Below are 288,358 nucleotides of genomic sequence, written 5' to 3'. Positions count from 1 at the left end.
AAAATAAACCCTAAGCTAGCTACAATGTAACTATAAGTTATATTGTAGCTATCTTAGGGTTTATTTTATAGGTAAGTATTTAGTTTTAAATAGGAATAATTTAGTTAATTATAGTAATTTTCTTTAGATTTATTTAAATTATATTTAAGTTAGGGGGTGTTAGGGTTAGACTTAGATTTAGTCGTTAATACATTTAATATAGTGGCTGCGACGTTGGGGACGGCAGATTAGGGGTTAATAAATGTAGGTAGGTGGCGGCGATGTTGGGGGCAGCAGATTAGGTTTTAATAAATATTATGTAGGTTGTTGCCATGTCCGGAGTGGAAGATTAGGGGTTAATAAGTATAATGTAAGGGACAGCGATGTTAGGGGTGGCAGATTAGGGGTTAATAATATTTATCTAGTGTTTGCAAGGCAGGAGTGCGGTGGTTTAGGGATTAATATGTTTATTTTAGTGGTGACGATGTCCGCAGTGGCAGATTAGGGGTTAAAATGTTATTATAGTGTTTGCGATGCGGGAGGGCCTCGGTTTAGGGGTTAATAGGTAGTTTATGGGTGTTAGTGTACTTTTTAGCACTTTAGTTATGAGTTTTATGCTACAGCATTGTAGTGTAATACTCATAGCTACTGACTTTAGAATGCGTTAGGAATCTTGGAGGTAGAGGGTGTAACGCTCACTTTTTGGCCTCCCAGGACAGATTTGTAATACCAGCGCTATGGAAGTCCCATAGAAAAAAGGGTTTACGAAGTTTACGTAAGTCGGTTTGCGGTAAGGCCAAAAAAGTGTGCGGTGCCCCTAAACCTGCAAGACTCGTAATAGCAGCGGTAGTGAAAAAGCAGCGTTAGGACCTGTTAACGCTGGTTTTTCAGCTTACCGCAAAACTCGTAATCTAGCCGCTTATTTCTTACTCTTACATGAAAACAGGTAAATGTATAGGCATCTATGTATTACTCCCCAGATGCACACAGACAGACATATTCGCACTATCCGTCCGGCATCATGACTAACAGGTGACAAAATACTGCCCCCATTTATCATTGCACAAACCACCCTGCAGCCAAAGGTGCTCCACAGCTGCATTTGCAGCTTCTTAAATGGAGGCCATCGTTTAAACTCTGTGTTCCTTTTCCATATATACTACAAGCAAAACTGCAAAGACAATAGTTTCTTATCAGAAAGTCTTCAATTAATTCTACAAGGTAAAAAATATGAGAGATTGTATTACACTTAACGTATAGCTTTAAGATATTGATCCTAATTCATCTTAAATATGAAATACAGCATTTTCCTTTATAAGGGAATGTAACTGTTAATCACTTTAATCATTTGCTTCTATTTTTTTTTAAATTTATTTATTATCCTTTTTTTATCTTACTACAGTACTCAAAAACTGTGATTTTAGTCATTGCAAAAATGTTTAAAATATGTTAATAAACACATTGTTGTTAGCAGGAGTAATGCAACTGAAGATTCAACTTAAGTTCATTTAGTATTAGAATATTTTTTATTGCATTTGATTATTATCTTATCTTAAATAATAGTAAGATGAGTTCTGTCAGTTCTAAAATACTTATATGCTGTTTCTTTAATGTAATTGTTAAAGTCTGAACATATCCTATATATTTTAATAAATGTTACTATGCAAAAAACTGCAGATACAATTAAACTTTTTTAAGATTCTTTCCAAGCTGTTTAAATCTCAAGGTATCACCACTATGATTTAAGTAAATATATTGTACATTAATGAATATTATGCATGCAACACATTTTAAACTTTACAATGTTTCCTAATATCTCATACTTCATATTTTAATTATCTCTATTATTTTTTCATATAATTGGACACTATAGTAAAATAAATAATGTTATGATTGGGATCTGTATTCCCAGTGGTCCCATCTCAGCTCAGCGGATGGTTCCATGTCACTTGCTGCATCACAATCTTGAAGCCATGAAGCTCTGTGGCAGCTAATCCTCTGAGCCTGTTAATAAGCTTAGGAGCACGTTCATTGAAGACTGACGCGTTAGTCACAAACAGGGAGAAAATATCTACTGGGGGAAGTTGAATTGGTTTTAATCATCTGCTAATCACCAGTAATGAGACCTACTCTTGGGAAGAATAGAAAAACAGATAGTTAGAGCAAGGTTTTGTTCCTCTCTGCAGAGAATGAGGGAACAAGAGGGCAGCTGTTATTAGAGGAGAAAAGGAGCAAAGAATGGAAGGATTTGGCCAGAGCAGATGAAACTTCTTCTGTGGTGCAGTGTTTTGCTAGCTGAGTGTTTTCTTTATGCAGAGATCGAAAAACTGCAGTTATTTCAGTCTCATTGCTCTCCTGGGCTACTTTCTCACAAACTAATATTGCTAATTGAAATAGTGCAGTATCATTATATGATTAGTTATGTATTTACAAATGTATCAATAACTTGTAAATACATGTATGATTTCTTATGTTTAAATTACCTAATAGCAATACTGATATATAACACTCATTAACTTATTCATTCATGTTATACTGTGTATATGTTTGAAATGATCTATCTATCTATCTATCTATCTATCATCTATCCTCTCCTGGAAATCCATAAAAACATGCAATGACTTCCAATTTTTTCCCTTTATAACAACTGTGTAATTTATTTTAAATGCAGATGACAACCCATATTTATTTTGTATGTACAGTATTATCAAAATAAAAAATGCTTAAACTAAACCTTTGTAGCGTGCACATATTTATAGATTGTGTAGAAATAGGTGTGGGCTATTTTAGATAAAAGATAAAACTATATCTACAAATGTGTAGCTTAGCTGTCTTTAATGTTGGTTGCATCATGACTCAAGACAAGTGTTTGTAGCATATAGATAGATAGACAGACAGATGGCAGACAGGCAGACAGACTGACTGACCAACATACAGACAGACATACAAACAGATTGATATATATTCAAATATTTTCTGCAGAATTAACTATTGCTTTAAAGGAAAGAGATGGGACCAGAAAGTTACTTCAACTACACCAGTACTAAGTCTCACATTTTACATCAATGCTGCTATTTATCCTGTAGCATAGCATACAGTGAGCTTCACTTATAAATATGGTACTGAGCATGTACTAACAAAGCAGTGGATAAAGCTATGAATTTTAAATTACAAAAGCGTTTAAAACATGCATGGTGTGACTAAGAGACATTCCTGAAATGAACATACTGTTAGAAGGTAAAAAGGTCAGTGAGCTACAAAAGAATGAATAGTCTTAAAGTAGGGAGAGATAATTACAGAAGATAATAGTAAATTAAAGTACAAGAGATAGGCTTACGTAGAGAATAAGATGAAAACCTTTAAATTTAAGCGAGAAAGACAGAGAGAACCCAGTTACAGCAGAATGGTGTTTATATTAAAGGGATACTAACACCACATTTTTTCTTTCATGATTCAGATAGAGCATGCAATTTTAAGCAACTTTTTAATTTACTCCTATTATCAATTTTTCTTTATTCTCATGTTATCTTGATTTGAAAAAGCAGTAATAAAAGGTTAGGAGCCGGCCCATTTTTTAGTTCAGCACCTTGGTAGAGCTGCTGATTGGTTTGCTACATTTAGCCACAAATCAGCAAGTGCTACCCATGTGCTGAACAAAAAAGGGTCTGGCTCTAAAGCTTACAGTACTGCTTTTTCAAATCAAGATAGCATGAGAACAAAGAACAATTGATAATAGGAGTAAATTAGAAAGGTGCTTAAAATCTCATGCTCTATCTGAATTATGAAAGAAAAAAAATGGGTTTAGTATCCCTTTAAGAAGAGGATGCATAGATCTTTGAATCCATTCACAAGGGTCTGACCAGTAAACTAACTCATATCCACTTCTCTGCTTACCTGTGCTAACAATTTTGATTTGCTGTAAGGCATTTGCTTGGTTTCAACTGGATTTCATTTCTTGAAAGTTTAATCAATTTCTAAATACTCAAAGATGAAGCCGAGACTAACTTTATAGGGATATAAACAGTTCATTGTTGTCATAAAAGAACACTAAGCTGTGGGTTTTACTTAATAAAAATTGCTGCAAAATGTATTATTCATGATTTTAAAAGGACTTTACCTTAACTTAAACCTAATTTGTTTAGTGTCTATTGCTTCCTGGTACAGTCCTACAATGGGGGATGGGTATATACAGGAATGCATACGACTTTTCAAGATGGTTTTCTCAAGGGCATTTACAGACCTTCACAAAAGCAAACAATACATGACTTAAAGGGCCATGATACCCACATTTTTTCTTTCATGATTTAGAAAGATAATGCATTTTTAAACATCTTTCTAATTTACTTCTATTATCTAATTTGTTTTATTCTCTTGATATTCTTTGCTGAAAAGCATATCTAGATATGCTCAGTAGCTGCTGATTGGTTGCTGCACATAGAAGCCTCATGTGATTGGCTCACCCATGTGCATTGCTGTTTCTTCAAATAAGGCTATCTAAAAATGGAAGCAAAATAAATAATAGAAGTAAATTGTAATGTTGTTTAAATTTGTATGTTCTATCTGAATCATGAAAGAACGAGTTTGGGTTTAGTGGCCCTTTAAGAACAGAAAATAGTGTATAAAAATGCACCGAGTAGCGCTGTGAAAGTGTACAAAAATATCAATTTAGAAAGAAGTTAAAAAAAGTCTATATAAACATATATATGAACATATATACTCATGGATTAAAATTGAATATATAAACCAATACTGAAAAACAACAATGGTAACCAGTTCTGATAGAATAAGACCGATAAGGAAACCTGATGACTGTATCCAAAACAATCGTCAGATCCGGTATATACTGTCCAAAAAGAATCAAGTCCGACTGCTCCTCTTGAAAGGGTAATTCCAGAAAACCCACCAGAAAATTTAAAAAAAGTGAACAGGAGAGGAGCACAGACACAATTCAAGTATAGAATAAGAACATTTAATACAAGCATACAAGCTAATAGTAACAACTCACAAGAGGTACGAATAAAATAAGCACATCACAAAAAAACGTATCCCACAGGTTGAAGACTTGTGCCAGATGCGTGTGGCCAGACTTAGGTGTTTTTCAGCCTGATGTAGTCCCATATGATGAAAGAAAGCCACAGGAATTGAGTCCGGTATCCAAGTTGTTTTTCCACAGCTGTTAGGGAAATTCAAACAGCCGGCTCTTAGCTGTATTCCACAGGAGTGAATACCCTCGACTTTCACCTATAGAAACCTCACTGCAGATGAGGGTCTATGGAAGCCTCACTGGGTTACAAGAGTTCATGCAATACATGACTAAAGCAAATGTAAAACATGATGGCTAATTGTAAAGTATTGATATATAATTTAATTACATATGTGATATACTCTGAGGGGTATATTTATTAATGTGCAAGCGGACATGATACGATGTAGCGTATCATGTCCACTGCACATCGATAAATACTGACAGCATATACGCTGTCGGCATTTATCATTGCACTAGCGGTTCTTGTGAACTGCTGGTGCAATGCCGCCCCCTGCAGATTTGCGGCAAATCGGCCGCTAGCAGGGGGTGTCAATCAACATGATCGTATTCGATCAGGTTGATTTCTGTCTGCGGCCTTAGAGCAGGCGAACAAGTTATGGAGCAGCAGCCTTTAGATCGCTGATTCATAACTTCTGTTTCCCGCTGACCGGAAACAAGGGCATCAAACTCCATACGGAGCTTGATAAATTGGCCCCTGAGACCTAAAACTACCTCAACATGTTAAATGTAAAAGGGGTAGGGTTTACTACATCCCTTGAAATAATTTCCACATGCCTAAAAATAGAATAAGGAAGTACGTGAATCTGTACTGCAACAGAAGCCAAAGTCACACAGTGATTGCCATGTATGATAATGCTTAACATAACAGCTCAATTTTATCATTTTCAATATAAACACATATGGACAGTTAAACTAGGCTGCATCAAGGTAGTTAAAAGTCTACTTGGAAATATATATTTTGATTTACATAGCAAACTTTTTTAACTTTGCTTAAAGGACCACTAAACACATTAGAACTGCACAGTCAATAAATGCATAATACATACAACACAAAAGCACTTAGTTTGAATTTTACATTAATAGTAGATTTTCTTCTGACAAATTTCAAAGTTAGTTTTATTTTCCTTCCCACTGCCTCATGTGATAACCATCAGCCAATCACAAAAGACATATACTGTAGGTATTTTCTGTAAATCATGCACATGCTCAGTAGGAGCTGGTTCCTCAGAAAATGTGCATATAAAAAGGGTGTGCATATTTAGATAATGGATGTGAATTGGAAAGTTGTTTACAATTGTGTGCTCTATCTGAATCATAATTTTAACTTTAGTGCCTCTTTCAATTGGTTCATTACCACTGTATATTTACACTGCTAGAAATCGACCCTATATAGATACAATACAGACTAAACTATAAATCATATAGTCTCATAAAAAGTTTCATATTTTTAAACCAATAATCTCAAAGCCCCTTTGACAAATTTGCATACACATTTTAGATTCAGTAGATTATGAATTAAGCTAACATACATGATGCTTAATCAACATAGTTAATATTTAGCATTAGAGATATGTGAAATAAATGTACAAGAAAGATCACAAAATGGGAATCAATGTAAAATAAATGTGAAATAAGTGCAAAACATAAATCGCAAAATAAAAATATATAGAAGGATATGTTCGTACAAGGGAAAGATCTGGTGACCTGAATCTTCGATAGGTCCTCAAATGAGAGATTGGACAAAAAGGGGGAGAAAAAGAATGAATGCTTGAGGAAATTGATTTTGTTATTTGTTTATGCCGTTAGGCACCTAAAAAAAAGGTGCGGGAATGGGTGGGAGGGGTTATATTGTTTGGCTCCTATGTTTGTAATGATGTACAGCGGGTCTTACCATTCACATGTTCATAGTCCCCTGTCCAATTGTGCTATAGTACTACTAATGACTAATGTTTAGGGACAGCCGGTCAGACACTAAATGCTGGATTTTAGTCATACATGATTGTCTTTTGTATGTCCTTTTAACATTGAAAAATAGCTTCTTTTAATTGTTTAAATCCTATAATATGTTTTGTTTTTTAAATATAAAGGGCCAGAGTCCAAGTGGTGTGCTAATGATTGGGCTTATCGCACCTGTCTTTGCTCATTAGGAGTAGTAGTAAGTAGTAAGCAGTGTATTACAAGTTAAAAGTAAATGCAATCTCTTGAGCACAATTGAAGTTGACGTGCTTCGGCTTATGGCGACTTTAGAGCTCTGGTTAACTGTTTTGCAAAACAAAAAAGTCTCAAAAAACACATCATAATATATTACAAAGTACAGTTACACTCATAATAACACTATCTAATAATAAAAAAATAATATTAGAAAAAAGACAGGTAAAGGGCTTTAACATAGCAATACATATATATACATGTCTAAAGATGTATATGTATGTATGTATATATATATATATATATTCATCAAAGAGAACACCATCAACTTGTCATGCCTGCTAAAGCCCTGAGAAAGATCAGCTGTGGGGTAAAACATGTGTAGCTGGAAGCTGGAAAGACACACTACGAGTAACTAATAGTGTGTGCACTTTCTGTTCACTGAGCCAAATTCTCTCCTTTTTGACTGAAGGGACATTTCTTACTTTTGACCATATACAGATGCGTATTTTCACAGCATGAATTAGCACCATGCATTTCCTGAACAAGGGACGCCGGTCTTAGAAATAAGCAGCAGCAATGCCATGGGGGTAAGGAAATCTGCATATCTAACAGCCAAGTCAGAGCTGGTGATTCTCTGTGGAAGATCTTGTGGTCCAGTGAGCTCGGTCTCTGGGAGGACCCCTGATCTGTTGACATGCTTTGGTGATTTTTATTGTCAAACCCCTGTTACTATGAAGAGAGACTTATTTAACCCTGTATTGTTACAGTTTGCAACATGTTGTGGATACAATGTACACCATTCCAAATGGAACTTTAACAAGTTTGCTGGCTATGCTTGCCACATCACATGGCTAGCAAATATATTAAGCTGTGATATTTATACAGGGATCCCTGATATAGGCTCAGTTGAATTGGTTTGTTTTTATTGCCCTAATAAATATTATTTTGATTTACCTTAATTGGAGTGTGATGTATACACTGGTTTGTTCTAGAAGGAGAGGTACCAGTATTTTGTATTTGATTGGCTGAATAGGGATTTGCAGGATTAGGTTTACTTTTAGTGTTCTCTATGATTAATTTAATTATTTACACTTCCTGCACCAGGATCACCACAATTAACTATATAGTGGTGCCCTGTACCTAGCCATTAAAATCCTCACTAGCTGGCTATAGACAATATATATATATATATATATATATATATATATATATATATATATATATATATATATATATATATATATATATATATATATATATGTATGTATGTATGTATGTATGTATGTATGTGTGTGTGTGTGTGTGTGTGTACATATGTATTTATATGTGTATATATGTATTAACAGACATGTATACACACATAAATACATATGTACACATATATAGATATATATATAGGTTCATTGGAGCCCTTTGCAGTAAAGTAGATGAAAACACGTAAAAGCATAGTTATATTCATATTTAATAAAGGTTTTAACTATGTATTTACTGTAAATGTTTCACATTCCAATGTTCTGCATGTAGCAGAATATGTTTTCTTAAATAGATATTCCTATAGCAATTGAGAATATGGGATTCTGTTTGCTTGCGAGTTGGGTATTTTTTCAACTTTTTTTTTTGCTCCATTGACTTCTATGGGGGAGCACGTTATCTGATGTGCAATATTCTAAGTTTCCAGCGATCGAAAACAGTTTACATGTAAATATAACGTGCGCAAAAACCTTAATACAAGCGCAGTTAACGCAAGAGCGAAAGCACTAAATAGCTGTCCACTCATAATTTAGCCCTAATTGTCTATATTAGCTGTTCCCATTGAAAATAACGTAAATAAATCTGAATCCAATATTCGTCTGAACCAATTGCTTGATTTTCTGTAATGATTGTGACAAATGTTATACAAGGAGCTTTCTTCGGGATCATTAGAGTATTATAATCATATCTGCAGATCTTTTTTCGCTATCTTTTCTGTTTTCTGTACAGAATCATCTACCACTAATCTCATGGCTGATTTCTAGAGACCTTCTTTTTCCATTGCCTTTCGAACACAGAATTTAATCTCTTGCAAACATTTTGGGAGCCAAGAATAAGACAGAATTACCCATCAGCCTGGTAATTATATGAGCTTTGGTGACTGGGACGACGTGTTAATCTCTTTTCGCCATCTCTGGTAATAGTTTTCAATTGTTTATTGATTAATTCTCACAAAGAAAACCACACATTTTTCACTGGACTCCATCTAATCAGTAAGATTCTCCTAAAAGCATGACACCTTCAAGAACTTTATTTGGTTTTCTTCACCAGACTATACTTTTTAAGGACATTTGAAATATCCTTCATTGGTCAGCAATATGAAGAAAAAAGTGAATGCCTATTTATTATTAGTTCTGTGCAATTTATACCTCTGCTTTCTGATGCATTTTATGCTAAATACACTGTCTTGTGCTTTGTTTATGGAATGCTCAGATCTTCATTGTAAATAAATTTAGCTGAAACAATAATAAAACATGGCCTCTGATTCAATATTGATGAAGAAACAATAGAGTTTATTTATTTTTTTGCTAAGTCAATAATATCAATGAATCACTTAATATATCTATGTCAATTATTGTATCTATCTGCACAATTAATAATTTTATAAAATTTTGTAATTATCAGTTTTAATCATCCCTTTAATTTTTATTGTAAATTGATAATCTAATGACTCTTTTTTAAATGTGTTAAAGAAATATTTTCATAATGTCAAGGCTGTTAAAAGTGCAGAACTCATTGGAAAAGATGTTAGAAAAACATCTGCTGATGAATTGGAATACCACTGCTGTCTTTATACAAATATTAGTCGAGTTATCATAGCACACAGTGGAAAACCATGAAAAACAAAATTTTCTTATGGATTGGTTCAGGATTTTATTTGAATGAATACCCAACCAAAAAAAAAAACATGTTGCACAGCTCTTTAAAGTTGTTGGAATAGACCAAACTATGATCCCCATGCATTGTTAAGTAGCAGCAGTCATAACCTGCAGCTTAACCTCTCCACCACTTAAAATGTAACAGAGTGAAATGATCCCGATCTGATCAGGATGCTTGACAACCTCTGTTTGTGGCCGATTGGCTGCCAGAGAGAATGGGGAGGCATTGCACAAGAAACTGCTTATACAATGTTTAACCCTTTCAGTGCTAACAACAGCTCTGAGCCATTGCAGAGGTTCCCAATGAGGTGCTAACAACAGCTCAGAGCCGTCGCTAGCACTCTCCCACCTTGAGGGAGATCTGGAGGCTCCCACCCACTCCTACCCCGGCAATCGGGCCTGTATAGTGACAGGCATCACCCAGGCTTCACATTATGCATGTTGACATCACGAGCAATGACGATATGATTTCACCATGCAACTTTATTTAAAAAGGACAATGTTAAGTATAGGAAAAGGGGGCATTCTGCTTAGAAGCCTCTCAGGCATCTAAGCATTTACAGACCCCCAAGACCCACCATTGGAAAGGTAATTGCCTAACCTTTCCAGTATAAGTCTTGGGGATCTTAAAAAAAAAAGTAAAAAATAAATATTTAAAAAAATAAAAAATAAAAAAAACCTTAAAACAGCTTAGCACCCAGGTGGAAAAGTGCTTAGCCCTCAAAAGGTTAATTAGGGCAGTGTATGCTGCTCGCTCACAGAGAGGTCCGGCAAACATTTTTGCAGTAGCAAATCACGTCTGCCCGACCTTTAGTAAAAGAAGCCCATGGTATAAAATGACTTTGTCTCAAGTGACGTGCACTCATAGGAGGCAGGTGAGGCAGCGCCTTCCCTGGCTAATGTGTGTAATTACACGCTTTATTAATAATAATAAAAAAAAAAAAAATATATATATATTTTTTTCATTAAAGGTGACCCCCTCCACCAAATTCAGTAGTGTATTGTACTTGTTTATGTTTAATTAAAAAAAAATTGTAGTATACACACATACATTCAGCTGCTCACTCAGTCGGTGCGGTGTTGATTGTTTTCAGTGGCGTGGTGGGTGTCGCACTGTCCAGTGTGGTGTGGTGCTGTAACGCTAGAGTGACATCTTCACTTCAACTGCTTCATCAGGTTAGTGAATCTAATCCAATCAATATTTATATATTATATTTTGTGATTGTGATGTGATGATGACCAAAACGTTTTTTTTTTTGTGCACTTGCTCTGCAACTCTGAACTCACACTGGGGCTGGGCTGGGCACTTGGGCACTTGGGCAGCTGAGCAGAGCACACAGAAAGAACCAAGTTTTGGGGCAGAGTCAGAGAGAATCAGAAGTGTCATTGCACTGCATGTTGTTGTGTTAGTTAGCACATCATTCAGTTTTTGCTGATATAAAACATCTTTTTATACTGGGCTGCACACCTTCAAAATCAATACACTATTTCTTTCAGTAATTTTGTGTACCTAGTGTGGACTGTGAAGTCTGTCTGTGACTAACTGGACCGGAATTAGCTTGACCATTGGCATTCTGTGCGTATCTATCTCTGACTGGTCAGTACAGAGCAGACAGTGATTACTGCAGTGTCAACTCCAAAAAGCAGAAATCTACCAGTCTGTCACTGTACTGCACTGCTAGTAGCTACTGTGCTCACTGCAGTTAACTCCACAAAGCAAAAATCTACCAGTCTGTCACTGCACTGCACTACTAGTAGCTACTGTGCTCACTGCAGTTAACTCCACAAAGTAGAAATCTACCAGTCTGTCACTGTACTGCACTACTAGTAGCTACTGTGCTCACTGCAGTTAACTCCACAAAGCAGAAATCTACCAGTCTGTCACTGTACTGCACTACTAGTATCTACTGTGCTCACTGCAGTTAACTCCACAAAGCAGAAATCTACCAGTCTGTCACTGTACTGTACTTCTAGACATACTGGTAGATTTCTGCTTTGTAGAGTAAACACTGCAGTGAGCACAGTAGCTACTAGTAGTGCAGTACAGTGACAGACTGGTAGATTTTTGGAGTTGATACTGCAGTGAGCACAGTAGCAGTAATCACTGTCTGCTCTGTACTGACCAGTCAGAGATAGATATGCATAGAATGCCAATAGTCAAGCTAATTCATGTACAGTTAGTCACAGACAGACTTCACAGTCCACACTAGGTACACAACATTACTGAAAGAAATAGTGTATTGATTTTGAAGTTGTGCAGCCCCAGTATAGAAAGGTGTTTAATATCAACAAACACTGAATGATGTGCTAACACAACAACGTGCAGTGCAATGACACTTCTGATGCACATAATGCACTGCAGAAATAAGCAGACACTTCTGCAGATATGTGCAGTGCAGCAAAAGCAGGGAAATAACTGCTCTGCAAGAAATAAAGACATACATAAAATACTGAAGATATGCCAGAAAAAAGAATACACCACACATACTTTCACTAATACAAAGAGACAGAATATTGACAGAATGGTTCCCTACAAACTTCTACACAGACCTACTGAGTATTCATCCGCAGAGAGTTTCATTCATAGGTAGTGCAATCTAATGATCCTTTACTTTGTATGTACAGTACATCTGACTATAGCTAGTTAAAGGGATAGGAAAGTCAAAATTAAACTTTCAGGATTCAGATAGATCATGTCATTTTAAGACACTTTTAAATTAAATTCTATTTTTAAATGTACTTGTTCTCTTGGTATCCCTTGTGGAAAAAGAATACACACATATCATACACTAGTGGGTGCTAGCTGCTGATTGGTGCCTGCACACATTTGTCTCTTGTGATTGGCTAACTAGATGTGTTCAGCTAGCTGACAATAGTGCAATTCTGTTCCTTCAGCAAAGGATAACAAGAGAATGATGCTAATTTGATAATATAAGTAAATTGGAATGTTGTTTAAAATTGTATGTTCTATCCAAATCATGAAATAACATTTGGGGGTTTCCTGTCCCTTTAAGCACATAGATAATGACCAGCTTGGGAGCCAGAGTATTGCAGATCCTGGACAGGATGTGGTGGATGAGCTAATCCCTAGTGTTAGTCTGCTCAGGAACTGCAATGCTTCTGGCACTGGCTCTTGAGTGGATCTTGCATATGTGTTTATAAACACCTTTGCTGTAATACAAAAAATGTAATGCTCTAATTATTTAGCACATGTACTTTTTTGGAATAGAATGTTACTTTTGTAGTTAGGTTCAGCTTTTATAAGTACATTGAAGTAGGGTCTGGCTCTGCGGGGTGGAAGCTATACTCTGAGGTTGAAATGTGACAGGAAATCAGGGATATAGGATTGTGTGTGTGGTAGGATCTGATTTTGCAATAATTAAATTATGTATACTAGCCACATGATTCCATGACAGGCTGTATGATGCGAAATATTATAAAAGTAAAATGCTGGATCTTTTATACAAGAAGGGGTGGTGACATTGGCTGGAGATATGTATTTGATGATCATGTGATGTTTTTGTGTAATGCTATATAATGCAATTCAAAGGAAAAAATAATTTTATATATATATATATATATATATATGTGTGTGTGTGTGTGTGTGTGTGTGTTTAGGTATGTGATGTAACACCCTATGTTTTAGAAAATCTGAAGTGTGAGCATTGTACAGTAGAATATAAGGTGTTCATAATATTGCATTAAGGTAAAAAAAAAAATTAAGAACATATTTTAAAGGTTCATCTTTATATGTGTTTTTCAATACAATGAAGTGATCAGTTTTTGGCTTGGGGTCATAGCAGGGGTCATATATGTGTTTCTTGGGCGTATCAAAACCAGCGCCTCACCAGCCTCTTATCTCACCGCACATCAAATCAGATCATTGCACAATTCATATCATCTAACACTATCAGTGCAAATTTAATATTTTAAATACTCACACTGAAAAACACATAATCAACTATAGATTTCACCTTTGGGACTTGTGAAATAATATTTAGATCTATCATAAAGTGAAAAGATATTTCATTTTGGTTTGAGTGTATTCTTAGAAAAATAGTCTTTTTGTCAGCAGTCAATTTGCAAAAAAATTAATTAAAAAAAATACAATTTTACTTAATCAGTAATGTTTGCTGTGTTTAAAACTATTTTACATTGGATCTCTAACCAAGCAAACTGTAGAATTGTGCAAACAGTACTTACTATTAGGTGTAGAATAGTCAGAAGTGTAATAGAATCTCTCTGATACATCCATGGCATATAAATGAATATTTTTTTTTCTTATTTATAACGTCACTTTAAATTAACAGAAAATATAATGGTATGTTTTCATTGCTTAGTTTTGAAATTCATCCTTTTTCTTTTAACCCACTTTTTATTTTAGGGCAAATAATTAGGGTATACTCTGATTTTTTTTATAATGCTTTAAATTGGTGTACTTACGTTTTGGAAGCCAGCCATACATCTCATTTTCTAAACAGAGATTTTATAAAAATAGAAATAGTGTTTTTTTTTTTTTTTTAACAGAGGCTGCTTAGCAATAGATTCCAATCAAATTATAATAAGATTGTCCAACTTGTTGAAATTATGTTGAGCACATATAAATATTAACATAAAAATGCTGCATCTAACAACCTTCTCTAGTAATGGCTGAACATTATGTATGCAAATAATTATCATTATACTTCCAACAATTACACATGTTTGTGAGCACCATGTCAAGTACTGGCAGCAGTGCAATCATTTGTAAAGACAAATATTCCATTCCAAGAGATGTCATGCTGCTTAGAAGATTCCTTTCTTGTATCAGTAGCCACACTGCTGCTTCATAAAGTGTACAAATGAATGTGACAGTGCTGCCAATAGCTGCCAGCTCCTTCCTCTTGGCAGAGCAGATGTCAATCAAGCATCCAAAGCAGACAAGGCCCCAGCACCACAGTAGACATAAAACACATAGGTTAAAGAGGGCAATAACAACATAGGCAGTGTAGACAATGAATGGTGCTCTCTCTGTCCCCCCTCCCCAAATCATTTTCTCTCATTTTGTCTCCCTGGGTTGGCTTGAGGCTTTTGGAATATTTTATGTTTTAATTTCTGATCAAATTACCCTGTGATGGTAACATACAAATAGTAATCTGTTACTACAATCAGGGTTTTCCCTGTTTCATTTCTTTGTCTGTTTTATGCTTTAACCCCTTGGATTCCAGATAAGTCTGATATTCTTTACCAAGCAATGTATTGCAGCTGTCTCTGACAATGGGTAAGACACTTAACCTTTAGTAAATGGGAGGGTAACATACCATTTCATCATTTTCTGCACCACTAGTTACTTGTATGAAACAAAAATAAATACATAAATAAATAAATAAGCTACAGAGCTTGTTTAAAATACTATGCTGTCACAGTATTAATGGGTTCATATAGAGATTTTATTTTAATTTAATAAATATTTTCTTTTATTTACATCGTCTTAAATGAGGGTATATTAAATTCTTCCAGCAATAGAAAATGGTGATGCACTTGTTTCAAATGTGACAGTTATAAAGCAACTGGAGAATAGTGAGATCATTAAAATGTATAAAAAATATAATAATATATTCATATGTATAATCATTTAACCCCTTATTGGAACATAAAACTCATTTTTTTTCTTCTTTAAGATTTCAAATTTATATTTTATATCTATTCACAATTTTTTTTATAAATCGGTAGTACCAACAGTATGCTCTATAGTTAAGTTGATGTAAGTGTATGCATTGATTTAGCTACAATGTTTTTTTTTTCCACTGCATCTGTGAAATATTTTATTACTGGTGTCACTCTAGACTTTGACAATGCTGCCCAGCATAGATAATTGTTTTATAGTTTACTATCTACATATTCACATACATCTTCTTATATTCTAAATACCCAGAGGTTTAGCCTGTGTATCTAAAGCATGGGATGCTGATTTTGTTTATGAATTTTAGCATTTCTATGTTATACTTGTCAATTACCAGTCCCTTTCTAGAGTTTATTGATGCTCTACTGAAGACAATGTACATTCAGGTTTGATTGCATTCCTTAAATTAGAACTTTTAACAAAAGGCTCTTTACACATCAATACTTTTCCCATAGTTTTGATAGATATTAAAAAGTAGTGCATCCAGATCTGAGGGACATACCTTAATTAGTCCAGTTAGTATATGTTGCATTTACAGTGCAGCTATTTGTTAGATAGATAGGCAAATAGATAAATGTTGTTAAAGGGACATAAAACAAAAAATAAAAATACTCTTGAGTGCATTTCTCATTTATATAGATTCGTTTTTACACATGTATTAGCAAAGTGCTTCTAGTAAATGTTCTCACTGTTTCTATGATAGATTTTACTGTTGATGGAGCTTATGTACAAATGCCTCATTCACCTGCATTCAAATATCATGCCTGCTCATTGCTGAGGAATACATGCCACTACTGGCTGACTGAGTAAATATCATGCCTGCTCATTGCTGAAGAATACATGCCACTACTGGCTGACTGAGTAAACATCATGCCTGCTCATTACTGAGGAATACATGCCACTACTGGCTGACTGAGTAAACATCATGCCTGCTCATTGCTGAGGAATACATGCCACTACTGGCTGACTGAGTAAACATCATGCCTGCTCATTGCTGAGGAATACATGCCACTACTGGCTGACTGAGTAAACATCATGCCTGCTCATTGCTGAGGAATACATGCCACTACTGGCTGACTGAGTAAACATCATGCCTGCTCATTGCTGAGGAATACATGCCACTACTGGCTGACTGAGTAAACCTCATGCCTGCTCATTGCTGAGGAATACATGCCACTACTGGCTGACTGAGTAAACATCATGCCTGCTCATTGCTGAGGAATACATGCCACTACTGGCTGACTGAGTAAACATCATGCCTGTTCATTGCTGAGGAATACATGTCACTACTGGCTGACTGAGTAAACATCATGCCTGCTCATTGCTGAGGAATACATGCCACTACTGGCTGACTGAGTAAACATCATGCCTGCTCATTGCTGAGGAATACATGCCACTACTGGTTGACTGAGTAAACATCATGCCTGCTCATTGCTGAGGAATACATGCCACTACTGGCTGACTGAGTAAACATCATGCCTGCTCATTGCTGAGGAATACATGCCACTACTGGCTGACTGAGTAAACATCATGCCTGCTCATTGCTGAGGAATACATGCCACTACTGGCTGACTGAGTAAACATCATGCCTGCTCATTGCTGAGGAATACATGCCACTACTGGCTGACTGAGTAAACATCATGCCTGCTCATTGCTGAGGAATACATGCCACTACTGGCTGACTGAGTAAACATCATGCCTGCTCATTGCTGAGGAATACATGCCACTACTGGTTGACTGAGTAAACATCATGCCTGCTCATTGCTGAGGAATACATGCCACTACTGGCTGACTGAGTAAACATCATGCCTGCTCATTGCTGAGGAATACATGCCACTACTGGCTTAGTGAGTAAACATCATGCCTGCTCATTGCTGAGGAATACATGCCACTACTGGCTGACTGAGTAAACATCATGCCTGCTCATTGCTGAGGAATACATGCCACTACTGGCTGACTGAGTAAACATCATGCCTGCTCATTGCTGAGGAATACATGCCACTACTGGCTGACTGAGTAAACATCATGCCTGCTCATTGCTGAGGAATACATGCCACTATTGGCTGACTGAGTAAACATCATGCCTGCTCATTGCTGAGGAATACATGCCACTACTGGCTGACTGAGTAAACATCATGCCTGCTCATTGCTGAGGAATACATGCCACTACTGGTTGACTGAGTAAACATCATGCCTGCTCATTGCTGAGGAATACATGCCACTACTGGCTGACTGAGTAGGCACTATGTTTTAATTAAGGCGTTCTTAGCAGCATAGGTACAGTAAAACCAGTGAAGAAATTCAAATTTTCACTCAAAGTGCTTTTTTTGTTTTTCTAATATTATATTCATTTAAATGTCTACTTATTTTCAGCTATCACCAGCAATTCCTTGATTTTGTATAATATTCTCACATATAAAACTATTTTTACACTAAATAAATGTTAGATAGATTGAAACATTCAAAGAATAGATTAATCTGAGAATAACATGTAGATGTCATTCTCAATGTTTCATTAGCTGTTTAAATATTGACAAATAAGTGTAAAGTTTTAGTGTCTATAAAACAATGGGAGCTGCCATGTTGTAACTTAGGCTACCTTCTGTGCTGTGGCCAGTTAGGGACATTTATAAATAGGTCACTAAAGTGTGCAGCCAATGTCTGTGTGGAAAATAACAGTGTCCTGCACTTCCATTTCTAACATGAACTTAAAATCTCACAATTTCAGAATGGAATTACATGAAAAGGGGACAAAATAAATAACAAAAATATATTGCAGACCTTTATATAAATGTAAATATATATATATATATATATATATATATATATATATGTATATATATATATATATATATACACACACATATATATATATATATATACTTTTTTATTTTATTACCATCTCAAAGTGTTTTGTCCCTTTAAAGAAGTCAACTGAAATATTTGTCCAAGCTCCTAGTTACATAAATATGGAATATTAATTATTTTTTATGTAAGAAGGTCATTATAATTTACTAATCCATTGTATTTTTACTTAAAGGGACATTAAGCACTAACCAAATGCTAGATAGAATGATGCATTCAAAGAATAGATTAATCTGAGAATAACGTGTAGATGTAATTTTTAAAGTGTCATTAGCTGTTTAAATATTGCCAAAATAAGTGTAACATTTTATTGTGTATAAAACAATGGGGGCTGGGTGGAATATAACAGTGTTCTGCAGTTTCCTTTCTAACAGGAATTGAAAAGCTCACAATTTCAGAATGGATTTGAAGGGAAAGGACACAAAATAAATATTGAAAGTATATTTCAGAGGTTTTTTATTTATACTATTTATCATTTTACATTACTATCTCAAAGTGTTAAATGTCCCTTTAGGAAGACACACACACACACATTGATATGTGAAGTTGTAAATAAAGAAATGGTAACTATAGCTTCACACAGATGTTATATTTCATTTCCTAAACAGATGTTCTTTTTCATTGTATATTTGTGTCTATTATTCTTTCTCCACAACTAAAAAGAAAAGTTTTCTTGCATCTCCAACGTAGAAGAGTAACTGTTTTTATACCATCGTTGACCATGAATAATGGAACGATAGCCAATACTACATACACGAGTTCTGCTAACAGTATTATGCTTTAGAAGTTATTCTAGGTTTTCTTTGAGGTTTATGTTCAACTATAAGAAGAAAACATCTTTATACATTCCTCCAGCAATATTCAAACAGGAGTATTGTTTTTGTTGTTGTTTTTTTGTTTGTTCTTGTTGGATGCACAGTGTTACACTATAGCACATCTTTCAGATACCCAACAGTAGTTTAAGTTATTCTTAGAACCACTTTTTCATAAATAAACTAGGATCATATAATCATGAATGTTGATAGCCTAAAATCATTAAAACTGATTTTTGAAACTGTTATCTGGACAGAAAAACTTGCTGCAACATCGCAACTTTAAACTTGCTCAATTGAAATAGATTTGTACCAGCCCCTAACCACAGTCTCAAGTTGTAAGTGACTCCCTATTATTATTAAAAGGAGCAACAGATATTTTGTAACTGTTAGCATCTCCGTGCATAGAACTAATTCTTCAAAGATATCTGCATCACAAAAATGCCTTCAAAATATTACAAAACAGATTAAAAAATGATAAAAGTAAAAGAGAAAAAAATGAAAAAACTTTATCAGCTTTATAACAGCAAAACACAACAGTGAGGCAAGATATTGTACAAGGACAATAGAATCTTTATGAATTCCATGTGCTTGGCAGTAGTGTGGGTGTAAAATCCCAAACACACCAACAGAGTGCTCCTGAACAATGAAAGTCAGAACCCTCACTTATGTCTATGAAGGCTCAGAGACACATTCCATTCTATCCAGCAAAACTACTTTTCCATAACAAAAGAGATATGCAAATATTTTGCACTCACAAATATTTACATTAACCTTTTTGGCATGTGTTTTGGAAGTTGTTGCAGTTGTAATTATTATTTTTCACATTGTAAGCAGTTCTTGTTTTATGTGTGAGATACATCCAGTGGGAACCTCAGCAATGGGAGGAACAGCCTCTAACAAATCAGTGGAAAATATAGACAAAGAGATGTCTTTACAAAGAAGCCCCTTAGCAACATCATGAACATCTATGAATATAGCCAATGATGCTTTATTCTGTCATATATATTAAATCATATGTGCTTAGAAAAGCTTTAAGTGTGATGCAGAAAAGTTACATATTTGCAGAAATATAAAATCCCAATCAATTTTCTAGATTGGTTGCTTTTATTTGTATCTGTTTGAACCTTATTTCTTTTTTAACTCTCTAATAAATTTAAACACTCACACAAATATAGACACACACTCACTCACCCAAACACATGCACACACACTCACTGACACACACACATATACACACACGCACACTCTCACCCAAACACACACTTTTATACACACACACTTTTACACACACACACATGCATACACACACGGATACTCACGTACACACACATGAATACACATACAGACACACACACACACACACTCTCACCCACACATGCATATACACACATGCAACAAATGAGATGCTAAAAACTGTTAGTTTATAGAGCCAGCAAATGTGATGCTTAGTAAGAGCTGGCATAGCTATTCTTGCCCATTATCCTGACAGGTATATAGTTAGCACAGTTTAAAACAAAACAGTAACAAATACTGTAAATTTAAAAGCTTTAAATGATCAAATTGTTCAGCAAGTGGCCATCCTCTCACAAGAGTTCATTGAGATTACAATACCTCTGGTAGATTTAATTAAACAAGACTAATTAAGTGTCTGAATATATTAGTTTTCTGAACCATTTCCAAATAAAAGAGGCACTCACACTAACAATGCAATGAACACTTAGCAAATAGAGATAAGCCAGCTCTATTCATTATTAATTCTGTCTATCTATCTATCTATCTATCTATCTATCTATCTATCTATCTATCTAGCTATCTTTTTATTTAGTTATATATATATATATATATATATATATATATATATATATATATATATATATACACTCACATACATGTAGCCTGGTAAATACATAAAGGGACATTCCAGCAAAAATCGGAATCTCCATGGATGTATTTCAGTTTTGAATTGAAGCATTTTTGTAATATACATGTATTAGCAAAAATACTTCTAATAAAAGCTATGAATGTTTCAAAAGTGTATTTAAGTATGCACCGTGCACCAGCATTTTAAACACAGAACTTGCTCAGAGAGCCTAAAGTGCTTGTATCATCTGGTAATTACTCAATTTGATAATTGCTGACATGATACAAGCCCCTCTGACTCTCTGAACAGCTGCAATATTTCAATTGCTAGTGCAGTGAGAATATCTAGCTATGCTTCACATGCACGTGCAAAGAAAAATGCTAACACTAAAACAGTGATAACATTAACTAGAAGCATGTTTGCCAATACATGTATATTGCAAAAATGTTTCTATTCAAAGATGTAACTCATCTATGTTCATTTACATTTTGACTGGAATGTCCCTTTAACTGTTTGACTGGACTCGGTGCCCATCTCATGTCCATAACAGCATACTCAGAATAAAATTTTTGCATTTTCCATCACATGGGAAGTACTCTCAGAGTAGAGACTGGGACATGCAGTAACAAAAGCAGCTAGTGCCTATGACTGGGTGCATATTTATATATTATATTGGTGCTGGGATAGAGAATAGTTTTACCTTTTATTATGATATATTTTAAATTACAGTTACTCTTGTGTTGATTCCAGTCTTTTTTATCCAATTTATCAGCATATTTTCAGCTATTGATCTGTGTTTTTAAAGTTCAGAATAATCACAATCCAAACCTATTTTTCCTTATTTGTAAATTTCTGTTCAGATCTGAACAGATAGCGGGAAAATCGCCCATACAATGCATGGGCAGCAAATGGATGTGGCGATCAGAATTCTAACCATGGATTTTGCACTATTTGACAAAAAATGGACACATCAAATTCAACACACAAAGGGTGAGGATAAAAAGCAAAAAAAAGCATTTGTTTACATGTTTGCATGTATTACAAGTGCAATACACTTTGAAACAGCCACAGCAATCATTTTAGATGCATATAGCAAAATATAGTCTAGTTTCATTAAACGTATATTTAGCACCATAGTTCTTTGGTAGTGGGTGGGACAGACATTTACATATGTATATGTATCTAATAAATAAGTATGTGATATTTTCCACAGCTAACAAGATCTGCAGGAAATGCAAGAAATGGAAAACATACACTCAACATTGAGAAATGGCATTTAGCAAGTGCGCTCTTAGTATCCTTCTTTTAAAGTAGAGTATTACCACCTTCAGGAACAGGATTTTTCTCGGCAAACACGTTGTTGTGATTGGGAGTTATACAAATGTGGCAAAGAGAAAGCGTGTTCTGTATAGTAAGAGGGAGGTTTGGAATTTGCGGTCTTTACAGCGAGTTTTTGAAATTGCGGTCTCTACATTTAGTTCTGCAACTTCAGATTCTCTGTAAAACCTCATCACTTAGCAGTTTCATGGTTTACAGTGTATCCTATTTAAGAAGACAGGATAAGTTGAGACCGATTTCTAAAACAGGGAAATTAGCATCCTGCATTGTTCCTCTTGATTTTAGAAAAAGATCTTGCCAAAACAGATTTTTTTTTTTAATAAATTAAAAAAAAACACTCCATTAAAGGTACAGTAAAATAGTTTTTCCATAATGTGTTTGCAGTGACTTGTTATATCAGCAGCAGAGTATAATATGTTTGAGAAATTGCTCCTTTAGTTTTATTTGTGTATATAAAAATAAATAAACTACAACCCATTAAAATGAGTTGAGCTTGCAAGGAATTCAGATTTCCCTATTTTAGAACTTTCTCTACACACATTTCTTTCATCAATCTGTCTGTATACAAAAGTCCAATATAAAATAGAACAATTAACAATTAGCATTTTATTACATATCTCTTCTAAACCCCACTAGGAGTGTACTTTCCTCTGTTGGATATGTTTACACAGCTTTTCTATAGCCAATATTGAAATTTTCAGTTTAGGTGGGGATACAACAGGAAAAATCAGTTACTTTAAATGCCCAAATTAAATTCTAAGGAGCAATTTCATAAATCCATAAGGTAATCTGGATCACTGGAAACAAATTAAATGGAGGAAATGGTACATTGTCCCTTTAACTCCCTTAACCCATGTAATATTTCAGTGATTGGCATACTTTATCAATTAATACACATTGACCTGTTTTCCTTTATATCTATAGTATATAACATGATTTTTATAGTAGTTGTGAAAATAATAAATATAAATACAATTTATATATATATATATATATATATATATATATATATATATATATATATTTATAAATATATATATATATATATATATATATATATATATATATATATATATAGCATATACAGTAAAATATGGCTTTATATTATTGAATGTTAATCATTTTATTAGTAATGTTTGTAGTTTTGAACATTGTATAATATAAACTTCCAATCACAGATAATAAAGGGCATTAACAAATCATTAGTATTATTTGTATATAAATGTGTTATGTCCATGATATAAATAATGAGTAAGATATATGTGTGTGTATGCTTGTTAGAGTGTACGTGTATAAGTTGCCAATTTTATTTGTATGCTCTTATTCTAAGCAAATGCTGAGCCAGCTTCTAAATGTTAGTTTCCTTGTTGAACCTACATCTCCACCTAGTGGTCGTATGATGAAATAAAATAATACATTCCAAATATCGTAAACAAACAACTTTGTTTCATTTTGTTAAACCTAATTTAAGACACATATGTAGCTATTAGTTCAACGTATTTACAATGTATACTAGAAACCTAAGTGCTTTTTTGAGAGTCTTTAATAAAGAAAAAAGGTGTTGAGTTCTAAGGCCAACAATTCCAAAGATTTTAAAAGCCAAAATGTCAAACAAAATTCAATGTGAATGATATTTGTCTCAGCAATTAATTAATCAAATAATGAAGTATGTATTAGTTATCAAATTCATTTGAGGTCAGTTTGTATCATATGCATGATTTAAAAAGCAAATATTATCAATTTTAAATCATAAATGAAAATGTATTTTAGGATTATAAAACCACTCTATTATATATATATATATATATATATATATATATATATATATATATATATATATATATATATATATATATATATATATATGTATATATATATATATATATATATATATATATAAACAAACAGTAATTTGATGATAAAACTTCAATTTTTGGTGGAATGTACTGTACACATTATAATAACATTGGAAGTTATTTAACAAAAATACAATCAACCAAAGTACAGAGTTTGAACATTAGAGGATATGTTAAAAGCGTTAACTTACTACAGTGTTCGGAATTACTATATATATATATATATATATATATATATATATATATATATATGCAAACTTTTTTTTCCAATAAAGAGCCCAACATTGGCTTTATCAGAAAACCCACTTATGCTTAAAGGACCAGTCAACACATTAGATTTGCATAATCAACACATGCAAGATAACAAGACAATGCAATAGCACTTAGTTTGAACTTCAAATGAGTAGTAGATTTTTTTATAACAAATTTCAACGTTATATATATTTCCACTCCCCTTGTACCATGTGATAGCAATCAGCCAATCACAAATGCATATGCGTATAGTCTGTGAATTCTTGCACATGCTCAGTAGGATCTGGTGACTCAAAAATTGTTAATATAAAAGACTGTGCACATTTTTTTAATGGAAGTAAATTGGAAAGTTGTTTAAAATTACATACTGTATCTGAATCATGAAAAATTAATTTAACCTGAGTGTCCCTTTAAAGAGACAAACACTTTCTTGCTTTTATGTCAAATTGATGTTTGTCCCAAGCTTCTTAGCTATTTCAAAAGGATAATTCTATAACTAGATATTCTTCAAAATGCTGCAAATCAAATAGCTTATTTAGGCAAGTTACAGCAATAAGAAGAAAAAAACAGTTTACAGAATATGCTTTTTGGCTTCTTTAGGGAACATGGAACAAGCACAATCTTTACACAAAAGCAAGATGTATTAAATTTTCCTTTCATGTGCTTATGTTTTAAATGACCAAAACTGCCCATTTACCCTGTCCATAGTATCCAGTAGGTGCTGCAAGGCTGAAATAACAACAAACATGAGGCCTCATTCTATTCTTTATTCTTGAACTGGTGAACACAATGTGACTAATGGTAAAGAATTTTGGAACTCATATCCTAACAACCTTCCTAACATTTTGCTACCATGTCACAGACTCTTGTGCCAGTTACTTGTGTTTAAAGCTTGTACCTTTATGCAATTCATTTTTCCTTAAACTTCCTCAGTACCTTAAAAACATTATTTCATAAGAAAATATTCGCTAACAGTTCTGTTTCAATCACTTTAAATTTTCAGTTAACAGTAGTAAAACTGAGCAGGTGACATGTTTATTAAATATGTTGGCGACCTTTCTACCCAAAACATAAGCACATTAATATGAATATATATATATATGTATTTGTGTGTGTGTGTATATATATATATACAGTATATATGTGTGTGTGTTTATATAATGTTCTTGTTGGGATTCTATAAAGTAAGTTTATTAATCCCTGAATTCTAGTAGACTAGATGCCTGAGCATTGAAACCATGAGTATAATTCAATAGTATTATTCTAGATTTGCATTGTTTTATGCATGAAGAATGTCTAAAGAAGACACACTATGTTTAGTGGATAGAGTAACTCTATTTGGTTCATTGAAAAAAACAAAACAAACAAAAAAAACCTTGAATTAAAGCTGTACACAAAAGAATACATCGATTTATTTTCCATTTTGTATATGTCCTTATTCCAAATAAAATATCTCTGCAAACTGATAAAGACTGTAAGAAGTGTCTATTATTTTGTTCAGATGAGTGAATAATCCTAAATTGTTTCTAAAACTTCTTACCATATTTTATATATGCAATAAATTACCTTTAAAAAAATATCAAATCTTTTGCCATTGCTATACAAATAAAGGTAGATTTTGCATCATACACAAGAATGATATCATATTTTCATTTAGATATACTAATAGTCAATGTGTATTCATAACGAAGGTAACCTGCATGTGACTATAATTACATCAATAATGTATTTTATAAAATGTTCTAGTGCATCATATTTTTTATTAAAACAGCTAGGGCATAATTGGGACTGGTAAAAAATATCTATAAATGCCACACACTTATAGCATGATTCCTGTTTCAAAAGAAAAGATCATCAAAATATGTATAAAATATTAAATGAATACCAGATGGAAAACTGAGTCGCATAAGAAGGATGTTGTGTTAATTTTCCCTTTTCTCTTTTTTAACTGTTGATATAGTAGTATATAGCAATATACTGCAATATGTAGCTTCTACTACACCAAAAAAATTTTTGAACGCTAAGCGATCCATTTATCAAGCTGTGAAAGCAGATTCAGAGCCCCAGTGTTTTAGGCTTGCGTTCAATGTGCTTCATTCTTTTGGTATCATTTATTGAAGGAGCAGCAATGTACTCCTGGTTTCTAACTTAACACATGAATGAGCCAATGACAATTTGTATGTATATGCAGCCACCAATCAGCAGCTATAACCTAGGTTCTTTGCTGCTCCTGAGCTTACCTAGATAAACCCTTGAGCAAAGGATAACAAGAAGCAAATTATAAAGTAAGAAGTAAATTGGAAAGTTGTTTAGAATTGTATGCTCTGTCTAATTCATGAAATACATTTTTTGGGATTCATGTCCCTGTAAGACCGATCCTAAAGTGTTGCGGATTTCAATCATCCCAATCAGGATGATAGACAGCCATGTGCAAACAGGGGGTGGCACTGCACAAGTAGCAAATTGTGCAATTTTAAATGCAGACGTCAGAAGCTGCCAGCTCGCCAAGTGATGGGGCAGATGAGGTTTGTGACAGCGAATCTTGTCCGCCCGCCAGTTGTTAAATGTAACCCTATATATTGAACATTAGGTGGACCACTACAGTTTTCTCTCTTGGCGAGTAGCTTTGTCTATTGACTGGTAAACCATATTTATATTTTATGTCATGTATGTGTAAAATACGCATATAACAAATATTGTTTCTCTTATACAAAAGCTTATATATTTTCCACATGCTATGCTATATTTGTCACTGAAGAATCATAAAAGGTAACCTATAGTTTCGAGCATTCTAACTCTGATGCCGTAGGGATTGAATAACTATACAATTATGTAGAAAATAATTGATGTTGATGTATGTAAATGCTTCATAAAGCTTAAGCTAATGCACTTTTGCCCCTATTCCTTCTGATAAAAATAAATCAGAATGATACTCCAGAATTTTTTCTTCTTCTTTATTTTCCACAGCAAGTCCATCTACATATTTCCCTTATTAAATATAATACGTCAACCATGCTGTCTGCAAACTTTAATTGATGCAACATTGTTTTGTCCTTGCTGACATTAGAAATAGCGCTATGTGCTTCCATTTAAAAATACTCTGTCTTACTATAATAAATCATGCAAACAGCACATTAGCATTATAGGGAATGTAAAAGTTTCAGGAAAGTATACTTCAATATACACTAAACTATGATATAACACTGATAACAAAAGTCCACTTGTATTAGTCACAGTTCATTGTTTATTCTATAACAGAAATAATATATAATAGCAATCCAAATATAACATTTGTTTCTTGTGTGTTTCTCTTTATCATGATAATTTAGATAATATTTATATGAACGCAACAAATAGATACCAATATTATTATTATTAGTCCATATTATTTTATTTATTTAACTATCAGTGCTTGATGGCACTCTATACAGTAATTCTAAGTACATATTGATATTGCACAGCAATAATTCATTTAAAGGGAATTTTTATGTTAAGTTACTCAACAAATCAAAATAATTAATTCAGTTGTTATCAAAAGGAAAGGGTAAGTTCCTTCTGCATCAATACCCTAAATTATGTTATGCTTTCTCATCTTAATGTATTTGATACATCCCTCTGTATTTCAGTAGAATAAAGGGATTTTACATTTCTAACATACAAAGGAAAGAGCACTATTTTTAATCAGATTATTTTTTTAATATTATTTATTTTATTTTTTTACACATTTTTTTTTTTTGCTTGATTTTGAAACTAAAAGGATATGAGCAACTAGTCAATGGGATAGTAGTTCAATGGCTAATATGGAGGAGTTCCACAGTTCTGTTAGTAAATGGCTTTGGTGACATGAGCTAAAGGTGATAATATTTTGGGACAAGAACATCATGGTAACATAGTAGAGGAAGTTGAAAAAGACAGAAGTCCATAGAGTTCAACCGATACAAATCTTAATTTATCTACAATAAAAGCTCCAGTGGACCTTAAATTAATCCCATTAAAAAGGGAACCCATGCACCAGCAATCATATCCCTGAATTCTGTTTCTAGCCAGAAATCTATCCATTTTTTTAAAAAAAAATGTAATTTATTAAATAAATATTAAAATGATATCCTTTAGATGCAATGCATAAAAAAATACTTTAGAGTCCCTCTAATGTTTCTATCAAAATGACACTAAACATGTTTGATTTCTGTGCTTTGTCCCATGTTTCCTAAAAAGAAAACTCTATAGCCTAGCTTTTGAGTATGCTGCACATTGCCTAAACCAGCTACTTTATTTGCAGCATTTGTAAGTTACAGAAATTGTTTTGTTTATTTTTATTTTATTTTTTTTCCTCTCTAGGGAGCTGGGGCAAATCACAATATTTACTCAAAAACCAATAGGTGTTTAATGTCCTTTTAAGCTTTCTATATATTAAAACTTAAGCTTATTTCACTCTATTCTCATATGTATTCTCATAATATTTCAACACATATATATATATATATATATATCAATAAAACACATTTAAAACATATCAATTTAATTGTTTTAAAATAATAAAATGTTGATCTCCAGTGTACTTTATACTTCATGCCAGTGATTACATTTCGATAGAGATACACAGGTAATGCTTACATCTAAGTATTAGTTTAAAATAATTATATCCTCGATATACAGTGGTTACTTACTCATTTTTAAATGATTTCATTATTTGACTAATGATAAATGTGGTCATAGGATGTAAGCAAATACAGTGGTCTATACCATTATAAACAAAACTATTGAGACTATTTCTTTTTTCATTTACTAAAATGTGACTAAAATGAGTTAAATAATGTTATCTCCCATATTTCTATAGACAATATTGAACGATGGCTCAATAAACTAGCTGCTTTGAGCCTGTTGTTCAGGTCATTGCCTTGTTATGTGCTACAAAAAAAGTCTCTTTCAGTCAGTTTTACAATTGAGTAAATGCAATCAACATAACTGCAGATGTGCTATGCACCTCATATCACTGCAGCTGTGTTTGTTAGATGGGTGATTGTCAATTTGGTGCTAGAGACAAGACAAAATCAATTAAAGTATGATGTCTGAAAGAATGAAAATAACCACCACTATATGAAGATCTGTGTAGAATTTGCAGTATTTATTCCTATATCAGTTGCTATTCTTGTACTTTGTTCCAGAAAGCTCAGCATGGAATATAATGAACATTGGATATTGCTAGCACTGCATTGAAATGTTTATTGTGTATTTAGTCACAAAGTGAAGAGAATTAAAATACCCATATATTACACACCACATTTTCTTAAACAATTCATTGCATCCATGTTATATTGTTTATCAGCCATGTTAAACCTGCAAAACCCAGAGTGAACTGCACCTCCTAGAAAAGCAAAGTGTTAAATTAGACAGGCAAACAAACCATCTGGATGAGATAATATTTTCTTTTTTAACCCTTTGGCTACTCTTGTATAAAAAAAATGTTAAAACCCTACAATTTAACTTGTCATCTCATGATCCTTTCTGCTGCTCATTGCATGTTCTGTGATGTACTGTAGTAAAATGTATTTATCTAAAGCAGTTTAGCTCCCACCTGTGTTTTTTTTATACTGTAACATGTACTTGATCAGCAAACAAGAGAACACAAGTTCCAAAGCCTTTATTTTCCCTCACAATCACAACTAATGATTAGTTATTGAATATTTAACTGAAATTGATATCCCTCTTGCTAGCAAATCCATTAGACCATGCTGTTTGTGTAATGTGAGTAACATAATCCTTCCTTGTGCAAATGCTAAACTAGGAGCTGATGGAAATTGACTTGTATATACTGTAAAAAGATTGACTATTGACTCTTTTAGCACACACTTGAACCATTTTAACTTGATTTACCACGTATTTTCATGCACACCTCCTAAACATTAATCTATTAAAAAAAGACAGATACATGTGGTGGTTTAATTTCTATTATACATTATTTATGGTGTGATTCAGATTGTATATTCATACAAAGTAAGAGTGTTACAATTGTTCTAACTCAATAATGTCATAGCTATCATATAAGTGAGTGTAAATGATTTTGCAAACAATAACCACATATATGTAAGCAAAGCTCGAAGAGCAAAATTGTAAAAATCAGAACCTAATGTTTTGATTATTAATTTTAACAATAGTGAGGATTTTGTTGCGATGACTCACTAAACTTACAGTTTGATTATTGTATAATAAATATAAGTACCTATATTGTAAGTTCACATACAACAGGAATCTTTACATATTGCATATCAATATGTTTTTATAATATATTTATTGTATCATTGTATAATGTGTGACCATAGCTTAACATTAATGTGTTTATCATATGTACCAAACGTACAGTTTATGTAGAGAACATGCTATTATGTATACATAAAATATAAACTATCATATACAACCGTGTACAATTAGCTTAAAAGTTCAGAACAGCAATTTATTGTTGAAGATTTTCTGTTACAAGTAATGTTTAAACATTTTAAATATATCCCAAGATTCTTTCTCTTTATATATTTACATTAGTCGTTGCACATTAGGGTAAATGTAGTATTGAAATAACTTTGGTAACAGGTAATTGCATGCAGTTATCTTAAGTGTGGCATTCTAGAATAAAATGATATTCTTAACAGAAATAAATAACGTTTGACTGTTTTTTTATGATTAGAAATGGTGAGATTTTTTGTGGATTGCATGCACTGCCAGAGACACTGCTCTGGATTATTCAAATACAATGTGTGTTTATATTGTTTTTATTAAAATACACAAGATATCCATGCTGTTATTAGCTTCCTATTACTCATATGTCAATTTTTGAATCCATTTAGAACTCTGACTTTGTTTCCTTTGAATTCCTTTATGTTGATGACAAAGATTGATTCATTGTTAGTAAAACAATTAATTGGTCCCAGATGCCTAAGAAAAGTACTAGACCTCTTTCTGGTACCTAATTAGCATCCATAGCTGCAAGGTAGTCAAGGTATCACTATATGTACATATTTAGAAATGTCGTAATGATGGTCAATTTTCAAGTAAAAAATATTTAATAAAACATATTTGCATACATACAAGCAAGCATGTTCACACACTTACACACACACACACACACACATATATATATATATATATATATATATATATATATATATATATATATATATATATATATATATATATATATATATATACCATATATGAATGTACATGTATGCATGTACATCTATCTATCTATCTATCTATCTATCTATCTATCTATCTATCTATCTATCTATGTATTTATTTATCTATCTATCTATCTATCTATGAATCTATACACACAATTACACATACACACACATATTATCTATCTATCTATCTATCTCTCTATCTATCTATCTATCTATCTATCTATCTATCTATCTATCTATCTGTCTATACACACATATACACATACACACACATATTAAAGTGATGGTAAACTTGGGTTGTTCATATAATGTAAATATGATCGTTGACATGTTTAAAACCTGTACTCAAAATTTTTTGAACACATGTCAGTTTAAATATACTTACTAAAGACAATCTTAATATTTGTCTGATGCGATCCCCCCTATGGTTGTACAATGTTCAAGTTACATTATCCTCCAATCAGTAAGCCTGTTGTTCAAAAGGCTTATTTAGTGAGACCATATCACGCATGTGTAATAGAGTACATATGATCCACATCGCTCTGACTGAATTAAATAAATTGCGTGTGCCTGTGAATGTAGCACATGCGTCACTCTGGTCTCTCTGGTATGCTGAAACAAGTCACCTGATTCAATGTTTACTTGGCAAACGTCATGGATATCCTCACACATGCGCTCTTTGACATCCCTTTCAGGAGGGTGCATAGTCTCTGACATGTAGAGCGAGTGAAACTGCAATACACGTCCATTCCGTAGTATAATGAAAAGCATGGGGGCGGAATAAAACGCTGTGATGCAAAGAATAAAAGAAGTAAATAAAAAACATAAAGTGAGTTGTAAAAAAATATTTGCGGTTTAAGTAGTGGAAGTATTACATGTATACTATTAAAATACCCATGTGTTTACCATCACTTTAACTATCATCTATCTATCTATCTATCTATCTATCTATCTATCTATCTATCTATCTATCATCATCTGTCTATCTATTTGATTTATTAGAAAATAGATTTAGCATATCTTTGCTAAATAATAATTTTACTAAACTAATTAGAAACATTAGATTTCCTCTTAAATGATTTAGCCCATCAATTGTTAGGACAACCATTATTTTACTAAATACTTAAAGTACTTAAAGGGATAGTAAACCCATTTTTTCTTTCTTTCATAATTCAAATAGAGCATGCAATTTTAAGCAACTTTCTATTTTTTTTATTTCATGATTCAGATAGAGCATGCAATTTTAAGCAACTTTCTAATTTACTCCTATTATCATATTTTCTTTGTTCTCATTGTATCTTTATTTGAAAAAGCAGGAATAAAAGCTTTGGAGCTGGCCCATATTAGGTTCAGAACCTGGGTTGCACTTGCTAATTGAATGGCTAAATGTAGTCGCCAATCAGCAAGCTCTATCCAGGATACTGAACCAAAAATAGGCTGGCTCCAAAGCTTTTATTCCTGCTTATTCAAATAAAGATACCATGAGAATGATGAAAAAATGATAATAGGAGTAAATTAGATAGTTGCTTGCTCTATCTGAATCATGAAATTAAAAAGTTGGGTTTAATATCGCATGCCACAGCAGATGTAGCAGATAAATAAAAGTTACTTCTTATTGGGTATAATTTTTTTGTGATAAAATCATAATGGGCTGTCTTGAAAGGGGACCAAAGTTTGCACTGTTACAAAGAAAAAAAGGTTGTAGATTCCAGAATAAGATGCAATAAAAGGCTAAATTACAGGTGGCTCACTAATGTTAGTGCATATCGCACCTGCATTAACGTGCACTGCTAAAGTAAATGCGACTGCATGAGCACAAACTAAATTTGAACTCGTCAGGTAAGCACAACTGAAACCTCGCATATAGGGTTAGGAATAAAAAAATGTTGCATTAAACACTACAGAAATACATGAAAATTAACAGTTACACCCATGTATACAGTATCTAATAAAAACTATTCACATAAATATATAAAAAAGTTATAAGGGTTTGAAGGTATATGGTATATGACAAGGTATTTGAATGCAAAGGGCTATAATGGGTATATTCTAGATTGTAAGTTCCAACGGGAATTTGTCTATAAAATTTTGTCTCTTATTGTATTGTTTCTCTGTTGTGCTTTTATATTTGTACCCATGGGCAGCACTGCGGAATCTGTTGGCACCTTATAAATAAAGATTAATAATAATAATAAAAACATACATACATATACATGTGTATATGTATATATACATATATTTATGTTTGTATATATGTGTATTTATGTTTAAATGTTTACATATGTATATACATACATATATACTCATGAAAATACATAGATACACAAATAAACATATGTAAATATACTTTGAAGTCCTTTCCACTCAAATACCGGAAAATAAAAAAAATATTTTTGTTACATTTTAATAATGTGTTTTATTGTGTATGTACTGTACATATTTTAGATTCCAATATTCTTCAAATAGGGAAAATGTTTTATGTATTTTTAAATAGATATTCCTATTTATATCTGTATATATATATATATATATATATATAGGTATATATACTGTATATATATTTTACCAAATATATTTAAGATATACAGTAGTTAGAAAAAAATATTCAAAAATAAAAAGAACATTTTCTTATATGTGAAGAACATTGGAATGTAAAATATTCGTAACTACCTTCGGGTTAGCACTGTAGGTTTAACACCTGTCTGGTTAATGTGCGTGAGCGATGAGGGTTTTTTCCAGTTTGGGCTCTCCATTGATGTCTATGGGGAGAAGACGTTAGCGTGGTCAAAATATATTCTAAGTGATGAAGTTAGCGCACGTCGGCTTTTACTTTCATCTTGTAATAGACGTACAGTCAAACTACATATAAACAAATTTGCTGCTGATTAAATTTTTTTATTTTAAATGGGTACAGCATAACTTTAGGATGGTTGAACTAAGTTTCAGGTCATTGCCTCACCAGCTTACATGAATGCATTTATTGGGTGATATAATAAGATCAGAACAACTATGCTACCAAAGTCAATGTAGGAATTTTTCAAATGTAGAATACAATTTTTCTTTGATATTTGCTTTTCAAGTCAAATGTCTCTATACAAAGAATGCTGTCCTTTATTTGATAATGTAACATTTGAATTTAGAAAGTAACATTCACATTTTCAGATGTAACATTGGAAAAAAATGTTTAAAGATTGATTCCCTTAGATATATGGCAGAAAATTAATAGTCATGCATTACATGTACTAACTATATACATATATATATATATATATATATATATATATAAATAAAATTGCAGAGGTGAACGGCACTCACGAGTATGTCAAATACCTGGTGCTCACACTAGGGAGAGACAAACAGTAAAGCAGTTATGGATCCCACGGACGGACTCCGTGTTGCAGCAAGGACCCAAATGAAGCAGGCACACAGGTTTTTTCAAAAACACTCCGGTTTATTGGCAAAGTTGATTACCAAACGTTTCGGCTCACACACGAGCCTTTGTCAATGGTGTACAAAACCAAATGTGAAAAACTAGAACACAAACTAACCTTAAATACCCACCCAGCCCAAGTGATAGACCAATCAAAGAGTGTAACCGCGGCACACCCACTCACACAGACCTAAACAGCTTATTGCCGGGCTCAATGTGGGCGTCACGTGACGTCATCACGTTACCGCCGTCCTGTGTGTAACCACGGAAACATGCGTAACCATGGAGACAAAGCATACACAAATGTACTGTGCGGGTGCGCTGGCGGGTAAGCCTCTGATGGGAAACATTATATCAATTAATCAAACAGTGATCTGAATACCCCTATATACAAATACAATAAAGGAATAGGTATCTATCTATATGCAACATTGAGACAAACCTAATATGTAGCTTATAAAGTGAATAGCGCTACCGAAACCCAAAGTATCAAAAACTAATAACACAGCCCTCTATACTCATGGTATCAAGGCATGTGGGGAGGTAGCAGGTGAGGGCATGAAAAACAATCTCAAGCCCCCTGGATATTTAAGCAGGTATACATTGCATCATGCCAGAGGAGTAGGTAGAAATTAAGTCCTGGATGACTCCCAATCCTTCACATCTCATTTGTGTTTATACCAACAGCCAAAGTCTATGTTGACATTCAGGCCTCGAGGGGCAACTGTGTCCAGTGTGAAGATCCAACGGGATTCCATTCTTAATAGTGCCAGTCCTCTGTCACCACCACGTCTGTTGTGGGGCACATGGTCAATCAGCATCACTTGCAAAGAGGAAACAGAGTGTCCTGCAGTTGCAAAATGTCGCGCAACCGGTTGTTCTGATCGACCTTTTTCTATTGCTTGATGAATTGCTGTTTTATGGTTAGCCAAACGTTCTTTGAACGCTGTCACTGTTTTGCCTATGTAGAATTTGGAACATGGGCAAATAATGGCATACACCACATATTCCGATGTGCAGGATAATCGATGTCTTATTTTGTATCTTTTGTTGTTATGGGGATGTTGAAATGATGTCCCAGCAATGAGATTATTGCAAGTGACACAATTGCCACATTTGTAACATCCTGGTTTCCCTCTTGTGAGCCATGTCTGTTTTTCATAGCAGTGTGTGGGATCACTGAGTACTAGTAGATCCCTGAGGTTACTTGCTCGCTTGTATACCACCCGGGGTACCGGAGCATCCACAAAAGGTAGACTAGTGTCCTTGGAGAGCATCATCCAATTCTTCCTTATCACATTCTGAAGCATCCCTGATCCCGGAGTGTAAGTAGTTACAAAGTTCATCCGTTTAGGTTGTTCCGTTACTGTCCGTTTCGGGATAGTGTCATTCTGGGTGAGCTGTATTGCTTCACTCTTTTGTTGATCTATTAGCATAGGTGGATATCCTCTGCTCAGAAATTTTTGTGACATTTCTTCAAGCTGTCTCTCTTTTCGGGAGTCATCCGTGTTGTTCCGGACGACCCGCAGGAGTTGTGAGGAGCTAACACCATCTCTCTGGAATCTAGGGTGGAAAATCTGGTAATGGAGTATAGAATTCTTATCAGTGGGTTTATTGAACAAGGTGGTGTGCAATTTATCACCATTAGGTGTTATTACTCTGAAAATTTCCAGGTCAAGAAAATGAATCTGATTGTTATTATGTTCCATTTTAAATTTAATCGTGGAGTTAAGGGTGTTTAATCCTTCAACCCACTCAATAAGTTTTTCAGGGGTATCACCCCAAATCAAGAAGACATCGTCTATGTATCTGCGATACATTTTGATGGGGTTCTGCCTGGAGAATATATTGTATTTTTCATACATCGCCATATAAATGTTAGCATACGATGGGGCCATATTTGACCCCATCGCAGTGCCCATAACTTGTAAGAAGTACTCGTTTTCAAATCGAAAATAGTTTTTCTCCAGGCAGAACTCCATCAGATGCAGCAGAAATTCCACAGGTGGACCAGTATATAGTGGGTTGTCAATCAGGATTTGTCGTACCATGTTGATACCATGCCCATGGGGTATCACCGTGTATAAACTTACTACGTCCATAGTAACTAGAGTGTCAGTAGGGGCCAGACTATCAAAGTCTTTCAGTAGTTTAATGAGTTCAGAGGAATCTCTGAGATGGGACTGAGTGTTTTGAACCACTGGTTGTAGGTAGAAATCAATGAATTCTGCTAAGGGTTGCATCAATGATCCCCTGGCAGACACAATAGGTCTGCCGGGGGGATCTTCGAGGGACTTATGGATTTTGGGCAGTAAATATAGTATTGGGCAGATTGGATGATCAACTGAAAGAAAGCCCAACACATCATCATCAATTACCCCAGCTTGATGTGCCAAGCCCAAGAATTCATCAATTTCTCTTTTAAAAGTTTTGGTAGGATTAGATTGTAGTTTGCGGTAGGTATTATGGTCACGTAGTTGTTTAAAAGCCTCACCTCTATACTGTACATAGTCGAGTATCACTGTGGCCCCACCCTTATCCGCTGGCCTTATGACTATGTCTTTGTCAGTGGACAGAGACTTAATTGCCCGTCTTTCAGCACTTGTAATATTGTCTCTTGGTAGAGGCATATCTTTGTGTAGTTCAGTAAGGGTGGTTGTACAGATATGGTGGAATGTTTTTATTGACGAATGTGTGTTAGTCGGTTCAAAGGTGCTGCTTGCTTTAAATTGTTTAGGGGTCTGATTCTCCTTATCTTTAAAGAAGTCTTTAAGCTTCAACTGCCGTTGGAATCTACCCATGTCTACCATCAAATCAAAAAGGTCACAGTGGGGGGTGGGTACAAAGGACAATCCTCTATTAAGGATTCTTAATTCATCACCTGTAAGAGGTCGTTTACTTAAATTATAAATTATTGTATCTTTTTCTGTCGTGGCTGGTTTTTTCGTTTTGCCCCGCCCCCCTCCTGATGCTGCCGCCTCGGGGCCTACGGCTAAAGGGGGTTTCTGTGCAGATCTTGTGAGTACCCCCACTTGCAGTGCTGTTAGTAGTGTTCTGAGTTTCACCTTCTGAGGAGTCCCCCCCCACTACTGTCTACTGTGGTGAGATTAATTCGTCTGTTCTTGTTAAAAGGTGTTCTCCTACGTCCACCCCAAGTGGAGTCCTTCCCAAATAACCAGCTGTATACTTTTTTCTCTCTATAGTCGTTCTCAACCGTGACAAATTTTTTGTTCTTAAATGTTAGTAAGTCCTGTTTGTATTTTTCTACTTGTGTTCTTAATTTAGTGATCCAGTCTGTTGAACTGTCAGATGTAAGTACAGTTAATAAGGTGTCTTTAACAGTGTCAATTTCTTTTTTAATATTAACTTTTAGTCTAGTGACCTCCTCAATGACTAATAACATCAGATCATGTGAGCATTTACTTAAAATTCCACACCACCTTCTGCAAAACTCTATGTTGTTCCTGCCTAGGGTGGGGATATTCTTTACTCGAAATCCCCTGGGAATAAATTTCAATTTATGATACTTAGATAAGTAAACAGCATGAAGGTGAAAGTCTACCTCTTTCCTTTCAAGATATAGTAGTTTGTGATAGATATTGTTTGGTGTCTCACCTTTTGTCTCCTCCAACTCCTGCAGGTCTGCCTCACAACGGATGCGAGCCGCATCTGCTTCCGTAAAAGCAAAGTCCTCTATATTGCTATAAGGATCCTCAATGTTGGGCACTTCTTGAGTAGTAGGTGGTGTTTCCATACCCGTCTCAGTCAAAATCGATGCAATGTATCACAAAGGTTGTCTTGTTGCACAATAGCAAGGTTGGTTTTGAAAAGTATCCACAGTCACTTGATGTAATTTCAAGAGGGGGAGTCTCACCCCACAGTATCAGAGCGGGTGCACGTATCAAATGAATGTATACAAAATTGCAGAGGTGAACGGCACTCACGAGTATGTCAAATACCTGGTGCTCACACTAGGGAGAGACAAACATTAAAGCAGTTATGGATCCCACGGACGGACTCCGTGTTGCAGCAAGGACCCAAATGAAGCAGGCACACAGGTTTTTTCAAAAACACTCCGGTTTATTGGCAAAGTTGATTACCAAAGGTTTCGGCTCACACACGAGCCTTTGTCAATGGTGTACAAAACCAAATGTGAAAAACTAGAACACAAACTAACCTTAAATACCCACCCAGCCCAAGTGATAGACCAATCAGAGAGTGTAACCGCGGCACACCCACTCACACAGACCTAAACAGCTTATTGCCGGGCTCAATGTGGGCGTCACGTGACGTCATCACGTTACCGCCGTCCTGTGTGTAACCAACATTGAGGATCCTTATAGCAATATAGAGGACTTTGCTTTTACGGAAGCAGATGCGGCTCGCATCCGTTGTGAGGCAGACCTGCAGGAGTTGGAGGAGACAAAAGGTGAGACACCAAACAATATCTATCACAAACTACTATATCTTGAAAGGAAAGAGGTAGACTTTCACCTTCATGCTGTTTACTTATCTAAGTATCATAAATTGAAATTTATTCCCAGGGGATTTCGAGTAAAGAATATCCCCACCCTAGGCAGGAACAACATAGAGTTTTGCAGAAGGTGGTGTGGAATTTTAAGTAAATGCTCACATGATCTGATGTTATTAGTCATTGAGGAGGTCACTAGACTAAAAGTTAATATTAAAAAAGAAATTGACACTGTTAAAGACACCTTATTAACTGTACTTACATCTGACAGTTCAACAGACTGGATCACTAAATTAAGAACACAAGTAGAAAAATACAAACAGGACTTACTAACATTTAAGAACAAAAAATTTGTCACGGTTGAGAACGACTATAGAGAGAAAAAAGTATACAGCTGGTTATTTGGGAAGGACTCCACTTGGGGTGGACGTAGGAGAACACCTTTTAACAAGAACAGACGAATTAATCTCACCACAGTAGACAGTAGTGGGGGGGACTCCTCAGAAGGTGAAACTCAGAACACTACTAACAGCACTGCAAGTGGGGTACTCACAAGATCTGCACAGAAACCCCCTTTAGCCGTAGGCCCCGAGGCGGCAGCATCAGGAGGGGGCGGGGCAAAACGAAAAAACCAGCCACGACAGAAAAAGATACAATAATTTATAATTTAAGTAAACGACCTCTTACAGGTGACGAATTAAGAATCCTTAATAGAGGATTGTCCTTTGTACCCACCCCCCACTGTGACCTTTTTGATTTGATGGTAGACATGGGTAGATTCCAACGGCAGTTGAAGCTTAAAGACTTCTTTAAAGATAAGGAGAATCAGACCCCTAAACAATTTAAAGCAAGCAGCACCTTTGAACCGACTAACACACATTCGTCAATAAAAACATTCCACCATATCTGTACAACCACCCTTACTGAACTACACAAAGATATGCCTCTACCAAGAGACAATATTACAAGTGCTGAAAGACGGGCAATTAAGTTTCTGTCCACTGACAAAGACATAGTCATAAGGCCAGCGGATAAGGGTGGGGCCACAGTGATACTCGACTATGTACAGTATAGAGGTGAGGCTTTTAAACAACTACGTGACCATAATACCTACCGCAAACTACAATCTAATCCTACCAAAACTTTTAAAAGAGAAATTGATGAATTCTTGGGCTTGGCACATCAAGCTGGGGTAATTGATGATGATGTGTTGGGCTTTCTTTCAGTTGATCATCCAATCTGCCCAATACTATATTTACTGCCCAAAATCCATAAGTCCCTCGAAGATCCCCCCGGCAGACCTATTGTGTCTGCCAGGGGATCATTGATGCAACCCTTAGCAGAATTCATTGATTTCTACCTACAACCAGTGGTTCAAAACACTCAGTCCCATCTCAGAGATTCCTCTGAACTCATTAAACTACTGAAAGACTTTGATAGTCTGGCCCCTACTGACACTCTAGTTACTATGGACGTAGTAAGTTTATACACGGTGATACCTCATGGGCATGGTATCAACATGGTACGACAAATCCTGATTGACAACCCAATATATACTGGTCCACCTGTGGAATTTCTGCTGCATCTGATGGAGTTCTGCCTGGAGAAAAACTATTTTCGATTTGAAAACGAGTACTTCTTGCAAGTTATGGGCACTGCGATGGGGTCAAATATGGCCCCATCGTATGCTAACATTTATATGGCGATGTATGAAAAATACAATATATTCTCCAGGCAGAACCCCATCAAAATGTATCGCAGATACATAGATGATGTCTTCTTGATTTGGGGTGATACGCCTGAAAAACTTATTGAGTGGGTTGAAGGATTAAACACCCTTAACTCCACGATTAAATTTAAAATGGAACATAATAACAATCAGATTCATTTTCTTGACCTGGAAATTTTCAGAGTAATAACACCTAATGGTGATAAATTGCACACCACCTTGTTCAATAAACCCACTGATAAGAATTCTATACTCCATTACCAGAGTTTCCACCCTAGATTCCAGAGAGATGGTGTTAGCTCCTCACAACTCCTGCGGGTCGTCCGGAACAACACGGATGACTCCCGAAAAGAGAGACAGCTTGAAGAAATGTCACAAAAATTTCTGAGCAGAGGATATCCACCTATGCTAATAGATCAACAAAAGAGTGAAGCAATACAGCTCACCCAGAATGACACTATCCCGAAACGGACAGTAACGGAACAACCTAAACGGATGAACTTTGTAACTACTTACACTCCGGGATCAGGGATGCTTCAGAATGTGATAAGGAAGAATTGGATGATGCTCTCCAAGGACACTAGTCTACCTTTTGTGGATGCTCCGGTACCCCGGGTGGTATACAAGCGAGCAAGTAACCTCAGGGATCTACTAGTACTCAGTGATCCCACACACTGCTATGAAAAACAGACATGGCTCACAAGAGGGAAACCAGGATGTTACAAATGTGGCAGTTGTGTCACTTGCAATAATCTCATTGCTGGGACATCATTTCAACATCCCCATAACAACAAAAGATACAAAATAAGACATCGATTATCCTGCACATCGGAATATGTGGTGTATGCCATTATTTGCCCATGTTCCAAATTCTACATAGGCAAAACAGTGACAGCGTTCAAAGAACGTTTGGCTAACCATAAAACAGCAATTCGTCAAGCAATAGAAAAAGGTCGATCAGAACAACCGGTTGCGCGACATTTTGCAACTGCAGGACACTCTGTTTCCTCTTTGCAAGTGATGCTGATTGACCATGTGCCCCACAACAGACGTGGTGGTGACAGAGGACTGGCACTATTAAGAATGGAATCCCGTTGGATCTTCACACTGGACACAGTTGCCCCTCGAGGCCTGAATGTCAACATAGACTTTGGCTGTTGGTATAAACACAAATGAGATGTGAAGGATTGGGAGTCATCCAGGACTTAATTTCTACCTACTCCTCTGGCATGATGCAATGTATACCTGCTTAAATATCCAGGGGGCTTGAGATTGTTTTTCATGCCCTCACCTGCTACCTCCCCACATGCCTTGATACCATGAGTATAGAGGGCTGTGTTATTAGTTTTTGATACTTTGGGTTTCGGTAGCGCTATTCACTTTATAAGCTACATATTAGGTTTGTCTCAATGTTGCATATAGATAGATACCTATTCCTTTATTGTATTTGTATATAGGGGTATTCAGATCACTGTTTGATTAATTGATATAATGTTTCCCATCAGAGGCTTACCCGCCAGCGCACCCGCACAGTACATTTGTGTATGCTTTGTCTCCATGGTTACGCATGTTTCCGTGGTTACACACAGGACGGCGGTAACGTGATGACGTCACGTGACGCCCACATTGAGCCCGGCAATAAGCTGTTTAGGTCTGTGTGAGTGGGTGTGCCGCGGTTACACTCTCTGATTAGTCTATTACTTGGGCTGGGTGGGTATTTAAGGTTAGTTTGTGTTCTAGTTTTTCACATTTGGTTTTGTACACCATTGACAAAGGCTCGTGTGTGAGCCGAAACGTTTGGTAATCAACTTTGCCAATAAACCGGAGTGTTTTTGAAAAAACCTGTGTGCCTGCTTCATTTGGGTCCTTGCTGCAACACGGAGTCCGTCCGTGGGATCCATAACTGCTTTACTATATATTTATATATATATATACACAGTATCTCACAAAAGTGAGTACACCCCTCACATTTTTGTAAATATTTTATTATATAGAAACATAGAAACATAGATATTGACGGCAGATAAGAGCCATAGGCCCAGCAAGTCTGCCCGACCTTACCTAACAGTATAAACTTATCTAGTTTGTAGGATAGCCCTATGCTTGTCCCATGCATTTTTAAAGTCCCCCACAGTGTTTGTTGCTACTACCTCTTGAGGAAGTTTATTCCATAAATCAATCACTCTTTCTGTAAAGAAGTGCTTCCTCAAATTACTCCTGAATCTACTACCCTTTAGCTTGAGCTCATGATCCCTTGTTCTTGAATTTTCCATTTTATGTAAAATACCCACAGCCTCAGTTTTACTAAACCCTTTAATGTACTTGAAAGTTGCTATCATATCACCTCTTTCCCTTCTCTCCTCTAAGCTATACATATTTAGGTCATTGAGCCTGTCCTGGTAAGTTTTATTTTTTAGACCATGTACCATTTTGGTAGCCCTCCTTTGCACAGATTCAAGTTTGTTAATATCCTTCTGAAGATATGGCCCCCAGAACTGCACACAATACTCAAGATGAGGCCTAACTAATGATCTATAAAGTCGCATAAGAACCTTTCTATTTCTGCTGCAAATACCTCTACCAATACATCCAAGCATTCTGCTAGCCTTACTTGCTGCATTACTACATTGTTTACTAAGTTTTAAATCATCTGAAATAATAATTCCCAAGTCCTGTTCCTCGTCTGTAACAGTCAGTAAAGTGTCATTGAGTCTGTAATTAACATTTGGATTTTTCTTCCCTAAATGCATTATTTTACACTTTGCTGTGTTAAACTTTAGATCCCAGTCATTTGTCCAATCCTCCAATTGTTGTATATCACTTCTCATTTTGTCTACCCCCCCTGGAACATCCACTCTGTTGCAAATTTTTGTATCATCTGCAAAGAGACATACTTTCCCCTATTGTGTGTGGCTACCATAATTTTCAAGCACTGCCTTAGCCCTCTTGGGCATGGAGTTCACCAGAGCTTTACAGGTTGCCACTGGAGTCCTCTTCCACGCCTCCATGAGAACATCACAGAGCTGGTGGATGTTAGAGAACTAGCGCTCCCCACACCTTTCATTTGAGGATGCCCCACAGATGCTCAATAGGGTTTAGGTCTGGAGACATGCTTGGCCAGTCAATCACCTTTACCCTCAGCTTCTTTAGCAAGGCAGTGGTCATCTTGGAGGTGTGTTTGGGGTCGTTATCATGTTGGATACTGCCCTGCGGCCCAGTCTCCGAAGGGAGGGGATCATGCTCTGCTTCAGTATGTCACAGTACATGTTGGCATTCATGGTTCTCTCAATGAACTGTAGCTCCCTAGTACGATAGCCATGCAGACCAATTTGATGCAGTGTGCGATGTATGGTCTGAGCACTGACAGGCTGACCCCCCCACCCCTTCAACCTCTTCAGCAATGCTGGCAGCACTAATATGTATATTTCCCAAAGACAACTTCTGGATATGACGCTGAGCATGTGCACTCAACTTCTTTGGTTGACCATGGCGAGGCCTGTTCTGAGTGGAATCTGTCCTTTGAAACCGCTGTATGGTCTTGCCCACCATGCTGCAGCTCAGTTTCAGGGTCTTGGCAATCTTCTTATAGCATAGGCCATCTTTATGAAGAGCAACAATTCTTTTTTTCAGATCCTCAGAGAGTTCTTTGCCATGAGGTGCCATGTTAAACTTCCAATGACCAGTATGAGAGAGTGTGAGAGCGATAACACCAAATTTAACACACCTGCTCCCCATTAACACCTGAGATTTTATAACACTACTGAGTCACATGACATCGAGGAGGAAAAATGGCTAATTGGGCCCAATTTGGACATTTCCACTTAGGGGTGTACTCACTTTTGTTGCCAACGGTTTAGACATTAATGGCTGCGTGTTGAGTTATTTTGAGGGAACAGCAAATTTACACTGTTATAAATGCTGTTCACTCACTACTTTACATTGTAGCAAAGTGTCATTTCTTCACTGTTGTCACATGAAAAGATATAATAAAATATTTACGAAAATGTGAGGGGTATACTCACTTTTGTGAGATAATATATATATATATATATATATATATATACTGTATATATATATATATATATATATATATATATATATATATATATATATATATATATATATATATATATATATATATATATATATATATATATATATATATATATATCAATATCCAAAAGGAATGCACTCACCAATCCATGTGTGGATGTTCATATCTTAAATTTTGTATCTAATAAAGGACATTTTATTTCAATGAAAATCCAGTTAGTGCAGTGCTCTGTTCTGGATGAATGGATTTCAAACCTATAAATATATATATAAATGAAAAAAAGAGAAACAAGAACATACTCTTATCCAGCACTTAGCTATTTATTAAAACATTATAGTTAAGCTTGGTGGAGAAAGCATCCCATGACACTCCATAGAAAAACAATATACTCCCTACACATACTGTAGGTTAACAACATATTATATCATACGGCAAACAAGAAAAATATTCATAGACAAGCAAATGATCAAAAAGTCCCAAAGTGCACTGAAAATCACTAAGAGGCATCAAGGCTTGGATACAGTCCCTTAATAATCTCAATAGTTGCAGCGAGATAAATTTGTCCATCTATATTTTACTTTTTAACCTATGTTTAGGGACTATATTGTTTTCCTATGGAGTTTAATGGGATGCTTTCTCCACCAAGCTTAAAGGGACACTGAACCCACATTTTTTCTTTCGTGATTCAGATAGAGCATGCAATTTTAAACAACTTTCTAATTTACTCCTATTATCAATTTTTCTTCTTTCTCTTGCTTTCTTTATTTGAAAAAGAAGGCATCTAAGCTATTTCTTTATTTGAAAAAGAAGGCATCTAAGCTATTTTTTTGGTTCTGGACCATGGAAAGAACTTGTTTATTGGTAGGTGAATTTACCCACCAATCAGCAAGAACAACACAGTGTGTTCACCAAAAATGGGCCGACATCTAAACTTACAGTCTTGCATTTCAAATAAACATTCCAAGATAATGAAAAGAATTTGATAATAGGAGTAAATTAGAAAGTTGCTTAAAATTACATGTTCTATCTGAATCATGATAGAAAAAAATTGGGTTCAGTCAGTGTACCTTTAACTATTATGTTTTAATAAAGGGCTAGATAAGAGTATGTTCTTGTTACCCTTTTTTTTATAAGATTTATCTAACACTCCTGTGCACAAGGAGACGTGGCATAAGAGGTAATCTCTACACTTCTTCTTTTAGCTGCTTTCTTATTTTTCTGGAAAGTGTGATCTAATTGTTTTCAATGAACAAATGCAGCCAACATTTATTCATTTTATAACAACAACAGCACAAGAGGATGCTGAAATCCAAAGGGTGCGCCGATTAAATGTCACGTGATTATAATATATAAATATGCATGTATATATATATATATATATATATATATACATATAAAAGTGTATATATGTGTATATGTATCTAAGTATACAAAAGTAGTGAAGAATATATATCAATAGTTAATTGGTTCAAAACAATAAAATAAACAATAAATAAAAAAAAAAAAGTGCTAGAAAGTGAAACATACTAGAAAGTGAAGAAAAAAGTATAATGAATAAAATGACAATTAAATATTGACTAAATAAAAATATGCAATAAATGATTCGTGACTCAAAGTACAAGTTACTCACAATGATACGTCAATATGAATTTAGACAACAAACTAAAATAAATAACTTATGTATTGATAATAATTTATTCATTTTAATGAATGTGCTAAAACACCTCCATAATTCTAATACAATGGTCTAGATTCCAAGTGAAGCTCAAAATTGCACCTTCCCAAACGTGATATTTGCGCTCCACTCAGTAATATGAGTGTTGGTATTACAAGTTAGGCGCAATGCAAACGCGACTTCATTCTCATGCCGTTAGACACAGTAAAGCACCTAGCGCAGCTCAGGGGGCAATCCACGCAGCCTTGGGCACAAAATAAAAATATATATGTACTGTATATTAATATATTCATATATATTTATGTGTTTATATGTGTATATACACATTAACACATAAATATATATGTGAATAATCATTTACATATATATTCACAGAATAAACACAGTCCCCATTCACCTCAATGTAAAGGCACTTTAAGTGTTGTTGTTTTTTTTCCCAATCACCCCACATCCCTTCCCTTTGACCCCTTATAACTGCTTTGTGCAGTTATGTTTTGTTTTTTTATTAAAAATGCTCATCCTTATTTTTGAAAGTTAACTACTGTACACTTTATTTTGGGGGCAATTGAGGCACATTTGTTTAATTAACCAGAGGTCTGACTTCTGGTTAATTGCGCTAAGCGCAAAGTGCTCCCGTGACCTCACTGGAGCATTAAACAGTCACTTGTAATGGCTGGTTATATAAGGTGCGCTCGTAAACGGCCAAATTTGCCCCTCTAGCCCAATATGAGCAATATAGCATTACACGTATGTGTCAGAAGTTGTAAGGATTGAAAACATGCAGCAATTATTTGGCAATGATAGTCTTATATCCTGGCTATAATTGCTTGATGAGTGGCAGCCAAAGGTTTAATAAATCCAGTTGTTTATGAAACCTATGACATACAGAGAACAGTTATTATTTTTATGCATATTTGTTTCTGTGTTACACATTTGCTGTAATGCTGTGGATGTTCTCATACATCTCTTTGAACTATTATGTAAACAACTCATCTATTTATTGGCTTGATGAGGCACGTTAACAAAAAATATATGCATGTATGCAATATCTATGAAGTATATATATGCATTTTTGTTTGTGGTATACTTATACAAAGGTCTTAATAAAGTAAATGCTGAAAGGGTTAAATTGTGTTAAACAAGTAGAAGAAAATGTGTATGGAGTTCTTTACACAAAAAGATAACAATAGCATAGATTACAAGTGGAGCACAAAAATATTAGAGCTGTTGAGTGTTAAAACCCCTCCAGTTAAATTAATGCGCTCTTATTCTTGTGCTTATATTACAAGTAAAATGGTTGCGCTCAAGTGAAAGTCAGACATGCTAACATATGGACTTTGGATAGCATGGCGGTGCTAACTGCCTCACCTCATAGATTTCTAAAAGATCAACAACGTTCCTCCAGCACTCCAAGAAAGGATACAGCAGACTCCGGTAAGTAAAAAGATATAGCCTTTATTCCTTCCAGCAATTAAAAACAGCAGCATCAATTTGTAATCAGAGGGAAGTGGAAGTGTATGAGGTCAAACATGTTTCGTCTTCACAACGTAACTTCCTCAATGACCCAGATTTCTAAAAGGCTTGCTCCAAAATTCAGTTTTGGCTTTTGCTTTAGTGATAATTTGAAGGTGCACTAAGCCAAAGTGCAATATATAGCTAAATTTGTTTTAAGAAATAGTTTAATTACATGTGTTCAGTATTGAGTTGTTACTAGATGGTATAAACACCTTAGGCTCGCTGAGCGAGTGCTGTGTTTAAAATGCTGGTGCACGGTGCATACTTAAATACACTTTTGAAACAGCTTTAGCTTTTATTAGAAGCATTTTTGCTAATACATGTATAATACAAAAATAGTAACATGCAACACTGAAATACATCCATGTGGGTTCCAATCTTAGCTGGAATGTCCCTTTAATATGGTTACTGAACTTGATTAAATCAGTTATGGAATATTTCCTTTCTTTTTCCTGATTTTTCATCTTCCATTAAAAATACTGACCCAGCAACCAATAAACAGTTAAGAGATTAATTGATTTTGGTGTTTGCACATTTTTAAAATCAAAGAATTTATAAACCTCTTATCTCAACTGGCTCTATTTATGAAACTACAAATGCAACTTTCGAGCCCCAGCTTAGCAGGCTCGCATGAGCCTTAGACCACAGCTACATAACCTCTCTGCCTCCTTAAGGGTGAGGGAGTTCTTGTGCAGTGAGATTTTGCCCACTCATCACGATGGGGGGGGGGGGGGGGGGTCACTGTGTTTTGTCTGAATTACAAACAAAAATACTTAACAATATAATTGAATAGGTCTAAACACTTTTTTTCTTTGTTTAAATTTTGTATAATTTGATCCATGTAAGATGTTCTAATTCTAGAGCATGCAGAAACAAAAGAATGTAGTAATATTCACAGAGATTACGAGTTTTGCGCTAAACAGGATGCGAAACTAACACCAAAAAGTTGCAATATTTCCCTCTCCATAGCGCTGCTATTACGAGTTACTGAAAAGCTTCCTTGTGCGTGCAAAATGGTGGCGTTAAGCTCCATACCGCACAAAAGCGAAGGGCTGATTTGACATGCTCGTGTATGCTTTCCCCTATAGACATCAATGGGAAGAGAATGTTAAAAAAAAACTAACACCTGAAGTGCAGAATGGCGATCACCGTAATGCAACCCAATTGATGTCTATGGGGAAAAAAAAGGTACGTTTAAACCTAACACCCTAACATAAACCCTAAGTCTAAACAACCCTAATCCGCCGCCCCGACATCGCCGACACCTAAATAAAGTTATTAATCCCTAAACTGGCGCCCCCGACATCGCCGACACTAATAAGAGCTATTAACCCCTAATCTGATGCTCCCCGACATCGCTGCCATTATAATAAAGTTATTAACCCCTAAACCTCCGGCCTTCCACATCTCCGCCACTAAATAAACCTATTAACCCCAAAACCACCACTCCCCAACATTGCTGCCACTAAATAAAATGATTAACCCCTAAACCTCTCGCCTCCCATATCGCTGCTACTAAATAGCCTATTAACCCCTAAACCTCTGGCGCCCCACATCGCCGCCACTAAATAAGCCTATTAAACCCTAATCCACCAGCCCCCCACATCGTAAAACATTAATTTAAACTATTAACCCCTAAACCTAACAGCCCTCTAACTTTAAATTAAAATTACAATATAACTATATTTAAATAAAGAAAACTTTAAGTTAAACAGATCTTTTACCTGTAAAAAAATACAAAGTCCCCCCACTACCCAACCAACCGTGCAAAATAAAAAAAACTAACTCTAAAAAAACTAAGCTACTTATTGCCCCTAAAGGGGCATTTGTATGGGCATTGCCTTTAAAAGGGCATTCAGCTCTTTTTCACTGCCCTTTTAAGGGCATTCAGCTCTTTTACAATTGCCCAAAGCCCTAATCAAAAAACAAACAAAAAAAAAAAAAAAAACAACTAATACTAACCCCATTAAATCTACTCAAGGTTCCTGGGATTGGCTTACAGGATAGGAGCTGTCCCTGAGATGGATGAAGGTTTTCCTGCCTAGATGAAGACTTCTCGCCGCCTGGATGAAGATGGATGTCCGGACTTCAGGAAACTTGAGTAGATTTAATGGGGTTAGCATTAGTTTTTTGGGTTTTTTTTTTTTTTAGATTAGAGATTTGGTGAATTGTAAAATAACTGAATGCCCTTTTAAGGGCAGTAAAAAAAAAGAGCTGAATGCCATTTTAAGGGCAATGCCCATACAAATGCCACTTTAGGGGCAATGGGTATTTTAGGATTAGGATTTTTTTATTTTTTTATTTTGGGGGGTTGGTTGGGTGGTGGGGTTTACTGTTGGGGGGACTTCATATTTTTTTACAGGTAAAAGCTGTTTAACTTAGGGCAATGGCCTACAAAAGGCCATTTTAAGGGCTATTGGTAGTTTATTGTAGGTTAGGGAGTATTTTTATTTGGGGGGGGGCTTTTATTTTTATAGGGCTATTAGATTAAGTGTAATTGTTTTTATTTTTGATAATTTTGTTAATTATTTTTTGTAAGCTTAGTGTTTTTTATTTTTTGTAATTTAGTGTTTATTTTTTTTGTAATTTTTGATTTTTTTTTCCGTAGTGTTAGATTTTTTTAAATTTGTAATTTAGATTTTTTAATTGGTAGTATTTTTTTATTTTATTAGAATAGTTATGTTAGGTTAATTTATAGTTTAATGTTAGGTTTATTTTTATTTTACAGGTAAATTTTTATTTATTTAAATATAGTTATATTATAATTTTAATTTAAAGTAAGGGGGGTGTTAGGTTTGGGGTTTAATAGTCTAATTTGGTGTTTTGCGATGTGGGGGGCTGACGGTTTAGGGGTTTATAGGTTTATTTAGTGGCAGAGATGTGGGAGGACAAAGGTTTAGGGGTTAATAGGTTTATTTAGTGGCGGCGATATCGGGGAGCTGCGGAATAGGGGTTACTAACTTTATTATAGTGGCAGTGATGTTGGGGTGCGGGGGAATAGGGGTTAATATATTTAAATAGTGTTGGCGATATGGGTGGACAGCAGATTAGGGGTTAATCACTTTATTTAATAGTAGCAATGTAGGTGGGCAGCAGATTAGGGGTTAATAGCTTTAATATAGTGTTTGTGATGCGGGAGGATGGTGGTTTAGAGGTTAATAGGTAGTTTATGGGTATTTAGTTATGAGTTTTGTGAAACTTTTTTTTAAACAAAACTCATAACTACTGCTCTCAGATGGCGGTATGGATTGTGTCGGTATAGGTTGTAATGCAAGCTTTTCAGCATCACCGAACAACCTGTAATACTGGCGCTATGGAAATCCCACACAAAAATGTAATTATTTTGAGTGCGGGATTGACATTGCGTTACAGGCTAAAATGCTTGCGGCATAGCTAACTTTAATGCTGGAGCCTCGTTTGGATGTTTTTCTTCTTATCTGTATAGCTATACCGACACGACTTGAAATATGTGTTACTGCCATTACGCTGGAATTTTTCAGCGTTAAAAGCCGCAACACAAAACTCGTAATCAAGGTGTATGAAAGCTATTATTAAAAAGAGGATAAAGGGCAAATGATATAGGGCCAAATTATGAGAGGTGCACTAACAGTTACGTAGGAGCGAAAAGGGTTTATCACGGGTGTTTGAGCACATCGAGTTTAGCGCTCGTATTTCAAGTTGAAAGTAAACGCGAACACATACGTGCGATCACAATTTATGCTATAATGATTACCACAACCTTAGAGCTCTGGTCAACTGTTTTGTGAAACAATAATTTGTACAAAACAAATTAAAAAATATATTACAATGTACAGTTACACTTATAATAACACTATCTAATAAAAAATATTTAAAAAACAAATTGCACAAAAAAGTTACAATGGCTCAAAGATATGTGGTCCTAGGCAGGAAAATGTCTTTAACAAAGAGATACGTTCATATACATGTCTAAATATGTATATATGTGTGTGTGTGTATATATATATATATATATATATATATATATACACTGTATGTTTGTACATAAGTATTTATGTCTTTATATGTACATATATATATATATATATATATATATATATATATATATATATATATATATATATATATATATATATATATATATATATATATATATATATTAGTGCATTAGAGCCCTTTGCAGTTAAGAAGATAAAAACATGTCAAAGCATATTTATGCAATATTGATATTTAATAACGTGTTATACTGTGTATTTACTGTAAACATTTCACATTACAATGTCCTGGACATAGTAGAATATGTTCTATGTATTTTAAAATAGATATTTCTATAAACATATATCTGTATATATCTATACCTATATACAGTATATGATAAAGATATATATATTTTCAGATATATGTAGAAATGTGTATTTATGAAAAAATAGAAATATTCTGCTATGTGAAGAACATTGGAATGTGAAATATTAATATTTTCATGTCGGGTTAGAGCACCTTAAAATATGCGATCAGGTTTTTGCAAGATGATGCTTTTTTCCCCACTTTTCTTGCTTCATTGACGTCTATGGGAGGACACGTTAAAGTGATTGCAATATTCAAAGTTTGACTTTTTACACGCATCGGGTTAGCGCGTGAGCAAAAACGTTTTACTTTCAATTTGTAATATGAGGGCTACCCGACACGCAAGAAGCTTACTTTTAGTGAAAACTTCATGAGCCTAAAAGGGTTCTTAAGTTTTACCAATTGCTATGTTATTTTATGCAGCGCTTTCACAAAATATCATTTATCTCTTCAATCTGATCAGTTATTGCTCCATTATTTAAAAAAATCTTATGCTACCATAGAGGCGGGTGAAGCTGGTAAAGCTAAAAAAGCAGCAGTGCATTTTACCCACTTTGTAGCCTTGCCCCATGAACAGAGAACATCTCAAGAAATCCCAGTATACTTGATAAAGTGTAATTTAAACACCTTTAGGGAAGAGGTAAAAACACACTTTAGAGGCAAACTACAGAAAAAGAATCTACTATACTTAATAAGCTTTTAAATTACATATCACTCTAACTTTTGCTCAACTGTTCGTTGTGCTGTTTGATAAAAAATAAACCATTTCAAAACTAAAATCAAAAAGTGGTGTAGTTGGGGGCGTGGCTTGGAGACGGCCATGATCAGAAGCAATCTTATGGAGCTCTTCAAACTCATATAAATATTTATCGAATTTATTCTCTCAAATTGGACTTCTTACATTGGAAACTAAAGAGCACACACTGGAGAAGACAAGGAGCTGAAAGATGCTTTAATATGCAGGATATCTTATACTAGGTCTTCACGGTAAGGACCTGGTGGGTAGGCCACACTTTCATCATACGCAAACATCACCCCCCTCCTCGAGTACGCACTTTACTCGAGTAGTGCAGTATTCATCTGCTACTTTTTGCTAAACTAGCCATAACAACGCATAAAGCTGTCACTATGGAGGACTCCTGTGCTGCGATTCTATCTACGCTAGAAGCATTGGAACGCTTAATTGATTGCAGGTTTATGAATCTGAGGGCTGAATGCCAAGCTACACGACCGGAGAGTCTGCTTTCTAAGGCGCAGAGATACGGTGTGGTGGGTGGAGTGGAGGAATGGACTGATAATCTAACAAGCCCATACACAAGCACAGCGTTGCACAGACCTGACCTAACGCCTCATCTTCAAGCTTTCAGGGGCCAAAAGTATGAGAACCTATGCACAGACTGCTCCTTGGTATCCTCGGTCCCCCTGGGAGGGGATGCGGCCGGTCCCTGCAGGGGTAATGAGGACGACACTGACATCCAGAAAAGGAGCCTTTCGGCAATATATGCGCAGCCAGCAGCGCTGACCTTATCGGCCAGCAATGTGAAGAGCAATGAAGGTGAGGAGTTTTTGCCGAGAAAGCAGTTGCGCTTTGAGTCAGCTATGCAATTTGCAAGTGCGTGTGCCTCTGGAGATACAGCGGTCCGGTCACTACTCTATTCACCCCTTAGACGTCATCTCAGAGTTAGTGCTGGACTAGGGGTCTATGTTCCAGGTTGGAGAGCAATTCAAATAGAATATAATTTATCCCCTAAATTTCGCATAAAAGTAGGAGTGGGCTAATTCTGGATGACATACAGATGAGGCCCTGCTTCCTTACCCCCGTACCAGGTTGTTGGATGACTGGGACTTTTGAACACTATACTAAGACTTATGCTCATAGATATAAAGGTACTTATTTTCGGTTACACCCATAGTTATATTACTCTTAAATGTTTTTATACAACTTTATGTTTGGGGTCCACTGTATGCAAATGCTATGATATTATTAATATTGTTTTTTTTGTTTTGTTTTTTAACTATGTAAATGTCTAAGTCACCTATTATCTTTTACTTAATCACACCTTTAGGGTATATGGTCTGTAGGTAAGGAGCAACTATGCTTATGTGATTGGGTTTACTTGAAATAATGTTTGTAGACTTCCCTTAGCTTTTGGAATATATACGTAAATATAAATACATTATATATATTTAAATATAAGAGTAGGGGCTGAGTTAGATGGCGTCTATTGACATCTGGAAATGGGTACTATACCTATTAGATCCAAGATTTATATAGCTTATATTTAGTACCAGTCTGTCTGCAATAAGCTGCAGGGACAATATTTTATCCTTTGCTATAATACCTTAGTCCTGCCTAATATGCAAGGCATATTAATTATAGGCCTCCCAAAAATAATTTTCTGTATATACCTATTCAGTAATAAGCTGTAGGGACAATAGTTCATCCTTTGCTATAGTACCTTAGACCTGCCTAATGTATGAGGCATATTAGTTATGGACCTCCCAAAATAATTTTCTGTATATATCTATTAGTTCCCTGATAAACTTCCACATGGTGATGTTTTACAATTAATTACTGTTAACGTGGCGCAAGGGATGAGATATAGTATCAGTGAGATTAGGACTGTATTTGGCTTGGCATGATGACCTTTTTTGTTTTACTGAAGGGGTATCTTTAGAGAGATCTGAATGCCCGGAGATTGGCTGCAGTTACAAGTCTTTGGTGCACAATGATAGTCTAATTCCCTTCTTATATATTATTCTGATATGAGTATGCCAGCATCGCTTATCTTTATCTCACCTTGGTTGGAGCCAACCTATCCCCAATTGTTTTTATGCAAGTTAACCTTTATGTTCATTTTAAACTCTCCAGATGTTAGGATACCATCTAGATAGATGGATGGTGTGTAAGAGTCCTTATGTCATCTGTGTAATTGGGTAGCCCCTCCTCACATCCTATGCAAAGAACAGATTTCATATAGTATGCCATGCTAACTTTCCTTTTTTATACCATATATTTTCTTAGGTACAAGAGCTACCTTTTATGTCATATGAGGAAACTTGTTACTCAAGTTGTTAAAGGTTAGAACTTCTTAGTTAAGATAGTTTCCTGATGTTGTAAGCACTGTACTTTTCATATAGTATGTCATTACTCTAAATATTCCAGTTTAAAGTATCTTTCTAATAGGCAGCTTATTTGTTTTTTAAAGAAGTACATCAGTAATTTGGAAAACACAAAAACTTTAAGGTATCAAATTGGTTTATCACTCTTGTATTAGTAGTGACTATTGTAGTAATTATTCATGTCATGATATGCCATATGAGTTCATTTAATTTCTGAAATGTCTTGGAATTCAGGTGAAATATTTTTGAGGCGTATTGTATATTGAAGATTGTTGTCTATTATTTTCTCTTTTTCTGTTATTTAGATGATGCACCTATTGTACTGCCATATATCATGTACTTCTAAATACCTTAAATAAAAAACTTTGATTTTAAAAAAAAAAAAAAAAAAGTGGTGTAGTTATAGGGGCCAATTTATCATAGTGTGAGCAGACATGATATGATGTAGCATATCATGTCCGCCGCACATCGATATATTTATCACTGCACCAGCAGTTCACAAGAACTGCTGGTGCAATGCCGCCCCCTGCAGATTTGAGGCAGGGAGTGTCAATCAACCCGATCGTATTTGATCAGATTGATTTCTGTCCACGGCCTCAGAGCAGGTGGACAAGTTATGAAGCAGCGGTCTTTAGACCGCTGCTTCATAACTTCTGTTTCCGGCGAGCCTGAAGGCTCTCCGGAAACAAGGGGCATCAAGCTCCGTATGGAGCTTGATAAATCGGCCCCATTGGGTCTACTTAAACTTTTTATTTTTTTTAAAAATAGATAATCCCTTTATTAGCTATTCCTCAGTTTTGCATAACTAACATCAGCCTCTGCAGACTGCCTTCTTATCTCAGTGTTTTTTACAAACTTGCATTTCAAGCAATAAGTGCTGACTCATAAATAACTATACGGGAGAGAGCACAATGTAATCTAAATGGCACACGTGCCTTCCAAGGGCTTAGTTTAGCCTTTAACAAAGAATACAAAGATAACTAAGGAAATTTGATGATAAAAGTAAATTATTTAAAGTTGAATGTCCTATATGAATCATGAAAGTTTAATTTTTACTTTATTGTCCCTTTAAATCCCAATGATTTTTATTTTTTTTACATTATAGCTAGTTTAAAAAAAATTAAAAAAAATGCCTCATGTTATTCTTTCAAATTAAATATGTAAATGTATGTGAATGCTGTTGAGCATCTGGATTTTTTTTTTTACATTGTAAACTATATTTATGTAATGCAGCTATACATATTTGCCATTTACTTATGCCAAAATACTAGACATTTGATCGAACAGACAAAGTGTTAAAGCTTTTTAATACATGTATGTACACTAGTTTATTATATAACTAGATTTTAAAATATGATGTGCTTTTCTCTTAAAAGTACAGTCTACTACAGAATTGTTATTGTTTAAAAAGATTAACAATCCCATTACACATTCACCAGTTTTGCATAACCAACACTGTTATATTAATATACTTTTTAACTCAGTGATTACGTTGTATCTAAGTCTCTGCAGACTGCCCCTTATCTCTGTGCTTTTTTACAAACACCTTTTATCCAATCAGTGCTGACTCCTAAGTAACTCAATATTAGTGTTATCTATATGGCACACATGAACTAGTGCTGTCTAACTATGAAAAACTGTCAAAATGCACTGAGATAAGAAGTGGCCTTCAAGGGCTTAGAAATTAGCAAATGATCCTAGCTAGGTTTAGCTTTCAACAAAGAATATCAAGAGAACAAAGTAAATTTGATTATAAAAGTAAATAGGAAAGTTTTAAAAATGCATGCCCTCTTTGAATCATGAAAGTTTAATTTTGACTAAACTTTCCCTTTAAATACAATACATATGGCATTTTACCTATTGGAATACAATCACCTAGATTACGAGTTTTGTTGGTAAATACTTGCGGGGCTAACGCTCCTTTTTTTTCCAGTGCTTACTTTAAACAACGCTGGTATTACAAGTTTTCTGAATGGCTGCGTTAGCCTCAGAAAAGTGAGTGTTGAGCAAATTTAGCTCCACTTCTACCTGTAATACCAGCGTTGCTTACGGTAGCGGTAAGCTGGCAAAACGTGCTTGTGCCCGATTTCCCCATAGGATACAATGGGGCTGAGCTGGCTGAAAAAAAACCTAACACCTGCAAAAAAGCAGCGTTCAGCTCTTAACGCAGCCCCATTGTTTCCTATGGGGAAACACTTTCTAAGTCTACACGTAACACCCTAACATGAACCCCGAGTCTAAACACCCCTAACCTTACACTTATTAACCCCTAATCTGCCGCCCCCGCTATTGCTGACACCTACATTATATTATTAACCCCGAATCTTCTGCCCCCAACGTCGCCACCACCTACCTACACTTATTAACCCCTGATCTGCCAACCAGACATCGCCGCCACTATAATAAATGAATTAACCCCTAAACCACCGCACTCCCGCCTCACAAACACTATAATAAATTGTATTAACCCCTAATCTGCCGTCCCTAACATCGTCGTTACCTACCTAAAATTATTAACCCCTAATCTGCCGCCCCCAATGTCGCCGCTACTATAATAAAGTTATTAACCCCTAAACCTAAGTCTAACCCTAACACCCCCCTAAATTAAATATAATTTAAAGAAATCTAAATAAAATTACTATAATTAAATAAATTATTCCTATTTAAAACTAAATACTCACCTATAAAATAAACCATAAGATAGCTACAATATAACTAATAGTTACATTGTAGCTATTTTAGGATTTATATTTATTTTACAGGCAACTTTGTATTTATTTTAACTAAGTACAATAGCTATTAAATAGTTAATAGCTATTTAATAGCTACCTAGTTAAAATAATTACAAAATTACCTGTAAAATAAATCCTAACCTAAGTTACAAATACGCCTAACACTACACTATCAATAAATTCATTAAATCAATTAACTACAATTATCTAAACTAAAATACAATTAAATAAACTAAACAATAGTACAAAAATACCCACTAAATTACAAAAAATAAAAAATATTACAAGAATTTTAATCTAATTACACCTAATCTAAGACCCCTAATAAAATAAAAAAGCCCCCCAAAATAATAAAATAAATTAAAAAAGTAATCAGCTCTTTTGCCAGCCCTTAAAAGGGTGATTTTTTTTGTACTATAGTTTAGTTTATTTAATTGTATTTTAGTTTAGATAATTGTAGTCAATTGATTTAATTAATTTATTGATAGTGTAGTATTAGGTGTATTTGTAACTTAGGTTAGGATTTATTTTACAGGTAATTTTGTAATTATTTGAACTAGGTAGCTATTAAATAGTTATTAACTATTTAATAGCTATGGTACCTAGTTAAAATAAATACAAAGTTGCCTGTAAAATAAATATAAATCCTAAAATAGCTACAATGTAACTATTAGTTATATTGTAGCTATATTAGGATTTATTTTATAGGTAAGTATTCAGTTTTAAATAGGATTCATTTATTTAATTATAGTAATTTTATTTCATTTTATTTCAATTATATTTAAGTTAGGGGGGTGTTAGGGTTAGGGTTAGACTTAGGTTTAGGGGTTAATAACTTTATTATAGTAGCGGCGACATAGGGGGCGGGAGATTAGGGGTTAATAATTGTAGGTAGGTGGCGGCGACGTTGGGGGGGCAGATTAGGGGTTAATAAATTTTATTATAGTGTTTGCAAGGCGGGATTGCATCAATTTAGGGGTTAATACATTTATTATAGTGGCAGCGATGTCCGGTCGGCAGATTACGGGTTAAATAATTTTATTATAGTGTTTGCGATGTGGGGGGCCTCAGTTTAGGGGTTCATAGGTAGTTTATGGGTGATAGTGTACTTTTTAGCACTTTAGTTAAGAGCTTTATGTTCCGGCGTTAGCCCATAAAACTCTTAACTACTGACTTTTATATGCGGTAGGAGTCTTGAAGGTAGAGTCTGTACCGCTCACTTCTTCCAAGACTTGTAATACCGGCGTTAGCCAAATCCCATTAAAAAGATAGGATACGCAATTGACATAAGGGGATTTGCAGTAGCGAAAAGTCACGGAAGAAAAGTGAGCGGTACACCTGTACCTGCCATACTCGTAATACCAGTGGGCGTTAAAAAGCAGCGTTAGGACTCCTAACACTGCTTTTTAAAGCTAACACAGAACTCGTAATCTAGGCGTTTGTTTGCAGAGACAAATAAATGTATTTAGTTTCAAAATATCCTTATTTGTGAGTTAAAGGGACAGTCCACTGTAATGTTGGTTTCTCCTTAATGTGTTTCCAATTACTTGATACACCAGCTCCAGTTTCAAATGTATGGGAAATTGTTCCTTTAGGTATTTTGTATATGAAATAGCTGTTTTTGCTAACTGAAACCAGAATCCAATACAAAGGACTGATCTTGTAGGGAGAGAATACCTAATTATCTTATCTGTCTAATTATTTACACAAAGTCCTCCTTATCTTCTTTATTCCTGTTTACTCAAAGGCCAAAACATAGGCCCCTGATTCTATCACGCTCACTGGGCTGGTGAGATTCTTTAGGAATGCTTGTCAGTACCTGGTGGAGTTCTGTAAACAGGGTTTCTAGCTAAGGTTTATAAACTGCATTTTTATATGGGAAGGAGAAGAATACATTACAAAAATACATACATAAAAATGATGCAAAATAATTGAACCATTGATGCAAAATAACTCAGAAAAAAATATTGTTAAAGTGCATAAAATATCATAACAAAATTGTTCCCCAAAAGGCGTAAAATTGAGCTCCATACCGCACTCCAATCCCAGCGCTACTTAAGTCAGTGGTGAGCTGGTTGTACGTGCTCGTGCACGATTTCCCAATAGACATCAATGGTTAGAGCCGGCTGAAAAAAAGCCTAACACCTGTCATAAAGCAGCGTAAAGCTCCGTAATTTGATTCCTATGGGGAAACTAAATTTATGTTTACACCTAACACCCTAACATGAACCCCGAGTCTAAACACCCCTATTCTTACACTTATCAACCCCTAATCTGCCACCCCCGACATCGCAGACACCTACATTATACTTATTAACCACTAATCTGCCGCTCCGGACATCGCCGCCACTATAATAAACATATTAACCCCTAAACTGCTGCACTCCCGCCTCACAAACACTAGTTAAATAGTATTAAACCCTAATCTGCCACCCCTAACATCGCCACCACCTACCTACATTTATTAACCCCTAATCTGCCGCCCCCAACGTTGCCGCCACTATACTAAATGTATTAATCCCTAAATCTAAGTCTAACGCTAACACCCCTTAACTTAAATATAATTAAAATAAACCTAAATAAAACTTACTATTAATAACTAAATAATTCCTATTTAAAAATAAATACTTACCTATAAAATAAAACCTAAGCTAGCTACAATATAACTAATAGTTACATTGTAGCTAGCTTAGGGTTTATTTTTATTTTACAGGCAAGTTTGTATTTACTTTAACTAGGTAGAATAGTTACTAAATAGTTATTAACTATTTACAAACTACCTAGCTAAATTAACTACAAATTTACCTGTAAAATAAAACCTAACCTAAGTTACACTAACACCTAACACTACACTACAATTAAATAAATGACCTAAATTAAATACAATTAAATAAATGAAATACAATTAGCTAAATTACAAAACCCCCCACTAAATTACAGAAAATAAAAAAACAAATTACAAGATATTTAAACTAATTACACCTAATCTAATAGCCCTATCAAAATAAAAAAAGTCCCCAAAATAAAAAAAACCCTAGCCTAAACTAAACTACCAATAGCGCTTAAAAGGGCTTGTTGTGGGGCATTGCCCCAAAGAAATCAGCTCTTTTACCTGAAAAAAAAAAATACAAACAACCCCCCCCAACAGTAAAACCCACCACCAACATAACCAACCCCCCAAATAAAACCCTAACTAAAAAAACCTAAGCTCCCCATTGCCCTGAAAAGGGAATTTGGATGGGCATTGCCCTTAAAAGGGCATTTAGCTCTATTGCGCTCCCAAAGCCCTAACCTAAAAATAAAACCCACCCAATAAACCCTTAAAAAAACCTAACACTAACCCCTGAAGATCCACTTACAGTTTTGAAGATCCGACATCCATCCTCAATGAAGCCGGGAGAAATCTTCATCCAAGCCGGGAGAAGTGGTCCTCCAATCAGCCAATAGGATTGAGCTTGCATTCTATTGGCTGTTCCAATCAGCCAATAGAATGCAAGCTCAATCCTATTGGCTGATTGGATCAGCCAATAGGATTGAAGTTCAATTTTTGATTTTTTTAACCTTAATTCCAATTGGCTGATAGAATTCTATCAGCCAATCGGAATCTAAGGGACGCCATCTTGGATGACATCACTTAAAGGAACCTTCATTCGTCGGGAGTCGTGGGAACAAGAGGATTCTCCGCATCGGATGTCTTGAAGATGGACCCGCTCCACGCCGGATGGATGAAGATAGAAGATGCCGTCTGGATGAAGACTTCTGCCCGTCTGGAGGACCACTTCTCCCAGCTTGGATGAAGATTTCTCCCGGCTTTGTTGAGGATGGATGTCGGATCTTCAAAACAGTAAGTGTATTTTCAGGGGTTAGTGTTAGTTTTTTTTTAAGGGTTTATTGGGTGGGTTTTATTTTTAGGTTAGGGCTTTGGGCCGCAATAGAGCTAAATGCCCTTTTAAGGGCAAGGCTTATCCAAATGCCCTTTCCAGGGCAATGGGGAGCTTATTTTTTTTTAGTTAGGGTTTTATTTCGGGGGTTGGTTGTGTGGGTGGTAGGTTTTACTGTTGGAGGGGTTGTTTGTATTTTTTTTCAGGTAAAAGAGCTGATTTCTTTGGGGCAATGCCCCACAAAAGGCCCTTTTAAGGGCTATTGGTAGTTTAGTTTAGGCTAGGGTTTTTTTTTTTTTTTTTTTTTTTTTTTTTTTTGATAGGGCTATTAGATTAAGTGTAATTAGTTAAATATCTTGTAATTTGTTTTTTATTTTCTGTAATTTAGTGGGGTTTTTTTTGTAATTTAGGTAATTGTATTTAATTTTTTTTATTGTATTTAATTAGATCATTTATTGAATTGTAGTGTAGTGTTAGGTGTTAGTGTAACTTAGGTTAGGTTTTAATTTACAGGTAAATTTGTATTTATTTTAGCTAGGATAGTTAGTAAATAGTTAATAACTATTTAGTAACTATTCTACCTAGTTAAAATAAATACAAACTTGCCTGTAAAATAAAAATAAACCCTAAGCTAGTTACAATCTAACTATTAGTTATATTGTAGCTAGCTGAGGGTTTATTTTACAGGTAAGTATTTATTTTAAATAGGAATTATTTAGTTATTAATAGTAAGTTTTTATTTAGATTTATTTTAATTATATTTGTTAGGGGGTGTTAGGGTTAGGGTTAGACTTAGGTTTACGGGTTAATAAATTTAGTATAGTGGCGGCCACGTTGGGGGCAGCAGATTAGGGGATAATAAATGTAGGTAGGTGGCGGCAATGTTAGGGACAGCAGATTAGATGTTAATAATATTTAACTAATGTTTGCTAGGTGGGAATACGGTGGTTTAGGGGTTAATATGTTTATTCTAGTGGTGGTGTCCAGAGCGTCAGATTAGGGTTAATAATTTTATTTTAGTGTTTGCTATGCGGGAGGGCCTCAGTTTAGGGGTTAATAGGTAGTTTATGGGTGTTAGTGTACTTTTTAGCACTTTAGTTATGAGTTTTATGCTACAGCTTTGTAGTGTAAAACTCATAACTACTGACTTTAGAATGCGTTACGAATCTTGATGGGATAGGGTGTACCGCTCACATTTTGGCCTCCCAGGACAAGCTTGTAATACCGGCGCTATGGAAGTCCCATAGAAAAAAGACTATACGCAATTTGCGTAAGTTGGTTTGCGGTAAGGCCAAAAAAGTGTGCGGTGCCCCTAAATCTGCAAGACTCGTAATACCAGCGTAAGTAAAAAAGCAGCATTATGAGGCTTAACGCTGCTTTTTTACTCATAACGCAAGACTCGTAATCTAGCCGATAGAAATTTGTACAAAATACAAGTGTAATTGTTTTTTCTTGTAAAATGGGCTGAACATGGATGTTCCATGGGCGTATATGAAATTGTCTCTCAAATCCTGGCATAATCCTGTAAATATTTTCCCCACACAGATCTCTTGAGTTTTGACTATAATGGAAATAAAAATATTGCGAATGCACAATCACAAAACATAAAGTTTACATACATAAAATTATACTGAACAACACATATACATCAAACAATGTATATACACATATTTCATATACCAACAATTCCCCTGCTCCTATAGATGTATTATTGATATGTTAAATTTACTACTTTACTGTAAGAACAGGGGTTGATTTTCTTTTCACGTGTAAATTATATTGTCATACAGTTCTTTGTAAAGGGATCATTTACATTACCCAGACATCCCAAACTGCAGAAACTCATTTCAGGGAGGTGGCTTCACCCGCTACTGTGCCACCACCCCCCTCCCAGTTATATATTGGACACCTTGAAGTTGGGATGTCTGCATTACCCCTTTGATGTAGGTGGCAATGTTGCTTTGAATATATAGCTTGTATCAGAGAAGCATCACCACCCACTGAAATGTATGCTAAAATGCCTCTCGGAGATGCTGCCTTTTAACAGTACTGTCAGCCCTTTTGAATATTTTGCTGACTTTTTTGACATTGTGACAAATCCCTTTTGAATTTCTCATGGTACTTTGGATCATTAAGGCCTAGGAGTGGGGAGGGGATGATATCAACCACACACCGCTAGAGGACTGATTTTTTGGGGGAAGGATTTTTATTTTGCTCTTTCTAAATAGAATATTACATTATGAAGTAGTACACTATAATGCATATTAAACAAATAAGTCAAATTTTCAGAACATGAACAAATTATTTAAAGGAAAAACAAACTATATTTATGAAATTTGTGGGTATTCTTATTAATTAGAATATTGTCTGTTTGACTTATGTATGTGATAAAAACTGTGAAATGCAAGTCTTTTTAATGAGGTATTTTGATTATGGGTGCTAAGATAGGTTGCCTCTAACCTTACTATGAAGGATGCAGAATTGTAGTGGTGGTGTATAGGCATCTGTAATTTTTTTTCAATTGGAGCAAAAAAAATAATGCCCCATACTTTATAATAGTAACATGTGCAGTAAAAGAGACTAGCTTGTTCTTCACAACAACTACACATCATTTTAAAAAGGATTTATCACTGGCATTAAAAGAGTGATTTGTGCTTACATTTAAAGAGCAACATTTCAGGAGTACTTTGCCCCACTTACTCTCTAAACAGCCACGAGTGGGAATAATTTCATATTAGTTACTCCTGCTTTTCTATTTTATATCTCACGTCCATCTATTTACTATTTAGACCTCTCCTTGTTGGGTACAGCAAAGAAATTGCTATTGACACTTTTGTGTATAAATGATGTTACAATTATGATTGGGAGTAATGGTCATCCCCTCTCTAACTTTAGAACCACTATTTTTGTAAGATATAGAACAAAGTGGTCAAAGCGGGTGAGATAGATAAAACAACAAAAAAACTTGCAAGATCTGAGTGGAAATGTTTTTTTCTGATAAAATGTTTATCAAAAGAATATATCAGGTATTTCTGCTGCTAAATTAAAAAATAAAAATAAACACTAGGAATCCATTTTAAAATTTAGTTTTCTGACAAACTGCAATAGTACTGAATTTGAAAACTACACCAAAACAAAGCACATGCCACTTCACTTCTAATGAAATGGAATAGACACAATAGGCTCCATATACTAAACAGCAGATGCTGTTTTGGAGCCCTTGCATGGAAGGCTCACTCATGTGAGCTTTCCCACCGCAATGTAAGAAGCAGTGGTCATATGTTCATCCGGGGTGATTGACAGACCCTGCTCTGGTACGAATTGTCATGCTAGAGCAGGGAGCCAGCATTGCACAAGGAAGTCCTTGTGCAATGGTACATCTGGGCAGTGGTTGTTCTCATTGAAGGCAGGCAGATAATTTCCCAAGTCTGAAACCTTATCTGTCCACTGGATAGTGCACGGCGTCCGATGTTTGGTAAAAGGTTTCTGTAATATTAAATAATAAAATGAGGTTACGTTAAAGTAAAATATATTTATATTTAAACTAAACTAGCAGAGTATTACATGTTTGTAAGCATTTGATTCCTAGGTGTCTGTCACTCACAGGTTCCCGATTAACGTTCAAAGAGTTGTATTTGTTGGCAGAGAAAAAAAGATTTATTAAGTGCAAGAAAATCCATTTATATTGAAAAAGGTTATAGGGAATATTTTCTTTAGGATGGAACTGTCTTGGTCCTTTAAAAATCTTCTGTTCTGCAAGTACTAAGCATCACTACCGATGAAACTATAAATTACATAGGTGGCGTGAGAACTAGTATAAAGTGTAAGAATTAAAAAAATGTTTTGCACCAAACACAACATAAATACATTAAAATTAATAAAGCATGTTTCTAAGGGTTAAGGGTTTATGACAAGGTATTTGAATGGAAAGGGCTATATATATATGTATCAATATATACACACATATAAACACATATAAATACATATATACACGTGTCTATATATATATATATATATATATATATATATATATATATATACACACACACACACTTTCGAGTGCTTTCCACTCAAATATCTTAAAGCATGAAAAATATTTGTATTCACTTTTAATACTTTATAATATGTTTTACTATGTATTTATTGTAAATATATTACATTCCATTGTTCTTCACATAGTAGATGCTCTTAGTATTTTAAAATATATATTTCTATATACATCTGTATATATCTATACCTGTGTATATTAATATATATTTGTGTGTATATATATATATATATATATATATATATATATATATATATATATATATATATATATATATATATATATATATATATAGTCTACTTCAATCAAGGACTGCACTCGCTGGATTTAGATACAAAATTAGTAATTTATTGTGGTAACGTTTCGTGGTTCGCAGATCCCTTCCTCAGACCAGACGGGATCTGCGAACCCTGAAACATTACCACAATAAATTACAAATTTTGTATCTAAATCCAGCAAGGGCAGTCCTTGATTGAAGTAGACTGCGATTATTAGATAGACTTTGCACCCTGGTTGATGGCCCAGCTGAATTGTGAGTGCAGATACACACGGAAGATATATATATTTATTTATATATATATATATATATATATATGTGTGTGTACAAAAGTCTTAGGCCACCATTAGATGTGTTGTTTTAGCAACGGTATAATGACCATATATTTATTTCTCAGTCTCTTTATTAGAATACAACCAGAAAATACAGGATATTTGTATGCAATATTGAAAAATTAAAAAAAAATTGAAAAAACAACTTCTATGGGCTAAAGTGGCAAGTATTGTGTAATGTGACCTTGCCTTACACTTGAGCAATAGCAGGAACCTGGCTCTCAAAAACCTTATTGGAGGGAACCCTAATTAATGTCATTGCTAACAACTGTATTTGTCCTACTATTTCATGAAAAAATGACTGTTGTAAAAAAGGTCTATAACACCAGGTTTGTTCAAGACATGCTTGAGCATTAAATGCACATGTGGTATGAGTTTAATTTATTGGAAGCTTGCTAAGAAGACCAAATTTCAATCACATCATTCCATTCAAAATGCCAAAGATCACAGAATTTGACAAACATAAAATCATACTTTTGCATCAGCAAGGCCACTCTCAAAGGGAAATCAGCAAACAAACTAGGTACTCAAGATGTGATATTCAAGCTGTTATAAAGAAATTTAAAGAATCAAGAGAGGTCAAGGGCAGAAAAAGGACTAGAAAACCAAGAATATTTTCAAAATCTGATGAGAAGTTTCTCAGAGTTTCTTCTTTGAGAGACCAAAATAAGTCCAACAAGGACCTGGCTCAGCATCTAGCAGCTTCATTGGGATGCCAAGTTTGCCCTTCTACAGTTCAAGGAAGCGTGATCAGTAATGGTCTTTGTGAAAGAGAAGCAGCCAAGAAACCACTTTTTCAGAAAGGGAACAGGGTGTAAAGGCTAAGATATGCTAAAGCTCACAAAGAGTGGAAAAGAGTATTATGGAGTGACCAATCCAAGTAAAAATTTTTTGGGTCCAATCATCGACGACATGTGAGAAGAAGAGTTGGAGAGATGGAAGAATGTGAACCATGGTGGAGGGTCTGTCCTGGTTTGGGGCTGCCTTTCTGCCAGTGGTATTGGCAACATTGTCCGAAATGATGGGATCATGAATGCTGAAATGACCAGAGAGGATTTAATTCATCATGCTATTCCTTCTGGAAAGCACCTGATTGGGAATTGTTTTATTTTTCTGCATGATAATGATCACAAGCACACGGCTAATATAATAAATATGAAATCATATTTGCAGAGAAAAACAGCTGATAAAACACTGACACAGAGTTCAGACCTGAATATTATAGAGGCAGTATGGAATCACCTGGACAGAGAAAAAAATAAAAGACAACCTAAATCTAAAAGAAGAACTTTGGAAAGTTCTGAAAGAAGCCTGGTATAATATACCAGAAGATTACTTCAGAAAACTTCAGGAAAGTCTTCCCAAAAGAGTTCAAGATGTGCTTAGTGCCAAGGGAGGTCAGGCTAAATACTGACTTTTGCCTTTTCATATTTTGTGTACATATTTCCTGTATTTTCTGTTTGTAACTTAATAAAAAGACCAAAATATAAATATGGATGGTCATTAAAACTTTGCTAAAACAACAAATCTAATGGTGGCCTAAGACTTTTGAACAGTACTATATATATTTAAAATAATCATCTATCTATATCTATCTATCTATCTATCTATCTATCTATCTATCTATCTATCTAGCTATAGATATATAAAGAGCTTTTTTGGGGGGTACTCATCGGTACTGAGTACCACAACATTTGTAATGTCATGACAGGTAATATTTGTAAACTATATCAAGCATTGTAAATAACTTTGTCCCTTTGCTTTTCTAAAAGTTACTGAGCACAATATACCAATCAATAATCAATGAGAACCGGCACTTTTTATTTTTTTTATTAAATTAAAATGTATTTTGTATTTTTTTCTATGTAAAAAACATTGGAATGGAAAATATGCATACTACCTTTGACTTTCAAACTAATGGTGTCATGTTAGCATGCGAGCAATAAGTGTTATTTTTTTATTTTTTTTTACAGTGTGCACCATTAAAGTCCAAGATGAGAAGAAGCTTGTGAGGTTGCGATATTCAAAGTCCTAAAGTTAGCGTGCATTGGGTTTCACTCAAGCGTAAAAATTTAACTTTTTACCAACTGTGTTTGTGCACGAGCGAAAGCGATAAATAGCATGCCACTTGTAGTCTGGCCCATAATGTAAAAATATAAACAGCTAGTCCTAAAACCCCTGTACAAGGGTCAAAATCCCCATCCACTTGGATACCATCTCCCTACCCTTCCCTGCTGCTCTCAACATTTATTTTTTTCTGCAGTGCAGTGGTCCCACCTGCTCCTGCCCCCCTCTTCCCCCCCTCTGCTGTCTGATCCTCACTGCCTTTTGAAGTCTTGCACAGTCCCTGACTGATTCTTCTTTACGGCCAGGTATGTTTGTCTTGCTCTGCAGTATCTACTGCCCATGACTGCATTGGACAAACATACCTGACCTTTTATAATATAGGATGGGTCACTATCTTGTATCTACATTTTAATAGTTTAGGGATGTTATTGACAAATGCAATTAATTAGGACATATGAAAATTTAGTAATGATAAATATTATAATGTATTCGTTAACAATCCAGAAACAGTTCATACATGCACTTTAGTGTGAAGTCCAACTTAGAACTGTACAAAAGCAATGGTTAGAATATATTCTCTTTTAGGAAAGGTAATGGTGAATAATACAACAAAATTGTGAAATTGGTAGGATGCCACTGCTTTGTTCCAGAAAATATATATTTATCAATCACTACAACTCTAAACTGACAAGCAGTTTTGTGAGAACATGACAAGCTATGAATTTTATATTTTCGCTTACAGATGGTCATGTACAGTTACCTCATATCCATTGCAAAATAACATAAAAAAGTTAAACAAATAAATAGAACATTTTCAGAAGACCACGCTTCTAGTCCAACAACATGCAACATTAACTGAATTATGCAAATATAATTTATTAAAATAAAGAATAATAACACAGACAATAGTATTTTCATTTATGTATTTCATATTTGTCTTTTTTTCTTATTAAGTTCATTAAAATATAACACATATTATTTAGGCCAGAGAGAGAGAGAGAGAGAGAGAGAACTTTGTCACCTAGCACTCCACCTTTAGTGATCCATAGATCACCTGGGTGCAAGCCAACAATTGTTCGTGATATATAATAATCTTGTAGAGATGGGCACTCACAGGACTTTTTTTAAAACCGATGAAGCTTTATTGAAGAGTTATTCTAAAAAGTCAGTCAAGTTATTCTAACAGTGCACTGTTCCTTTTGTTGATGCAGAAAGGACGGCTTGTTGCCGCATTTGTGTCTACTTCTACCATACATATATGACATGTTGTCTTGACAAAGGCCTGACATGTGGCCGAAACATGGACTGACTTTTTAGAATAACTCTTCAATAAAGCTTCATCTGATTTAATTATAAGTCCTGTGAGTGCTCATCTCTACACGATTAATATATATATATATATATATATATATATATATATATATATATATATATATATATATATATATATATATATAAAAATACTGTATATATATATATATATATATATATATATATGTATATATATATATATATATATATATATATATATATATATATATATATATGTTACTTTCTAATGTTGGATAGATGATAGATAAATAGATAGATAGATAGATAGATAGATAGATAGAAAGATAGATAGATAGATAGATAGATAGATAGATAGATAGATAGATAGATAGATAGATAGATAGGTCACCATACTTGCTCTAAAATAATTCTTGTGTATATGAATTTAGTTTAAACAATAATATAATGGAAACTGACCTACATTGTTTAACATAATATCAGGCAGCCATAAAGGGACAGTAAAGTAGTATATTCAATTTTGTTTTAGAAAAATAAAATGCAAAACATTTGTAGAAACCATATTGTTACCATTTTAACCTTTGAGCACATTACCTGTTTTACAAGAATAATTGTTGCTATGATTGTGCTTTCAGTTCTCTATCTGAATATTTTATTGCAAAAAAAATAAAGCAAAAATGTAATCCTTTTTTTTTCTAGGAGGGGTATTCAATATTAATATTCTATTCATCATTTTAATAGTTATTTGTATTGACATTTTTTCTTTCTTATTTGCTATATTGTTTTGGAGCTTCAAGTTGGAATGTCAGAAACTGTGCTTGAAGAAATTAAAGTATCTGCATTATGCAAATGTGGTCTATACTGATAGGCATGTTCTGTTTTATAAATTTCATCCCCTTGTCAGAAATCAAATTGTATTTGAATAACTTCATGGAAATTGTCACCAAGATTTGAAATTGTGTGCCTTGAATGCCATTGTTGATCTAGTCAGTGAGTAAAAAATGGACATGTTCATTTTTTAAGTGCGCTCATGATTGTTTTGTCAGAAATGTTATTTAAATGAAGCCTAGATCCATAAATAATAGTTCATGTATATTTTTGTAAATTTTTGCATTACATAAATATATTAAAATGTGTTACATTTCATAAAATATGCAAACAAGTACTAGTTGTTGTATATTTTACTACAAATAAGTTTATTTCCTTTAAAGAACTACTAAGAAAATTCCTGTAGGGTAAAATAAATATACATGTACTGATACAATTATTAAAATTAAAAGAATTTAAATGTAACCTAAATTCAAAATTATGAAAAACATGTCTGTGAAAAGGCACATCTTAACATTTACATAGTACATTTTCATAAATTTGCAAAACAAAAATAGAAAAGAATTAGTAATGGACTTTAAAAAGAGCAAGCATAGTGCATTTACAATTTCTGCAATTATAATCTTGTTGAGGGACTTCTTTCTTTATATTTTTCTTGATTTAATGTACTAAAAGTGATATTAATCATACCATTTATTAGAAAGAAGGCAAATCAATCTGAAAGCTAAATCCTTATATTTTCAAGAATTGTAATGATGTCATTTAAGCTTATTGGAACCTAGCATAAACATTCAGAGGCTTACATTTTTATCCAAACACTACAGTTTAAGATAAATAATTGTAGAGCACTATGACATTGCTGTATGCTAATATTTTGTCTGTTTGCATTAAAATATTGTACGTACAGCATGATCATAGCATGCATTTCTTAGAAAACTATGGGGAGTTGCAATCCTGACACACAATGTTTGTTCTGTTTTTAATAGAAATTTTTTTAAAAAAAATTATGGTGCAGCTTTCTTAACAATTTAACTTAGATTTAAACCCTTGACAGTAACAGATACAAATTACACCAGCCCAAAAAAATTGTTGGGGCTAATTTTAATATTAATGAATTCCTTACAACCTCAGTTCAGCAGTTTCGATTAAGCTTTAATTAGTAGCCAGAGGGAAATCCAAAACAAAAATAAAGAGTTGAATTGCTAATTAAGCTAGTTTGATGGGTTAGAGTTTTATAAAGGATTGCTTGTTACAGGCATAACAATTTCTGACACAATAAAAATACCAAAGATTATCATTACCATTTAATGTGTATAGAACAGTATGGCAGATTTTGAGAGTTAACATGCATCTGCTGAGAATTTTTAAATTACAAATCTGTCATATTTAAAGACCATAACATTATCTATATCTATTTTTTTCTTTCACCTATTTAATATGTTTATCTATATTGTCTATCTATCTATCTATCTATCTATCTATATATCTATCTATCTATCATCTATCATCTATCATCTATCATCTATCTATCTATCTATCTATCTATCTATCGATCTATCTATTTATCTATCTATCTATCAACTATCAATCTATCTATCTATTACAATTAACAAACAAGTCAGTAAATGTAATGACTTTTAATCAAATATAATTTTTGGAATAGTCATTTAAAACCTATTCATGTAATTATAAACAAATTTAAAAACTATATATTTTTAGTAACTAGTTTTTGATTTTTTTTTTAAACATCAGAATAAAAAAAAGTAAAATAAAAGTGTGCCCCTTCCTTGCAAATGGCCTTAAAAATGCAGTGACAAGCAAGGATAGTACAAAATAACATGGATCCACTGGTCTCTGCAGATTTGATATTTTTATGGAATGCTTTTTTAAACTGTAAATTAACTGATGCATTCCATTGCTTTAATGCAGGAACTAATGTTTCATAGCCATTCCCAAAAGATTGTTAATTATAATTAAGAAGAAGGCTTTCTGATCATTACTCTTTGACAAACTAGCACATATAGTAAAATAATAAAGATTTGTGCTGCTTAAAAAAGGATGGAAAAGGGTGGAATATGCCTTGCTTTCCCTATGCTCATATTATTTTTCTTGTAATTTATATTTCATCCTTTTGCTTAAAGTTCCAAAGACTGCAAAGCCAATAACTAAGGGATAAGAAAAGATAGAAAATAAATTATATTGTTTCTTGGGTATTAAATATAAGCCAGGCTATCAGAGCCACATAGCTCTACCGAATAGTAATCAGGTACTTTGACTTAACACTGTTTTGTTTTATAATAAGAGTGGCTGCCATATGTTGAAAACCCTATCTGCTTGTGTCTTAGGGGTTTCATACCTCTGTAACAAATCCAAAAACTCATTTTATAATTCCTTAAATCTACCCATTGTAATGTAGCTCCACTAGTGTAAATCCACATCAAACTTTTCTCATGAATGTTGTTGGAAGATTACATATGTTATCACTGAAAGGAAATGAGAAGCAGTGAATTAAAATGCAGTAGATATAGCAGAAGAACTTTCAGTAAATCTTTTTAACGCATAGTTTACAATTGTATTTTACACAGCATGAGCTTGATTAAAAGCACATGTAGACTTTCATAAAGAATGCTTTGCTGAAAGAGGCACATTGTTTAATATGTTTACATCATCAAACGCCTGAATATCAGGATGCCAAGCGAGCATCATGTTGATTAGCAAATAGAGGGCTTGTTGCTTGATGCAGCAATATGAATAAACAAATATATTGAAAATAATATATTTTATATTGTAATTCATGCCAGATTTACCAAAAACACGATTATATTATAAGTTTTAGTGCATGCATAAAAAAACACATGAACATGTGGTGTACAGTTTGCATCTAATAGTAATGGAAACTAATAAGCACTGAAGATATGGAATTTGCAAACGAATGTCTTTTTAAATTTGCATTATTTATATCCTTTGCCATTTTATAATGCAATGCAGGCCAGTGGATTTACACTCATTCGTAGGAGGGCATATGTAAGTAGTGATGATCTTTGCTACATTTTAGTACAAATATTGTTTTAAAAACAAAATAATATGCTCATTTTATAAAGTGTGTAGTCCTAATCGGAATTGTATTCCTTTGTACACCATACACTGAAATAAAAAAATAAATACACACCGTTTTAAAAGTAGTGATTCTTAGCATTTTGTGTTTGGGGAAACATTGACATACTTTGGAAACAACATTGATTTCTTATTTATCTATGTGGCAATCCATAAAGTAAAAGTGGAATATCCACCACACCATATATTCACAAATCTTTTATTTAATCATCCAGTTACAAGTAAAAAGCAACATTTTGGGTATTCATGCCCTTGAATATGCATGATTAAGGGTATGTTTGCCTGAAACATCACTTTTCACGTGTACCTGTAGGATTAAATAAAATATTTGTGAAGTTATACTGCTGTGGACTTTCCTGTTTTAATATTTGGAGAGGATCAGTAGCTCCCCCTGCATCTAATGGCACCATCATTAAGGAATGCACCTCTGCTGCTCACATTGTGAGTATTATGTGGTAATCCAAAGAAACCTTAATATGTAATATCATAAAATGTTGAAAATATGGTAACCCAAACAATATATATAGCATATATTTAATATTATGTATCACAAAAAAATCCAGTTGTAATGTTATGGCTAAAGAAAGGTTTAAAGTTGATTAAACTGAATTCCATGTCATACCCTCAGCTGAGACCTTCGACACAGTAGGGTGTCTTATCACTGTGCTAGAAAATCGCTGTTCTTACACATAGCGCTCACAAATATTGTTACAGGGCAATTGGTGCAGGTAAATTAAACAACATAACATTTATAATGTGATAAGCTAAAACAATAGGCTTTCCTTGATCTATGTTACCAGTTGGTGAATTAACAGATGTAACCATCATCTCAGTTTAATTTTATCTGCCCATGTTTGCTCCCCAGAAATTATGAAAATATGTAACTGTCTAATAATAAACAGTACACCAATTATCAAAATGCTGGCTATAATCTTTGCCTGATCTCATTTACCCTGTCAGTATTATTTTGAAACATCATAAATCTGCATGATTAGAACATTTTTTGTTGCTTATTGATAAAGAGAAGTATATGTTTTATTCCAGAAAGGTTTATGGATTTTGATTTAAAGGGACAGTTTACTCAAATATTTTCTCCCCTTTAATTTGTTCCCAATGATCCACTTTACCTGTTGGAGTGTATTAAATTGTTTACAAGTAGCTCCTTTACCCTTATATTGGCATTTGAAATTGTTAATTTAGCATGTGGTATCCCCACCTATTCTGAAAGTTTGTGGCCACGCGTACCAGCTATAGATAAGCTTTGTAAACACAGCCAGCAGAAGAAATTACACTCCCAGTGTGATAAAGCAGAGATAAGGTAATAAAATGTTTATTTTCCATTGTTCTCTCAAAGTATTGGTGATTGTTTTAAGGACAGATATAAGATAAAGAAGCAGGTATATGTACACATTGTGATACAGTAATGAGATCTGATTATACCTCCAAGCTCAACCTATTTTATTAGGCTGTGGCTTCAAAACACAAAATCAGAGCTTTAATATACAGAAATAAACCTTAAAAAGCTAATTTTCATACATTTTTTACTCTGCAGTTGGTAAAAAAAAGCAATTGTAAACACATTAAGGGAAAAACTATTTTACAGTATACTGTCCCTTTAAGTAAGAAATGCAGGGGTTAAGCTGTTAAAGTCTTTCAAACGGCCATCTGATGTGTAATTTACGCTTCATTTCATGTGAGATACAATTTGAGAATATGTGTGATTATAAACTGGGGAGGCATTGTGAAATATTTAAATAGACCATTCTGTTAATTTTATATCTGAAAATTGAAATGTTTTGAATAACACAATAAAGATCAGCAAATTTATCTTTTTAAAAACTATTAGAAAATCCATAATCCATTGTGGCAGATAAATTACTTACTGTTGTTTGTATGTGCATCATATTTGTTGTACTATGGTAAAATGAATATTATTTTCTCCTTAGCAAATGCTATAATATTTGCAATTTGAAATATTTGTAAAAATGTGTTAAATAGTTTTCAAACCTAGAAAACCTTGTAGCCGGGTATTATAGACTAGAGGTAAATCGTAAACTCACTGTGCAATTATATGTAAATAGAAACTAACACTGTAAATCAAGTATTTGATAACATAATACTGTATTAGTCCAGGTTGTTGTTGGTTGCAGTATTATGATTACTACTATAATTCTTTTAGGAAAACAATTGACAATAATTTCCTTATTAAGACACCATATGTTAATGGTATTAAATAAAGAAAACACCTGTTTCTTTTCTAATTTTGCATTATTTTCTCATCTGAATTTTCAGTCATCTTAGATAACAAAATACAATTAATATGGATAAATAGTGTGACAACAACTTTTTTATTTGAAAATATATAAATAGATAAGATCCAGATCTATGCAATTGCAAAGAGAAGAAAATACTTGAGTGATAAAAGGTAGAGACTAATTTTAGCATGCTTTGACTAATAATTGCTACTGAATGAGACCAACCACAATATCAATACTATCCATAGAATCACCAAATTAATCCTTTCTCTATCTCCTGTCACATTCCATTTTGCCATATAACTGACAATCTGGTTTTCATAAAAATGGCATTCAGAGTTAATTAGGGTATAGCTCTATAGTGTCAAGAATAATACCGGCCAAAAGTGGATTCTCTGAGTTGCCTACTGAAGCATGAAGAGGTCTCCTTTTACTACAAGTTTGGAAAGTCATACCCTTTACAGAAGACACAATATGGCAGTGAAAATGCTGCTTATTTACCCTGCTGAGAAAGGAAAAAAGACAAATTAAATAAATTATTTCAATCCATTAGTGAATATTTTTTGTTCTTTAAAGCTAAATCATTAGCAATATTTAAACGAACAAGATTGGTAGAAAAAAGTGTCAATAATTGTCTGTGGTTTGTCTTTCATTAATTAACACCTTTCTACTAACACAAACTTGTTATCTTCACATTTTATAGGTGAAATATTACAAATTATTGTACTTCCTAAATAAAAATGTTGCTTGTGTTAATATGGATAGATCAATTGTTTTTAGATTTTGCTTTTATGCTCACTGCTTTTATAATATTAAATGTGATGAAGAAAAATAAATATTTGGACATCTATGCAATTAGTAGGTTTCAATTTTTAAAGTGTTTTTAAAGCATCTCTTTTAAATTATGTATAACTGCCTAACAGACAACAGTTACAGTATAGCACACATGTGACATAAATAGAAAGGTTTATATTTAAATGATAATTTTTCTTCGGTCCAGTTAAAGAAGCCTCTAAGGTTATTTATATATAGTACTTTATTATATTCAGCTGTTTAAACAATGCAGAATAATATAATCTATATATTAGAAGCATCATATACTGAATAGCAAAGAGGGAGGGAAGAATAAATTACATTAAAACAAACATGCATAGAAGAAAAATCTTCTTAATCTTTTAATGAGCTTTGGATTCCTTCTTAGTTTTACTTTGATAATGAAATAAGCACACAAACACAAACACACAGACATTTACATACAGTGTAAAGGGGAGAGGCCAAAAGGAATATGGGTTAGCAAAGCTTAAATATTTAAAATTAAAAATTTATGGGATTATTCTTTAAAGTTGATGAAAGTATAAACATACATGAAAAACAATGCACAGCAATTATGAACACGTCTATGTTTAATGTTATAACTTATTGAACTATACAAAATATGCCTGAATTTGGATGCTTTACAAGGATTTTTTTTTAATTTAATGCTTATAATATGTTATGTATATAATATAAGCCAATATATTATATACTATTTAAAAGTGTTTTTTTTTTTTTAAAGAATAATTTTGTTTAACTAATTAGGATATTTGGCATACATATGGATTACTGTATTTGGTCCACATAAATTCAAGTGTCTCAGATTTACTATTACATGTCTTCTATGGGCTGATTTATCCATAAGCGTTTAAAAGTAGTATGACTTTTTTCTCATTTTTGTGTATTCATTTATATCATTGACACTATACTAGAATGTTTAAATTTATTCTTAAATGTGAATGTTAATATTTTTTTAAAAGTGGTAATTTAATTAGAGTTATTCTTATGACAATTATATCTTAATATGTGCATGTATTTGCTACTAGCACTTTGAAAGGAAGGTTTTTGCATAATTAATAAAGATTAAACTTTTTAAAAAATATTTTTGAGTGATAAATAATTTAAATTATAATTTAAATTATAATCTCTATGAATGTCCTATTTTCTTGGCTTCTAAAAGAGCCAACTGGTTAATAGATTATATCAAATATTTAAAATTATTTTCGCTAACATTAAACATTAATGATATAAAGTATATTCACATGCCATGGACAATTTTATTGATACCATCAAATTAAAAAAGAAAAATACATTTTGAAAATTGATTATTTATCTTTTCTTTATTTTATAAATATTAATCTTTGTTTATCTACCATTCACAAATATATGTTTAAAATTTTTTTAAGTAAATTATAGAAATATAAGTAGAGTTTAATAACATTTTCTGTGTTGCCATTTTTTATTTGGTTTTATTAAAAATTTGTAATCATTATGGAATATAATTTTGGAAAAAATAAGGTTTAAATGCTATTGGAGCATTTTTAAAACCTTTTTTTTCTTATGCTTCTTATTAAGTTGGAATTATTTTTGCTAGTGTAGTTGATTTTAGTAAAAATATAGTATATTTAAAATTTAGTTATTCATATTGTCTCACATGAATCACGGAAATTCACTTTTTATTATGAACTTGTTTTAAATAGATGATAAGGACAGTATTCAATACTTTTAGTGATTTTTGTAACCTACAACCTTTAAAGGGACACCATTACTGTGATTATTTAAAACTATTATGAGTAACATATAAATAATTTGAAATGTATTTGTGGTTTACTGAAAATGGCATTCAAAGTATGAGCTATGTAAGCTTAAAAAGTTGTTTTTATTTGAATAGAAATTACACAGTTTTTTAAGCTAAGTTTGTGGCCTATACAGTATGTTAATGTCTTCTATTAGTCATCACAAGCTTGATTTTAAAAAGTAAACATTATATTCAATTAAACAAAATTGTACCATTCAAGCATTACAAATCTGATTACTTAAGTTTTGGGCTATATTATAGTATGTTCTTTTTTTAACAAAAAAAGTGATCACAAGTGATCATGTAAGTCTATTCTGATTCATTAGATGGGCATGGGAAGTGCTGTGCATGGTATGCCTTATGCTTTTTAAATCTGAGGATCTTTTAGTCTGCTAGAAAACTATTATATGATTTTTATAGCCACTTTAGATTGTGTAAACTCCACCAATACTTTGCATTGAAAGATTATGACACTGAAAACACTTGTTAAGAAATTCTTAAAAAAAATATTAAAAATATAAAGTGGACAACCTACATTATAAAACATTAAGTTGTCATCAAAAATATTGAATCAATTAGTCACCAGGTTTTACTTTTGAAATGACCACATATAGGTCCAGTTTACAAGTGGAGCACCAATGAAAGAGTAGGGTGCAATATCAATTGACTGGGAAGTAAAGTTTTAGGGCTAAAATAAAAGTTTCAAAAAACACATGTAATACATTTTAAAATAAAGTATTACACTCATATATAAACATAATAACAATTTCTAATATTAAAAAATATTTTAAAAGGGTTAAAAAATGAATATGGTATATGTCAAGGTGTTTGACTGGGAAGGACTCAAACACACACACACACACACATATATATATATATATATATATATATATATATATATATATATATATATATATATATATATATATATTTGTGTTCATCAATTCAAGATGTTGTAAAACCAGACTTTCCTGTTATTTTATATTCAATAATTTTTATTGATTTTTTACATGTTTTGATAACAATTACAATACATATAAACATTCAACAGTTGAAACACTATATAAGAGAGCAATATCAAATGATTGATAAAAGGTTACAATTTCCTGTATTCTTTCCATATAAAACAACCGTGGAATTGAGTGTTTGTTGATTAGAGTGTACTTAAGAGAAAACTTATCTGTAGTTGTTCAAGAAATTAAGCAAGTGAGTGGTAGTAGAAGGGAGAAAGAGAGAAAAAAGAAAAAAGAAAGAAGGGGAGGGACAGAAGGGGAGGTATAGGAGGGGGGGCACTTCAATAATTCCTTGATATAATTGTTTAAAACTATTATAATTGTTAGGATGTTCTGTCTTCTAGTCTAAGTTAATGATACCTTGTTCCCAAATAAAGAACAGGTCTGCAAAGTTATCTTGTTTTCCCACATAGTAAGAATATTGTTTTTCTAATACTAGAGTATGCTCTACTTCTGCTAGCCATTGTGCTTGAGTCGGAACACTTTGGGTCTTCCACAATCTAGGTATCAGCCGTTTCACGCAGGCCAGCATTAGTTGAAGAAGCATTGTATTTGGGGTAAGATGTTAAGCAAAACCAGTTTAGGGCCGAAGGCAATATGGAGGCCTAGTATTTTGTTGACACTGTTTTCAATTTGCTTCCAGAACTCGGACAAGAGCGGACAATTCCACCAGATATGTAACATGGTGCCTACCTCCCCACAGCGCCTCCAACAGGCTGAAGATGCAGTGGGATAAATGTACCTAATCCTCTCAGGTGTCAGATACCAGCGAGTCAGTATCTTATAATTCATTTCAGACAGGGAAGTTGAGGTGGATACTGAGTGTGACATCCTAAAGCTAACCTTCCAGTCGTCATCTGTGATTATTTCTGGAATCTTCGCCTCCCACCTCCCTGTGAAGGTAGGGCGCTGCTCCAGACTTTCCTGTTATATTACATTTGTAATTCAAATGGCTTCTAAATGATTGGAATGCCATAAAAAAAAGCCATAAATCACCTTACAGTAATATTTTTTTTATAAATAAATAGATGCTGCAAAGTTTTACATTGTAAGTGTTCCTGTCATTAAACTAGCAGCTCAGATGTTAAAGTGAATGTAAATTTTAATGCTAAAGTGCCCTGTTTTTAAAAATTTGATTAAAAACAGGGGCACTTTAATTCATCAAAATTTACATTTCACTCGTTGTGAAAAAATATTTACCTTTTAAAATTGGCAGCCCCTCCAGCTTCTTCCGGTCATGGCAAAGCCATTTCTGATGTCAGAAATGATGGATCGGTCATCCTCCAATCATGGCTTCCTCCCCAGGGGAATCAGTGTCTGATTCGAAGCCGTGATTGGAGGAAGCCAGATTCCTCATTTTTGACCCAGGAAGAGGCTTTGCGATGGGCGGAGGAAGCTGGAGCAGCTGTCAAGATTAAAAGGTAAGTATTTTCACAACACAAGTGAAATGTAAATTTTGATGAATTAAAGTGCCCCTGTTTTTAATCAAATTTTTAAAAACCAGGCACTTTAGCATCAAAATTTACATTCACTTTAAGTATAGCACTTAACAATAGAATTTTACCATGAGCGTTATGTCTCTTACAAGTGCATGACAAAACATTTTAATGGGAGTTTTTAATAAGTGAAAACAATGTGTGCCATTATCAAAAACCTTACAGCAGGGCTCTTATTATTTCAAATTACATTTCCCCTAGAAATTATCAATACATTCTATACTATCTAATAATTAAGGTTTCTTTCTACTGATGTGCCACCTATACTTTCTTCTTCAACTGACCTCTGTGTACTGGTTTAATTTTTTTTCTTACAAACCTCTCTCCTTACTGCAGCTTGAATTGTTATGCTCCATCTTGCTTGCTACCTATACTATTATTCTTTTCCTGTAACTCTTACTGTCTAAAATTGAGTATTAGCCCTGCTAAAGAATAATTGGAGATCTTTATTGATTCCATGAAAAGAGACTATCATGCTGCATATTTCTTTCAAAACTCATAATATGCAAGATCTGATTCTTGCAAAGGCCATATACTTGATTTTCTATTAATGATTATCAAAGGCCAGGCCTGCACTTGCTGTTAGCCTTGTCATCATTTTTATGGTAGATGGCTATGGCCGCAATCAATAAATGGGGAGTAAAGATGCAGAATTTGATACGGTGCCATTTTGTTGACTTGGAGAAACAGTTGTGCCAGATCCTAGAGACAGGAGGTTTTATACCCCTAGAACATGGAGATAATGCTACAGAACCTAATGGGGAGGTGATCACTACAGTGCGACATTCCTCCTCAATAGCTTAGGCCTTGCCCAAAGATGATGTGTGTGGGTCTGGATTGCCTCAGCTACTCATTGGTGATTCTGAACTCTCCCAGGGAATTTCTACAGAGGCAGCCGGAAGATCAGCCGATGGGGCTAAACTAGTAGATTGCATTACCTACCTTATAGAGCTCCCGGTCTCTAACCAAGTTTCAGATTGCCTGTCTGCAAGAGAGAGGAGCGGCACACCAGTGGTGACTTAGGAGCCCTTAAAGATTCCTAACAAAAATGCCACATATTTTCCCAGGACTCTTACACATATATGGCAGTCACCCTCTGTGAGTATGGAGATGACAGACGAAAAGTACTGCCCCGTGGATGGAGGAGGTGAACTTGCATATCGGATCTATGATGGAAAACAACCACTGAATTTGCGATCCAGGCCTCATCACTTTTTCGTGGAGCGGGCAAAATCGCCCTCATTATCTTTGTGGGACACCTTGCCTCCCCACATTGTTCAGGCATCAAGAACTGGAGTAGGCTCCCTGTACTTACCACAGATGATGGATCAGTTGATTATGAGCAACTTGGGGTTCACTCTATGATACCCAGCCTGTATCTCAGCATGAGGGTCTGGTCCCCACACTGGGTCATTAATCCAAGCTTTACCTACCCTTTGAAAACCGGAGTGGGGTGACTATATTAATTATTGTAAAACTATTTATTGTGGAGCATAATTCTATGTATCTCCATTATATCCAGCTCCCCCTCTACTACTTGGCTCTGTGGGCTTAATAACTTTTTGGTGCAAATATATATATATATTTTTTTATCACGATCTCCCACTACAGTATTTACTTGTTTTAAATAAGGGGGCTGCTCATGTTTTCATGACATATACTAAGTTTGGGGTGTTATACTGCTAAATATTGACTTTATATTGCCATAATCCTGTTTACATAGTCTGAATTTAGCTGCTCATATTTTCAAGACATATACTAAATTTGGGGAATTATACTGCTAAATATTGCTTTTATATTGCCATAATCCTGTTTACATAGCCTGATTTTATTAATAACAGTCTATAAGGTTGCTTGTCTATGCTTAACTAAGTAGGTTAACCATGGGGCTGCGTGATTTCATGCACAGATTCAACACTGCCATTGGGCTTATATGAACAACTTTTATTGAGGTAAGAGGGGTCAAAAATTACGTTGAGATCATTGAGTTAAACCTGACTTGCTCACAGCACTTCCAGCTAATTAGTCTGCTGAGGGATAGAGCCATACAGAGTGGACTAATATATAGGGCTGTTTACCTTCTATCAGGCTCTCTTGATTTTAAGCCTGTTTCCCAAGTGTTATTGAACTTATAATAGTCATGCAAATACCTGTGTCTTCCCATCTTTAGCCCAAATTATTGCCTGCCCCTTAGTGTAGGGTATAATTAGATCTATAGCTCCTTCATGTTTTCACAGAATACATATATACTTTATGCTACCCAAAGCCAGATAGAGTTTTAATGCCCAATCAGATAGGATAGTCTATTAGCATAGTTGGGAGTTTACTAGACCATGTCACCTTCTCTCCTGTTGTGGTGCATTGGGCCCATGCTCATACAACAGGATCATGCTACACTCATCACTACTGATTTGTTGAGATATGATACCATACACAGCTACCATACTGAAAAGATGGAAGTATTCCATGAATGTTGTCTCCTAACAAATGTTAATATAACTCCTATTTCTACCTATATTGTACTTAAAACAACTTGTTGACCTCACACACAAGTGATCAGTGATATATTCCCATTGATATGTATTATGAACTTGTACTTGAATGCCTTAGAGATCCCAGTCAACTTTTTGAAATTAGCTTTATATACTTTGGTTTCCAATTAATATCCAATCCACTTTATTGTACCTAGTCTCAATTGCCTAGTTTCCTATTCCTTATATAGTGTATTTATTTTCCCTTATGCCTTGTTATGCTTTTATACTTATATGATAAACACAAATTTGTTTGCATAATTATCAGCGCACCATTATACAGGGAGTGCAGAATTATTAGGCAAGTTGTATTTTTGAGGATTAATTTTATTATTGAACAACAACCATGTTCTCAATGAACCCAAAAAACTCATTAATATCAAAGCTGAATAGTTTTGGAAGTAGTTCTTAGTTTGTTTTTAGTTATAGCTATTTTAGGGGGATATCTCTGTGTGCGGGTGACTATTACTGTGCATAATTATTAGGCAACTTAACAAAAAACAAATTTATACCCATTTCAATTATTTATTTTTACCAGTGAAACCAATATAACATCTCAACATTTACAAATATACATTTCTGACATTCAAAAACAAAACAAAAACAAATTAGTGACCAATTTAGCCACCTTTCTTTGCAAGGACACTCAAAAGCCTGCCATCCATGGATTCTGTCAGTGTTTTGATCTGTTCACCATCAACATTGCGTGCAGCAGCAACCACAGCCTCCCAGACACTGTTCAGAGAGGTGTACTGTTTTCCCTCCTTGTAAATCTCACATTTGATGATGGACCACAGGTTCTCAATGGGGTTCAGATCAGGTGAACAAGGAGGCCATGTCATTAGATTTTCTTCTTTTATACCCTTTCTTGCCAGCCACGCTGTGGAGTACTTGGACGCGTGTGATGGAGCATTGTCCTGCATGAAAATCATGTTTTTCTTGAAGGATGCAGACTTCTTCCTGTACCACTGCTTGAAGAAGGTGTCTTCCAGAAACTGGCAGTAGGACTGGGAGTTGAGCTTGACTCCATCCTCAACCCGAAAAGGCCCCACAAGCTCATCTTTGATGACACCAGCCCAAACCAGTACTCCACTTCCACCTTGCTGGTGTCTGAGTCGGACTGGAGCTCTCTGCCCTTTACCAATCCAGCCACGGGCCCATCCATCTGGCCCATCAAGACTCACTCTCATTTCATCAGTCCATAAAACCTTAGAAAAATCAGTCTTGAGATATTTCTTGGCCCAGTCTTGACGTTTCAGCTTGTGTGTCTTGTTCAGTGGTGGTCGTCTTTCAGCCTTTTTTACCTTGGCCATGTCTCTGAGTATTGCACACCTTGTGCTTTTGGGCACTCCAGTGATGCTGCAGATCTGAAATATGGCCAAACTGGTGGCAAGTGGCATCTTGGCAGCTGCACGCTTGACTTTTCTCAGTTCATGGGCAGTTATTTTGCGCCTTGGTTTTTCCACACGCTTCTTGCGACCCTGTTGACTATTTTGAATGAAACGCTTGATTGTTCGATGATCACGCTTCAGAAGCTTTGCAATTTTAAGAGTGCTGCATCCCTCTGCAAGATATCTCACTATTTTTGACTTTTCTGAGCCTGTCAAGTCCTTCTTTTGACCCATTTTACCAAAGGAAAGGAAGTTGCCTAATAATTATGCACTCCTGATATAGGGTGTTGATGTCATTAGACCACACCCCTTCTCATTACAGAGATGCACATCACCTAATATGCTTAATTGGTAGTAGGCTTTCGAGCCTATAAAGCTTGGAGTAAGACAACATGCATAAAGAGGATGATGTGGTCAAAATACTCATTTGCCTAATAATTCTGCACTCCCTGTACAGTGGGGCAAAAAAGTATTTAGTCAGCCACCAATTGTGCAAGTTCTCCCACTTAAGAAGATGAGAGAGGCCTGTAATTTTCATCATAGGTATTCCTCAACTATGAGAGACAAAATGTGGAAACAAATCCAGGCAATCACATTGTCTGATTTGGAAAGAATTTATTTGCATATTATGGTGGAAAATAAGTATTTGGTCATCTACAAACGAGCAAGATTTCTGGCTCTCACAGACCTGTATCTTCTTCTTTAAGAAGCTACTCTGTCCTTCACTCATTACCTGTATTAATGGCACCTGTTTTAACTTGTTATCAGTATAAAAGACACCTGTCCACAACCTCAAACAGTCACACTCCAAACTCCACTATGGTGAAGACCAAAGAGCTGTTGAAGGACACCAGAAACAAAATTGTAGACCTGCACCAGGCTGAGAAGACTGAATCTGCAATAGGCAAGCAGCTTGGTGTGAAGAAATCAACTGTGGGAGCACTAATTAGAAAATGGAAGATATACAAGACCACTGATAATCTCCCTCGATCTGGGGCTCCACGCAAGATCTCACCCCGTGGGGTCAAAATGATCACAAGAACAGTGAGCAAACATCCCAGAACCACACGGGGGGACCTAGTGAATGACCTGCAGAGAGCTGGGACCAATGTAACAAAGGCTACCATCAGTAACACACTACGCTGCCAGGGACTCAGATCCTGCAGTGCCAGACGTGTCCCTCAGCTTAAGCCAGTACATGTCCGGGCCCATCTGAAGTATGCTAGAGAGCATTTGGATGATCCAGATTGGGAGAATGTCATATGGTCAGATGAAACCAAAGTAGAACTGTTTGGTAGAAACTCAACTCGTCGTGTTTGGAGGAGAGAGAATGCTGAGTTGCAACCAAAGAACACCATACCTACTGTGAAGCATGGGGGTGGCAACATTATGCTTTTGGGCTGTTTCCCTGCAAAGGGAAACAGACGACTGATCCGTGCACATGAAAGAATGAATGGGGCCATGTATCGTGAGATTTTGAGTGCAAACCTCCTTCCATCAGCAAGGGCATTGAACATGAAAAGTGGCTGGGTCTTTCAGCTTGACAATGATCCCAATGAACACACCGCCCAGGCAACGAAGGAGTGGCTTCGTAAGAAGCATTTCAAGGTCCTGGAGTGGCCTAGCCAGTCTCCAGATCTCAACCCCATAGAAAACCTTTGGAGGGAGTTGAAAGTCCGTGTTGCCCAGCGACAACCCCAAAACATCACTGCTCTAGAGGAGATCTGCATGCAGGAATGGGCCAACATACCAGCAACAGTGTGTGACAACCTTGTGAAGACTTACAGAAAATGTTTGACCTCTGTCATTGCCAACAAAGGATATATAACAAAGTATTGAGATGAACTTTTGATATTGACCAAATACTTATTTTCCACCATAATTTGCAAATACATTCTTTCCAAATCAGACAATGTGATTGTCTGGATTTGTTTCCACATTTTGTCTCTCATAGTTGAGGTATACCTACGATGAAAATTACAGGCCTCTCTCATCTTCTTAAGTGGGAGAACTTGCACAATTGGTGGCTGACTGAATACTTTTTTGCCCCACTGTATATATATATATATATATATATATATATATATATATATATATATATATATATATATATATATACATTGTCCTTATCATGCACTCAGTCTGAGAGAAGTTTTTACTACTTATGTGCAAAAGTGCTTTTTGATTATGTATTGAGGTCTTTCAATGTGAGCTCATTACCATATGTTGCTTATTGTGTGTTTGTCTTTTTAACAAATAAAACTGTGTTGCACTAAAAAAAAAGAAGATTGCAAAGACTCTGAAACTGAACTGCAGCACAGTGGGCAAGACCATACAGCAGCTTCACAGGACAGGTTCCATTCAGAACAGGCCTCACCATGGTCGACCAAAGAAGTTGAGTGCACATACTCAGTGTCATATCCAGAGGTTGTCTTTGGGAAATAGACATATGAATGCTGCCAGCATTGCTTCAGAGGTTGAAGGGGTGGGGGGTCAGCCTGTCTGTGCTCAGACCATACGCCGCACACTGCATCAAATTGGTCTGCATGCCTGAAGGAAGAATCTTCTAAAGATGATGCACAAGAAAGCCCGCAAACAGTTTGCTGAAGACAAGCAGACTACGAACATGGATTACTGGAACCATGTCCTGTGGTCCGATGAGACCAAGATAAACTAATTTGATTCAGATGGTGTCAAGCGTGTGTGGCGGCAATCAGGTGAGGAGTACAAAAACAAGTGTGTCTTGCTTACAGTCAAGCATGGTGGTGGGAGTGTCATGGTCTGGGCCTGCATGTGGGCTGCTGGCACTGGGGAGTTACAGTTCATTGAGGTAACCATGAATGCCGACATGTACTGTGACATACTGAAGCAGAGCATGATCCCCTCCCTTTGGAGACTGGGCCGCAGGGCAGTATTCCAACATGATAACGACCCCAAACACACCTCCAAGATGATCACTGCCTTGCTAAAGAATCTGAGGATAAAGACCTAAACCCTATTGAGCATCTGTGGGGAATCCTCAAACGGAATGTGGGGGAGCTCAAGGTCTCTATCATCCACCAGCTCCGTGATGTTGCCATGGAGGAGTGGAAGAGGACTCCAGTGGCAACCTGTGAAGCTCTGGTGAATTCCATGCCCAAGACGGTTAAGGCAGTGCTGTAACATAATGGAGGCCACACAAAATATTGATAATGTGGGCCCAATTTGGAAATTTCCACTTAGGGGTGTATTCACTTTTTTTGCCAATGGTTTAGACATTAATGGCTGTGTTTTGAGTTATTTTGAGGGGACAGCAAATTTACACTCTTATACAGTCTGTACACTCACTACTTTACATTGTAGCAAAGCGTTACTTCTTCAGTGTTTTCACATGAAAAGATATAATAAAATATTTACAAAAATATGAGTGGTGTACTCACTTTTGGGGGATACTGTATATTCTCTTTTGTTATGTAAAACATGTATGTCTTATTGCTTCTTTCTCGTACAATTACTTATGAGCCCTAAGTCTCTCCTGCTATAATTGTGAAATAAAAACATATGGAGAACACCACCTTTCAGCATATTTTTCCCTGTCATATTTCATTCTCTCTTGACTTGCCCTGCATGAGATTTATTGGAAGGATAGGTTGTTAACTTGTAACATTGACTACTGTATTGCTGTCCCTCTATGTCACTTTCTGCTACTTAGGTAGGTCATTAAACTAATAAAAGTGATTTTTAATTGACTGTCACTTTAAATTGTTTATATAAATATCCTTCTCATTATCAAGACTTTGTAAATGTTTGTAAAAAAAAAAAAGATAACCATCTTTAGATAGTCTTCCTATTGCCCTATAGCACTATCTATAAATCTTCAAAATCATTAAACAAAGCAGCATGTATATTATTACTATTGCTTACTATTTAGTTATATTTGGGGGCCCAAAACATTTTTACACCAGGGCCCTTAGTTGCAAAAAATTGTTGTGAGTTAACAGTTCAGTACTGAGGCGTTTTGAAAAGACGTTTTACAGTCTAATAAACTTTATTCAGTCTTCTCTTCAAAACAATTTGCTGAACACAATAAGATTGATTTTAATATTTTCTAGGATAAAAGTTATTAATACCAGGTCTGAGTTTGACTGGGTGACTGCATACCTGTATGAATATTTAATAAACATATATTCAGTTCCTGAGTTGCTTATTTTCCCATCCAAAGAAATACATTTGAACTTAATTAAAATCTAAGGCCTAAATTACAATTCAAGCACAAAAATATCAGGGCTATGGTGTGCTAACATTGCTAGATCGCTATACATAATGCTTCAATTTTTACTCATGCTACAAGTTTAAGGTAAAATACTAGTGGTCGAGAGAAAGCCTAGGGTGCACTAGATATTGGATAGCGTGTGTTTTATAACTCAGACATTATAGATTTCTATGGGGCATGCTGAAAATCTGTCCTTCCTCAGGGAAAATCTCCAAGCATTTTCTGAGGATTTTAGTAAGAAATAAGGTATTTGAGAGCCAATCAAAACAAATTGTTTGAGGGAATGTTGTATATCTGCCAGTTGAGGCAATCAAATGTATTTTCTGCAATGGTTGATTCTAACACCAATAGTGTTAGTGAGTTTAGTATATTGCATGAGTTGAAGTTTCTCTAGGACAAACCAAAATTTATAAGCTTATATAACAGATGATAACACAGAGATAAGATGTTTAGAAAACATTGTATATTTTCCTGTCAGAATTGATAAATAAATAGGATGATAATTATTGAGGACTGTTGAGATTTTTCCAGGTTTGAGAACTATTGCAATGTGAACATCTACCATCTTAATGGAATATGAGAAGCAGAAAATTGAGAGAAACAGATAAGTAAAACAAAACAATAAATACACTGAACCCAAAATTTTTCTTTCGTGATTCAGATAGAGCATGAAATGTTAAGCAACTTTCTAATTTACTCCTATTATCAATGTTTCTTTGTTCTCTTGCTATCTTTATATAAAAAAGAAGGCGTCTAAGCTTTTTTCTTGGTTCAGAACTCTGGACAGCAGTTTTTGATTGGTGGATGAATTTATCCACCAATCAGCAAGGACAACCTAGGTTGTTCACCAAAAAAGGGCTGGCATCTAAACTTACATTCTTGCATTTCAAATAAAGATACCAAGAGAATAAAAAACATTTGATAATATGAGTAAAATAGAACGTTGCTTAAAATTTCATGCTCTATCTGAATCACAAAATCTGAATCACAAAAGAAAAAATTTGGGTTCAGTGTCCCTTTAACATTGCACGAGCAGCTCACAAGAGATGCTGGTGCAACGCCGCCCCCTGCTGAGTCACAGGGAGGTGTCAATCAACCCGATAGTATTCGATCGGGTTGATTTCCGGCAATTCCTGTCCGCCTGCTCAGAGCAGGCGGACAGGGTTATGGAGCAGCGGTCATAACTTGTGTTTCTGGCGAGTCTGAAGACTTGCCAGAAACACGGCCCTTCAAGCTCCGTACAGAGCTTGATAAATATGGGCCATTATCTCTCCTACAAATTAAATATTGTATTGCTCTCTTAATATGATTTCCATGAAATTGCAATCCATAATTTGTCCCCAACATCCTACAGATATATGAAGATACAAGAGATTAAACTACTCATGTTAGAGAGAATAGGGTATGTGCTCCTTTCAAACATAGAGTGTCATAGTCCCCTGGATAAAAATAAAGAAATTACCTCAAAAACAAAGACATCTTTCCACTAAGTATGTTTAGATACTCTGACCTTAACTTTCCTCCCATTTATCAGAATGCTGTATGATAGGCAACTTTTAAATGTGGTTCCTATCTTCCGTTTTTTTCTAAGGTTTTTATAATGTTTATTTTTTATTTACTCAGTTTATTAGATTTATCATAATATAAACAATTTCAAATATAATATATAAACAATATAAATAATTACAAAAAACATGACGGCACAGAATGATTTTGACCCTAAATCTGGGAAAGAATATGCGATATGTGAAATGACTGAATATAGAGTTGAAGTGCTATAAAAGTTTAAATAAGAATCCCTTATCTGCAAATGATGTGAAATTAATCTATGTTATATTCTTTCCCAGATTTAGGAGTGAAAATTATGCAGTGCCATCACAGTTTTCATAATTCTTAATAGTATTTCATTGTGGGCGGATCAGTTATATATACAGTACATGGAGATTGGCTCACATAGTAATAGGTGGGGTCTTTTTCATTTTTAGAAGACAAAAAGAACACATAGGACTTGATTATGAATGGAGCGCATGAGTGATATACATAGCTTTGCTGTATACACAGCTTTTAAGCATCACTGTACTAACCCTAGCTAAGCTTAAAAGCTATGTATACAGTGATGCTATGGTGTAAAGGGAAGTCTGCCTAAAAGCAGGCTGAAGTAAAAAAGTGAGTCGTGAACCTCATTTGCATATCTTACCCAGAATCCTTTGCTGCATTGGAAACAATGTAAGTCAGAGTTTTTCTCTGGGAAAAGCAAGTCTTCTCACTTGTCTAGATTTGTTATTGAACAACACAATGAGTTATTTTCTCTACATTATGTATATATATACATATCACGTATATATATATATATATATATATATATATATATATACGTATATATATATCAGCCAATAGAATGCGAGCTCAATCCTATTGGCTGATTGGATCAAGGCTCTGGGTCTGGAAGCCATGGTTGGTGAAGTGGTTTTACTGTGAGACGGTGAATTTAAAAATGTATCCATAAGTGTATTAGGCGGGAAAGGTAAAAGAAAATGTGCAATACAAAAAGTTTAAGGATGATTGTGATTATAATTAATTTGTGAGGGGTTGAAGGTGATGGGGAAAAAAAAAAAAAGGTGAAAACTAAGGGAGTGAAGTGAAGTGAATATCCCCACCCCCTTCTACAGGGGGTGAGGAGGGGGGGCGTGAAGGAAGAGTGAAAAAATAAGACGGTCAGGTGAGATAGTGCCAAGCAAGTATTATTATTATTATAGAGTGTGTAAGGTCACCAGGGATCCCAGATCCAGATATCAGTTATCTTATATTAGTTGTATTTAACCTTGAGCCCCTAAATCAGCAGTCTAGATTTTAATGTTTCTGTTCCTAATCAGCTATATTGTTCTTAAGCCTTAGGGAACCCCGAGTTTTATACAGGGTTTATATGGGGTATTTTATTTTTTATTTTTTTTATAAACAAAACTTCTTCACTTATTCCCCCTCCCACCCTCTTAGAAGCTGAGTCCTTTAGCTAGGCCCTTTTAGCCTAAGTCCAGAACTCCCCCAACCTTCAGACTTTAAGTTTAAGGCGTCACTTAAAGAAGGATAGAAAGAAAGAGACAAAAAAAAACCTTAAGCCTATATCAAAGCAAAATAAGTGCAAATATCTAGGAAAAAAATGCAGCTATCTAAAAAATAGAAAAAGTTATAACTTATAACAAAGCGGCAATTTTATATTAATTAAAAGTTGCAAACAATTAACCTCCCAGTAGAGACCAAAAAGAGACCAGAAGCCAATTAACCCTATAGAGAGGGGAAAAAAAACTGATTCCCCCCTAGTACATTATGACCTTGGGTGTATGTAACTAAAAAAACCCATAACTTTTTACATTGTTATATATTCTAAAAGTTATAACAGTTTTAACCTCCTAAGAAAAGTTTTTAATAAACTTTCTATAGTAATTGGTGAACCCAAAAAACGTTGAATAGACCGAAGACCAACTGGGCGAGGCCACTGCAGAACTGCAAATAACTTGTCAGGATCCATTGAGAACCCTGCAAAAGGGATAACATAACCTAGGAAGGTTACTTGAGTCTGATGGAACTCACATTTCTCGAGTTTACAAAACAGGCTCTGAAAAACCTGTGTAACATCAGAACGATGAGCCTCAAGTGTGGGTGAGTGTATGAGGATGTCGTCTAAGTACACCACAACACACTGTTGCAACATATCTTGTAGTACATCATTAATAAATTCCTGAAAAACAGCAGGAGCATTACATAGGCCAAAGGGCATTACAAGATACTCATAATGCACGCTCCTGGTGTTAAATGCTGTTTTCCATTCATGGCCCTGCTTAATCCTAATGAGATTTTACACTCCTCTCAAATCAAGTTTAGTGAAGACCGTAGCTCCCTTCAGGCGGTCAAAGAGTTCCGTAATGAGCGGAAAAGGGTAAGCATTCTTAATGGTAAGACGATTAAGACCCCTATAATCAATGCATGGTCTTAACTCGCCATCCTTTTTCTTCACAAACTAGAAGCCAGCCCCTGCAGGAGAGCAGGATTTGTGGATGATCCCCCGCGACAGAGCATCGGCAACATACTCCTCCATAGCACAATTCTCTGCAACAGACAGAGGGTACACCCGGCCCCGAGGAGGAATGGCTCCAGGTTGCAGGTCTATGGCACAATCGTAAGACCAGTGAGGTGAGGAGGCAACGCACTGGCATGCACCTTGTCTAAAACGTCTAGTAACTCTAGGTACTCCTCTGGCAATTGAGATATCGAGGAAGTGCACAAGACTTTAACTGGTTTCTGAAGACAAGTAACTCACAATAGAGACAGAGCCCCTCCCTCCTCCTAAAGGCCCTCTCCACCATGGAGAGACGCGTGAATCCCAACTGCATCAGCTCAGCAGTACCTGGTAACTCGAGACCAGGAGGCATGGGAGGAGAGGGAGGCATGGGTGGGAACGAACACGTAGGAGACAACGGAACAGGAGGTTTCCGCAAGCTCTCCTTGAAAGAGGGCCTCTCTCTGAGTCTGATGTCAATTAGGATAAAAAAAGACACCAATGCCTCGAGATCCTCTGGTAAATCTCTGGCAGCAAATTCATCTTTAATCACATCAGAGAGCCCATGAAAGAAGGCGGCAACAAGGGCTTCATTGTTCCAATCTACCTCTGTGGTAAGCGTACGGAATTCAATAGCATACTGAGCAACAGATCTTGTACCTTGCTGAATGGACATGAGTCGTTTAGCAGCAGAGGAGGAGCGAGCCGGAACATCAAATGCCCTTTGAAAGGAGGCCACAAATTCAGGGTAATTTAAAATCACAGGTTTATTAGTCTCCCACAAGGGATTTGCCCAGGCAAGAGCTGTGTCAGAGAGTAACGAGATGAGAAATCCAACCTTAGCTCTGTCAGAGGGAAACGCCTGAGGTAACATCTCAAAGTAAATGCCCACCTGGTTCAAAAACCCTCTGCACTGAATAGGATCGCCTCCATATCGCTGAGGTAGAGGTGCAGAACCGGACATGCTCCTGGTAGGCATAGGTGCAGCAGCGGAAACAGGAGCAGCCATAACTTGCGGGACACTTTGGTCCAAATGTGTAGTGCGAGTCAGCAGGGTTTGCAGGGTTTGCTAGTGCAAATTGATCCAAGCGGTGATCCTGTACATCCATCCTGGAAATGATGGCAGGTAAAGGTGGATAATTAGCACCATCAGGATTCATGGCCTTTGCTCAATGTAAGGGTGCCAGGAATAAAACTGAGACGAGAAGTGCAAAAATAATCACACCTTTATTAATAGCAAAAAATTATAAAAAGTCCACAAGTCAAATAAGCCAGGAGTCAAAACCAGAGCTGGTAGTCAGACGAGCTGAGTCAGGAGCCAAAGCGAATAGTCAGACGAGCCGGAATCAGGAACAAGGAAAACAGCAGAGTCAGGAACAAGCCAGGGATCAGGAACTAGGAAGAACGTCAGGCAGCCAGGTAATACACAGGAACTCTCACAAACAGGTCTGAGACAACACAAAGGCAAAGCATACTGAACAGAGGCCCTTTAAATAATAAGTGATGACATCACAATTCTGAGACTGCATCCTGTCTCACATGGATGATGCACACCAGTCTGGCCATAAAAGGAAGTGCAGGAAATGAGCAGCATCCCCCACAGTGCACCATAGTCAGGAAGAGAGGTGAGTAAAATGGTTGCCAGCAGCACATGGCAAACAAAACAGGGAAAAACCCTGACACATATATATATATATATATATATATATATATATATATATAAAACACGAAAGGAGACAGCACTCTCAGGCCGGACCGGGTACACATCCATGACCCTGCAACATGCACAGCCCTGGGTGCAAAAACAGCGCTCTCAGGAAGCTGCACCGTCGAGAGAGCCGCAGGCAGTTAACCCCAGACAGGTCTGGGTGCACGTCCCAAATGGGTAAAATATATACGATAATATAGCACACAGAAAAAGTCCAGCTCACAACTAAGATAAAAAGTAGCAATGGAAGAGTTAGTTACCGCATCCGGCAAAACGGGACAAGCCCAGGTACCACGTCAAGGTCTCTTCCAAAACCTGGGTCCCTAAACAGCCACACAATGCAGGCTCACAGTCAAACAAACTGGGGAAAAATGAAGGGTGCACAGGCTTATGTAATCTCCCCAGACATATACAAAACACGAAAGGGGACAGCACTCTCAGGCCGGACCGGGTACACATCCCATGACCCTAAAACATGCACAGCCCTGGGTGCAAAAACAGCACTCTCAGGAAGCTGCACCATATATATATATATATTTATGTGTGTGTGTGTGTGTGTGTGTGTGTGTGTGTGCATTGGAGCCCTTTGCAATTAAGTAGATGAAAATCATATTCATATTTAATAAAGTGTGTATTTACTGTAAATATTTGAAATTCCAATGTTCTGTGCATTGCAGAATATATTCATTGTAGTAATAAATAGATACTCATGTATATATCTGTATATAGCTATACATATATATATATATAAATATATATATATGTATAAATAGAGGTATAATTATATAGTGTACCAACATACCATCAAATATATAGAAATATATATTTATGAATAAATATAACATATTGTTCTATGTGAAGGACATTGGAATGGGAAATATTCATATTTTAATGTCGGGTTAGCGTGCTTGAGTATATATGTGTGATATTCTAACTTCAACTTTTTGCGTGTTAGCATGAGAACGATAACTTTTTACTTTCAACTTGTAAAACGAGTGCAACCAGATGGACAAAAAGTTTACTTCTATCGCAATTAACTCTTATCTGGCTCTGTATAAGCAACATCAAAAGAATTGCTGTAAATGTAATTACAATGAAAACAAACCTTTATGAGAACATATGCACAGCTGTGTTTGTTATATATGTAGAGGAGATATAATATTTGGAAACTGAAGCATCTTACCTTCTTTATTAAATGTTTTTATTTGAGATGACATGCACATATAAAATAGGATTTAATTAATTATAAGCATTTTGACAAATGTATAGCGTTGTATATAAGAATAAAATCATGAACATTTCTACAAGGTAATGATGAAATTATTTTAATACCAATAATATACACATAGACTAAAATAAAACTTTATTTCACCTCTGAATCTTTTTAATTCTTGGGGGTAAATTTACGAATCATGTCCACTCAACATCAGCTGAAACCCTGAAACCAACAGCTGAAAACCTGGTCGAATTACATCCTGAACCAGCTCCTTTTATAAAGCAGACTGACGCTATAAATCCACAGCTAATTGTGAGTAATATTATTGAAGCCCTGAATCCAAAATTTGAATCTCTTAGACTAGAGATAATACAAGATATACACGCATTATCAGTAGAAGATAAGCAATTCTCTGCAAGGATTCAGGAGGTCGAACAAAGAGTATTGGACTTAGAAGACCTCACAGTATCTCACGACACTAAATTACAGGCCAACTCACTCTCACTGATAGAATTACAAAGGAAAATTGAGGATTTAGAGAATCGATCTAGGAGAAACAAAGTTAGGATAATTGGGGTTCCTGAGATCGTTCAATACACGGATTTAATAAAGTTTGCAGCTTGCAGCTGAGACTAAACTTTTTAACATGCTGCAAGAAATACTACCCATAGCCGTAGAAAGGGCCCACAGATTGGGGAGATCTCCTTCATCCGGCGGAGATAAAGCTAGATCCAGACCCATAATAGTAAGATATTTGAATTATCAGGACAAGACTAGGATCCTGCAGTTTTCACGTAAAAATGAACCTATTCTATTAGAAGGAAATAAGATCTTGGTTTTTCAAGATTTTGCTTATGAAACCTCCCTAAAAAGGAGGGAGCTCTCCCCAATATGTGGTAGACTGATTAAAGAGGGACTATTTGCCACAATTGTTTATCCAGCTAAACTTAACCCCTTAAGGACCAGCGACGTACCCTGTATGTCGCTGGCCTTTTTTTGGGACTTGATTGTTTTATATCGCGGTCTTGCCACCAGCGTTGAGACTGCTCTATTCCACAAAGCCTGCTGGAGGGAGGGAATTAATAGCGTGTTCTTGCTAGACTTGTGCTATTATGTCCTGAAATAACCCTTAACGACCAGTGACATATAGGGTACATTGTGGTCATTAAGGGGTTAAGGTAGAAATGCAGGGTCACATTTATTTTTTTGATAATGTATCTGAGGCAGAAAAATTTTATACGGAGAAGTGTACTAAGCAGTGTTGATTTAAGAGAGAGGAAGGGGAAAGGAAAAGTTATATATGAGAATAACCTTGCTGTAAATAATGATGTATCAAAATGTTTTTCAATCTTATATACGGTTGGATGCATTTTCTTTTTTTTTCTTTTTATCTCTGATGGTTGAGGGTAGACAAGCGCAGAAAATGGGGGTAGGGGCGGGGGGGGATTCTCCTTTTTTTCTTGAGCCTGACGGTTCTTTGCATCTGTGTGGTTTCTTCTCTAAGAAGTTGTCTCCAGTGGAATGCAATTATGAAATTGGTGACAGGGAATTACTGGCCATAATTTTGGCATTCAAGGAATGGAGGTATCTTCTCGAGGGTACTAGCTTGCCAGTGCTCATTCTTACTGACCACAAGAATTTGAAAGTGGGTATCGATCTCTCTATTCCAAAATTTCAAGGCCTATGTGGTAATCCAGAATTTCAACAAGGAACACAATCCTGGATATTTCAGACCTGGCAAGGCAAGGGGTTAACTTTCATATCCCAATTTATAGATCAAGATACCTTATCAGTAAAAGCTTTTGACAAGTTAAAACAGGAATTCCAATTAAGTAACAAAGACTTTTTTGCCTATCTACAGGCCAGGCATTATCTTTTTTTTTCTTACTGAAAGATTTGGGTGGTCATGGTCATGGGGAAAATTAGACAGCTGGCCTATTCTAGCCAAAAATTATTTAACCTCTGTCTCACTCTGGTATGAGCTGGCAATTAGCTATCAGGGAAACTTGAACTTAAGTCAGATAACACAGAATTGGAATGACCTATCCCCAGGATTAAATATTGAGATAGAACAGGTAGAAAAGTCCATAGTTATTACAGCCCAAACGACTTTATCTGTAAGCTGGAGAGAATCACATATCAAACTATTATATAGATCTTACTATACCCCATTGAAAGGATTCAAATGGCACAATTATAAATTTAACACTTGCCCGAAGCTGATATCATTCACATGATATGGGCATCCCCAAGATAAGACAATTATGGCGGAATGTAGAATTTAGGCTTAAAAAAGTATTGAAGATACATTCTATCTCTGTCTCCTTGGCAGAGGTTGTCTTCCTTAAAGAATCTTCCTTGGCCCCTGAACACATGATGGCTAGAAATGTAACAATTCTGGCAACAAGAAATTTAATTCTGGCGAGGCTATATGATACCCAGTATTCTAGAGATTAAAAATTATATGAAAAAAAATGCATTATTGAACAGATGGACACAACCCTAACATCTGAAAGGGATATAACACTTTTTTTTCGAAAGTGGTCCACATTCATCAAGATTTTCCCACCAGAAGAAATAAATCAGTTAATTTATCCTTTTAGATATTCTGAAATAGTGATATTAGGTAGATGGTAACACTTAACTTTCCCCTCCCCTTTTTTTTTTTTTTTCTTCTCTTTCCCCCTTCCCCTCCCCTCCCATGCTCCGCCCCGCGCATAGCACTCTATATTTTGATAAAGAGCAAAAGGCTTATGTAATTAATATATAGGTCAGGATTGTAAGAGAAATAATCTTTCTTTCTTCTCTCCTTTTCTTTCAGTATTGTTTGTAATGATGTATAATACATATATAAAATGACTTCATTGAGCACATTTGATATTGTTTCATTAGTAAAAGACATGTATTCCGTTATTTATTTGGATTTGATAAATGTCCTAGTTTCTTTTGTATAATGACATTAAGTTTTGAACAGAATGCTCTATGTTCTTGTACTCAATGTTGGTAAATAAATAAATATTAAAAAAAAAAAAAAAAACTTTTCTTCCTTGGTCAAACCTATCACAGACATGACCCGTAAAGAGCATGATCCACTCCATTGGTCACCTTCTGCCATTAAGACCTTTGATAGTCTTAAGACTGCCTTTGCTGCCGCTCCAGTTCTGGCTCATACTAACCCTGTCCTGCCTTTCGTTCTTGAGGTCGATGCATCTGAGACTGGAGTAGGTGCCCTCTTGTCTCAACGTCCTATGCCTGACGGTTCCTTGCATCTGTGTGGTTTCTTCTCTAAGAAGTTGTCTCCAGTGGAATGCAATTATGAAATTGGCGACAGGGAATTACTGGCCATAATTTTGGCACTCAAGGAATGGAGGTATCTTCTCGAGGGTACTAGCTTGCCAGTGCTCATTCTTACTGACCACAAGAATTTAACTTTTGTTTGTCGCCCCGACAGGCCAGATGGGCGCTATTTTTGTCTCTGTTTAATTATGTGGTCTCCTACCTGCCTGGTAGTAAGAATGTTAGGGCTTGTGCCCTCTCTCAAAAATGTTTGCCTCTGTCCAAGGAGGAGTCTGTACCTACTACTGTTATACCTCCTGACCATATTGTAGCTACCATACGTACTAATTTGACTTCTCCCTTGGGGGAGGAGATTCTGGCTGCACAATCAAATGCACCTCCTGAGAAACCTAGTGGTAAGTGTTTTGTTCCTGAGAATCTTCAAACTAAACTTTTGCACACTTACCACTATCTTAAAGCCGCAGGTCACCCAGGCAAGAACCAAATGATTTGGTCTGTCACTCGACAATTCTGGTGGCCAGGTCTTCGTTTTGATGTTGCTGCGTATGTTGCCTCCTGCTCAGTTTGTGCACAGAATAAGACTCCTCGACGTCTTCCTGTGGGTCTTCTTCAACCTATTGCTAATGGTGAGCGTCCTTGGACACATCTTTCCATGGACTTCATTGTCGAGCTCCCTGTTTCCAATGGCAATACCGTTATCCTTATGGTGGTTGACCATTTTTCTAAAATGTCACATTGCATTCCCTTGATTAAGCTGACTACCGCTCAGGAGCTTGCTTCAATTTTTGCCCGGGAGGTCTTCCATTTACATGGGTTACCCAAGGAGATAGTGTCGGACCGGGGTAGCCAGTTTGTCTCCAGATTTTGGCGTTCCTTTTGTGCTCAAATGGGGATCCAGCTTTCCTTCTCCTCCGTTGCTATGTCTCAGATCAGCACAATAATTGGTCTGAACTGTTACATTGGGCAGAGTTTGCTCGTAATAGTGCTATTAATGCTTCCTCCAAGTTATCCCCGTTCATGGCAAATTATGGGTTTCAACCATCCTTGTTGCCCGATTCATTCATGTCTCAGGGTATTCCAGCTTTGGAGGAGCATCTCCTGCAACTCCATTCCACGTGGTTGCAGATTCAGGATTGCCTTCATCATTCTATGCAGTGCCAAAAGTTCCAGGCTGATCGTAGGAGTCTGCCCGCACCTTCCTACCAGGTTGGTGAGAGAGTTTGGCTATCCTCCTGCAACTTGAACCTTCGTGTGCCTTCCAATAAATTGGCTCCCCGTTATGTTGGTCCTTTTCGAATACTCCGATGGGTTAATCCTGTGGCCTACGCTCTTGACTTTCCTTCTGCTATGCGCATCTCCAATGTTTTTCATGTCTCCCTCTTGAAACCATTGGTTTGTAATCAGTTTACCACTGTGTTGCCTCGTCCCCATCCTATCTTTGTTGACAACCATGAGGAGTATGAGGTCAGCAGCATTATTGACTCTCGTATGTCCAGGGGCCGTGTACAGTATTTGGTTCACTGGAGGGGCTACGGTCCGGAGGAGCGTTCTTGGGTTCCCTCCTCTGATGTTCATGCTCCCACCCTCCTCCCTGCCTTCCATGCCTGTTTCCCCAATAAGCCTTTTGTCCTCCCGTGGGGAGGGGTCATTGAGGGGAGGGTACTGTCAGGGTTTTTCCCTGTTTTGTTTGCCATGTGAGCTGGCAGCCATTTTACTCACCTCTCTTCCTGACTATGGTGCATTGTGGGAGATGCTGCTCATTTCCTGCACTTCCTTTTTTGGCCAGACTGGTGTGCATCATTCATGTGAGACAGGATGCAATCTCAGAATTGTGATGTCATCACTTATTATTTAAATGGCATCTGTTCAGTATGCTTTGCCTTTGCGTTGTCTCAGACCTGTTTGTGAGAGTTCCTGTGTATTACCTGGCTGCCTGATGTCCTTCCTGGTTCCTGATCCCTGGCTTGTTCCTGACTCTGCTGTTTTCCCTGTTCCTGATTCTGGCTTGTCTGACTATTCCCTTTGGCTCCTGACTCGGCTCGTCTGACTACCAGCTCTGGTTTTGACTCCTGGCTTGTTATTTGTGGACTTTTTATTATTTTTTACTATTAATAAAGGTGTGATTATTTTTGCACTTCTCATCTCAGTCTGATTCCTGGCACCCTGACAGTGTGTGTACATATGTATTTATGAGTTTATATGTGTATATATTTATCTACAGACATATGTACACATATAAACTCATAAAACATATGTACACATATATAGAATATATATATATATATACATACATATATATCTTTAGACATGTATATGTACTAGGTTAAAGCCCTTTGCCTGCCTTTTTTCACACCTGAAAACTCATATCTTTGAACCCTTATAACTTCTGTGTGCAATATTTTTTGTGAATACTTTTTATTAGACAGTGTTATTATGAGTGTAAGTTTACTTTGTAATGTATTTTTTATGTGTTTTGTGAGAGTTTATATTTCACGAAACAGTTAACCACAGCTCTGAAAACCTGGCACTGAGTTTTCTCATATAAAATAAGGTGGGATACGGGACTCACAAAGCCATTGTAAAAACAGGAAAGACAAAAAAAGCTGTGTGTAGTAACATATATAATGTGCATTGTCTGAAAAGATAACATTAGAGGGTATAATCAAGGTCGACATTAGGATATGAAAGTGATAATTGCAGTCAGGCATCTGACTGTGAGAGCACTGCTAGTGATGTAGGTATTTGTTGAATGGGACTGGACTGAGTATACATTTTGGGAAAGACAATGGGGTAGTAGTGCCTGTGCCCTGCTAACTTGATCATGATGTCATCATGCATGTATGAGGCTTGCCGGGCCCGGTGCAGTCTAACCCACCACCTCTGAGCTGCAGGGCTAGCAAGCAGGAGCAGCTGCCTGAACAGTTACAGTTTGATTTTTACTGTGTAGATATTTTCCAGCCCTGCAGTGGGAAATTAGCTGCAAGTAAAGAACTAGAAGTTAATGTGACAGTCAGAACAGCCCAGACCATTTACTAAGGTAGTCTGACTGACTGCTAGTGTATTTTTATTCCTTAAGAGAGGGGGCAGCTGAAAGAAATGTGTGGAGAGTGAGAAATGTAAGTAGCAGGAGAGGTTTACTGCTCGCTATGCCATCCTTAGAGTAAAGACAGGTAACCCCTAGCTGCTACAGACTCTACCTGCTGTATAGCTGACTAAAGTAGTGATTATGTGAGGGGACACATCAAAAGTAAATTTAATCATTTTCAAGTCTGACTATATTAAAAAATAAAGAGTAAGCATATTTTAGTCACAGGTCAAAGGGGAGAGGCACCAATCCGTGGTTTAGTAAGGGGCCCAAACATTTCTAGTCATAGTCCTTGGAACAGTGCTCTCCACCAGATTTTTACTGGCAACCAGGTTTTCCTACCCCACATCTGAAATGGCAGGGAGGGACACAAGCCGTGCACAGTAAATATAACAAATGATGCACTACTTTGGTGGTCGGGGAGCGGGCAAACCCTGCCCTTGACTCCAATGATACCTGTTAGCCCCTGACGGTGGCCCTGACAGTGATAGTAGAAAATCTGTTGTAAAATACTACAGCTTCATAATATAACAACTTATCTGAGTAGAAGAATTATCAAGAATACCTCATTGAAGACCACACTTGTTATTTACATTTTTGTAATACATTTTTATAATAAATATTATTTTACACTATTCAATTCATTTTAGATAAATCTGATAAATTTAAATTTAAATTTTAGTAAATTTAAATGTTGACCTATGTTTTTTGGTGATTAGATGCTTTTTAGAATATTGTACTTTCTTATTACACAAGGTCAATTCATGTCAATATAAAAGAAAAATACCTTAGAAATTATTATTATTATTTTTATTATTATTATTTTTGGTAAAATCTAACTGGTGGATTATTGATAATATATTTTTTTTTAAAGGCCAGTGGCTAATTTTAGGTTTATAATTTTTACAGTACTGATGATGGGGAAATGTAATTTAAATAATAGAATATTATTTATGTAGTTTCTTTTTGTATCATTAAATGTTTCTATATAACAAAGTTGCTGAAAAGTTTTCAATTAATGTTATTTATGGTTATTTATTTATTTATTTATTTTTTATGTTACCCTTGAACATTTAATCCTGTAAAAAATATACTTATTTTAGCTGCACTATTGGTCAGATATAAGTTACATACAACGGACTGTTCACTGTTAAACCTTGTTTTTTGAGTTCTTTTAACTTTTGATTAAATTAATTAATTTAGTAAAGTCAATATATTGTTCAGAAGCTTAATTCAGGAGCCCAGCCCACACAAGACTTGGAACTATTGTATTATTTCATGTTTTAAATAGAAACAGAGTTTTACCCTAACAGATTCCAGAGTAAAACACAGAGGATTAGGCTACAATTGGATTGCAATCGTTAGCACAGTGTGCGTTTATCTTTTGCATGTCCTCGCACAAAAAACAACACAAAAATTGGTATTATAATTGGATGGTTAAATATTTTCCCCAAATCATCTTAACATGGCCAAAACGTTTTTAGTGTACCCTATATTTTTTATGGATAGTGCAGGGAGCATTATTATTTAGCTTACTGTGCTTCTATTACCAGTGAGTGAGTTGAGCTTGAGTTCAATCCAAAATATAGTTGAAAAATGTAGTGCTTTTAAGACAGGGTATTGTTATTTATGGTATAACACAGAACTACATGAAGAACTCCACTTGCACACCATCGGCTTAGCCCTTGAGTGATATCCAAAATGTTCAGCGCACCCCCATAAAAGTCTATTATGTGTAGACTGACCATATTGCCGCTTTAAAAAGGGACACATATGAAAAATACATATGTCAGGGTTCTTATACAAAACATTTCTTTAAACAGCACTGAAAACAGTCCTGACATATGTATTTTTCATATGAGTCCCTTTTTAAAACGTCAATATGGTCGTCCCCTTACGTCAATTGCGTATCCTATCTTTTCTATGGGATTTGCCTAATGCTGGTATTTGGAGTTTTGGAAGAACTGAGCGGTAGAGCCTCTACCGACAAGACTCCTACCGCATAAAAAAGTCAGTAGTTAAGAGCTTTATGGGCTAACGCCGGAATATAAAGCTCCTAACTACTGTGCTATAAAGTACACTAACACCCATAAATTACCTATGTACCCCTAAAACGAGCCCCCCCCCCCACATCGCCAACCCTCTAATAAAAATTTTTAACCCCTAATTTCCCGCCTGGACACCGCCGCCATCTACATTATCCCTAATGTAGGTAGGTGGCGGCGACGTTGGGGGGGGGGGGCAGATTAGGGGGTAATAAATATAATATAGGTGTTGGCGATGTTAGGGGCAGTAGATTAGGGGTTCATAGCTATAATGTAGGCTGCGGCGGTGTCCGGATCGGCAGATTAGGTGTTAATAATAAAATGCATGTGTCAGCGATAGCGGGGGCGGCAGATTAGGGGTTAATAAGTGTAAGGTTAGTGGTGTTTAGACTCGGGGTACATGTTAGGGTGTTAAGTGTAGACTTAGAGAGTGTTTCCCCATAGGAAACAATGGGGCTGCGCTAGGAGCTGAACGCTGCTTTTTTGCAGGTGTTAGTTTTTTTTTTCAGCCAGCTCAGCACCATTGTTTCCTATGGGGATATCGTGCAAGAGCATGTTTTTCCAGCTTACCGCTACCGTAGGCAACGCTGGTATTGAGAGTTGAAGGGAAGGTAAATTATGCTCAACGCTCCCTTTCTGAGCCTAACGCAGCCACTCAGACAACTCTAAATACCAGCGTTGTCTTAAGGGTGCGCTGGAAAAAAAAGCAGCGTTAGCACCGCGGGTCTTTACCGACAAAACTCTAAATCTAGGCGTATCACTTTAAAGGGATATAAACTCAATTTTCTTTTCTATCATGATTCAGATAGAATGTGCAATTAGTGATGTCGCGAATAGTTTGCTGGCGAATAGTTCCCAGCGAACATAGCTTGTTTGCGTTCGCTGCGGCGGGCGAACATATGCGATGTTCGATCCGCCCCCTATTCGTCATCATTGAGTAAAACTTTGACCCTGTACCTCACAGTCAGCAGGCACATTCCAGCCAATCAGCAGCAGACCCTCCCTCCAGACCCTCCTACCTCCTGGACAGCATCCATTTTAGATTCATTCGGAAGCTGCATTCTTAGTGAGAGGAGGGACAGTGTAGCTGCTGCTGATTTAATAGGGAAATCGATAGCTAGGCTAGTGTATTCAGTGTCCACTACAATCCTGAAGGACTCATCTGATCTCTGACTGTGTTAAATAATAGCAGTCAGTTTCCTTCACACGTGTGCGTTTCATAGGGTTGCCACCTCAGCCATGTTTTCATGGACAATTATGAGTTACACATGCTACAGGGTGTGCAGGGAGGAACATGTATTGTGTTTCTGGACAGCACTATACATATTCCTCCCTGCACACCCTGCAGCATGTGTAACTTATAAGTGTTCTGTATTTTAAGGGACAGGTGACAACCCTAGCGTTTCAGTGCGTGCCAGGGCACAGTGTCACCCCAGTGCAACTCATATCTGGTGTAACAGTAGTGTAGATTTAAAAAAACAACACTTTTTTGACTGTGTTAAATAATAGCAGTCAGTTTCCTTCACACGTGTGCGTTTCAGTGCCTGCCAGGGCACAGTGTCACCCCAGTGCAACTCAAATCTGGTGTAACAGTAGTGTAGATTTAAAAAAAACAACACTTTTTTGACTGTGTTAAATAATAGCAGTCAGTTTCCTTCACACGTGTGCGTTTCAGTGCCTGCCAGGGCACAGTTTCACCCCAGTGCAACTCATATCTGGTGTAACAGTAGTGTACATTTAAAAAAAAACAATACTTTTTTGACTGTGTTAAATAATAGCAGTCAGTTTCCTTCACACGTGTGCGTTTCAGTGCCTGCCAGGGCACAGTGTCACCCCAGTGCAACTCAAATCTGGTGTAACAGTAGTGTAGATTTAAAAAAAACAACACTTTTTTGACTGTGTTAAATAATAGCAGTCAGTTTCCTTCACACGTGTGCGTTTCAGTGCCTGCCAGGGCACAGTGTCACCCCAGTGCAACTCATATCTGGTGTAACAGTAGTGTACATTTAAAAAAAAAATATACAATTTTGACTGTAATAGATTAAATAGTAGTTAGTTGTATGCAAGCGTGTGTGTCAGGCCTACAGCATCTGCCAACTTCTGCCAGTGCATAGTGCCACTCATATCTGTTGTCACAGTAGCTTGCAGGCATAGTACCACTAATCGAAAAAAAATTACAGGCAGAGTCAGGCCACCCCGCAGGGGCCGTCGTGTTCGTGGTGCTGTGATTCCCTTTGGCCCTAGAATAATGCCCAGTGTTCAGAGGTCACGTACCTGAACTCGAACAGTTCTGAGGACATAGTTGACTGGCTAACACAGGACACCCAATCTTCTACAGCTTCCGCTTGGAACCTTGACGCACCATCCTCCTCCAGCTTAGCTTCGGGCACCTCTCAAGTTACCACTTGCCTGCCTGCCGCCACCACCAACACTAGCACCACAGCCGCTTCACTTGATCTGTCAGAGGAGTTATTTACACATCAGTTGGAAGTAATGAGTGATAGTGATGCGCAACCATTATTGCCAGAGGATGTAGATAACAGGGATATGTCTCAGTCAGGCAGCATTACACACATGGACGTATGGTGTGATGATGATGATGATGATGTTGTACCCGCTGCTGCTTCCTTTACTGAGTTGTCAGATACAAGTGAAGCAGTTGATGATGACGATGCGTCCGTGGATGTCACGTGGGTGCCCACTAGAAGAGAAGAAGAAGAGGGGGAAAGTTCAGATGGGGAGACAGAGAGGAGGAGGAGACGAGTTGTAAGCAGGGGGAGATCATCGCAAGGAGCTAGTGGCACAGTCAGACAGCATGCATCGGCACCCGGGGTCAGCCAGACAGCACGCCAATCAACGCATGCTGTTGCCACCACCAGAATGCTGTCATTGCAGAGCTCAGCAGTATGGCATTTTTTTTGTGTGTCTGCCTCTGACAACAGCGATGCCATTTGCAACCTGTGGCAAAAGAAACTGAGTCATGGGAAGTCCAACACCCACCTAGGTACAACTGCTTTGCGAAGGCACATGATTGCACATCACAAACGCCTATGGGATCAACACATGAGTACAAGAAGCACACAAACTCAAAGCTGCCATCCTCCTCCTGGTCCAGCATCTTCAGCCACGTCAACCACTGCCAGGGTCGCCATTAGAAATTTTGGGGCCCCTGACTTAACCATTGATCAGGCCCCCCCCCCTCCTTTGACATGAGCAATTTTTGACCAAGTGACTAAAATGTATATGCACTTTATTCTTAAAGGGACATAATACTCATATGCTAAATCACTTGAAACTGATGCAGTATAACTGTAAAAAGCTGACAGGAAAATATCACCTGAGCATCTCTATGTAAAAAAGGAAGATATTTTACCTCACAATTTCCTCAGCTCAGCAGAGTAAGTTCTGTGTAAAAAGTTATACTCAACTGCTCCCAGCTGCAGGTAAACAAATTAAAAAAAATGAAGAAATGAACAGCAGCCAATCAGCATCAGCAGTGCTGAGGTCATGAACTCTTACTGTGATCTCATGAGATTTGACTTAACTCTCATGAGATTTCATAGTAAGCTTCCTTTACCTGATTGGTGAAATAATATGAGAGTGCACGATGCTAGTCCCTTCAGATGTCCCAGGACAAACACACTAAAATGCTGCTTAGAAATCCTTTACAATGGGAGGTGGCTACTGAGGAACTTTTGAGGTAAAATATCTTTCTTTTTTACATAGAGATGTTCAAGTGATATTTTCTAATCAGCTTTTTACAGCTATGATGCATCACTTTCAAGTGTTTAAACATTTGGGTATTATGGCCCTTTAAGTGTCTATTTAAACTTGGAAATGTTGTAAAGGTAGTAACATACACTGAAACACACACACACACTCACACATAAGGATTCACATATAGACACTCTAGCAGACACGCAAAGAAACACACTCAGACACAGACACCCAGACACTCAGCACTTGTTTACTTTGACCTGACAAGTAATGAGGTAAACTATGGTTTTGTAAAAAAAGGAGATTTAGAAAACAAAATATGGAGTTCTGATTATCTTTTTGTAAAGGAAGATGCCAACTAAATGATGACAACAGCATGCAGTGGCTGAAAGGAAGGGCCCTGAACTGCCTAAACAATAATTTAAAGGTTAAATGGTAGATTGGTGACTTCCGGAAAGGTCTAATTAGTCTTAAAGTCTGTAGAAATATGTGAATAATCAGTAGTAAGGTCAAAATGTCCTAAAAAGGAACAGACAATGGACACACACACACACACACACAAACTCAAACTTGCACACACACCCAAGGAAACACCGACAGAGACAGCCTCAGAAAACACACAAAGACATACTCACACACAGAGACACCCACAAAAAACCCACAAAGACATACATACACACACCCTCACTGAGACATCCAAAGAAAACCCACAAAGACATACACACATCCTCACAGAGACACCCACAGAAAACACACACCCTCACAGAGACATCTACAGAAAACGCAGACATACACACCCACCCCCACAGAGGCATCCAGAGAAAATACACAAAGACAAACATACACACACCCTCACAGAGACACCCATAGAAATACTCAAAGACATATGCATGCCCACACCTTCACAGACATCCACAGAAAATGCACAAAGACATACACACCCACCCTCACAGAGAGACCCACAGAAAAAAATGCATACACACTCATAGAGAAACAAACCAAAGCACAAAGACATAAACACAGACACCCACAGAAACACTCACAGGAGGAAACATTTATGCACCTTGCATCCTCTAAATCAACAGTGTGTGACATGCATGATAAAAAAAATTGCAGAAATTAAGAGATCACTTTTTAAATAATCATATTTGTAAATGTGCAAACAAAAATAATTCTATGAATTCAAAATTGTACATTAATGATCTGGGTAGATGGCTAGATGAAGAAAAGTACTTTTAAAAGGTTGACATATGTTTGTTTGATTTTTCTCCATTTTCCCCAACCAAGAACACCACTTCAAATATAGTGTACAAAGGTTCCCATCTGTCAGCTGTACTTATGGATTTTGAAAATGTTGTACTATATATGGTCTTGGTGGAACCATAAGCTGTAGTACGCGCACACTGTACAAACAAAGTGCCAAGTCTGTCTCACACTGTGCAAAGTGGTTTAGTGCACACTCAGAAATCCTCTCAAATGCTAATACTTTACTTCATGTACTAACATCTCCCATGCTAAATTAGCACTCTGCTGTAGTACCCACTGGTGGCTGCCAAAATATAATTTTTTTTTTTTTTTTTAGTTCTTGCCTCATGGGGCCCCCCTGGCCCATTGGGCCCCTGATAGGAGTCACCCCTGTCACCCCCTGATGGCGGCCCTGACCACTGCTGTCCTCCTTGCCCCCTCTCAACCATCCACCACTCCGTGTCTCGCCTTGAGCAGTTCCTGCTCATCTGCCCACAGTCAGGTGTCTGTCAAGGACATGTTTGAGTGTAAGAAGCCAATGTCACAAAGTCACCCCCTTGTCCGGCATCTGAAAGCTGGTTTGTATTAACTCTTAGCCCACCAGCTTTTACCATACAAGCTGGTGGAGTCTGAGGCATTCAAAAAATTTGTAGCTATTGGGACACCGCAGTGGAAGGTACCCGGCCGAAATTTCTTTGCACAAAAGGCAATCCTCAACCTGTACTCGATTGTGCAAAAGAAAGTAATGGCATGTCTGGCACACAGTGTTGGGGCAAGGGTCCATCTGACCACTGATAGCTGGTCTGCAAAGCATGGTCAGGGCAGGTATATCACCTACACTGTGCATTGGGTAAACCTGCTGACGGCTGACAAGCATGGAATGCGTGGATCTGCAGAGGAGTTGGTGACACCGCCACGACTTGCAGGCAGGCCTGCTGCAACCTCCTCTACTCCTCCTACTCCATCCTCTTCCATAACCTCCTCGGCTGAGTCCTCTTCTGCTGCTGAGTTTTGCTCCACATCAACGGCACCCCCCAGCTCCCCAGGTATTATTCCACACCCCGGATATGGAAGTGTCACGCCATCTTGAGGTTGACTTGCCTGAAAGCAGAGAGTCACACCGGACCAGCACTCATGTCCGCCCTGAACGCACAGGTGGATCAGTGGCTGACTTCGCACCAACTGGAGATCGGCAAAGTGGTTTGTGACAACGGAAGAAATTTGGTGTCGGCATTGAATTTGGGCAAGTTGACACATGTGCCGTACATGGCACATGTGTGTAATCTGATCGTACAACGCTTTGTGCATAAGTACCCAGGCTTACAGGACGTCCTGAAGCAGGCCAGGAAGGTGTGTGGCCATTTCAGGCGTTCCTACATGGCCATGGCACACTTTTCAGATATCCAGCAGCGAAACAACATGCCAGTGAGGCGCTTGATTTGCAACAGCCCGACACGTTGGAATTAAACACTCCTAATGTTCAACCGCCTGATCCAATAAGAAAAAGCCGTTAACGACTATTTGTATGACCGGGGTGCTAGGACAGCCTCTGCGGAGCTGGGAATTTTTTTTGCCACGTTACTGGACGCTCATGCGCAATGCCTGTAGGCTCATGCGTCCTTTTGAGGAGGTGACAAACCTAGTCAGTCACACCGAAGGCACCATCAGCAACATCATACCATTTGTTTTCTTCCTGGAGCGTGCCCTGCGAAGAGTGCTGGATCAGGCCGTAGATGAGCGTGAAGAGGAAGAGTCGTGGTCACCATCACCACCAGAAACAGCCTTATCAGCATTGCTTGCTGGACCTGCGGCAATGCTTGAAGAGGATTGTGAGGAAGAGGAGTCAAAGGAGGAATGTGGCTTTGAGGAGGAGGAGGAAGACCAACCACAACAGGCATCCCAGGGTGCTCGTTGTCACCTATCTGGTACCCGTGGTGTTGTACGTGGCTGGGGGGAAGAAGATACCTTCAGTGAGATCACTGAGGACGAGGAACGGGACATGAGTAGTTCAGCATCCAACCTTGTGCAAATGGGGTCTTTCATGCTGTCGTGCCTGTTGAGGGACCCTCGTATAAAAAGGCTGAAGGAGAATGAACTGTACTGGGTGTCCACGCTACTAGACCCCCGTTATAAGCAGAAAGTGCCTGAAATGTTACCGAATTACCGCAAGTCAGAAAGGATGCAGCAGTTCCAAAATAAATTAAAAAGTATGCTTTACACAGCGTATAAGTGTGATGTCACAGCACAAAGGGAATCTAACAGGGGAAGAGGTGAAAGTAATCCTCCTCCTCCCACGACCACGCCGGCAAGGACAGGACGCTTTACAGACGTGTTGTTGATGGAGGACATGCAGAGCTTTTTAAGTCCTACGCATCGCTACAGCCCTTCGGGGTCCACCCTCAGAGAACAACTCGACCGATAGGTAGAAGACTACCTCGCCTTAACTGCAGATATCGACCCTCTGAGGAGCGATGAACCCCTTGACTACTGGGTGTGCAGGCTTGACATGTGGCCTGAGCTATCCCAATTTGCGATAGAACTTCTGGCCTGCCCCGCTTCAAGTGTCCTGTCAGAAAGGACCTTCAGTGCAGCAGGAGGTATTGTCACTGAGAAGAGAAGTCGCCTAGGTCAAAAAAGTCTAGATTACCTCACCTTTATTAAGATGAATGAGGGATGGATCCTGAAGGGACTGACAGTGGGTGATACATTCGACTAAAAAAGGCCTGATGAGATGAGCTGCCTTGTGCTAAAAATGGTCCACACGCTGCTGTATTTGATCTCTGAATGCCTGATGACTTGCGTGACTTATCCGCCACCAACTAGGGTTCAAGCCACAATGTTTTAGGGCACTTTCTGCCTGGGAAACACACATCAAGTTTTCTGGCCACTGCTACAGCAGCGGCTGCAACAATACCTAATTTTTTAGGCATGTGTACATGCCTAATTTTTCTGGCCTCTGGTGCTGCACTGTGGCTTCAAAAACCAAACCAAAAAAAAGGCACATAACAGGGATTAAACTGATAGGAATAGTACTACTTAACACACCACTCCTATCTGGTGGCACATTAGATTGCACGCGCAGTGCCCCAAATTTGAAGTAGGAGGTCCGACCAAGCATCTTTTTCCATCTCCCGGTTCCTAAAATCGATGCCATATACACATCCCCTGATAGGGGACGTAACAGGGATTAAACTGATAGGAATAGTACTACTTAACACACCTTATAATAATGCAGAGAGAGGCAACGCAGAGAGAGGAGTCTGAAGAAGAGGAGTCAGAGGAGGAAGGTGGCTTTGAGGAGGTGGAAGACCAAACACAGCAGGCATCCCAGGGGGCTTGTTGTCACCTTTCGGGGACCCTTGGTGTTGTACGTGGCTGGGTGGAGGAAGAGACCTTCAATGACAACAGTGAGGACAAGGAACGGGACATGGCTAGCTTGGTATCCAACCTTGTGCAAATGGGGAGTTTGCGGTTGTGCAAATGGACTGTTTGCGGTTGTTTGCGGTGCGTTAAAGGGACAGTCTAGGCCAAAATAAACTTTCATGATTCAGATAGAGCATGTAATTTTAAACAATTTTCCAATTTACTTTTAATTTTGCTTTGTTCTCTTGGTATTCTTAGTTGAAAGCTTAACCTAGGAGGTTCATATGCTAATTTCTTAGACCTTGAAGCCCACCTCTTTCAGATTGCATTTTAACAGTTTTTCCCCACTAGAGGGTGTTAGTTCACGTATTTCATATAGATAACACTGTGCTCGTGCACGAGAAGTTATCTGGGAGCAGGCACTGATTGGCTAGACTGCAAGTCTGTCAAAAGAACTGAAAAAAGGGGCAGTTTGCAGAGGCTTACATACAAGATAATCACAGAGGTTAAAAGTATATTATTATAAATGTGTTAGTTATGCAAAACTGGGAAATGGTAATAAAGGGATTATCTATCTTTTAAAACAATAACAATTCTGGTGTAGACTGTCCCTTTAAACAGGGAGTTTGGTCTGTCACTGTGAAGCGGGCACTGATTGGCTAGACTGCAAGTCTGTCAAAAGAACTGAAAAAAGGGGCAGTTTGCAGAGGCTTAGATACAAGATAATCACAGCGGTTAAAAGTATATTATTATAAAGGTGTTAATTATGCAAAACTGGGAAATGGGTAATACAGGGATTATCTATCTTTTAAAACAATAAAAATTCTGGTGTAGACTGTCCCTTTAAACGGGGAGTTTGGTCTGTCACTGTGAAGCGGGCGTAACCCTTACACTACCTGATCAATACAACATCATACCTGATGTTTTAAAGCATGTTATTCCAAACAATTTAGGAATATTCGGGGATTTATGCCCTTTATGGATTAAAACCAGACTTTGCATTAACTATGTAATTTTACATGGGATTTTTGACATGGATTCCCCTCCAGCATGCTACAATCCAGGTGTTAGTCCCCTTGAAACAACTTTTCCATCACTATCATGGCAAGAAAGAGTCCCTTTGGGTTTTAAAATTCGCCTGCCTATTGAAGTCTATGGCGGTTCGCCCGTTCACGAACATTCGCGGTAGTTCGCTTTGCCGTTCGCGAACGCAAAATTTTATCCTTTGTTTAAAAGCAGAAGGGTAAGCTCAGGAGTGTGCACGTGCCTGCAGCACTATATGGCAGCAGTTTTGCAACAATGTTATACATTAGCAAGAGCACTAGATGGCAGCACTATTTCCTGTCATGTAGTTCTTCAGGCATGTGCATACTACCTATCTAGATATCTCTTCAACAAAGAATAACATGAGAGCGATGCAAATGTTAAAATAAAAGCAAATTGGCAACTTTTAAAAAAAAATGTATTCTCTACCTGAATCACAAAAGAAAAAATCTAGGTTTCATGCCCCTTTAAGAGATCAAAAATACATTTGGACTTGTAATATAAGAGCAAAAATATAATCGCCATAGATTGAGCTTGATTAATGTCAACGCACATTAGAGCTAAGATTTTCACTTAACTTGCAATCTAGGCTTAAATAGGTTCCTATTAACACCAAGAAGAATAATAGCAGAATTGGGCAACATCCTGTAAGATCAGAAATAGCTCTCCCTGTAGATGGTATGGTTTATGTTATATGACCAGGAGAGACATATTGTATATTTTTCATCATAAATGCTCACTTCTGGTGCATAACCACATTTTGCTTTGATAAGTCAGCTTCTCTTGTCTAACAGTATGCATATTTTCTAATAGGAGAGCTTAAAAAGCACGCAAGTCAAGCCCTTACATTTGTAATAATAATCAAACCTTCCATTAGGCAGTTTCATATTTCATTATTTATTTTACTACCAGTAATGTATTTTCAAAAAGTAAGATCTGAAACATACACTATAGAAATAATTTCTCAGCAAAAAATATCTTCTGCTTGTTCTCTTGAAGTAACTAATAAGTGTCATTATTGGATGAGTATAGACTGCATTTTAAGTGTGTTTCGGTTAACAGTTTGATGTATATATTCTATTATAAAACATTTTTAAATATTAGTCCTTCTATTTAGAAATATGTTGTGCTAATGCCATCTTACCATTGGTGTTGATTTATTCATCTTTCACTATAGTGATTTGTGAACATGACCTTTTCATTTATGAATGAAAAGCAGTTCTGCTTTTTCTAAATCGTCAAACTTAAGGAACAGCCTCTTACCATATGTTGCACAGATTCAATATGCTGTTAAAAAAACCTCATATAACGCAGTTAAGAAACTATGTGGTTCATCGGATGTTGCTATCACATATTAATCACGCAAAATATGATGTTTAGCTAAAGTGTTGATAGGTGCGCAAATAACAAAAACATTTTTTTTTATTTCACTAGTGGTTAATATATCCTTTAGTTATAAAATCATGTTTATGCTGTATAACTTGGGGGTCTAGCTTTTTACAAGTGTATCACCTTTTACAAAGGTTTTTTTTTTTTAGTCTCTGAGTATTTTTGTAGATACAATCATGGAAGTAATTTGGAAAAGTTTTTTTTTAATTGCATGCTCTAGAGGGCATTATAGAATTTTATTTTTAAAAAAGTAGCATGTTTTTAAATTAAAAAAAACTGCACTAGGCAGTTAGTTTTGGGGCTGTAAAGTTGGTGGGAGTGGAATGTTAAAAAAAACGGTACTGAAAAGTGCTTTTATATTGCGGTCTATGGGAACTGTGTGTTCCCTGTGAATATACTGTATATGTATATGCTTACTGTATATGCACTACTTACCCCCTTTGCTGCACTTAGGTTCTGATGCCATCTCTGACAGCATCAGAGCGAGGCTCCCATTGGAGCCTATGGAAGCACATTCTAGTGAGCATTACTTTAGCGTGCACTGGTATTACAAAATGGGGCACTAATATTGCTTGTGCACAAGCGAAATTTAATGCTCCACCAGTAATCTAGCCCTGTATGTGATTGTATGTTTGTGAAAAAGATTTGTGGGGAAAAAAAATATATATTTTTTATCTTTCCTCCCTGTCCCTCTGTATTTGGAATATACTTAACAGCTAAACATTATGGGCTGAACAGAGTCTTACTTCATATTCATAATATAAATTTTGTGATGATGAAACATTCTCCTATTGGTTGTATGCTAAAATGTATAAATTCATACAATAAAACTCGCTATATATAGAAGTGTTCATGTATTTCCTTTCATAGAAGTAAAAAAAAGAAATATTACAAAACTTTTGAAATGCTTTGTAAAAAGACTGGAATTCAGCCAAGATTTTTCTCACAGAAATTTTGATGGAGAGGAATCAAGTGATTAGTAATTTCCTTTCTTAATACATGAATGATTTTAGAAAGCTTCCTTTGCATTTTTTTTTTCAAATATGTTATGTATATTCATTTTTGAATGGGCTGGTAAATGGCAAATAAGATTTAATATTGATACATGTAAGGTTCTACATTTTGGAAGTAAAAAATGCAGGCTACCTATTATTTAAATAGGTCAAGGTTTAGCAAAACAGAGGAGGTAAAGAATTTACTTACAGATATCAACCTAAAAATGAATGTGCAATGCAAGGCAGCAGCTTCTAAGGCTAATGGAACAAAAGCAGGCAAGCATTTATGCAAGAGAAGAAAGCATAATTCTGTTGCAGTATAAATCCCTGGTAAGATCTCACCTTGAGTATGGAGTGCAATTCTAAAAAAACTATTTTAAAAAGGGACATTGCAGAATTAAAAAAAAAATCAGAGAAGGGTCACACAATTAATAAGGGGAATGGATCATTTAAACTATGAAGAGAGGTTAGTCAAATTGGGTCTGTTGACTCTAAAAAAAAAAAAAAGTGCTTGAAAGGTTATATGATTATTTTATATAGAAATATTCAAGACCCAGTTGGTGGAAGTGCTGTTTTTTCGAAGGCAGTTGTTTGTGACAAGTGGTCAGAAGAGGAAAGGAGATTTAATCTCCGTCAACACAATTATTTTTCCACAGTTAGAGCAATGAAATTATGGAACACTTTGCCTAAAGAGCGACGCTCAATACCTTAAATAAAATAAAAAATAGCATTTCTGGCAAACAGAATTCAGGGATATGAGTGCTTGTGTTAGATGGTTAGGCTTTCCATTATTTTAATGTAAGATAAATTGTCATCTTATTTAGGGCTAGATTACAAGTGGTGCGCCAACTGTAGTACGCAAGTGATACAGGGTATTTTGTGGCTCTTTCTGCACAACAGAAATAGTGCACGTTTTATGACTTGAAAGTAAATGTGATCACTTGAGCATAATTGAATTTAACATCTGTCTGGTTAGCGAGACTTCAGAGCTTTGGTTAGATGTTATGCACGACAAAAAAGTCGCACAAAAACATTAAAAGTACAGTTACATTCATAATAACACTGATAAAAAATATTTTAAAAAATACATCATTAAAAATGTATAATTTAACATGAATATAAGGTGTATATTCATTAAATATCTTGTCCTTACTTTTATATAGAACTTCATCAGTAAGTGGTTCAGAAATTTACATATGTATATTTATTTAATAGCCATATACACTACCATTCAAAAGTTTTATAACACCAAGTTTTTATTGAAATTTACACAGTTATGTATCAATGTACTTTGAAATGAAAGCATCAAACAAATAAACAATTGTAAAATAAATCAATTAATTGTTATGTTTAACAAAGTTTAATCTAAATGTTTGGCTCATCTAAGTAGCTACCTTTTGCTGATTCAAAAGCCTAACACACTCATTGCTGTCTTTCTAAAATGGAAATCAAAAATTGTTCAAAAAGTTGCTTTCTGTCCAGTTAATCCAAATAAAACCATCTCAATGGGGTTTAAAGGGAAGGTATACTATAAAATTGTTTTTCCCTTAATGTGTTTCCAATTACTTTTTCTTATCAGCTGCAGAGTATAAAATGTATGATATTTGCTTTTTAAGTATTATTTTGCATATGAATTAGCTAGCCACACACTAATAAAATGGGTTGAGCATGTAGGTATAATCAGATTTCATTACTTTATCACATTGTGTACATATACCTGTTTCTTTATCTTATATTTGTCTGTATACCAATCACCAATACTTGGAGAGAGCAATGGAAAATTAACATGTTATTACCTTATATGTTCTATAAGCCACTGGCAGTGTATTTTCTTCTACTGAGTGTGTTTAAACAGTTTGGCCTTAAGGCCAAAAACTTTTAGGATAGGTGGAGATACCACAGGCTAAATCAACTATTTCAAATGCCAATATAAGGGTAACATAAATACTTGTAAACAATTGAATACAGTTTAGCAAGTGGATCATTGGGAACAAATTAAAGGGGATAATCTTTTGAGTAAACTGTCCCTTTAAGGCCGGAGACTGTGCTGGCCATTCTAGGATTTAAATCCTACCATTTTACCATTTAAGGTGGTTCTGACATAGCTTAGGTATGTATTGGGTCATTGTCTTACTGTAGTTTGAAACAGGGACCAACTAGATATTAAATGGTGCTGTAAAATGCTGTGGTAGTCTTTTTGGTTTAGGGTAAGCCAGCAACTCTGGATCCAGCAAAAGTTCTCCAGATCATCACGCTTTCATCTACATGTTTGGCAATTGGTGTCCTATAATGGGAAACCAGACTTTCTTCTACTTAACACTGTAACAAAACCTGTATAATGATTTAACAATGTGACTTATTGGTCCATTAGACCATCTAGTTTTCAGAAGTCTTGTATTAGTGCTTCATGACCCATGTAAGCCTCTTTTCCTTATGTTGTCATCTTACCAACAGCTTTCTTAGTATCACTCAAAATATCACAGAAGCTACTGACTCTAGAAACTTTGTCTTCCTATTGTGTCTTTTTAAGGTGTAGGAAACTGTACTCACTGACACCTTGGCTTTCTTCCCTGAAAAAGTCTTTTGTTTATAACTCTGAAATGTACATTATTTGTTTCTTTAGCCTCTGAAAGTTTACAGCTTACCTTTGTAATATTTCAGGTTATTCACTGAACTTCAACTGCTTAAGGGCCAGCTAGCAGTTACGTACAAGCAATAAAAGCATTATTGCGGGTGTTTACATGCATTGGGTTTTTAGCTAGTTTTACAAGTTGAAAGTGTAAAGCGCAATTGAAGTTAATGCGTCGGGTTAAAGCATCCTCAGAGCTCTGGTAAACTGTTTCATGAAACAAAAGAGTGTCACAAAACACATCAAAAATACAGTTACAATCATAATAACACCATCTTATAAAAATATTACAAAAGTTATAAGGGCTTAAAGATATGCGGTGTTAGAAAAAAAAGGCATGCAAAGGGATTTAACATTGAGATACATACATATACATGTTTAAATATGGATATGTATTTATATATATATGTATATATATTTCTTGTTGATCATTCTGGGTCATTGGTTTAGCTTTACCTATGTGTTTAATTTGATTTTACCTGTTTAATTGAACTTGCTTTATTTGACCTGTGGAGTTTGAACATTTTTTTTGTTAGATATTTTTGTACTCCGTTGGACTCATTTGTCTACCTTGGTGTTTAACTGTACCTTGGTGGTTATTTTTTGTATATTATGATATCCTTCCTTATATGATAAGGTTATGTATAGTGGGATGGGCTACTCCTTTTTAAGTTTTTGTCTGCTGCATAGTTAAATAGTTAATAGTTATATTGTATTCATATGCGAACCACTCCATTAGTATGTGTATTGGAATGTTTCGTTCTGCTTATACTTTTACTTTGATGTGGGTAGTATTTAGGGGATGTTGCATTTCTGTAAATTAGATTATCCTCACATATTGATAGCTGTTGCTAACTCATGAACTCATTGGATATCGGACTGAGATCGAGACACCATTGGCTGCTTTAGCCACACCCTGCTGGCGATCCTATGATCATGGGGAAGGATTGTGTATTGCGGTTGCTATAGCAATACAAATGTCAGTTTGACAATGCTGATAGGGCGATTTCACCCAATAACTCTGATCTGAGTCCATTGATTGGGTGTATGGGTGTCCTTAATATTTTGTCTGCCTGTATTTAATGTTTTATCATGTTTATGCTGTAGACGCGATAGGTTGATTTAGACACAGGGGAGTCCAGCTACCGAGTTGCCGCCTGATGATGTCAGCCGGTGGGAGTGGCGCTTTTGGTTGAGACTCGGTTCTGGATCACTTAAGAAAGTTTAAAAAACACGGTGGGAGTAAGTAAATGGTTGTTAGTTTTTTATGTCTGATGAAGGGGGTAATACCCTGAAATGTTACAAAGAATAAAGTTAACGATTTTGAAAATCCTGGCGAGTGCACCCTTCTTCTTCTGCCTATACCTATTTCTTGGAAGAACCCTGGGTAGATGTCTTTAAATCATGAGTGCTGGCCCTCTACAAATATATATATATATATATATATATATATATATATATATATATATATATATTTATAGAACAAGTGAAGAATATTGGAATTTGAAATATTCATATTTTCATGTTGGGTTAGCGCATTTGAGAATAATGTTCGCAAGTAGGGTGTTATTTTTTTTTTTACTTTTTTTGCTCCATTGACTTCTATGGGGGGATAGGTTATAATACGCACAATATTCTAAGTTCGCCTTTTATGCTCAAGTGAAAACAGTTTACTTTCAACTGATAATATGAGTGCAACCCGATGCACAAAAAAGCTTTAACTCTCAAGCTCCACTTGTAATATGTTCCTATATTATTTTTTTTTCATAAACTGGATAAATGAAGGTGTTCTAAAACTTTTTGCCAGGAGTGTATGCGATATCTCATACATCAAAGGACATTTCCAGGAAATGCAAGAAAATTTCAAATTCATACTTTTTTATATATTAAGCTACGATATGTGTTGTCTCCAGCAATCACGCTAGTAAGAACAAAATATTATTTTTTGCCATTCCTTCATCTTTGTTGCCAACTGAGATCTCTTAAACAGGATTTTGTAAAATCAGATGTCCAAAATTGTTATTGTAATACACACTGTTTATAGAATATCTTAGTACAATCTGCTTACAGTAATAGAAACATTAAGAAGCTGCTATTTTTTTCAATATTTTTGCAAAAATTTTTTTAGAAAACATTATGTATTCATGTCAATATTTTATATATATATAAATATAAATATAAATATAAATATATATATATATATATATATATATATATACACACATATACAGTATATAAATATATATATATACAGGGAGTGCAGAATTATTAGGCAAATTAGTATTTTGACCACATCATCCTCTTTATGCATGTTGTCTTACTCCAAGCTGTATAGGCTCGAAAGCCTACTACCAATTAAGCATATTAGGTGATGTGCATCTCTGTAATGAGAAGGGGTGTGGTCTAATGACATCAACACCCTATATCAGGTGTGCATAATTATTAGGCAACTTCCTTTCCTTTGGCAAAATGGGTCAAAAGAAGGACTTGACAGGCTCAGAAAAGTCAAAAATAGTGAGATATCTTGCAGAGGGATGCAGCACTCTTAAAATTGCAAAGCTTCTGAAGCGTAATCATCGAACAATCAAGCGTTTCATTCAAAATAGTCAACAGGGTCGCAAGAAGCATGTGGAAAAACCAAGGCGCAAAATAACTGCCCATGAACTGAGAAAAGTCAAGCGTGCAGCTGCCAAGATGCCACTTGCCACCAGTTTGGCCATATTTCAGAGCTGCAACATCACTGGAGTGCCCAAAAGCACAAGGTGTGCAATACTCAGAGACATGGCCAAGGTAAGAAAGGCTGAAAGACGACCACCACTGAACAAGACACACAAGCTGAAACGTCAAGACTGGGCCAAGAAATATCTCAAGACTGATTTTTCTAAGGTTTTATGGACTGATGAAATGAGAGTGAGTCTTGATGGGCCAGATGGATGGGCCCGTGGCTGGATTGGTAAAGGGCAGAGAGCTCCAGTCCGACTCAGACGCCAGCAAGGTGGAGGTGGAGTACTGGTTTGGGCTGGTATCATCAAAGATGAGCTTGTGGGGCCTTTTCGGGTTGAGGATGGAGTCAAGCTCAACTCCCAGTCCTACTGCCAGTTTCTGGAAGACACCTTCTTCAAGCAGTGGTACAGGAAGAAGTCTGCATCCTTCAAGAAAAACATGATTTTCATGCAGGACAATGCTCCATCACACGCGTCCAAGTACTCCACAGCGTGGCTGGCAAGAAAGGGTATAAAAGAAGAAAATCTAATGACATGGCCTCCTTGTTCACCTGATCTGAACCCCATTGAGAACCTGTGGTCCATCATCAAATGTGAGATTTACAAGGAGGGAAAACAGTACACCTCTCTGAACAGTGTCTGGGAGGCTGTGGTTGCTGCTGCACGCAATGTTGATGGTGAACAGATCAAAACACTGACAGAATCCATGGATGGCAGGCTTTTGAGTGTCCTTGCGAAGAAAGGTGGCTATATTGGTCACTGATTTGTTTTTGTTTTGTTTTTGAATGTCAGAAATGTATATTTGTGAATGTTGAGATGTTATATTGGTTTCACTGGTAAAAATAAATAATTGAAATGGGTATATATTTGTTTTTTGTTAAGTTGCCTAATAATTATGCACAGTAATAGTCACCTGCACACACAGATATCCCCCTAAAATAGCTATAACTAAAAACAAACTAAAAACTACTTCCAAAACTATTCAGCTTTGATATTAATGAGTTTTTTGGGTTCATTGAGAACATGGTTGTTGTTCAATAATAAAATTAATCCTCAAAAATACAACTTGCCTAATAATTCTGCACTCCCTGTAATGTTGTTAGGCAAGTTGTATTTTTGAGGATTAATTTTATTATTGAACAACAACCATGTTCTCAATGAACCCAAAAAACTCATTAATATCAAAGCTGAATAGTTTTGGAAGTAGTTTTTAGTTTGTTTTTAGTTATAGCTATTTTAGGGGGATATCTGTGTGTGCAGGTGACTATTACTGTGCATAATTATTAGGCAACTTAACAAAAAACAAATATATACCCATTTCAATTATTTATTTTTACCAGTGAAACCAATATAACATCTCAACATTCACAAATATACATTTCTGACATTCAAAAACAAAACAAAAACAAATCAGTGACCAATATAGCCACCTTTCTTTGCAAGGACACTCAAAAGCCTGCCATCCATGGATTCTGTCAGTGTTTTGATCTGTTCACCATCAAGATTGCGTGCAGCAGCAACCACAGCCTCCCAGACACTGTTCAGAGAGGTGTACTGTTTTCCCTCCTTGTAAATCTCACATTTGATGATGGACCACAGGTTCTCAATGGGGTTCAGATCAGGTGAACAAGGAGGCCATGTCATTAGATTTTCTTCTTTTATACCCTTTCTTGCCAGCCACGCTGTGGAGTACTTGGACGCGTGTGATGGAGCATTGTCCTGCATGAAAATCATGTTTTTCTTGAAGGATGCATACTTCTTCCTGTACCACTGCTTGAAGAAGGTGTCTTCCAAAAACTGGCAGTAGGACTGGGAGTTGAGCTTGACTCCATCCTCAACCCGAAAAGGCCCCACAAGCTCATCTTTGATGATACCAGCCCAAACCAGTACTCCACCTCCACCTTGCTGGCGTCTGAGTCGGACTGGAGCTCTCTGCCCTTTACCAATCCAGCCACAGGCCCATCCATCTGGCCCATCAAGACTCACTCTCATTTCATCAGTCCATAAAACCTTAGAAAAATCAGTCTTGAGATATTTCTTGGCCCAGTCTTGACGTTTCAGCTTGTGTGTCTTGTTCAGTGGTGGTCGTCTTTCAGCCTTTCTTACCTTGGCCATGTCTCTGAGTATTGCACACCTTGTGCTTTTGGGCACTCCAGTGATGTTGCAGCTCTGAAATATGGCCAAACTGGTGGCAAGTGGCATCTTGGCAGCTGCACGCTTGACTTTTCTCAGTTCATGGGCAGTTATTTTGCGCCTTGGTTTTTATACACGCTTCTTGCGACCCTGTTGACTATTTTGAATGAAACGCTTGATTGTTCGATGATCACGCTTCAGAAGCTTTGCAATTCTGCAAGATATCTCACTATTTTTTACTTTTCTGAGTCTGTCATGTCCTTCTTTTGACCCATTTTGCCAAAGGAAAGGAAGTTGCCTAATAATTATGCACACCTGATATAGGGTGTTGATGTCATTAGACCACACCCCTTCTCATTACAGAGATGCATATCACCTAATATGCTTAATTGGTAGTAGGCTTTCGAGCCTATGCAGCTTGGAGTAAGACAACATGCATAAAGAGGATGATGTGGTCAAAATACTCATTTGCCTAATAATTCTGCACTCCCTGTATATATCCTGTATATATATAATATTTATATACATATATATATATATATATATATTTAAAATATATTATATATATATATATATATATATATATATATATATAGATTTAAATCCACAAAGTTTAGTTTAGCACACCTTGCATAAATATATTTTTGGGAGTGCTGCCAATGAGACCAAATGGTTACACAAAATAGTGGATATTGGTGCACATCCACTTGCAAATAAACAAAACCTTTTCTAAATGCTGCAAAATTTGCCTGTAAAAATTGCATATGCTTTTATGCTAAAGTTGTAATCTAAGTCACACAATATGGGGCGAGATTACATATGCGGTGCAGGATTCAGCTTAACTGCGGAAACCTGCGTCGCCCGTAATTTCCCCTCGCACATTGAGGAATCACATATTTGGTGCCAGCAGTTCATAAAGTGCCGTAAGTCGGATAAACTAGCGATGTCCAGAAATGTGCGTAAATACAAATTTCTGGAGTCGGCAGTGATTTACAGCACGTTAGAAACTGCCGACGCCTAAGAAAAAAAAAAGTTAAATCTCCTGTAAAAGTCTAACACGTCTCCGAAAAATAAACCTGACACATCAAAACCCCTATATCCGCCATCACCCCCATATTGAAACTAATAATAAATGTATTAACCCCTGAACCGACAACCCCCCACATCACAATCTACCTAATATATGTATTAACCCCTAAATCCACCAACCCCAACATCGCAAACTACCTAATAAATGTATTAACCCCTAATCCGACATTCACCCAGATCGTAATCTACCTAATAAAAGTATTAACCCCTAATCCGCCAACCCCCATAAAGCAAAGTACCTATTAAAACTATTAACCCCTAATTCACCATTAACCCACATCGCAACAAACCTTATAATTCTATTAAACCATAATCTGCCAAACCCACATCGCAACAAACCTAATAAATCTATTAACCCCTAATCCGCCAAACCCCCACAACTCAAATAACTAAATAGATTATTAAGACCCCTAACCTAACACCCCCTAAATTAACATCAATTACCAAAATTAAAAAATGCTAAATTACAATTAAAATAAAAAAGTTAACATTACTTAAAAAAAAAAAAAAATAATCTAAGATTACAAAAAATAAAAAGTCTAACATTACATAAAATAATAAACCAAATTATCAAAAATTAAACCTAATCCCTATGAAAATAAAAAAGCCCCCCAAAATAAAAACACCCCCTAATCTAATACTAAACTACCAATAGCCATTAAAAGGGCCTTTTGTATGGCATTGCCCTAAGATAAACAGCTCTTTTACCTTACAAAATACAAAATCCTCCCTCTAACAGTAAAACCCCCACCCACCAAAAACTCCAAAATAAAAAAACCTAACACTAAAAAATCCTAAACTACCCATTGCCCTTAAAGGGGCATATGTATATGCATTGCCCTTAAAAGGGCATTCAGCTCTTTTACTACTCTTAAAAGGACATTCAGCTCTTTTAAGAGTGCCCAATAAATCCCTAATCTAAAAATAAACAAACTCCCAAAAAATAAAAAAAGGCCTAAATCTAACCCCAAAATAGGTACTCACCATTCCTGAAGTCCGGCGGAGAAGGTCGTATTCCAGGCGGTGAAGTCTTCTTCCAAGCGGGGACCTCTTCCTTCTTCATCCAGGACCAAGCCGGCGTGAAGCGGAGATGAGCGCGGAGCAGGACTGGCAACCGCAGAGCCATGGAGAGTGGAGGATCCTCTTTGTAAGATCGCCGCAATACATTGAATAGTGAATTCAAGGTACGAGTTTAAATATGGTGTCCCTTGTATTCCTATTGGCTGATTTGATTCTTCAAATTCAAATTAGCCAATAGGATGAGGGCTGCTGAAATCCTATTGGCTGATTTGAACAGCCAATAGGATTTCAGTAGCTTATTGCTAAGCCTGTTATCTACAATAACTCTAAAGTCCTTCTCAATTAAAGATATCCCTAACTCAACCTCCATTGAGATTATAAATTGCATGTTTGTTTTTTTCTACCAAATTAAAAAATATATCAAATATGCTTAATTCTTTTGGTATCATTTGTTGAAAGTGCACCAATGAACTATGGGGAGCTAGCTTAAGTCATCAGGTGAGCTAATGAAAAGAGACATTTATGTACAGTCACCAATATGCAGCTAGCTACAGTAGTGCATTGCTGCCATAAGTCTATCTAGCTATGCTTTTCATCGAAAAATACTAAGAGAATGAAGTAAATTAGATAATAGAAGTAAATTAGAAAGTTGTCTAAAATTGCATGCTCCATCTGAATCATTAAAGGGACAGTCAACACCAGAATTTGTGTTGTTTCAAAAGATAGATAATCCCTTAATTACCAATTCCCCAGTTTTGCAAAACCAACACAGTTATAATTATACACGTTTTACCTCTGTAATTACCTTGTATCTAAGCCTCAGCAGACTGTCCCCTTATTTCAGTTCTTTTGACAGAGTTGCATTTTAGCCAATCAGAGCTGTCTCCATGGTAAATTCACGTGCATGAGCTCAATGTTATCTATATGACACATGTGACCTAATGCCCCCTAGTGGTGAAAAACTATCAAAATGCATTTAGATTAGAGGCGGCTTTCAAGGTCTAAGAAATTAGCATATGAACCTCTTAGGTTTAGCTTTCAACTAAGAATACCAAGAGAACAAAGCAAAATTGGTGATAAAAGTAAATTGGAAAGTTGTTCAAAATTACATGCCCTATTTGAAACATGAAAGTTTTTTTTGGACTTGACTGTCCCTTTAAAGAAAAATTGTAAGTTTCGTGCCCCTCCAAGTATAGATTAAATTTGGCTCAGCGCTCGAGTGATAGCCAGCATGAGTATTTCATTGCGTCCCCTTATAAGGATCTAGCACACACAAGCTATCCAACATACAGATAATAGCGCGCTTTAGGCTTCACTCAAGCCCTAACATATTACTTTAAAATCAATAGCACAAAATTAAAAGTGCTTTTAATAATAATTTAACATAATCGGTGTTACCAAATAATAGACTAATATTTTTGTGCTCCACTTGCAATTTATGCCTATGCGTTTTAAGTGAAGCGTATATCACTCTCTGCTGATTCACGTTTTATTAGCTTTTACTGGATGTGGGACTTCCCTATTATGCTAAGGTGTGCTCTGACCAAGTGACGCAAGTGAAGGGGAAAGTTCCCTGGACTTTGCAAGTTAACAACTCAAGGGAATACTCCTGAAGATTCAGTGGATAACCAAAACTTAAAGTTCTTCTACTGATCCTCAAGATTGATTCCAGATTGATTACCAATGAATAAAGGAAGAGAAAAATGTTGCAATTCAAATAGCTGGTTTAGGAAATGTGTAGCATTTTGAAAACCTTGGTTACTGAATTTTGTTTTTGGTTTAATGTGCCTTTAAGAGGAGTTTTAGCACCAGCTAATGACTCTTAAAAAAAAATAAAAAAACTTTTTAACTAAAAACATAACAGTGGGCAAAAACTGGAGGCTTCTGGATGGCAGCCATCTTGTGCAGGTGCAAAAAAGACTGAGTCTGAGGACTTATTCATCTTCTTCCTGTCTGCTCATTTATCATGCATATATGTCTACAAAGAAATAAAGATTGGTGATTGTAAGAATAATTATTTGAGTGATTTTAGAGTAATTTGTTCTCTGATCTGACTTTTTCCACTTGGGATTGTGTCTTAAACTTTTGCTTTGAATGTTTAAGGGGTTGATCACAATATTATACATGTTTTCAGTAGATGAGGGTTTCTGAACTGGCCAGTATTGTGAATGTGTTCTTCCAGTGATCAGACTTCCAAAATGCTTCTGCCATTAATAACTGTAAAGCCTGGAACTGTAACCTTCCAAATACAAGACAAATAATTTAATGCATTGTAAATCTCCTGAATTTGTAATAAAAAAAATGTGCACAGTTAATGACAAACAAAAATTTAATTACTTGATTGGTGGGGTAATAGCAGTGTGTTTTGTACATGTTCAAAACCAGTGAAAACTTTTTGGGGTACTCAGTAAAATAGGAAACAAAGTGTTGTCTGGGAGTTTAATCAAGTCCTTTAAGCTGTGGAATTAAAAAACAAAATGGCCTAATAAATCAGTTAATATAAAGAGTAAATAGAAAGGAGCGCCAAAAATAGGCAGGGTCTAATATGAATGATACTAGATCCTAGGTTGGTATAGCATATGCTGGGTGTTTAGAAAAGTCTCTATGTGTGTGTATCATAAGAACAAATCTAGAAGTTGGGTATGGTGTGTATAACACAAAATATTTATTACAATTAGCACAAAAAATCGTATAAAATATCGCACAGTAAAACAAATGTTATATAGTTAAAACAATTAAATACAATTTCACAGAATAAAAAAGACAGTTAGGTACATGGATCCATGTGGCCAAAGTCCTAAATTAGTATGGCCTAAAACAATCTAAAAACAAATATGGCTGTCTGAATGTGGAATATTTCTAATACTCACTAATAGTATAATGGTGAGGTCGTATTGATAAGTGGTCTCTCTAGTGTAATTTGCACAGTAATTTGTGGTGCAAGTACAGAAATGCCAATCTAACATCACATGGGTTGGAAAAAGGGGGGTTGGTGTGATATACAAATGAGTGAACTTCGTGATGAAATAAATATACAAAGTTACATAAAAAATATATATAAAAACGGTCTCAATTTAGGGGACGGAGTTCGGCCGTGCAGGCAAATGGCCGCAGCGTGAATCAGCTCCGTGCTGGGGAAAAAGACCCAGGACTATATACCTGCAAGAATCGCCTTACAAAGTGGTACACAGGCGCCTAAATATGTGGGGACACTAACCGCCATGGCATGAAGGCAATTTGACATGCGACTTAGCTAAAAACGGACCGTTACTTAGCCGCAAAGGAAAAACGACCGCCGCCATATTGGAAAGGGCCGTGTGCGAGCCATGCGGACGCAGATACCGGAGCCCCTCTCAGACTCAGCTCATATATGGAGGTAAGCTGAAACAAATGGACCACAACACATAACGACCGCACAGTGGGATAAAGGGCCATTTATGTTATATATTAGCACCGTCAGAAAAAGAAGTATAACGCCCACAAACTTAAAAGTTACCTCGAACGCATGCATGATTAAATGGACCTCACTATGATAGGAGAGGAGGGCATAAAGCACCGATCCGAAGACATAAGACCCTGAATAGCATTAACGTAACATGGTGTGGAGTGTACAACCTGCTCTCAGTAAATCATCACAAATGCACACCACATTTGACCGTAAACCTTTAATGGGGCATCATTAACAACTTGAATTATTAATATCTCCTCCTCCAAACAATAACCCTGGGAAAGGGCATACAGGCCAGCTGAACACTCTCTATTACTTAAGTAAAACATGACGACTAAACGCTTGAATAAAGGGGAGAAGCTCACGAAAAGCCAGACCAACGTGCCAGTTTCTGTGAGCACATTTTTTCAACTGCCAGACACAGCAGCCAACCCTGCACATCAGACTGCAAATACTACTGAGATCCCTCATGATTTATCAAGCGCTGCAGAATTACAGATAGCTACCTCTTATATTACACAACTAAAACAAGACATTGCTAACCTGCCATCAAAAGAGGACTTTGCCTCACTAAAGGCATTAATAACCAAAGAGCTTACCTCCATGAGAACTGACATAAACGCCTTAGGGTGCAGAGTAGAGGAAGTAGAAGACATGCAAACTACCATCTCTGAAATGGTAGGGAGCCTAGATACACATGCCAACGTTCAATCCTCACAAATAGAGACAATGCAAGAAAGAATTGAGAATCTCGAAAACCGCAGTCGGCGGTCTAACTTAAGAGTAAGGGGTATACCAGAGTCAATAAAAAGCTCTGAACTTAGAGAATATATGCAGAACCTCTTTCACCATCTGATGGGGGACCCAGATATACCTGATATGGAACTGGAAAGAGTACATCGGGCTCTGCGCCCACCTCCACCAACTGGTGCACCCCCTAGGGATGTTATCCTTAAATTTCTGAGATTCACTGACAGGGAGGAAATCTGGTCCAAATCGAGACAACTGAGGAAAATAATGTATCTGGATCATACCCTACAAATTTACCCAGACCTATGCCCAAGCACTCTACAACGTAGAAGAGACGTCCGATTTATCACCACTGCACTACAAGAGAATGATATCAAGTATCGCTGGGGGTTTCCCTTTAGTTTGATGGTATCTAAGGAAGGCCAGATTCACACCTACAGAGGGCCTCAAGACCTGGAGTCCTTCTCTAAGGGCTTGGGCCTGTCAATCCAGCCGCCTCAACTATCTGAGAAGCCTCCTGACAAAACAGCTTCACCACCACATCTCTTGGCAGGGACACAATGGCACAAAGTTGCTTATAAGAAGAGGAAAGACAGACTGAACTCATGATGTATTATTGAAGGACTTAATTGTCTCCCAAGGTCCATGGTTGGGTGAGATTGGTGTAAAAATTACTTGTCATGCCTTTATTATCTGTTGTTGTTTATTTTAACTATAGGCATTCATTTGCTTGAACCGCCCACAAGGACAATTCTAGTGACTATATGAAGTAGTTACGTTATATATGTATAGTTTTAACCTGCCATAACCAGGCCATTTCCATTGTGCAAAAATATATGAACCATGTTACTATTACCCATTTATATCATCCTTTCAATGAATGTTAAATAATTCCACATCTGCCTGGGCCTAAGTACCCGGCTGACCCCACATCCTATTAGGATAACTGTTTTGCCGGAGGGACTATCCCTCAGTCGCTCCGGCGATGTGTTTACATGTTCTAATGTTTACTCGTTAACTTTTGTTTTTGTTGTTGTTACCCTTGATGTTTGTTTTTGTTTTACACATTGTGCTTACATAATCACACATACTCCTTCTAATACCTGCATACTGACTTGTATGGTATTGCTCCTCACTCTGACAACTACTCCCCATTCTCAACAGTTGGACACTAGCCCCACTACCAAGCGACAGATCGTGATCATACTGACATATAATGGCTCCCAATAACGCGCAGTTGCACATCATAACAGTTAATGCTAAGGGCCTTAATTCCCCAAACAAAAGAAGTATAGCTATTAAGGATTTTAAAGATAACAAGGGGGATATCATAATGCTGCAGGAAACCCACTTCCTTCACAAGAAAGAACCCAAAACATTTAGTTACAAGTTTGGAGAGGCATACTTCGCATCGAACCATAGTAAAACTAATGGGGTGGGAATCTTAATTAAACGGGGTATACCCTTTACTCTATTTAGCTTAACACGAGATCGAGAGGGCAGATATTTAATCTTGACTGGCAAACTCTATAACACAATAGTCACAATGGCCTGTGTATATGCCCCTAACACCCAGCAGGACATCTTTTTCAAACGCCTTTCGGATGCCATACTTGAGATTAAAAGGGGTCTACTGATACTAGGAGGGGATCTTAATGTCTCCCTCAACACAGCATTAGACACATCAACTGGGCTCTCCTCAACACCAAACCGGGTTCTTTATAGAATCAAACAACATATTAGAGACCTAGCAGTACACGACACCTGGAGGATACATCACCCGGTAGACCGCCAATATACCTTCTTCTCCTTTCCACACTCCCGATTTTCCCGCATAGACTACATCCTTTTAGACGTGTCCTGCTTGTCCATGGCAATAAGGTCAGCGATAACCCCCACAGGCTGGATGGATCACTCTATGGTGACCTGTTCTATTGAATGGCCTTCAGCTCCACACTCCACATTTCTTTGGAAATTAGACAATAATTTATTAGACCACCCACTATACCAAGAAAAAATAGAGAATCGTCTGCAGGAATACTTTCAACTAAATGTAGCATCCATAGATGATTTTAGACTTATATGGGAGGCACATAAAAGCACACTTAGAGGGGATCTTATCAGCATACAGTCCCATAACCATAAACAACAGTGCACCGCACTACAGACCGCACTGAATAACATTACTATGACTGAGGAGAAACTTAAAAAAACACCGACAGACACAACATTGAAAAAGGATTTACAGACGCAGAGGGAAATAGTTGGCACCCTTTTAGACAGAGATTGCAAACTACTTGCACTCAAACTACAACAAACTTATTATGACAGTGATAACAGATGTAGTAGATTGTTAGCACGCAAATTGAAACGACGGACTCACCGCTCATATATTATGTCTATCAGTGGACCAGGGAAAGGCATGGTATACTCTACTTCTAGCATATCAGAGACATTTCGCACATACTATGAGTCCCTCTACAACTTACCAACTGTTCCCCCTACTGACGCAACTAATATTAACCTCATAGAATCTTTCCTCAAGGACTTTGACATACCACAGATCACCCAGGAACAAAAAGAATCCCTTAATTCCCCCTTCAATATGAGAGAACTCCTATTGGCCATAAAAGACCTACCGACCGGAAAAGCCCCTGGCCCAGACGGCTTCACTAACTACTACTATAAAAAATACAGTAAGATTCTAGCCCCACACATGCTGACCCTCTTTAACTCCATTTCCGGTAAAGAACCATTCCTTAGCAATTCCCTTGCTGCACACATAACACTAATCCCAAAGGAAGGTAAGGACCACTCGAGAGTCGAGAACTATAGACCGATATCACTATTGAACACTGACGTGAAAATATATGCCAAGCTGCTGGCGACCCGGTTGAACGCCTTACTCCCAAATTTAATCCACGCTGACCAAGTGGGCTTCGTTCCCACAAGGGAAGCCAAAGACAACACTGTACGAGCCCTTAATTTGATAGATTATGTTAATAACCGCAGTGTTCCGACTGTGGTAATATCCACGGATGCTGAAAAGGCGTTCGACCGGGTCAACTGGCAGTTCCTCCGGGTGGTCCTTATGAGAATGGGCCTTGGCGAGACATTTGTAGATAGGGTATTTGCAATGTACCATTGTCCGACAGCTAGAATCCGGGTAAACGGATCTTTATCAGCCCCATTTGTGATATCTAACGGAACCAGGCAGGGATGTCCGCTGTCCCCGCTCCTGTTTGCCTGCGTAATAGAAATGCTTGCACTTAAGGTTAGACACACGGTAGACATTGAGGGAGTTGAGGTTGGGGGACATCAACATAAGATGCTTCTATATGCAGATGACGTGCTCTTTTTCTTGACGAACCCCAGACAATCTATACCAGGATTATTGAAACAGCTAGATGCATTTGGAAAGATTTCAAACTTTCTTATCAACCAGAATAAATCAGAAATCCTAAACATAAACATACCAGAAGGGGATTTAATACCTATCTCACGTATATGTACATTTAAGTGGCAAAAAAGCAAATTGAAATATCTAGGGATATTTTTAACCCCAAAGATTACCCAAATATTCGAGACAAATTTCCTACCACTTCAATCATCAATAGTATCCACCCTGTCTTCCTGGCGTAGAAAACCTCTATCCTGGATAGGCAGGATCAGTGCCATTAAGATGAGTATCCTGCCAAAAATATTATATATCATACAGACACTACCCATAGCCCTTCCACGCACTTTTCTTACGTCCCTGCCAAACTAAAATATTTGAATTTATATGGAACAAACGACACGCACGGATCAATAGGAAAGACATGTATCAGACACTAGATAACGGGGGAATGGGGGTACCTGACCTCGTCGCATACTGGAAGGCCACACACTTACAGAGAATAGTGGACTGGTATACTAACTTTAACTTTAAAATCTGGGTTCGCCTCGAACATGACATAGCTGGTACATTGCACTTAGGCACAAGATGCTGGACACCATCAATTAATAGATCACCCCCAGATATACGTCGCACACACAGTACAGGAGACCATGCTGATATGGGAAAAGATACTAGTAGAGCACCCCAACATCTCGTCCACTTACTCTCCCCTTACCTCTTTCATCTCTAATAAAGAATTCGCCCCTGGCCTAATAGCAAAGATAAAAATGACACACAACCGACAGGGAATTGATGATGTGCCACCTGGGTACTGAAACTCAGTTGTTCCCTAGAACGGCCCTAACCGAACAAGGCTTTAATTGTTTCAGAGATTGGTATTTTTATATGCAGTGTTACAATTACCTGTCAGGACATCCGCATAAAAGGAATATGTTGAGGCCACTAACGACATTCGAGTCCTTATGCCATAAAGAATCTCCTACAAAACACACCTTATCAATGATTTATGCACTACTGAAACAAAATTCACCAGGTCACACCCCTCACTTCATCAATAGATGGGGGGAGGAATAGGGAATTCAGATATCACACATTGACGCCTCTAAGATATTTATAGCCATTAAGAGATCTGCCACATCTAGTAACCTCATTGAGTTAAACCTGAAAATTCTCCATAGATGGTATCTTACTCCATCAAGATGCCAGAAAATATTCAGAGAAGCCTCCAACCTCTGCTGGAGGTGCCATGATCAAATCGGCCATATGGCACATATCTGGTGGCTTTGCCCTAAAATAACCCCAATGTGGGATGAAATCACAAAGGAAACATCAAAGTTACTAGATAAAGCCTTACCAGTAGACCCACTCTTGTGGCTGTTTCACATAGTCCCCAAAAAATTCACCTCAGAACAAACTAAATTATTTAACATAGCAAGTAACAGCATCAAGAAACTAATAGCCAAGAACTGGAAAAGTTCTATAATCCCGACCACTGCGCTATGGGTTCAGGAGTGCAATCGCACTATACAGCTAGAGGAATACCACTACCTTAAACAACGAAGGTTAGACAAGTACATACAGATTAAGATTTTATGGGAAGAATACTTGAGGAATAAGTTTGATACCAATAGGATATAAAACACCAAAACATATGACACTAGATACTGACAGAAGAGGTGGAAACTGACCTTGAGATACTGGAGGGGGAAAACATGAGGGACAACAGGAAGCACAATGTGTTGTTTATGTTGTTTATTCGTTTAATATGTTACTATATGATTTATTGTTTATTACCTTTATCACTACATGCATATTTGTTTACAGCATTGTATGTGTACAACCCACACAGCTGTAAAGCCATATTGAATTGTAACCCTAACAAAAGTGCATTTACGATGTATAACTTTCTTATCTGTAAAATAAAACTATTTTTGAAAAAAAAAAAAAAAAAAAAAAAAAACGGTCTCAATTGAGATTCACAAAAGTATTGGGGTGAGCACTTAGAATAAACACAAATACGAATGTGATCCACAAAAACATATGTGTATATAAAAATAAAGCAAATCTCAAAAAAAACTTCCTTACACAAGTGAAAATGTTAAGAAAGACTCTTGTGAACAACGAGTGTGTGCAAATTGATTGGTGTGATCTATAAAAACATATTGGAAGGTGTAAACGTCCCTGAAATTCAGTCCATATGATGAAATGATCCTTTGAAGATCCTTAGTTTGGAATCCTAAAAATACATATATGGAAGTCCTAAAAATGTATTGAAGATCCAAATGTGAGAATATGAAAAATATAAAAAATAAAAATATAAAATATGAAAATTGTGTGAAAGTTTTCATATTTTATATTTTTATTTTTCATATTTTATATTTTTATTTTTTATATTTTTCATATTCTCACATTTGGATCTTCAATACATTTTTAGGACTTCCATATATGTATTTTTAGGATTCTAAACTAAGGATCTTCAAAGGATCATTTCATCATATGGACTGAATTTCAGGGACGTTTACACCTTCCAATATGTTTTTATAGATCACACCAATCAATTTGCACACACTCGTTGTTCACAAGAGTCTTTCTTAACATTTTCACTTGTGTAAGGAAGTTTTTTTTGAGATTTGCTTTATTTTTATATACACATATGTTTTTGTGGATCACATTCGTATTTGTGTTTATTCTAAGTGCTCACCCCAATACTTTTGTGAATCTCAATTGAGACCGTTTTTATATATATTTTTTATGTAACTTTGTATATTTATTTCATCACGAAGTTCACTCATTTGTACATCACACCAACCCCCCTTTTCCCAACCCATGTGATGTTAGATTGGCATTTCTGTACTTGCACCACAAATTACTGTGCAAATTACACTAGAGAGACTACTTATCAATACGACCTCACCATTATACTATTAGTGAGGATTAGAAATATTCCACATTCAGACAGCCATATTTGTTTTTAGATTGTTTTAGGCCATACTAATTTAGGACTTTGGCCACATGGATCCATGTACCTAACTGTCTTTTTTATTCTGTGAAATTGTATTTAATTGTTTTAACTATATAACATTTGTTTTACTGTGCGATATTTTATACGATTTTTTGTGCTAATTGTAATAAATATTTTGTGTTATACACACCATACCCAACTTCTAGATTTGTTCTTATGATACACACACATAGAGACTTTTCTAAACACCCAGCATATGCTATACCAACCTAGGATCTAGTATCATTCATATTAGACCCTGCCTATTTTTGGCGCTCCTTTCTATTTACTCTTTATATCCTATTAACCTAGTGGGTACTTGGGGGACCCACTACAGACAGGAGCAAGAGGTCACCAAACGCAGCGCTGTAAGATATCAATATTACCTAATAAATCAGTTAAGTAAGGAGGATTTGACCTGTGATATTAACAGACAGGACCGGCACATTTTAATTATAAGGTAATTTTTTACCAAACTTAAAATGTAAAAAGTGCTGCCAGTAAACAATGAAAATGGCTGACTATAATTGTGTCAACATCAAAAAGGGCTCATCTGCATCCATTAACATACCAATATTTATCAAAAGATACAATGCTATTAACACATATTCAAAAAATCATTGATAATGCAATAGTTTAAAAAGCTTCATATTTTAAAAATGAACTCCTAAAAATATAAGTATTTATAATTTGATAAGGAAACCTTATTTCCAGCAGTTCTGTTGTTAATTACCAACATTTATTATAACATATATGCTTGTAAAAACAGCCAAAACCTAAACTTGCTTGTTTTTTGAAACATAAGCTCCTACCAACCAGATGTCAAATCCTGTTGTCTATTTGACATTAGTAATAACATCTGACCCACTAATCAAACACTGTTTCTATTTACATATGTTCCAAGGCATCACCTATTTACTTTCACATTTTTTGATCTTCCTCCCTAGTCTCTACTGTTGCATGTATAAAGCACTTGGGGTTAATAAACCCCTCTGCCTTTAGTGTTAATCAATCGCCTAGATTACAAGTTTTGCGGTATGACTATAATGCTGAAAAATTGGCCTTTGTGAGCGGAATATTCATCTCAACCATATAACAAGTCTTGCGGTGGTACGGCTATACCACTAGCATTTTGGCCTATACCGCAACAATCTATTCAACACTCAAAAAATGGCTTTTGAGTGTGGAATTTTCAGCTCACCCGTATTACAGGTGGTGCGGTCTGGCTATTATGCTAGTGTTATAGCTTATACCACCACAATCCATTGCGCTATCAAAGACCAGTAGTTATGGATTTTGCAAAACAAAAATGTTTCACAAAATTCATAACAAATATGTTACAAAGTACACTAACATCCATAAACTGCCTATTAACCCCTAAACCGCCACCCCGGACATCGTCAACACTAAATAAACCTATTAACCCCTAATCCGCCGCCCAACCATATCGCCAACATTAAATTAAAGTATTAACCCCTAATCTGCCGCCCAACCACATTGCTACTACCTAAATAAACATATTAACCCCTAAACTGCCGATTCCACACATTGCTACTACCTAAATAAACCTATTAACCCTTAAACTGCCGGCCACTCAAATCGCAACAAACTAAATTAAACTACTAACCCTTAAACCTAACACCTGCTAACTTTAAATTAAATTTACAATATAACTACCTTAAAATAAATAAAAACTTACCTGGGAAATAAAAAAAAACCCTGAGTTTAAACTAAAAAAAACCTAACTTTACTACTTAAAAAAATCAAATATACCAAAAATAAAAAATTAAATTACAAAATTAAAAAAATCCTAATACTACGAAAAAAAACAACCTAACATTACAAAAAATAACAAAGTCTAAAATTACAAAAAATTATAAAAATCTAAGATTACAAAAAATAATAAATGAAATTATCCAAAATAAAAAAATGAAACCTAATTTAATACCCCTATAAAAACAAAAAAGACACCTCAAAATAAAAACACCCCCAATCTAACAATAAACTACCAATAGCCCTTAAAAGGGTCTTTTGGAGGGCATTGCCCTGAAGTGTTCAGCACTTTTACTGTAAAAGAATACAAATTAACCCCTAACAGTAACCCCCCCTATCCAGCCAACTCCCAAAGTAAAAAAAACTTAACTCTAAAAAAACCTAATCTAAGGTGTTTTCTTGTCTCTATAGACATCAATAGGGATTAAAATTTGTAATGGCAGGGTTATGAAAAGTGCAGTACCACTACATTTTTAGCATTATATACACACCAGGTTTAGCACACAACTTGTAATCTAGGTGAATGTTCTTAAGGTAGAATCCAAAGGTTTACATTTAAATGTTGGTGTCCTCAAAATAGGGAACCTTTCTTTTGTTTTGGTTTAATGAGAGCCATTCCTTTGATTGCTCCTGTGCTAAAAATGTGCAGTGCTTCTATAGTAGAAAAAAAATTAAACCTTTTTGAAATTGTTGCTGTAGTTAACTGATTCTGAAACTGTTACTGAAACCATTCCGCAGTAGTGAGGCAGACTAATCTACATGTACCAGTTATGGTTCAGTTGGGGAACAGTGTCGGCTGAGTATGTTGTTTGTCAGAAATCGACTACTGCTACTAAACTACTAATGGATTCTGTGACCAGTAATCAGTTACACTTTGAGAAAATTGTTACATTATCACAAAAATGGCATTTAGGTAACTGAGAATAAGAGGTTGCTGCAAACAACTTATAAAATAGAGATACATTCACACACTTTTTTTCATTTGTTGTAAGGAAATAAAAATAATCAAAGAAAAGATTAGTTTTTTTACATATGTCACGAATGGTAAATGATTTAAAAGTGTAGCATATTTTGGGCTAGATTACTAATGGCACGGTAAATGTTTCACAGAAGCAATATCAGGTTTATCATGGCTGTTTGCATGTGTCAGAAGTAATGGGCATCTTACAAGTTGAAAGTAAAATCAATCGCTTGAGTGCAATTGAATTTAACGCACTACAGAGCTCTGGTTAACTGTTACGCTTGAATATAAAGTTTCAAAACCTGGCAAAGGGCTTTAACATAGAGATATATACATATACTTGCCTGTATCATGTATTTCAATGTAACCAGTAATTTAAGATTAAGGGCAATGGCGTTAATTCCAATCTTTCCAAAATCCTCGTTGAATATCAAAATTATCCTTTTTTTTTTTTCAAAATAATCACAATCAATCAGAGCCAAACTTGATAACTCCCACAACATTTGATCTCAAAACTACAGTTAATGACTGACAAGGACTGTTGATCACCACGCACTGAATCAATACAAGTAAAAATACAACTGCTCTCGAGGCTACTTAGCCACGCTCACCAACTGACTAGGCCACCCATTTTCATTGTGCCGGTCCAGCATTCTCTGTTCTCTTCAAAGTCTGCTCTCTCTATATGTTGATCCTATCACTAGTACCTTAAAGATTGTGTTTTTCTTTGTGTTTCATTGATGGTAGTGATGTGTTAAGTGTCTATTTTTTTATTGGGCGAGATTCAATAGTCATTATAAAGGGACACCAGCTTTGTTTGGTATGGGGCAACTCCAACTTGTTGTTTTGGTTCTAAGAATGTGCACAATGGTGTCCAATATAGTTTTCATTTATCCAATGTGTTTTATTGGTGGATCTGTGGATATTGAGCATTTATTAATTGTCTTTTGCTGCTGAATTCAGTGTGTCCATTGTGTTGTTGATAGCTAGTTGATGTGTAATCGAGTGACTTGTGATCAATGCTGTCCATGCATTGTATGAGTGACTTTTACAATATCTGATCCAAAGTTTTTCCAATACTAAAATTGTGTTATTGTTTGCATTGTGATTGTTCCAATTAAAAAAAAAACATAATACTAGATTTGAAATGGTCTGTAATGAACTTAGGGATGAGTGGAATGAAGATCTTACTCACCATTTAATATGTTGTTTTTTTTAAACTTGTGAATAGATACAGAGTTTAATAGCAGGAGTAGGACAGACATGTATGGTAAACCAGTGGAAGATGGACACATGAAGTTTAGGATCCAAGTTAACAAAAATAGCAAGAACAGTTCAAGACAAGACTTTACACTCTTTTATTGATTAGCAATCTAAGACAGAGCTTAATGAACTTATTAAGCGTATAACAACTTGAAAATTGTAAACTAGGATAGCAAATGTAAAGTAGCTACTTGCTGGAAGTGTAAACATTAGAAAAGGTAAATTTCAAATGAAAGTGCCTTGCTATATATAGGAATAATGTGTGTTTTAGCATATCTATGTTTGTAAAACTAAGAAATGGAATTAAACTTAGCCTCATGCATGAGATAGTCAGAAAAAGTTTAGTGTGGTGACAGTATGGGAAAGTTAGCATCTAGCAGAGAAGGTTATCTGGGCTGGTTACACAAATAAGATATCTTTACCAGGGAGCAGTAAACCATTGACTTCTTAAAGTATATACTGAGTTATTACAGGTAGTGAAGGTGAAAGGTATTTGTTCCACAGAATAATAAGAGCCTTTTTTTAAGGATCTGATGCATTTAAGAAAAAATTCAATGTAACATAGCAGACTATGGGCTCCATGTACGAAGCAGCGAAAGCTGCTCCGGAGCCTTTGCGGGGTAGGTTCGCATATGCGAGCCTGCTTCCCGCAATGTAAAAAGCAGCGGTCATTAGACCGCTGCTTCCTACACCCACGCCACCTCTTAGGTGGCGAGGCAAAATCACAGAGAGCACGCTCGCTCTCGTTGATTGACAGCCCCTTCAGTCGCGTGATTTGTCGCGTGATTGAAGGGGCGGGCATTACACACTCCGATGAGTATGTAATGATACATATGGGCAAGCGGATCAACAGATCCGCTGCCCGTGTGTAGCGAAGGCGGGCGGACAGCTTCGCGAGTTAAGAAGCTGTCCATCCACCATTTAGTACATGGAGCCCTATGAACTATATGCAGTATATAATGCAGTAGTATTAAAAAAATGGATTGTATTCAAAAGCCAAGGGCTAGAAGAATACTGATAAGCAAGCAAATTAAGAATATATAGAATGCCTCCTTTTAAAAAAAATAATAATAATAATATTGAGGTATAGGCACAAGACAGCGTAAACAGATCAGTACAATCACTTACAGCTAGATTTAGAGTTTTGTCGGTAACGACCCGCGTAGCTAACGCTGGCTTTTTTTTGGCCGCTGGTATTTAGAGTTCACAGAATGGCTGGGATTTCAGTGCGTTAGGCTCCAAAAAGGGAGCGTAGAGCATAATTTACCGCCACTACAACTCTCTATACCAGCGGTGCTTACGGACGCGGCCAGCTTAAAAAACGTGCTCAGTGCACGATAATCCCCATAGGAAACAATGGGGCAGTTTGAGCTGAAAAAAAACCTAACACCTGCAAAAAAGCAGCGTTCAGCTCCTAAGCAGCCCCATTGTTTCCAATGGGGAAACACTTCCTAAGTCTGCACCTAACACTCTAACATGTACCCCGAGTCTAAACACCCCTAACCTTACACTTATTAACCCCTAATCTGCCGCCCCCGCTATCGCTGACACCTGCATATTTTTTTTAACCCCTAATCTGCCGCTCCGTACACCGCCGCAACCTACATTATACCTATGTACCCCTAATCTGCTGCCCCTAACACAGCCGACCCCTATATTATATTTATTAACCCCTAATCTGCCGCCCCCAACGTCGCCTCCACCTACCTACAATTATTAACCCCTAATCTGCCGACCGGACCACACCGCTACTATAATAAATGTATTAACCCCTAAAGCTAACTCTAACCCAAACCCTAACACCCCCTTAGGTTAAATATAATTTAAATCTAACAAAATAAATTAACTCTTATTAAATAAATTATTCCTATTTAAAGCTAAATATTTACCTGTAAAATAAACCCTAATATAGCTACAATATAAATTATAATTATATTGTAGCTATTTTAGGATTAATATTTATTTTACAGGTAACTGTGTAATTATTTTAACCAGGTACAATAGCTATTAAATAGTTAATAACTATTTAATAGTTACCTAGTTAAAATAATTACAAAATTACCTGTAAAATAAATCCTAACCTAAGTTACAATTAAATCTAACACTACACTATCAATAAATTAATTAAATAAAATACCTACAATTACCTACAATTAAACCTAACACTACACTATCAATAAATTAATTAAATACAATACCTACAAATAAATACAATGAAATAAACTAACTAAAGTACAAAAAAATAAAAAAGAACTAAGTTACAAAAAATAAAAAAATATTTTACAAAACATTAGAAAAATATTTCAACAATTTTAAACTAATTACACCTACTCTAAGCCCCCTAATAAAATAACAAAGACCCCCAAAATAAAAAATGCAATACCCTATTCTAAAATTAAAATAGAAAAGCTCTTTTACCTTACCAGCCCTGAAAAGGGCCCTTTGCGGGGCATGCCCCAAAGAATTCAGCTCTTTTGCCTGTAAAAAGAAAACATACAATACCCCCCCCCAACATTACAACCCACCACCCACATACCCCTAATCTAACCCAAACCCCCCTTAAATAAACCTAACACTAAGCCCCTGAAGATCTCCCTAACTTATCTTCACCACACCTGGTATCACCGATCCGTCCAGGCTCCGATGTCTTGATCCAAGCCCAAGCGGGGGGCTGAAGATGTCCATGATCCGACTGAAGTCTTCATCCAAGCGGGAGCTGAAGAGGTCCATGATCGGGCTGAAGTCTTCTATCAAGCGGCATCTTCAATCTTCTTTCTTCCGTATCCATGGTCATCCCGCCGACGCGGAACATTCATCTTCACCGACGACTTCCCGACGAATGACGGTTCCTTAAGGGACGTCATCCAAGATGGCGTCCCTCTAATTCTGATTGGCTGATAGGATTCTATCAGCCAATCGGAATTAAGGTAGGAAAATTCTGATTGGCTGATGGAATCAGCCAATCAGATCAAGTTCAATCCGATTGGCTGTTCAGATCAGCCAATAGAATGCGAGCTCAATCTGATTGAGAGTTCTTCTTTAGATTTAAGTTGTCTTCTTCTCCTTCTCTGTCCATCTGCCTCTATAATATTCAGGTCTGGACTCTGTGGAGGCCAGGCCATGTCTGTCAGTGTTTTATCAGCTGTTTTTCTCTCCAAATATGATTTCACTGCCTTACCATTGTGCTTTGGATTGTTATCATGCTGAAAAATAAAACCATTCCCAATCAGGCACGTTACAAAAGGTAAGGCATGATGAATTAAAACCTGTTTGTACTTTTCAGCATTCATGATCCCATCAATATGGACAATATCACCAACAGCACTGGCAGAAATGCAGCCCCAAACCAGACAGACCCACACAAACCCTCTTTCTTCCATCTCTCTCTAACTCATCTTCTCATGTATTGTCTGCGATTGGACCCAAAAATTTCAAACTTGTATTCTTCACTCCATAACACTCTTTTCCACTGATCTCCATTCCAATCTTTGTGAGCTTTAACATATCCTAGCCTTTTCACCTTGTTCCCCTTCTGAAAAAGTGGTTTCTTGGCTGATACCCTTCCACAAAGACCATTCCTGATCCAACTTCTTTGACCTGTAGAAGGGTCCTTGCTGGACTTATTCCGGCCTCTCAAAAACCCTGAGAAACTTCTCATCAGATTTTGAAATATTTCTTGGCCTTCCAGTCCTTTTTTTTCTCCTTTTTGTCCTTGACCTCTCTGGATTCTTCAAATTTCTTTATAACAGCTTGAATACCACATCTTGAGTATCCAGTTTATTTGCTGATTTCCCTTTGACAGTGGCCTTGCTGATGGAAAAGTATGATTTTATGCCTGTCAAATTCTGTGATCTTTAACATTTTAAAATGGAATGATGTGATTGAAAGCTTATTATTTGCAAGCTTCCTGTGAATAAAACTCATACCACGTGTGTATATAATGCTCAAGCATGTCTTGCACAAACCTGGTGTAATAGACCTTTTTCACAACAGTTATTTTGACATGAAATAGTAGGGAAAAAACAGATGTTAGCAATGACACTTCACTTTAGCCTATAAAAGCATTTTCTGTTTTTTTAATTCCACATACAAATATCCAGTATTCTAATATAGAGACTGAGAAATAATTTTATATGGTAATTATACCTTTGCTAAAATAACAAATCTAATGGTGGCCTAAGACTTTTGCATAGTACTGCATATCAAATATTAAACATATAGGGCCACTCTCAGAGCCTTGATGAGCACCTTAAGTTGAGAAATAACTGTAGGACCATTATAATATTGAGTGCAGTAATGTATATCATATGATACAAAAACGTATTGATGATGTTTTACATGAACAAATGAATTGTTATTTTGGGGGAGCTTGCATGAAAGATGTAAGTGGAATCAGACTATTTTGGAGTTCTATTCACTTACCATAAGCAAGTCAGTCTGCTTAAGCAAGCCATAGTAGGTTTACAGACCTTAATTTGCACTCTTTTTAGGGATTATAGTTTAGGTCATGATGGGAAGTAGTTGAACTATATTGGATTAGGTGTATATAGGCTGTATGCCTCTTGTAAGATAGTAATCATATATGTCACTTGAAATCCAATTAATTGTTTAAGAATCCTCTAAAAACTCTTTATGATCAGTAAACACCTATATGACATCTAAGATAGTAAATAACTGTTTATCCCAAACAATCTGTATATGTATGTATGTAGATATATACAGTATTTGTATACAATATACAATTGAATATACTAGAAAAGGAAATCGTTGGATAATATGACTTTTGTTTTTTGTATTTGTATTTTTTTATTTTTTTATAATGTATGATTTAGAACATAGATTGTACCTGAAAAATATTTAATACTTCAGTTCCTTGATGAAATGCAATTTGTATTGGGATGAGGGTGTGGAGGAACAGTTGCAGGAGTGGTAGAAATGGTGCTTATTGCTAATTAACAGTTACTCTACTTATCATTAACAAAAAAGGAATAACATGTTTAGATCTTCAAGTTGCGAGTTATCAATTAGTATTTTTAAAAGCACATTAATAGGAACACAATTCTATTGAACTTATTTTTCATCTACATTGTGTTTTTAAAGCTTTCCTAGGTGCCAATTTTGAGAAGCAAATAAGAGTATATGTTTGTGTACATTTTGAACTGATGAAGCTGGAAGGTATTAAAAGAGGATATTTAAAGATATATTTGGATGTTAATGTTAACAGATTATAAAATGTACAGATAAAAATGTAATTTGGAGATATAAAATGTACACAAATAGCAAAATGTATCAGAAATTATTTAAGGGTTTGTTTCTAACATAGAAGATTGCATTGTAATGAATAATGTGTAAGTTAAACAATTAGTGGAAAAAGGAAAATGTTCTTATCCCTATTTAGGGTGTTAATAACAATAATGACTTCATAAATAGTGATATGCTCACTCATCCAATGAACTGGATCAGGGGTCAGTTTAATTGAAATAAAATGAATGTAATTTATATGCTGAAGTGTCTTTGCGGTTTTATTACACAGGTAAAACAATTAGAATCAGCAGTACATATTGGAATGTGTATAAATAAATCCTACATTATAAAATACAGCAAGTAAGCACCCTGCTTAAAAGATCTGCATGCAAAATGTTTTAAAAATCACATCTACCTTTTGTTAGCAAAATATGTCAAGGAAAATAAATTAAAAAGTCTTGAAATATACATTATCCTCTCTGTCAATTAGGTAAAGATTTACATGAATGTTACATGCATTCCAGACATCTACTCTTATCAAACAATCTCTAAATAGATTATTGTAAAAGCTGGTTTATGAAATCTGTGGTCTCCACTCCAGCCTCTGTGGGGACAGTAAGTAAAAAAACAACAGTTATCAGTTTGAGTGATTAGTGTGTTGAACCTGTGGCATAGTGGCAGGGTAGTTGTATTTAGTTTTACATAGTGTAAAATACAACTGTTAAACAGATCTGATGTATAGTTTGTAATAACGTTAAAATAGTCATCTGTTTTTAAATATAGGACGTATGAGGCTTTCCAGTGGAGGTGGTATGTGTAATCTCTAGTGGCTTGCTAAATGTGAATGTTCTGTTGTGTATGAACTGTTTAGAACTATGGAAAAAGTCAAACAAGTGATTTAAAAAGAAAAGGCCTATAGACCTTGAGTGCGGTGAAAACCGCGGTCAACAGGCATACAATTTACAGTGTCTTTGCTTCATAAGTTCCCTAAGAGAGTTTTCAACAGTATGAAGTGCACCTCTTTCCTTGGGACTATCTTTAAAGGAAATGAACATTCATAAATCTTAATATGTGAAAATTGAAACTCAAGCTTGTATCTTCTCCTAATGTGTATGCAGGTTTGATTTGCATCTTCACACCTAAAAGGGTATTGTGTGCTTTAGTAACAGGTTGAATATGTTATAACTTGCTACGTTTTGTAAATAAGCATTACGTTGGGTATTCAATAACTTGCTACTTTAAAAGCGTTGATGAGTTTGCAGCAACCTATGCACGGTTGTTTCTTTGTATCAAGTGGATAACTGTGAAATACAAAGTAGATGCCCATTGTTTCAAATTTGAAGAGTGCTAAATTCCCTTTATTTTGGAGCTAAAGGAGGATAATCCATTTTATCCATATCTCTCTTTTTAAGTTTTTAAATATATATATATATACCTACAGTATACAACAGAAGTGAGTACACCCCTGTGCAATATCATGTAAATGCCAAATGATTCAAAATTGTATTACTTCAAAGTTGAACAGTAGGGTATTTGCTCTTATGTAAAATTAAAAACTAACACTATTTACTATATTAAAAATACTGGCCCCACAGTAGGAAATCAATACAACAAAAGTCAGTACACTTTTCATTATGAGATTCAAATATTTTATTGTTTCAATATATATATATATATATATATATATATATATATATATATATATATATATTTCCAGCTTTATTTTTGATGATAGACTCAATCCTCCTCAGCATGGAGGATACCAGTGTTCCACAAATTACTGGACAGATGTTCTGCTATTCTTTTCAGTTGCTCTTTGCTAAAGGGGTTGTGTTTCTCTACCTTTCTATTTAAAATACCCCAAAGGTGTTCTATTGCATTCAAGTCAGGCAAAATACTCTTTCATGATTTTGGCAGCATATTTTGGATTTTTATCATACTAGAATATTCCTCTTTTGCCAAGCTTCTGGAGACTGGGAGTCATCTTATAACCCACTATGTTGGTATATCCACAGGCATTTATGGTGCCATCTATAAATGTGATTGCCCCAACACCTATTGCACTCATGCAGACCCATATTATCACACTCCGACCGTCATGCTTCACTGTTGGGACTATGCATTAACTGTAATAATATTTGCCAGGTTCACACCAAACATGCTGGATCCCATCTGAGCCAAACAAATTTACCTTAGTCTCATATGTTCAAAGAATGTGCTCCCAATATTTATAATGCTTCTTTTCATGCTCTTTAGCAAAGTTTAATCTTGCAGTTTTGTGCCAAAGAGCAAGCAAGGTTTTTTTTTCTTGGATGCCATCCCTAGAAGTCCCTAGAAGTCTAAAGCACTTGCCCGTCTGTTTTTCAGAGCTAGATTGTGCAAGTAGCACACTGTCCTCGGAGTCATTTTAGGAAGGCCTCTGTGGCTCTGATTAGTGGTACTATGTCTCGTTCTATACCTCCTGATTACTGCTGCAACTGTGTATCAACTTATTTTTAGTTCGTCACCAATCTTCCTGTATCCTTTTCATTTTTATTGGTAAAATATATAGCTATACCTATATATCTATATGAATATATACTGATACAGTTAAACTCATAAAATATTACAACTGTTAAAAAATAATTTTTCAACTTTTAAGGTATTTCAGTGGAAAGGGTTTCAAAGTATATATAGACATAATCAGGCCCATTTATCAAGCTCCGTACGGAGCTTGAAGGGCCGTGTTTCTGGCGAGTCTTCAGACTCGCCAGAAACACAACTTATGAAGCAGCGGTCTAAAGACCGCTGCTCCATAACCCTGTCCGCCTGCTCTGAACAGGCGGACAGGAGCTCTTGTGAGCTGCTGGTGCAATGTTAAATGCGGAGAGCGTATTGCTCTCCACATTTAGCGAGGTCTTGCGGACCTGATCCGCAGTGTCGGATCAGGTCCGCAAGCCCTTTGATAAATGGGCCTGTATATGTGTATATATGTGTTTATTTGTATGTATATACATATACAAATAAATAAACACATATTTACACATGTAGAACGAAGACAAAAGAAAGTGTATTCAATACGGATAAGCACTCCCCTCTGGTTAGAACCGCTGCCTTCCAACAGTCTCTCCCAAAGGCTGTTAAATTGATGTAGGTTGCATAAAGAGGCGCTGGTTCATAGGGGTTTTCAGAAGCTTCCTCTCTGTGTTCCACAATTCTTCCAAAAGAGCTGTGTCTTTATCTGTTTAGAGAATATCACATTGGTGTAGTGTTTCCAAACACCTTGCAAATAAGTGTAGAATACTCACAGAATTGTATTAGACAAATGGCCCTACAAGTGGCTCTACAAACGGTCAGGAAAGAAAAAATGAATTTCTTTGAATACAAATGTCGTTTTATTTGGATCAACGCGTTTCAACGGCTTTCTCAAGAGCAGTTAGAACATAGTATGGCTTGCAAAAAAGTCATATACAATACCGCATCACTAGCGGCCTTAAATACACAATCATGAACGATATCTGATACCTCATTGGTTGAGGTCAGATTTACACCCGATATTATTATAAAAAAACATAAAAACAAAGTTAAAAGTTATTATACAAAAATATATAAATATAACACATCTAATTGACATATATAATATATCATGTATAATTTATCTAAGTTAGAATGTGAAATTCCTACCTAAACAATTAATTAATCAACAAATAACGATAGCAAGAGAACGAAGAAAAATTGATAATAGGAGTAAATTAAAAAGTTGCTTAATATGTAACCATGAAAGATTTGCGCTCAAGCGAACTTGTTTACTTTTAATTTGTACCACAATAGCAAGTTAGCACTATGTATTCTTATAGAGTTCAGAAATATGTATTCTAGTTAGTTATAAATATGAGCCAGTTAGAGAAAATGGACTAGAAATTCTCATCTCCCAGTTAAATTATCAGTAGGGTGTTCATGAAATAGCACACAATAAATTAAAGTAATCATTTAATTATTTTAGTTTTACTTATTTGCACTCCAAAATAATTTATTGTCTGTGTATAATGAAATTATTTAAACAAAAACAATTGTGTTTTAATAGGAGAATTGCTAAAAAAAGTGGACTAGTTCATTATTAGGTGAAATAACTTTTTCATCATACACAATATATGTATAATGTGCTTAAAAATCGTTAAAATGAATTGTATGTGGCATTATTTAATTGCATTATTCTTTTATGCTTTGTAATAATATTACACATTAACAAAATAGGCAGGCGTCAAAATTATGCTCTCATATCTTCAGATATTGAATACGTACAATAGAAATGTTATAGAACTTATATAGAGGCTGTCAAATAAATAGCATCATATTTCAGCAACATAACTGATTTGTAATTTATCCGGCTATAAATATAAACATTTGCTGAGTATACCTTTTAACAATAAAGAACTGTTAACAATACATTTACATTTACTGTTGGTGATAAAAATTGTAGTATGCCTATTTTTTGCTAATTGTGCATGAGGAAATGTTCATGTATGGTTATTTATTGAATTTTTCAGTACTTATTATAATTAGAAAATTGTTTATAAAATAACCAGCAAACACTTTTCTCTAGAATTTTAAAGCCTTTTTAAGAATATTATTAATGTAATTTTTAAATATATTTGTGGGATGAGTTGCTATCCATCTTTATAAAACGTTTGGACTTAAAATAACTTTATTGATATATGTATATGTTGTTTTTTTTATTATTCCATAAGTCTGCACAGAACAAAATGCTGACCAAGGTTTGCCTCACTGTAAACACAATGTGTAACTTTATTAAATTCATAATATTTTTCCACTTACATTCTAGCATTTTGGCTAGAAAACAGTTATTTCTCCGGATGCACATCTGTGGTCACTTTTCATCTTGAGTTTACTATTAGTGAATTTAAAACATATTCCTGAAAACATTTTTTCACTTAGATACAAAATGTCCAGAAGGATTTTCAATCTTTGAACTTAGGGGAACCCAGCTGCTTATATATTGGCACCATAGCAAATAGTAGATTTAAATTATTCAGATAGAAGCAAGGCACCCCTCAAACTATCCAAAAAAAAGCCAAACCATGATGTATGTAAACTATAATATTTTCCAAAGTGGAAACACACTTCTACTTTAAAGAAGAATGCTGATAATGTTTTAAATACATAGCATTCCACCTGCACTTACAGTACATTAATACTTCTACCTTTCTGACATAAATTTTAAAACATCCAAGGAATAGCACTAGATATTCACATGTGGGTGAGAATTTTTTTTTGTCTCTGGTAGAAAATGTTACATTTTGCTAAGCAAAGTAGAATGGCTGCTGCTGTCAGATAAAAGGTCATTTTTAGCCTGAAGGTATATGCAAATTCTTCACACCACAAACTGGTAACATGAAAATGAATGAATAAAAGGAAATAAAAATGAAACTGGAAAATTAAGCATTGCTCCATGCAAAAAGATGTGCAATGATTAACATTTGTTTTACTATCTTTATAAGTTGACATAAACATGTATACAAATAAAATGTATTTATTTTTAAAGACAATTACTAGTGTTAGTTTAATTCTGATGGTATGATTTATAAAAAAAAAATTACTCTGAGTTCAGGTTATGCTTTTATTCTACTTTTCTTGTCTGCAGCCATGTGTCATTCTTCGCTGGAGACATTGAGCATATGATCATATTCAAATGACCAAGCACTTACAATTTAAAATCTGCCAAATAGCGAATCAACCTTCATAATTAAAGGTGACAAGCTGACAAAAAAATGACTGTAAAAATGTATATGTATATGAATTTTTATGTCAAGCTGCCGTCTGTGCACTTGTTTTGTCTTACCATAGCTGAAGGCTTATTTCTCCGCACATTCTTATGTGTAGGCCTTCCGACAGTTCCACTTCGCCCTGGTGAATTTCCTGATTAATTTTGGATGCTCCTCTTAATTATCACCCCAAAGGAAGTCTGGATTTTTTAGCCTATGTTCCATGTAAAACAAGTGAATCTGAAGAACAATGACCTAAGGAGACAGTCGCACTCTGTCCGAATGACATTACAAGAACATTGAATATCTCACAAGTCAGGAACTGTACAGGCAACGCCTTGAGAAAATGTAGGCATTTAATCAAGGCCGAGATGAGATTCTTATTAGTCCAATTTAATTTTCTTTATTTTTGTAACAGAAAATCCAGGATAGATGCCACATGACAGTTGAAACATGTTGCCCAATGTAGAAGCGGGTACCATTGGCCTTGATTAATAATTGGTACTATCTTTCTTTTCAGGCAGATAATTTAATGATGAACAAGATTAAAATGGTGAAATGATTTATTAGGCATTTGTGAATCAACAGAAAAAAAAAATGCAAAGAAAATCCATCAAAAATGTTCAGACTGATATATCACACCAGATGCGTATAGCCTCAATTCTGACCTCTGTACCCATACACAGTATATACAGCATTAAAAACTGTAACACATATTAATAATGACATATTTAGTTGACATTACTGGTAGAATTATTGCAGCAAATATGTAAATCATTTTGCAAAGTTAAAATTTTACATTGGACCAACTGTTGCTTCTACTAGCTGAACATACTTTGCTAGTATTTAAGGCAATGTTGAGACATAAGTTACACTAATGCTATCAGTAAACATGGTTTAACTTTAAAAATAATGTATGCTGACTAATCATAATTTATCATAATTATTTTTGGTCATTTATTGTATTTGACAAATATGCTATACATTTTGATATTTTTAATTTGAAGGTAATTCAAATAAATACATTTTCTATGATGTAACTGATTAGGGGGTTGATCACAATCAATTGGCATTTTCCTCCCAAAATGACTTTTTGTTTTCTGGCCAAATTGGTTTGTGTGTTGTCCAAGTGATCATGATGCCGCAAAAGGCCTTTTCGTGTGTTAAGTACTTATCAGGATAGAAAATATGAGGTCACCCAAAAACTGACATATACAATAGCCCTTTCACTATGCATGGGCAAAGTTTTGTGATTCACCATCCGTTGCTAAACATATGCTGAATATGGCCGCAGGTTGCAGATGCATTAAGCATGTTTCGCACAGAATATATCAGTGTGAAAACGCAACACACAAAGATCTGTACAAATCCAGATCTTTGTTTGTTGAACTTTCACACTGATCTATCTTGTCCCGAAATAAGCCAAATGCCTCCGCCTGTGGCCATATTCGTCATTCGTTTAAAAAATTAATAACAAATCACAATATTTTACCAGAGCCTATCTTTCACAAATTAATTTATTTTAAATGAACCCCTTTGTTCAATGTGTAAGGGAAATTCTCATTTTCATTAGTGAGATAACCTATTGCAATCTGAATCCATCCTCATCACTGCTAAACCACCTGAATACCAATTGTATGTAGGCATGATAGACATACTGGCATGATTTCTGAATCACTATATTGTCATTTTTAATATTTCAAAAGTATTGGGCCAGATTGCAAGTGGAGCGCTAAATATTTCTTTTAAAAAAGTGATATTTGCGCTCCACTGTTTTATACCAGTGCACGCTAATGTGCGCTGGTATTACAAGTTAACAGCAATGCAAACACGAGCTCACGTTCGCATTGATGGAAAGCATTGCACTCATGAGAGCACATTTCGATATGCTCCTATCGAAGCCTCGTTCTGATGCCCTCAATGATGGCATCAGAACCTAAGCACAGCGAAGGGGGTAAGTTGCGCAGCGATTGCAGCATTTGTAAATATATATGTATATGCTGATATACATATATATTTATGTGTTAATATGTGTATATAACATATTAACACATAAATATATATGTATATAAGCATATACATATATATTTACTGGGAACACACAGTTCCTATAGACCGCAATGTAAAAGCACTTTTCAGTGCCGTTTTTTTTTCTTACTACCCATTCCCACCAACTTTAGACCCTAAAAAATGCCTAGTGCAGTTATTTTTTATTAAAACAAAAAGCTACATTTTTTTTAATAAAAAACTATATTGCCCTTTATTTTGAGGGCATTTGAGGGACTTTTAGATAAATTAACCAGAGGTCAGATCTCTAGTTAATTTTCTTAGCGCTAATTGGTACCACAAGCTCATGGAAGCAATAACCAGCCACTTGTAATGGCTGGTTAATTATTGCACGCCCGCAAATGGACAAATATGCCTCTTTGCTGGCACATTAATTTAGCACTCCACTTGTAATCTACCCCATTCTGTTTTACAATTTTACATTAGTGAATCTGAAAGCACTGGATTTTTACAGCATTGAAAATGTAAAGCATGAAACCAGTCTATTGCATTGTATCTGCAAAGAACATGTTCAAACAAAATTGTGCCTTCCTGAAAGAGTTTTTATAGGTAATGCATCTAGGTGAATGGGCTTTCAAATGGGTTTTCACCTTTGTGAAGTCCAAGCTCGTTCACATCAGTGCGATTTACAGTGCTTGCACCTACATTACTGAACTGTAAAATGCCCTGTTGTGAGCATAATTGGATTTTGCTTGCACAAAGATGTGATCTTGTTTGAAAGCCCAATCGCCAAGGCTTGCCTCTCCACATAGAGAAATGCAGGGAACGCCCCTTAGAGAAGTACAGAAAAATCTACCTTTCTTAAATCTTGGGAGGGATCTCACAGTGCTGGAGAATCATTTTAGATAATTTTATCTGAGTGAAGAGCATTATGGGAGGTTTGGATCATCTTTCTGGGACTTCCAAGTTGTGCCCTTTTTCTTAGAGAATTCAAAGAGTTCAGCGCCTGTGAAGTATGCACCATAATTTATTTCAAAGCTGGAGAATATTTAATCATCTCTTTATTATTTATACACTGTTTTCATAAAAAAATATATAATGGAGTAGTAAGGTTTTTTTAATGTTCATCTAATAATAATAATAATAATAATAATAATAATGAAGTAGCAAGGTTTTTAAATGTGCCTCTAATAAGAATAATAATGAAAACAGCATTTTTACCGGATGAACCTCATTGACACAATTAAGAGAAAATTGTAAAAGGGCAATAGGTAAATACTTTATAAAACATATATATTTTTAAAATTCCAATTTCAAATTTAAAAGTAAACATGTGTGCCAAAATATGTGGGTTTATAACACAAAATATAGCAAAAAAATAAAATCCAAAATAAAGAAAAATATAAAAAAAAAGTACAGGATAAAAAATATATAATAATATCACAATGTGGTAATAACAGCTCAATGTTTATTAGAAATAGAAGGAAAAAAATTTACATAGCAACACATTTGTTCATTAGTAAGTTAACTACAAACATACACATTAACACATTATCATCAACTCTGTCAATTAATAGCATACTTAGGAAGATCTATTTGGGTATATTCTGCTTTATTGTAAGTTTGAAACCGATCTAGAAATGTTTCAGTATTTTATTTTACACAATTATATATATATATATATATATATATATATATATATATATATATATATATATATATAAACCGAGATCAGAAGAAAAGGCACTCCATAAATAATAGCAGCTCCCAGGGTGCACTTTGAAAAATATCAAATTTGATGTCCCTTTAATTGTGGATGTATTCAGTATACAGTTGACATACAATTGTATATATATATATATATATATATATATATATATATATATATATATATATATATATATATATATATATATATATATATATATATATATATATATATATATACAAAATATCAAGCATAGAAAAGGCACTCGCTGGTTAGATAAAACATAACATTTAATAAGTTACATTAAAAAGCATGACGTTTCGGAGGCATTGCGCCCCCTTTATCAAATGCACGATACAGCTTGAAAAATTGAAAAATTACTGCTTTTGTAATTTTTCAAGCTGTATCGTGCATTTGATAAAGGGGGCGCAATGCCTCCGAAACGTCATGCTTTTTAATGTAACTTATTAAATGTTATGTTTTATCTAACCAGCGAGTGCCTTTTCTGTGCTTGATATTTTTATATATATATATATATATATATATATATATACATATATATATATGCACACTGTATATATATATATATATATATATACAATTGTATGTCAACTGTATACTGAATACATCCACAATTAAAGGGACATCAAATTTGTTTAATATATGCATCAGAAATATATCAGGGCATTTGAAGAGATTTATACAAAAGATCAATGCAGTTAAAGGGATAATAAAGTCCAAATTAAACATTCATGATTCAGATAGGGCATGTAAGTTTAAACAACTTTCTAATTTACTTTTATAATCAAATTTGCTTTGTTCTCTTGTTATTCTAAGTTGAAAGCTAAACCTTAAGTAGGCTCATATGCTAATTTCTAAGCCCTTGAAGGCCACCTCTTATCTGAATGCATTTGAAAGTTTTTCACAGCTAGAAGGCGTTAGTTCATGTGTTTCGTATAGATAACATTGTGCTCATGCAGGTGGCATTTTTTAAGATACTTGAAAAAAAGTCCGGAGCCGCAGCAAAAGTTTATTTTTTTTATTAATCTTAAAACAGGATAGGTAACAAAACAACAAAAGACTTGCCCTTCAGTAAATGAATAAGCTTGCGCGTTTCGGCATACAAGCCGTACTCATAGCTCTCATAATCCCTTACAACTGATGAGCGTAATAAAGGGTGTAAAAACATTGGATTGGCTGGAGGGCATTAATTAGTTTAACTCTTGCTTAACTGTTAAACCTATTGTTAGTGTCTAAACATAATTAACCTGTTACCAAATAATTAACCTGTACATCAGGACTTATTTTTTATCTGGATGTACATAATAAAGTATTTTATTTTACCCACCATACGGATTTGAACTTTTTCTACCCTTTATTAAGCTCAGTTTTAAGATTAATAAAAAGAATAAACTTTTGCTGCAGCTCCGGACTTTTTTTCAAGTACCGCCCCTTGGAGTTTGGAGCTATTCCCAGTACCTGTGGTTTAAGTAACTGCCTAGGATACTTACGAGGTGGTTGAGAGAGGTCAGCCGAACCGACTACAGAGAACCGGGGATTCCTTACCCCCCCGTAAGCCAGCACCCGATGGTGACATCATACCTGTGGTGAGCCGGAGAGTGTGAACAGGTGGTGTCCGAGCAAGCTGCTTGTTAGAGCAAGGAGGCTCCGAGCGAGGCATACGGATCAACTACCGCCCAGGGATCAAGTCACTTGGACGGCACGTTCCTATTAGGTGAGCACGTCAGGTTTGTAAGCCGCGAAGATTCGGGGGTAAGTGACTTCATTTCACCGACACGCATCCTTACTCTTTATATCCACACAGTGAAGGACTACGCAAGGTTCTTTTCTCCTAATTGGGGACTTATTGCTTATTGGCATTTTTTAAGAGTCAGTCACTAATTGCCTGAAATGCAAGTCTGTCAAAAGATCTGAGATAAGGAGGCAGTCAGCAGAAGCTTAGATACAAGGTAATTACAGAGGTAAAATTTATATTTCTATAACATTGTTGGTTATGCAAAACTGGGGAATGGTAAATAAAGGGATTGTCTATCTTTTTAACCCCTTAATGACCAAGGACGTACGCCACACGTCCTCAAAAAAAATACAGTTAATGACCGAGGACGTGTGGCGTACGTCCTTGGTCTGGAAAGCAGCTGGAAGGGATCCTGCTCGCTTCCAGCTGCTTTCCGGTTATTACAGTGATGCCTCGATATGGAGGCATCCTGCAATAACCCCCCTTGGCCATCCGATGCAGAGAGAGCCACTCTCATATTTTTTTACTAAACTGGGTACTGGCAGACAGCTGCCAGTACCCAAGATGGCGCCCATTAAGGCAGAGGGGGAGGGTTAGAGAGCTGTTTGGTGGGGGATCAGTGAGGCTGGGAGCTAAGGGGGGATCCTACACAGCAGCATATGTAAATATGCTAAAAAAACACAAAAAAAGCCCAAATATAACTTTTATTTTAGTACTGGCAGAGTTTCTGAAAGTACTTAAGATAGCGGGGGCAATTTTGGGGTGGGGGAGGGAAGAGAGCTGTTTGGGAGGGATCAGGGGGTCTCATGTTTCAGGTGAAAGGCTGAGCTCTACACTAAAGCTAAAATTAACCCTGCAAGCTCCCTACAAGCTACATAATTAACCCCTTCACTGCTAGCCATAATACACGTGTGAAATGCAGCGGCATTTGGCGGCCTTCTAATTACCAAAAAGCAACGCCAAAGCCATATATGTCTGCTATTTCTGAACAAAGGGGATCCCAGAGAAGCATTTACAACCATTTGTGCCATAATTGCACAAGCTGTTTGTAAATGATTTCAGTGAGAAACCTAAAATTGTGAAAAATTTAACGTTTTTTTTTAATTTGATCGCATTTGGCGGTGAAATGGTGGCATGAAATATACCAAAATTGGCCTAGATCAATACTTGGGGTTGTCTACTACACTACACTAAAGCTAAAATTATCCCTAAAAGCTTCCTACATGCTCCATAATTAACCCCTTCACTGCTGGGCATAATACACGTGTAGTGCGCAGTGGCATTTAGCAGCCTTATAGTACATTATAAGATATGATGAAAATAATGGTATCTTTAGAAAGTCCATTTAATGGCGAGAAAAACGGTATATAATATGTGTGGGTACAGTAAATGAGTAAGAGGAAAATTACAGCTAAACACAAACACCGCAGAAATGTAAAAATAGCCTTGGTCCCAAACGGACAGAAAATGGAAAAGTGCTGTGGTCATTAAGGGGTTAAACAATAACATTTTTGGTGTTTACTATCCCTTTAAACATTGCTTTGCAGTCTTAGGACTTGAACCTTATTAACCCTTTTGAGTGCTTTTATCTTTTTTTCTTAGTTTCGCCCAGTTAAGGACAGATACAAATGTGTTCCTGCAAATATAAAGCAATCACTGTAGTATATAAAGGACAGGATTATGAATTTCGAAGAATGCACTCAGCCCTCTTAGTATTGGACAATATCTAAAAAAAGAATAAATGGTTAGACTTTAAAATGACATTCTGTTTACAAAATTTGTATAGTTTTGCAGTCCAGGAATATAGTCCCTGAAAGGACACAAGTACATTCATTTTATCTACTTTGTTATAGTCAATAAATGGCCAGATTATGAGTGGAGCTCTAACAGTTCAATGCATGCAATCAGGGCCGGATTGGCCTACGAGGATACCAGGAGATTTCCCGGTGGGCTGCAGCAGCTGGGACTGGAATGCTACAATTTAAAGGGCTGACTAATGGATGCAACTAGGTTGTAGGGTGCCTATATAACATCAATCTGACATTTATATTTAATACAAAGTAATATAATTTAATTCTGAAAAAAAATATTCGGGAAGGAGTGTCCCAGTAATCCCCTTTGAGAAAAATGGGGCATGTGCATTCTACCGACTCAACGGAAAATATGGCTAGTCTTTATATTTTTCCAGGGCTGCTTTTTGGGCTGCTTTTTATTCCCAGCCCGGCCCTGCATGCAATAAGGGGTATATTGCGGGTGTTTGCACATGTTGGGTTTTCAGCTTGTATTATAGGTTGAAAGTAAATGCTAGAATGATTACCGCATCCTCAAGGCTCTGGTTAACTGTTTTGTGAAAAAAAAAAGTGTCACAAAACACATTAAAAATACATTACAAATTACAGTTGCACTCATAATAACACTATCAAATAAAAATTATTATAAAAAGGTATTGCACAAAAATGTTATAAGGGCTCAAAGATATGAGGTCTCAGCAGGCAAAGAGCTTTAGCATTGAGATACATATGTCTAAAGATATTATGTGTGTATATTTCTATATATGTCTATATATGTGTACCTATGAATTTATGTATTTATATGTGTATATATGTATTTACAGATATATATACACACATATAAAAACATAAATACGTATGTAACAATATATAGACATATATAGAAGTGCATTGGAGCCCTTTGCAGTTAAGTGGATGAAAACATAAAAACTATGTATTTACTGTAAATATTTCACATTCTTATGTTCTGCACTTAGTAGAATATGTTCTAATTATTTATTAATAGATATCCCTCTATATATATATATATATATATATATATATATATATATATATATATATATATATATATATATATATATATACAGTATATATATATATTTATCTGTATATATCAAATCCTATATATAATCATGTATAGGTATACATATATATATTACCAATAAAAACCATCATATATATATAGAAATATGTATTTATGAATAAATAGAACATATTCTGCTATGTAAAAAACATCGGAATGTGAAATATAATATATAATATAATATGGGATCGTGTTTGTGAGCGAGTTGGGTGTTTTCTTCCACTTTTTTGCTTCATTCACTTCTATGGGGAAATACGTTATCACACACGTTATCATCAACGTTTGTATTTTTGCGCTCCTAATACATGTGGAACATGACGAACGCAAAAAGCTTACTTTTAGTGCAGTTAGCATTCAAGCGGGATTGTAAAATAATGCTCTCCTTGTAACCTGGCCAAAAAATATATAAATAAACTCCTGCATTGAGCAATAAATGTGTAGACTGTTGCAAGGTCAAATTTCAGGATCCTGGAGGACACCTTTGAGTAAAAAAAAAACAACAACAAAGCACAATGCAAATGTATTTTGTTTAATACTCATAATTAAAGGGAGCATGCATTTTTAAGAAACTCACAGCCATGGTTGCTCACCAGCAATCAAAGTCAACTGCACAGCTTTCAGTGACTCAGGCAGTTTACCCCAGACAAGCCTGGGTGCAAAGCCCATCAGGAACAAAAATATATATATATATATATACTGAAAATAGCAGGGAAGGCACTCTCCATTTTCATCAACCTTTATTTGCTGAACGTTTTCGGGGTCTCCCCCGTCCTCACTGCCTGAGGAAAAAGTGCCATAAACACTTTGAAACGCTTTGCAGATTATATTTAAGTTTTAAATATATTTTTTTCAATAAATAGTCCTCTATGCATAGAGGTTATTTTGGTTTGAACCAAAACTGTGAGTGTTTTTTTTTTGTTTTATTTACTAATATTGACTGGACCCTGGGCAAACATTTTCTTGCCCCCCCCCACCCCATGCAATTTCGCTCTCCACCCCAACATCCCAAAAAACAACTAAATCAATTTTTTTTTATTTTTTTTATTTATTAGCCCAGCGGTGGATCATCCACTGCTGGGCTAATCATTTAAAAAAAAATGAAATAAATTGCAATATGTGAAACTGGACCTAAGCAGTACTAATAAGTAAATATATATATATAAATTCCTCCACTGTGGATTCATTTAATATTCTTTTGAATGTGATTCTGGTGTGAGGTTAGCTGGTTAAAGAGATTTAGGGCAGCCAACAGGAGCAAAGCAAGGTAAAGACTGAGGAGGAAGCATGGAGGTGCAGGAGGTGCAGACAAATATAAGTTTACTGACTAGAACAGCAGAACTACTATGGGAAGCTGTAAAATCTGAGACAGAGAGAAAATAAAAACTATAAAAATAAACCTTACAGTAATGTGTGAAGTATCAGCATAACACTATACATCAGCCACAGCAGCACATGTCACTTATTTGCTAGGAACAAGTTCCCTTTCACCCTGCACTAGACAATGCTGCATGGGGAGGGGCGTGTGTGCACTCACTTATTTTTCCCACTTACACCTTTCTACAAAGCACTGTTCCCCTAACAAACTTCAGTTAGTTGATCTTAGGGCCACAGCAGAAAGAGCAGGGCTAAGGGGACCAGCAGACTGGATGCTGTCTGTCCAAGGCTGCATGGATACAGTGTGAGATGAGTCACACAGCCTCAAGACTGAAGAGAGCAGTGTATACAGCTGCACAGATGCTCAAATCCTCATGTGCTTGCCGCTCCAGCTTTCTGCTGCATGCGCCTACAGTCAGCCCTTCCCAGAAACAATCCCCACTACCAGAGCAGTTACCTGGTAACAGTGGTAACCCCAGTAGGACCTTTTCTGATGCAGTGGGAATGGCTGGATGCCAAGTTAGGGCTTTGCATTCAGTGCTGCACAGTGCACATCTAAAACAGCAAATGGCAATAGCTTGGCATGTCACATGACACCGGCAGGGTCTGGCACAGTTTAAAAAAAAAAAAAATATATATATATATATATATATATATATAAGCAGAGTACTTTTGACTGTGACAGTATTAGGACTGAATGTGTGTGTTCCCCATGTCACATCAGCAGTCGGCTATAAACCATTAAAAAAAGACGGCCCTGTGTTAAAGACGGCCCTGGCAATATAGTGCGCCACTTTTGTGAGTATATTCTTTGGAGGGTCTTAGGGATTTTTCTCTATTTTGTAGTGATTTCATGCACTATTGGAGTACCCTTCTCCCTCCCTCCTTGCATTTTATTTTGCAGCAACCATTGGTATATCCACGATCTGGAGTGAGCCAGCTGGTGGGCTCTGATCTATCCAGCCTGCCTGACTTGCACTGCCACATAGTGCGCTGCTTTTGTGAGTATCATTCTGAAGAGTGATGTATTGATACAATTTCCAACAATTGTTGTGATCTTCTGCACCATTGGAGCCTTTTTCTGTTTTTCATATTTGCAGTTTCTCCACTTTGTTTCAAGAAGAGCTGATCCTGGTGTATCTCTCCTTAAGCATCGACGGAAGCCTCTAGAGGGTGCCTTTATCCTGAGGGACCATCTTTGATGGACTTTATTTGGTGATTTCCCTTTAGATACTCACGACACACACCCTTTGAAAGAACAAAGGGGTTAAACAAAATAGTTAAAGTACAACTTGGGACCTGAAAGCACTTTAAGTGCTGAGCAAAAACTGATGCTGATCCACTCAGCAGTGCTAGCACACAACCCTTTGTGAAGATTAAACACATAGCTTTGCACCACTGCTAGTGAAACAATGACATAGAACATTATTTTATTACTATAATGGCTCTGAATGAAGAAAAAAACTATTTGTATTTTTTAATGCATATACAGGTTAGTGCACGTTCGGATCAGTGCACCTTCAGGCTAGTTGTCGAGCTAAATTCAGGGCCTGAGTTTTGTAGCATGCCCCAAAGATGTCTATTAGGTGAGGGATTTAGTTGGGATGCTTATCCGATCCCCAGATGTAAGAGTGTCTGAGACTTTCTTTTTAATGCTAGCATTTTACTTTCAAATTGTTGTATGAGCTCAAGAAGAAGTGCTCTACAGATTTACCTTAACCAACACGATTATATTAATATACTTTTACCTCTGTGATTACCTTACCTTATCTAAGCCACTGCAGACTGCCCGCTTATTTTCTTTCTTTCAGTGCAGACTCATAAATAACGCCAAAGGAGTAAGCACAATGCTATCTATATGACACATGAACTAGCACTGTCTAGCTGTGAAAAACTGTCAAAATGCACTGAGATAAAGGCGGACTTTAAGGGCTTAGAAATTAGCATATGAGTCTACCTAGATTTAGCTTTCAACAAGGAATACCCCGAGAACAAAGCAAATTGGAAAGCTGTTTAAAATTGCATTCCCTATATGAATCATGAAAGTTTAATTTTGACAAGACTGTTCCTTTAAGCAGTGTGAGCAGTCACTATCGCTAATATTTTTGCACTCCATTCTAGGCCTATATATTTTATATTCGATAATATACCTTTTTAGCATCATATTATATATTTATATATAAGATTTAATTTTATAAACTACTAAAATTAAATTGAAAATGTTTTTTTGCCCTTTGTAATTCCAACAGTACAAATCATATACATATAATATGAACAAATAAAGAATAACTGATGTTGTCAAAAGAAATTATTCAGAGCTGTGAAAAAAAATAATGGTAGTGAAAGGCATATTTGTGCATGTAACGTCTTAAGGGTTATGCTGCCTGACTGAAATGTAAAGCTGTGCAGTGTGTGAGTTTGCAACAATTGTTGCAATATGTGGGGTGGGGACTCTTACCTGTTATAAAAGTGCATGGATGCTGGAACACTTCCTCTTTCTTGTCTGCAACTGCTGAAGAAAGGTTTTTTCTGTTTTTGCTGGCAAAATGGTGCGGCCTAGGCGTCAGTCTGTTCCTCCAAAGCGGTTGAGGGAGTCTTCGCCAGTGACACGGCGAGTATCTGTGAGGGGGAGAGGTGGCAGTTTGGTTAGTGAGGTAGTAGGCCCTAGCCCTTCTCAGGGGGTGGGCCTCACCCCTTCCCGGGACTCTGGGGAGCCCTCGGGAGTGTCTTCCTCCCCTTCCCTCTTCCCGGGGTCCCAGGGGGAAGATTTGGAGGATTCGGGGTTGGGTTCAGGGGGTGGAGGTGGGGTGGAAAGGTCTCCGGTCGGCTCGATCGGCCTCCCGGAGGTGTTTAGGCCCCGGCAGCTTGAGTCGGCCGGGGGGCCTGGTGTGGGGCGGGTAGGCCCGGATCAGGGGCGCGTGGCGCAGGGCCGGGGGTCAGTGAGCGGGCCAGAGGGCCTAGTTGCGCAGGGCGTGGGCGAAGGCCCGACTTCAAGCGGGAGGCCTTTGGGCCTACGCCGCGTGTGGCAGGGCGAGCAGGGGGGCCTAACTTTAGGCGGCGGGCCTTCGGGCCTACACCGCATGGTCGCGCCTGGTGGCCCAGTGGGTTCCCCCCCTACCCCGGTGGCCTCCGATGGCGGAGACTACGGCCTGCAGGGTGCCCCCTCACTCAGTGGTGGCCCCGGTGGGTCTGCGGCCCCTCTTTGGGACGGGTACTTACCTAACTTACCTGTCCCAGAGGCGGCACGGGCGGCGGTCGTGGCCTTAATCCAGGCCCTTTCGGCGGGAGCAGGTCCGGGCGTCGCGGCGGGTATGGAGCAGTCTGGCATCGTCCTCGGTGGTCCGGCGGGGGTTCCGGCGGTCGGCGGCGTGGTCCAGGCTGGAGCGGCGGGCAGGGCTTCTTCCCTCGGTGGAGGCCTTCGGTCGGTGGTAGGCGCGAGTGACGTCACTTCCGGTAGTCGCGCTAGTGACGTCACTTCCGGGCGACGCGCGTGCGACGGCATTTCCGGTTTCGGGTGCGGCGGAGTCAGGTCGACGGATGGAGGCGCGGAAGGTGAGTCGGGAGCCCGGGGATCCGGGACGGGCAGCACCGGACAGGCCGCGGTGGTGAGAGGACATGGGGGGTCAGGCACTTGGCAATTGGAGACATTTGTGGGGGCGCATATGGGTGCTGGCATTAGCGGGCCCGAGCCGCGGGCTGGGACGTCCATGGGCCTTGGGGTTTTTGGCACTAGTGGACTTGTTGGTGCGGGGCACCAGGGCGGGGTGGGCCTGGCAGATATGTCAATGCCGAGTGTGAGTGGCCCTGTTGTGGGCAGTAACCAGGTTGGTGGGTTGCAAGTTGGGCATGAGCCTCTGGGGAGAGGACGACAGGATGTGATGGGGGAAATTTTCAGGCTGGCCTCAATATTGGCCCAAGGGGCGCACGCTGGCCCTTCTGGGATGGGGGGGGGCAGCAACATACAGTTCAGGTCAGCGCTGGGGGGGTGGATCCCGGTCATGTGGGAGCTGTGGGCAGAGGGAGGGCGGGTGCACACGGGCCTGTGGCTGGAAGCGCAGGGGCTGGGGGAACAGGGCAGTCGGGGGCCGGGGCCCAGGTGGGTGGCCTGCAAAGTAGTGCTGTAATGGGTGGGGGTGGTGCCCGTTCCTTGATCCCTGGTGCTCCCGATTCTGTTTTGTTTCCGCAGGTTAGCGGGGATGCTGCGGTGGCAGTTTGCCAGGATGCTTCTCAGAGGACCGGTCCAGGCCAGGAGGCTTTTCCCTCGGCGGCGTCAGGAGCAGGTGAGATTGCATTGTGTGGGGTGCTGGGGGAGGGTGCGGGTGGGTCATCTAGTGACACTGGCTCTGAGAGTGACGACTCCTTAGGGCCAGTGTCTAAACCTCAAAAACGGGTATTGAAATATCTTCGCAGGTTGGTAGCTGGGCAACAGAGACAGGAGTCGAGGCTAGCTCCGGGTGGGGGAGCGCAGATGGGAGGCTCAGGGGGTGCTGTTCAGCAGGTAGGGCCAGGGGCTGCGAGCTTGGCGGTGGCAGACAGGAAAGTGGCGCTGCAGGGAGATGCCTACCCCTGCAGCGTGCACTCATTGCATTCTCACCTTAAAGCTAAGACGATCAAGAAAATTAGAGATGGCAAATATGTGCACATTTTCTATTTGTCGCTGGAGGCCCATAAGGCCAAGGAGAGGAGCGAGGACGGCTCAGGTCCAAAAAAGGTCAAGAGACCTGAGACAATGGACGAGTGGCGCACGTGTTTTAGAGTCTTGGCTTCTTGCCTAGTGGAGGCGAAGCCTGAGCTGCGGGTTGACGTGTTAAAATACATGGAGACTATCGAGTTCGTCCATAAGACGTATAAGGACGGGGTATGGCGGTCTTATGACGCGGATTATAGGCGTAAGATGGTAGGGAATCCTTTGCTGACCTTTGGCACCACGGATGTGCACTTATGGCAGCGTCTGGGTGCGGAGCGCTCTCCCTCCCCCCCTTCAGGCGCAAGGGCCGGGGGGAGCAGGCAGATGGGGGGAGTCAAACGGAAAGGGCGGGAGTGTTGGAGGTTTAACGACGGGAAGTGTGACCGGGGAGCGAACTGCTCCTTTCGGCACTCCTGCATATACTGCGGAGCGGGTCATCCAGGGACCGAATGCGCTAGACGGAAAGAGACGGGGGGCCGCGGAGCCGGCAGAGGGGCTGCTGGGGCAAAGGGCACCAACGCCGTTGAGGGTGGCCGCCCTTGAGCCATGGCTCAGGGCGTACCCGGACAGGAGGGCAGGGGATCTCCTCCTGGCCGGATTGCGGGAGGGTTTCCTCATTCCAGTGGTAGGTCCGGTAGTTGGGGCGCGTCAGAAGCGGAACCTCAAGTCAGCGTATGACTACCCTGACGTAGTGAGGGATAAACTGGGCAAAGAACTGAGTTTAGGTCGCATGGTGGGCCCCTTTCGGAAGCCACCCATGGAGGGTTTGGTGGTTTCCCCACTGGGGGTTGTGCCGAAGAAGGAATCGGGGAAATTCCGGTTGATTCAGCATTTGTCATACCCGAAAGGTAATTCGGTCAATGACGCAATCAACCCAGAAGTGAGCTCAGTTTTTTATCAGTCGTTTGACCAAGCAATGGTTTTGGTGCAGCAGGCTGGTGTTGGGGCACTCTTAGCAAAGCTTGACATTGAGTCGGCCTTCCGCTTGTTGCCTATTCATCCGGCATCCTTTCGGTTGATGGGGTGCTGGTTCGAGGGCGCTTACTATGTGGATCGTTGTCTCCCAATGGGTTGCTCGGTCTCATGCGCCTTTTTCGAGATGTTCAGCACATTCTTGCACTGGGCGGTGTTTTCAGAAGCGCGGGGTGGGCTGATAGCCCATTACTTGGATGATTTTCTGCTGATAGGTAGAGCTGGGTCGCTCGAGTGCGAGCGACTCATGTCGGTGATGAGAACCCTATTTGCGCATTTTGGGGTCCCATTGGCGGAGGACAAGACCCAGGGGCCCTGCACTTGCCTGACGTTTCTGGGTATCGAGATCGATACTTTAGAAAGGCAGTGCAGGTTGCCAAATGATAAGGTGGTGCGAATGCTGGCCGCGGTTTCTTCGGCCGCGGCGGCGGACCGGCTAGCGATAAAGGAGTTGCAGTCTTTACTGGGTTTGCTCAATTTCGCATGCAAAGTTATCCCGATGGGCAGAGTATTCAACAGGAGGTTGGAGGGCCCTCTAAAAGGAGATAGCGGGAGCCGCAAGTCATGTGCGGTGTCTCCGGATATGAAGGAAGACTTGAGAATCTGGGAATTGTTCCTGAAAGATTTCAATGGGGTCCTGTTGTGGAGGCAGGTGAGGACATCTAGCCAAGCTTTGCATCTGTTCACGGATGCGGCGGGGGCAAAGGGTTATGGGGCTTACTTCAACGGCGCATGGAGTGCCGGGGAGTGGCCTGTGGCCTGGACGGAGAGGGGTTGGACTAGGAACCTTACGCTCCTGGAATTGTTCCCTATTGTCGTAGCCATTGAGTTATGGGGGCGACAACTAGCAAACCAGAATGTAATATTCTGGTGCGATAATTTGAGCGTCGTGTTTGCTATCAACAATCTTTCAGCCTCTTCCCCTATTGTGGTGCGTTACCTTCGGTGGGTGGTGCTGCGGTGCTTGCAGCACAACATTGACTTTACGGCGCGGCATGTGCCTGGGGTCGATAATGTATTGGCGGATGCGTTGTCGCGAGGCCAATGGGAGGCATTCAGAAAGCTGGCACCAAGGGCAGCAGAGGTTGGTACTCCTTGTCCTTCCTTTCTTTGGCAGGTGGCGGAAGGGGGGACGTGTTGACTTCAATGGTTCAGGCGTCGCTGGCACCTGCTACCTGGAAGGCCTACGGCAAGTACTGGGCCGAATGGGAAGTTTTCCTCAAGGGTAAGGGCGTTCCGGTGGAATCCGGATCGCCAGCTTTGTTGCTTGAGTGGATGGTGTGTTTGAAGGAAAGTGGCTGTAGAAAAGGATCAATGCAAGGAAGGCTAGCTGCCTTATCCTTTTTCGCTAAATGGAAGGGTATCCAGGATGGGACGAATGCGTTTCTGGTTAGGCAGGTAATGAAAGGCTGGGGCAGGATAGAGGCTAAGTCGGCAGACCGGCGAGAGCCCATTACAATTCAGCGGCTGGGGGCCTTATTGGCAGCGCTGCCGGAAGTGTGCGCGGATGAGTATGAGGTTGCTTTGTTTAGGGCGGCGTTTGCGGTTGCTTTCTTTGGGGCCCTGAGAGTAGGCGAGATAGTTAGTCCAACCAGGTCGGCGGTAGGTTGTGGTATCCAAGCGCAGCATGTCAGGTTTGACTTGAAAGCGCTATTGTTATTTATCCCTAGATCAAAGACGGATCAAGACAGGAAAGGTGTATGGTTGTCCATACAGCAGCAGGACTTTGTGGGGTGTTGCCCCGTCCGGCTGGCTTCTGATTTTTCGGCGAACAGGCCAGGGAGTTCAAGGCAGTTTTTTATTCACGCGGATGGGTCTAACCTGTCCAGATTCCAGTTTCGGAGGGTGTTGGAGGAAGCTGCTAAGAGGGTCGGCTTGGACCCTGGGCTCATCGCTCCCCACTCCTTTCGCATTGGAGCGGCCACCAGCGCGGCTGCGGCTGGGGCGTCAGAGCGGGAAATTAAGAAACTGGGAAGGTGGAGTTCCAAACGGTATAGGACATACATTAGACCCCTTCAGAGTAAAGTGTAGATAGTGAAAAAGGGGAGGGGTGGGTATTAAAAAATGGGCGGGGACTTAGTAATGAAAATTTTTGTTGATTTTAGGTGTAAGAGCCCCTCCGTGTAGAGCGTGGATAGTCGGCCACTCGTACGTTCACTGGGCGGCCATTCACGCTTTGAGGCGCCCGGGCGGCCAGCAGCTGGGATTTCGTCCAGATGCGGTTTCCATTAGATGGCTGGGGAAAAGGGGAATGTTGTGGAGTGATTTGCCAGGTCGTCTGGAGGAGGCCTTCCTTCGTTGGGGACGGCCTTCCTTGATTGTGTTGCATCTGGGTGGAAATGATGTGGGGAGTTTGCCTGTGCTGGAGTTGGTGAACATCATTCAATCAGATGTACGTTGGTTGAAAGTGCGTTTTCCGGGGGTACGAGTGGCTTGGTCAAATGTGATAGCGCGCTTGCAGTGGCGGCATGTGAGAGTGCACCGTTCAGCCTACCGTATCCGGAAGAAGTTGAACAGAGATGTGGGGAGGTTGATCGTGGAGGAAGGTGGCTTTGTGATCAGGCATGATAACATCTTGGGGGACTGCAAGCGGCTGTACAGGCCGGACGGGGTTCATTTAACTGAAGAAGGGTTAGAGCTATTTTTGGCTAATCTAGCTGGCGCGTTGAGGCGGCATGTCAGTTAGCTATCCCTAGGTGTGGCGGCAAGAGCTCCATTATGGGAGGCAGGTGTGGTATCTCTTGTGGCGGGGTCCCGGCCAAAGAATTTTTATGGTTTCCGCGAGGGTGTGGTCGAGCTAATGGGAGGGGCATGATGTTGCAAGTCGCAGCTTGTAACGCCTCTCCCCGCGGGCCTGCTGACCTAGAAACCCCTTGTGGATGATGCCAGCCTCTGAAGGGCAATGCTCGGCAGGAGCATTGCAACAACCAATCCGGGCCGGTGACCTCACTACGCTGGTTGTATATATATATATACTAAATTATGGATAGGCTTAGAATATAGTTTAGCCTCAGATGCCGCCACCCATAGATAAGCCTTAAGCTTCCCAAGTTAATAAGTTTAGAGTTTGCCTGGTTAGGTTTTAATAAACGCGACCTTGCTTCACGGTCTTATACCTCCAAATATGTGTCTGTGTTTTTATTGGGTAAGGTGGGAATGAAGTCATGGCGATTTGACCCTTATGGTAGTGAAAGGCATATTTGTGCATGTAACGTCTTAAGGGTTATGCTGCCTGACTGAAATGTAAAGCTGTGCAGTGTGTGAGTTTGCAACAATTGTTGCAATATGTGGGGTGGGGACTCTTACCTGTTATAAAAGTGCATGGATGCTGGAACACTTCCTCTTTCTTGTCTGCAACTGCTGAAGAAAGGTTTTTTCCCCGCCCATCCCTCCCTTGTTGTTAACGTGTTTGATATTTTTTGCAGGAAAGGGGGGCGGCACTGAGTGAACAGCTGCCATTAGGGTGGTTTTGTTAGGACTTTGGCAGGGGCATGCCTACTCAGGCTAGCTGATCTTAAGTCCAAAGTGGTAATTTTTGGCTTCACATCATGGGTGTTTGTTGTGCGTCTTACGCCTAAATGATGACCCTAAAGGGTATGGAGCAATTTGCTAGCATAAGAGTAGAAATTATCGGCTGGCGTGGCGGGGTCCCGGCCAAAGAATTTTTATGGTTTCCGCGAGGGTGTGGTCGAGCTAATGGGAGGGGCATGATGTTGCAAGTCGCAGCTTGTAACGCCTCTCCCCGCGGGCCTGCTGACCTAGAAACCCCTTGTGGATGATGCCAGCCTCTGAAGGGCAATGCTCGGCAGGAGCATTGCAACAACCAATCCGGGCCGGTGACCTCACTACGCTGGTTGTATATATATATATACTAAATTATGGATAGGCTTAGAATATAGTTTAGCCTCAGATGCCGCCACCCATAGATAAGCCTTAAGCTTCCCAAGTTAATAAGTTTAGAGTTTGCCTGGTTAGGTTTTAATAAACGCGACCTTGCTTCACGGTCTTATACCTCCAAATATGTGTCTGTGTTTTTATTGGGTAAGGTGGGAATGAAGTCATGGCGATTTGACCCTTAGAGTCAATAATTTTTTTTAGCATGTTGATGTGGCTTACATTGTTTATAGTTAAAGGAGACAGTTGACTTGATTTTATTGTATTGTTTCTAAGTCTGTACAGACGGCCTCTTCTTATCTTAGTGCATTTTATAAGCTTTTCAAAGCCAGACAGTGCTAGTTCATGTGGGCCATATAGGTAACATTTTGCTCAATCATGTGGAGTTATTTATGAATCAGCACTAATTGGCTAAAATGCAAGTTTGTAAATAGCACTCAGATAAGATGGTAGTCTGCATAGGCTTAGATACAAGGTTATCACAGAGGTAAAAAGTATATTAATATAACTGTGTTGGTTGTGCAAAACTGGAGAATGGATAATAAAAGGATTATTTATCTTTTTATACTATAAATGTTTTTGGATACACTGTCCCTTTAAAAAGAATTCAGCTACACCTTGGGAGTTAAAAAGCAAAATGCACAAAGAAAGTTTCTATCAAGTCTTCATTACCAAAACTTTGTCCTTTAATTCCACTGTACTCAGTCTCATAAACATAGCATAGAAAGGAGAGGGATATTTGAAAGAAAAAAAAAGAAAAATGAAGTATCATATACTGTTAAAATGCATAGACCTAGATTACTAGTGAAACAATATTTGTGCAGGATTTCAAGAGTAAATTACTCTAGTATGAAAGTAAAGTGTGATTACTGTTTAAAAAATACAGTAAGAAAGAAATGGCCTATTAGTTTTGCTGAAAGAAAAAGCATGGTTATGCCCAGGACAAGTTGCAGACATTTTTTATGCTAAATATTAACAACTGTCAAAATAAAAAAAAAATGTTTCTTTACAATAAATTTAGAAAAAAAAAAATCTACAATGCACATTTTTACAGTAAAATATTGGGCTTTCAGTAATTGTCTAATTTTACAGGGAGTAGCTAAAGCATTATAAAATATCTTGATGATGAAATTATACTTTAAAGGGACATTTTAGCTTAGCAGCGGAAGGAAAAAAGTGGTAGAAAAATACTGCTTAAAGTTTCATATATCATAAAACACAAAATATTGTTAACTGGTAAGGATCCAATTTTTATGCTCAGTGCAGTCAACACAGGAAACCTTTTTTATTTTACAGCTTCCTACTTCCTAATTTCCCACCATTAGGATTAGATATGTAACAGAGGTATGGGGGTACATGTGCAATGTGCATTTACATTTCAGCAATCAATAGTGAGAAGTGTTATATTCACAGCCATAGCTGTGCTCAGCAGAGAGAACTGCAGTCTTTACTAGTACCTAATATTTAATTTATTGAATTTGGGTAATTATATATAAAAATACACAAAGCTGTGACCCAACAATATTTACTCAGCCGAATGCCTGATGAAGGGGCCATCAGTGTAATTAAAGCTGTGCCCAAATGCAATTAAATTGCACCTTGTAGACAAATGGACTGTGTACCCATAATGCCCCATCCTAAATGTATTAAACAATAATGTATTGTTTGTTTCTTTAACAAAACAAATAATTTTGAGTTCATAACTTCTATCTATGAAGCCTATTTAACAACGGACTTGTGGACCTGAACCGACAGTGCGGATCAGGTCCGCAAGACCTCGCTGAATGCGGAGAGCAATATGCTCTCCGTATTCAGCATTGCACCAGCAGCTCTAGTGCAACGCCGCCCCCTGCAGACTCGCAGCCAATCGACCGCCAGTAGGGAGGTGTCAATCATCATACTCGATCAGGTTGAATTATGGTGATTCCTGTCAACCTGCTCAAAGCAGGAGGACAGGGTTATGCTTCATAATTGCTGTTTCTGGCGAGTCTGAAGACTCGCCAGAAATACGGGCCCACAAGCTCCATACGGATATTGATAAATGGGCCTTTATATATGTTATTATCACACATCACAACATGAAATACTGTTCTTTAAAAAATTCTTTCAAAAGGACATAGTACTGTATGATCCATTATACCTGAGGAAATGCATTAAATTGTTTAAATTTATTTTTTCATTTGAAATAGCTGTTGTTACCTTTTTGCTTTCCTACCTATACTGTAAATTTCAAGTTCTGTTTATAGAAAAGCTGTGTAAACAAGACATTTTAGAAGAAAGCAAAACCTGGGGGTGGAGGCAGAGATAATAAAATTCCCATTTTCCATTGTTCTCTCTGCATATTGATCTCACTATGTATACAGTAAGAAAAAGAATAATGTTCTTTATAAAAGGCCTTGAAATAGTGTGAAAATAAAATATATATGAGGCCAGCTTCAGTTTTGTGCTTTCTGTATAAGCAGTCACAATGACAAGAGGATTAATAATACATTTGTAATACAAGTGAGAGTTTCCACTTTGCGCTATCACTCATACTAAATGGAAAGAAAATATAGTTCACAAAAAGAAGGGATAAAAATATATCCGTAATGTGTCCCAAAAGGTATTAACATATGTAAGCAGGTATTCCCCTTACCAGAAATTACCTCAATCTAATGAGTTAAGTTGCCGCATCTGTGGGGGAGAGAGACCTCCAATGTGTAATTCCTTCCGTATGGATTTGTGGCTATATCATGCTTCCACCTCCTGGAGTCTGTAGAAACTTCTAATATATTTGTCCACCTCCTGGAGTATAGGAACTTTTGATATCCACTTTTTCCTCTTTGTGAGTAAAGATTGCTCAGGTGTACATAAATAGAGAGAGGAAAAAGCACCAGATAGTGTGATACTGATATTTTAATGCTTAAAACACAAAACAAAGTAGAAAAGTGTGCACTCACATTTAAAAACCTCAAGACACTTTGATTTATTGTATAAGCACTGAATCGTAATAAAAGTCGTTATCGTACCCACAGGCTCTGACACTACAGACCGCTGAGCCTGTGGTTACGATAACGACTTTTAGAGTCCGAGGAATTACACTTTTAGCCTCAATAACCACAGCAGTTTTATAACGTTTTAGCCACTGGCTGTAAAATTAGACAGTTAAAGCAGCATACAACCCAAATATTTTCTTTCATGATTAAGACACAGAGGCCGAATTATCAAGCCGTCATTTGATAGCACCAATTCGCTCGCCTAACATTGCCTAACATCGCGGATGCGGACCTGAATACGTTCTCCTTATTTATAAAAAAAGCTATCAAAAAGCCGCGCACCAAGTATGGGGCAATGAGCAGCGGACTGTTGTTAACTAACATTTATCGATCTCGCTGCTATTCGGCTTTTCCCCAGCTTTGTTTATACCCTGTCACTAAACACCGCCACTATACTAAAATGTTTAACCCCTATCCCTGCGCTCCCGGACACCTCCACAACTAAATAAAGTTATTAACCCCTATTCCGCCGCTCCCGGAGCCAACCGCAACTCTAATAAAGTTGTTAACCCCTATCCCTCCGCTCCCGGACCCCACCACAACTAAATAAAGTTATTAACCCCTATCCTGCCGCTCCCGGAGCACTCTGCAACTAAATAAATGTATTAACCCCTAAACCCCTGCTTTCCACATCACTACCACTTACTAAACATATTAACCTCTAAACCACCAGCCCCCCACATCGCCATAAACTTAATTAAGCTATTAACCCCTAAACCTAACAACCCGATAACTTTACATTAAATATTAAATCAACCCTATCTTATAATAAATTAAAACTTACCTTTAGAATTAAAATAAACTATATTAAACTATTAATTAACCTACCCTAACTATTATACTAAAATTACATTAAACTAACAATTAAATTAACTATATTACATATTTAAACACCTAACCCTACTCAAGTTATTTAAATCTACTATAAAGAATTACTAAGTTACAAAAAAATAACAGCTAAGTTACACAAAATAAAAAGATAAATTATCAAATATTTAAACTAATTACACCTAATCTAATAGCCCTATCAAAATAAATAGCCCCCCAAAATAAAAAAAACCTAGCCTACACTAAACTTCAAATGGCCCTTAAAAGGGCCTTTTGCAGGGCATTGTCCCAAAGAAATCAGTTCTTTTACCTGTAAAAAAAATACAAACACTCCGCAACAGTAAAACCCACCACCCACACAACCAACCCCACAAATAAAAACCTATCCAAAAAACCTAAGCTCCCCATTTCTCTGAAAAGGGCATTTGTATGGGCATTGCCCTTAAAAGGGCATTTAGCTCATTTACAGCCCAAAGTCCATAACCTAAAATTAAAACCCACCCAATAAACCCTTAAAAAAACTAACACTAACCCCTGAAGATCCACTTACAGTTTTCGAAGACCAGACATCCATCCTCATCCAAGCGGCAGAAGTCCTCAGCGAAGCCGGCAGAAGTCTTCATCCAAGTGGCATCTTCTATCTTCATCCATCCAGAGCGGATCGGTTCCATCTTCAAGACATCCGGCGCGGAGCATCCTCTTCTTACGACGTCTTCTGAAGAATGAAGTTTCCCTTTAAATGACGTTATCCAAGATGGCATCCCTTACATTCCAATTGGCTGATAGAATTCTATCAACCAATCGGAATTAATGGAGAAAAAATCCTATTGGCTGTTGCAATCAGCCAACAGGATTGAGCTTTCATCCTATTGGGAAACTTAGCGGCTAGATTTAGAGTTTTGTCGGTAAGGACCCACATAGCTAACGCTGGATTTTTTCTGGCCGCACCATAAAAATAACTCTGGTATTGAGAGTCCACAGAAAGGCTGCGTTAGGCTCCAAAAAAGGAGCGTAGAGCATATTTAACGCAACTGCAACTCTCGATACCAGAGTTGCTTACGGACGCGGCCAGCCTCAAAAACGTGCTCGTGCACGATTCCCCCATAGGAAACAATGGGGCTGTTTGAGCTGAAAAAAAAACCTAACACCTGCAAAAAAGCCGCGTTCAGCTCCTAACGCAGCCCCATTGTTTGCTATGGGGAAACACTTCCTACGTTTGCACCTAACACTCTAACATGTGTTAGAACCTTACACTTATTAACCCCTAATCTGTCGCCCCCGCTAGTGCTGACCCCTGCATATTATTATTAACCCCTAATCTGCCGCTCCGTAAACCGCCGCTACTTACATTATCCCTATGTACCCCTAATCTGCTGCCCCTAACACCGCCGACCCCTATATTATATTTATTAACCCCTAATCTGCCCCCCTCAACGTCGCCTCCACCTGCCTACACTTATTAACCCCTAATCTGCCGACCGGACCTGAGCGCTACTATAATAAATGTATTAACCCCTAATCCGCCTCACTAACCCTATACTAAATAGTATTAACCCCTAATCTGCCCTCCCTAACATCGCCGACACCTAACTTCAATTATTAACCCCTAATCTGCCGACTGGAGCTCACCGCTATTCTAATAAATGTATTAACCCCTAAAGCTAAGTCTAACCCTAACACTAACACCCCCCTAAATTAAATATAATTTAAATCTAACAAAATTAATTAACTCTTATTAAATAAATTATTCCTATTTAAAGCTAAATACTTACCTGTAAAATAAACCCTAATATAGCTACAATATAAATTATAATTATATTATAGCTATTTTAGGATTAATATCTATTTTACAGGTAACTTTGTATTTATTTTAACCAGGTACAATAGCTATTAAATAGTTAAGAACTATTTAATAGCTAAAATAGTTAAAATAATTAGAAAATTACCTGTAAAATAAATCCTAACCTAAGTTACAATTAAACCTAACACTATACTATCATTAAATTAATTAAATAAAATACCTACAATTACCTACAATTAAACCTAACACTACACTATCAATACATTAATTAAATACAATATCTACAAATAACTACAATGAAATAAACTAACTAAAGTACAAAAAATAAAAAAGAACTAAGTTACGAAAAATAAAAAAGAACTAAGTTACAAAAAATAAAAAAATATTTACAAACATAAGAAAAATATTACAACAATTTTAAACTAATTACACCTACTCTAAGCCCCCTAATAAAATAGCAAAGCCCCCAAAATAAAAAAATGCCCTACCGTATTCTAAATTACTAAAGTACAAAGCTCTTTTACCTTACCAGCCCTTGGATCAGCCAATCGGATTGAATATTCCTACCTTAATTCCGATTGGCTGATAGAATCCTATCAGCCAATCAGAATTCGAGGGACGCCATCTTGGATGACGTCCCTTAAAGGAACCGTCATTCTTCAGTTGGACGTCACCGGATGAAGATGGGTCCGCGGTGGAGGTCTTCAGGATGGAGCCGGTCCTCATCGGATGAAGATAGAAGATGCCGCTTGGAAGATGATGGTTGCCGGTCCGGATCTACTCTTCTTCCCGGATAGGATGAAGACTTTGGAGCCTCTTCTGGACCTCTTCAGCCACCGGATGATGGATCGCCAGCCCCCGCTTGGGTTGGATGAAGATTTTGGAGCCAGGACCGATAGGTGAACCTGGTATGGTGAAGACAAGATAGGATGTTCTTCAGGGGCTTAGTGTTAGGTTTATTTAAGGGGGGTTTGGGTTAGATTAGGGGTATGTGGGTGGTGGGTTGTAATGTTGGGGGGGGGGTATTGTATGTTTTTTTTTACAGGCAAAAGAGCTGAACTTCTTGGGGCATGCCCCACAAAGGGCCCTGTTCAGGGCTGGTAAGGTAAAAGAGCTTTGTACTTTAGTAATTTAGAATAGGGTAGGGCATTTTTTTATTTTGGGGGGCTTTGTTATTTTATTAGGGGGCTTAGAGTAGGTGTAATTAGTTTAAAATTATTGTAATATTTTTCTTATGTTTGTAAATATTTTTTTATTTTTTGTAACTTAGTTCTTTTTTATTTTTTGTACTTTAGTTAGTTTATTTCATTGTAGTTATTTGTAGATATTGTATTTAATTAATGTATTGATAGTGTAGTGTTAGGTTTAATTGTAGATAATTGTAGATATTGTATTTAATTAATTTAATGATAGTGTAGTGTTAGGTTTAATTGCAACTTAGGTTAGGATTTATTTTACAGGCAATTTTGTTATTATTTTAACTAGGTAACTATTAAATAGTTCTTAACTATTTAATAGCTATTGTACATGGTTAAAATAAATACAAAGTTACCTGTAAAATAAATATAAATCCTACAATAGCTATAATATAATTATAATTTATATTGTAGCTATATTAGGATTTATTTTACAGGTAAGTATTTTAGCTTTAAATAGGAATAATTTATTTAATAAGAGTTAATTAATTTCGTTAGATTAAAATTATATTTAAGTTAGGGGGGTGTTAGTGTTAGGGTTAGACTTAGCTTTAGGGGTTAATACATTTATTAGAATAGCGGTGAGCTCCGGTCGGCAGATTAGGGGTTAATAATTGAAGTTAGGTGTCGGCGATGTTAGGGAGGGCAGATTAGGGGTTAATACTTTTTATTATAGGGTTAGTGAGGCGGATTAGGGGTTAATAACTTTATTATAGTAGCGTTGCGGTCCGCTCGGCAGATTAGGGGTTAATAAGTGTAGGCAGGTGGAGGCGACGTTGAGGGGGGCAGATTAGGGGTTAATAAATATAATATAGGGGTCGGCGGTGTTAGGGGCAGCAGATTAGGGGTACATAAGGATAACGTAAGTGGCGGTCGGCAGATTAGGGGTTAAAAAAATTTAATCGAGTGGCGACGATGTGGGGGGGCCTCGGTTTAGGGGTACATAGGTAGTTTATGGGTGTTAGTGTACTTTAGAGTACAGTAGTTAAGAGCTTTATGAACCGGCGTTAGCCCAGAAAGCTCTTAACTACTGACTTTTCTCTGCGGCTGAAGTTTTGTCGTTAGATTTCTAACGCTCACTTCAGCCACGACTCTAAATACCGGAGTTAGAAAAATCCCATTGAAAAGATAGGATACGCAATTGACGTAAGGGGATCTGCGGTATGGAAAAGTCGTGGCTGAAAAGTGAGCGTTAGACCCTTTTTTGAGTGACTCCAAATACCGGAGGTAGCCTAAAACCAGTGTTAGGAGCCTCTAACGCTGGTTTTCACGGCTACCGCCAAACTCCAAATCTAGGCCTAGGTTTTTTAGATAGGTTTTTATTTGGGGGGTTGGTTGTGTGGGTGTTGGGTTTTACTGTTGGGGTGTACTTGTATTTTTATTTACAGGTAAAAGAGCTGATTTCTTTGGGGCAATGCCCCGCAAAAGGCCCTTTTAAGGGCCATTGGTAGTTTATTGTAGGCTAGGTTTTTTATTGGGTGGGGGGGCTTCTTTATTTTAATAGGGCTATTAGATTAGGTGTAATTAGTTTAAATATTTGATAATTTATTTTTTATTTTGTATAACTTAGTGTTTTTTTATTTTGTGTAACAGTGTTTTTTATTTTGTGTAACTTAGTTATTATTTTTTTGTAATTTAGTAATTCTTTATAGTAGATTTAAATAACTTGAGTAGGGTTAGGTTTTTAAATATGTAATATAGTAAATGTAATTGTTAGTTTAATGTAGTTTTAGTATAATAGTTAGGGTAGATTAATAGTTTAATATAGTTTAATGAGATTTTAGTATAATATTTAGAGTAGGTTAATTAATAGTTTAATAAAGTTTATTTTAATTCTAAAGGTAAGTTTAAATTTATTTTAAGATAGGGATGAGGTAATTATAATGTAAAGTTAGCGGCTTGTTAGGTTTAGGGGTTAATAGCTTTATTTAGTTTATGGTGATGTGGGGGGCTGGCGGTTTAGGGGTTAATAGGTTTAGTAAGTGGTAGTGATGTGGGAGGCCAGGGGTTTAGGGGTTAATAAATTTATTTAGTTGCGTAGGACTCCGGGAGCGGAGGTAAAGGGGTTAATAACTTTATATAGTTGCAGTGGTGTCCGGAAGCGGTGGTATAGGGGTTAATAACTTTATTTAGGTTGCAGCAGGGTCGGGGAGCAGCAGAATAGGGGTTAATAACATTATTAGAGTTGCGGTGGAGTTCGGGAGTGGTGGGACAGGGGTTAATAACATTATGTAGGTAGCGGCGATGTCGGGGCGGCAGATTAGGGGTGTTAGACTCGGGGCTTATGTTAGGGTGTTAGGTATAAACGTTACTGGTTTTCTACCATATAAATCAATGGGATATCTGGCAGCATCGAACATAAGCTTTTGCTGCTTTCAGACTCCCATTGATTCCTATGGCATCCGTGGCCTCCAGGGTGGCGGATTGAAAACCAGGTATGCTGGGCCAGAATAGCCACAAGCATACCTTTTAAAGTTTCATAACTTGTAAAAGTTGTCAGATAGTGCCGAATTTGTATTCAGAACATCTGTAATGACGTAAGCATCTATCTGTGTCGGATTGAGACCGGTGGATCGTATGTTACATCACAAATTTCAACTTTTGCCGGTCTGTAGGTTTTGATAAATAGGTCGAATCAGGCTCGCCACAATTACGCTGCGGAATTCCAACGTATTTGCGGTTGACGGCTTGATAAATATCCCTCAGAGCATTCAATTTTAAAAAAACTTTCCAATTTACTTCAATTATCATTTTTGCTTTATTCTCTTGTTTTACTTTATTGAAGGAGCTCTGTATGGAATAGGCTTCTATAGGACCAGCTCCATGGAAGCAGATTGTTTGCAGAGTGTGTTTTACAAGTGTTTTGAGACAACATCATCACATGCTGTCCTTGTTGATTAGATTGATTGTTTTTTGTTCTCCTAATACAAAACAATGACCATTACAATTATACATGACGGCATATAACTATGTTGATTCAACAACACAGCTTAAAGGGACAGTCAACACTTGAATTATTGTTGGTTAAAAAGAAATATAATTCCTTTATTACCCATTACCAACACTGTAATAGAAATACACAATTTTACATCTGTGATTACCTATTATCTATACCTCTGCAAACTGACCCCTTATTACAGTTCTTTTGACAGACCTGCATTTTAGCCAATAAGTGCTCACTCCAGAGTAACTATACGTGCATGAGCTCAATGTTTTACATATGAAACACATTAACTAATGCCCTCTAGTGGTAAAAATGCATTCAGATTAGAGGCACTCTTCAAGGTCTAAGAAATTAGCATATGAACCTCCTAGGTTTAGCTTTCAACTAACAACATCAAGAGAATAAAGCAAAATTGGTGATAAAGTACATTGAAAAGTTGTTTAAAATTGTATTTCCGATTTAAATCACAAATCTTTTGTTTGACATGACTATCCCTTTAAACAAGAACATATGCTAACTGTTCTGTCTATTATATGGTTATTACATTGATGCCATCTGCTTGTTTTATATTGTAATTACAGCTTAGTTCCTCTCAAGAATGAATCAGGAAGTGTCCTGCAATTTGTTAATAAAGTTCACAATTTGTCAATGAAAAGTTTTTAGTTTCAGTTTCACAGCAGCCATCTTAGCTTCAAGAAGCATGAAAATTAGCTCTTCATATTTGCCTCTAATTAAATATATGCCTGTAAGCTATTTATTGTTTGCTAAGAGTTCATTGTACATTTGAATTGCATTGCTATTTTGCTGTAAGGTTTAAATGTAAGCCCTCTGTATTAGGAATATGTATTATTGTATGTATTGCAAGCACCACGTGTAAGTACATATTGTAATTTCTATTTATCTGATTGTATTGCAGTTTTACAAAAATAACTATTCAGAAGTAAAATCAGTTTGGAATAAACACAAAGCTATTTCTGCCTGGTTTGTTACCTAGCTGTCTAGCGATCAGTAGTGAGGACAGTATAGTAAAAAGGCATGCTATATCAAGGCAAGATACAAGAGCTGCATTGTAAAGTAAAAAGGCATGCTACATCAGGGGAAGATACAGAGCTGCATTGTAAAGAAAAAGGCATGCTATTTCAAGGGAAGATACAGGAGCTGCATTCTAAAGTGAGAAGCAATAACAAGCAAGATACAAAGGCTGCATTTTAAAGTAAAAAGCAGAAAAATAACAAGCAAACATACAAGACCTGCAATTTAAAGTGAAAGGCAGTAAAAATAATTTTCACCAGATTTATTGTCAACCAAGCAAAGACCAGAAATGATCTAAGCTTCATATTCTCAACATGCAGCAACCAAGTTCCAGTTAATACAGAGAAGACAGGAACAAGGTACAGTAACAGACCAACAGTGTCAGTAAGTAAGTGTCAGCTACTAATGCAACTCCCCAAGTGAACAGCCCTGCAAGGAAATCCATGGAATCAGACAGTCCATGTCCAATTCATAATGAACCACACCCATTGTCAAAGTGTCGTGGGTTCAGAAGCAAGCACATTGATGAACGTAAAGCTTACCTGAAGGAGAATTGCCAAAGACTGCAAAAATAACATAAGATGCAGAGAATGCAACAGTGACCAGCATACTTCAGCTTTGCATCCAGGTCCAGCTCCCTGGGTAGTAGAGACTCCTTTACCTAAGAGAGAGCAAGTCGGGGAGCAAGAGGAATCTACCCCACCCACTGTCGTATCCAAGTGTACAGAGGTATGCGGGAAAGTGACAAGGCCCAGATCATGTTCCAAGATTTGTTTAGTGACTGTATATCCCTCTAATAAACCTGACTGTTCTGTAAATATGTATGCAGTGTTAGATGATCAAAGTAACCATTCTTTAGCCAAATCAGAGTTTTTTTTATGTGTTTAACATTAGTGGTGAAACATTTTCCTACACTCTAAGAACATGCTCAGGCATTTCAGAGAAAACAGGGCATCGAGTATCTAATCTGTTCAATCTATTGATGGGAAAACACACATAAAACTCCCCACACTTATTGAATGCGACATGATACCTGATGACATGTCAGAAATTCCAACACCTGAGATTACACAGCATTTCCCTCATCTGAAATCCTTAACAGACAAGATCCCAGCACTTGACCCTAATGCACAAATACTTCTCTTGTTAGGAAGAGACATTCTGAAGGTGCATAAATGATGTGAACAGATTAATGGGCCTCACAATAGTCCTTTTGCACAACATTTAGATTTAGGTTGGGTCATAGTTGGGGAAGTATGCTTAGGAGGAGCTCATAGACCAGCAGATGTGAACTCTTTCAAGACAAATGTGCTGCCTAGTGGAGCACTTCTCTGTTCAGCCCATGCACTAGCTATATACAGGTAAAAGAGACTTTTAATGCTTGTAAACAACAGCCATACACCCCCTCATTGTGTTATTTAGGAACTGCAACTCACAATGTGGACAGTTTAGATGATAATGTGTTTGTTACTACTCCAAATGATGAAAAACCTGTATGTCCATTCAAGATGTTATGTTCCTTGATGTAGTTGAAAAAGAGATGTTTATTGATGAAGCAAATTACTGGGTAGCCCCCCTACCATTTCGCTAACCTCGTCTTAGACTACCAAACAACATAGAGCAAGCACAGAAAAGACTCCTTGCTCTACAGCGTTCCTTTGTCAAAAAACCTGAAATGAAGGAACATTTTGTTAACTTTATGCAAAAGATCTTTGACCATGACCAAACAGAACCTGCCCTACCATTGGAACCAGGTGAGGAGTGTTGGTACCTACCAATCTTTGGTGTCTATCACCCTCAGAAGCCAGGACAGATCAGAGTAGTTTTTGACTCAAGTGCTCAGTTTGAAGGCATCTCACTGAATGACACACTCCTCAGTGGACCTGATTTAAATAATACACTACTAGGTGTCCTTTTACGTTTCCGCAAAGAGCAAGTTGCAGTTACCACTGATATACAACAAATGTTTTACTGTTTCATTGTTAGAGAAGACCACCATAACTATTTGAGATTTCTTTGGTTTCGTGACAATGACCTTAACAAAGAAATTAGAGTTCAGGATGAAGGTACATGTCTTTGGAAACAGCCCTTCTCCAGCCATATCCATTTATGGTCTAAGACAAATAGCAAAGCAAGGAAAGAGTGAGTATGGTGAAGATGTAGAACAGTTTATCTTGAGGAATTTTTATGTAGATGATGGACTCGCATCTGTGCCTACTGAAGCTGAAGCAGTCAGTCTCCTTCAGAGGGCTAAGGACATGCTCGTAGGATCGAATCTCAAGCTACACAAAGTGGCATTCAACAGAAGTGGGAGCATTTCCGCAGATGGCAGAGTTAAAGATCTAAAGGACCTTGTTTTAGGTGTCGACCCTCTACCCCTCCAAAGGAGCTTAGGAAGAAGTTGGAACTTACAACCCAACAGTTTCACTTTTCAAGTGTCTAAAGAGGTAAAACCATTCACACGGAGAGGTATCCTGGCTACAGTAAACAGTCTTTATGAACCACTTGGGTTTGCATCTCCAATCACTATGCAAGGTAAATCTTTAGTCAGGGAACTCTCAACAGACCAATGTGACTGGGATTCCCCACTCTTAACAAATAGAGAAGCTCAATGGAGAGCAGGAAGACTTGATCCATCTTGAAGATCTCAGTATTCCCAGACCCTATGTGCCGGTGTCACTATCGTCCACAGTAAGAAAGGAGGTATGTGGTTTTTTTGATGCTTCTACTGTAGCGATAGCAGCTGTACCATATCGCAGTGTCATAGACAGTAGTAGTCAATGTTATGTAAGCTTTATTATGGGCAAATATAAACTAGCTCCAAGACCAGCCCATACAGTGCCACGTCTAGAATTATGTGCAGCTGTTTTGTCAGTTGAGCTAGCTGAACTTATTACTGAAGAAATGGACATTGAACTTTATGCAGTTAAATATTACACTGATAGCAAAATTGTGTTAGGTTATATTCACAATACTTGTAGGAGATTTCATGCATATATCTCAAACAGAATAATTCATATTAGAAAATCTACTAATCCAGATCAGTGGCATTATATTTACACCAGTCAGAATCCAGCAGATCATGGTACAAGACCAATTCAGGCAGCTCACCTAAAACATACCAACTGGTTCTCAGGCCCATATTTCTTACATCAGGCAGATACAAGTGTTCAATCTGAAGCTAAAGTATTTCACCTCATTGAACCAGATTCTGACAGTGAGATCAGACCTGAAGTGACAGCTTTAATAACTGAAGTGTATGAACGCCAGTTAGACTCACATAGATTTCTCAGATTCTCAAAGTGGAAGTCCCTTGTGAGAGGTATAGCAACACTTATTCACATTGCCAAGTCATTTTCTAGTAGCACTCAAAAGGAGTCATGTACAGGCTGGCATTGCTGCAAAGGGTTATGCCATTCATTAAATTTCTTGCAAGCTGAAACAGTGATTATCAAATGTATCCAACAAGAGGTGTTTTCGGTAGAGAAAAGGTCTTTATTAAAAGAAAAGAAAATCCCTGATCAAAGCCCAATCCTATAATTGACAAAGAGGGATTGATTAGAGTAGGAGGGTGTTTGCTTAATGCAGACATGACTGAAAATGAGAAACATCCTTTTATATCTCCCGACAGACAGACTTACTGTAGCTCCTCCATTCTCACATGTAGGGCTTGATGTTTTTGGTCCTTGGAATGTAGTATCTCACTATACTAGAGGACCCTTTGCAGAGAGTAAGAGATGGGCTGTGATGTTCACTTGTTTAAGCACTAGAGCAGTTAATTTGGAGCTGACTGAATCTATGTCATCTTCAAGCTTCATTAATGTTCTGAGAAGATTTCTTTCCCTTCGTGGACCAGTTAAGCAATTCCGATCTGACAAAGGGACAAACTTTGTAGGAGCCTGTAAGGAACTAGATGATCCTGAAATTAAAAGCTACCTACTGGATCAGGCATGCACCTCGACTTTCAATGCCCCCCCACTCATCTTATATGGGAGGAGTGTGGGAGAGAATGATTGGTGTGGCTAGACGTATTCTAGACTCAATGTTGATGCAAAGCAAAAACACTCAACTGTCCCATGAAGTGCTTACTACATTGATGGCTGAAGTTACAGCTATAATGAACGCTAGACCATTGGTTTCTATTTCAACAGGCCCTGAGAGATCTTACACCAGCAATGCTCTTGACTCAAAAGGCTTGCGCAACATCAGCTCCACTTGGTGAGTTCACCTTGAAGGAACTTTACAAGTGCCAGTGGAAGCAAGTTCAATATCTTGCAGATACCTTTTAGAAACATTGAAGGCAAGAGTACCTGTCATCACTCCACACAAGAAGAAAGTGGAAAGAGGAGAAACCAAATGTTCAAGAAGGAGATCTTGTATTGTTGAAAGACTATCAAGTAAAGCACAATGAATGGGCAATGAGTCTTATTGTAAAAGCCATTCCTAGTGGTGATGATAACATTCGCAAAGTAGAGGTCAAAATCATTAAACAAGGGACTGCTAAAGTATATCTCAGACCTGTGTCAGATTTGATTGTTCTTTTTCAAAGTAAAGAGTTATCTGGTTGAATTTAATAATAATTTATAGATCATGTAATAGTGGTATATGTTTATACCAGGCGGGGAGTGTTCTGTCTATTATATGGTTATTACATTGATGATATCTGGTGGTTTTATATTGTAATTACAGCTTAAAACAAGCAAATATGTAATTGTTATAATAAGCCAATATGCCATATTTCTCTCAATGTGTTAAATAAAGTGCATATTTTTCAAACTAGATTAAAGTCTTTTATTTTGGAAATCTATTTAATTTAAAAGGGCATCACAACAGAAAATTTGCTTACATGATTTTGACAGAGCATAACATTTTAAAAAACATTCACGTTTACTCATATTCTTTGAATTGTTATCCTTTGCAGAAAGGTTTACCTAGGAAAGCTCAGGAGCAGTAAAGAACAAAGCTTCAATCTGCTGATTGGTGGATGAATATATCTGCTGATTGTCATTGCCTCACCCATGTGTTCACTTAAAAACTAGTAGTGTATTAATACTCCTTCAACACATTATACCAAGAGACTTAAGCACATTTGAGAATAGAAGAGAATTGCAAGCAGGGTTAAAATTGTTTGTTCAACATAATTAAGATAGACAGATACATTTAGGGTTCCATGTCCCTTTAACACTTACATTTGAAATACATGCTCACAGTACTATATTTAGAGAATAACATTGTGGAATTGATACATGACACGATATTGAGCATTTACATTAAGAAGAAATATCAGGACATAACATGAAAAAGGTGAATGCATATTGAGAAATTAATTCTAATACAAATGCACATGTTTAGGAATTTTCAATGTAGAAAATTAAATATAACAAATACATTTTAATGGGAAAATATTGTTGACAAACATATGAAATAAGATGTAGTATTTCTTTCATGTAATTGGCAAGAGTCCATGAGCTAGTGACGTATGGGATATACATTCCTACCAGGAGGGGCAAAGTTTCCCAAACCTCAAAATACCTATAAATACACCCCCCTCCACACCCACAATTCAGTTTTACAAACTTTGCCTCCTATGGAGGTGGTGAAGTAAGTTTGTGCTAGATTTCTACATTGATATGCGCTTCACAGCATGCTGAAGCCCGGTTTTCCTCTCAGAATGCAGTGAATGACAGAGGGATGTGAAGGGAGTATTGCCTATTGAATGCTATGGTCATCCTATCGGGGATCTATTTAATAAATTCTCTGTTATCGGTCGTAGAGATTCTTCTCCTACATCCCTTTTCAGATCGACAATATACTCTTATATACCATTACCTCTGCTGATTCTCATTTCAGTACTGGTTTAGCTATATACTATATGTAGATGAGTGTCTTTTGGTAAGTATGTCTTATTTTATTTATGACACTCTCAGCTATTTTTTGGCACTTTATATGTAAATTTCTAAATATATGTTTTATACTTATATTTGCCATGATTCAGGTTAATCAGTATATTTCCTTCTTACAGACTGTCAGTTTAATTTTCCGGCGTCCTAGTTGGCGCCGAGAGTTTTCATGTAGTTGCGTCTTCTATGACGCTCGTGTTTGTTGCAGACATTTTTGATGCCAAAAAATTTGTCAATTGTGGGCGTCATACTTGGCGCCAGTTTTTTTGACATTATTTAAGTCTTTGTTTCTTTTTGCTTCTGGTTTCCAAAGGCTTATTTTGTTTGCATTTTTTCCCATTCCTGAAACTGTCATTTAAGGAATTTGATAATTTTGCTTTATATGTTGTTTTTTCTATTACATATTGCAAAATGTCTCAATCTGACCCTGTATCAGATTCTACTTCTGGAATGCTGCTGCCTGATGTCGGTTCTACCAAAGCTAAGTGCATTTGTTGTAAACTTGTGGTAACTGTTCCTCCGTCTGTAGTTTGTGTTAGTTGTCATGATAAACTTTCAAAAGCAGACAATATTTCCATTAGTAGTAGTCCATTACCTGTTGTTGTTCCTTCAACATCTAATGTTCAGGATATTCCTGTTAATGTAAGAGAATTTGTTTCTATTTCTATTCAGAAGGCCCTGTCTGTTATACCACCTTCTAATAAACGTAAAAGGTCTTTAAAAACTACTCATAAATTAGATGAATTTTTAAATGACCTCCAACATTCTGATTTATCTATCTCTGATGAGGATCTATCTGGTTCAGAAGATTCTGCCTCAGATATTGACACTGACAAATCTTCTTATTTATTTAAGATGGAGTTTATTTGTTCTTTACTAAAAGAGGTGTTGATTGCATTAGATATGGAGGAGTCTAGTTCTCTTGATATTAAAACCAGTAAACGTTTAAATTCGGTTTTTAAACCTCATGTAGTTATTCCAGAGGTTTTTTCCAGTTCCTGATGCTATTTCAGATGTAATTTCTAGGGAATGGAATAGTTTGGGTACTTCATTTACTCCTTTTTTAAGGTTTAAGAGACTGTACCCTTTGCCGACTGATAGATTGGAGTTTTGGGAAAAAATCCCCAAAGTTGATGGGGCTATCTCTACTCTTGCTAAATGCTACTATTCCTACGGCAGATAGTACTTCTTTTAAAGATCCTTTAGATAGGACGCTTGAATCTTTTCTAAGGAAGGCTTATTTATGTTCAGGTAATCTTCTTAGGCCTACTATTTCTTTGGCTGATGTTGCTGCGGCTTCAACTTTTTGTTTGGAGGCTTTAGCGCAACAAGTACCAGATCATAATGTGTATAGCATAATAATTTCATTTGTGATGCCATTTTTGATATCATTAGAATTGATGTCAGGTATATGTCTTTAGCTATTTTAGCTAGAAGAGCTTTATGGCTTAAATCTTGGAATGCAGACATGACTTCTAAGTCAATGTTGCTATCTCTTTCTTTCCAAGGTAATAAATTATTTGGTTCTCAGTTGGATTCTATAATTTCAACTGTCACTGGGGGGAAGAGAGCTTTTTTGCCTCAGGATAAAAAATCTAAGGGTAAATTTAGGGCTGCTTACCATTTTCGTTCCTTTCGTCAGAATAAGGAACAGAAGCCTGACCCTTCCCCTAAAGGAATGGCTTCCAATTGGAAGCCTTCTCCAGTCTGGAATAAATCCAAGCCTTTTAGAAAATCAAAACCAGCCCCCAAGTCCACATGAAGGTGCGGCCCTCATTCCAGTACAGCTGGTAGGGGGCAGACTATGATTTTTCAAAGATGTTTGGATCAATTCAATTCAAAATCATTGGATTCAGAACATTGTTTCTCAAGGGTACAGAATAGGTTTCAAGGTAAGACCACCTGTGAGAAGGTTCTTTCTCTCACGCATTCCAGTGAACCCAGTAAAGGCTCAGGCTTTCCTGAACTGTGTTTCATACCTGGAGTCATCTGGGGTAATTGTGCCAGTTCCATATCTGGAACGGGGTCTGGGGTTTTATTCAAATCTGTTCATTGTACCAAAGAAAGAGAATTCTTTCAGACCAGTTCTGGATCTAAAAATTTTGAATCGTTATGTAAGAATACCAACATTCAAAATGGTGACTATAAGGACTATTCTGCCTTTTGTTCTGCAAGGGCATTATATGTCCACAATAGACTTACAGGATGCTTATCTTCATATTCCAATTCATCCAGATCACTATCAGATCCTGAGATTCTCTTTTCTAGACAAGCATTACCAATTTGTTGCTCTTCCTTTTGGCCTAGCAACAGCTCCAAGGATCTTCTCAAAGGTTCTCAGTGCCCTTCTCTCTGTAATCAGAGAGCGGGGTATTGCAGTGTTTCCTTATTTGGACGATATCTTGGTACTTGCTCAGTCTTTACATTCTGCAGAATCTCACACGAATCAACTTGTGTTGTTTCTTCAAAAACATGGTTGGAGGATCAATTTACCAAAAAGTTCCTTGATTCCTCAGACAAGGGTAACCTTTTTAGGATTCCAAATAGATTCCGTATCCATGACTTTGTCTCTAACAGACAAAAGACGTCTGAAATTGGTTTCAGCTTGTCGAAACCTTCAGTCTCAATCATTCCCTTCAGTAGCTATATGCATGGAAGTTTTAGGTCTCATGACTGCAGCATCGGACGCGATCCCCTTTGCTCGTTTTCACATGAAACCTCTTCAGCTTTGTATGCTGAACCTTTGGTGCAGGGATTATACAAAGATATCACAACTGATATCCTTAAATCCCAATACTCAACTATCTCTGACTTGGTGGTTAAATCACCACTGTTTAGTTCAAGGGGGCTCTTTTCTTCGTCCAACCTGGACTGTGATTTCAACAGATGCGAGTATTTCAGGTTGGGGAGCTGTCTGGGGATCTCTGACAGAGCAGGGGGTTTGGAAATCTCAAGAGGCGAGATTACCAATCAATATTTTGGAACTCCGTGCGATTTTCAGAGCTCTTCAGTTCTGGCCTCTTCTGAAGAGAGAGTCGTTTATTTGTTTTCAGACAGACAATGTCACAACCATGGCGTATATTAATCATCAAGGTTGGACTCACAGTCCTCAAGGTATGAAAGAAGTATCTCGGATATTTGCATGGGTGGAATCCAGCTCCTGTCTAATCTCTGCGGTCCATATCCCAGGTATACACAATTGGGAAGCGTATTATCTCAGTCGCCAGACTTTACATCCAGGAGAATGGTCTCTTCACCCAAATGTGTTTCTTCAGATTGTTCAGATATGGGGGCTTCCAGAAATAGATCTGATGGCTTCTCATCTAAACAGGAAACTTCCCAGGTACCTGTCCAGGTCCAGGGATCCTCAGGCGGAAGCGGTGGATGCGTTGTCACTTCCTTGGAATTATCATCCTGCTTATATCTTTCTGCCTCTAGTTCTTCTTCCAAGAGTTATTTCCAAAATCATAATGGAGCATTCGTTTGTACTGCTGGTGGCTCCAGCATGGCCACACAGGTTTTGGTATGCAGATCTTGTTCGGATATCCAGTTGCCAACCTTGGCCACTTCCGTTAAGGCCAGACCTTTTATCTCAAGGCCCATTTTTCCATCAGGATCTCAAATCATTAAATTTGAAGGTATGGAGATTGAACGCTTAGTGCTTAGTCATAGAGGTTTCTCTGACTCAGTGATCAATACTATGTTGCAGGCTCGTAAATCTGTAACTAGGAAGATTTATTACCGAGTTTGGAAGACTTACATTTCTTGGTGTTCCTCTCATAAGTTCTCTTGGCATTCTTTTAGAATTCCTAGAATTTTACAGTTTCTTCAGGATGGTTTGGATAAGGGTTTGTCTGCAAGTTCCTTGAAAGGAAAAATCTCTGCTGTTTCTGTTCTGTTTCACAGAAAAATTGCTAATCTTCCTGACATTCGTTGTTTTGTACAGGCTTTGGTTCGTATCAAGCCTGTCATTAAGTCAATCTCTCCTCCTTGGAGTCTTAATTTGGTTTTGAGAGCTTTACAGGCTCCTCTGTTTGAGCCTATGCATTCTCTGGATATTAAGTTACTTTCTTGGAAAGTATTGTTTCTTTTTGCTATCTCTTCTGCTAGAAGAGTTTCTGAATTATCTGCTCTTTCTTGTGAGTCTCCTTTTCTGATTTTTCATCAGGATAAGGTGGTTTTGCGGACTTCATTTAAAGTTTTACCTAAGGTTGTGAATTCCAATTGTTGTCCCTTCGTTGTGTCCTAATCCTAAGAATTCTTTGGAGAAATCTTTGCATTCTTTGGATGTGGTAAGAGCTTTGAAATATGTTGAAGCTACTAAAGATTTCAGAAAGACTTCTAGTCTATTTGTTATCTTTTCTGGTCCTAGGAAAGGTCAGAAAGCTTCTGCTATTTCTTTGGCTTCTTGGTTAAAGTTTTTGCCAAGCCAAGCAGCACAAAGTCAAACAGCAGAGCAAACGCACAAGGAGTAACAAGTTATGCAAAAACACAAAAGCAATTTGATACAATGTCGATCACCAGGGATGCTTTGGCCAGGTTGTTTGGGGGATTTATAGTGCAAAATATCCAATGGTATCATGTTCGTAATGATTACTAATTGTATACACTTGATTGTAAGTGAGCGGTGTGAATGCTTTCAAAGTGGGCTATTTTTATGGTGTGTGATGAAATTTTGTTTTCCCCCAATAAATTGTAATATGAAAGTGTTAAAGTATAAAATGTAACATATACAGTGCATCTTCCTGATGTTTGTTCATATGCGAAACAAATACTTATTAAACATGATGTTATAGTAAAAACCACACGTCCATGCTAACTTGATTTAAAGTGCATACTTGTGTATGATATAGCCTATTACATCTCCATAGACATGGCATAGAATCTGCTTGATCAATGTTGCTGCAATATTGTTGCAAAACGATAAAGTAACGGCTGACATCTATAATATTCTATATATAAGTGATTGGCGAGATCTCAATATTTTACGTGTCCCATTGAAACCACAATAATGAAGATCTTCCGGCTGACATCTATAATATTCTATATATAAGTGATTGGGGACATGTCAATATTTTACTTGTCCCATTGAAATCACAATAATAATGAAGATCTTCCAACCTCTCATCTACGTATATGTAATATTGCAATATTGAGTGAGAAACTTCTGAAAGGGGCGGTACAGTGCTAATGCTGTAATCTGTATGGTTGAAGCTTAGAATGATGTCATCATATTAGCAACATGCCTGTCTAGTTTGCAAATCTTCGTTCTCTTGTTATACTTTGCAACATTCTTATTGTGTGATGATTAAAAAGATAAATATGGGGGGACGAAGCAAGCCAGGCGTCTGAGCGGTTGCATACTGAGAGAGCTCTGCTCATACGATTTCTTTCATTTCATTTGCTAAGTATCGCCCTAGATTTTGAAAAACTCTGGCTGATAATCTATAGATCAGTATTGAGGGGTTCAGCAGCTGAGAGAGGACCTGAAGTGGCAAATAGGAGCATTTTCCTACCATCCGCAGCTCACACACAGTCTGGCTGAGGAGCGGCCATATTACAGACCACGTGGAGCTTAGAGTGAGAGTTGACCTGAGCATACTGGTGGCTCCCTGTCAGCTGCAAATATGTTCCCGACAATATTATCCACATACAACCCCTTAAAGGATTATGACACCATATTACGAATCTGAGAAAATCATGGGACACTGCCCCGCCGCAATGGACGCCATAGAGCACTGGGGACATAGTACATTGTTCTCCCTAGATCATCACTACCGAGATCTCAGGCAACATTTTAATGTCCTTTTGTCTACTCTACAAATGCAGCTGAACGAACCGGAGGAGGATTCCCCTGTACCATCTGACATATACTGTGTCTCTGAAATTCACACTGCCACAGCGTGGGATGTGCAGAGTGTCATAAGTGGCAATTCTTCTCAGGAAACCACTGGAGGTACCGTAGCTCTTGAGAATAACATTCATTTGGACATGGAGCTATCGCAGGCTCTGAAGATTACGATCCAGGATCAGAGTACACTACGCTCTAATGGTCAAACATCATCTGATCACCTAGGCCGCATGACTAACGCTCCATGTCTTGTCAAGGATACAGCAAACATTGTGCCTTTCTGTGGCAGAGCAACGGGATCCACACAACCTTTATTAATAGTAAAACAGATCAGATCTGGAGTGAGCAGACTTTCATTAAAGGAAACACTGTCGGTACATACAGACTCTCTACTGAACTACCCCACATATAAGACTCACAAAAGTAAACATTTGCATGTAGTTAAGGAGGGGGTTGGATAATCGATCAATCTCTAACTCAGCAGCTTAAACCTACCTGTATGGCGATCAGAACTAGTTCTAATGAGTCTGAAGTTAAATCTGCAATGTAAGCTTTAATACTACATTAACTGTTTAATACTAATCTATGTTCTTTCACTTAATGCACTAATGATCATGCAGGATACTACTACTTTCTATACCTAAATTGGGGGAATGTTTAAGGGATATATTCCACTTACGACCGCCATAATTTGGAGCTCTATATTACCTTAACATGGTGTGTATGTTCTTATTGTGTTCTGTATATGTTCCTATAGGGAGTGCAGTCAATTCATTAACATGCTGTTGCACATTTTATCCAGAAAATGTGGAGAGACGTTTTCACTCCTATCCTGAGGGACCATCTTTGATGGACTTTATTTGGTGATTTCCCTTTAGATACTCACGACACACACCCTTTGAAAGAACAAAGGGGTTAAACAAAATAGTTAAAGTACAACTTGGGACCTGAAAGCACTTTAAGTGCTGAGCAAAAACTGATGCTGATCCACTCAGCAGTGCTAGCACACAACCCTTTGTGAAGATTAAACACATAGCTTTGCACCACTGCTAGTGAAACAATGACATAGAACATTATTTTATTACTATAATGGCTCTGAATGAAGAAAAAAACTATTTGTATTTTTTAATGCATATACAGGTTAGTGCACGTTCGGATCAGTGCACCTTCAGGCTAGTTGTCGAGCTAAATTCAGGGCCTGAGTTTTGTAGCATGCCCCAAAGATGTCTATTAGGTGAGGGATTTAGTTGGGATGCTTATCCGACCCCCAGATGTAAGAGTGTCTGAGACTTTCTTTTTAATGCTAGCATTTTACTTTCAAATTGTTGTATGAGCTCAAGAAGAAGTGCTCTACAGATTTACCTTAACCAACACGATTATATTAATATACTTTTACCTCTGTGATTACCTTACCTTATCTAAGCCACTGCAGACTGCCCGCTTATTTTCTTTCTTTCAGTGCAGACTCATAAATAACGCCAAAGGAGTAAGCACAATGCTATCTATATGACACATGAACTAGCACTGTCTAGCTGTGAAAAACTGTCAAAATGCACTGAGATAAAGGCGGACTTTAAGGGCTTAGAAATTAGCATATGAGTCTACCTAGATTTAGCTTTCAACAAGGAATACCCCGAGAACAAAGCAAATTGGAAAGCTGTTTAAAATTGCATTCCCTATATGAATCATGAAAGTTTAATTTTGACAAGACTGTTCCTTTAAGCAGTGTGAGCAGTCACTATCGCTAATATTTTTGCACTCCATTCTAGGCCTATATATTTTATATTCGATAATATACCTTTTTAGCATCATATTATATATTTATATATAAGATTTAATTTTATAAACTACTAAAATTAAATTGAAAATGTTTTTTTGCCCTTTGTAATTCCAACAGTACAAATCATATACATATAATATGAACAAATAAAGAATAACTGATGTTGTCAAAAGAAATTATTCAGAGCTGTGAAAAAAAATAAGAGTCAATAATTTTTTTTAGCATGTTGATGTGGCTTACATTGTTTATAGTTAAAGGAGACAGTTGACTTGATTTTATTGTATTGTTTCTAAGTCTGTACAGACGGCCTCTTCTTATCTTAGTGCATTTTATAAGCTTTTCAAAGCCAGACAGTGCTAGTTCATGTGGGCCATATAGGTAACATTTTGCTCAATCATGTGGAGTTATTTATGAATCAGCACTAATTGGCTAAAATGCAAGTTTGTAAATAGCACTCAGATAAGATGGTAGTCTGCATAGGCTTAGATACAAGGTTATCACAGAGGTAAAAAGTATATTAATATAACTGTGTTGGTTGTGCAAAACTGGAGAATGGATAATAAAAGGATTATTTATCTTTTTATACTATAAATGTTTTTGGATACACTGTCCCTTTAAAAAGAATTCAGCTACACCTTGGGAGTTAAAAAGCAAAATGCACAAAGAAAGTTTCTATCAAGTCTTCATTACCAAAACTTTGTCCTTTAATTCCACTGTACTCAGTCTCATAAACATAGCATAGAAAGGAGAGGGATATTTGAAAGAAAAAAAAAGAAAAATGAAGTATCATATACTGTTAAAATGCATAGACCTAGATTACTAGTGAAACAATATTTGTGCAGGATTTCAAGAGTAAATTACTCTAGTATGAAAGTAAAGTGTGATTACTGTTTAAAAAATACAGTAAGAAAGAAATGGCCTATTAGTTTTGCTGAAAGAAAAAGCATGGTTATGCCCAGGACAAGTTGCAGACATTTTTTATGCTAAATATTAACAACTGTCAAAATAAAAAAAAAATGTTTCTTTACAATAAATTTAGAAAAAAAAAAATCTACAATGCACATTTTTACAGTAAAATATTGGGCTTTCAGTAATTGTCTAATTTTACAGGGAGTAGCTAAAGCATTATAAAATATCTTGATGATGAAATTATACTTTAAAGGGACATTTTAGCTTAGCAGCGGAAGGAAAAAAGTGGTAGAAAAATACTGCTTAAAGTTTCATATATCATAAAACACAAAATATTGTTAACTGGTAAGGATCCAATTTTTATGCTCAGTGCAGTCAACACAGGAAACCTTTTTTATTTTACAGCTTCCTACTTCCTAATTTCCCACCATTAGGATTAGATATGTAACAGAGGTATGGGGGTACATGTGCAATGTGCATTTACATTTCAGCAATCAATAGTGAGAAGTGTTATATTCACAGCCATAGCTGTGCTCAGCAGAGAGAACTGCAGTCTTTACTAGTACCTAATATTTAATTTATTGAATTTGGGTAATTATATATAAAAATACACAAAGCTGTGACCCAACAATATTTACTCAGCCGAATGCCTGATGAAGGGGCCATCAGTGTAATTAAAGCTGTGCCCAAATGCAATTAAATTGCACCTTGTAGACAAATGGACTGTGTACCCATAATGCCCCATCCTAAATGTATTAAACAATAATGTATTGTTTGTTTCTTTAACAAAACAAATAATTTTGAGTTCATAACTTCTATCTATGAAGCCTATTTAACAACGGACTTGTGGACCTGAACCGACAGTGCGGATCAGGTCCGCAAGACCTCGCTGAATGCGGAGAGCAATATGCTCTCCGTATTCAGCATTGCACCAGCAGCTCTAGTGCAACGCCGCCCCCTGCAGACTCGCAGCCAATCGACCGCCAGTAGGGAGGTGTCAATCATCATACTCGATCAGGTTGAATTATGGTGATTCCTGTCAACCTGCTCAAAGCAGGAGGACAGGGTTATGCTTCATAATTGCTGTTTCTGGCGAGTCTGAAGACTCGCCAGAAATACGGGCCCACAAGCTCCATACGGATATTGATAAATGGGCCTTTATATATGTTATTATCACACATCACAACATGAAATACTGTTCTTTAAAAAATTCTTTCAAAAGGACATAGTACTGTATGATCCATTATACCTGAGGAAATGCATTAAATTGTTTAAATTTATTTTTTCATTTGAAATAGCTGTTGTTACCTTTTTGCTTTCCTACCTATACTGTAAATTTCAAGTTCTGTTTATAGAAAAGCTGTGTAAACAAGACATTTTAGAAGAAAGCAAAACCTGGGGGTGGAGGCAGAGATAATAAAATTCCCATTTTCCATTGTTCTCTCTGCATATTGATCTCACTATGTATACAGTAAGAAAAAGAATAATGTTCTTTATAAAAGGCCTTGAAATAGTGTGAAAATAAAATATATATGAGGCCAGCTTCAGTTTTGTGCTTTCTGTATAAGCAGTCACAATGACAAGAGGATTAATAATACATTTGTAATACAAGTGAGAGTTTCCACTTTGCGCTATCACTCATACTAAATGGAAAGAAAATATAGTTCACAAAAAGAAGGGATAAAAATATATCCGTAATGTGTCCCAAAAGGTATTAACATATGTAAGCAGGTATTCCCCTTACCAGAAATTACCTCAATCTAATGAGTTAAGTTGCCGCATCTGTGGGGGAGAGAGACCTCCAATGTGTAATTCCTTCCGTATGGATTTGTGGCTATATCATGCTTCCACCTCCTGGAGTCTGTAGAAACTTCTAATATATTTGTCCACCTCCTGGAGTATAGGAACTTTTGATATCCACTTTTTCCTCTTTGTGAGTAAAGATTGCTCAGGTGTACATAAATAGAGAGAGGAAAAAGCACCAGATAGTGTGATACTGATATTTTAATGCTTAAAACACAAAACAAAGTAGAAAAGTGTGCACTCACATTTAAAAACCTCAAGACACTTTGATTTATTGTATAAGCACTGAATCGTAATAAAAGTCGTTATCGTATCCACAGGCTCTGACACTACAGACCGCTGAGCCTGTGGTTACGATAACGACTTTTAGAGTCCGAGGAATTACACTTTTAGCCTCAATAACCACAGCAGTTTTATAACGTTTTAGCCACTGGCTGTAAAATTAGACAGTTAAAGCAGCATACAACCCAAATATTTTCTTTCATGATTAAGACACAGAGGCCGAATTATCAAGCCGTCATTTGATAGCACCAATTCGCTCGCCTAACATTGCCTAACATCGCGGATGCGGACCTGAATACGTTCTCCTTATTTATAAAAAAAGCTATCAAAAAGCCGCGCACCAAGTATGGGGCAATGAGCAGCGGACTGTTGTTAACTAACATTTATCGATCTCGCTGCTATTCGGCTTTTCCCCAGCTTTGTTTATACCCTGTCACTAAACACCGCCACTATACTAAAATGTTTAACCCCTATCCCTGCGCTCCCGGACACCTCCACAACTAAATAAAGTTATTAACCCCTATTCCGCCGCTCCCGGAGCCAACCGCAACTCTAATAAAGTTGTTAACCCCTATCCCTCCGCTCCCGGACCCCACCACAACTAAATAAAGTTATTAACCCCTATCCTGCCGCTCCCGGAGCACTCTGCAACTAAATAAATGTATTAACCCCTAAACCCCTGCTTTCCACATCACTACCACTTACTAAACATATTAACCTCTAAACCGCCAGCCCCCCACATCGCCATAAACTTAATTAAGCTATTAACCCCTAAACCTAACAACCCGATAACTTTACATTAAATATTAAATCAACCCTATCTTATAATAAATTAAAACTTACCTTTAGAATTAAAATAAACTATATTAAACTATTAATTAACCTACCCTAACTATTATACTAAAATTACATTAAACTAACAATTAAATTAACTATATTACATATTTAAACACCTAACCCTACTCAAGTTATTTAAATCTACTATAAAGAATTACTAAGTTACAAAAAAATAACAGCTAAGTTACACAAAATAAAAAGATAAATTATCAAATATTTAAACTAATTACACCTAATCTAATAGCCCTATCAAAATAAATAGCCCCCCAAAATAAAAAAAACCTAGCCTACACTAAACTTCAAATGGCCCTTAAAAGGGCCTTTTGCAGGGCATTGTCCCAAAGAAATCAGTTCTTTTACCTGTAAAAAAAATACAAACACTCCGCAACAGTAAAACCCACCACCCACACAACCAACCCCACAAATAAAAACCTATCCAAAAAACCTAAGCTCCCCATTTCTCTGAAAAGGGCATTTGTATGGGCATTGCCCTTAAAAGGGCATTTAGCTCATTTACAGCCCAAAGTCCATAACCTAAAATTAAAACCCACCCAATAAACCCTTAAAAAAACTAACACTAACCCCTGAAGATCCACTTACAGTTTTCGAAGACCAGACATCCATCCTCATCCAAGCGGCAGAAGTCCTCAGCGAAGCCGGCAGAAGTCTTCATCCAAGTGGCATCTTCTATCTTCATCCATCCAGAGCGGATCGGTTCCATCTTCAAGACATCCGGCGCGGAGCATCCTCTTCTTACGACGTCTTCTGAAGAATGAAGTTTCCCTTTAAATGACGTTATCCAAGATGGCATCCCTTACATTCCGATTGGCTGATAGAATTCTATCAACCAATCGGAATTAATGGAGAAAAAATCCTATTGGCTGTTGCAATCAGCCAACAGGATTGAGCTTTCATCCTATTGGGAAACTTAGCGGCTAGATTTAGAGTTTTGTCGGTAAGGACCCACATAGCTAACGCTGGATTTTTTCTGGCCGCACCATAAAAATAACTCTGGTATTGAGAGTCCACAGAAAGGCTGCGTTAGGCTCCAAAAAAGGAGCGTAGAGCATATTTAACGCAACTGCAACTCTCGATACCAGAGTTGCTTACGGACGCGGCCAGCCTCAAAAACGTGCTCGTGCACGATTCCCCCATAGGAAACAATGGGGCTGTTTGAGCTGAAAAAAAAACCTAACACCTGCAAAAAAGCCGCGTTCAGCTCCTAACGCAGCCCCATTGTTTGCTATGGGGAAACACTTCCTACGTTTGCACCTAACACTCTAACATGTGTTAGAACCTTACACTTATTAACCCCTAATCTGTCGCCCCCGCTAGTGCTGACCCCTGCATATTATTATTAACCCCTAATCTGCCGCTCCGTAAACCGCCGCTACTTACATTATCCCTATGTACCCCTAATCTGCTGCCCCTAACACCGCCGACCCCTATATTATATTTATTAACCCCTAATCTGCCCCCCTCAACGTCGCCTCCACCTGCCTACACTTATTAACCCCTAATCTGCCGACCGGACCTGAGCGCTACTATAATAAATGTATTAACCCCTAATCCGCCTCACTAACCCTATACTAAATAGTATTAACCCCTAATCTGCCCTCCCTAACATCGCCGACACCTAACTTCAATTATTAACCCCTAATCTGCCGACTGGAGCTCACCGCTATTCTAATAAATGTATTAACCCCTAAAGCTAAGTCTAACCCTAACACTAACACCCCCCTAAGTTAAATATAATTTAAATCTAACAAAATTAATTAACTCTTATTAAATAAATTATTCCTATTTAAAGCTAAATACTTACCTGTAAAATAAACCCTAATATAGCTACAATATAAATTATAATTATATTATAGCTATTTTAGGATTAATATCTATTTTACAGGTAACTTTGTATTTATTTTAACCAGGTACAATAGCTATTAAATAGTTAAGAACTATTTAATAGCTAAAATAGTTAAAATAATTAGAAAATTACCTGTAAAATAAATCCTAACCTAAGTTACAATTAAACCTAACACTATACTATCATTAAATTAATTAAATAAAATACCTACAATTACCTACAATTAAACCTAACACTACACTATCAATACATTAATTAAATACAATATCTACAAATAACTACAATGAAATAAACTAACTAAAGTACAAAAAATAAAAAAGAACTAAGTTACGAAAAATAAAAAAGAACTAAGTTACAAAAAATAAAAAAATATTTACAAACATAAGAAAAATATTACAACAATTTTAAACTAATTACACCTACTCTAAGCCCCCTAATAAAATAGCAAAGCCCCCAAAATAAAAAAATGCCCTACCGTATTCTAAATTACTAAAGTACAAAGCTCTTTTACCTTACCAGCCCTTGGATCAGCCAATCGGATTGAATATTCCTACCTTAATTCCGATTGGCTGATAGAATCCTATCAGCCAATCGGAATTCGAGGGACGCCATCTTGGATGACGTCCCTTAAAGGAACCGTCATTCTTCAGTTGGACGTCACCGGATGAAGATGGGTCCGCGGTGGAGGTCTTCAGGATGGAGCCGGTCCTCATCGGATGAAGATAGAAGATGCCGCTTGGAAGATGATGGTTGCCGGTCCGGATCTACTCTTCTTCCCGGATAGGATGAAGACTTTGGAGCCTCTTCTGGACCTCTTCAGCCACCGGATGATGGATCGCCAGCCCCCGCTTGGGTTGGATGAAGATTTTGGAGCCAGGACCGATAGGTGAACCTGGTATGGTGAAGACAAGATAGGATGTTCTTCAGGGGCTTAGTGTTAGGTTTATTTAAGGGGGGTTTGGGTTAGATTAGGGGTATGTGGGTGGTGGGTTGTAATGTTGGGGGGGGGGTATTGTATGTTTTTTTTTACAGGCAAAAGAGCTGAACTTCTTGGGGCATGCCCCACAAAGGGCCCTGTTCAGGGCTGGTAAGGTAAAAGAGCTTTGTACTTTAGTAATTTAGAATAGGGTAGGGCATTTTTTTATTTTGGGGGGCTTTGTTATTTTATTAGGGGGCTTAGAGTAGGTGTAATTAGTTTAAAATTATTGTAATATTTTTCTTATGTTTGTAAATATTTTTTTATTTTTTGTAACTTAGTTCTTTTTTATTTTTTGTACTTTAGTTAGTTTATTTCATTGTAGTTATTTGTAGATATTGTATTTAATTAATGTATTGATAGTGTAGTGTTAGGTTTAATTGTAGATAATTGTAGATATTGTATTTAATTAATTTAATGATAGTGTAGTGTTAGGTTTAATTGCAACTTAGGTTAGGATTTATTTTACAGGCAATTTTGTTATTATTTTAACTAGGTAACTATTAAATAGTTCTTAACTATTTAATAGCTATTGTACATGGTTAAAATAAATACAAAGTTACCTGTAAAATAAATATAAATCCTACAATAGCTATAATATAATTATAATTTATATTGTAGCTATATTAGGATTTATTTTACAGGTAAGTATTTTAGCTTTAAATAGGAATAATTTATTTAATAAGAGTTAATTAATTTCGTTAGATTAAAATTATATTTAAGTTAGGGGGGTGTTAGTGTTAGGGTTAGACTTAGCTTTAGGGGTTAATACATTTATTAGAATAGCGGTGAGCTCCGGTCGGCAGATTAGGGGTTAATAATTGAAGTTAGGTGTCGGCGATGTTAGGGAGGGCAGATTAGGGGTTAATACTTTTTATTATAGGGTTAGTGAGGCGGATTAGGGGTTAATAACTTTATTATAGTAGCGTTGCGGTCCGCTCGGCAGATTAGGGGTTAATAAGTGTAGGCAGGTGGAGGCGACGTTGAGGGGGGCAGATTAGGGGTTAATAAATATAATATAGGGGTCGGCGGTGTTAGGGGCAGCAGATTAGGGGTACATAAGGATAACGTAAGTGGCGGTCGGCAGATTAGGGGTTAAAAAAATTTAATCGAGTGGCGACGATGTGGGGGGGCCTCGGTTTAGGGGTACATAGGTAGTTTATGGGTGTTAGTGTACTTTAGAGTACAGTAGTTAAGAGCTTTATGAACCGGCGTTAGCCCAGAAAGCTCTTAACTACTGACTTTTCTCTGCGGCTGAAGTTTTGTCGTTAGATTTCTAACGCTCACTTCAGCCACGACTCTAAATACCGGAGTTAGAAAAATCCCATTGAAAAGATAGGATACGCAATTGACGTAAGGGGATCTGCGGTATGGAAAAGTCGTGGCTGAAAAGTGAGCGTTAGACCCTTTTTTGAGTGACTCCAAATACCGGAGGTAGCCTAAAACCAGTGTTAGGAGCCTCTAACGCTGGTTTTCACGGCTACCGCCAAACTCCAAATCTAGGCCTAGGTTTTTTAGATAGGTTTTTATTTGGGGGGTTGGTTGTGTGGGTGTTGGGTTTTACTGTTGGGGTGTACTTGTATTTTTATTTACAGGTAAAAGAGCTGATTTCTTTGGGGCAATGCCCCGCAAAAGGCCCTTTTAAGGGCCATTGGTAGTTTATTGTAGGCTAGGTTTTTTATTGGGTGGGGGGGCTTCTTTATTTTAATAGGGCTATTAGATTAGGTGTAATTAGTTTAAATATTTGATAATTTATTTTTTATTTTGTATAACTTAGTGTTTTTTTATTTTGTGTAACTTAGTGTTTTTTATTTTGTGTAACTTAGTTATTATTTTTTTGTAATTTAGTAATTCTTTATAGTAGATTTAAATAACTTGAGTAGGGTTAGGTTTTTAAATATGTAATATAGTAAATGTAATTGTTAGTTTAATGTAGTTTTAGTATAATAGTTAGGGTAGATTAATAGTTTAATATAGTTTAATGAGATTTTAGTATAATATTTAGAGTAGGTTAATTAATAGTTTAATAAAGTTTATTTTAATTCTAAAGGTAAGTTTAAATTTATTTTAAGATAGGGATGAGGTAATTATAATGTAAAGTTAGCGGCTTGTTAGGTTTAGGGGTTAATAGCTTTATTTAGTTTATGGTGATGTGGGGGGCTGGCGGTTTAGGGGTTAATAGGTTTAGTAAGTGGTAGTGATGTGGGAGGCCAGGGGTTTAGGGGTTAATAAATTTATTTAGTTGCGTAGGACTCCGGGAGCGGAGGTAAAGGGGTTAATAACTTTATATAGTTGCAGTGGTGTCCGGAAGCGGTGGTATAGGGGTTAATAACTTTATTTAGGTTGCAGCAGGGTCGGGGAGCAGCAGAATAGGGGTTAATAACATTATTAGAGTTGCGGTGGAGTTCGGGAGTGGTGGGACAGGGGTTAATAACATTATGTAGGTAGCGGCGATGTCGGGGCGGCAGATTAGGGGTGTTAGACTCGGGGCTTATGTTAGGGTGTTAGGTATAAACGTTACTGGTTTTCTACCATATAAATCAATGGGATATCTGGCAGCATCGAACATAAGCTTTTGCTGCTTTCAGACTCCCATTGATTCCTATGGCATCCGTGGCCTCCAGGGTGGCGGATTGAAAACCAGGTATGCTGGGCCAGAATAGCCACAAGCATACCTTTTAAAGTTTCATAACTTGTAAAAGTTGTCAGATAGTGCCGAATTTGTATTCAGAACATCTGTAATGACGTAAGCATCTATCTGTGTCGGATTGAGACCGGTGGATCGTATGTTACATCACAAATTTCAACTTTTGCCGGTCTGTAGGTTTTGATAAATAGGTCGAATCAGGCTCGCCACAATTACGCTGCGGAATTCCAACGTATTTGCGGTTGACGGCTTGATAAATATCCCTCAGAGCATTCAATTTTAAAAAAACTTTCCAATTTACTTCAATTATCATTTTTGCTTTATTCTCTTGTTTTACTTTATTGAAGGAGCTCTGTATGGAATAGGCTTCTATAGGACCAGCTCCATGGAAGCAGATTGTTTGCAGAGTGTGTTTTACAAGTGTTTTGAGACAACATCATCACATGCTGTCCTTGTTGATTAGATTGATTGTTTTTTGTTCTCCTAATACAAAACAATGACCATTACAATTATACATGACGGCATATAACTATGTTGATTCAACAACACAGCTTAAAGGGACAGTCAACACTTGAATTATTGTTGGTTAAAAAGAAATATAATTCCTTTATTACCCATTACCAACACTGTAATAGAAATACACAATTTTACATCTGTGATTACCTATTATCTATACCTCTGCAAACTGACCCCTTATTACAGTTCTTTTGACAGACCTGCATTTTAGCCAATAAGTGCTCACTCCAGAGTAACTATACGTGCATGAGCTCAATGTTTTACATATGAAACACATTAACTAATGCCCTCTAGTGGTAAAAATGCATTCAGATTAGAGGCACTCTTCAAGGTCTAAGAAATTAGCATATGAACCTCCTAGGTTTAGCTTTCAACTAACAACATCAAGAGAATAAAGCAAAATTGGTGATAAAGTACATTGAAAAGTTGTTTAAAATTGTATTTCCGATTTAAATCACAAATCTTTTGTTTGACATGACTATCCCTTTAAACAAGAACATATGCTAACTGTTCTGTCTATTATATGGTTATTACATTGATGCCATCTGCTTGTTTTATATTGTAATTACAGCTTAGTTCCTCTCAAGAATGAATCAGGAAGTGTCCTGCAATTTGTTAATAAAGTTCACAATTTGTCAATGAAAAGTTTTTAGTTTCAGTTTCACAGCAGCCATCTTAGCTTCAAGAAGCATGAAAATTAGCTCTTCATATTTGCCTCTAATTAAATATATGCCTGTAAGCTATTTATTGTTTGCTAAGAGTTCATTGTACATTTGAATTGCATTGCTATTTTGCTGTAAGGTTTAAATGTAAGCCCTCTGTATTAGGAATATGTATTATTGTATGTATTGCAAGCACCACGTGTAAGTACATATTGTAATTTCTATTTATCTGATTGTATTGCAGTTTTACAAAAATAACTATTCAGAAGTAAAATCAGTTTGGAATAAACACAAAGCTATTTCTGCCTGGTTTGTTACCTAGCTGTCTAGCGATCAGTAGTGAGGACAGTATAGTAAAAAGGCATGCTATATCAAGGCAAGATACAAGAGCTGCATTGTAAAGTAAAAAGGCATGCTACATCAGGGGAAGATACAGAGCTGCATTGTAAAGAAAAAGGCATGCTATTTCAAGGGAAGATACAGGAGCTGCATTCTAAAGTGAGAAGCAATAACAAGCAAGATACAAAGGCTGCATTTTAAAGTAAAAAGCAGAAAAATAACAAGCAAACATACAAGACCTGCAATTTAAAGTGAAAGGCAGTAAAAATAATTTTCACCAGATTTATTGTCAACCAAGCAAAGACCAGAAATGATCTAAGCTTCATATTCTCAACATGCAGCAACCAAGTTCCAGTTAATACAGAGAAGACAGGAACAAGGTACAGTAACAGACCAACAGTGTCAGTAAGTAAGTGTCAGCTACTAATGCAACTCCCCAAGTGAACAGCCCTGCAAGGAAATCCATGGAATCAGACAGTCCATGTCCAATTCATAATGAACCACACCCATTGTCAAAGTGTCGTGGGTTCAGAAGCAAGCACATTGATGAACGTAAAGCTTACCTGAAGGAGAATTGCCAAAGACTGCAAAAATAACATAAGATGCAGAGAATGCAACAGTGACCAGCATACTTCAGCTTTGCATCCAGGTCCAGCTCCCTGGGTAGTAGAGACTCCTTTACCTAAGAGAGAGCAAGTCGGGGAGCAAGAGGAATCTACCCCACCCACTGTCGTATCCAAGTGTACAGAGGTATGCGGGAAAGTGACAAGGCCCAGATCATGTTCCAAGATTTGTTTAGTGACTGTATATCCCTCTAATAAACCTGACTGTTCTGTAAATATGTATGCAGTGTTAGATGATCAAAGTAACCATTCTTTAGCCAAATCAGAGTTTTTTTTATGTGTTTAACATTAGTGGTGAAACATTTTCCTACACTCTAAGAACATGCTCAGGCATTTCAGAGAAAACAGGGCATCGAGTATCTAATCTGTTCAATCTATTGATGGGAAAACACACATAAAACTCCCCACACTTATTGAATGCGACATGATACCTGATGACATGTCAGAAATTCCAACACCTGAGATTACACAGCATTTCCCTCATCTGAAATCCTTAACAGACAAGATCCCAGCACTTGACCCTAATGCACAAATACTTCTCTTGTTAGGAAGAGACATTCTGAAGGTGCATAAATGATGTGAACAGATTAATGGGCCTCACAATAGTCCTTTTGCACAACATTTAGATTTAGGTTGGGTCATAGTTGGGGAAGTATGCTTAGGAGGAGCTCATAGACCAGCAGATGTGAACTCTTTCAAGACAAATGTGCTGCCTAGTGGAGCACTTCTCTGTTCAGCCCATGCACTAGCTATATACAGGTAAAAGAGACTTTTAATGCTTGTAAACAACAGCCATACACCCCCTCATTGTGTTATTTAGGAACTGCAACTCACAATGTGGACAGTTTAGATGATAATGTGTTTGTTACTACTCCAAATGATGAAAAACCTGTATGTCCATTCAAGATGTTATGTTCCTTGATGTAGTTGAAAAAGAGATGTTTATTGATGAAGCAAATTACTGGGTAGCCCCCCTACCATTTCGCTAACCTCGTCTTAGACTACCAAACAACATAGAGCAAGCACAGAAAAGACTCCTTGCTCTACAGCGTTCCTTTGTCAAAAAACCTGAAATGAAGGAACATTTTGTTAACTTTATGCAAAAGATCTTTGACCATGACCAAACAGAACCTGCCCTACCATTGGAACCAGGTGAGGAGTGTTGGTACCTACCAATCTTTGGTGTCTATCACCCTCAGAAGCCAGGACAGATCAGAGTAGTTTTTGACTCAAGTGCTCAGTTTGAAGGCATCTCACTGAATGACACACTCCTCAGTGGACCTGATTTAAATAATACACTACTAGGTGTCCTTTTACGTTTCCGCAAAGAGCAAGTTGCAGTTACCACTGATATACAACAAATGTTTTACTGTTTCATTGTTAGAGAAGACCACCATAACTATTTGAGATTTCTTTGGTTTCGTGACAATGACCTTAACAAAGAAATTAGAGTTCAGGATGAAGGTACATGTCTTTGGAAACAGCCCTTCTCCAGCCATATCCATTTATGGTCTAAGACAAATAGCAAAGCAAGGAAAGAGTGAGTATGGTGAAGATGTAGAACAGTTTATCTTGAGGAATTTTTATGTAGATGATGGACTCGCATCTGTGCCTACTGAAGCTGAAGCAGTCAGTCTCCTTCAGAGGGCTAAGGACATGCTCGTAGGATCGAATCTCAAGCTACACAAAGTGGCATTCAACAGAAGTGGGAGCATTTCCGCAGATGGCAGAGTTAAAGATCTAAAGGACCTTGTTTTAGGTGTCGACCCTCTACCCCTCCAAAGGAGCTTAGGAAGAAGTTGGAACTTACAACCCAACAGTTTCACTTTTCAAGTGTCTAAAGAGGTAAAACCATTCACACGGAGAGGTATCCTGGCTACAGTAAACAGTCTTTATGAACCACTTGGGTTTGCATCTCCAATCACTATGCAAGGTAAATCTTTAGTCAGGGAACTCTCAACAGACCAATGTGACTGGGATTCCCCACTCTTAACAAATAGAGAAGCTCAATGGAGAGCAGGAAGACTTGATCCATCTTGAAGATCTCAGTATTCCCAGACCCTATGTGCCGGTGTCACTATCGTCCACAGTAAGAAAGGAGGTATGTGGTTTTTTTGATGCTTCTACTGTAGCGATAGCAGCTGTACCATATCGCAGTGTCATAGACAGTAGTAGTCAATGTTATGTAAGCTTTATTATGGGCAAATATAAACTAGCTCCAAGACCAGCCCATACAGTGCCACGTCTAGAATTATGTGCAGCTGTTTTGTCAGTTGAGCTAGCTGAACTTATTACTGAAGAAATGGACATTGAACTTTATGCAGTTAAATATTACACTGATAGCAAAATTGTGTTAGGTTATATTCACAATACTTGTAGGAGATTTCATGCATATATCTCAAACAGAATAATTCATATTAGAAAATCTACTAATCCAGATCAGTGGCATTATATTTACACCAGTCAGAATCCAGCAGATCATGGTACAAGACCAATTCAGGCAGCTCACCTAAAACATACCAACTGGTTCTCAGGCCCATATTTCTTACATCAGGCAGATACAAGTGTTCAATCTGAAGCTAAAGTATTTCACCTCATTGAACCAGATTCTGACAGTGAGATCAGACCTGAAGTGACAGCTTTAATAACTGAAGTGTATGAACGCCAGTTAGACTCACATAGATTTCTCAGATTCTCAAAGTGGAAGTCCCTTGTGAGAGGTATAGCAACACTTATTCACATTGCCAAGTCATTTTCTAGTAGCACTCAAAAGGAGTCATGTACAGGCTGGCATTGCTGCAAAGGGTTATGCCATTCATTAAATTTCTTGCAAGCTGAAACAGTGATTATCAAATGTATCCAACAAGAGGTGTTTTCGGTAGAGAAAAGGTCTTTATTAAAAGAAAAGAAAATCCCTGATCAAAGCCCAATCCTATAATTGACAAAGAGGGATTGATTAGAGTAGGAGGGTGTTTGCTTAATGCAGACATGACTGAAAATGAGAAACATCCTTTTATATCTCCCGACAGACAGACTTACTGTAGCTCCTCCATTCTCACATGTAGGGCTTGATGTTTTTGGTCCTTGGAATGTAGTATCTCACTATACTAGAGGACCCTTTGCAGAGAGTAAGAGATGGGCTGTGATGTTCACTTGTTTAAGCACTAGAGCAGTTAATTTGGAGCTGACTGAATCTATGTCATCTTCAAGCTTCATTAATGTTCTGAGAAGATTTCTTTCCCTTCGTGGACCAGTTAAGCAATTCCGATCTGACAAAGGGACAAACTTTGTAGGAGCCTGTAAGGAACTAGATGATCCTGAAATTAAAAGCTACCTACTGGATCAGGCATGCACCTCGACTTTCAATGCCCCCCCACTCATCTTATATGGGAGGAGTGTGGGAGAGAATGATTGGTGTGGCTAGACGTATTCTAGACTCAATGTTGATGCAAAGCAAAAACACTCAACTGTCCCATGAAGTGCTTACTACATTGATGGCTGAAGTTACAGCTATAATGAACGCTAGACCATTGGTTTCTATTTCAACAGGCCCTGAGAGATCTTACACCAGCAATGCTCTTGACTCAAAAGGCTTGCGCAACATCAGCTCCACTTGGTGAGTTCACCTTGAAGGAACTTTACAAGTGCCAGTGGAAGCAAGTTCAATATCTTGCAGATACCTTTTAGAAACATTGAAGGCAAGAGTACCTGTCATCACTCCACACAAGAAGAAAGTGGAAAGAGGAGAAACCAAATGTTCAAGAAGGAGATCTTGTATTGTTGAAAGACTCTCAAGTAAAGCGCAATGAATGGGCAATGAGTCTTATTGTAAAAGCCATTCCTAGTGGTGATGATAACATTCGCAAAGTAGAGGTCAAAATCATTAAACAAGGGACTGCTAAAGTATATCTCAGACCTGTGTCAGATTTGATTGTTCTTTTTCAAAGTAAAGAGTTATCTGGTTGAATTTAATAATAATTTATAGATCATGTAATAGTGGTATATGTTTATACCAGGCGGGGAGTGTTCTGTCTATTATATGGTTATTACATTGATGATATCTGGTGGTTTTATATTGTAATTACAGCTTAAAACAAGCAAATATGTAATTGTTATAATAAGCCAATATGCCATATTTCTCTCAATGTGTTAAATAAAGTGCATATTTTTCAAACTAGATTAAAGTCTTTTATTTTGGAAATCTATTTAATTTAAAAGGGCATCACAACAGAAAATTTGCTTACATGATTTTGACAGAGCATAACATTTTAAAAAACATTCACGTTTACTCATATTCTTTGAATTGTTATCCTTTGCAGAAAGGTTTACCTAGGAAAGCTCAGGAGCAGTAAAGAACAAAGCTTCAATCTGCTGATTGGTGGATGAATATATCTGCTGATTGTCATTGCCTCACCCATGTGTTCACTTAAAAACTAGTAGTGTATTAATACTCCTTCAACACATTATACCAAGAGACTTAAGCACATTTGAGAATAGAAGAGAATTGCAAGCAGGGTTAAAATTGTTTGTTCAACATAATTAAGATAGACAGATACATTTAGGGTTCCATGTCCCTTTAACACTTACATTTGAAATACATGCTCACAGTACTATATTTAGAGAATAACATTGTGGAATTGATACATGACACGATATTGAGCATTTACATTAAGAAGAAATATCAGGACATAACATGAAAAAGGTGAATGCATATTGAGAAATTAATTCTAATACAAATGCACATGTTTAGGAATTTTCAATGTAGAAAATTAAATATAACAAATACATTTTAATGGGAAAATATTGTTGACAAACATATGAAATAAGATGTAGTATTTCTTTCATGTAATTGGCAAGAGTCCATGAGCTAGTGACGTATGGGATATACATTCCTACCAGGAGGGGCAAAGTTTCCCAAACCTCAAAATACCTATAAATACACCCCCCTCCACACCCACAATTCAGTTTTACAAACTTTGCCTCCTATGGAGGTGGTGAAGTAAGTTTGTGCTAGATTTCTACATTGATATGCGCTTCACAGCATGCTGAAGCCCGGTTTTCCTCTCAGAATGCAGTGAATGACAGAGGGATGTGAAGGGAGTATTGCCTATTGAATGCTATGGTCATCCTATCGGGGATCTATTTAATAAATTCTCTGTTATCGGTCGTAGAGATTCTTCTCCTACATCCCTTTTCAGATCGACAATATACTCTTATATACCATTACCTCTGCTGATTCTCATTTCAGTACTGGTTTAGCTATATACTATATGTAGATGAGTGTCTTTTGGTAAGTATGTCTTATTTTATTTATGACACTCTCAGCTATTTTTTGGCACTTTATATGTAAATTTCTAAATATATGTTTTATACTTATATTTGCCATGATTCAGGTTAATCAGTATATTTCCTTCTTACAGACTGTCAGTTTAATTTTCCGGCGTCCTAGTTGGCGCCGAGAGTTTTCATGTAGTTGCGTCTTCTATGACGCTCGTGTTTGTTGCAGACATTTTTGATGCCAAAAAATGTGTCAATTGTGGGCGTCATACTTGGCGCCAGTTTTTTTGACATTATTTAAGTCTTTGTTTCTTTTTGCTTCTGGTTTCCAAAGGCTTATTTTGTTTGCATTTTTTCCCATTCCTGAAACTGTCATTTAAGGAATTTGATAATTTTGCTTTATATGTTGTTTTTTCTATTACATATTGCAAAATGTCTCAATCTGACCCTGTATCAGATTCTACTTCTGGAATGCTGCTGCCTGATGTCGGTTCTACCAAAGCTAAGTGCATTTGTTGTAAACTTGTGGTAACTGTTCCTCCGTCTGTAGTTTGTGTTAGTTGTCATGATAAACTTTCAAAAGCAGACAATATTTCCATTAGTAGTAGTCCATTACCTGTTGTTGTTCCTTCAACATCTAATGTTCAGGATATTCCTGTTAATGTAAGAGAATTTGTTTCTATTTCTATTCAGAAGGCCCTGTCTGTTATACCACCTTCTAATAAACGTAAAAGGTCTTTAAAAACTACTCATAAATTAGATGAATTTTTAAATGACCTCCAACATTCTGATTTATCTATCTCTGATGAGGATCTATCTGGTTCAGAAGATTCTGCCTCAGATATTGACACTGACAAATCTTCTTATTTATTTAAGATGGAGTTTATTTGTTCTTTACTAAAAGAGGTGTTGATTGCATTAGATATGGAGGAGTCTAGTTCTCTTGATATTAAAACCAGTAAACGTTTAAATTCGGTTTTTAAACCTCATGTAGTTATTCCAGAGGTTTTTTCCAGTTCCTGATGCTATTTCAGATGTAATTTCTAGGGAATGGAATAGTTTGGGTACTTCATTTACTCCTTTTTTAAGGTTTAAGAGACTGTACCCTTTGCCGACTGATAGATTGGAGTTTTGGGAAAAAATCCCCAAAGTTGATGGGGCTATCTCTACTCTTGCTAAATGCTACTATTCCTACGGCAGATAGTACTTCTTTTAAAGATCCTTTAGATAGGACGCTTGAATCTTTTCTAAGGAAGGCTTATTTATGTTCAGGTAATCTTCTTAGGCCTACTATTTCTTTGGCTGATGTTGCTGCGGCTTCAACTTTTTGTTTGGAGGCTTTAGCGCAACAAGTACCAGATCATAATGTGTATAGCATAATAATTTCATTTGTGATGCCATTTTTGATATCATTAGAATTGATGTCAGGTATATGTCTTTAGCTATTTTAGCTAGAAGAGCTTTATGGCTTAAATCTTGGAATGCAGACATGACTTCTAAGTCAATGTTGCTATCTCTTTCTTTCCAAGGTAATAAATTATTTGGTTCTCAGTTGGATTCTATAATTTCAACTGTCACTGGGGGGAAGAGAGCTTTTTTGCCTCAGGATAAAAAATCTAAGGGTAAATTTAGGGCTGCTTACCATTTTCGTTCCTTTCGTCAGAATAAGGAACAGAAGCCTGACCCTTCCCCTAAAGGAATGGCTTCCAATTGGAAGCCTTCTCCAGTCTGGAATAAATCCAAGCCTTTTAGAAAATCAAAACCAGCCCCCAAGTCCACATGAAGGTGCGGCCCTCATTCCAGTACAGCTGGTAGGGGGCAGACTATGATTTTTCAAAGATGTTTGGATCAATTCAATTCAAAATCATTGGATTCAGAACATTGTTTCTCAAGGGTACAGAATAGGTTTCAAGGTAAGACCACCTGTGAGAAGGTTCTTTCTCTCACGCATTCCAGTGAACCCAGTAAAGGCTCAGGCTTTCCTGAACTGTGTTTCATACCTGGAGTCATCTGGGGTAATTGTGCCAGTTCCATATCTGGAACGGGGTCTGGGGTTTTATTCAAATCTGTTCATTGTACCAAAGAAAGAGAATTCTTTCAGACCAGTTCTGGATCTAAAAATTTTGAATCGTTATGTAAGAATACCAACATTCAAAATGGTGACTATAAGGACTATTCTGCCTTTTGTTCTGCAAGGGCATTATATGTCCACAATAGACTTACAGGATGCTTATCTTCATATTCCAATTCATCCAGATCACTATCAGATCCTGAGATTCTCTTTTCTAGACAAGCATTACCAATTTGTTGCTCTTCCTTTTGGCCTAGCAACAGCTCCAAGGATCTTCTCAAAGGTTCTCAGTGCCCTTCTCTCTGTAATCAGAGAGCGGGGTATTGCAGTGTTTCCTTATTTGGACGATATCTTGGTACTTGCTCAGTCTTTACATTCTGCAGAATCTCACACGAATCAACTTGTGTTGTTTCTTCAAAAACATGGTTGGAGGATCAATTTACCAAAAAGTTCCTTGATTCCTCAGACAAGGGTAACCTTTTTAGGATTCCAAATAGATTCCGTATCCATGACTTTGTCTCTAACAGACAAAAGACGTCTGAAATTGGTTTCAGCTTGTCGAAACCTTCAGTCTCAATCATTCCCTTCAGTAGCTATATGCATGGAAGTTTTAGGTCTCATGACTGCAGCATCGGACGCGATCCCCTTTGCTCGTTTTCACATGAAACCTCTTCAGCTTTGTATGCTGAACCTTTGGTGCAGGGATTATACAAAGATATCACAACTGATATCCTTAAATCCCAATACTCAACTATCTCTGACTTGGTGGTTAAATCACCACTGTTTAGTTCAAGGGGGCTCTTTTCTTCGTCCAACCTGGACTGTGATTTCAACAGATGCGAGTATTTCAGGTTGGGGAGCTGTCTGGGGATCTCTGACAGAGCAGGGGGTTTGGAAATCTCAAGAGGCGAGATTACCAATCAATATTTTGGAACTCCGTGCGATTTTCAGAGCTCTTCAGTTCTGGCCTCTTCTGAAGAGAGAGTCGTTTATTTGTTTTCAGACAGACAATGTCACAACCATGGCGTATATTAATCATCAAGGTTGGACTCACAGTCCTCAAGGTATGAAAGAAGTATCTCGGATATTTGCATGGGTGGAATCCAGCTCCTGTCTAATCTCTGCGGTCCATATCCCAGGTATACACAATTGGGAAGCGTATTATCTCAGTCGCCAGACTTTACATCCAGGAGAATGGTCTCTTCACCCAAATGTGTTTCTTCAGATTGTTCAGATATGGGGGCTTCCAGAAATAGATCTGATGGCTTCTCATCTAAACAGGAAACTTCCCAGGTACCTGTCCAGGTCCAGGGATCCTCAGGCGGAAGCGGTGGATGCGTTGTCACTTCCTTGGAATTATCATCCTGCTTATATCTTTCTGCCTCTAGTTCTTCTTCCAAGAGTTATTTCCAAAATCATAATGGAGCATTCGTTTGTACTGCTGGTGGCTCCAGCATGGCCACACAGGTTTTGGTATGCAGATCTTGTTTGGATATCCAGTTGCCAACCTTGGCCACTTCCGTTAAGGCCAGACCTTTTATCTCAAGGCCCATTTTTCCATCAGGATCTCAAATCATTAAATTTGAAGGTATGGAGATTGAACGCTTAGTGCTTAGTCATAGAGGTTTCTCTGACTCAGTGATCAATACTATGTTGCAGGCTCGTAAATCTGTAACTAGGAAGATTTATTACCGAGTTTGGAAGACTTACATTTCTTGGTGTTCCTCTCATAAGTTCTCTTGGCATTCTTTTAGAATTCCTAGAATTTTACAGTTTCTTCAGGATGGTTTGGATAAGGGTTTGTCTGCAAGTTCCTTGAAAGGAAAAATCTCTGCTGTTTCTGTTCTGTTTCACAGAAAAATTGCTAATCTTCCTGACATTCGTTGTTTTGTACAGGCTTTGGTTCGTATCAAGCCTGTCATTAAGTCAATCTCTCCTCCTTGGAGTCTTAATTTGGTTTTGAGAGCTTTACAGGCTCCTCTGTTTGAGCCTATGCATTCTCTGGATATTAAGTTACTTTCTTGGAAAGTATTGTTTCTTTTTGCTATCTCTTCTGCTAGAAGAGTTTCTGAATTATCTGCTCTTTCTTGTGAGTCTCCTTTTCTGATTTTTCATCAGGATAAGGTGGTTTTGCGGACTTCATTTAAAGTTTTACCTAAGGTTGTGAATTCCAATTGTTGTCCCTTCGTTGTGTCCTAATCCTAAGAATTCTTTGGAGAAATCTTTGCATTCTTTGGATGTGGTAAGAGCTTTGAAATATGTTGAAGCTACTAAAGATTTCAGAAAGACTTCTAGTCTATTTGTTATCTTTTCTGGTCCTAGGAAAGGTCAGAAAGCTTCTGCTATTTCTTTGGCTTCTTGGTTAAAGTTTTTGCCAAGCCAAGCAGCACAAAGTCAAACAGCAGAGCAAACGCACAAGGAGTAACAAGTTATGCAAAAACACAAAAGCAATTTGATACAATGTCGATCACCAGGGATGCTTTGGCCAGGTTGTTTGGGGGATTTATAGTGCAAAATATCCAATGGTATCATGTTCGTAATGATTACTAATTGTATACACTTGATTGTAAGTGAGCGGTGTGAATGCTTTCAAAGTGGGCTATTTTTATGGTGTGTGATGAAATTTTGTTTTCCCCCAATAAATTGTAATATGAAAGTGTTAAAGTATAAAATGTAACATATACAGTGCATCTTCCTGATGTTTGTTCATATGCGAAACAAATACTTATTAAACATGATGTTATAGTAAAAACCACACGTCCATGCTAACTTGATTTAAAGTGCATACTTGTGTATGATATAGCCTATTACATCTCCATAGACATGGCATAGAATCTGCTTGATCAATGTTGCTGCAATATTGTTGCAAAACGATAAAGTAACGGCTGACATCTATAATATTCTATATATAAGTGATTGGCGAGATCTCAATATTTTACGTGTCCCATTGAAACCACAATAATGAAGATCTTCCGGCTGACATCTATAATATTCTATATATAAGTGATTGGGGACATGTCAATATTTTACTTGTCCCATTGAAATCACAATAATAATGAAGATCTTCCAACCTCTCATCTACGTATATGTAATATTGCAATATTGAGTGAGAAACTTCTGAAAGGGGCGGTACAGTGCTAATGCTGTAATCTGTATGGTTGAAGCTTAGAATGATGTCATCATATTAGCAACATGCCTGTCTAGTTTGCAAATCTTCGTTCTCTTGTTATACTTTGCAACATTCTTATTGTGTGATGATTAAAAAGATAAATATGGGGGGACGAAGCAAGCCAGGCGTCTGAGCGGTTGCATACTGAGAGAGCTCTGCTCATACGATTTCTTTCATTTCATTTGCTAAGTATCGCCCTAGATTTTGAAAAACTCTGGCTGATAATCTATAGATCAGTATTGAGGGGTTCAGCAGCTGAGAGAGGACCTGAAGTGGCAAATAGGAGCATTTTCCTACCATCCGCAGCTCACACACAGTCTGGCTGAGGAGCGGCCATATTACAGACCACGTGGAGCTTAGAGTGAGAGTTGACCTGAGCATACTGGTGGCTCCCTGTCAGCTGCAAATATGTTCCCGACAATATTATCCACATACAACCCCTTAAAGGATTATGACACCATATTACGAATCTGAGAAAATCATGGGACACTGCCCCGCCGCAATGGACGCCATAGAGCACTGGGGACATAGTACATTGTTCTCCCTAGATCATCACTACCGAGATCTCAGGCAACATTTTAATGTCCTTTTGTCTACTCTACAAATGCAGCTGAACGAACCGGAGGAGGATTCCCCTGTACCATCTGACATATACTGTGTCTCTGAAATTCACACTGCCACAGCGTGGGATGTGCAGAGTGTCATAAGTGGCAATTCTTCTCAGGAAACCACTGGAGGTACCGTAGCTCTTGAGAATAACATTCATTTGGACATGGAGCTATCGCAGGCTCTGAAGATTACGATCCAGGATCAGAGTACACTACGCTCTAATGGTCAAACATCATCTGATCACCTAGGCCGCATGACTAACGCTCCATGTCTTGTCAAGGATACAGCAAACATTGTGCCTTTCTGTGGCAGAGCAACGGGATCCACACAACCTTTATTAATAGTAAAACAGATCAGATCTGGAGTGAGCAGACTTTCATTAAAGGAAACACTGTCGGTACATACAGACTCTCTACTGAACTACCCCACATATAAGACTCACAAAAGTAAACATTTGCATGTAGTTAAGGAGGGGGTTGGATAATCGATCAATCTCTAACTCAGCAGCTTAAACCTACCTGTATGGCGATCAGAACTAGTTCTAATGAGTCTGAAGTTAAATCTGCAATGTAAGCTTTAATACTACATTAACTGTTTAATACTAATCTATGTTCTTTCACTTAATGCACTAATGATCATGCAGGATACTACTACTTTCTATACCTAAATTGGGGGAATGTTTAAGGGATATATTCCACTTACGACCGCCATAATTTGGAGCTCTATATTACCTTAACATGGTGTGTATGTTCTTATTGTGTTCTGTATATGTTCCTATAGGGAGTGCAGTCAATTCATTAACATGCTGCTGCACATTTTATCCAGAAAATGTGGAGAGACGTTTTCACTGTAATGTACAAAGTTGACTTTTATTCTCCCCCCCCCCTATATATACATAAAAGCATAATTCTTCTACTCTCAAGCTATTATGTCCTATTGCTAATCCTGCTCACCCTCCATTTTTAGCTTTTGCATCAGACCCCTTTCAGGTTGTTTATGCTCAACGTAAAATTAGTCCTGCAGTAATAGAGAGTCACAAAGTCTACCCAGTGAGTTTCTCTTCTTCATACCTAAGTTTGTTTCATGTTAATAGATTATAATGGGCACTCCACAGTCTCAATAATTGCATATCATCCCAATTCTAGCAAATATTCTGTGTTTTAATTTATATATACAGTCTCATTATAGATCCACATATTATATAGCCTATTACATCTATTTGTATATTAATTATTTGCTTTGTTTAATTCATAAATTTCTTTTTATTTTTATCATATCAGTTAATACAACACTCCATTAATATTGAACCATAAGCGGTGATTAACCATTGTATCCTATCATCCTATCAGCTATTATGTTTATACCAGGCCTCTTGAAGCCTAGAAGTTACTTTATTATAGCCCTTTATCTAAATTTTGCTGTTTCCTAGTTTTTGTAACACAGCTCACCCCCCCCCCCCCATTTAGATATTAAGCATTGTTTATCCGCTGAGAATCCAACTAGCACCCAACATAAATTTGTATTTAAACAGTACAACTATGACCTTGCTTTATTTCAATGTATATATTGATATTGTCATTAAGCTCCAGTTTGGTCCTTAATATGTGACTATCTTACTCCTTCCCTTTCCTAAATCACTTGGTCCATAAGTGACCAGCTAAATAGTCACTCAATTATGCAATTAATATAGAAAAAATAGAGGTTTCAATAGCCCACTCTGTTTATTTTCTCTTTTTTGTCAGCCGTTACCAGTATGGCTGTTATTGTTGTTACATGGCATTCGTTGTATGTTTTATTTTCTGTACTTGCTCAACCTCAAAAAAAAATGTGTGCTTTGTTGTTGAGTGATGTGTGTTATGTACATATATGTATGTATTGTAAGTCTCTCCCACATCTGTTCATTTATTGTTGTTCCTTCAAAAAAGCGACAACTATAATATTTTCTAAGGATATCTTATAATTATACTGAATTCCTAATGTTATATTATGGTTAAATAGTGATGTTAAAGGGACACTAAAGCCATAATTTCTCTGTCCTGTTTGAGAGAGAGAATCCAATGTTAACCAACCTACCAATGTACTTGTATGATGTAAATTTGTTCATTGTTTCTATATCATTTGTTGACTAAAGAGCAATGCACATGTGTGAGGCAATGACAAAAGGCATGTATGTGCAGCCATCAATCATCATCTGGGGAGCCTATCTAGATATGCTGTTCATCCAAGCATATGACTTGAATACATGAAATGCTATAATAGAGGTTAATGAGACAATGTTTAAAATTGCCTACTGTTTGTGTATAATGAAATCTTAAAAAGTATTTTTTTCTGTCTGTTTAAATATAATTTAATTCTTGAAACCGATTTTGTATTGTTTATGATCGAATGGATCGTGATTTATAGTTGATGTAATGTTATTTCGTAAAATAATTTGATGTTGTAGTGATGTTCACACAAGTAAAACCCATAACTCCAGTGTCAAATAGTCTATTTCTTGATCTATTTGTCATAGCGGGACCAACGCAAGAATGAATAAATTAGCGCCACAATTCTAACGCTGCTATTACGAATTTTAAAGGAGAAAAATATTGTGCGCATTACGGAAATCTGCCGGTCACGTTTACCAGCACGTATTCCCCATAGAAGTCAATGGAGGCGAGAAATTGCAAGAAAAAAAACTTCAAACATTTGTATTGAGTGTAAAGTGAGTGACATCATGTCCTTCTGTGAAAAGGTACCTAAATCGTGTTAATTTCATATTTAAAATATGTTTTGTCTATGTAATGTGCTATATATTGCTTGTATGTAATTCTAATTCTGTATGTATGTGAGGATATTTGTACGTACATGTAACTAGATGAGTGTATGTTCATGTATGTCTATGTAAGTCAATGTAAAATTGATTTTTGTGCCTCTTATCTTTTATCCTTTATATTTCTTTTTCAAAATACATTATGAAAAAAATAAAAAAAATTGAGTGTTTGTATGAGTGTAAGTGTACTTTATATAATATTTTTGAAGTGATTTGTGAATGTTTTGGTAGCAATCTATCAATAACTACTGGTCTGGGAGAGCGTTCTGGATTTGAGCGTAGATGGCGCAGGTAGAGAGTGATATCCTGAAAAACGTTGCTGGTGCAACTGATTACCTATTGTTGACAGCCATAGCGGCAATACCAGTGGAGAGACTCATGTAACATAAACCCATTATTATGAAGCCTGCTCCATAATAAACCATTGGATTTACCAGTGTTTTACTTTCCTCATTTCATAACATAAACCCAGCCCGGCAATACGATCAAGCCAGATCCGAATTTACTGGGAGGCGATATCCACATTATGGGCTTGTTTTATTTGTGGATCTTGTAAGTGTGCATTCTGTTATAGTCAGGGAACGGACTGAATAAAGATTGATACAGTGAATCACGGATGCGCTTGTTCCTTTTTTCTTTTGCAGTTCCTTTATTGACAAGATCCGACCACAATAGGGATCTTGAGATCAGCTGCACCAGAACAATTCAGGGAGAACACTTACTAGTTGGATTGGAGTATTAAAGTGGACCAAACAGCCATCTGGGTCCTATAGGAACTTGTTTCATCTTACCTTGAAAGCAACTTGATTCGGATTCTGGACATTTACCAACTTTATAACGGTGATATACATATACAGTGGGGCAAAAAAGTATTTAGTCAGCCACCAATTTTGCAAGTTCTCCCACTTAAGAAGATGAGAGAGGCCTGTAATTTTCATCATAGGTATACCTCGACTATGAGAGACAAAATGTGGAAATAAATCCAGACAATTACATTGTCTGATTTGGAAAGAATTTAATTGCAAATTATGGTGGAAAATAAGTATTTGGTCAATATCAAAAGTTCATCTCAATATTTTGTTATATATCCATTGTTGGCAAAGACAGAGGTCAAACGTTTTCTGTAAGTCTTCACAAGGTTGTCACACACTGTTGCTGGTATGTTGGCCCATTCCTGCATGCAGATCTCCTCTAGAGCAGTGATGTTTTGGCGCTGTCGCTGGGCAACACGGACTTTCAACTCCCTCCAAAGGTTTTCTATGGGGTTGAGATCTGGAGACTGGCTAGGTCACTCCAGGACCTTGAAATGCTTCTTACGAAGCCACTCCTTCGTTGCCTGGGCAGTGTGTTTGGGATCATTGTCATGCTTAAAGACCCAGCCACGTTTTATCTTCAATGCCCTTGCTGATGGAAGGAGGTTTGAACTCAAAATCTCACGGTACATGGCCCCATTCATTCTTTCATGTACACGGATCAGTCTTCCTGTTCCCTTTGCAGAGAAACAGCCCCAAAGCATGATGTTGCCACCCCCATGCTTCACAGTAGGTATGGTGTTCTTTGGTTGTAACTCAGCATTCTCTCTCCTCCAAACACAATGAGTTGTGTTTCTACCAAACAGTTCTACTTTGGTTTCATCTGACCATATGACATTCTCCCAATCCACTTCTGGATCATCCAAATGCTCTCTAGCATACTTCAGATGGGCCCGGACATGTACTGGCTTAAGCTGTGGGACACATCTGGCACTGCAGGATCTGAGTCCCTGGCGGCGTAGTGTGTTACTGATGGTAGCCTTTGTTACGTTGGTCCCAGCTCTCTGCAGGTCATTCACTAGGTCCCCCCGTGTGGTTCTGGGATGTTTGCTCACCGTTCTTGTGATCATTTTGACCCCACAGGGTAAGATCTTGCATTGAGCCCCAGATCGAGGGAGATTATCAGTGGTCTTGTATATCTTCCATTTTCTAATTATTGCTCCCACAGTTGATTTCTTCACACCAAGCCTCTTGCCTATTGCAGATTCAGTCTTCCCAGCCTGGTGCAGGTCTACAATTTTGTTTCTGTTGTGCCTCGACAGCTCTTTTGTCTTCACCATAGTGGAGTTTTGAGTGTGACTGTTTGAGGTTGTGGACAGGTTTCTTTTATACTGATAACAAGTTCAAACAGGTTCCATTAATACAGGTAATGAGTGGAGGACAGAGAAGCCTCTTAAAGAAGAAGATACAGGTCTGTGAGTGCCAGAAATCTTGTTTGTTTGTAGGTGACCAAATACTTATTTTCCACCATAATATGCAAATTAATTATTTCTAATTCAGACAATGTGATTGTCTGGATTTGTATCCACATTCTGTCTCTCATAGTTGAGGTATACCTATGATGAAAATTACAGAACTCTCTCATCTTCTTAAGTGGGAGAACTTGTACAATTGGTGGCTGACTAAACACTTTTTTTGCCCCACTGTATATCTTTTATGATCTATGAGACTCTCCTTTTAATATTTTATATTGTTATAGTATTTTTGTACTAGTTACATATTTTACCATTTTATATTCTGTTTTTAGATAGGCTATTTCATCTGTATTTTAGCATTTAATTGTGCTGCTGTTTTTCTTGTAGTTAATTTCTGTATATATCCATGTCTCTTTATTGAACCAGATTAAAGGTGGCACATTAAAGTGATAGTAAATCCTAGCATTTTTGAAATGCTAGGATTTACCAGTGGAAGAAATAAAGGAGACTTGCAGTCATGAAGCATAAAATGCTGAATGTTCCCTTATTTGTCTGAAGCGTTCGTCGAGCTGAACTCCTCTGGCAGCCCACAGCAGAATGCTATTTTTTAGTGAGATGATGTTTTTAGTGAGATAACGCCTGAGGCGCTCAACGTGGCGAACGCCACAGACAAATAAAGGAACTTTTGGCATAAAGTATTTTATACTTCATGACTGAAAGTCCCTTTTATTTGTTGCACTGGTAGATCCTAGCATTTCAAAAACACTAGGATTTACTATCACTTTAATGATATTGCAGGCACGCTAATATTTTTAAGTATTACAACTTAAAAGTTATAGTTTGGGCTATAAGCTGAAGATGTGCTGGAATATTTAGCATGACTTTAGACATGAAATACACTGTAAGGGTTAAAAAAAGTTGCACAAAATACCTCAAAACACAATTAAATATTATATACTTATATACACTTTTTAATAAAAAAAAATATCATATTAATAAAAATATCTTATGAGTTGAAAGAGATAAGGTATATGGCAAAGTGTTTGCCTAGAAGGCTTCATTAAACATAAATATGACATTAATATTAATATTACGATTTTTGACCAATGGGTCTAATAATTTTTCAAGGTACTGCATATACTGTATATATATATATAACTCACGATTCCATTGTCCATCAGCTCTCCAGGGTGCTTACAAAATATCTACACATCATCTGAATAATTTTGTAATGAATGCCATTATTAGTAAAGTTTTGGGGTATTATCCCCTTAGTCAGACAGATATATATATATATATATATATATATATATATATATATATATATATATATATATATATATATATATATATATATATAAAAGGAAAAGAGGACTATAGGGAATTAAAAGTGATACATGAATAAAGCACATATATAAAAATAAATAATAAAATAATAATAATGGTATTAATAAAGTGTTAGAATATTAAAATGTAAATCTGAGCACATTTAAATAAGAGCACATATATAAATAATAAAGAGAGCAACCAATATTGCTCAAAGCAAAGTTCAGAACAATATAATGTGCTATGAGAGAGACTGTCACCTTCGCGACATGTAGTGTTAAATGGAGTGACAAGTCTGTATAGAATAATTTCAAACCTGGAGAAAATACAGCGGATAAACCTGCATTTAGGCAAAGGATAGGGAAAAAAATATATATATATATATTGTTGAATAATGTATCCGATTCCCTTCTTTGTATATGGTAGACTTCCAAGTACTCCATATGAATCAGTGTCCTTCCTGCCTCTCGGATATGGAATCCTTTTTCAAGAATATGGTGGATCTCCCAAGGTTTTCTCCCAGAGTTAGATATATGTAAAGAAAAAAGCCGAAAAGATTGTGTGATACAGTTTACAACAACACACTTTATTCACCTTAAAAACACTTTATAAAATGACTGCTTACATGTATTATCCTCAAACAAATATTAGGTATTGTTATAGCCTTAGAAAGCTGCTTACAGAGACACCAAATGCTTGAAAAAGGATTCCATATCCGAGAGGCAGGAAGGACACTGATTCATACGGAGTACTTGGAAGTCCACCATATACAAAGAAGGGAATCGGATACATCTGTTCAGACAACAGTATATGCCACGTAAGTTCCTCCCTGCAGTGTGAACACCTTACCTCATAGGAATGAGGTTATATCTTGTAAGTGAGAATTTCAGATATATACACAGGAGTGAGAACATATGCTTATACCAGAGTTTTTCACTGGAAATACCGTCTAGAACATTGTCTGGAGGATTTTTCATTGGGTTACATTTCCTTAGGGTTCATTCATTTATTCAACAAAAAATATATACATATTTCCCCCCCCCTATCCTACTGCTAATATTTATATATATATATATATATATATATATATATATATATATATATATATATATATATATATATATATATATATCATGAAGGGGATAATATCCCGAAACAATACTAATAAAGGAGTTCATGATGCCAGATGATATATATATATATATATATATATATATATATATATATATATATATATATATATATATATATATATATATATATATATATATATATATATATATATATATATATATATACAGGGAGTGCAGAATTATTGGGCAAGTTGTATTTTTGAGGATTAATTTTATTATTGAACAACAACCATGTTCTCAATGAACCCAAAAAACTCATTAATATCAAAGCTGAATATTTTTGGAAGTAGTTTTTAGTTTGTTTTTAGTTTTAGCTATTTTAGGGAGATATCTGTGTGTGCAGGTGACTATTACTGTGCATAATTATTAGGCAACTTAACAAAAAAACAAATATATACCCATTTCAATTATTTATTTTTACCAGTGAAACCAATATAACATCTCAACATTCACAAATATACATTTCTGACATTCAAAAACAAAACAAAAACAAATCAGTGACCAATATAGCCACCTTTCTTTGCAAGGACACTCAAAAGCCTGCCATCCATGGATTCTGTCAGTGTTTTGATCTGTTCACCATCAACATTGCATGCAGCAGCAACCACAGCCTCCCAGACACTGTTCAGAGAGGTGTACTGTTTTCCCTCCTTGTAAATCTCACATTTGATGATGGACCACAGGTTCTCAATGGGGTTCAGATCAGGTGAACAAGGAGGCCATGTCATTAGATTTTCTTCTTTTATACCCTTTCTTGCCAGCCACGCTGTGGAGTACTTGGACGCATGTGATGGAGCATTGTCCTGCATGAAAATCATGTTTTTCTTGAAGGATGCAGACTTCTTCCTGTACCACTGCTTGAAGAAGGTGTCTTCCAGAAACTGGCAGTAGGACTGGGAGTTGAGCTTGACTCCATCCTCAACCCGAAAAGGCCCCACAAGTTCATTTTTGATGATACCAGCCCAAACCAGTACTCCACCTCCACCTTGCTGGCGTCTGAGTCGGACTGGAGCTCTCTGCCCTTTACCAATCCAGCCACAGGCCCATCCATCTGGCCCATCAAGACTCACTCTCATTTCATCAGTCCATAAAACCTTAGAAAAATCAGTCTTGAGATATTTCTTGGCCCAGTCTTGACGTTTCAGCTTGTGTGTCTTGTTCAGTGGTGGTCGTCTTTCAACCTTTCTTACCTTGGCCATGTCTCTGAGTATTGCACACCTTGTGCTTTTGGGCACTCCAGTGATGTTGCAGCTCTGAAATATAGCCAAACTGGTGGCAAGTGGCATCTTGGCATCTGCACGCTTGACTATTCTCAGTTCATGGGCAGTTATTTTGCGCCTTGGTTTTTCCACACGCTTCTTGCGACCCTGTTGACTATTTTGAATGAAACGCTTGATTGTTCGATGATCACGCTTCAGAAGCTTTGCAATTTTAAGAGTGCTGCATCCCTCTGCAAGATATCTCACTATTTTTGACTTTTCTGAGCCTGTCAAGTCCTTCTTTTGACCCATTTTGCCAAAGGAAAGGAAGTTGCCTAATAATTATGCACACCTGATATAGGGTGTTGATGTCATTAGACCACACCCCTTCTCATTACAGAGATGCACATCACCTAATATGCTTAATTGGTAGTAGGCTTTCGAGCCTATACAGCTTGGAGTAAGACAACATGCATAAAGAGGATGATGTGGTCAAAATACTCATTTGCCTAATAATTCTGCACTCCCTGTATATATATATATGTAACACGCTGAAAGATCCTGTTGTGTCAGGCTTTATAGATACTGGAATTATGCACTTAAAGGGACATTATACACTAGATTTGTTCATAAATGTTTTGTACATGAACCATTTACATAGTCTATACAGCTTTTTTTAATAAATACATTGTTTTGCTTATTTTTAAAAAAACATTGCCCTGATTTTCAGACTCCTAACCAAGCCCCAGAGTTTTAAAGTATACTGATGTATACCTACTTCAGTTTGCTCCTGTTTGTGTAAAGGGTCTTTTTATATGCAAAGAAAGGGGGAGGGGGCAGTGTCTGTTTAATGTTTGCTATACACCTGCTTTTAGTGGGTTTTACAGCTAACCTATTCAACAGAGCTAAACTTGGAGCTTCTAAGTACGTTTTCAAACCATTTTATACTGGATTTTTATATCAGTATCTGTGCATCTTATTCTTTATAGTAGTGTCTATTACATGCAGTTCTATTAAAATTAGTGTATACTGTCCCTTTAAGCTTAGGAACTACATATTGCTTTTTAAAACCTTGTAATCATCATATCTCTCATTACCCTCTTTTTGTGATAACAGGCCTAGTGCAATTTGGGTTTAAAAGAAATCCTCTCAGATGGGCTTTCAGTAGTTGAGTTAGCTTTCTGCCATCATTAAATCCTTTGGCAATTTGTTTTATGGCCCAGTGATTTACATTTTAGTGGGATTACACCTTTTAATGAATGAAGGAGCTAAAAGAGGCTGCAAATGATAACTTGAATCTAAACAAAATTTCAATAATTAATCTCAGGCTTCAATAGGAAGGACTACAGTTGCAATTAAAATAAAAAAATGTGTTCATTCTTCTTAAGGATGAGGAGCAAAGACAAATGCTGCAATTCAGTTGCAATAATTATTACGTCAAAAAAATCTCTTGTGTGAACACTTTCATTTGACAGACATAAATGCCACCATTCTTGTTAGCAGATCAAATATGGACTATCACAAAAAGAAATCACTGGAGCAATAAAGCCTTTTTTTCTCTATTGCATGTACAATAAGGCATTTAATTATGTATTACAATATTTTTGTTTTTGATAAATACACCAGACGTTCCTGCTCTGAAAAACAGACAGGTTTTATTTGTATACTTGTTAGTTACATCTCTGTCTACCAATAGAGCTTTGGGAGACTTCTTCACGGACCAGTGAGCTTCTGTCATATGAAGTAGTTGTAAATCTTTTTCACAACAATTTTTTTTTATATTTTTAACATCTTTAAATATGACTCTTTTATATATATATATATATATATATATATATATATATATATATATATATATGGTATAGTTCTATTTGAGTTTCAAACCATTTTAAGTAATCAATCTGAAATCTGAAGTAAAATAAACGTAAAATAAAATTGTACTAAAATATTAAGAGCTAGATTACAAGTAGAGCACTTTTTGCGCCTGTAAAGGGTCAAATTTGACCAATTTGTCCCTTTACAGGCGCACGTTAAATAACCAGCCATTACAAAGTGACTGGTTAATGCTCCCGCATTTAAAATGAAAATAAGTTATTTAAAATTAAGTAAAAATATGAGCATAATTTTTTTTAAACGGCACAAAGCAAATATAAGGGGTTAAAGGGACATAAAACAGGTGGGGATCTGTGCATATCCTTAAAGGGCTAAATACTTAAAAATAAATTACATAAAAAATTGCCTACAAATTGCTGGCAAATATTTTAAAATAATTTTCAAAAATAAGCAAAATTAATTAGATAGCTAATCTGCCTGGAGAAGCCAACTCCACCCTCCTTATCAGTGTTTAGACACAGGAATTATATTTATCTGAGTTCACAGCTTCTAGACATGCTCTAGCAGATAATCCCTATGCATTCTACCAAAACAACAATAGATATAGATACAGCCATCAAAGGAAATGTGTGGGGGAGTTAGAGCTTTACAATTCAGAAACTAAAAAGAAAGGGTCAATGGTGAGGCACTGCAGTATAAATTTTCAGGTAAAGTAATTAAATTACATATTATTATATTTTGTCTCTATCCCAACTTGTTTTATGTCCCTTTAAAGGGAGGGTATCTGGGGTGCTTGAAAAAAAAAATAGCACTGAAAGTGCCTTTACATAGTGGTGAATGAGGGACTTTGTTTTTACTGTAAAAATATATATGTATGTCAGGTACATATATATTTTTATTTTGCTGCCCAACGCTGTGCGATTTGCCCCCAGCACCTGACTTGTAATACCAGGGCACATTTACATGCACTAGTATTAGTGGAGCTTAACGCGAAAGCGCAATATTGCACTCCACTCGTAATCTAGGCTTAAATATATCTATGCAAACAAACAATACTGATATAAAAATCCACTGTCATTTGCCTTGTACAAATTAAAATTGAAAAGGACATGATTATTTATGGTTTGGAATACTATGCTGAAATAACAATGTAATTCACTCTGTATAAAATAGTACAAATATATAAAAAAATATATAAATATTAAAAACACATCTGTTAAAATACATGCAATTTATAAATTTACCACCAGTGGTTTTAACGATATAATTAAAAACAAAAAATCTAACAAATTCTCTAGAAAAGGCAATGCTTACTATCGATAAGTTTCCAAATCAAAAGTGTGCTTGAAAATCTATTGCTATACACAGACTTCACTACCTAATGCGGTCACCCAGAAATGGTTTTAAGTATCTCTTAGCAGTGTTTCAGATACTCTTGATATCATGATCTGTATAGGTGCAGAAAATGCGTGTAAATCCCCTTGAATTTAGTCTGATAACATACAGTATATTGGGTATTAATATTTGGTGATATATGATATCAACTTTAAAGAGAGAGTTCAATCCGAAGTTCAATCAAAAGTATAGTCAGTGTATACTATTATTATCCATGATATACTCTGCTAATAGCTGGAGAGGTTATTATAGATAACATTTGTTCCAAGAAAGAGTCCTTTAGTAGCAATCTTTACAGCCCCAAATATGAACCGTTTGACTCACTAGAATCCGAAGATATTTTCACTTCATCACTCTTACCTCCTGCCGCTCTTCACCAGACTCACAACGTTTACCTTCGTCTAAACAAATGTTGCCCTCATGAGCTCCGGTCACGTGGTAGTATGCTGGTCAATGGTGAGAGCGGATTACCGCCAGAGTCAGCGTTACTGGTTGTTCCAATATGCAGCTGTCAGTTTTTAGAGCACTCTGATTTGAATCACTTTGTTGATCACTTTTGTAATGTCAAAACACCTCATCTTTTCTCATCAACGTATTTCAGCTCGAATGGCCTTTCTCAATAATCTTGAAAAACGCCATATCTATATACATACACGTGTATTTATGTGTTTATATGTGTAAATATGTGCAAAAATGTGCACACATACATATATACACATGTATGCAGTTTTATATATGTAAATATCTATACACACATACACTTTTAAGCCCTTCCCAGTCAAATATCTTTGAACATGCAATATCCTTTTATTTATTTTTAATGTATTTAATGAGGCCCATTTATCAAGCTCCGAACCACTGCTCCATAACCTGTCCGCCTGCTCTCAGCAGACACAAAGTCCCAAATGAGTACAGCACAGAGGATAGGGTGCACGTAAGGCCAAGGGTACTGCCACAACCCTCCAGTGATAGGTAATAGCAAAGAAGGTCTCCAGCACTCCAATTTAAAAGGCAATTTTATTAGTTAAAGCAACGTTTTGGGGTCACAGCCCCTTATTCATGCTTAATAAACATTAACAACACACAATGCCTTTTAAATACCCTCTACAAGGCGCCACAATGCACCTTAGGTGGAGTTTTAGCTCCCTCTTGTGACCACAACTTGTATTGCACATAGCCTAAATGTAACAATTTTAATCTCATTATAAATACCCCACACAATTTAAAAGCAATCTATATACAAAGTAGATGTTGTAGCAGCTAAGAATAATAATTTCATTGTGAATAATATTACACACTGATAAGAATAGGGATACATTATTAGAATACCCTCTAGTACTTCAAAAAAGCAGGACAGGTCATAGTCCTTATTTAACCATCTAGGTTGTAATGTGGCCAGCTGGTGTATCCACCACATTTCCCTTTCTTTGAGTTGTCGCTCCCTGTCTAGCCCACTCCTATTAGGTTCTACATGGTCAATAATTTGCCATCTCATTTTGCTAATGTTATGTCCCTTATCCAAAAAATGGCCTGAGACCGGGGCCTCTCTATTTTTACATCTGATGTTAGATCTATGTTGGCTACACGTAAAGTCCGTGACCTGATTCTTATCAGTGTGTAATATCATTCACAATGAAATTATTATTCTTAGCTGCTACAACATCTACTTTGTATATAGATTGCTTTTAAATTGTGTGGGGTATTTATAGTGAGATTAAAATTGTTACATTTAGGCTATGTGCAATACAAGTTTTTGTCACAAGAGGGAGATAAAACTCCACCTAAGGTGCATTGTGGCGCCTTGTAGAGGGTATTTAAAAGCCATTGTGTGTTATTAATGTTTATTAAGCATGAATAAGGGGCTGTGACCCCAAAACGTTGCTTTAACTAATAAAATTGCCTTTTAAATTGGAGTGCTGGAGACCTTCTTTGCTATTGCTCTCAGCAGGCAGACAGACATCGCCGCAATTCAACCTGATCGAGTCCGATCCAGTTGATTGAAACCCCCTGCTGGCGGCCGATTGACCGCAAATCTGCAGGGGGCGGCGTTGCACCAGCAGCTCACAAGAGCTGCTGGTGCAATGCTGAATACGGAGAGCGTCTTGCTCTCCGCATTCAGCGAGGTCTGTCGGACCTGATCCGTACTGTCGGATCAGGTCCGACAGACCTTTGTTAAATAGGCCCCAATGTGTTTTGAATAGAAATACTTGAAATTTCAATGTTCTTCACATAGAAACAAATGTTCTTTTTATTTTAATACATATACAGTATATATCTATATATGTGTCTATATCTATATACTAAATTTTCCTATAGATAGATAGATAGATAGATAGATAGATAGATAGATAGATAGATAGATAGATAGATATTTTAAAATAAAAATAATATTTTCTTCTATTTAAAGAACATTGGAATTAAAATATTTCTAACTCACTTCATGTTTATTGCAGTTGGTCTAACCCGATATAGGGTTAACTTGCAAACGATGTTAGTTTTTTTACAGCACACTACAAAGAAGTCTATGGGGAGAGGTTAGGTTAGAACAGTCTTTCGCTTGTATGCAAAAATTTTACTTTCAACTTGTAATACACACGCTAACCCAACCAAGATATATTTTTACTTTGACTGTGTACAAGCGAAAAAGTTAGTTAGCACACCACTTTTAATCTGGCCGATTGACAGCTGCAAAATAATGAGCTATGGATTATTTTCAGAGGAAGCACACAATTTACAGTTGCCTGTCACAATATGCTTGCGTAAAAGTGTTCTTCCTTCACCTTCCTTGACCTAGTATAAACATATAACTCCAGGTGCAAAACAAAAGGTAATGATGTTTATTCAGATATAAATGCACCTCTGCAGTGAGTTAACAGTGATAACTATCGCCTAACATTAAGGCCGCGTATCTCAATACGCTCTCCTTAGTTATGAAAAAAGCTGGCAAAAAGATGCACACCAAGTACGGGGCGATGAGCATCAGACTGTTGTTAACTAGCAGTCATCGATCTCATGTCTATTTGGCTTTTTCCAAAAATGTTTTATACCCTGTTACTAAACGCTGCCACTATACTAAAATGTTTAACCCCTATCCAGCCGCTTCCCAACTTCGCCGCAACCTAAATAAAGTTATTAACCCCTATCCAGCTGCTTCCCGACTTCGCCGCAACCTAAATAAAGTTATTAACCCCTATCCAGCTGCTCCCCGACCCAGCCGCAACCTAAATAAATATATTAACCTCTAAACCTCTGGCCTCCCACATCACTACCACTAACTAAACATATTAAATGGTCATTATACACTCATTTTTTCTTTGCATAAATGTTTTGTAGATGATCTATTTATATAGCCCATAATTTATTTATTTTTTTAAATGTATAGTTTTGCTTATTTTTAAAGAACATTGCTCTGATTTTCAGACTCCTAACCAAGCCCCAATACCATCAGCTACCTTCTCCAGCTTGCTCCTGCTTGTGTAAAGGGTCTTTTCATATGCAAAAGAAGGGGGAGGGGGGGGAGTGTCTTATTTCCCAATTTCAGTGGGCTTTCCAACTGCCTTTTCAACAGAACTAAACTGAGAGCTTCTAAGTAAGTTTTTAAACAGTTTTATACTGGATTTTTATATCAGTATCTGTGCATCTTATTCTTTATAGTAGTGTCTATTACATGCAGTTATATGAAAATGAGTGTATACTGTCCCTTTAACCCCTAAACCGTCAGCCCCCCCATATCGCCAAAAAATAAATTAAGCTATTAACCCCTAACACCTAACAACCCGCTAACTTTAAATTAAAATTACAACATCCCTATCTTAAAATAAATTTAAACTTACCTGTAGAATTAAAATAAACTATTTATATTTTATTTTACTTACTACAAATTACTAAATTACAGAAAAAAACACTAAGTTACAAAAACAAACAAACACTAAATTACGAAAAATAAAAAACCACATTATCAAAAATAAAAAAGAATTACACCTAATCTAATAGCCCTATCAAAATAAAAAAGCCCCCCAAAATAAAAAACCCTAGCCTACAATAAACTTCCAATGGCCCTCTAAAGGGCGTTTTGTGGGGCATTGCCCCAAAGAAATCAGCTCTTTTACCTGTAAAAAAAAAATACAAACACCCCCCAACAGTAAAACCTACCAACCAACCAACCCCCCCCCCCAAAAAAACTATCTAAAATAACCTAAGCTCCCTATTGCCCTGAAAAGGGCATGTGTATGGGCATTGCCCTTAAAAAGGCATTTAGCTCTTTTACATGCCCAGACCCTAATCTAAAAATAAAACCCACCCAAAAAACACTTAAATAAATTTAACACTAACCCCCGACGATCCACTTACAGTTATTGAAGTCCCGCATGGAGCATCCTCTTCGTACGGTCACCGCAGTAAACTGGAACTTCAATGCAAGTGACGTCATCCAAGATGGCGTCCCTTGTATTCCTATTGGCTGAAAGATTTCAATCAGCCAATAGGATTAGAGCTGCTAAAATCCTATTGGCTGTTCCAATCAGCAAATAGGATTTGAGCAGCTCTCATTCTATTGGCTGTTCCAATCAGAATTTGGATTCTATCATGCTTTGTCTTAGTTTGCAGTGTCAAATACAATAAGACACAAATGATCAAAAAAATACTGTGATTAATCCCCTTGTTCTAAAAAGTCTCAGGGTTATTTATTTAAAGTATTAAAACTGGATTGATTTTAATTGCATATTTGATACTTTTAATAAATAACCCTGAGACTTTTTAGAACAAGGGGTTTACTCATAGTATTTTTTGGATCATTTGTATTGTATCTTATTGATCTATAACACCCTTTATCACTTCCCACCTAATTGTTCATCTTCCTATTCCTCTCTCTTTTTATCATATAACTTGCCCTTGTGCATGCACATGAAAAAAGTGGAACTTGATGCCCCTAAAGGCTTGCCGGAAATAGAAGTTATAAAGCAGCAGTCTAAAGGTCGCTGCTCCATGACCTATCAGCCAATCAGAATTTGAGGGACGCCATCTTGGATGACGTCCCTTAAAGGAACCGTCATTCTTCAGTTGGACGTCGTCGGAAGAAGATTGATCCGCGCTGGAGGTCTTCACGATGGAGCCGTTCCTCATCGGATGAAGATAGAAGATGCCGCTTGGATCAAGATGGTTGCCGGTCTGGATCGCCTCTTCTTCCCGGATAGGATGAAGACTTTGGAGCCTCTTCTCGACCTCTTCAGCCGCAGGATTATGGATCGCCAGCCCCCGCTTGGGTTGGATGAAGATTTTGGAGCCAGGACCGATCGGTGATACCCGGTGGGGTGAAGATAAGGTAGGAATATCTTCAGGGGCTTAGTGTTAGGTTTATTTAAGGGGGGGTTTGGGTTAGATTAGGGGTATGTGGGTGGTGGGTTGTAATGTTGGGGGAGGGTATTGTATGTGTTTTTTTTACAGGCAAAAGAGCTGAATTCTTTGGGGCATGCCCCGCAAAGGGCCCTTTTCAGGGCTGGTAAGGTAAAAGAGCTTTGAACTTTTTTTAATTTAGAATAGGGTAGGGCATTTTTTTATTTTGGGGGTCTTTGTTATTTTATTAGGGGGCTTAGAGTAGGTGTAATTAGTTTAAAATTGTTGTAATATTTTTCTAATGTTTGTAAATATTTTATTATTTTTTGTAACTTAGTTCTTTTTTATTTTTTGTACTTTAGTTAGTTTATTTAATTGTAGTTATTTGTAGGTATTGTATTTAATTCATTTATTGATAGTGTAGTGTTAGGTTTAATTGTAGGTAATTGTAGGTATTTTATTTAATTTATTTATTGATAGTGTAGTGTTAGGTTTAATTGTAACTTAGGTTAGGATTTTTTTTACAGGTAAAATTGTAATTATTTTAACTAGGTAACTATTAAATAGTTATTAACTATTTAATAGCTATTGTACCTGGTTAAAATAAATACAAAGTTGCCTGTAAAATAAATATAAATCCTAAAATAGCTATAATATAATTATAATTTATATTGTAGCTATATTAGGGTTTAATTTACAGGTAAGTATTTAGCTTTAAATAGGAATAATTAATTTAATAAGAGTTAATTTATTTTGTTAGATTTAAATTATATTTAACTTAGGGGGGTGTTAGTGTTAGGGTTAGACTTAGCTTTAGGGGTTAATACATTTATTACAGTAGCGGCGAGATTCGGTCGGCAGATTAGGGGTTAATAATTGAAGTTAGGTGTCGGCGATGTTAGGGAGGGCAGATTAGGGGTTAATACTATTTATTATAGGGTTATTGAGGCGGGGGTGAGGCGGATTAGGGGTTAATAACTTTATTATAGTATCGGTGCGGTCCGCTCGGCAGATTAGGGGTTAATAAGTGTAGGCAGGTGGAGGCGACGTTGAGGGGGGCAGATTAGGGGTTAATAAATATAATATAGGGGTCAGCGGTGTCAGGGGCAGCAGATTAGGGGTACATAGCTATAATGTAGGTGGAGGTGGTGTACGGAGCGGCAGATTAGGGGTTAATAATAATATGCAGGGGTCAGCGATAGCGGGGGCGGCAGATTAGGGGTTAATAAATATAATATAGGGGTCGGCGGTGTTAGGGGCAGCAGATTAGGGGTACATAGGGATAACGTAGTTGGCGGCAGTGTACGGAGCGGAAGATTAGGGGTTAAAAAATTTAAATATAGTGGCGGCGATTTGGGGGGACCTTGGTTTAGGGGTACATAGGTAGTTTATGGGTGTTAGTGTACTTTAGAGCACAGTAGTTAAGAGCTTTATAAACCGGCGTTAGCCCAGAAAGCTCTTAACTACTGACTTTTTTCTACGGCTGGAGTTTTGTCGTTAGATTTCTAACGCTCACTTCAGCCACGACTCTAAATACCGGCGTTAGGAAGATCCCATTGAAAAGATAGGATACGCAAATGACGTAAGGGGATCTGCGGTATGGAAAAGTCGCGGCTGGAAAGTGAGCGTTAGACCCTTTCCTGACTGACTCCAAATACCGGCGGTAGACCAAAACCAGCGTTAGGAGCCTCTAACGCTGGTTTTCACGGCTACCGCCCAACTCTAAATCTAGGCCTTAGTTAGTAATAAAAGAATAAAAAGAAATATGTAAAATAGGTTTTATATAATAAAATAAAAGCCCCATATAGCCCCCCCACCCCCAAGAGGCTTCAAAGATGGCGATGCCCAGTGCATCAGGGGGCCTCTGGGGTGTCCCTAGCCTGCCTCATTATAGGGGCAGGCTAGGGTCATCCAATCTGAGCTTGCCATAATAAAAAAAAATGATAAAAAAATATTTTATTTGTCGATCATGTCAATATTTGTAAATATTGACACTGATCAGTGTGGATCTCCCTCCCTTCTCCTCACTTGTGTTTTTGTTTGAGAGAGAGAGAGAGAGAGATGTGTTTAGGAGAGATTTATTTCATATACAGTATTTAATAAAAAAACAAAGATTCTTTTCAGAGCCATTAACCCCTAGCTTGCCAGTGATCAATAAAAATCACTGGCAGTAGCATAGCTGCACTTTTTGCTGTCTGTGGATTTTTTTAGGGGTTAATTTTTTTTTAGTATTTTTTTTTGTGAGACCCAAAAGGCTCTTTTTAGAGCCTTTTAGCTAGTTTAATATAATTTTTTCTTCTTCAATATTTTTATTGAGGATATAAGTTACAAATTTCTAAACATACGGCTAGATTACGAGTTTTGCGTTATGAGTAAAAAAGCAGCATTAATGCTCATAATGCTGTTTTTTTTACTACCGCTGCTATTGTAGGTACAGCTGTCCCGCACATTTTTTTGGCCGTACCGCAAATTAAGTTACACAATTTGCGTAAAGTCTTTTTTCAATGTGACTTCCATAGCACCGATATTACAAGCTTTTCTTTTTAGGCCAAAAAGTGAGCGGTATAGCCAATCCCGCAAGATTTGTAATGCATTCTAAAGTCAGTAGTTATGAGTTTTACACTACAAAGCTGTAGCATAAAACTCATAACTAAAGTGCTAAAAGTGCACTAACATATAAACTACCTATTAACCCCTAAACCGAGGCCCTCCCGCATTGCAACAACTAAAATAAAATTATTAACCCCTAATCTGCCGCTACGGACATCGCTCCACTAGAATAAACATATCAACCCCTAAACCGATGCACTCCCGCCTTGCAAACACTAGATAAATATTATTAACCACCAATCTGCTACCCCTAACATCGCCGCCACCTATATACATTTATTGACCACTAATCTGCCGTCCCCAACGTCGCCGCCACTATACTAAAGTTATTAACCCCTAAACCTAAGTCTAACCCTAACACCCACTAACTTAAATATAATTAAAATAAATCTAAAGAAAACCTACTATTAAGAACTAAATAATTCCTATTTAAAACAAAATACTTACCTGTAAAATAAACCCTAAACTAGCTACAATATAACTAATAGTTACATTGTATCTAGCTTAGGGTTTATTTTTATTTTACAGGAAAATTTGTATTTATTTCAAGTAGGTAGAATAGTTACTAAATATTTATTAACTATTTAATAACTACCTAGCTAAAATAAATACAAATTTACCTGTAAAATAAAATATAACCTATCTTACACTAACACCTAACCTTACACTACAATTAAATAAATTACCTAAATTAAATACAATTACCTAAATTAAATACAATTACCTAAATTAAATACAAATACCTAAATTACAAAAAAAACAAACACTAAACTACACAAAATAAAAAACTAATTACAAGATATTTAAATTAATTACACCTAATCTAATAGCCCTATCAAAATAAAAAAGCCCCCCCCCAAAATAAAAAAAACCCTAGCCTAAACTAAACTGCCAATAACCCTTAAAATGGCCTTTTGCGGGGCATTGCCCAAAAGAAATCAGCTCTTTTACCTGTAAAAAAAAAATACAAACAACCCCCCAACATTAAAACCCACCACCCACACAACCAACCCCCCAAATAAAACCCTAACTAAAAAAACCTAAGCTCCCCATTGCCCTGAAAAGGGCATTTGGATGGGCATTGTCCTTAAAAGGGAATTTAGCTCTATTGCTGCCCAAACCATAAACTAAAACTAAAACCCACCCAATAAATCCGTAAAAAAACCAAACACTAACCCCTGAAGATCCACTTACAGTTTTGAAGACTGGACAGCCATCCTAAACGAAGCCGGGAGAAGTCCTCAGTGAAGCGGCAAAAAGTCCTAAATGAAGCCGGGAGAAGTCTAAATCCAAGTCGGGAGAAGTGGTCCTCCAGACGGGCAGAAGTCTTCATCCAGATGGCATCTTCTATCTTCATCCATCCGGGGCGGAGCGTGTCCATCTTCAAGACATCCGGCGTGTAGCATCCTTTTCTTCCGACGACTCCCGACGAATTAAGGTTTCTTTAAGTGATGTCATCCAAGATGGCGTCCCTTAGATTCCGATTGGCTGAAAGAATTCTATCAGCCAATCGGAAATAAGGTTGAAAAAATCCTATTGGCTGATCCAATCAGCCAAAAGGATTGAGCTCGCATTCTATTGGCTGTTCCAATCAATAAAAATAAACCCTAAGCTAGATACAATGAAACTATTAGTTATATTGTAGTTAGTTTAGGGTTTATTTTACAGGTAAGTATTTAGTTTTAAATAGGAATTATTTAGTTATTAATATTAGGTTTTCTTTAGATTTATTTTAATTATATTTAAGTTAGTGGGTGTTAGGGTTAGGGTTAGACTTAGGTTTAAGGGTTAATAACTTTAGCATAGTGGCGGCGATGTTGGGGGCGGCAGATTAGTGGTCAATAAATGTATATAGGTGGCGGCGATGTTAGGGGCGGCAGATTAGTGGTTAATAATATTTAACTAGTGTTTGTGAGGCAGGAGTGCATCGGTTTAGGGGTTGATATGTTTATTCTAGTGGCAGTGATATCCGTAGCGGCAGATTAGGGGTTAATAACTTTAGTATAGTGGTGGCGACATTGGGGGCGGCAGATTAGGGGTTAATAACTGTAATGTAGGTTGCGGCGATGTTAGGGACAGCATATTAGGGGTTACAAATATTTAACTAGTGCACCAGTTTAGGGGTTAATATGTTTATTATAATGGTGGAGATGTCCAGAGCAGCAGATTAGGGGTTAATAAGTATAATGTAGGTGTCAGCGATGTCGGCAGATTAGGGGTTAATAAGTGTAAGATTAGGGGTTTATGTTAGGGTGTTAGGTGTAAACATAAATTTTGTTTCCCCATAGGAATCAATGGGGCTGCGTTACGGAGCTTTCCGCTGCTTTATTGCAAGTGTTAGGCTTTTTTTCAGCCGGTTCTCCCCATTGATGTCTATGGGGAAATCGTGCACGAGCATGTAAAACCAGCTCACTGCTGAATTGAGCAGCGCTGGTATTGGAGTGCTGTAAGGAGCACAATTTTGCTCTATGCTCACTTCTTGTCTTTTAACGCTGGGTTTATAAAAACCTGTAATACCAGCGCTGTAGGTAAGTGAGCGGTGACAATAACGTGCAAGTTAGCACTGCACCCCTCATAACGCAGAACTCGTATTCTAGCCAATAGAGTGCAAAACAGATAAATGTCATACACAACAATTCACATATACATTGTTATTGCATTACAATAAGTACAGTAAAATTACAGAGTATCAGTAAGAAATATAAGAATTAGGGTAGACTTTATAGTATGTTGTAGGTTACATTTATCAGTATATGGCTGGATGTGGTGTCAAATAGGCACTTATTAACTGTAGTATCCTCAGTTTTAATTTTATGTAGAGAAGGCACAATAAACAAAGGTCACCCCTACTTGCAGGTGTCAAGGCTTATGAACATAAAATCCCCTTAAGGGAACTAATGGCCTCTCTTGGACCTATAACAATAACGAGTATTAAAAGGGGGGTATAGTAGGGGTCACTTATGAACATTGAGTATGCAGGGCCACTTTTGGACCCTTGATAAGTATATATAATAGTGTGCTAATAATTATGCAAACAAATCTGTGTGTATCATATAACTATTATAAACTTTACTTTACTTTACATGTAAAATAAGAACACAAGTGAGTAGCTTAGAGATATATTCAGATTAGTAGCGGTATTTTAACCAGAGATAAGCAGATTCTCAGTGGAATATTATATAAAGCACACTATCAGAAATATTTTCAATGCTGCTATATATTGGCTATAATATATATGAAATTTCCTAAGAACCATAAATATATATACATAGGGTACAAATGTTTATATCCCTTTGAAACGCGTCAGTATTATGATTGTATCTTACCTTATGCTTTATTTGTACTAAGTGCAGATTCTACAAGCTCCGTGCTCCCGCATTAGAGCTAAAGGACACTCTTTTATGTTTTTAAGTCTTCAATTACCTCATATTATTGAGGACATTTGATGTAAGTGTACATCTTTATGTAATAATAAACAGTGTGATATTTTGAAACAGTGTTGCACTATTGCATGTCCTTTTTTCTTACATGATTGTACCTAATTCGGGAAAGAGTGAATGAGAGTCCTGCATTGAAAGAGGAGACCCCTCCATCTTGCTACTGTGACCGGGAAGGAGAACTATCTATACACTACGTGGCACTTACCTCATGAGATTGAGGTAAAGGAGTGTAAGTAGACTCCCAACGGGTACGTTGTGGAACGTGGATCTATCTTTTGACCTGCCTATTAGATTGGCATTATATTCATCTATCTATATCTATAGAAGTTTTCATCCGATATTGGGCATTTATTGGAACTTTTTATCATTGCATTATTTATTTATTTATATTGATATTTCATTGCATTTATTTAAATTGTTATCCTCACTATACCATCAAACTATATCAGTGTATGTTTCGGCCACATTCAGGTTATACATTATTTATGTATGGTAGAGTGTTAATGCAAATGTTAATACTTTAATTATCAATGCCATATTTTGCCTTCAGTTTTTTATACTGTATTTACCAGGCATTACAGCAGTAATGTGGCTGTAATATTACTATTAACACCTGGATTAGTACATTGGTTATATTGATCTAATACATCTTCCGTTATTTCTATAACATAAACATATCAGTGTCTAGCTTATACATTTTATATGCTACTACAGGAGTATTCTTATACACCACATTCTTCATTGTGTACCAACTTACTAGTTAGTAGTGCTTATTCAAAATAACACGGTCCTTTCACAAATATTCCCTTAATACAGGGACTCTTTCTAGAGTGTTGCGCCTTTTGAATATTCCCTTTCCCTTTCCCCTTTCCCTTCTTTGATTACATATATATATATATATATATATATATATATATATATATATATATATATATATATATATATATATATATGTGTGTGTGTGTGTGTGTGTGTGTGTGTGTGAGTGGTAAGTTGTGATTAGTTAGCAGTATTTGCAAGATAAACCGCATATTAAGTTTCTGTGAACAATCAAAGAGTTCCAGAAAACTATTTGGTGGGGGGAGGAAGATGGGAGTCAGCCATACAGAATATGAGTTTATATACAGCTAAACTTAGTAGCATGGAGATTATAGCATTTAACTGATATTAGGGTCTGGCAAGCTCCAAGTAAGAGACATATGAGCAGTCCCACGGCAACAGTCTGTATTGCCTTGGCCGCAGGCAGCACAATAATTATAAATCACGAAGAGAAGCTTCAGCGGTATTGCAAACCTGGGGGGGCGTGTCCAACATATTAAAAATTATATAAAGATATTTTTATAAAATAAATCTTAAAGGCCACTCTTGGGTCATGGTATAATGCAGCAGCCCTAACTATAAAGAGAACTATATAATACCAGTAGCAGTAAAAATGCTGAGTTAACAATATCATGCTAAAGACAAGATGTATAACATATTTCAACAATAAAATGTCAACAAAATTTGAGTTACCCTTAGACCCCATGAGAGATGTCATACTCTTTATAACTTTATAGTATATGATCCTTATGGAGTTTATTTGTGACTAAGAAGCTAGTGATAAATGTGCATTTGACACTATAGGGACATGTTAAAATATTGCAACAAAACCTGTTTTCTGTAGCAGAGACTAAAGGTATATGCTCAGCTCTGATTGCTGTAGTGCAAATAACTAACGACTAGATTACGAGTTGTGCGTTAGGCTTAAAAAGCAGCTTTGGCCGGTCCCAACGCTGCTTTTTAATGCCCGCTGGTATTATGAGTCTTTAAGGTACAGGTGTACCGCTCACTTTTTTGGCCAGACTTGGAAATACCGCAAATCCACTTACGTCAATTGCGTATCCTCTTTTTTCAATGGGACTTGCATAGCGCCGGTATTACGAGTCTGACAAAAAGTTAGTGGTAGACACTCTCCTGTCAAGACTGGTACCGCATTTAAAAGTCAGTAGTTAAGGGGGGCGGAGCCTGGCCACGACTGCAAATGGCCGCACACTGAGAGTGCTCTGACACCTTGTTACTCTCAGCATAAGGTTTAAAGCAGTCAATGGCACTAAAATAACTTAAAAGCAGCACACAAAACAGAGGAATACCTATATGTCTGGAATGTGCTTCCTTGAAACCGGGCATGCTGCTTTAACAGAGGCCTAAAGTGACAGCGAGGGAAAACAGCAGGCCGCCATAGCCTGCAGACTACTACGCACCTGAACATCAACCGGGAATCACTAGAAGCAGCCGAAGATTGGTGCTGTCACGGAGCGCCGGTGCACAGAGCCCATATCCTAACGCGGTAGACGTTACTACCGGGGCCTGGGCGGACCTAGGTGCGGGAGTGCTGCAGACGACGGAGACACGTAGGAGTACAAGTAGCGGCACCTGGGCCCTTCAAGAGGTCAGCCGGCACAAACAAAAGAGCACTAGCGACCGCTGTGGGATAGCACCTCCAACCCTGGGGACAGGGAATGGTGAGTAGCGGGCTTAAAACACATACATCCTCAGGCCATCATATACATAGGGGCTGTACAAGGCACACAGTGATAAGGCAAAAGACACGCATAGCAGAGCCTTAATAAACTAATTAAAAGTAAACCCAGTAAGGCAAAGCTAGAAGCGCATTGCATCTGAGACCGGGTACATACATAGGGGCCTACTTTGGCGAAGTTGCAGTACTGATAGAAACTGCTTATACTACAATAGAGACACACCTGATAGAGCAGTGCAAGTTCAAAAGGACTGTTGTTTTTCTTTGCTGTTATATACAGTGGTCTTCAGGCTTGTTAACCATGTCAAATAGAAAGGGCCCTAAGCTGCCCAAAAGCCTGCACTCATCAAATATGGAAAATTACTTAATCTCAAGTGATCCAACACAAGGCCCTCACAGAGAACTCCCAGAACCTGCAGGGATAACAACTTCAGTCTCTCAACACAGCGCAAAGCCTAGACAAAGTGACTATATTACAAAAGACGATATTAGACATCTATCATCCAAAAATTATATAAAAGAGGCCATGCTGGAAATGAAACACATGTTTGGAGAGCTGAAGAAGGACATTGCCACTATAGACAGGAGAGTCACGTCTGTAGAGGAGTCACAGGAGTCGCTACGCTCTGACCTACAGCATAACACTAGCTGTATGCAATCGCAAGAAATGATTGTTCTAAATCTTACTGACAGGATAGAAGACCTAGAAAATAGAAGTCGGCGGAACAATCTAAGGATAAGGGGAGTTCCAGAAGTAGTGGCTCCAGCGGAGATTAATCAGTAAATACAAAAGCTTTTTAAGCATATTAAAAATGACCCGGGAGCAGAAGATATTCATGTGGAAAGGGCCCACAGAGCCCTGCGGCCTAAGCCGCCTGCTAGAGCACCGCCTAGAGACATCATAGCCAAGCTCCTCTCATATAGAGACAGGGAAGATATACTAAGGCACTCCAGAAATCGACAATCTCTGACTTATGAGGGGGCAGAGATCCAGATCTACACAGACCTATGCCCCGCGACACTGCAAAAAAGGAGAGAAATGCATTTTATTACATCCAGTCTCAGAGAGCAAAGAATCCCATACCGGTGGGGTTTCCCGACCTGCTTAATCGCCACCAAAGATGGAATCACAGCTACATACCAAACGACATCTGATATCCCTGCCTTTAACCAGGCCATGGGCACACAGATCAGGCCTCCTGGTCCTACAGCGGAACCTGCCCAGCAAAGAGATAATCCTGGAGAGGAAGGAAACCTACCTAGTTAAAGGCTGCTTTGAGGCCCCTATACCTCCTTATTTCTCTCCATGAACATAATATGTGCAGGTACCCTGTTAATATTAAGTGTTATTGTGGCCCTCATGATTGCTGTTGTATTGGAGACCACAACCCATCCATCCTGAAGATAAGTATGTTGACATTTACTTTAGTTCACCATAACCTATGTTTCAACTTAGTTTAAAGGGATATGGACAGATATGAAGAGACATACACTAGTTATGCAGAGATCATCCAAGCTGCATTGGGTGGTATATAACCACTCAGCTGATCATCAGCAGCCACAGAGATGGCGGTGTATCAAACACAACGGTATTGTTATAGAATTTGTATAATATCTCATTTATGTTTTAAAATGTGTTAAAAATTTGTCTTAAATTGCCTCAGCTAGTAAGTTACTGTTTAAAATGAGAGTGCATACCGCCCAAGATAACACTCTGGCCGTTACAGAGGCATAATAGAATGTGATTATAGGCCCTCAGATACTAAATAGGAGACACAGGTGCAACATATGTTAGCTGATCGATATTTGAATTGAGTAATGAGTGTGGGCTTTATGAGGGATTGAATAGGTAATTTGAAACTCAGGTGTCACAAATTTAGAATATATCTAAACTTCACGGTTGGTTGGGGTGCACTGCATGGTTAACTACTACTGCACTCACACAACCACTCACTCTAGTATAGAAACAACTAGGCTTACTAGGTAAAACGTCATTTAGAAGGGCGGTGCTCTGCCTAAATACGCACCATTCATAAGGCCCAAATTCTTTCAGCACAGACCTCACTAGCACTGCAAAGCACGTGGGGTTTAGACACTATTGGAGACGCTGACCCAGAATGCCACACGCAAACAATTCAACTACATGATGTCATTAGAGGACATGAAGCCACTATTTTGAGTGTAATTAGATCTTAATGAAAGCTTGGAATGTGGGGCAGTGATCTTCATAAGCACACCTAGATTCACGCTTGCAGAGTGAGAATAGCAACATGACCTATGAATAGAGCATAGAGATGCAAAGGGAACATTATAGTGGATCAGAAATGGTATTCTGGAATAGATAAGCACCTGCACTGCCTTAAAAAATTCATATCTTGTTCTGATGTATAGGTTATTTAATAATATAATTTATCGAAATATGTGTTGCTTTGTTTCTAGATAAATGTTAATAGAAATCGTTTAACCTTTTATTGATTGCTTTTACCTACAGATTATATAACTAATTATAAAGTTCAACTGCTGAGAGTATAAGGGTTACTACCCCCTTGTTTTACTTATACTCTCTTGCGATTTAGAGTAAGACTCTACACCTCTGTGATTTTCTTTTCTTTGTTCCTTTTCTCTTTCCTTCTTATTTTCTCTTTCTTTTTCTCTCCTAGGTCTCTTTTCCTTAATTTATCTCTACCTATTATATCCACCTTAGAGTTAGGAATCTACTTCCCAACCTCCTGCTCACACCTTTAGCCTCTGACCTCGTACCCGGACCCTTAGGTCCCCCACTTCCTAACTTCTCTTCCCCTCGTTATTCTTCTATTCCCTATTCTACCTACACTTTTCTCTCCCCCTTTTCCCTCCCCCCCCCCTTTTTTTTTTTTTTCTCCCCATCCAACGCCTCCCCGACGCCTTCCCCCCACCCATTAGCTTAAGTAACTGACCAAGATATATCCCTATATCAATAGCAGAAGTGATGGAGGACACTAGAGCTCTGTCTATGGATCTTGTCACGGTTAATGTTAATGGCTTTAATAGCCCTGGGAAAAGATCGATTGTCACCAGAGACTTACATAGAATGGGTGGAGATATTGTGTACATCCAGGAGACACATTTTTCTAAACACAAGGAGCCTACATGGTATAATCAGAAATATCCGGTGGCATACTTCGCCTCTAGACCGACAAAAAAAAATGGAGTGGGGATATTATTTAGAACTGGGGTTCCCTTCCGGATGGAACAGATCATAAGGGATCCTGATGGCAGGTACTTGATTATAGCTGGTAATCTATATGGAAAATCAGTTACTTTTGTCAGTCTTTATTCACCGAATACGGCGCAGGATATATTCTTTAAGAAACTTGCGACCAAGATACTAGAAACCCAAAAAGGAATTCTTTTTATGGGTGGAGACTACAATGTGTCCTTTTGCCCAGAGCTTGACACATCAGATGGATTATCCAGCACCTCATGTCGGGTGGTAAAACATGTTGCTAAAACTATGAGAGACCTGGTTCTCCATGATGTGTGGTGTACGCTACATCCTGTTTCCAAAAATTATACGTTCTACTCCCATCCACATGGGAAATATACGAGAATTGATCATATCTTCACAGACTCGGCTGGATTATCAGTCACGACCTGTAGCTATATAGGTCAGATCACATGGTCAGACCACGCCCCAGTGAGATGTACCATTGAATGGCCCGGGGCACCGGTCACTCCTTATATATGGCGACTGGACAAATCCTTATTAGATAATCGGGTATTGAGACAGAAATTGGATAGTACAATTGAGGAATACTTCCTTTTAAATGCAGATGACGCCATAGCTGACACCACAGTATGGGAGGCACACAAGTGTGTCCTGAGAGGGGCCCTGATCAAACACACCTCAGCCCTACGTCGTGAGAGAAGAGCACAATACGACACCCTCCTAGCGAAGGTGACACAAACTGAGGCGGAACATAAAGAACAACCCACTAATGTGACGAAACAAGGAGAATTAGCCCGTGCGAGATCAGACTTGCTGAGCCACTTACAGTCAGAGCACCAAAAACAGGAGCTTAGACTTAGGCAATACTATTTTGAACAAGGCAATAAGGCGGGGAAACTCCTTGTTCGAGCAATAGCAAGGCAGAGACTGAAAACATATGTGTATGAGGTGGTGGATCGGGAAGGCAATAGGCACTGTGATGGTCCGGCTATAGCTAATACCTTTGGAAGCTTCTATGAAGCTCTCTATAACATACACCCTCCGAATCAGGAGCAACCTAGACGGCAACCTGAAGTTGATCAGGAAAGAGCGATTTTAGAATATCTAGATGGGGTGGAGATGCCACGGCTGCTCCAAGCTGATGCGGATCAACTTGACTCACCACTCACTTTATCAGAAATTCAGCGCGCCATTAAACTTCTCCCGGGGGGTAAAAGCCCCGGGCCATACGGATTTGGTATGCGCTATTATAAAACATTCTCTGACAAATTAGCGCCTCGTTTGCTTCAGATGTTCAATCGGTTATCTGAAGCACCACATTTGCTGAGCTCAATGCTTGAGGCGTATATATCGGTAATACATAAGCCTGGAAAACCCGAAAATCTGCCAAGCAGTTATAGACCGATCTCACTCCTCAACTCTGACGTGAAGATCTTGGCCAAGGTCATAGCTTGTCGGCTCTCTAAGCACTTACCCCAGCTCATCTCTACCGATCAAGTGGGATTTGTACCGGGCAGGGAAGCTCGGGACAATACCCTCAGAGTTATACAACTGATATCTTATGCTCACAATAATTCTGCTCCGTTGGCCTTAGTGTCAACGGATGCAGAAAAAGCCTTTGATCGGGTTAACTGGCTTTTTATGTGCCATATTTTGACCAAACTGGGGTTTGGAGAGGGATTGATACACACAATCTTCTCTCTGTACTCTACACCAAGCGCTAAGGTGCGAGTCAACAGCGTGTTATCTAGACCCTTTCTGATCTCCAACGGCACCAGACAGGGGTGTCCCCTCTCCCCTTTGTTGTTTGCCCTGGTGATTGAGGCCTTGGCATGTAAGATACGCAGTAACCCTAATATCGCAGGCTTGACAGTTGGCCAAAAAGAGCACAAATTAGCTATGTATGCTGATGATATCTTGGTTATGTTGTCGGATACCACTACCTCATTACCGGCGCTGCTAACAGAATTTGTGGAATGTGACATGGCTAAATGGAAGAACAAATCCATTACGTGGATGGGTCGCATCCACGTGGTCAAAATGAATATTTTGCCAAGGGTGCTGTATGTGATGCAGACAATCCCACTCATGGCTGTGATGCATATTATACATCAGATTCAATCAGAGATTGAATCGTATATATGGAATGGGGTGAGGCCGAGAGTTAAAAAAAAAACACTGTATCTGCCCAGAGACAGGGGGAGAGCCGGGGTCCCGCTACTGAGGGCATACTTTAAGGCGATAATTGTCCAGTGCTTGGTCCAGTGGTGTCATAATGGGACTGATAGAGCCTGGATTGAGCTAGATCGCGAAATTCTGCAGAGAGGCAATGTAGGATCACTTGCTTGGGTCTCGGCGCCAAACCAGAACCCAATGATCGGACAATATCCCTTGCTGGAGGGTGTCTTCGACATCTGGGATACACTGATCAAACAAGACGAGAGTGTATCATCCATAAACTCTCCAGTTACGCCGATTTTTGAGAATCCTGATAATGGCCTGGCGTGCAGGGCACAGTCCCCTAGACAAATATACACTTTAGCTGAAGCTGCTGTGAGTAATGCTTTCCATAAGGGGAAGATTCAGACGCAAGAGAACCTTAAAAAGTGGGACCACTGGCTATTCTCCTCTTGGTTTAGGGTAGCACAGCTTCACCACTACGTGAACAAACATGGGGGCACATCTCCTTTCACAAGGGACAAAACACCTGTGGAATCTATTTGCACGATGGACCAGATGCCGGGACACTTGATTTCCCGCCTATATAAATTACTGCTGCTGAGCGGAGAGGAGGCGCTACCCTCCTATGTAGATGCATGGCGAGCGGAATTAGGCTCTGAGATCACTATAAAAGAATGGCATATGATCTTCAATAAAGCCAAGAGAGTCTCGGTCTCTATGAGACACCAAGAGATGCATTATAAATTTATGAGCCGATGGTATCTGACACCCCTGAGATTAAATAAAATATATCCACAATCTAGCAGAGATTGTTGGAGGGGATGTGGAGAGGAAGGATCTATCCTGCATATTTGGTGGACTTGCCCGCTAATACAGGAGTTCTGGAAAGAGGTGTTTTCGGAGATTGGTAGACTCCTCGGTATCATCCTTCCCCTAAACCCACACTACCTGCTTTACCATTCCCTCCCTAAAATAGTAATGGAGGCGAAAAATAAACTTTTTCTACTGATGCTGAATTGTGCCAAGGGCTTGATCCCAAAATACTGGAAATCACTGACTGTACCAAGTCTAAATGAGTGGAAGCATGGAGTGGGAGATCTGCTTAGTCTGGAGAGGTACCACTACCTCAGAACAGGAAAATTAGAAACGCATGAATACATGAAACTGATATGGGAGGGAAAGGAACTATAACATTCTTAATTAACGAAAATTAAGTGTTGACAAATTAGCGCTGAGGTGAATCTTTCGGCCCTAGACCTTAATATATAATGTAAAGAGGCACACCAGCCATCTCACAAGACTATCTCCCCCTATGTATGTACAGACTGAGCCATTTGGAGTGATACCCCCCCCCCTTCTCACGTACCTCCCCTCGTCCCTTGAGAAAGATATCCCGCTGCATATACACCATCCCCCCCTCCCCCTCCCCCCTTTTTTTTTTCTCCCCTCCTCTCTTCCTCTCTCTATACCTTGATATCTTTCTTCTCTCTTTCTTTCTTCAATTACTCACATACTAGGTATGATTTATAACTGATAGTAAAGCTGTTATATGTGAGTCGCATTATATAATTTTAAGCTGATACATAAAAACAATGAACAGGATGTATACAGAAGGAGAATAACAGAAGACATATTGTTACTAAGCTGTCATTATAGTAAGACTGATGTAAAATTGTTAACTTGCACTGTATGATAACAAAATATGTGTATTTTACTGCCCTTCTTGTTCATTCAATAAAGCTTGTGTTTTTTAAAAAAAAAAAAAAAAAGTCAGTAGTTAAGAGTTTTACACTACAACGCCGTAGCATAAAACTCTTAACTAAAGTGCTAAAAAGTACACTAACACCCATAAACTACCTATTAACCCCTAAACCAAGGCCCTCCCACATCGCAAACACTATAATAAATTTTTTAACCCCTAATCTGCCGAACAGGACATCACCGCCACTATAATAAATATATTAACCCCTAAACCGCAGCACTCCCACCTCGCAAACACTAGTTAAATTTTATTAACCTCTAATCTGCCGTTCCTAACATCGCCACAACCTATCTACATTTATTGACCCCTTATCTGCCGCCCCCAACATCGCCGCCACTATATTAAAGTTATTAACCCCTAAATCTAAGTCTAACCCTAACAACCCCTAACTTAAATATAATTTAAATAAATCTAAATAAAAATAACTATCATTAACTAAATTATTCCTATTTAAAACTAAATACTTACCTATAAAATAAACCCTAAGATATCTACAATATAACTAATAGTTACATTGTAGCTATCTTATTTTTATTTTACAGGCAAGTTTGTATTTATTTTAACTAGGTAGAATAGCTATGAAATAGTTTTTAACTATTTAATAACTACCTAGTTAAAATAAAGACAAATTTACCTGTAAAATAAAACCTAACCTAAGTTACAATTACACCTAACACTACACTATAATTAAATTAATTCCCTAAATTAAATACAATTAAATAAAATTATCTAAAGTACAAAAAACCACTAAATTACATAAAATAATAAACAAATTACAAGATTTTTAAACTAATTACACCTAATCTAATCCCCCTAACAAAATAAAAAAGCCCCCCAAAATAAAAAAGCCCTACACTACACTAAATTACAAATAGCCCTTAAAAGGGCCTTTTGAGGGGCATTGCCCCAAAGCAATCAGCTCTTTTACCTGTAAAAAAAAGTACAAATCCCTCCCCCAACATTAAAACCCACCACCCACAAAACCAACCCTACTCTAAAACCCACCCAATACCCCCTTAAAAAAACCTAACACTAACCCCTTGAAGATCACCTTACCGGGAGAAGTATTCAGCCAACCGGGCCAAAGTCCTCAATAAAGTCGGGAGAAGTCTTCATCCAAGCCGGGCAAAGTGGTCCTCCAGACGGGCAGAAGTCTTTATCCAGACGGCATCTTCTATCTTCATCCATCCGGCGCGGAGTAGGTCCATCTTCAAGATATCCGGCACGTAGCATCCTCTTCCATTGAAGTCTTCTTACTAAATGACGGTTCCTTTAAGTGACGTCATCCAAGATGGCGCCCCTTCAATTCTGATTCCGAATTCTATCAGCCAATCAGAATTAAGGTAGAAAAAATCCTATTGGCTGATGCAATCAGCCAATAGGATTGAACTTCAATCATACTGGCTGATCCAATCAGCCAATAGGATTGAGCTGGCATTCTATTGGCTTTTCCAATCAGTCAATAGAATGCCAGTTCAATCCTATTGGCTGATTGTATCAGCCAATAAGATTTTTTTCAGCCAGCTCTCCCCGTTGATTCCTTTCAGCCAGCTCACCGCTAACGTAAGCAGCGCTGGTATTGAGATGAGATGTGGAGCAAAATTTTTCTCTACGACCATTTTTTTGTGGTTAACGCCGGGTTTGTAAAAACCTGTAATACCAGCGCTGTCTGTAAGTGAGTGGTGAGCATAAACTGCTCGTTAGCACCGCATAGCCTGTAATGCAAAACTCGTAATCTAGATGTAAGTTATTCTACTTAAAATGCTATGGTCAATTAGCCTGTTACTCGCATATGGGCTTGAAATATAGTATTATATCACTTAAGTAGCTATTTTGTTCAACTAGAAATAAGCACTATTTCATAAGTTAACACTGATTCAATTTGATTGGAAAATATAAAATGCACAGCAAACAATATTCCTAGTTGTTCAGTAATGGTTCACTGCACATATGGAGGTCTCTCAACAATGGGACAGAACAAATCATGGTTTCAAATCAGTATGCATATCAGAGAACTTCAGACTATTTAGCCCTCATAAACAGCTCCCTGTTTATGGATATATAAAACAGACAAATAAAAGCCCTAACAATATTTATAGTTACATATTACAAAAAACAAAAGTAGGGATTATATTTCATATAACGTTCTCGTAGTGTGATTAATCCTCTAATGTTGCATGGTTGTGTGAACTGAGCTCAAATAGAGAGTATCTCTGATACAGGGCTGAACAAGTCTCACTGGACTGTGATTATACAATAGTCTCAAGGGGTTATCCTCCTGAGAGAGATACCTATGCATACTAAGATGACACAGGGCTATGAATATCATGTAATGTCTGGTAACTTTTTCCTTTTTACATCTAGGCCCTTCATATATTCCAGTCTGGTCCGGGATTAACCTATCCCTTTCCTGTACGGTCCTTGGCAGGTTTAATCTGTGGCAAGTATTAAGTTCATGTCTATACAGATAAGGAGAGAGACAGAACCCATATCGTGTTTAGATGTATTTACAATGAGAGGTAGTCTTTTTGTAGGCTTCGGCTGCAAAAAATGTTTGGCTCTGGAAGCAGAGTTAGCTGCGCCAACGTCTACCTCTCGTTTACTCAGCTGACTATCTCCTCTCTCACCTGACCATCTTTGTTGCTGAGCTTGCTCTAACCATAGTCACTGCATCTGACTAGGGATTTGCATTCTGTTTCTTTTAGGAGCGCTCGGCTCGCCCATGCGACACAGGAGATTCAGGTTATGCCGGGGCCCAATGGCATTACCTTTCATGCGCCGTGTGTTGTCTTCATCAACATGGCAGGTATCATCTATAGTTGCCGTGGAAGGTCGACTGAACGCCACTCTCACAGTCTCCACAAAAGCGATCTGATATTGAGCAAGCAAAGTGTTGATCTCCTTTAGCAGATACACAATGGCTTCCTGATTGAACATACTTAGATAATTCGGTCACTACCTTTTAGATCTGCGCAAGTTCAAATTCACCCTTTAACCTGAAAATGTCTGTTTCCTTTAAAAGGTATTCTTCTCTCTCCAACTATATCATTATCAGGCTTCTGTAAGTTTAGTGGGATTTTAGCGATTGCTCTTGAATTACATTACCCAGGTAACCGGGTGAGGTTTTAGATGACTAACTAGGCCGCCAACGCCTCAACTACTGACAATCCAAATTAATGCTTTAGTCTGGGCATAGATTTAAAAAAAAAAAAAAGGTGTTGCTCAATGTAGTGCACACTTTTCTAGTGCTTTTTAGGCAGAAAGCCAAAGGTAACTAAGTAACTGGTAAATGATCTATCCCCTGGTGCAGAGTTTCTGTTCTATGCGACCTGTCATGGCCACCGTCAGGACACGCCCCCTAGTTTAATATAATTTAATTTAATTTTCAGAGCCATTAACCCCTAGCTTGCCAGTGATCACTATAAATCCCCTGCAGTAGCATAGCTGTACTTTTTTGCTGTCTGTGCAATTTTTTAGGGTTCATTTTTTTTTTAGTATTTTTTTCAGAGCCATTTAGTTAATTTAAATTTTGTGTGGATTTTTTTTTTAGTATTTTTTTTTTCTGTGACAGATAAAATAATGTCACAGAGAATATATAGTGCTGAGGAGGCATATGCCATCCTTGCTTCAGAGTCTGATGCCTCTATGTCTGACTCAAACCCCAATTTTGACCATGCCATATGCTCAGATACATCATTAGATGAAGTCTCAACTGATAGTGTTGCATCTGTGGCTGCTAGCCTCCCTGCCAGAAAGAGGCGTGTTGCTGCCTTTGCCGCTGAAGAGTGGGTAACGACTCATCTCCAGAGGCCAGATATCCCACCCTTCACAGCAAATCCTGGCATCAATATGGATGTTGCCGGATTTAGCCCCCAACAGTTTCTGGAAGTGTTTCTGGGCAATGATGTATTGGTGAACATTGTCGCCCAAACTAATTTATATGACCATCAGTTCCATGCTGCAAAGCCTGAAACATATTTGGAAAAGCAGCAATGGGCCCCATCAATGTGCCAGAATTTTAAAAATGTTGGGCTTTGATTATGCTGATGGACATCATAAAGAAACCCTCCATTCACTCCTACTGGAGCAGTAGCCCCATCTGCTCTACCCCCATTTTCTCCCAGACTATGTTGAGGAAGAGGTATGAAATGATTCTACGTTTCATGCACTTCAGCGACAACAGCCTGTGCCCCCCTTGGTAGCATCCCCAATTTGACAAGCTTTATAAAATCCGCCCATTGATTACCCACTTTGCTGCCAGGTTTTCAGAGGCTTATACACCTGGAAGGAATATATGTGTGGAGGAATCCCTGATGAAGTATAAGGGAAGGCTGGGATTCAAGCAGTATATTCCTTCCAAGCACTCCAGGTTTGGGGTAAAGGTGTATAAGCTCTGTGAGAGCGAGACTGGGTATACTCAGGCCTTCCGGGTGTATGAGGGAAAGGATAGTCACCTTGACCCTCCAGGTTTCCCAGAACATATGGGAACCACTGGCAAGATTGTCTGGGACCTAATATTACCCATAATCAACAAAGGGTACCACTTGTACTTAGATAATTATTATACAACTGTCCTTTTGTTCAATCTACTGTATTGCTTTGATACAGTAGCTTGCAGTACAATTAAAAAGAACTGCGCAGGTTTCCCAGGACAACTTGCATGCAACACAAGTGAGGTAAGTAGCACTCTAATTAATCATTCAAGATATACAGGTGCATCCTAGATAGATAAATAATTAACAACAAAAAAAAGAGAGTAGAAACCTAAAATACAGGATTCTAAAAGTCTAGGCAAAAAAAGCACAACTGTATGTAGAAAAATGAAGTACAGCAGATTCTTAAAGTACAAAATAGTTAAATAAAATTACATAACATACATCCAAACTACCAAACATACAAATCACATCCATACAGAAGATCTCCCGGTTGCATAAATAGTAACAAATTGGCTGTGAGGGAGACTGGTGCACCAGTATGCAACAGTAAATGAATGTTCGTAACAATAGTGCATATATCAATTGCATATATTTGTAATCCAAAGATGTAGTACGTGTCCCCAAAGTACACAAGCCAGGTGAGTATAGTCTATACCCCTATGTATATAGTAGATATTACGTTAGAGCGTTTGTAAACAGGGAGCGTCTTTTTCACAGGTACACCAAAAAGTAATGGAGAAAGGTGTTATGAATAACAGTTCACTTCGATACCTGTCTTTTTCACGCGGTTGCTCTTCCCTCAGAGGTTGCTCCCATAACGTAATGTCTTCTGGGGTAGACTTGGGGTAGACCACAAACAAGCCAGGGATCCTCTGGAAAAGTGCTGCAAACCGACGAGTCTTAGAGCTCGTTTCACTCCTTTCTTTGAAGCAGCATGGAGCTTCTTCCGGGTGCTGACGTCACATCAGTAGCTGAGCTGATTTATAGGAATTTGGCCGCATAAGGGTTTGTTGCCATTAGCAGAGAAGTCTGTCACTCAAAAACGGCTAAAGTGCTGGCTTTGATACCTATCGCAACAATATATTCTCTTATAGGCCAGAACAGCAAAAGATTATTTAAAGGGATACATTTTAGTTTAACACTCACACACTCATGCTTCCATTCGATACACTAAACGGATTTACTTACAACTAATTTATTACTTTAATACTATATAAATATTTGTTTAAGTTACTTGATATAAATTACATTTATTCAAATTGAAATTCATAATTTTGATACTATACCTGACCACATTATTACAAAAGAGATGTGCATTCATCGGCAGAGGATTAGCCTAAAAATGAAGCAAACTCTAGTTTTTCATTTAGACCATAAGGTGCTAAGGTATTAAGTTTATATATCCATTTTGTTTCTTTACGTAGCAGGATATTATCAATATCCCCGCCACACATGCTGAGTTTTACAGATTCAATTCCGATGAAGTACAAGTCATCGGTTTTTGAGTCATGAAATTGCGCATAATGTCTTGCTACTGGGCTGTCAATATTGCAGTCTTTAATATCGTCCCTATGTTCTGAAATTCGAGAACAGAGTTCTCTAAAGGTTTTACCAACGTAAAAATTTTACAGGAGCAGTAGAGTAGATAGATAACTCCTTTTGTGGAACAGTTAATGAAAGAGTTAATTTTATATGTATGCCCTGTATTCGTATCAAAAGTTTTGCGTCTCTGCATATATTGACAGCAGACACTGTGGCCACATGGTGTACTGTCTACAATTTTCTGTGCATTTTGTTCCAACCAATTGTATGTTGGGACTTTGTTAAATTCACTTTTAACCAGAATGTCTTTTAAATTACTACATCGCCTTGCGGTCATTTGGGGATAGTCACCTACATGTTGGTGCAGTGTTGTATCATTAGTTAGTAGATGCCAATTTCTATTTAGGGTGTCTTTTACTTTGCTCCAATGGGCATTGTATTTGGTAATAAACCTGATCTTATTTTCTTCAGTTTTGTCATCCATATTTTTTCTTTTGTATAGCAGGTAATTTCTTTGGTGTTGGGAGGCTCTATAAAGAGCTCTCTTAACACACCTTTTAGAATAGCCTCTGTCGTGGAATCGGGCCGCCATCTCTTTTGCCTGTATTTTAAAGGTTTTATCATCAGAACATATTCTGCAAAGCCGTAGAAATTGTCCATACGGAATACCTTTTTTCAAATTTATGGGGTGGTGACTCGATCCCAGGAGGAGGCTATTAGTTGCTGTAGATTTCCGAAAGACTTCTGTCTCAATTTTTTTGTTTAGAATGAATAGAGCGCTGGAACTGTCAAAATCCCAAACTCCCTATAAATATAAGTTCCTTCCGACTTATATATGTGTGAATATTCAGAAGAATTTGTGTAGATATAGGGGCGTGATACACTTAAGGGATATATTTTAATTTTAAGGGATACAAATTTTCCAATTTATTACTGAAATCAATTTTTCAATGTTAGAGGTGAAGAAAAAAAGAGGGTTTATAAGACTTATTATGTGAATATAAACAAGTGAGAAGATAGTGCTTTGACCCTTTGGAAGTTATATTTTTAAAAACAATTTTTGTACGTTAATTAATTAGTGTATATGGTAAATGAATTACCTAAGAGTGCCTGATATTTATACAATGTGTGTGACGGTTAATTACCTAATATAAAAATTAAGAAATTTAGAGGAAATATATTTATTAATCTCTAATCCATAAGAGTGCGATAATGGTGTTGATTTCCTATGTAGGGGGTTTTTGGTAAAATAATTTCTGTGTAGATAATGTGTTTCTAATTGCTAAAATCTTAAGTGAAAATATTTTTTTTTTAGTGAAAAACAATAATAAGTGACTCTGAATCGTGAGAATGAAATAACATAAGATTTATTTAAAATATATTGATAAAGGATTAAAAATGATCCACATAACGTTGTATTTACCAATTGATGTCAATATATCTATGGGACGTCTCCCAGATACAATTTGAATATTCAAATGAACATATAAAAGCCCTATCTATATAGGTGGAACTATTGCATGTAACCAAAAATGAAAAAAAGAGGATTATTTGATGAAATATACACAAATTGATCGGTACTAAAGTCCGTTTAAAAGTCACTTCCTGTGTCCCAATAAAGACTCCAAATTTCTTTTGGGCTTTGTATAGCTATTTTTTCTATATTGGGGATTATAAAGCTCAAAGCAGTTTGAATTATAGTTGCTGCTTCAGAATTTGCTAAGTACCGCTGTTAGTGCTATGCACGAGGTGAAAGAAGTAACTATGGCCTAGATTTGGAGTTTGGCATTAGCCGTGAAAACCAGCTGGTATTTGGAGTCACTCAAAAAAGGGTCTAACGCTCACTTTTCAGCCGCGACTTTTCCATACCGCAGATCCCCTTACGTAAATTGCGTATCCTATCTTTTCAATGGGATTTTTCTAACTCCGGTATTTAGAGTCGTGGCTGAAGTGAGCGTTAGAACTCTAATGACAAATCTCCAGCCGCAGGAAAAAAGTCAGTAGTTAAGAGCTTTCTGGGCTAACGCCGGTTCATAAAGCTCTTAACTACTGTACTCTAAAGTACACTAACACCCATAAACTATCTATGTACCCCTAAACCGAGATCCCCCCACATCGCCGCCACTCGATTAAATTTTTTTAACCCCTAATCTGCCGACCGCCAACTACCTTATCCTTATGTACCCCTAATCTGCTGCCCCTAACACCGCCGACCCCTATATTATATTTAGTAACCCCTAACCTGCCCCCCACAACGTCGCCGCCAGCTACCTACACTTATTAACCCCTAATCTGCCGACCGCAAAGCGCCGCCACCTACGTTATCCTTATGTACCCCTAATCTGCTGCCCCTAACACCGCCGACCCCTATATTATATTTATTAACCCCTAATTTGCCCCCCACAACGTCGCCTCCACCTGCCTACACTTATTAACCCCTAATCTGCCGAGCAGACCTGAGCGCTACTATAATAAAGTTATTAACCCCTAATCCGCCTCACTAACCCTATAATAAATAGTATTAACCCCTAATCTGCCCTCCTTAACATCGCCGACACCTAACTTCAATTATTAACCCCTAATCTGCCGACCGGAGCTCACCGCTATTCTAATAAATGTATTAACCCCTAAAGCTAAGTCTAACCCTAACACTAACACCCCCCTAAGTTAAATATAATTTACATCTAACGAAATTAATTAACTCTTATTAAATAAATTATTCCTATTTAAAGCTAAATACTTACCTGTAAAATAAATCCTTATATAGCTACAATATAAATTATAATTACATTGTAGCTATTTTAGGATTAATATTTATTTTACAGGCAACTTTGTAATTATTTTAACCAGGTACAATAGCTATTAAATAGTTAAGAACTATTTAATAGTTACCTAGTTAAAATAATTACAAAATTACCTGTCAAATAAATCCTAACCTAAGTTACAATTAAACCTAACACTATACTATCATTAAATTAATTAAATAAAATACTTACAATTACCTACAATTAAACCTAACACTACACTATCAATACATTAATTAAATACAATACAAACAAATAACTACAATGTAGTGTTAGGTTTAATTGTAGGTAATTGTAGGTATTTTATTTAATTAATTTAATGATAGTGTAGTGTTAGGTTTAATTGTAACTTAGGTTAGGATTTATTTGACAGGTAATTTTGTAATTATTTTAACTAGGTAACTATTAAATAGTTCTTAACTATTTAATAGCTATTGTACCTGATTAAAATAATTACAAAGTTGCCTGTAAAATAAATATTAATCCTAAAATAGCTACAATGTCATTATAATTTATATTGTAGCTATATTAGGATTTATTTTACAGGTAAGTATTTAGCTTTAAATAGAAATAATTTATTTAATAAGAGTTAATTTATTTCGTTAGATTAAAATTATATTTAATTTAGGGGGGTGTTAGTGTTAGGGTTAGACTTAGCTTTAGGGGTTAATACATTTATTAGAATAGCGGTGAGCTCCGGTCGGCAGATTAGGGGTTAATAATTGAAGTTAGGTGTCGGCGATGTTAGGGAGGGCAGATTAGGGGTTAATACTATTTATTATAGGGTTAGTGAGGCGGATTAGGGGTTAATAACTTTATTATAGTAGCGCTCAGGTCCGCTCGGCAGATTAGGGGTTAATAAGTGTAGGCAGGTGGAGGCGACGTTGTGGGGGGCAGATTAGGGGTTAATAAATATAATATAAGGGTCGGCGATGTTAGGGCAGCAGATTAGGGGTACATAGGGATAATGTAAGTAGCGACTGTGTCCGGAGCGGTAGATTAGGGGTTAATAATAATATGCAGGGGTCAGCGATAGCGGGGGCGGCAGAATAGGGGTTAATAAGTGTAAGCTTAGGAGTGTTTAGACTCGGGGTACATGTTAGAGTGTTAGGTGCAGACGTAGCAAACAATGGGGCTGCGTTAGGAGCTGAACGCGGCTTTTTTGCAGGTGTTAGTTTTTTTTTCAGCTCAAACAGCCCCATTGTTTCCTATGGGGGAATCGTGCACGAGCACGTTTTTGAGGCTGGCCGCTTGCGTAAGCAACTCTGATATCGAGAGTTGAAGCTGCGTTAAATATGCTCTACGCTCCTTTTTTGGAGCCTAACGCAGCCTTTATGTGGACTCTCAATACCAGAGTTATTTTTATGGTGCGGCCAGAAAAAAGCCGGCGTTAGCTACGCGGGTCCTTACCGACAAAACTCTAAATCTAGCCGTATGTGTTTTTAAAATCCAAGGTTAAGATATATCTGTTGCAAACACCCTTACTTGAAGTTTTTTCAGTGTTTGATTTAAAACCGTTAAAAGTTCATGTACCGCTCTTAGTGCTGTGCACGCGGTAGATAAAATGACTTATACTGAAACCCAGAATCAAATAAAGATTATGAAACGTTCACCTTTTTAGTCAAAAATGTCCCAGTTTGGATCAGATTAGTTTTACTTACAGTTCTTACTGTTATTGGAGACAGCAATACTGTGGCTGCTTACTGTTTCTCCATGGTTCTGCTCTCTCCGTTGTTTGTCTTCGGCGTCTGCCGTCACACTCCTCCGTGGGAGGTCGTCTTTCAATGAGAGTAACACCGCTGCTCTGTATTGTACACTTGACACTTTGTATTCCTTAGTGATGATGAAGAGTAACAACTGCACTTAGTGCTTATGCACGCAGTAATTATAAAGATCTTTAACAAATCCCCAAATGGTTAGTGGGATAGAGATGTAGAAAAATAAATAACCCGGGTTATTTTAATAATCTATATATTCGGATATTGTGTATAATATAAGTTCATAGATAAAATAAGTCACACATCTCATTGAAAGACGACCTCCCACGGAGGAGTGTGACGTCAGACGCTGAAGACAAACAACGGAGAGAGCAGAACCATGGAGAAACAGTAAGCAGCCATAGTATTGCTGTCTTCAATAACAGTAAGAACTGTAGGTAAAACTAATCTGATCCAAACTGGGACATTTTTGACTAAAAAGGTGAACGTTTAATAATCTTTATTTGATTCTGGATTTCAGTATAAGTCATTTTATCTACCGCGTGCACAGCACTAAGAGCGGTACATGAACTTTTAACGGTTTTAAATCAAACACTGAAAAAACTTCAAGTAAGGGTGTTTGCAACAGATATATCTTAACCTTGGATTTTAAAAACACATAGTTACTTCTTTCACCGCGTGCATAGCACTAACAGCGGTACTTAGCAAATTCTGAAGCAGTAACTATAATTCAAACTGCTTTGAGCTTTATAATCCCCAATATAGAAAAAATAGCTATACAATGCCCAAAAGAAATTTGGAGTCTTTATTGGGACACAGGAAGTGACTTTTAAACAGACTTTAGTACCAATCAATTTGTGTATATTTCATCAAATAATCCTCTTTTTTTCATTTTTGGTTACATGCAATAGTTCCACCTATATAGATAGGGCTTTTATATGTTCATTTGAATATTCAAATTGTATCTGGGAGACGTCCCATAGATATATTGACATCAATTGGTAAATACAACGTTATGTGGATCATTTTTAATCCTTTATCAATATATTTTAAATAAATCTTATGTTATTTCATTCTCACTATTCAGAGTCACTTATTATTGTTTTCACTTAACAAATATTTTCACTTAAGATTTTAGCAATTAGAAACACATTATCTACACAGAAATTATTTTACCAAAAATCCCCTACATAGGAAATCAACACCATTATCGCACTCTTATGGATTAGAGATTAATAAATATATTTCCTCTAAATTTCTTAATTTTTATATTAGGTAATTAACCGTCACACAAAAGGTTTTGGAAATTTTTTGGAGTGTAGGCGCAACTGAATGCTTATACCCTTGTCTTAATTATTTTGTACCCTTATCTTAGAGTTGAGGCCGTTACACTGGCCTTTTTCAAGCTGTAATACTGTGTGTTAGTTTGGCGGTCTTTTTATTTGAAAAAGTCTCTTCAATTAGATACTTAACATTCAATCATTCAATTGGTTTTTAAATGAAGGGGCATACAGGTTTTGCATATTTTCTTTGCAGTTAGATTTTGTGTACCACCCATAGATACAGCAATATTCATACATAGTCATAATGGTCGAGAAAGAGAGGAACTTTCTGCGTGCAGATATAATAATAAATAATTTATATCATAAATAGTGCGTGTTATAAAATGTTTAAAATGTCATTTCTGGTTTTTACATTTTTGTCATTGTTAGTTGTGAATTATTAGTTGTTTGCGAAATGGTTATAAGCTACTCTTATGTGAGAAGGTGTAAAAAGATAAGAACAGAGCGAATGAATAATCATAAAAAATAAATAAAGTGTAAAATATAAAATTAAATTTTTTTTATTTTTTTTTAAAACAAAAACATACTGGATAAAGCCAGAGAAAATTCCTTTGTCGTTTGTTGAAGGGTTCAAGATCATTTGATAGTAATGTGTTTATATATGGTACATTTGTAATTTTATTAAAAAACGTGTTTTAACCATCTTAATCCTTTGTTGAAAAATTAAAGACCTATGATTATCTGCAAAGGTAATGTTATGTTTCGTATAGACATATTTAGAGGTCTGTTTTTGTCTATTGAGTTGGTGTGGTGTTTGTATATTTTTAAAGCATATTTTATCAATCTTAGTCCTTTGTTGAAAGAATTAGAGATCTATGGTTGTATGTAAAAACTGTTTATATAGTCACAATTACGGTAAAAAATATTCTTTCAGATATAATACAAAAGAAAATATGTTTTTTCAATCTCAGTCGTTTGTTGAAAAATTAGAGATTTTTTACTATCTGTAAAATTTGCAAATTATTTGTATCCACATTTTGGACTTAATATTTTATATTATATTGTTATCAAAGATTCAACATTATTGTGTAGACTGTAATATACATTTTAATATAGACTATTTGGTGTGTATGATGTTTTATTGTTTTAGGAAGCTGTTTGGGTTGAAATCTATGTTGAGACCCTTTGGCTGTAATGTTTGTAATTTAAAGATCCATTTTGCTTCTGCTTGTAGTAGTGCTGTGGATTGATTACCCCCTCTGATGTTTTTTCTTATCTTTTCTATAGCTGTAAAATTGAAGAATTTTAAATTGCTGTTATTACATAATCTGAAATGTTTTGGGACAGGTAGCTCTAAATTCCTTTTCTCTTCTGAGTTTTCTATGGACAGGATGTGTTCTCGTATCCTTTCTCGTATAGTTCTTTCTGTTTCTCCTGTATATTGTATATTGCATTTTTTACATTCTATAAGATAAATTATATTTTTGTCCATACACCTGATAGTATTATTTATCCTGTATGTTTGTTTAGTATTACTAGATGTAAAAGTGTTGGTCTTTTTTGAGTGCCTGCAGGCCTTACATATATGGCAAGGATAAAAGCCCTTTAATTCTGTTCCTAGTACCCCTTTCTCAACATTTTTACATCTATTGTTCTTCATTGATGGTGCTAGTCTATTTTTTAATGTGTTTGCTCTCCGATATATAAATCTTGGTTTTATTGGTAATAGGGGGCCAATATCTGGATCATAACTGAGGATGTTCCAGTGTCTTTTGATGATCTTTTCTATAGCCTGCTTATCTTCTCCATATTGGGTGATGAATGGTACATTTATTTTATCGTTTGTTGTGTTCGGAAGTTTATTTTTCTTGGTATTGTGATTCAGGATATCAGATCTATCAATGTTCCTAACTTCTTCTATATCTTTTTCTATTTGTGATATATTATAACCTCTATCTATAAATTTTTGTTTAAAAATTTCACTTTGTTCTTCAAAGACTTTAGGGTCATTACAGTTTCTTTTTAATCTTAGAAATTGTCCCTTAGGGATGTTTTGTTTCCATCTTTTTAAATGGCAGCTTTCCCAGTGGATGTAGTTATTTGCATCCACTTCTTTGAAAAATGTTTTGGTGTTAATTTTATCTCCATTTGTTGAGATTTCTAGATCTAAATAGCTGATTTTATCTTTACTGAAGGTGTATGTAAAAGTTAAGTTTTTGTTGTTATTGTTCATGGTATGTATGCAATTTGTCAGATCTTCCTCATTGCCCTTCCATATAAAGAAGAGATCGTCTATGTATCTCTTGTACAGTATAATGTTCTTTTTATATGAACTATTGTTGAAAAAATTGTCTTCCCATAGGCCCATGAACAGGTTTGCGTAACTTGGGGCGAATAAGACCGCCAAACTAACACACAGTATTACAGCTTGAAAAAGGCCAGTGTAATGGCCGAAACGCGTAGCGAACTACTGTGTAACCTACAAAGAAAAAACTAACCCACTGTGGCTATAAGCAATACCTGTTATAAGCCCAGTTTTTTACACTCCCCCGCTCTTTTGACAAGCGGTGAAAAGGAAACAAAAGACAGATCAAAGCCTCCAAAAACACTTTAAGTGTTTCAACTTCAGCATTTCTTATTGGAATAACAGACCGCTACAAAGATCACCCACATCAGAGGGATACGGAGCTGCACGCAGCCAGCAGAGACTCTACATAGAAACATAGAAACATAGATATTGACGGCAGATAAGAGCCATAGGCCCAGCAAGTCTGCCCGACCTTACCTAACAGTATAAACTTATCTAGTTCGTAGGATAGCCCTATGCTTGTCCCATGCATTTTTAAAGTCCCCCACAGTGTTTGTTGCTACTACCTCTTGAGGAAGTTTATTCCATAAATCAATCACTCTTTCTGTAAAGAAGTGCTTCCTCAAATTACTTCTGAATCTACTACCCTTTAGCTTGAGCTCATGACCCCTTGTTCTTGAATTTTCCATTTTATGTAAAATACCCACAGCCTCAGTTTTACTAAACCCTTTAATGTACTTGAAAGTTGCTATCATATCACCTCTTTCCCTTCTCTCCTCTAAGCTATACATATTTAGGTCATTGAGCCTATCCTGGTAAGTTTTATTTTTTAGACCATGTACCATTTTGGTAGCCCTCCTTTGCACAGATTCAAGTTTGTTAATATCCTTCTGAAGATATGGTCTCCAGAACTGCACACAATACTCAATATGAGGCCTAACTAATGATCTATAAAGTGGCATAAGAACCTTACTATTTCTGCTGCAAATACCTCTACCAATACATCCAAGCATTCTGCTAGCCTTACTCGCTGCATTACTACATTGTTTACTAAGTTTTAAATCATCTGAAATAATAATTCCCAAGTCCTGTTCCTCGTCTGTAACAGTCAGTAAAGTGTCATTGAGTCTGTAATTAACATTTGGATTTTTCTTCCCTAAATGCATTATTTTACACTTTGCTGTGTTAAACTTTAGACCCCAGTCATTTGTCCAATCCTCCAATTGTTGTATATCACTTCTCATTTTGTCTACCCCCCCTGGAACATCCACTCTGTTGCAAATTTTTGTATCATCTGCAAAGAGACATACTTTCCCCTGTAGCCCTTTGCTGATATCGCAGATAAATATGTTAAACAAAACAGGCCCCAGAACTGACCCCTGAGGAACACCACTAGTAACAGCCCCCTCTGCTGAATGAACTCCATTTACTAAGACACTTTGTTTTCTGTCCTTAAGCCAGCATTCCACCCAGTTCACAATTTTTGAATCTAGACCAAGGAGATATAGTTTGTGAATAAGTTTATTGTGTGGGACGGTGTCAAATGCTTTGCTGAAATCTAGATATGCTACATCAACTGCTCCTCCCTTGTCTAATACTTTTGTTACATAATCAAAGAAGTCAATTAGATTAGTCTGACATGATCTCCCTGAAGTAAAACCATGCTGATTTTGGTCCTCTAAATTGTTTGTCTTTATGTAAGTCATAATTCTTTCTTTTAAGAGGCTTTCCATTAATTTCCCTACTACTGAAGTTAAACTAACTGGCCTGTAGTTGCCAGATTCTTCTCTACTGCCCTTTTTATGAAGGGGTATTACATTTGCTATTCTCCAATCATCTGGGACAGCTCCTGTTAATAGCGACTGATTAAACAGATCAGTTAATGGGACAGTTAGCACTGATCAAAGTTCTTTTAAAACCCTTGGATGAATATTATCAGGACCCACTGCCTTTGTAACATTTATTTTTGATAATGCTAACAAAACCTCATCCTCTGTAAAAAGATTACTGTTAAGCTTGTTTCTATTTTGCGTAGCATCCCTTAATGTAGACATTGTATCTTCACAATCTTTAGTGAAAACAGAACAGAAGTAATCATTGAGACAGTCTGCAATCTGCTTATCTCCTTCTATTATTCTACCATCAACTGATTTCAATTTTACTATTCCTACCTTATTTTTTCTTCTTTCACTGATATATCTAAAGAATGTTTTGTCCCCATGTTTTACTGACTGTGCTATCTTCTCTTCTGCATGAGCTTTAACCTTCCTAATTAACTGCTTAGTCTTTTTTTGTTGGAGTCTCCATATTTTCATATCATCATCTGCTTCTGTGTGTCTGTAATTTTTATAAGCTATCTTTTTTGTCTTTACAGCATGTGCTACTTCTTTGGAAAACCAAATTGGTTTCCGCTTTCTTTTACTTTTACAGACATGTCTAATACAGTGTGCGGTTGCATCTAAAATGGCACCTTTCACAAATTCCCACTGTTCTTGAACCCCTGTAATAAGAGTTTTCCCCTTTAAATAGTTCTTTAGGTATTCTCCCATTAATGAAAAATCTGCCGTCCTAAAGTCTAAAACTTTTGTTTTAGTCTGGGTGGACAGTTCCTGAACATGAATACTAAACCAAACAGATTGATGATCACTGGATCCTAAGTTCTCACCTACAGACACATCTGAAACTGTATCACTGTTTGTAAGTATTAGATCTAATATAGCTTCCTTACGAGTTGGTTCTTTGACTAATTGTTCAAGTGATTCCCCTAGCAGAGATTCAAGAATATACCTGCTTCTAGCCGATCTAGCAGAAGGAATCTTCCAGTCTATATCTGGCAAATTAAAGTCCCCCAGTACTATAACCTTACCCTTCATGGTCATTTTGGTTATTTCATCTAATAACAGATTGTCCAGTTTTTCATCCTGCAATGGAGGCCTATATACAACCCCTATTCTAAAAACATTTTTATCTCCAATTTCCAAAGTCACCCAAATACGTTCCACCTCATCATTTGTTCCTACAATTTCAGTAACCTTTATATTTTCATTTACATACAAAGCAACTCCTCCACCTTTCTTTCCTACTCTGTTCTTTTTAAATAACCTGTATCCAGGTATGACTATGTCCCAGTCATGCAAATCATTGTACCATGTTTCTGTTATAGCTACTAAATCCAAGTTGTCCCTAGTCATTATTGAAATGAGTTCAGGTAATTTATTTCCTAAGCTGCGAGCATTTGTGCTCATGGCACGAAGAATTTTTCTACTAGAATTTCTAGAATTGTTACTTGGACTAACAGTTTTGGCATGCTGTGGGGGGCAGGTGGATATATTAATGCTACCCCCCTTTATTAGTTTAAATGATTTCTAATAAAGTATTTGAACTCCTCTCCCAGATACTCTGTTCCTTTAGCATCCAAATGCAAGCCATCTCTCCTAAATAACCAAGTATCTTTCCAAACAGAGCTATAATGGCCAATAAAACCAAATCCTCGTTCCCTGCACCACTTATCTAACCAAGAATTAAATGTTGTTATCCGCTCCATCTTTCCTGCTTCCTGGCCATACACAGGTAAAATAGCAGAAAATGATAGAGTTGATGCCACAGTCTCTAAATGATTACCTAGGTCACAAAACTCTTTCTGAACAGCAGCAACATGATTACTAGCCAGATCATTTGTTCCTAAATGTACAATCACATCTAACTCACTTCCCTTTCCTGCTGCCTTAACAATTCTCAAAATACGATTCTTATCCCTGTGAGCAGTAGCTCCTGGAAGACATCTAACCTCCCTTGTTTCTCCTTTACTTTCACCTAAATACACATTCCTCAAAATAGAGTCACCCACTAACAGTCTTTTTCTCAAAAACACATCTGCAGTTCTTTCCTGTGTTATTTTACCTGGAGAATCAGGTGCCAATAGATTTAAATTACCTGTTACAGCTTCAGAGGGCTCAGAAACAGCAATCTCCTCATCACAAGTATATTCGGCAAGAGCAGCATAAGAGTTTTGCAATGGCAGAGGTTGTGGGCAATGCTTCTGGTCTACTGTTCTAATTCTTCCAGAGCCTACAGTGATCCATCTGCCTCTCCTTGCTGATCTCTGGGGTAGAGGGGCTTCTTTCTGAGGCAGCTTTGTAGAGGTAACAGGTATGTTACTTACCTTAGCTTGAAGTTTAGCTATTTCCTCCCTTAACAGGGAAAACTGCTTACAAACAGGACAGCCCCTAAATCTCCAAAAAGTAGAACGATTAAAAAGTGCAAAACACCCATTGCACTGTATCTGAGACATTTTAAACTATACAACACTTTAACAATAAGAAAAATATAAGTATTATTTACTACTGAATAAGCCTGAATAACCCTGAATAACTCCTGAAATAACTCAAATATCCTTATGTATTTGATCCTTTTTTAGTTTGATCTCTTTGCTAAGAAGCAGAGCTAAATGTTTAGCAGAGCTAAACAGATCTCTTTAAATACCCTCAGAAAGATAGGGTGGGGTCCCTCCTAATTGCTCACCTATGCAAACAATCTAATTGTTATCTAATTGCAATACTAAAAACCAGAATACAAAAGAATGTAAATTAACTCAAACCTTTAACTATTCAATTTCTGTAGTGAAACTAATTCACAGTTCAGGTCTACCACCTATAAAAAAACAAAATATAAAGTTAATAGAAATACAAAATATATTATCTGAAAGTACAAACTATTCAAGTAACAACAATTTAAAAGAGAAATGTTATATACCTTTCTGAAATAACTCAAATATCCTTATGTATTTGATCCTTTTTTAGTTTGATCTCTTTGCTAAGAAGCAGAGCTAAATCTTTAGCAGAGCTAAACAGATCTCTTTAAATACCCTCAGAAAGATAGGGTGGGGTCCCTCCTAATTGCTCACCTATGCAAACAATCTAATTGTTATCTAATTGCAATACTAAAAACCAGAATACAAAAGAATGTAAATTAACTCAAACCTTTAACTATTCAATTTCTGTAGTGAAACTAATTCACAGTTCAGGTCTACCACCTATAAAAAAACAAAATATAAAGTTAATAGAAATACAAAATATATTATCTGAAAGTACAAACTATTCAAGTAACAACATTCATACATTCTACAAAGAAAAACACGCAGAGCGCAACAACTTGAACCGGGCTCCAGAATCGGCTAGGAGTACAGTAAGTCCTAACGCTCCTTACTACAATACCTCCTTAGACCGTAGAGCTTTGGTAAATAAGGTACCAGCATATAGATCTTACCTTGACACATACCAACAGTGATAAATACTCAAGGACCCTTGTGCAAAAATACGAATTCCACAAAATGAGTATATAATATACATCGAACTGATACAAACTATCTGAAAAGATTTTAAGAAAACGATTTTTTAAACGATAAAGATTTTTAAACGATACAGATTTCTAAAACGATACATATGATCATTTTTTCATTTGACATTTTTTACATCCTCAAATCCACCGGTGGTTTTTTTCTTATTCAAACTGTGATACCATCGCATACAAAATTTCTGTGAAACTTAAATTGTTATACACTTGTCGGCCGACTATCAGAAAGAAAGTTTAAAATTGTAGCAATACAAGTTTTTATCGTAAATATACAGTTTTAGCAATATATGTTTTATGAATATTTGTATGATATTTAGCAAACACATGTTCCAAAGAATATCTTTTTCATATGACAGTTATTTGTGTGACAGTTAATTTTTGCTGATACCAGGAACAAGCATCTCGACCAAGAATAATCTTTTATATATGTAGTAACACTTTTATATATGTAGTAACACTAGAAACCTTAAGAGCAGAAAAAACTTTACAAGCATAAGAATCCCTTCTACTGTATATCCGACTTTTTTAGATTGTGTACTAGGTTTTCAATGTACTAGGTACAACACTCAAACGAGTCCTATACTTTAACATTTCTAAATACACAAATTGTTTCATCGTATTTCACACAAACATACCATTACTACACACCTATATTTTCAACTATATATTTTGTAACACTGGTCCTAGACTTCACATATTGGTTGCAATATATACCTGTCTATATTTAATCAGTATCTGTCAACCACCTGTCAAAAAGTCCTATTATTGTTTTCAAATAAATATACCTTTTTTATTAAAGTCAGTGTCAAATCTTTTATACATCTTTTATACATTTCCCTCAACTCTAAGATAAGGGTACAAAATAATTAAGACAAGGGTATAAGCATTCAGTTGCGCCTACACTCCAAAAAATTTCCAAAACCTTTCCTGTACACCTAAGTAAGATATTTTTGGGGAAAATATCCTAGGAGTAAAAGGCTTACCCCATTAGGCAGCGCAAAAAAGTTTTATATCTCACCCACCTAGACAATTAACCGTCACACACATTGTATAAATATCAGGCACTCTTAGGTAATTTATTTACCATATACACTAATTAACATACAAAAATTGTTTTTAAAAATATAACTTCCAAATGGTCAAAGCACTATCTTCTCACTTGTTTATATTCACATAATAAGTCTTATAAACCCTCTTTTTTTCTTCCCCTCTAACATTGAAAAATTGATTTCAGTAAAAAATTGGAAAATTCGTATCCCTTAAAATTAAAATATATCCCTTAAGTGTATCACGCCCCTATATCTACACAAATTCTTCTATCTCAATTTTCCCATCTTTTTTACTAATTTTTAGATACAAAAAATTGATTGAATTTAGATCATAGTTACAAGTAATGAAAATGTTACGGTCATTACAGTTCAAAAGAGAGATGAATTTCGTCAACTCATCCTCAGTACCATCCCATAACAGCAAGATATCGTCTACATATCTGATCCAAAGGGCCACATGTGCATCAACCACATCCGAATGTTCACCAAAAACAATCTGGTTCTCCCATCCACCAAGATGTAAACAGGCATAAGTTGGTGCACATGTAGCCCCCATAGCAGTACCTTGTCTCTGTTTGTAACATTTTGCATCAAAGATGAAGATATTATTGTCTAGTACAAATTTCAACAAGTCAATTACAAATTTTGTATGTTTTTTATAACCAAGACCCCTTGTATTAAGGAATTCTTCACATGTTTTGAGTCCAACGTCATGCGGTATGGAGGAGTATAGGGATTCAACGTCCAGGGACACTAAAATAGTGTCCTCCTGAACATTGATACCTTCAAGTTTTTTTATCACATCTGTTGAATCTTGTACAAAAGTACGAAGATCATTGACAAAGGGCTGCAGGAATCGGTCAACATATTTACTAATTCCTTCCATAGGACCTCCTATCCCTGATATGATAGGGTGTCCCGGAGGATTGGTAAGAGATTTATGAAGCTTGGGTGTCCAGTAAAATACTGGTATCTTAGGTTTATGGTTATATAGAAAACCAAACTCATGACTAGTAATCAGATTATTTCTTCGTGCATCATTTAACATAAAGAGTAATTCTTTATGAGATTTATAAAATTCATCAGTTGAAGATTTAGAATATTGTTTTGGATCTGATAGCTGTCTCATGGCCTCTGTAATATACGAATCCTGATTAAGGATGACAATGTTGCCGCCCTTATCGGCCGGCTTTATGATTAATTCAGGATGTTTAGTGAGCTCATTAAGGCCTCGACTTTCTGATTTGGTGAGATTATCATTCACAATACCTGTAGTCTCGATTTTCATTAAATCGAGAGTAACATTTTGTACAAAAATGGAAATATTGGGAATGGAAGAAAAAGAGGGCATGTAAGTAGATTTCATTTTAAAATCTGTCTTAGGATATATATCAATGATTTCATTACTTTGTTCAGAGAACAGAGTTTCAAGATTATGAAGGGCCTCATTTTCTTGTCTACATGACAGGTCAATCTGAGTCTTGGGTGTCATAATCTTTTTTAATGCAAGCTTCCTTGCAAAAAGATGTAAATCTTTAGTGACCTCAAATAGGTCTAAACTATTTGTAGGACAGAAACTGAGGCCCTTTTCTAGTACTTTAATATGTTCGGAGTTTAGCGGAAAAGAGGAAAGATTAATTATACCCATTTTCTGCGCGTGAGGATAGGGGCCTAATAGTGACTTACATTCATCTAGTTGAACCTCAGACGATTTCTTGTCATCATATATTGACTTTGATGTCGTCTGTTCTCTCTCCCTCTCACTTCTCTCCTTTCCTGAGAACTCCCCGTGCCTCTTCTTCCCTCCTTGTCTGGTCCTACCCCTAAAGGGTGTACCTGTGAAGAGTTATCGTTACTATTTTTATTTTCGCCATCAGAGTCCATATCGGAATTGTCTGTACCAGAATCATAATAATTACGAGAGTTAATACGATTTCTGTAGATATAGATTTTGTTTTTTCTATAGTCTTCCTGGTCTCTTATTAATTTCCTTCTTTTATGTGATTTTATTTCGCTTTGTAGTTTCTCAATAAGTTTTTGTGTTTCTTTATTTAATTTGTCAAAGGATGAATCATTTTCAAATTTGTGTAAGTATTCATAGATATCATCTACATCTGTCTTACATTTCTCAAGTTTTTTAGCATCTTCTTCTATTATTAATGCAATAAGATCTAATGAGCATTTAGTTAGTATTTCATTCCACTTGATTATGAAGTCATTATCTGCATCCAAACCTCTCAAATTGATGCCTGGATCTAAACGTATCCTAAGACCTCTTGGGATTATTTCCATTTTTAGATAATTACTGAGACTTTGATGCTCCCATTTAATTTTAATCTGTTTGGTTAGTCTTTTCTTATAAAGTTTGAATGCAAAAATGACATCATGAATTGCATCATCCTCTGCTTCTATCTGCACATCTCCTGTTAAAGTAAATGCTTCATTAATGTCAGTAGACCAACGTTCATCTGATAATTTAAATGCCATGTCTGGGTATAGTATCAAATATAACAAAACCAAAGAACTTAAAGAATCACAAATTCAACAATTGTAGTATAAAATTCTTTCAGGAAAATTGAATTTTAATTATTAGTTAAATAACTTTATAGTTTCAAAAAGGTGCATACTAAGAAACTCCAGGGTAAAGAAATTACTTGTAAATGGAGCTAGAAAATTGTAAAAAACAACACAAGTGAGGTAAGTAGCACTCTAATTAATCATTCAAGATATACAGGTGCATCCTAGATAGATAAATAATTAACAACATAAAAAAGAGAGTAGAAACCTAAAATACAGGATTCTAAAAGTCTAGGCAAAAAAAGCACAACTGTATGTAGAAAAATGAAGTACAGCAGATTCTTAAAGTACAAAATAGTTTAATAAAATTACATAACATACATCCAAACTACCAAACATACAAATCACATCCATACAGAAGATCTCCCGGTTGCATAAATAGTAACAAATTGGCCGTGAGGGAGACTGGTGCACCAGTATGCAACAATAAATGAATGTTCGTAACAATAGTGCATATATAAATTGCATATATTTGTAATCCAAAGATGTAGTACGTGTCCCCAAAGTACACAAGCCAGGTGAGTATAGTCTATACCCCTATGTATATAGTAGAGTATGATTACGTTAGAGCGTTTGTAAACAGGGAGCGTCTTTTTCACAGGTACACCAAAAAGTAATGGAGAAAGGTGTTATGAATAACAGTTCACTTCGATACCTGTCTTTTTCACGCGGTTGCTCTTCCCTCAGCGGCCAATTTGTTACTAATTATGCAACCGGGAGATCTTCTGTATGGATGTGATTTGTATGTTTGGTAGTTTGGATGTATGTTATGTAATTTTATTAAACTATTTTGTACTTTAAGAATCTGCTGTACTTCATTTTTCTACATTCAGTTGTGCTTTTTTTGCCTAGACTTTTAGAATCCTGTATTTTAGGTTTCTACTCTCTTTTTTATGTTGTTAATTACAACTTGCATGCACCCGGCTACGAGGAGCTGTTGGCACTTAAGTACAGAGACAAGAAGGATGTATACCTTCTTACCACCATCCACAATGAGAGGACAGTGGAGGTCTTTGTACGTGGCAGAGCTGATAAGTAAGCCAGTGTGCATCAAGGCTTATAACAGGCATATGGGTTGGGTTGATCTGGCAGATCAGCTGCTGCAGCCCTACCTAATTATGCGGAGGACAAGGGTCTGGTACAAAAAGGTTGCTATTTACTTAATGCAGATTGCAACCCACAACGCTTTTGTGTTGTTCAAAAAAGCAAACCCCCGGAATGAAACAGACTTTTTTACAGTTTCAGCTCCAGATCATTTTGGGGATTTTGTACCAAGATGCACCTGCTCCCCGGGCGGTGATGGGAGAGAGCAGAGTTGGGGCTACCCATTTTATTTTTAAAATCTCCCCCTACTGCCGCAAAGCAGAAACTACAAAAAAATGCAGAGTCTGTACCAAGAGGGGACAGAGAAGGGACACCATATATTACTGTCCTGATTGGCCTGGACAGTCTGGACTATGCATTGGGGACTGCTTCAAGCGGTATCATACAATGGTCAATTTAAAAAAAAAAAAAAATAATTTGCTGTTATTCTTTTTTTGGTTATGTTCATTGTTAGAGGGTTTTTTTTTTTTTTTTGGTTTTTACTTTTACTGTGTCAGATGTTTACATTTCACTACTCTATTTTTTATAAGTTCTAAAATTGGGGCTGTTTCTTTTTTTTTTACCAAAACCCCTGTCAAACCTATGCATGGGGGGCATAGTTGTACTCAGGGTGCCTTGCAGAAAACAATATGGAGTGTTTTTTTGCAATAACTCACAACAGTCTCTCCTAAATTATAGTCAAAAAGCAATGTGTGTGTAAAAATGAAAATTGAAAAATTACCACCATACACTTTCTCCAATTTTTTTGGCTAAAACAGTTGCATCAAAGGCATCAAAGCAGACCATATACAATACATTGGGTGTCAACATTTCAAAAATATACACTTTCATGGCAATTAATAAAAATCGGGTATGCGATAGGCCCCAAACTAAAGATAGGCCTTTCAGAATAAATACTTTCACTTTTAATAACTAAAATTACAAGATATAAAATTGTATAAGAACCTTACCAAAATCCTGGCAAACCTATGCATGGGGGGCATAGGTGTACTCAGGAGGTCTTGTAGAAAACAACCTGGAGTGTTTTTTTTTTTATAAATAACTTGCAATAGGCTCTCCTAAATCATAGCCAAAAAGCAATGTGTGTCTAAAAATGAGAAAATACCACCACATATTTTCTCAATTTTTTTTGGCTAAAACAGTTGCATCAAAGGCATCAAAACAAAGACTGGTGGTTGAATTAGTGCATGGAAAGTGTTAAAATACCATCATTTCAAATACCCTATGGTGTCTACTTTTCAAAAATATATGGTTTGAGGGGGTAAATTACATTGTCCGGTTTCAGAAATTACCCAAATAGGACATGGGTGCATGATGACAGATGTGAAAATTCCAAGTTGGAAAACTGGAATGCGCCCCCTAAAAATAAGGCCTTTTAGCCCCCTGAGAGCCCAACAAACCTATTCATGGGTGGTATCACTGTACTCAGGAGATGTTGTTGAACACATATTGAGGTGTTTTTTGCAGTAACAAATAACAGGAACTATGAATCCATGCCTAAAGTATAATGTGTGTGAAAAATAACACAAAGAAATGACTAGCCAAAAGTTTGACAAAGACTGGTGGTTGAATTAGTGCATGGAAAGTGTTAAAATACCATCATTTCAAATACCCTATGGTGTCTACTTTTCAAAAATATATGGTTTGAGGGGGTAAATTACATTGTCCGGCTTCAGAAATTACCCAAATAGGACATGGGTGCATGATGACAGATGTGAAAATTCCAAGTTGGAAAACTGGAATGCGCCCCCTAAAAATAAGGCCTTTTAGCCCCCTGAGAGCCCAACAAACCTATTCATGGGTGGTATCACTGTACTCAGGAGATGTTGTTGAACACATATTGAGGTGTTTTTTGCAGTAACAAATAACAGGAACTATGAATCCATGCCTAAAGTATAATGTGTGTGAAAAATAACACAACGAAATGACTACCCAAAAGTTTGACAAAGACTGGTGGTTGAATTAATGCATAGAAAGTGTTAAAATACCTGCATTTCAAATACCATAGAGTGTCTACTTTTCAAAAATATATGGTTTGATGGGGTAAATTACATTGGCTGGCTTCAGAAATGTCCCAAATAGGACATGGGTACATGATGACAGATGTGAAAATTAAAAGTTGGAAAACTGGAATGCGCCCCTTAAAAATAAGGCCTTTTAGCCCCCTGAGAACCCAACACACCTATACATGGCTGATAACAGGAGATGTTGCTGAACACATATTGGGTTGTTATTTGGCAGTATTATTATTATTATTATTATAATTATTATTAGTTATTTGTAGAGCTCCAACAGATTCCGCAGCGCTGTAAACATAGTCGATGTACAGGATAGCTTTTGTAGGGGTCAAGTGGGTAGAGGGCCCTGCCGAGAGTTTCACTGTTGTAGTCAGCTCTTATGAAGCTATCTGTAAACAGCTGGGTCCATAGGCTTACATTCTAAGGGGTTCAAGGGGAAAGTAGTGGAGTTAGGAAAGGTTAGTGTTGGTTGTATGCATCCCTGAATAGTAGAGTTTTTAGGGAGTGCTTGAAGCTGTTAAAACTAGGGGAGAGTCTTATGGATCGAGGCAGGGAATTCCACAATTTGGGGGCCAGTCTGGAGAAGTCGTGTAAACAGGAATGTGAGGAAGTAACAGGAAAGGAGGAAATCCTGAGCTGATTGAAGGGGACGGGAGGAAGAGTATCTAGAGACAAGTTCTGAGATGTAGGGGGGAGCAGTGAAGTTGAGAGCTTTGTATGTCAGGTTGAGGATTTTATGTTTAATCCTAGAGGCAAGAGGAAGCCAGTGAAGGGATTGGCAGAGAGGTGCAGCAGATGAAGAGCGACGAGTAAGGAAAATGAGCCTGGCAGAGGCATTCATAATGGATTGTAAAGGAGCTATGTGGCAGCTAGGTAGACCAGAGAGGACGGAGTTGCAGTAGTCAAGGCGGGAAAGGATGAGAGAGTGGATTAAAATCTTGGTTGTATCTTGTGTAAGGAAATGTCTAATTTTAGCAATGTTTTTAAGGTGAAAGCGGCAGGCTTTAGCCAAGGACTGAATGTGAGGAGTGAAGGAAAGATCTGAGTCAAGTGTGACCCCAAGACATCGGGTGTGTGGGGTAGGGGTAATGATGGAATTATCAACAGTTATAGAAATTTTGGGGGTAGAGACATTGGAAGAAGGGGGAAAAATAAGGAGTTCAGTTTTGGAGAGATTTAGCTTAAGGTAGTGAGAGGACATCCAAGATGAGATGTGAGATAGACAATGTCATCGGCATACAAATGGTATTGAAACCCATGGGACTTTATTAAGGAACCTAGTGACGACGTGTAGATTGAAAAGAGAAGGGGACCAAGGACAGAGCCTTGAGGTACCCCAACAGAAAGTGGTAACGGGGCAGAGGATGCTCCTGAGAAGGCTACACTAAATGTACGGTTAGTCAGATAGGAAGAGAACCACAAGAGAGCTGTGTCACAGATGCCGAAGGATTGGAGGGTTTGGAGCAGAAGAGGGTGGTCAACAGTGTCAAAGGCTGCAGACAGGTCAAGGAGGATAAGCAGAGAGAAGTGGCCTTTGGATTTTGCTGTAAGTAGGTCATTGGTAACCTTGACAATTGCTGTCTCTGTAGAGTGATGGGAACGAAATCCAGACTGCAGTGGGTCAAGAAGAGAGTTTAGTGTAAGGAAATGGGATAGACGCGCATAAACTATCTTTTCAAGGAGCTTTGAGGCAAGAGGGAATAGGAAAATAGAGCGGTAATTGGAAGGGGAGGTTGGATCGATTGAAGGTTTTTTGAGGATAGGTGTGACCAGTGCATGTTTTAGAGATGAGAGAAATATACCAGTGCTGAGGGAGAGGTTGAAAATGTGTGTGAGTATGGGGGTGAGGGTAGAAGAGAGGGAGGGGAGTAGCTGTGAGGGGATGGGGTCGAGGGGACAGGTAGTGAGGTGGGAGGACAGTATAAGGGCAGAAACTTCATCCTCACTGACAGGGGCAAAAGAGCTGCATTTTTGGATATTTGGGTTTTGGGTGATCGTGAGCTTTTGAGGGGTGGCAGATTGGAAGTATGTTGAGAGCTAATTTCACTTCTGATGGAGTCAATTTTGTTGTTGAAGTGGCTTGCAAAATCTTGAGCTAAGAGAGAGGTTGTGTTAGGAGGTGGGGGTGGGCGGAGAAGAGTGTTGAACGTAGAGAACACACGTTTAGGGTTAGAGGAAAGAGTAGAGATGAGATTAGAAAAATATTGTTGCTTATAAAGTTTAAGGGCAGAATAGTAGGAGTTCAGGATGAACTTGTTGTGAAAAAAGTCAGCTGAACTCCGAGATTTCCTCCAATGTCGCTCAGCAGTACGGGACCATCTGCGTAGGTATCGTGTCAGAGGGGTATGCCATGGCTGAGGATGAGAGTGTGGTTTCTGAGATAAGGTTGGAGGGGCTAGAGTGTCAATGACCTATGTACGGGTGGAATTATACTGGCAGATAGATTGGTCAGGGCAGGAAAAGGAGGTGATGGATGAGAGGAGAGGTTTGAGAGACCTAGTGAGCTGATGCAGATCTAGTGACTTAGTGCTTCTGTGAAGTTTGGTGTGAGGGGTAGAGGGAGGGGGAGTTGTAGGTAGGGAATTGATGTTGCAGAGAGAGGAAAAGGGGAGTTTGTTAAATTTGAAAGAGTGCATCAATAGGTGAAAATCAGATCAAGGGAATGACCATCTTTGTGAGTGGGAGAGTCAGTCCATTGTGACAGGCTGAAAGAGGAAGTCAGTTGAAGAAGTAGTTTTGCAGAGGAGGCAGTGGGATTGTCAAGAGGGATGTTAAAGTCGCCAAGAATGAGGGCAGGAAATAAGGAAGCCAGGCAGCAAAGTGATCTAAAACTTGAGTTGGGGAGCCAGGGTAGTATATGACTGCAACACGTATAGAGAGGGGAGAGAATAACCGAATCATGTGTGCTTCAAATGAAGAAAATGTGAGTGAAGAGAAGGGCTGTATTTGTTGGAAGGTGCAACGAGAGGAAAGTAAAATACCGACACCACCTCCTTGTCTATTGCCAGACCTAGGAGTGTGGCTGAAATGGAGACCCCCATGTGACAGTGCAGCAGTGGATGCTGTGTCTGAAGCAGAGAGCCAGGTTTCTGTAAGAGCCAGAAGGTTAAGAGAGTGGGAGATAAAGAGATCATGAATAGAAGTGAGCTTGTTGCAGGCAGAGCGAGAGTTCTAGAGTGCACAAGTGAAGGGGGAGGGGTTTTTAGATGTAAGAGGAATGCGATTAAGGTTACCAGAGTTTAGTTTATGAAGTCTATTGAAAGGCACACAATAATGCGAAAGGCTAGGAGGTTGTGAGGGACCACGATTAGGGGATATGTCGCCAGCAGCTAGTATGAGCAAGAGGGAGAGTGAAATGAGATGAGAAGCAGATTTGCAGTAATGAGACTGTTGTTTGGCTGAAATGCAGGGGGGGGAAAGAGAGTGTTTAGGAATAGGTAACGTTCATGAGCACAAAAGTAAGGTAAGTATAAGAGAGATGGGCTAATGAACAGTGCAGGTGGAGAGGGAGAAGGAGTAAGTGAGTAATGTAGTTTGTTATAGAGGCAAGAGGTAGCAAAAAGGAATATGAAGAAATTGAGCATTATTATGAAAGTAGGAACCAAGTAAACACATAAGACACAGTGTTACAGCAGCACTTGCAAAAGGATACAATGAGATACATAAAACATAGTATTACAAGAGTACTTGCCTTATGTCTTGCCCCTTGCCCAATTCTTGTTCAATTCTTGTATAATTCTTTCTTAGTGCCTCACTTATAAAATGTTCACTTAATTCTTGTATAATTCTTAAAAATTAGTGCCTCACTTATAAAATGTTCACTTTGAAAATGTGAACATATGCTTTTGTTAAAAAGTACACTGCCCTGTAAGCAGTGCACACCCCTGCACAGTGAACATCCCCAAACTAGTCTGAAATATATACAGGTAGGGCAGTCAGCTGAGTCCACTAAATTTAGTTGATTGCTAATCAAAGACAGTTGGTAAGGCCAATTGGAATGTTAGAATCTGGTCAGGGTGAGATGAGTTAAGTAAACAGACAATAAAATGTTGAGGGGGTTAAAACTGTGACATAAGAAAACTATACATTTTAGAGTTATAGCAAGTATTGATAAGGATTGAGCATCACATGGCAATTAACTAGACATTAGAATTGAGACATTGGGAAAAGTCATTACAAAAAATGCAGGACTTAATTTTAACAGCCTAAAATCATGTGCTCAATATACATATACACAGAGAGACTTGGAGTAAAATGACAGAAAAGCAGGGAATAGCAGGATTTCAATGCAGGGCCTTAATTCACATACCAAGAGAGAGACTTGGAGTAAAATGACAGTAACGCAGGGAATAGCAGGATTTCAATGCAGGGCCCTAATTCCCATACCAAGAGAGAGACTTGGAGTAAAATGACAGAAAAGCAGGGAATAGCAGGATTTCAATGCAGGGTCTTAATTCACATACCTGAAAGCAGAATAGACAGTAGGTTAACTCAGCATTCCTTAGCAGATGTCAGTAGGCAGTTTGTTAGTTAGTTAGTAACCAGCAGTGTGGAGAGTATTGAGTGTAATTCTTGTATAATTCTTAAAAATTATAAAAATGTTCACTTTTAAAATGTGAACATATGCTATTGTTAAAAAGTACACTGCCCTGTAAGCAGTACCCCTTAAATTCTCAGTAAATGTATTCTTAAATTGCTTTTTTGTCAAAAAATCACCACTTTTTTTTTCTTTCAAACTTAGCATAGATTGGTGGTAAAATGGTTGCATGAAAAGAGTCAAAATTCCCCAAGTTTAATACCTTAGGTTGTCTTCTTTTTAAAAAAATATATGTGAAGGGTTATTTAGGGATTCCTGACAGATATTAGTGTTCTAATGTAACTATCGCTAATTTTGAAACAAAAAGGTTTTGAAATAGCAAAGTGCTACTTTTACATATTGCCCTATAACTTGCAAAAAAAGCAAAGAACATGTAAACATTGGGTATTTCTAAACTCAGGACAAAATTTAGAAACTATTTAGCATGGGTGTTCTATGGTAGTTGTAGAAGTGTAACAGATTTTGGGGGTCAAAGTTAGAAAAATTGTCTTTTTTTTTCATTTTTTCATCATATTTTATAAAAATAATTAAAGTAAATTATAAGATATGATGAAAATAATGGTATCTTTAGTAAGTCCATTTAATGGTGAGAAAAACTGTATATAATATGTGTGGTTATAGTAAATGAGTAAGAGGAAAATTACAGCTAAACACTAACACTGCAGAAATATAAAAATAGCCTTGGTCCCAAATGGTCAACAAATGGAAAAGTGGTCTGGTCACTAAGGGGTTAAAAGTGTAAACATTTAAAAATTAACCAATAGGATTCATGTACATTCCTACTGGATGGTTTAATTAACCAATAGGATACAAGAGATCTCTACTGCTGATCTGATTTTTATTATGGATGGGTTAGGGAGACTTGCATTGCAGGCTGGGACTATTAGCTTTTATAGATAAGTTGATTATTGTATTCTGCAAAAGTTTGTTGTTTCTTTATAATCTTATATCAAGAATTCCACATATTTGTTTCTTAAGTTACAAGCCACTTCTTTGGATGACGAATGCTGGTGGATCACCTGTGATGTCGGAGCCCTATACTCTAATATCAATTATTAGTTGGTGATATAGGCTGTGCGTTCATTTCTAGAACAAGACATTTATATGCCCGACACACAGGTGGACTTCATCATCCAACTCATCACTTTCATTTTAAAACACAATTATTTTTTATATCAAAGTAAATATCATTTACAGATTAAAGGAACGGCCATGGGCACCAGGTTCACCCCTAGTTTTGCTAACTTGTTCATGGGACAATTTGAAAAAATTCACATCTACGTTGTGGCGAACCTGGTGTTCTATGGCCGTTACATAGATGACCTCCTTTTCATTTTCAGAGGACCCTATACACTCATTTTAGATTTCATTGATCATCTCAATAAGAATTAATTTGGTATTTCTTTTACTCACAACATCCAAAAAGATAAGATTGGGTTCCTGGACTTGATCTTGGCCAGGAGCTCTGACGGGCAGTCTCGTCTAAGACCTTCTTTAAAACAGTGGACTGCAACAGCTTCCTATATTATGATTGTAATCACTATCAAAGCTGGAAAACCAATGTGCCATATGGCCAATTTAAAAGAATCAGAAGAAATTGTTCCACTATTTCAGATTATGATGAGCAGGCTAGGGTACTTGGGGACCGGTTTTTGGAGAAGGGATACCCTAAAGAACTTCTCAACAAAGAACTAATTAGGGTTAGAGAAGAGGATAGAACACAATATTTTTGTAGGAATAATCAGGCTAAGGAAAGCTTTAAGGATACTAATCCTCCCCTCTTCATAAATAGATACAATTCCAATTACCATGATATCAATAGAATTTTACAAGGGGGCAGAGCCAACTATCCAACCAGCCAGACGCATATTGCAGGAGCTCCGGCTCTACAACCTGATTTTGGGAACAAAACTATGACTTAATCAGCAAGTTTATAATACTTTTGGAGAACCCATCCTACAGCCTATTTCCATCCCAAATTGAGCGTCTGCAAACCCTTTTCAAGCTGATATAGGCTAACAAATGCAACTATAAAGAAGCAGCGGTTGGAGGATAGGTGCCGACAGTGGTAAGAATCAAGGTCGACAGTATTCGCACAGCGACTCACTATATTTTCCCAAGCCACTGTACTAAGGTACCGGAGCAGCCTCAACAACTATACCAGCTGCATTTTTGATCCACGGGAACAGCAAGATGGTGGCCGCTGCAGACTGGGAGCTGATAGCACGAGGCCTTATTGAGTCCGCCTTTCGGCATCTCGAGACACAACTGCCTAAGCTTTCCCTACTAACGGCTACAACTTAGCTACCCAGATGGTACAGGATCGGGCACTGTACAAGGTGGGAGACGAAGTGTCGTTTTCCTTTACCAATGCAGAAAGTGCTAGGATGGAGGCCCCGCTTCATCTTGTAATGCCATGCCCACAACCTCACATCCATGTCTGGGAGAGAACGGGCCAGCACAATCCCTACCTCTCAATTGCGTCTGAAAAATCCTACTTACCTTTCCCCACTGTTTATGTGGCCGCCTGTTCTCCGGCTGAACAGCTGGGACTGGAGTCACTTGGGGCCCTAATCTATAAAGACATGGCGGCGGATCATTACCGGCCAGTATTTCCTACTGACGAATGAGGGTGCGTTTCACGGAGATGGTGTGGAGATGGGCACCGGCTACTTCAGCACCTGACGCATTGCTATTTTCCATCGCCCCCTGGACAAGTCAACCTCAGATGTGGAATAGGCTAAGGTATTAGATGGGTCTGAACTCTTGTTACTGCCTTAATTACAGGATCTCACAGCACTTTCCCTTCTTGGCATACGTGCCTTGTGGTACCTTGCAGTTTACACCTTTTCTATAAACCTAGTTACAGGACCTTATTTTCCACTTTGCATCACACATATGCCTGACTGCCGTGGTTGCATGATGACATTTAATGTTTGAGTATCATGAGGACCACGTGTACCGGGGATTTACAACCTATATGAAGCAAACTGAAGCAGTCTTAGATAGTAGAGGGACATAATGCATCTCTTTATTAAGATTCATAAATTCTTTACACCTGGCCTCTCATCTTGCTCTGACCTGAAAATGCTTAATGCCAACTAGTTACTTGTATCATTCCTACTAATATCTGTTAATAATAACCCACTAGATGTCAATAGTTATTTATATGTCTGGTTAATAGTGCACACTGGAGTGAGAGTCACTTTATTATGTTTTTTACTAAAAAAAAGAAAAAAAAGTCGAGGAATGTCATAGCTATAGACGTTGTCTACCTAATTTCTATTGTTACCCACAGTCAATTTGATGAGACAACATAGGACACCATATGAGCTGTATATAATAATGGGCTGTATCAAAACAATTGTAAGTTCTGTGCAATGGGTTAAAGATACGTCTACCTCTTTAGTTTGATAGACTATGGTTATGTGATGAGACTATGATAATACAGAGTATGGTGATGTTCCAAGCCTACTCATGCCCCTAAAAATTGTCATACCTGTGTTCTATACCTTACTAATACTTATCTGCCAGTGAGACAATGATTTATTATCACTTCTTTTTATGAAGTGTTAGACAATAAGTATTTACCATATCTTGTGTATATTTACATGAGTTTCCTATGAGAGCTGCTAGTTATTAATGCCCCCTTTGGATGTCATCTTTTTAGCTCGGCATAGAAAGCATATCATTGTGTTAACGCTAAGGGGCTGTCTATATTGATGTTCTCTGCTACCTGGGCTAGCCATTACTGCTTAGTGTGGTACTAGTTGCTACTGCATTTGGGGATTATCTCTGTCTGTATCTCTGATTAATATCTCTAATGTGCTCTACTTTATATATGAAGTGGTATTTTGTTTACTATAGGTATGTTCAACGGGTAGGTGAGACACTCATTACTCTCATATCTATGTATGCACTTATCAAGATTCATTTAGGGACATTGCACTTTGAATGCTGAGTTTTATTTCCCATAGCCAGCGGCCGAGGCCCCACCTAAACATTTATTAAGCACAGTATTATAGCTGTTCTATAAGGCAGTGTTTTTCAACCAGTGTGCCGTGGCAAACTAGTGTGCCGTGAGAGATCCTCAGGTGTGCCGCGGCAGACTGACAACAGTGCGGGGGTGTCCCTCTTTCAAATTTTGAAATATTGGGAGGTATGTGACAGGCTCATCAGGCATCATTTACAACCATGACATTGACATTCATTCACAGACCATCATTATGATTGTTTGTGAATGAATGTCAATATGTCATGTATAGTTTGTAGGAGGCATGGCATGACAGCACAGTACAGTGTGTGTATATATAATATATACTGTATATGTATATATATATATATATATATATATATATATATATATATATCCTGTATTAGGCTACAATGTGTGATTTTGTAAAATTTTGGGATGCAGTCTTTCATAGTTAGAAACGTTTATACTATAAAGATCCCATCCTGGCTCCTATACTCCACTTTTGTTTATACCCATAGTTTGCATACTTATGATAATTTACCATATTTTAATATAAATGGACTACTTGAGTCGCTTGTAGGTTTATTATAGACATGTGCATGGCGAAAAAATTCGGTTCGGATCGATTCGTAAATTTTCGAAGTTTGGTTCGGAAATTCAGCATTTCGGTAAGTGTTAGGTGGGATTAGACTAGTATTATACTGTATATTAGGTGTTAACCTAACATACTGTACAATACTAGTGTAATCCCAATGGCCATCCGAATTTACGAAATAAATTTGATTCGGTTCGATTCGGAAAATTCGTCAGAAATTTAATTCGGAAATTCGGTTCGATTCGAATCGCCAAATTTGCAGAATTTCCGAATCGAACCGAACTGAATCGCACATATCTAGTTTATTATATTCGCAGCTGCTTGGTTTAGGTATCATGCTGAGGGTCTTGTTATTCTATTGTGAGACATAGTGTGCCAATGTATAACTTGCTAGGGAAGACATAGATATTTTGAGATGCATAGCTCCATTTTGTGATACGGGCTGGACCGGTATTACAACTCTTAATTATGATCTTATTTTGCACCATACTTTGAATAAGCTCCTTAAGTTATGCCATCTTTGTGAGTATTGAACTTGAGGCTCCCTAGCACCAGGTATAACATCAGCCTAACATATCATTAACCTATAAGCTACCTACTATGCTTTATAATCACCTCCCCCCCTCCACAATAATAATAATATATCACCTTCTGGTGCGCTTATCCACACCAAGTAGATTGCTAGACTTTCTCTGTCTTTCAGTTTTGTGAACACAGATCTTGGTACCACTCTAGGTCAATATGTGCTTAATTTATTTTTATTTTTCCCTTATATGTCCCTGATGTTGTATATATGGTTATGTAACTCTACAAGGTCAGAGCCTGTTTTTTTATTGCTGTATTGAACTTACCCCCTCCACCCCCCTCCACTCCACATCATAATACATCTCCTAGGTTAGGAGGGTTAATTATGCGGCTCATCTAGCCTATGCCACACCTTCCACACTTTTCTACACTAGATAAGCTATTGGCCTTATATGTCACCCATTCCTTTCTAGCATTTCCTCAGGGCCTCATACGCCCATGTACTGCTATATAAAGTAATATTGCTCCGTATGGCTATAGCCTGCTTATTTAATTCATATAACCTACTACC

Source organism: Bombina bombina, chromosome 3 (genome assembly GCF_027579735.1).
Source record: "Bombina bombina isolate aBomBom1 chromosome 3, aBomBom1.pri, whole genome shotgun sequence".
Classification (NCBI taxonomy): domain Eukaryota; kingdom Metazoa; phylum Chordata; class Amphibia; order Anura; family Bombinatoridae; genus Bombina; species Bombina bombina.
The sequence above is the reverse complement of the archived record's forward strand: the minus strand, read 5'-3'. Positions refer to the sequence as shown.